The sequence below is a fragment of the Natrix helvetica genome (assembly GCF_964273705.1).
Source record: "Natrix helvetica genome assembly, chromosome: 1".
NCBI classification, from domain to species: Eukaryota; Metazoa; Chordata; class Lepidosauria; order Squamata; family Natricidae; genus Natrix; species Natrix helvetica.
Window position 1 is genome coordinate 283,721,613 of NC_138548.1, and position 288,358 is coordinate 284,009,970.

Genomic DNA, 288,358 nt, shown 5'->3' on the forward strand with positions numbered 1-288,358 from the left:
TCAATTGTCTCTACTCTCATTCACTGCTTAGGACAGCCAACACTGTTCTAATTATACATGGATAGCTCATGAAATGCAAAAACATTGGCTGATTCCTGTGTCTTTGCTGCCCTCCTTTTGCACAGGGAAAAAAAAAGCTGGAGTGCAAGAAGAATACGCCAGGTATTCTATTTTGTTGTAAACAAAGTAAAAAGAAATAAGTAAGGAGCCATTCAGAATCACAAGGGCAGCTGAGTCACATACAGCTTTCTCACATAAGATTTTTCTCCCCTTTTCTCCTTTCTTTATTCTATATGAGCAGCAAATGGCAACTTCCTGATTCTTCCATGCTCTTGAGGAAGACGAAGTAGTAGGGCTGTTCTCATCTCTCTCTTAACTGGCACAGGCCAAAGAATTGAAGCACATGGATGCTGCCAGTGAGCAATCCAGTGCAAATTATCATGTTCAGATCACTGGCACAATGTGACTGCATCTGGCTATTGCAAGAGACATGAGTGGCAGACCATAACAAACTGAAAGCCAAATAAACATTGCCCTGATCCCATCCACTACTGGTCACCTGACTTCACAATCTGACAAAGTGAGTGCAAAGTATGTGACGTTTATTTCCAAGGCTACCCTTGGATAATGTTAGGATAAAGGGAAATGCACAATGTGATACTGATATAGCTAAGGACAACTTAAGCTTTATTCATTTACAGGCTGGATAAGGCATGAGATGACAGCAATAGCAAGAAAAAAAAATGATGCCTAGCTATGTTTGGGTTACATTGGAAAAGGCTCATAATGATGTGGGAAGCCCCACCCCAGAAGAATGAAATATTTTGGGATATATTAAAAAGGCAGAATATTATATTTCCCCAAAGGGAGAAATGGAGAAACATACTCTTAAAGACAGAAAGCAGGCTCGGCCTTTCTTAATAGCCCCCCTCCCCAGCAGATATTTTGTGCTGCAGATATTAAGAAAGACTGGGCCATCCTATCTACAAAGCAAAAGACCTTCAGCTCCAGGATGATGGGATTAATAACAGGACATGACCCTTCCAGACATAATAGGATTGACCCACTACCATTTAGCACAGTGGTTTCCAACCTGGGGCTCAGGCCCCACAGAGGGGCAATTTGATTTTTAATGGGGGCAATTTGAACCTTGTGTAAACCAAGTTACTGGCCTTTTAGGCTTCCTCCACTCCTCCACTTCCTACTCCAAAGTGAGTAGAGTTCACTTTTTGAGTAAAATAAGAATTATATGGGGAGGGAGGCATTAGGATTTTAAAGATGCTTAGATGTGGCATGGCCCAAAAAAGGTTGGGAACCACTGATTTAGCAGAAGACACAGAGTTCACTACATCACACAATCACCTAAGGGCATTTCAGACATTGCACAACCCCCTAGCGGCATCTCTGAAACTTATAAAATCCATGTACTCATCAAACCAGCCTCACAATCAGTTGTGAGTGCGATCCTAGGTAGAGGCAGATGTAGGGACTCCTGCTTGGGCTGGGGGTTGAACTAGATGACCTGCAAGGTCCCTTCCAACTCTTGTTAATCTGTTAAACCAATTGTTCAGCTGACCCAAAACTGCTGTTGGTTCTGTTCATCATTAAACTTTCTTTCCAATCAGCCTCCCTTTTATTTTATTCCCGTCTTGGATCTGAACCAGATAGATTTTCTTTCCAACAGTGATAAATGATGTATGTATCATCATGCTGAGTGCTGTGGTGGCCTAGAGGTAAAGTCTGTTGCCTCCCATTCGGGATGTTGCAAGTTCAATCCTAGCTAGTGACAGATGTTTCTTAGAGCACAAAGGGAAAATATCTGCTGTGAAATCCACATTGGCATCAGGAACAGCATCTGGCCAGCAAACACTCAGCTTCATTCAATCACTCCGACTCTACCCCAATAAAGGGATTACACGGTCATAAAAAGAAAAAAAAATCATGCTGCAATATTTGCATTATGTTCATAGCCAATTCAAAATTTGTGAATTAGAACTGCTGGGATTCGCTGTACGTTATAACTGTTCATCATATGTCTCTAAATGCATTCAGTTCTGAAAGAATTGGTGGCATAACTGCTGATATAGAATATAGTCTTCAGCACTCAATCCCCCAGATGTAAAATGTGATGTTGAGTGGAAAAAGTTTGCAGACAAATTATTTGAAAAATAACATAGATATATAGAGCCAGTTGGAACAAATGGTGGTCTTCAGTTGAAGGAAATGATAAAATGTTTCAATGTAGATTTTAAGAAGCCAGACAAAATTGTGATTCCTAATGTGAATTAATGGCAGACAGAAAACATGTGCAAACACATATGTGCTACATTGATTTGACTACATTTAAGTCAATTGAAATTAGTGACAAGATAGTCTATTCTTCAGGATTTGGCAATATTGACTTCAACAGGAAAAAAAACTTGACTAACATAGCCTGGATTCAAACCAAATGCAACAATCATACAGTATGTGTTCACAACAATGCCCTACAATATAACTGAGAAAGTATACATCCATCATTAAATTAAAACAGGTATGAATCTAGGTCATGTCAAGATTAATGAGAAATAAGATGGAATAGCCAAGCCCTACACTAATCCTCTAATCAAATAAAAAGGTCTTTAAGCCCCTTTTAAAGGCCATCAAACTTTCAGAGAAAAGGGGAAGAAAAAACTGGTTCCAAAGCCATGGAGATAGGATTCACAGCTCAACACACACACACACACACACACAATGTTTGAGGAAAGAGCAACCCTCTGGAAGTCTAAAAGGGTAGGGATCCCTCTAATTTTTGATGAGAGGCTAATCTTGGGGTGGCCACCAAAAAGTGATGAAACTGAGGTCCCGCAACATTTAAGGGAGGGAGACCTGGAGCATATCCACTCTCTCTAATCTAGAAGGATGGGCTGATGTCCTCAGGGAGAAGCAGTCCTGCAAATAACTTGCTTGTCATAAACTCGGGAAGATTAAATACTGAAAGGAGAGAGATTTTGTATGATAGCATGTTCTACATAACACAGCAAAGCACCATTTTTTTAACATGCTCATTTTGCAGCAAATATGTGGGAGTTGGAAGGATACCTAAGCATAAAGTTGTGCTTCTATTAATATCTTTAAGAGTTATTTTTCTGTAAATTATTATTTTTTTCATTCTGATAGTATGATTTCGAAGTGGAATAACAAAATGTTGTAATTTGTATTCAGCAAAGAGGGGGGAAATTGATAGAGTCTCTTTTTTTACAGTGTTGTTGTCTGCTGTGAAAAAATAAATGTATATTACATTTCTTAAAAGTATAGTATTACTATTTTTAACACTATAATAAAATTTATCTTTAAATACATTTTCATTTGAGTGAAGGCATTAATTTTTCAAAATTATGTTATTCAGATATATTGTTTGAGGACTTAAGAAGAAATCAGTATTATGTAAAATACTATGAGAAGAGATTCTGAATAGGAAACTACTACAGTGACATCTAATGGAAAGTCTTATGTTCTGCCCAATCCCTCATACAATTACAGAACATGGGAAAGAACTAAAACTGCCTAGCCTAATCTCCTGTTTTCAAATATATCCAAATCCTCCTCCCAGAATTCCCAGTCAAAATGCATAGTTAAGCATATAGGGGGGGAAATTCTGGAGATTATAGCTTAATCAATCTAAAAAGGACTGGCTGGAGAATGATGAAGAATAAAAACCAGGAAAAGAATGACAATAGGAAACATTTCTCCATATAGTGTATCTTATGTTATGGAATGACTTTTTTGCATAGGTGATATGGTAGGCAACTTGATATACCTCAAAAGAAAATTAATCAAATTGAAAGGAGATGCTGTTATTAAAGGTAAAGGTTCCCCTCACACACATGTGCTAGTCGTTCCTGACTCTAGGGGGCAGTGCTCATCTCCATTTCAAAGCCGAAGAGCCAGCACTGTCTGAAGATGTCTCTGTGGTCATGTGGCCGGCATGACTAAACGCCGAAGGCGCACAGAACGATGTTACCTTCCCACCAAAGGTGGTTCCTATTTTTTCTACTTGCATTTTTTAGGTGCTACGAACTACCAGTTGCAGAAGTTGAGAGAAATAATGGGACCTCAGTCCGTTATGCGGCGCTAGGGATTTGAACCGCTGAACTACCAGTTCGAACTGGTTCTGATAGACAACCTCAGCATCTTAGCCACTGAACCACCATGTCCCTGTTGTGCAGTTATTACTGTACATCAAAAAAGAGCATGCATATAAATACAAGTCAGTATCAAACTTCTAACTATAGTTGGGTCCTGTGGGGCATGATTAGATAACTCTTTGGTCAAATACAGAAGATATTACTCTTCTGCTATAAGAAAGCAACTGATTGTTAGCTATGTCCACTAGTATCTTCTCTGTTTATTTGATATAATTGAAAGATAATTTCCTATTTCATTGCACCTATTTCTGAGCTAATTTTAACTATTAGAATAATATTGAATTCCTGATACTGAGACAAAATTTCCTTGCAAAATGAAGTTAAAGTTAAGGATCTGACAATAAATGTTGCCAAGGAAGAAATCTGGCTGCCAGAAACCACCAGTCACAGATTCATATGAGCCCAGCATCTCTCTGCTATTTCTTAAACCAAACCAAAGGACATTCTGTAAATGGCAAAATAAATTCTGAAAATGGAAAACTGAACAAAAAAGGAAATAATCCAGTTTTGAAAAGATCTATGGAAAACTCAAAAATATCATTATACAAATGCTGAAAGGATAAAAGAATCTGAAGATGAATTTAGTAAAATCATGCAAGAACTAATCATAAGAGTAATGGTTAAAAATTGAGTGAAAAAAAATAAAATTGGGCATCTGGAAATGTTCAAAATCTTGAATGACACCTAGAAAATTTGCACATTGGCCAAATTTCCATTTGTCAATTTAAAAATACCATGCTACATGGATTTGTGCATATACTGTATTGACATCCTAGAGAAAAAAATCTGCATATGAAAGCCAATACCAGCTAAAGAACTGGCAACTATGATTTCACATTTTTGTGTATATAATACCCATGGGACACTACTCTGACATAGTTGTGGAGTATGTATGCTCTGGGATCAGATCAGAGCTATGCCACAGGTTCCATCATACTGGGCAGGCCTCATCAAAGGATTCAAAAGAAAAGTGTCTCTCCTATTTAAAAAATGGTTGAGACATAATTTACAGAAACCAGTATTAAATCAACCGTTACCCAGGTCAACAAGGACCACACCAGGTGTGGCTGGAAATCTATTGATGAGCTACAGGATTCAGGACTGTTGACTAAGCAATCAGGGCCAACAGATGAGGATTACTAGAAGAAAAGTTATTTACCAATCACAAATACACACCACTCAAACACCACCAGCATTGACAAAATCACCATCAATCAACTGTAAAAGGGAACTTTACTTGGAATAGCTTACATCCTGCAACAGTACCTTTAACATTTAACAACATCATCTGCCTTGTCCAGGTCCTTGGGAAACACTTGATAGGTGGACAAAAATGCCAAATCCAATCTTAACAACTGACTGAATGTTTAATAATTATAGTGAGATGGGCTACTTTAAGAAATAGCAGAATGGTTCTGGGTTTATGCTTAAATGAGACCTGAATCCTATGTTCTAATTGTCCAAAGTAAGTATAGCCTCATTACTACTCACAAAAATAAAAAGGTATGAAACGTCCTTCTTCCCTATGAAAGATCTTCGAAAGAAGTCTTCATATGCACTTCACCTTCTCTCCCCCCCCCCCCCTTCTAAAGTTCTCCAGCCCTGGGATGGTAACAAATTAGATTGCTCTCTAAAACGTTTGAATCAACAGATGCAACATTTACCAGATTGTTCCATTAGATGGCAGCGAAACTTTATTCTGCAACTGATGGTATTACCTGTTACACAAACCAGCCAGAAGATTTAAAGGAAGTTCCCCACGCCCAGGGTTCTTGTTTGCAAAAACATCTTAAGAGGAGAAAGAGAACCTTACTGCAGTTAGAACAAGACAGGCGCTTAATCTTTCATTCAGATGACTCATAATGTAGGCGCTTTTAGAAGAAAGAGTACACGGATCACCATACAAAATATAAAACAGTAAAATATTTGCACGTGAAATCAAAATGTATTGTTTCGGACGGTTCTTCCCCACTTCCCTCCATAACACGTCATTCCTAAGTAAAGGTATTCGGGCCCATCTCTTTCATTTGGGGTTTCAAAGGGAGTTATGGTTTGTTTTGACACTGATGTTATGTTGATGCAACCGATCGTTCTGCATTAATCTGCTGGGTTTTAGTCAAAGGCGGCGGGGGCGGTAATAAGAAAAGCGGTGCGTGTAGGGAGGACCCCAAACTCCCACCAGTTTCGATGGAAACCGAGACGGTCCCCCAGTAAACATATTGGAAATAAATATCATGAAACACAAGTGAGATTTCGTCCGAGTTAAAAAAAAATCTGAGAAAAAGAGTCCGGCAACAGGGGAGAGGCCACAGAAGTAGAGCAACAGCGGGGAGATAGCAATGCAGGTGAATTACGTAGACTTTCATTCAAGGCGCTTCTTGGGGTTTTGCTTCTGTTTACCGAGTTTCGGACGCCAACTCGCAGCGCCATTGCCGGAAGAAGTCCTGGGGCTCCTGGCGGTGACGGGTGTCATATGACCCAAGGAAAAATGGCCGAAGACGGGCAGAGCGGCGAGGAACTTGCGGCTGGAACGAGAGAAGATTTTGAAGTCGTTGATCGCGCCCAGATCCCCAGCGCCTCTGACCTGAAAAGCGATGGCAAAGAGAGGGGGAGCCCAGATGCCAGCTGGTCCGCTCCCATCTTCTCCCTGGCCAAGAAAGCCTCGGAAAACTTAGCAGTGAGCTACGGAAACGCTCTGAAGTCTGCAGCCTCGGTAGGACTCATTCCCAAACCACTCAGCAATGACAGCTCAGCAAAACAAAGTATGGCTATGTTTATTGCTTGTCTTTGGTAATGGTGGTGTGGGGTATAAAGCGAGTAAGTGGCTTTTATTACGGTAGAGGAGGGACTGGTTATAGAAAACTTTCAGGGTGAGTTGACTTCCGACTAAGAATGTATTATAGAGAAATGCAGTTTTAGAAGAAATGCCCAGGTTCAACAGTCTGGGAGTCGCTTTTCCTTTGATCTGGACCTTTTCCTTGTATCCCATCTTCATTTTGTTAAAGTTTTCTGCACATGCCTGGAAATGATCTCCACATGTTGAAGGTCGATGCCCCACAGTTAAAAATAGATTCAAGGACAAATTCTAGAAAACATTTCTGGTTATTTCTAGATATTTATAATACATCTTATATTGAATCGATCCTTGAATACTTGAACAGGTAGGGATTCTCTGTTTGAGACTCATCTTTTTTCCCTTGGATCGGGATAACATGACTTGGTTTGTTTTCTTTATATGACAGTACAGTTTTCCAGTACAGTTCTACTTGAATTAAAATACCAAAAAACATTGCTATGTATAAATTGGCAATTTATATTTATTTGCTGAATGTTGAAGTCTATCAGATTATAAATATGTTGTACATTACATTGTCTAGGCTTACATATCACAGTGCATTTCCACAGAGAAATCGAATTGCAGAAATTTTTAATATACAAATTTAAGTAAACTAAAAAGGAATAAAGTGTGAGTTACAAATAGAAGAGACAAAACATGGTGCTGACAAAGATATGGTTTAGCTTAGGTCCTGCACTTAAGGATATAGCCATTAGATATAATGCAGTGATTCAGATTCCAAGCGATTATTTAGAGTATGTCAGCCTCCTTAAGTCAAACACAACTTTCATGGGATAAATCCCAGGGACCCCAGGAAAAGGTACAGCTTCTTTAAAAGGAGTTGGGTGCAACATGAACCCCCCCCCCACATTTTCAAATCAAATTCTTCTTCAAATGTACATTGCTGCACAGCCCTAATCTCTCCACATGGAAAAATACCAGTCCATCAAAAATGTTCAGTCTTAGATTTCTACATTCATGGAGGAAGATTCATTGTGTTTATTAAGACTCCCATGTAAGCATTATTTAGAGACAGTTGAGGGTAGTGGTTAAGGCGTCCGGATAGAAACCAAGGGACCATGAGTTTTAGTCATGTCCAAGGCATGAAACCATCTGGCTGAAGCCAGTCACTTTCTTTTAGCCCTAGGAAGGAGATTATGGCAAAACCTTTGCCAAAAATATTGCAGGGACCTATTGTGGCAGTCCTAAGAATCTGATGTGTTTGACTGGAAGAAAAAAAAAGATTTATTTGCTTCACAATAAATAATGTGTTAATAATAATCAATTTCAAAAATAAGTTTGATAAAACTGATTACCTGCAAGAATTTTAATATTGTCCTATCAAATGCAAATTTTCTAGTGAGATGATTATATAAATATATTTCTAGTCCTAAAGGCATGAGCAGAATGAATTAATTCCATGTATAAATTATGTGGCAGAAATAAAATGTGTTAATGATGCAGAGAAATCAGTTGAATGGAATGTAAATTCATATACATATATTCATCAGAATCTGAGAATTAAGGTAGCGTACAATAGAGTATTTCAGAAGTACTAGTACTTATCAAGATTTAATGGGTATTAATTATTTTAAGTGCATATGTATGAAGCATGTCCTAATTCCTGGAACATTAAACTATAAAGTTGTCATTCCAATGAAAAGCAATGTACTTTTTTTATAACGAGAAAAAAAGCACACCAAGAGTTTGAGAAGAAATGTAAATATATTAATAAATTCCACTTTGTCAAGGGAATCATAATTCTTTCAATTCAAGAAAATTGACTAAGATAAAATTATAATACAACTAAAATGTTTCATTTTTCATACTTCGGTCAGAAAAAATATTCTTTCAATAATCTCCTAAACACTGCTACTTTCCTATTTATAATTTAGTCCTTTATCACTTCATCCTATTGTATAATTATGTTTTCCAATAATGAGATACTGAACAATAGATTATTGTATTTATACTTTAGCAAATACGCAGTTGAATTTATAGGATTACACTAATACCTTATTTTGGTATTATTCTTGTGACTAAAATTGCAGGATATCTAGCATTAACTGGTTTATGGATTTGGGGGAAATTGATGCTAATAATAGTTTATTCAATTAAGCCAATGTTTTGTGTTTGCATGAGACATTAAGTTATAAGCTGATTCCCTTCCCCCCAAGCTGGGTTCTACAACATACAGTATTAGACTAACTAATTAGAACTTTTGCCTTGAAGAACCAGTTTGGTATAGTGGTTTAAATTTTAAGATACCAAGCTAAAAACCAGGAGACCGATACCTGACTTATGCACAAAGTCAGTTGAGTGTCCTTGGGCCCGTCACTCTTTCTCAGACAAGGAAGCGTACAATGGAAAACCACTTCCCAAAAAATCTTGCCAAGTAAACTGCAGGTATTGGCTAGAATCAAAACTGACTAAAAGGCAAAATAAAGAAAATTATCAGGAAGAATTTATTTTCACCAATAGTATTGTATTCAAGAATTTCACATTTATCAGAAATAGAAAGCTGTTTTTAAGTAAGAGAAAAAAGATATTCAAAAAATATATGCATACTACATCTCAACAAATTCTTATTTTTTAAAATTGAGTAGTCTCTCTGAAATAGGTTCTTGGTAGACCATATGGTTTAAAAGGCTGTCATTACTTTATAATCAGCCACATTTTAAGAAAATACTCAGCAAGTTTTAATACATTAAGATTGAGATGCTGTGCACAATGATTCATAAACTCCAACACCAATGAAAATTGCTTCTAAACGTGCAGCAACCATACCCATACTCTAGAATAGACAATATTAAAGTGGGGATTTAGTGTAACATCATGCTACAAATATTTGTAGGATTAAATCTGAAGTATATTCAAATTCTTCCTCGAAAAATGGATCTTCTCCCTGCACATCCATCACATTTGTTTTAGTGGTTTTATGTATTTTATTTAAAGTTTTAAAAGTAATACATGACCATATACAGGTAGACTTTTAACAATTCCAAAAAGCTTGCAAGCTTCTAAAATCAAATTTCTGATTTCTGCTCACCTTTCATTTTGTCCACAGCACAAGCCACATGGGTACCAATACACAGTGGCACATCATACAACTGACAGAAATGCTACTTCTCACTCATATGTTATCAATCTGGCTATACAAACTGCCAGGAAGAACAAATCCATAGCTGTGTCCCAGCCACAGCATACAGGCAAAAATCAAAACATAATTGTTAGGTTCGGTCTACCATGTCCTACAGCTATTATGGTGGTCCAGGGGATCATACTCACCCAGGAGTCGTGCTTGTGAAAGGAATAGTGCTTGTGAAGTGTTTTAATTTAGACTGCTGGGGTGGCTTATGTTGTATTAAATCGTTTTTTTTTTAATGGCAACTTCAAAACATATGGACTTCAACTCCCAGAATTCCCCAGCCAGCATGCTAACCTAGCTAGAGAGATGGTTCATTTTGATAAAAAGGAGTGGGGGAGTAAAAGCAATCCTGCAAGACACAGCGCAAATAGTGAAGCAGAGTCCCATGAGAATGAATCTAGTCTATGGGGAAGGAGGGGCTCTTCCAGCTTGTCTTCGGTAAAGGCCTGCGAGAGGTCCGTCAGAGATGCTTTACTTTGTATTGAATGGCACCTTCCAACTCTTGATTCTGGGATCCTTCAAATTAAGAGTGTGGGGAAGCAGAACTGAATCCATTTCGAAAATGGATTTTAAAACGTTAGTTTCCCCAGAAAAAAGGAAGCGATTCTTAATGGGAATAGAAGCTAAAGCCCGCCGCTCATTGCACCCCCTAATGGTCGCGTGGGGAGAAAGCCTAAAAAGCGACCAAACAGGAACAACTAAAATGGCGCCTCCGCTTTCTTGTTTATAATGGCTCGGGAGTATGCTGGGCCAATTTGCCTCTGGGTCCAATGAGAAGCGAGTTTGGGGGAGTGAGGATGTAAACATTTTTCTCCCCTGTCAAAACATAAGAAGGCAAATGAGAGAGCATGGCCAATCTGAGCCCTTGGAATGGTTGATGCAGAGTTGCAATTGGCTCGCAGAAAGGGTATAAGAGATTCTCTGTGTTTTGTCCAACGAGAGGCCTCTCCTTGAACGTGGAGTGGAAGTGTTGCTCGGTGCAGGTGAGAAACCAATGGGGGGGGGGGGGGGAAGGAAATGACAGTTTTGCCTGTGAAAGGCTGGAGTATACACGTGATCCATCCCGGGAGGTGGAGACGGGGAATCGCCGCCGGGGAAGCTTTTCAGGACTGAGTAGAGTAGACCGTTGTACGTCTGTAAGTGTGGGACCCTGGAGAAAACCCATGCACGAGGATGACTTTGCCTTCTTTGCAATGGAAAACTGCTTTTGCTCCCGATTTTCGGAGGAAATCTGCTATGCTTGCGTTCTCGCTGTAACGTCTGAATAAGGCCGAGAATAAATCATGGGGGTTTCTTCTATAACCTTGACGATATTCTATAGCCACGACTGTTTTTTGTACTAACATGCTTAACAAAGATTTCTTCTGTCTGTGTTTATAAGCAACCATGATGGCCATTCCTGTAGGGAACATGAAATAGGATTGAAAATGTTGCACTGTAAGCATCCTTCTGGGGAGAGTGGAACAAAAGTACCTGTGCGCTTTTAAGTATTGTTGCACTAGTGAATGTAAGTGCTAATGTATCTATCTAGTGCTAATGTATCTATCACTAATGATAGTGACCTACTTATTATTCACATTTGGGTATGCACACATGTACCTGGATGCATTTTACCATATTGATTTAGTGTCCATTATTGTTATGCATGTTTTGTGCATAAACAGGAATTAAAAATATTTGCAGACTGTGGGCTTTTTTAATGAATATTACCTTATGCATGTTATTCCAGGTGCTGGGGTTTTTCTTATACACATGTCTGCTTGTCTATATGTGTTTTGCAGCCAGATCCCACACAATGGAAGAGCGTTCCAATCTTGTGGATATGATGAAATTGAGTATTAAAATCTTAATCCAGTCAGCTTTGAGTTTGGGGAGGACTCTTGATTCTGACTTCCCTCCTCTGCAGCAGTTCTTTATTGTTTTGGAACATTGTCTCAAGCATGGACTTAAAGGTGAGTTTGCTTCAAATCTGATTTTATGTTATAAGCATAATATTTTTCTTATTGGTTAAGAATATTTGAAGGACACCAGGCTTTTTTTATTATTTAACTGTCCCCATTCAACCGAAATACCCACCAGATATTTGCAGAACTTACTTTGAAGTTAATTCCTATAATAAAACCATGAGAAAATGCATAGAAGCAATGGGGAAAAATATTTAAACCTGACTGCATAGTTTGACATATTTGCCTACTTCTATGCATTAGGGAAACAAAAGCTATATTAAGGCATATATGAAAATAGGCCTTCCAAGTATGTTACTTGTATATTAAGTTCCTTTAATATATAGGAAACTCAGAATATATCACCACCTTTTTTTAGTGTTTATCTAAAAGTACAGTCCAATTAGGTTGCATCTTAGATATCTGCATTATATGAACTGAAGTGGAATAATATGTTTTTCCTTCCATTCTACCTTTATTTAGCTAAGAAGAGTTTTATTGGCCAGAACAAATCATTTTTTGGGCCTTTAGAATTAGTGGAGAAACTTTGTCCAGAGGCATCAGATTTAGCAACAAGTGTCAGAAATCTGCCAGAATTAAAGTGAGTAGACACAGATATTATAGTTCTTTGATTGGGATTGTTTAAAGGAATGCATGCTTTTTTATCTTTTTAATACTGCTAGTAGTAGTAATGAGACGGTTTTTGCTGATCATCAGTTAAAAACAGATTTTTTTTCACTAGAATTGTAATTCAGAATATTTTTGTTTAGAGTAAAACTACTAACCTGTATTTTTATTTATTGTCTTTCAAAATCATCTATGTAAAGTATTAATGCTAATGATAGAGTGGCATAATTATTCAACCTAAAGAAAAAGCATTAAGTAAAATGGACACATTTTAAATATTTTAAGTTCTTCTGACAAATTATTCTGTGGGAAATGGTTGATATTTTTAGCAATTATTCATGTTTAACCTGGCAATATTTTGTTTCTCATTCCTTTTCTATGCTGAGCAATTCGACATTTAATCATTTTCCTGTGCGGTTGTAGGACTCCAATAGGAAGAGGCAGAGCTTGGCTTTATCTTGCTGTGATGCAAAAGAAACTGGCAGACTACTTGAAAGTACTCTTGGATCACAAGTGTCTCTTGAGGTATTTTGGATTTTTCTTCAAGAACAACACTTATTACTGCGCAGAAAGAGAAGGAGTTAAATTAGATCTAGAAGTTACTTTGGATCAGTCCTGCCAAGTGAAAACTAGGAACGGGCTATTCCCTCTCCCTGTCACTCTTCTGCAGACAGAAAGGTGTTGTTGCAACTAAAACTCCTGACAAAAGAAGAAACTCTTCCATTTGAGCTAAATCCGGTCCAATGTTTATATTCAGAATATTAATTGGATAAGAGACATTTAGTTTAGAAAAAAACTTTTTGAAATATCCTCAAGTGAATCTTCCACAGTGATGACCAGTAAAATGTTCCTTTCTAAATCATTATATTTTCTTTTCCTAGTGAATATTACGAGCCTGATGCCTTGATGATGGAAGAAGAAGGAGCTGTGATTGTGGGCCTTTTAGTGGGACTAAATGTCATTGATGCAAATCTCTGTTTAAAAGGAGAAGACTTGGATTCCCAGGTGAAAATGGTCTCCTTTAAACTAAATCCCAAGTGGCAATTGTTTCTGAAAATGTAATAATTGCATTTACAACTGCATTATTTACAGAAGTTCTGTGCCAGCATAAAACCATGAATAATAAATAGCAATAGTTTGAATCTATGCAAATTGGATGGCCACATTTTGGATCTTGTGCTCATCCTCTTCCTCCTGCAGAGTTCATTTATGCAATTTATTGACTCTCTTTCTTGCTTGGTTGTACTGAGTGTCATTGGTCATGTCATGGTTTTCTTTCTTTGGAGTATTTTTGCTCAGCTGGTGTGCTCTATGGTTGTTACCAGACTCTCTGTTTGCATGGCTCTTTGCACTGGACACTAGTGCTGCCCAAAGTACTATATCAAGAAAACAAGCATTTGAGTTCATCTTGGGACAATGACAATCAATGGACTATGTTAATGGCCTAAATCCCCTTGCATTTAATTTCCTTGTATGTGAAAAGGGTATGAAACGTACATCATAGTGAATTGTATTAGAGACACAATATAATTTAATGAAATTTATCTTTCTTGTCAGGTAGCAGTGATTGATTTTTCTCTGTACCTTAAAGATACACAGTGCATTGATAACGACAAAGGGTATGTATAGTTAACCTTCTGCTTTTCAAAATTGTGTAACAGAAAACTGTATCAGAGATGAACTAAGTCTAAAATTTCCTAATTACCTTAGAAAGTGAAAAATTGAAACCAGAATAGAAATAGGCAAATTAAAAAGGAGAAAACTATAAAACACTGTAAAGTAGGCATTAATTTAATGCCTTAGGCATGAAAGTCAGTTGGGCAACTTTGAGCCAGTCACTCGCTCTCAGCCCAACTCACTTCACAGTATTGTTGTGAAGAAAATAAGTGGAGGAATGACAGGTATGTTCAGTGCCTTGAGTTGTTTATCAAAATAATAAAGGAGGGATAAAAATAAATTGTTATACCTACTGATTATAGTGTTCAGGATTTGTACTTGTAGCATGTACAATGAATCTTACTATACAACAACTGTTCTAAATATAAAATAGCACTTGAAAGAGTTGACTGTTTTGAAAAGACAATGATCTTTCTTTTAATGTTAGAGATGAAGGAATTACTGCTGTGCTTGACCAGAAACATTATGTAGAAGAACTTAATCGACATTTAAGGTATATTTTGTTGGTTAATCCTTTATTCCCCCCACCCTCTTATGAAGACCACAAGTTTTACATAAAGGATGTTGTACCCACTTAGAAAAGCTTGCTGTTTCCCTTACTAGTCTGAGTTTTAGTATCTGTAGACATTATGTCCTCCTTCCCCTTACCTCTAGTTAGAATCCCATGTTTTGTCTTGGATTAGACCATTTCATTAGTTTGGGGACCTTAATTGTTTTGAGAAATGTATTTTTCTACTTGGGATGAAATGGTAAGAATTATTATACAGCTACTGAGTCTCTTTTATTATAGTTGCACTGTTGGAGATCTTCAGAGCAAGATAGAGTGTTTAGAGAAAACAAATTCCAAGCTCCAGGAAGAGGTTTGTGGTCACTGTGACATGTTTTCAATTACTTTTTAAATTAAATAGCTCAGACATGTACCTGAAAAAACCTAGAGAATAAAGACAGGGTAAGAATAAAGAAAATAACATGGCAACTTGTACATTGATTGTAACTTTTAGGTACAGGAACAGTGGGAAGCTACTTTTATAACAAGCTATAGGCCCATCAGGATTTTTAGAAAACAAATACTTTGTATGTAAAAAGTTCAGATCATCGAGCTACAAATCTTATTGATTATTAAGAGCAGAGTAAGTTCATACCATCATCTGAAAGGAATAGTGCTTTAATGAAAAAGCATAATAGTAATTAGTTACTATTTTGGAAAATGAACATAATTACTCAGTTAAATCTTAGAACTTCATTTGAGGCACTATTGAGTAGCAGATTTTATGAACAGCAGGATAATATATGAATGTTTCATTTGGGGAAAGGAACTCTTCTAATTTTTTAATCCCTCTCCCTCTACCATCTTTTGGGCAGCTATCAGCAGCAACAGATCGAATCAAAGCTCTTCAGGAAGAACAACAGGACCTGAAACAGGAAAATGACTTAATTCGTGAACGCAGTGAAAAGTATGCTGAGGTCAGATAATGAAAATCTCCTAAGACTACACAGGAGCCTTAATTGTTTTCTTATTTATTTTTATTGTTATCTGGGGATGGGGGAGGTTCCCTAATATAAAAAATGCACAGAACATGCATATATAAAATATCTTAGGGAACAAAAAGATACTCCTATATATGTGACCTGCAACAAGATTATCATTTTGATAAAGTAGTAGTAGGTTAGACACAAATTCGTGCTCAATTATTCCTTTGATAAGAAGAGAAAGATAATGACGATGCTTTAAATTTATATGCTCTGCACATCTGACTGAAAATGGACTTTCTCTGATTTTCCCTTCCATTAAACAGCCCCATTGGAAAGTCTCATGTTATTTGAGCAATTGGAGAACCAAGTGCCATAGAGGAGTGGAGGAAGTGAAGACAATTATTGACCTATCCAGCAGGATAGCTTCCTGTTTCCTTCTGCAAATTAAAGAAGACTTTGTTCAGTGAAGGACAAGCCAGTATCCAATAGTGGCATGCTTAAAATGTTGGACTAGGTCTGGAGAGACTAAAGATCACCTCTAGCCATGTTATCTCTTTGGGACACACTAGTCATACTCTTTCAGCCCAACCTATTTCATAGATTAGTTATTATGGGGACAAAGTAAAGAGCATTCTCCATGTAAATTGCCTTAAGTTCTTGAAAGAAAGGCAAGAGATAAGTCTAATAAATAAATGTATCTCATTAAAACTAATGCCATTAAGTATACATTGAAATACTATCCATGGTTTAGTTTCCAGCTACTTTCCTCAACCATAGTTCTACTGTACATACTGATATGCATAACAGCTCCTATAAGAATGTGCTTTCCTGTTCACTCTTACAGAAATCAACTTTCTTTGACATTTTTCCAGGAAAATGAATGGATGTAAATCAGTGTTTTGCTTTGTTTCCTCAGCTAACCCAACAGTTTCATAAATTAACGTAAATCAGTGTCTTTGACTCTTTAGCATTTTGTTGCTCCTATCTTTTCACAGATATAAGATAACTTGTTGATTGCAGTATCCATTGATAATCTTACCTCTGATTCCTCTAATAAAAACATTGAGTTTTCAATCTATTAGCAGGTTATTCACCCACTTTTTAATCTAGGTAACTAAACTGGACACCAAAGTGGAACTGGAAACCTATAAACAATCACGACAAGGTCTAGATGAAATGTACAGTGATGTCTGGAAGCAATTAAAAGAGGAGAAAAGAATTCGAAAGGTGAGAGCTCATAATTTAACAAGTGGCAGTAGAAATATTAGTCCCTAAACTTCCCTTTTAAATGTATTCATATAAAATAATTATATGTTCATATAAAATGATCATTTACAAATATTGATTGATGTAATGATGCAAAAAGCGGATTTGTGTAAACCTGGATTTTTTATTAGGACTGAATGTAAGAGTAGATTTTCCATTTGGTTGCAGGAATATACTAGTAAGGATTCAAAAATTTCAAAGCTAGGCAGAGGTTATTATTTTTGCTTTTGTCTGCAATATTTGTTGTTGTTTCGACACAATACAAAGAGTCCATAACCAATTCTGCTGGGCAGTACTAAAAAGAATTGGAAAATATGAAAAGTACAAATATGAATATAAATCTCTTTGGATCCTAGCTAAAACAATATGGGGGGGAATATCCTATGTAACTAGTAAATATAAAAGATCCTTTTATTCATTTAGTGTAACACTTCCTTCCCCAATTGCCTTGAACTATAGAAGGTAGGTAGCCCAATTCAGTAGTCCAGAAGGGCATAAAATTGAGAAGGCTGCTCTAAATAATATATTGAGCTTTCATGATGTACATGAAGTGTTTTATGTATGCAGCGTGTATTGTAATTTTAAGGAGTTGGAAAAAGAATTGGAGCTTCAGACTGCAATGAAAACAGAGATGGAAATTGCCATGAAACTTCTAGAGAAAGATACACATGAAAAACAAGATACCTTGGTTGCACTTCGCCAGCAGTTGGAGGAAGTTAAGGCTATCAATTTGCAGATGTTCAATAAATCTCAGGTATTCAAGAGTCTCTTTGCTACAGCCACAAATAGTCCTAAAATTCAGGAGTTAAAGTGTCTGGTCTGTTTGATCAAGTTTGATGCAATGATCACTCTTATTTATGAAGCTGAAAATGTGCATATTCTTTTCTGTCTCATCTCATCTTCACTTCCATTGCTGATTTTAACTTAGAGATCCTGATTGTTATATTCCAAATAGGGAACTCTGGCTTAAAATCAATTTACTAATAAATATGTTCAGTTAGGATAACTCTGGCTTTTGTGCCAGAATTCATTTTCATGGAAATACCAATGAATTCTGACTTGGATAATATATGGTCATGTGAGAGATAAGAAAAAGCATTCAAGCCAAGAATTCATTTCTAGTTTCATAAACTAATTATTATGAAACCAGGATCATTGTATCTAACCTGGTCTTCAATTTCACCTCTATGATGTCTTCTATTGGCAAACAAGGGGGTTCTTCACACATAGCTGAAAAGCAAATAGTTGTTCACTTCCCCAGTTTTAGTTGTGATATCCTTACGACAGAAGCAAAAGGGGGCAAATGTGTGTTTTCCTAACTTGGTTAGTTTTCTGACTGGAAAAGATGAAAATTTCAAGAATTAGATGCTTATTCTTGATCTGGGGAATGATTTAGAAGTTTAATGTGGGGATCCCCTATTATTCAACATCCATCACTCATCTAGCTAAGACATTACTAGAAGCTTTTATGCAGTATTTTCTTTTCAGGCACTGTTTTAAATAGAATACTTGAAAAAGCAGCAGATGGCCAAAGGCTCTGGAATAAGGTAGCTAGACAAGCATGTAATCGCAAAGCTCCTAGCAATCACAAACACGTGATGGTGTGGCTTTCTGCTATTTGCCAGCAAGAAGCACAAAATCCTACTGTAGGTCTTAAAAAGCTAAATAGAGGGTTTTTTTAAAAAAAAAAGTTTTTTAAACTTCCCCTCAAGGGAACTAAGAAAAAAATATTGACTCCACTCATATTTGTCAGGTAGCCCTGATATAAATTAAAATTCCACCCATTTCAGACCTTCTGCTAAAAAACAATTCAGCCACCAATTAAGCACTCCTTTCTGCACTACAAAGATAAAGTTATTTTTTTATTACTACAATCTTGGTGTAAACGTAGGTGTATTGGATTATTTCCGAGGTGTGTTTTTTTTATTTTGAAATACTGCAGCTAAGGCAGTTTCTTGGTTTTTGCCATCAGGTTTATTAACTCTGCTATATTAGAATTAAGAGAATCTTTGAAGAGACAGGAATATGAAAAGAGATGTGAAAAATTATTTTTCTGAACTGTTACAGCCCTCCAAGTCATAGGAAGTGATTAATTTAAAGTGACCTGATTGAATTTGTTTTTGCTCCAGACTGCAGAGAGTTCTTTACAAGAGAAAAAAGAAGCAATATCATCCTTTGAAGGCAAAACAGATCAAATTATGTCTTCTGTGAAACAATTGGAGGACAGGTGATTTTTTCCACATATTTGGTCAAAGTGTGGTCTTAGCAATTTTGCAGTGTTCTGTATATCAGAATTCAGGCAGGTTGTTTCTAGTGAAGCATGAATGCCAGTTTTTCACAGTGCCCCTTGACACTGCCCATTTTTTCCACAAAATCTTGGAGAGCCTTGTAAGGCATATTCTGACCAGAGGAAAACCTGGAAAGAGGTTATCAGGCCTATTGCCCTACTTGCTTCCCTGACAAATGGAATGAGTAATGGAGAAGTATTTTAGGGAGATTAGTCGCTATATTGTAATGATACAGAATTTTATAGATCAGAATGTACAAACGAAGCTGGAGAGGCCGAAATCTTAGTTTGATATGATGAAGGTTGATATATGGAAGAGAAGGGGAAAGGGGTCATAGGAGGCTGAATCAGTGATCAGCACTGGGACAAGAAACTGAGACGGGGAGGGGGGGGCTGAATCAGATCCAGTTTTATAAACATTTATTCAATTTTATATCCATTTTCAACCAAGGCATTTATATAGAATATAATGGAGATGGGTTACTGTAATTAATCATAAGATTTTATGATTGGAGCTGTTGTGGTAAGTTCTTTTCTTCTGCACTGCCTAGCAGTTCCTTTAAGCTACTGCTAGCCTATTTAGAAGCTGCTGGCAGAGCTCCTCAGATTTTTAGTATGGTAGAAGACAAAGGTTCACCTCAAATAAAGCTATTATCAGAGTCATATGTCAATTTGTTTTGGTTTTTTTCTGGGAAACTTCTTCCTATCAAGAATTACACTTTTCCATGATGCAGGAGGCATGAAATGGCCTTTCCATTGAACATAGATTTAGTCCCTGATGTTTAAACTTGTCATTTTGATGTGATACAAAAAGTAACATTCACAACCAGGTTGGTATATCTCTTTTTCATACTTTTAGACTGCAGCATGCAGACAAAGCCAAGAAGCTTGCAGAAGAGAAAAATGTCAAATTGAAACAAGAATTGGGGAGCAAAATTGAAACTCTGAAGCAGCAACTACTCCAACTGGATAGCAACTGGTACTATTATTTTATATAGCCTTAGTTTAACCTTCTTATGTTCCTATTCTTTTGAATAGAAGAATCACATTCTGTTTACAATTGATGGTTCACAAAATCAGTTAGCTGCCAAGACAGCGGAGGTGTTCTTCCACCCACAGAGATAAGTACTCCTGGTAAGAAGGAATCTCTGCTCTAGCAGTGCCCACCTAATAGAGGCTTCTGCATGTGCTACCATAAGGCAGCTCCAAAAGGAGGTGCTTAAGAGTTGGGGGAGACTTCACTTCCTTAAATTGTATTCCCCAAGGATTAGATACTTACGTACTTAAACTGGAACCAGTACAATTAATACTTTTGTCACTGAAACCACAAGTAGTCTTCAATTTATACAGTTGGGACCAGAAACGGAGTCACTAAGTGGAGCAGTCATTAAATGAGACACCCACATGTTTGCTTCACTCAGTGACTGTAATCCCGGCAGTCCAGATTGTGGTCGTTAAGCAGTCTCCCAGGTTAAGCAGACAGAGCAAGTGACTTTTCAAGTTTGGGTCCCTTCCAAATGCAAAAGTGAAATCCTCTGAATGATGGCAGGACCGGAGCTCAGATCTTAAAGGTCCGAGCTCAGTTCCTGTAGCACTTCAGAGAAGTTCTCCTCCCCTCCTTGTGCAGAGTGGAATTCCTCCAAAGAGCTGCAGGAATGGAGCTCAGATCTTAGGGATGTGCTCTCCGTTTGTGCAGCCCACCAGAGTTCCCTCCTCTCAGCAAGCAGCCCTTTCACTCTCAAAGGGCTCTTTATGGGGCAGAGAAAAATCTCCGCTCAACGCAAAGCTAAGATTTTCTCCACACTGATGTTCCCTCCTGGCAGACAGCTCTTTCACTCTTAAAAAGCTACTTGCTAGAAGGGAATCATGACAACTAACATTCAGCTCACAATCATGTAATCTCAGAGTGGTGGTACAATGTTTTTTGACAGAAGTACTTTTCAGGCACCCGCTCCCTGGCTGTTGTAATTTCAAACTCTCATTAAACGAATTGTCATAAGTTAAAGGCAACCTGTAATAGGGCAGCAGGTTTTGGGAAGAGCAGATCAACACCCCAACATTTTTCCTCTTTCCATCACTTAGCAATCCTTTTGTTTAATAGTGTGGTTCTTGTTACATTGCCAAGTCTCAGTTCTGAGTTATGGGCAATGATTTTTTGGGGAAATATCATTTCTAGAATCTTATCGCTATGTTTGAACCTAAGAAATTTAGTTTCTTACATCTATTTGGAGATTTAAAGTTAAGTAAAGGTTAACATTTTTTAAAATGTTAATTTTGGGGGGGGGGGGATAATCAGTCTCAAAAGTAATTTTCAGAGGATTTTTCAGACTAGGTGAAACTTCTAAATCAATTCTGGTTCCTGATTCCACACCATGTATTCAAGAAGTAAGAAGAGATTTTGGATTTTGATTCAAAGTTGCATGATAAATGAAAATTCTAGAATCAATTTTGAAAAGGATTTTGAGGATATGCGTTTGAACCAAAACGAAAGCCAGAATCTCTCTGGATAAGCTCTTTGAACATGCTTGAAGTAGCTATCTGGAGCCTACTGGCTATTTTCATAGAACCCCCCAAAAAAGTCCTTTTTCTTTACCTCAGGAAAAGTAGAAATTCTTGTGATTTTTCAAAATTATTCCATAGTGCTAATAAGGTTAATTCTTTTGGAAAATAAGCTTTGTTTCCAACTTCGTTGTGCTTCTTTATTTTAATTTGCACAGTTCAGTTATTGAAAGAGAGTTAAAATCTGAGAAAGAACAGCGACAGAGTCTGCAGCGAGAGTTACACCTTGAGAAAGACACTACAGCTTTGCTGAAAGCTGAACTGCAGCAAGTAGAAGGTTTGAAAAAAGTAAGGCACGTCATGATTTAGTTTCTTTCGAGAGAGAGAATGGGGCGGTTAGGCTTATGGTTTCATAGTAGCTGGATTACTTTCCATTGAGAAATGATGGTCTTTGTTTGCTTACTCCTAAGGGAATCACTGCCTCACCCTTCTAGCCCCAAGCAGAGTAAAGGGATGTGCAATAAAAAAGAGAACAGGAGAGATTAAGAAAGGATGGGAAAACTGGAATGGGAAATGACAGTCTTTTGGAGATGGTGTGCATGGTTAAGCCAGCAAGATATTTCATGGAGAGAAAATGTTCTCCCCTGGAGTGAAAAAAGCAGGGGGGGGGGGATTTTTCTAAGAAAGGTATGGCAGTTTTATGTTGAAGGTCAGTAGATTACACGATCCCGTTCCTTTCATTCCATCCTCTTATTTTTAATGTTTTATAGCACATTTGCTAATTACAATGTAATTTGGGGAAAGACCAATCACTCTGAGCCAGTGTTTCTGAACTTCAACTTTAAGATGTGCAGACATCTGCTCCCAGAATTCCCCACTCAACACATTTATTGGGAAATTCTGAAAGCTGAAGTATTAAAAAAGTTGCCAAGTTTAAAAAATATTGCCCTAGATGATAGCTTCATGTTTTAAAAAGGTGTATTGCATTTGTGATCTTTTGTGGCTAGTACAACAGACCTTTCTAATCACAGGTCCTCTGGCCTATTGGAGTTTTCATGATAGAAACCACTGTAGTGTTTCATTACTGCTACAAGAGCATAGAGTAGGCTTTCCAGTAAAATATATCCATTCATAGGTGAGAGAGAATATATTATCTTTCTTTTAAACTTAAGTAGGTTTTATAACATACTTTATAAAATAGGAAAGGTGGGGAAACTAGTTAATATAATTGTAGTGTAGTCCATTTCATTTGTCTGTGTATGTGTGTATGCATAGGAATTGCGAAAACTGCAGGAAGAGAAGCAGCAGCTAGAAAAGATCTGTGAAGAACAAGAACAAGCCCTTCAAGAAATGGGGCTTCATCTAAGCCAGTAAGTATATTTCAATAATTTGTGTCATTAATTGTACCACATCTTGCAACAGTTATTAGGTACAACAATTAAAGTATTCACAAAATAAAAAGTAAATAATTAAAACCACATAAACAGTTCTAGCAGCATTGCTTTAAATACTCCAAAGCCTTTCATGATAATTTCTGGAAGATTTTTTCCCAATGGAACCGTCTCCAAGGAAAGGCCAGAGAGAAAAAGAGCCATAGCACTCCCTTCTGAGTAATAGATTGTTACCAGAGACCCACTTGCTGCAAGGGTACCATTTCAAGCAGTAGCTTGAGACTAAGGTCACCAGTAATCTTACAACGCTAGAACCACCAGGAGAGAAGATGAAACTTCTCTAGTTGTTGACCTTTTGTAAGAAATCAGTAATTTTTGTGAGTGAAGCTCTGGCTGTAATTGAAGTATGAAATGGTCTAAGTGTGGATTTGAAGTTAATGTATTATTAATAAAGAAAATGCAGCTGCGATTGGAGATTGGAATTGTTCCTGGTAGATACTTTATTGTGTCAAAAGAAGTTAGTGCAATATAATAAAGGATCTGACTTGTGAACTTATTTGAATTTTACCTATGCTGTATCAGTAGCAATGATGTTTCTTTAGGCGAGTCAATATTTTAATGGGAAGAATGGTTGTGGTTAATATCAGGCAACTAAAAATATCATTAGATTTATTTATTTTTTCCAGATCAAAACTTAAGATGGAAGATATTAAAGAAGTAAATAAAGCATTAAAGGTACTGTTGATTCAGTAATATGTTTAGGTTCATTTAAGAAATGGTAACTCGTTTTATTAACATCTTTCCCTTTATCAGCGTTAGGGAATTTCATGGACAAAATAGTACAACTAGAAAAGAATTGACATAGCATCTTAATATCTTCTGTTCTTTAAATATTTATTTATGGGTCGGTCAACCAATTTCTGGCATGTAGTTGTCAGTATATTCTTTCCCAATGTGCAACACTATCCTGTGCATGTTTATTTTGAAGCAAAATTGCACAACATTAAATTAGGGTTGGTCTAACGCAGTGGTTCCCAAAGTGGGGCGGTGGGATGACTTAGGGGGGCACTAAGAGGCAAGGGGGGCGGCAGGGGGGCGCTAAGAGGCTAGGCACTAAATCACTAGATGAACTATAAGGTCCCTTCCAAGTTTGTCATGAGTTGTATGGTAGGAGGCGGGCAGCTGCCAAGGCCACGGCTCTTATCCCCAAGAAGTGGACAATGCCCCCCAAGCCCCGTCCCTCCCTTTCCCAACGGCTCGCCTGGAGCGGCGGGTGCCGGGCTGGATGGCCATCCACGGCCCTTCCCCATGCAGTTCTGTCCCGCAGATGCTGCCCCGTGTTGGCCATCCTGCTTCCTCGCCCGATTTGTCTTTCTCTTCATTCGCTCCATAACAAGTGGAGGATTGCACAGCCTGGGCTCTGTCTCCTCCCGCCGCCTCTCCTGGCCAGCGGTGGGTGAGGCAGCAGCTGCGCCAGACGCCCTTCAGGGACCCGGACAAGCCTTGGCGCAGGGACTGGGAGGGCAGGGGGGGATGCGGTCCAAGGCCGACTTAGGACACGCGTCTCTTGGCCCCAAATTCTCCACACCCCGCGGAACCCTGGTTGGAACACGCGGCCAATGCGAAGTTCCCCCGCCCCTCCCATCTCCTAGACGATGAGCGCTACCCGCCAATCCTGCCTGCTGAAGTTTCCCCATCTAAGAGGGGGGGTGACTCAGGTGAGGACGCGCGGGAGGCGAGGGAGATGCTGCTGCTGCTTCCTGCAGGCTCGGACTTAGCCCAGGGACGATGAGGGCCTGGGGACTGGAGAAAACACTAGGGATGTATTTCTGAAACCCATCTGATGCCCCCCTCTCCCCCCGGCTCACTGGAAGGCAGCCAGCAGTTACGGTCACAACCGAGGCCAAAATTTCTGTTGTTGAGTGAAAAATTTGTTAAATGAATTTTACAACCTTTTGTGCCAGTTACAGTGAATCTCCAGTTATTGAGTCACATGGTTGTTAAGCGAATCTGGCTTCCCCATTGTCTTCGCTTGTCAGAAGTCACAAAAGGGGATCACTTCCTAAGGCTCGGACTTAGCCCAGGGACGATGAGGGCCTGGGGACTGGAGAAAACACTAGGGATGTATTTCTGAAACCCATCTGATGCCCCCCTCTCCCCCCGGCTCACTGGAAGGCAGCCAGCAGTTACGGTCACAACCGAGGCCAAAATTTCTGTTGTTGAGTGAAAAATTTGTTAAATGAATTTTACAACCTTTTGTGCCAGTTACAGTGAATCTCCAGTTATTGAGTCACATGGTTGTTAAGCGAATCTGGCTTCCCCATTGTCTTCGCTTGTCAGAAGTCACAAAAGGGGATCACAGGACCCTCGAAACCTTCGTAAAATGAGACGGTTGACAAGCATCCCAATTTTGATCACGTGACCCCAGGGATGGTATAATGGTTTCAAGTATGAAAAATGGTGATAAGTCACTTTTTTCAGTGCTGTTGTAATTTTGAACATTTACTAAATCAAGATGCTGAGCTTGTCGATCGAAAGGTCGGTAGTTCAGCGGTTCAAATCCCTAGCACCGTGTAACGGAGTGAGCTCCTGTTACTTGTCCCAGCTTCTGCCAACCTAGCAGCTCGAAAGCACATAAACAATTCAAGTAGAAAAATAGGTACCACCTTTGGTGGGAAGGTAACAGTGTTCCATGCACTTTGGAAGATTTTAGAAGAAGTGCAAAGAAGAGCAACTAAGATGTTTAAAGGCCTGGAGACTAAAACATAGGAAAAACAGTTGCAAGAATTGGGAATGGCCAGTCTAGAGAAAAGGATTGGGGTGGGGGGGGGGACACCTGATAGCAGTCTTCCATTATTTGAGGGGCTGCCACAGAGAAGAGAGTCAACCTATTCTCCAAAGCAGGATAAGAAACAATGGGTGGAAACTAACCGAGAAGCAACCTAGAACTAAGGAGAAACTTCCTAATGGTGAGGACAATTAATCAGTGGAACAGAAGTTGCCTCCAGAGGTTGTGGGTGCTCCATCACTGGAGGCTTTCAAGAAGAGACTGGACAGCCTGAAATTGTCTGAAATTGTATAGGATTGCTCCTGGTTGAGCGGGGTTGGACTAGAAGACCTCCAAGGTCTCTTCCAGCTCTATTCTGATTGAGTAATTGAGGTCTCTGGCTGCTGCTATGCTGCTCCTTCCCTTCCTAGAATCTTGATCGTTTGCTGCTTCATACAGAAGTTTGTTGGCTATCAAAAGGCAACTGTGTGAGACGCTTTTACAATCTTTTTGACACGGTTGTGGAGTTTTTTGAAGACAAGAATGCCTTGCTCGGTGGTGAACTAAAGAGATCAGGCATGGCATTGCTTATTTATCAGAACTATTTGGAAAGTTCAATGAAGTGAATTTGCAGTTGCAAGGAAATGAGGTCAATCTTATTAAGGCCAAATCTGTCATCTCTACGTTTATTTCAAAGTTAACTCTATTCAAGCGCAATATAGGCTGTCGCGAACTATACCAATTTCCAAGCTTGTCTTGAGCTACAAGAGAAAGGTGGGATACAAGATGATCTTCACGTTTTTTGTGACCATTTGGACATGCTGCATCTAGATATGTCTGAGCGATATCAGGATCTTCTTTTGATGGAAATTCCAGATTGGGTGATAAATCCATTTTCAAATACTGAGGAAGATGGGTAGTGGAGGAACATCTCAGAGCTGCAAAATGACATTGAGCTGAAGCCAAAGTTTAAGAAATCGTACCAAGAGTTTTGGTTACAAAGAAAATTCTGATCGCTATCCTGCACTATGGACAGTGGTTAAGAAGCTCCTTGTTGCATTTCCAACATCATATTTGGTGGAACGTGGCTTCAGTGTGGTCATCCAACTTCTCTCCAAGCAAAGAAATTGACTCCAGATTACTGAACATGGTGATTTAAGACTCCTGCTAAGTGACTTAAAACCAGACATTGGGAAACTGGTATCACTTCATCAAGCCCATCCATCACATTAAGAATTTACTGAACAGTGAAGTAGTTACTAAATTTTATTGAATTTACTAAGTTACTAGTTACTAAGGTTCTTGATAAATGACTATCAGACTTTGAAAACCTGGTATCACTGGATCATGTTCAACAATTTTGTTGAATTAACATTAGCTAAAAAGGTTTTTAAATTGGATTTTGAATAAATGTGCAATTGTTAGTTTTGAATTTTACTATTACTATCTTCCATTGTGCAAACCACCCATCATATGACCCCCCTGCCACGCCCATCAAGCCACACCCACAGAACCAGTAGTAAAAAAAAAATTGAATTCCACCACTGGGTGGGGGGCACTGAGGATCAGTTTGTAGCACCAAGTGGTACTGAAAAAGTTTGGGAACCACTGGTCTAATGTATAGCTAAGGGTTGACATAAGTCTATTTGGGGAGGTAGATATGTAATTAATTTACAGAAACTTTCAAAAGTTTGCCTAGATCTTTTTATTTGTTATAAGCCTATACAAATTCAATTAAGCTAATATTATTTTTAAATGTTAGGGCCATGCATGGCTAAAAGATGATGAAGCAACCAGCTGTAAGCAGTGTGAGAAAGAGTTCTCCATTTCAAGAAGAAAGGTAATACCAGGCTCCATTATTATTATATTTACCCTGGCAGGAGTTATTTTTTGTCAGTGCTTTTTCCCACTGATAAAATAGAATAAAAGGCCTAAAGATGCTTTCCAGCAGTTTCTTGGATGAAAAGCGAAACGTTTTCAAGGAAAAAGCACAAGAAAGCCAAATGTTTCAATAATTTAATAAGGCGTTGATGGGCAGACTTCGATATGCCCATGTAACTGCTTTGTGAACTACACTGGTTGTCAGTTTGGTCCTGGGTGAGAATTAGTGTTGGTTGTTATCTAGGGCCTTGAGGAACCTCCTGTCTTCCATAGTATCTACCCAGACAACTCAATGCAGCAAGGTGGTTTCATTCTGGATTCCAGGACCCTCCAAACATACTTTCTCTATAGCAGTACCTGCCCTCTGGAATAACAGCCTCCTAAAATTTTGAACAGTTCCCACTTTGAAATTTTGAAGGGACTTAAAACATGACTCTTTATCAAGGTCTTTAGCAAGGATACCTCACATTCCTTCGTTCCTGAAACCTGTCCCTTTTACTTCAGTTCAATCCAAGTTTCTTCTATTTCACAGACCGCAGAAATTGGCAGCACACTTCTTGTGCGCGCGTCAGAGGCCAGTACTATATCTCCCAGAATTCCCCACTTTTAAGGCTTCAGAGAAACAGTTTCAAAAACAGCAGTGAGGATTATCAGAGGGCTAAAAACAAAGTCCCGTGAAGGCAAATACGTGTATTTGATGAAATTTTAAGGATGACCAATTCTACATCTATTGGTGCCATGAGTCTGGCAGTGGTGGTACTTGCCGTGCAGGAGGGAATCTAAGCCCTCAGCAGCAGTCCTGAGGGATCGGAACAAGCCACGTGGCAGCTGACTCCCTCTGAGTGCCTGCTGCCTAAAACTCCTAATGCTGAAAATGAAATAGGGAAATCTTTTTCTTTCTGCTGTTTGACTGGAGAAGGCATGGTGAAAACTGTAAAAAAAAAAACTGTCTCTGGACAGATGGACAGAAGTTAATCCATGCTTGGATTCTCCAAGCAGCGCACAGAATATTCTAATTTAACATGTACGTGGAGGTATTCTGGAGGTATTCCATTTCCAGTTTGTTTCCAGAATATTTTATTTAGAGGCCTACATTGAACAGGGGATGACCAAAGCAGCACTTGAAAATTTTCTACTTCCACTGTTTTTATGGGATTCCCATGCAACTTTTTCAGAGCTGGAGCTATTTTTAAAATCGTTTTGGTTTGTTTATATATTTTAAGATACTATTTCTAATATTATTTTCTGTATTTGCAGCACCATTGTCGAAACTGCGGCCATATCTTTTGTAACACCTGTTCAAGCAATGAACTTGCACTTCCATCATATCCAAAGCCTGTACGAGTTTGTGATACCTGCCATACATTACTGCTTCAGAGGTGTTCATCAAATTCTTCCTAAAATCTATATTCCAGAATGTTAAGACCAAGGAATGAACCTAACATGAAATATTTTTTAATATTCTAAACTCCATTAACATATATGGCACTGTGTATTATACTCAAAACAGGAAAAGATTTAATTTATAAAAATGGGATACCAAAATCATGGAAGCTATTTTTTATAGATTAAGTGCCAGCAAAATGTCATATTCAAAAATACACTATTTCAGATGCACACATTTGTTATTTTTAAGCTAAAAAAATCTATTGTTTGAATGTTAACTTTATACTTCAGGTTTATAGATTTGCTCTAAAACAAATTAATTTTCTGAACACTTCATGGATCTATCTTCTGTAACAGTTCACTAAAATTTCTGTTGATCTGTATATAATAAATGAAAATGTTATCTTAAAAGTTAAATCTATAGAAGCATTTTTAAAGAATGTATGCTTGGATGTGCCTTCTAAATCTTTCAAAAGTGAACAGAACAACATACTGTTATGTGATTACGCAATAAAGTTGATCCATACGTGGTATATGTTCCTTAATGCATTCTTCACTAAATTTCCTTTTTAGTTGTTAAATTAACAAAGTATTGCACTTTTAAGGTGTGTTATCTGTGATGAAGTTCAAAAAGTATGCTGCAGAAATTAATGGAACTGTCCTTCCAGTGTTTCCATAGAAATACAGTTTTTTAATTATCAAAAATGGGACGGAATTATCTGTTCGTAAATGCGTTGCACTTGATTGCCAGTGTCAGTAAGTTAATCACTGGCCAACTGAATCATTTGGTGGTTAAGCTATTTCAGCTTCCTCCATTGATGTTGCTTGTCTGGGAAGGTTGCAAATGGTGATCATGTGACACTCCCCCACGATGCTGCAATCATTGTAAATGTATGTCTGCTATCAAGCACCCGAATTTCAATCATGATTGCAGAGATGCTGCAACAATCATAAGTCACTTTTTCAGTACTATTACAACTTTGAATGCATTTTTTACAATTAGGCAGGAATTACATAGCTTTACTCTGCAAAGTATTAAAAGCTGCACAAACCACATATGGTAAACGTTGTCATGTCTTTGTAGCTTGGAGACATAGAAAAGACGGACTATGAAATGAACATCCTGAAAAAGCAAGCAGTTGAGTCTTCAATTACTAATTTGCATCTGTTAGATGGAAATCAGTCTTTAAAGGGATAAAGTTAAGAAGCATCATTAAAAACATGGTTGCCTGTATGCTGTACTAGTCCAGGGGCGTCAAACCCGTGGCATCACGTCACGTATTGCGACTTTCCCCTTCGCTAAACCAGCGTGGCAGCGAGTTCGACACCCCTGTACTAGTCTAATAGAATATGGATAGGGAGGGCTCAGTGTAAAGAAACTATTCATTTAAGTTGGAATAATTAAAGATTAATAAATAATCACAATGAAGCCATCAGCTAAGTGGCTATGTCAACCTGAATCATGTTGGAAAAATTAAAACTAACAGAAAATGCCATTTTGCTATAGCTTGAAATTGAAATAAAACAATAAGAATAAAAAAATATATGCATGTTTGAAATTCAGTAAAGCAAAAAAATAAATTTAAAATGGTTGAAGCAATAACATGGTTAAGAGGAAAGGTTGGACAAGAAACAGAATGAAAAAGTGATGGTATAGAAAGAACCAGAACGTGAACAGGAAAGGTAAAATAAATTTCATTACTAAGGCAAACTGGAATTCCTTCCTCAGATACAGGATACATGTAACATATTGTATGTATACATGTAACATATTGTATCAGATAAAGTATCAGTGACTAATGGCCTTCAAACAATTACAAGGCTTTTTCAGGCACACCCAGTTCAGGATTTGGTATTTCGTTTAGCAGTCAAACAAATCTGATTTAGACGACCTCTGTTAAATACACGTTTCAGATGCAATGAGTAAGTCTAAACTCTAGCATGTGTTAAAACCCAATGCCCAAATAATAGTATTCCTTAGCTCAATCCTGCATGTTACTTGACAAAGGTTCTCAATGCACCCACCCACAACTCTTTTGTAAACAATTGAGTATTACAACTACCATTTGTATATTGCTGAAGAGAAATTAATAAAACTAGAAAAATCCCATTCAGATTTATCATTGTTTTAACAAATAGCCAATTTGATACACTGTACTGATAGTCCTTGCTTACTGACCATAACTCTTGACATGAAATGATGCAATTGTAAGGTACGTTATCACATAACCATGTCAATTTATGTTCTAGGAGCCCGAGATGCCATTGTTAGGCTAATCCCAAAGTCCCAGCTTCCCAAGGTCATTTGATCCACATTGACTTTGCTTTGTCAGAAGTAGCAATGAATGAAGATCACAATAGTGATCACATGACTGTACCTATACAATGGCCATAAGTATAAGGACCTGTCTTAAATGCTCATCATTCAGCACCACCAGAACTGAACAGTTGAATGAGCAAATGTTAAATGAGTACCCGTACATGTCTTTCACAACCTGTGGGGATACCTTATGAAATATTTATATTTCAAAATAATGTTGAAAGTTCCATGTCCTTTGTGGACTATTTTTTTTAATAGTTTGCATCAAGTGGAATGATCTATGCACCAATGTTTTATACATCTCTTACTTTAAAATAGCACAGTATTCATGTATTTTGGTACTCTTAAATGTCAATCTAAAAAAATCCTATGTGGGCAAAAATATTTTACAAATTATAATCACTATCTGCTTTCCTTAAGCTGTTCAAAACTATTTCATACACACAGTATATTTCCTATTGATAATCAGTATGCAATTATTGTTTTAGTAATATTTACTTTTCTATGCAGTTTCATTTTAACTGCCATTTATGACTAACGTAGCTATGATAATTTCTTCATGATTTGATCTCAGCATTGTTATGCTGATTTAGCAGATTAAAACTGTTGAAGCAAAATGTGTATGTAAGAATTGTTGCCAGGAAATATAATGCTCATTTAAATCAAGAGATGTTCCCAGTTTTTAAAAGGAAGTTTTATTTGAACAAGTTTCACTTAGCGCAATACACCTAAAAATAAATCACAACACAATGAAAGATTAAACCAAGGTCTCAGATGCCATCTGAACACTAAGACCAAAATCCTAAAGGTAAGCTGTATTGCACCTCACATTTCCCTATTAACTTAAAAAGAGTAAATGTGCCTTACAAGATATTAAAAGAAAAAACTAGAACTAACATGCCAAAGGTTCACTTGAATTTCCAACACAGCTCCTATAACTTGTTTGTACAAAAAGCATGTTCCTGAACATGCACTGAAAACAGTGTTTGGTGTTATGTGGCATAAGAGCAACATTTAACATAATTGAAACAGCTTTAACCTAAATACATTTACTGCTCAAATACATTCCTACAACAAAAACTGGAAAAAGCTGAGAGTTGTTTAACAGGAACTTCTTTACTGGACTTACACCCTAGATGAATGTTTCAGCATATTCAAAAATACTGAATCTGAATGTTTTAAAATGATCCTGATTTCACTTACAAGTAAAGCATAATCACAAGCTTGTATTGCAAAACTGTTAAACTTAGTTTTTTGTTTTCTTAAAAAAATTGACAAAAAAAATCAGGTGACAAGTTACATTCCCCAGCCACCACTCATGTTGGACATGTTAGACATTCCAGCCATGCCATTCACCCCCATGGATGCACGATTACCACTGCTGTAGTAGCTGCTGTTCATTGCACTCTGGTTACCTAGAGCAGATAACATATTATACAATTTAGTACAAACGTGCAGTGCTATTTCCAAGGCAACATGTTCCTCCCAAGTTTCCCCTCTTATATCGCCTTGCATAATCCTGTACTATTAAAAAGGCAAACTTCCTTCTATGTCATTGTATGTTTTAAGATGTCTATAAAGCCAACTGCAAATCAGTTTCCCAGATTTTTGCAAAGCACAGAATAGAATCAAATCCTGGAATAGCTTCATGCCCTCCCTCTACTGCACAAAATAATACACATGACCACATTACATACCATGAGATGCCAGAACTAGTTTCATGTGGATTGGATCCAAATCTTGATCACTCGGCATTTGCCAAACTATTTTCAGATTTAAAAAAAAATCTATGCTCAATCAGTGGCTCTCCATTGACCTTGCCTCCTCTAGATTTTGATGTTCTAAAGCTAAAACCAAATACTCGGACAAACTCAAAATATCTGCACTTGTTTGCTGAAGCATGATGACCCTCATATAAATGGCTAAATAATTCAAATACAATTTTAAATAGCCTTCTAAATATTAATAAAAACATCTTACCATATCCACTCATGCTGCTTTGACCACCGTAGCCTCCTCCATAACCCCCACTTAACTGCTGGTTAGCTGGACCACCATAACTGGATTGGCTTCCTTTAAAGTTAAGAATATGTATGTTAATATGTATATTATTTTATATTATTATAAAAATGTCATTCATTTGCCCAGAGGTCTACGTGAAAGACAAATCTATCTTCTTGTACCAATTTTATGTAAATTGCCCAGAGCCACTGAGAGCGTTGGGCAGCCATATAAGCTGTGTTAATCAATTAAATAAATAAATAAACTTTGATTCTCTTCCTTAACTGTCAAGGAAGACCTCTCTAGACTAGCATTCAAATGATTTATTTTTGTGGTTTCTAAATTCAATATTGCTAGTTGGTCAATTTGTAAGGAAAGTGATTTTATTGTTCTTTGATGGCATAGGACATTGTTTTTAGAAAATTACCTTCTTCTCAAGTGAATTAACTAAATATTACCTGGTGTCTGAAAATAAGATATTAACATGTTTTAGGGCTTACATTGCTAAAACACAAATTGTACTATATTTGGCACATGAAACAAGGGAAATAAAAAGTATCTACTTATATCATCACTAATTCCTCTACTTCTACTAATACTGTAATGTACATCAAAATAGCAAATACACAAAACTTAGCTAATCATAATTCTAATTAAAAGCTCACTTGTTTCATTTCTCTGCAACAGTTTTTGCAGTTGAAAATGTGGCTTCTAAATTCAGTATTGCCAACTGGTCAATTTGTACGGAAAGTGATTTTATTGTTCTTTATGAACTTGTTTTTTAAAAATTTGTCCAAAAAAATCATTCTGCAAAGTCCTATAAAAACAGCACACATACCCTTTACATCAAATGAAATGACTAAGAATTTCCATAAGCAAACTCAGCATGTGAAATTAGTTCTATGCAGTATTGAAAAGTATATGCTGAAAATCAAATAGATCTAGGAATTTAATAGCACATTACTAAAATGAAAATCTGCTGTAAGTAATAGCTGCCACTTCCACCCTTTATCCCAAATTCTTAATTCAAAAAGGAAGTAGCAACATTACTTCTCTTGTGATGAGTGGCAATATGAATTTGATAAATACCAACATTCCCCATTACTATTACCACTCCCCCAATCTAGAACCAGTCTTTGCTCCATATGCAATATTTACTTGTTGGAATGTGTATCTAAAAGTTATATACCTGCCAATGTGTTAGTGTTCCAATCTTGAACCACCCCTTCTGTTTCCTTGACTGTAATTAAAACAAAGTTGAATTTCAGTTTCAGGTAATTTAGAAAAAACAGGAACTACATAAAATCAGCCAGTTTTGTTGAATAGCAGCAGCACTAATGTAAAACTAAATTGTTTACACCTACCCATTGCTCCCATCATTTGACTTCCATATGCACCACCACTTCCTCCAGCTGTAGAATTCAAAAAGAGTTCTACATATCGGTGTTCTGTAGAAATACAAAGACAATGCACTGAGCTCACACAAGACCATCAAATTTTCAGTGAGACCTAAGTAACTTTAGGTATTTCATTGCAAATATATTGTTCAATATTAAGTAATACAATAATTTATTCTGCTATCTAATACTCATAGAAATAGTGTAATGCTGTAGATCAGGGGTGTCAAACCCGATCGCATCGCAAGCCGTATCATGTGACATCGCAATGTATCAGGATGTTTTTTGCATTTGCAGAGTCAGGGTGGGTGTGGCCCAATCATGGCCTGCATAGGCTATATCCAGACGGCGTGCCGCCATTTTGACAGGCTGCTGTAGATCAAGCATGCAACTTACGCATATTTGCTTTGTCTTTCGACATTGCAGCAACAGCATCTTCATGAGTAGCAAACTCAACATCCGCCTCTCCAGTGACTCTGCCATCAGGTCCAATTTCAATGTGTACTCTTACCGGATTAAGAGGCGAAAAGAACTAAATAACAAACATCATACAGAAGCTGTCAGTCCATGAAAAATACTTATAATCAGTTTATTGTGGTTCAATAAATGGAACAAATCAATCAAAAAATATACTTACATTATAAATATCATTCTCAGTAGCTCTGTAAGGTAATCCTCTCATATGTACACAATGACCAGTTGTACTTTGGAAAGTAGAGGATCCATCACCATATCTATGATCTGACATTCCTGCAGAAAGGAGAGTCAACTCTAAATCTTTTGTATGTATACTACGTTTCTTCACTACCCGTATAAAGAATACTTACCTCTTCCAAACCTATCAGATCCAAAGCCATAGCCATCATTATATCCGTTGTAGTCATCATAGCCACCATAGCCTACAAACCATAATTCAACATTTATTGAAATGAACCAAGCACTGCACTCATTGTAGGCAATTTGTAGAGTAAAAAAAGTTGTGGTTCCTTACCTCCACCGTAAGCACCACGTCTCATTCTTTCAAAACCACTGCCTCTACCAAGGCTGTTATAGCCTCTTCCCACACCTGGCCGGTCATAAGGACCAGGTCGCTGCATGGCCATTAATTTGCGAGGAGGGTCATAATGAGTGCGCACTTCTGCTCTGCTACTCTTGAAGATTTCAATGTACCTAGGTTTACATACATAAAAATAGTTCAGGTTTTTTTCTAAACACACACACACTAAATCACAAGAGATAGTGCATTAAAAACCTTGCAGCCTTGGAACTGACAATTATAGGCCAGTTTTTAGTAAGAATTATCCAAGGCTAATTTTTTAAAAATTGTTTGAAGTATGTGCTAATTAAGCTATCCCAACCTTAAGGGTTAGTGACAGCAAACAGTAAAAATATGCTCTGGAGGGAAACATGTCCACTCAACAGGACCCATGTTTTGCTCATATGGCAATTAAGAGTAGGGTTAAAAAGCTAGCCTCCGCCAGAACTTTAACCCATCAATACATTACAATAAGCTTTATGTGCTCACAAGACCTATGCGTTTGCATAGCAAATTAGCATAGGCAAAAGATGCATGCTTTGATTAATTAGTCACAAAATTTAGAATAACCCTTTGTGACATTTTTGAAAGTTAATTCTTTTATGTGAAAATTACACAAGAAAATGTTACATCATTGTATAGAACAAGTTTAGTAATCACATTTTCTTATGGTAATAAAAGGCTATGTGTATTTAGAACTAGAGGCATAATTGGTGCTATTAAAGAAATGTAAAGCCATAATCTCTCAACTTCTGTAAATAACTTTAAACTAAATCAGAATTAATAAGATAATGTGAAATAGGGAAGAGCAAAACAAGCACATCAGCCAGTCTGCACATGAATTAAAAGAAAGTAATATTTATGAAAACAAAGGAGGTGTTAGAATATGAAAGTATATATTGTAAAGTGAGCACTTAAGAAGAGAGAATATGGATTTAACAACAGTTTACCATAAGAAGAGCGACATATCCAACCAACCATCCATCCCCACCTGTGCCCTATTCTTTCCTTGTGTTTCTTTAGAGCCTTTTCAGCTATTTCCTGTGAAGCAAACTGCACGAAGGCCTCCCCCGTACTCCTCCCCTGGAAGTCCACCGGCAATGTTATCCCATTTGGCACGATTTCCAACCCTTCAACCCAAGGACAAATAACCCCAGTAGGGGGTAATATTAACATCACGAGCCCAATCAAGATTTTCTTATAGCTTTAAAAATATACCAGAAGTTATACTTTATATTTAGAATCAGTATACCGTAGTATTAACTCTATAACAGAAACATGTCAATATAAATGCAGCAGAGATAACATTCTTAACCTATCCTGCTTGTATACAGCCACATTTCTGCGGCTTTAATAACAATCCTCTCTCAAATTAATGCAGGATATGCTAAGAAAAGCAATAATCCATTTTTATATAAACAAATTAATTTTTTCAATTAAAATTAAAGAACAGCAAGAATAATTCTACAAATCAGAATACATAATTCAAAGATAGCTACGTAAAATATTTCACAGTTCTAAAACAACAATGATTTGTATCATATTATTTCAAGTAACTAAAAATGTAAACATTTTTTAAGCTTTGTAGCAAGACCTTTAGAATAGACATTTTTCAATAAAATTTGAAGTTAATACAAGTTGATCTCATATTTCAGAAATACATTTAAGATTCTTTGGTCTACTGCGTGCATTCAGAACATTTAAATGTAAAGGTAATTTTTATTTGTTTTACTCTTAAATTTTTGCTATATAAATGCATGAACTTTTAAGTCAATTTTATACAACTATAAAGACATTGCAAAACATGAAACCAGTCCTTTTTATAAACATAGAAAAATAATTTTATGTATTGATGTTTAATGACAGAAAATGTTCTATTTATTTTAGAGTAGATAAATGTAAACAAAGTCGATTTCAAAAAGAAAATATTTCAAAATATTCAGCTCTGCAAATATATCTTTAGCACATAGCAGAGATTATCATATCTAATCAAAAATTTAATACAATTGTTTACACTATGTATTATCTTATTTTCACTTCCCCACCCATCACCCCTCCTCCCACATTGTAAACACTTCACCTGATTAAAACTTTTGAAGAATATTTTATATTCCTTGATATTTTTATTGATATATTAACAATATCCAAAGTTGGGCACTAAAATGTTTTCCACTTTCAGCCAATTTCAAAATCAATTGTTTAATTAACTAGAGACTCAGATCAATTTTAATGAGCATTTAGAATACTTGTCTTAGTGGAGTGGAACAATTAAAATAATTTTCCCTCCAATCTATCAACATCAAACAAGAACTAAGCTTCAGTAAATATTTCAAATTATAGTTCAAGTTTTTGTCTTTTTGAACACTTAAAAGGAAGGAATTCAATATTAAAAGTTTAATAAGCATGGTCATGGTTTACTTTATGACTAAATTAATACTTAGCATTCAGAGCCACTAAATTCTAATCTTTACCCATACTTACAGCTTATACCCCACATACCTGAGAAAAACTGAACAATTTCTTCCTTGCTACAACCAAATGGAAGTCCTCTAAGACGTACAAAACCATCATTAGCAGTATCAGGGCTGTTAGGACCAGTATGCTTCAGAACCCAATCCATTTCAACGTTGTTTGACTTGAAGACTGCAAGAGGCACTGAGAATTAATGAATTCTGGAAACTGGCATAAAAAGGCTAATGCACGACAAACATTTGGAGAACAGGATCACATTTATATACACAAAAAATACTCATGCATCTAAATTCCACCCAAAATAACTGATCAGTTACTATGTCAATTTAATCCAAACCTTCAACATATCTGTGTCCCATTGTTTCTCTGTCTTTTTTCAAAGCCAATTTCACATCTTCTTCTGTTTCTAATTCAACAAATGCTTCTCCACTTGGTCTTCCTTCTCTTGTGTAGATAAAACGGACCCCTGAAGATCCATTTAATATTTTGCATTCTAAGAAAAAGTGGAGTAAGTTAAACACACAAGGAGACTTCTAGCAAAAGTCAAATGTATATAACAGTGCTTAAAACTATTATCCAAACCATAAAACTGGAAACAAAATTAAGCAAAAAACGATTATTGTCAAACAATTCTGAAATAAGAAGTGGTAAAGATACCAATTACAATATAAATTTACAGGCTACATACAGAACAGAAATTATTTAACAATTTAAGCTGGTGAGGAAAGGATATTCTAATTAACAAGATAATGGGCACAACCCCATTAATCATAAAGTACATTGCTATCAATAAGACTATATTGTCAGAACAGGAATTTCTTTCTCACCACGGGAGGTATATTCAGAACCACCACAATTCTCTTACTTCCCTAAAATGTCACCATCCAACAGAATGCAATATTATACAACGAAAAAGGAGTATTTCACATTTTACCGAATCTGAAAAGGAAAACTCCCCACAAAACTCGCCCCCGGAAATACCAAACTGCTCCAGATAAAGGAAAGCTTTATTCTTTGCTTTAGCCAGAACGAGAGGCAGAAAACTTACCAGAGAAAAATCTTTGCACTTCATCTGCAGAGCAGGACCAGGGCAATCCCCGCACTTTTACGACATAACCCTCACCGCCTTCCGTGTTCAACATCATGCCAGATGTGAGGGTGGTCTCAGTTTCGCCTTCTGTTGCTAGGGGCAGACAAAAACGTCGCCACACTGAGTGGGGTAGAAATTTCGCAACCCGGCCCATATAACGCCCCCCAGACTTCGCGTTTGCCCATCTCCGCTTTTCCAATGCCTACCCCACGTACACATGGCGACCGATATCCTCGTCCAGGACACTGGAGACGGTTTGAATAGTCACTTCACCTCTCCAAACACAGAAAGCCGGGTGGCTGTAGCGGTACGCGCTGCGTTCTTAGGAAATGGCGGCGAACGAGTAATGCGTTTCCGCTCGGCCAGGCCCTAGTGCCGCTTTCCCCTCAAAAAACGCGCTTCGACTGCTGCTAGTAACCTGAAGAGAACAACCGGCTGAAGAGATGGATCCCAAATTCGGAAGTCCTTCGAACTAGTCTGCAACCAACAAATTACTAAACTAAAAGTAAGCTCACCTTCTTCTAAGTCGGCCGCGGCGTGGCTGAAAATGGAGCCCAAAACGCACGCGCGTACATTACCTCCCCTAGTGCGCATGCGTCCTGAAGATTGTTTCTTCCCTTCCCCCACCTCCTTCTTTAAGCGCCACCCCACCCTCTACAAGCACAAATCCGAAGTCGATTTTACTTCAGAAAGAAGGCCCTACCGAATATAATTCCAAATAAAACTTAACCAGAATTAGAGTCGTCTTCATCTTATTTGAAATATATACTCGTTCCTGCAATCATCCTTGTTCCCACTACGGGGAGCCTGCCGGGCAGGGGAAAAACTATTCGCATAGCTCTGAGGACAAAGCCCGCCACGTTTTTATCCCGTCACCGAAACTCAAATTTTGTACTCTCCGCTGCTCAATTAAACGCATCCAGAGCCTTTCATCAAAGCTGCGCTTAGCTTTTTCTTTTAACCTTAGCTTAAAAGCAAGTTTTAACACATTTGAGCCAATTGCTAATTTCTCAGAAAAGGAGTCAATCGCGAGACTTCGCAATTACGTTCACACACAACTAAAAAAAATCGATAACAAAGCACGCGTAACAAATTTTAGACTTTCAAGTACCTCTAACACTGCGCTCAAAACGTAGCCTTATACGCCTATATACGGCGTATATAGAAGACTTAAGTAGACTTTTGATCCTTCAGAGAAAAATTGCGAAAATACATAGAAACAGGGGGGAAATGGCGGCTCTATAAAACGACACTTCGAGAAATGGGCGGCGACTTGAAGTTTATTCCAATCCGCATCTAAGATCCGGTGACGGGTGAGACACTAGGAAGCGGGAAGCGGGAACCAAAGGCGAAAAAGTTCTCTGTAGCCAAAACAAGAGGGATTGGCTGCGCCGTTACAGATTGGCCCAGTATAAACGGCATTCTTGAAGGGGTGAAGAAGGCGCGAGAGAAACTCATTGCGGTTCCGCTCAGTGGACAAAGGCCTTAATCATGTATCGTCCCGCCAAACGACACTGCCTGAGTCTTAACTCACACTTCGAGCTGAACTACAGCTTTTAAAAACGCTTGGAAGAAAGCCTCAATTGCATGAAATATAGGTAAGTAGCTTCACGCCTTATATTAGCGGTAATTAGTCTAAAAAACAACATATCTATTAGCTAGTCCTGCAACATGGATCCAAGAAATATTTCTTCTTGAGAGCCGGACTAATTGTTAAGATTGAGCATCACAATCCTTTCCCACCTAACCACGACCAAAATAAACCGTTCGGTTTGGGTGGACTTTTAAAAATTAACAGGTCACAAATTTACTTAGTAAAAAAAAATCAAAGAAAAGTTTAAGTGCATTTCCAAAAGGTTTTTATACTGTAAATTGCCCATATTTTTAACACCGACATCACTAAGTGCAAGGATAGGCATTATTAAAATAATTTGGATCAGAAAAATCTTGAATTCCTGTCATGTCTTCCACCCCAACTTCCACACAAGCTGCATTGCAATTACAATATTAACCTCTTGGAAACTGCCAATTCTCATTGCCAACGTTAAGTTCAATCTTAGTAATTTTCAAGACTCAGATATTTGGAAGACGGTGATGTAGCACAAAATCCTATTACCTTCTATATTATATTTGCTGTATAGCTAAATATAAATGACACCTTTTACACAGCTGGTTGTCCATAGTTAAATGTCTATGGAGATTATCAATCGTCCAGGTCATGGTTATCCCAAATGTACTTTACAAAAGGCAACTGGACTATCTTTCCTTGAAGACATTTTGCTTCTCATCCAAGAAGAAAAAGCACATTTGGGATTACAGTTGTCCATTTATTAAAACATTATGATGAATTGGAAATAATTCCTGAACCAGTTGCTAAGTGGTGAACATTCAAACACCTGAAATTGAGTATCAAAGTTTTGACTGAAATGAGAGAATGGGACTAAAGATCAGTTCCTAAAATTCAAACCAACATGAATTATTTCAGGCTTAGGCATTGACACATATGAATTGCCCAAGTCTATAGATATAATTATTTAAGTAATTTTATGTAGCATCTTAACATTGTACATATTTTGTTTCATATAACTTAGCAGAAACTGGTTTTAATTTGCTATATCTATGTTTGCAAGTCCCTGCAGTTTTCTTGGTAAGGCTTTTCAAAAGTGATTTTTCTATTGGCACTTTCTTACATGCGAGGGGCAATAACTGGCCAAGGTCACGCAGTTGGCTCTGTGCCATGGTCTCCCTGTTTCTAGTCTGGTGCCTTAACCACTATACCAAACTGACTCTCTACTTCAGAAATAATTTTGCTTAATACTAGCATGAAGTCCAATCCATCTGGAAGGATTGGTTCAGCAAACATGATCTTCAGCATTTATTTCTCACCTTTATTATTTTTATAAATAACTCAAAGCAGCAAACATATCAAACACATATTCCTCCTCCTATTTTCCCCACAATAACCATCCTGTGGGGTGGTTGGGCTAAGAAGGAGACTGACCCAGTCACCCAGGTGGCTTTCACAGCTAAGGCTTGATTTGAGCTCACGGCTTGCTGCTTTCTAGCTTGGTGCCTTAACCACTAGACCAGCGATGGCTAACCTTTTTTGGCTCGCGTGCCATAAGTGGGGGGAGCGCAGGGGGGTCGTGCGCGAGCGTGCCGCACCCATAATGCAATGCGCGCCCCTCCAGTGCACATGCGTGCACTACAGATGCTCCCCCCCCCATTTTTACATGCTTTTTTTGCCCTCCCCAGGTTCCAGGGGCTTTATAGGAGCCTGGGAGGGCGAAAACAGCCTCCCTGCCCCCCAAATGCCCTCCGGAGGCTTCAGGGACCTTCAGGAGGCTTCCCTGAAGCCTTCGGAGCAGTCAAAACAACCCTCCGAGCAAACCGGAAGTGTCTTCTTGTTTGCTCGGAGGGTCGTTTTGAGCGCTCCAAAGGCTTCAGGGACCGTCAGAGGCTTCCCTGAAGCCTTCGGAACGCTTAAAACGACCCTCTGAGCAAACCAGAAGTGACTTCCGGTTTGCTCGGATGGTCGTTTTGAGCGCTCAGAAGGTGTTAGGGAAGCCTCCAGACGGTTCCTGAAGCCTTCAGAGTGCTCAAAACGACCCTCTGAGCAAACCAGAAGTCCGTTCTCGAACTTCCGGTTTGCCCTTAGGGCCGGTTTTTTACGCTCCGGAGGCTTTACGGAAGTTCATGAAGCCTCCGGGGGGCGGGGGGGCTCTTATAAAGCCTCTTGAGCTGGGGAGGGCGAAAAATGGCTTTTAAAAAGGGTGAACTGAGTTGGCCAGCGCGTACATGTGCGCTAGCCAGCTGACAGGGCAGCGCCTCGCGTGTCCTGACAAATGGCTACGCGTGCCACCTGTGGCACGCGTGCCATAGGTTCGCCCTCACTGCAGTAATACAACCATTTACTTGACTTGACACGGAGAAATCTAAAAAGTATACTTTAATATTACAATATATGCTTGCATCTATTTTATTTTAGGTATGTGTTTGCTCTCAACTCTTTAATTAGGAGACATCACTGAAATAGTGCAATTCATCAGGATTGGCTTGCCTGGCTATTTTAACAGTTTTGAGTCTTAAAGAACTAGATGGAATTATCTATCTCCAAACAACTATGAAATATGTTTCCTTCTGCCAAAACTGGTTATGATTTTAAATATGTTACTGATATCAAATTGAGATTACAGCCATATGTAGATAATATAGACTACAATCTGATGACAACTGAAAGATTTAAGCAAACTTGAAACTCTCAGACTTCCTCTTGTAAGCTCTTGAAGTTAGATCTTTCAAAAGTATATACAAACCAGGATATATATACACTGGCGGAGATCCCATTGAGGCACAAAGTTAGGATCATATATTCTCTCAATCTAGATGTAGTCACTTCCCAAGATGGATTAACCACAAAACAAAATCATTGAATATACCGGTATGCATAGCAAGTTTTGATTTCACCACATACTATATCTACCTGTGTTATACATATATCATAAGCATCTTCTAATTTTAAAAAGTTGTTTGGAGTGGGGGTAGGATACAAATGTAATTTTAAATATGTACTTCCTAGTCAAGTATTGTTTCCCCTTTCTAGCTCATGAAATTATAATTTGGTGATAACCTTTATAGATTTGAGATTGTACTTTGACCTTGACATAGCATTCCAAATCATTATCTTACTACAGCAACACTTTTTCTTAATTCAGGTATATAGGCACAAAAACCGATTATTGCTTACAGCAATTAGGAGTCCTGACAAGTCTAAACCCTAGACTCAAGTCTTCTGATGGTTCTGATGTCAAGATTCCATATACTGTACATACTCACTGTTGCCAGGAAACAACAATGGAGACTCAGTTAAGGGATTCTGATGTTGATTTAAACATTGAAAGTAAAATGTTGCTATTAAAATGGAAAATTCAATATTTAGCTTAGAGTTTGAGAGTTATATTATCTGTAGTAGAAACGTTAAATGTCAAGATATTTGCAATCTATTCACTGATATATCTAATTAATTAAATATTACTGTAAGACTGCTATCCTAAATCTGTTCTTAAACAAATTCATCCACAATTCAATTAGGTCCTATTTTCAAATGCACATACTTTATCCCAAAGTTCTTTTTTAAGACAACTGGACTTTCTGGTTTTTCTTTGAAGACAGTTCACTTCTCATCCAATAAGCTTTTTCAGTTCTTAGAAGGTGGGAAATAGAAGGATTTATATTCCTTGCAGACAGCTGGACATTTGCATTCTTTTAGAGTCATGGACTTGGAGTTTTGTCCATTTCCTCAGGATCACTGATTACTAGTGCAAATGGCTGTAGAACCTCTTGAAATGACTGTGTTTCTGTGGCCTGCAGAAATCATTTGTGCTTCAGTTTGAGATGCAGACAACACAGACTCATCCCCAACAGCCTGCCCCTGTGTTCAACAGTGAAGGGACACAGGGCAGAAAACCTCCTGCAGAAAGCACAACTCCACAACTGCAGTCTTTTCAACAGTTCCAAGAAGGCTCCACACCAATTTGCACTACTCAGGTAACCCTGAGGATACAGATCATACTCCAAGTGGACTCTCTAAAAGAATCCAAGTAACCAGATGCCTGCAAGGAATATAAATCTTTCCATTCTCCACCATCCAATCTGAACTGAAGAAGCTTTTTGGATGAGAAGCGAAATCTCTTCAAAGAAAAACCACAAAGTCCAATTGCCTCTTGAAAAAGCACCTTTGGGACGACCATGACTGAAAATCTCAATAGACATATATGCTTTATATTAAGCTCTACGTAAGTATAAAGATGTATAATGTAGGGAATAATTAGAATTCAATGCACTTGAAAGCATTTGCGAAACGTTTAGTATATTTTCTATTCTCTGTTTTTAAAATATAGAAATGCATGAAGTCACTATATCATAAAGGGAGAAGAAAAGGAATTCAACTGGAATATCTGGAAAACCTTCACATGAAATTTGGCTTTATGAAAGGACAATGAGGTATGCATCTTTTGCTACTTAAGACCCTTTTAATGCTAGAGAAAAAAATAAATTAAAAAATCCTTCAGGGAAGAATGTAATCATGTATTTGAATATTACATATTCAAGGTTAGCGCTCCTTAATTCCACTTTGTAAGGAATATAAATGATATATTACAGTTCCATAAATGCTTACACTCTGATGACTCTTTAAAGATTCAGGAACAGATGCATTCAGTGGTTTTAACAGCAGATCTTAGCAATGTCTGCTTGAATTTTAATCAAGCTTCAGAGTTCAATATATGCAAAACTCTTCAAGGCTATAACAGTTTTAAGAGAAAGTAAAATACGGACACAATAAATATTTTCTAATTTTTTGAATGTAAATTTCTGAAAAGTATGAATTCCATGAATATTCCAAGAATGAGGGTAATATGTAGAAATATGTTTTAGTTAAAGGATTTTTGAAAAAGTTCCAATATCATGAAAATAAGGAAAGCACTACTACACTCAAGACATGAAAAATATACTAAAATACTCATCTGAGAGTGCAATCCCAGTTATTAATTGAAAACAATTAATTAAACTCCAGGTGAAATACAATCTAATTTTCTTTTGCAGAATGGATTCTGACAATCTGAAAGGCATATCCATTTTGGTCTTAGATGTGAATAAAAATTTCAGAAATGATACAATAAAACAAGAATACCAATTAGAATAAGTAAGTATTATTTCTCCTTAATTTACATTATCATTTTTAAACTCATTATTAGGGGGTTAATTCATAACTTTGAAGTGTATACCTATTTGTTTATTATGCCATGTTAAAAAAAATCACATTTTGGAGCAGAATGATACATAACCATAATAAATCACTATATTTTGTAGCCAAAAAAACTTCATATATCTCAAGGCAGTCCATCCTTTTCATTTTTATATCATTATTAGCAAATTCTTCTGTTCATAATCTGCACTATATTTTAATTATATTGCAAATTTTCATATGAGTACCTTGCCCACCATCTCAATTTAAATAGAGACTTATTTATAAATGTGTCTCTATGATCAACAGTAAGCAGACGCTTTAGAGCGCAGTTCTTAGGAATTTGATGCAATTTGCAATGTTGGCTAATACATATAGGTTCAAAGTGTAGGAAAGCATCTTGTTTTCTATAACAGTTATCTTTTATATAGAGATATATTAACAAAATTAAGTTTTTATTACAAACACAACACAATATTAAAGTATATTGCTGAAAATGCAAGAACAATAGTTTCTACTTCTCTTGTGGGTGTAGTACAAAAACAAAACAAAAGCACACTTATTAAAATATGAGACCAGTTAACCAACTAATGAAGGCGCAGAACACTCTTTTGAATAGATTTCCTTATCTGACAAATAGTCAAACCAATTTTCAACTGGCTACCGAATACACAAACACAATTCTACCCACAATATTCCCATTAATAAGCTTCAAATATCTTGGCTTGAGTACCTTTGCTTTCACAGATCAAGGCTTTTGACTGCTTAGCAAATGAAGATATTGTTCAAGAGAAAAACTAAGAAAACTATTATTTATCTAATAAGCACAACTACACTGATAATAGATTTCACCATGCACAATATTTTCAGCGAACAAATCCAATTAGTACTATTTTATATGTACTTTAATTTCAATAAAGATTTGTTAAGTACAATATCTTTACCTTTTTCATTAGGGCCAATCTGACAAATTTGTTTTGAAACTAATGTCACAAGTATGCTGTCAGCCATATTAATTCTATATTCAGTTTGTCTATTAATGAACAAGTTGAGGAAGACAATTTCTCATAAGGAAAAACTGTACTTATCCAGTATACCATTAAAGCATATTTAATCTAAATTCACAGATTTGTTCATCAGTAACAGTTGTGGTTTATTGTTGATTTACAACATATGTACTTGTCCATTAAGGCTTAATGTTAGCCCAAACCAGGCTGCTGTGGTTTATATAAAGAACCAAAGTTAAAATCCTAACTTGTCAGAAATTCTTACAACGGATTAACACAGCTCACTGCACTAATTAAATTGTAAGAGCACAGCTCTTCTTCAGGTAGCTGAAGGATAATAGCATTTAGCCTCGACTATAGCATTCTTAATCCTTAAAACAATGAAAACTTTCCCAATATGCATTAAGAAAACTTAAATTACCCTAAAACTGCACTTCGTAATACAGACTTAAACTAGTAAGACTAAAATTAGCGGTTGTAGTATTGTAATTCTCATTTGGAATTTGATAAATGTTGATGAATGTAACAAACAGAATCAAGATCTATTTCAGAGGTGAAGAACTATGGCCCTTTTGACTTGTGGACTTCAACTCCATGGCTGGTTCAGGAATTCTGGGTTTAAGTGCACAAGTCAGAAAACGCCCATAATTCCCCATCCCTGCTCTATTAAGAGCTTTAAAATAAAGGACCCCTTCTTGACATTAATTTGTACGTTTCTTACACAAGAACCTCATTTTCTACAACAAACTATTAGCTTTAATGGCAATGTGGTTGCTCTCAAGGCCATCTGCTGAGAGACTAGTGGGCTTCCTTTTGCAGCTGGCTGGTCAAGTGAGAACTGTCCACTGGGCTAGAAGGGTCAAGAGTCCGGTCCAGCAGAGCATTGCTTACGAGGGAGGTCCCATGATTCCGTCTAAGCCATTACTACCATTACAGGGCCTAATTACGAACAGAGCAAGTTCGTGGGGAAAGCAAAGCTTTCGTTTCTTTGGGCGACACGATACGTGAGAAGGCCGCTCAAAACAGAGCTCGGCCAAAGGGCGTTTATATTGCGCAGAGGGGCGAGGGTATACCAGAGCGAGATCCGTTCGCTCGGTTTTGTTATTGCCGTCGGTCACGTGTCCCATTGCCTTCCATTTCGGAGATTTCCAGCCTAACAACCATTGCAGATCTTTCCCTCCGTCCAGGGATCCTTTACCTCCTCCCTCTTTTTACTACAATCCGGTAGGGAACAGAAGGCTGAATGAACCCTATAGCCGCCACTTCCTCGCTGCAGCCGGCCAGGCGAGGGGCGCCTCGAGGAAACACCCACGACAATGGCGGAGACAGGACGTGGTCAAAAGAAAGGGCGGGGGAAGGGAAGGAATAGGCGCTCAGGATAATTGGGAGGGAAGCCCCCCCCTCCCAGTGCTTTCTTTAAGAAACCACGCGGGACGATTCACCGACGCGAGAAGGGAATCCCTTTCGCCGGCCGCGTGTTTGGGGGGAATGAGACTTACATCGGGCCGAAGTGTTTGAAGCGAGGCCCCTCCCCCTCCCCGATCTGCGCCAACGCACGAAAACCCGCAGCAACGGCCTCAACCGTCGCTAGGCCGCAGATCTCTCCCTCCGCAGCTCAGCGGCGCCCTCTCACCAAGGCCGGGGATTTCTGGGCCAGTCTCCTCGGTGTGACACGGATCCATCGCTTTCTCTCGTTGTCTCTTTTCTGCTTTGCGGCTGGAGACGATCAAGGAGGATGCGAAGGGCGACGAATAAATCAGTCAAGTGGGATGCTAAAACAATACCCGGAAGGTATAAGCGATTAAATCAACGGCGCCGCTACAGCGGCTTGCTGGGAAAGGCTCGGTTTCGACTTGCGAAGTTACCCCCCACCTTCCTCGGAAGGCCGCCCCCGATCGCCCTTCGCCCCGCCACTCACCGAGCGTCCGCGCAGCTGCTCTCCGCCTCTATAAATAACTCGTTCCCCCACTTGTAGACTTGTGACATCAGATTAAATAACCCCTCCCCATGCCCGTCCTCTGCAGCCAACCAATCGCCTGGTTACAAAGGCACCATTTTCACCTCCTCTTTCTTCCCTTTAAAGTCCCAGGGTCTTTGTATTTGGGCGCTGGAAAACAACAAGGGGAGCCTGAAAGGCGGGCGAATGGCTTGGTTTCACAAGGCCGCGACAGACAACCACTCTAGGTAGCTCTCTGGAGAGGGAAGGAATTCTGACGAAATTCCAAAAGGGTGCCATGCAAGGAAACCTCTCGAGAATGAAACTACGAGCTTTGTCTCCTTTCATATTTTTCTGGGAAATCTAAATTCAGAAAAATATTGTCAGTGCTGTCCTATCTTCTCTGGTGCACACCTTTAGTCTACTTCTTCAGGTTCGCTTGTAAAGACTTTCTTCACTCAGGCTTATGGGGTCCATTATAGTAAAGGTCTGGATCCCCATTGCTATAATTTTCTTGCATTTTTCCAATAGTACAATACAATAGCAGAGTAGGAAGGGACCTTGGAGGTCTTCTAGTCCAACCCCCTGCCTAGGCAGGAAACCCTATACCATTTCAGACAAATGGCTATTCAACATCTTCTTAAAGACTTCCAGTGTTGGGGCATTCACAACTTCTTGAGGCAAGCTGTTCCACTGATTAATTGTTCTAACTGTCAGGAAGTTTCTCCTCAGTTCTAAGTTGCTTCTCTCCTTGATTAGTTTCCACCCATTGCTTCTTGTTCTGTCCTCAGGTGCCTTGGAGAATAATTTGACTCCCTCTTCTTTGTGCAACCCCTGAGATATTGGAACACTGCTATCATGTCTCCCCTAGTCCTTCTTTCTCTTAAGCTAAACATATCCAGTTCCTGCAACCGTTCTTCATATGTTTTAGTCTCCAGTCCCCTAATCATCTTTGTTGCTGTTCTCTGCACTCTTTCTAGAGTCTCCACATCTTTTCTACATCGTGGTGACCAAAACTGAATGTAGTATTCCAAGTGTGGCCTTACCAAGGCATTGTAAAATGGTATTAACACTTCACATGATCTTGATTCTATCCCTCTGTTTATGCAGCCTAGAACTGTGTTGGCTTTTTTGGCAGCTGCTGTACACTGCTGGCTCATATTTAAATGGTTGTCCACTATGACTCAAGATCCCTTTCACAGTTACTACTACGGAGCAAGGTATCATATATACTGTACCTGTGCATTTTGTTTTTCTTGCCTAAATGTAGAACCTTACTTTTTTCACCATTGAATTTCATTTTGTTAGATAGTGCCCAATGTTCAAGTTTGTCAAGATCCTTCTGTATCTTAAGCCTATCTTCTGGAGTGTTGGCTATTCCTGCCAGCTTGGTGTCATCTGCAAATTTGATAAGTTCCCCATTTATCCCCTCATCTTTGATGAAGATGTTGAAGAGTACTGGGACTAAAACAGAGCCTTGGGGTACTCCACTGCATACTTCCCTCCATGTAGATGCAGTTCCATTGAGGACTACACATTGAGTACGGTTGGTCAGCCAGTTACAAATCCATCTGCTGGTGATGCTGTCTATCCCACATTTTTCTACTTTATCTAGTAGTAGGTTATGATCTACTTTATCAAATGCCTTACTGAAATCCAAGTGAATTATATCAATGGCATTCCTCTGGTCCACTAATTTTGTCATTTTGTCAAAGAACGCAATAAAATTAGTCTGGTCTGATCTTTTTTTGACAAACCCATGTTGGCTTTTGGCTATTACTTTGTTTGCTTCTAGGTGTTCACTAATTTGTTGCTTAATTATGATGTTTTCCAGAATCTCCCCTGGTATTGAGGTCAGGCTGATAGGTCTATAGTTTTCTGGATCTATTTTTTTTCCTTTTTTGAAGATGGGAACCACATTAGCTCTTTTCCAGTCCTCTGGTAGTTCCCTGGTGCTCCAGGATCTCTGAAAGATGTAGTTCAGTGGTTCTGAGATCTCATCTGCCAGTTCCTTCAGTACCCTGGGGTGTAAATCCATCTGGTCCTGGTGATTTGAACTCGTCTAGGGTAGACAGGTGCTCACTTACCATTTTCTTCCCTATTTCAACTTGTGTTCCTAATCTGATTTTTGTGGTGCTGTTTTTGATAGGTTGGACTGTTTTATCCCTTTGTGTAAAGACAGATGCAAAACATGAGTTAAATAGTTCTGCTTTCTCCCTGTTGCTTGTCACCTTCTTGCCAATAAACTATTTCAAACATGCTCATAAGCCACATAAGACACTTGCAGTTGACTTGCTGCTGGGGCAATATATACAACACTGTGTCATCCTTGTTTTCTGGCTGTCTATAAAAGTAATTACCATGATGGATGAAGGCTATTTTGCTAGTGCCTAAATATGAGCCTACCATATAGGCCTAATTCAGTTGACCAAATAGCTGGAGCCCCCCCCCCCCTCCCCAGATAGCTGCTTCTTATTTTCAAATATCCATTGTTAAATCAGCATGAAGTGTGTTGTGCATGAATTGAGAGATGATTGTTCATCAGAATAGGGGACATTAGGATAAAATAGTTCCTACTGTGGAAATGGAGGTCTACAAATTAGTATGAATAAATAGTTTGCCACCTGGGAAGATTTTCATGTTGCACCATGAAAATGGTATTAGATTTTCTTCCATTGCTGAAGTTTCAGACTGTCAGTTGCAAATTCTTAGAAACACTTAAGCAATTGAAAAAGGGATGTTGTACATTTTTCAAAAGATTTGTTTCAGGTATGATAAGTGAGCCTTTTTCAGCATTAGCAGACTTATTAATGGACTTTTAACTTGCTTTCATTACCGGAGGCATATAAATTGTATGAGCTAGCAAAAAAATAGTGTTCTTTACATTAATTTGGTTTTACAATCTTGTTTTGTTGAGTTTCTAACAGAAATATCCATGTGCTTTTAGCATTCCTTCCTATGTGATATGTAGTACTGTATATTTGTAGTTTTGAAGTGTCAATAGAAGTGTGCATGTTAGAAAAGTGGATTCTATGAAAATAAGTTGATGGTATAGTTGATATACCAAAATATTGTGTGACTACATGTTCAATACTGAAATTCCTAAGGCAGTATCAATGGCTACTCTACATAGTGTCATTTTTTTTCATTTGTGCAAAGGAATAAAGCAATGGCTCTATATAACATAAGGGGAGGGAGCTGCCTTCCTTCTTTCACAGGTTTCCTGCTAATGCCTTGTCAATGTAAGTATGTACAGTATGTATATAATTTTCTCCGTCTTTATTCTCCCTATATCTGAATTTATCTCCTCCCATTTATTTCCTTCCTCTTTTGGTTGCCTTCTTTTTGCGTCCTCCCTCCTTGATTTTCATCTTTCTCTACAGCAGCGGTTCTCAAATAGTGGGGCGCGCCCCCCTGGGGGGGCGCGAGGCTCTGTAAAGGGGGGCGCGAAGGCTCCCTTTCCATCTGGGTGCAACGGCGGCGAAGGCGTGGGCGAGGCATAATATATCCCGCCTGGAAGTGGCAGCACTTCGGACTGGATTTTCATTGGAGCCGCGGGCTGGAGCTGTGCAAGAAGCCTGCTCGGGCGGGGGTGGGAGGGAGGGAAGCATGGGACCGCCCGTCTTCGCCACCGCGTAGCTCGCCTCCCCGCCAGCAGCTCCACTGCAAGCATTCCATCTGGAAGCGGAAGCGCAACAGCCGCTGTTGGGGAAGGGACAAAGGGGCGGCGGTCGCCCGATCTTGCCACCGCCACCCCTTCGCCCCTGGTAACGGCGACTGTTGTGCTGCTGCTTCCAGCTGGGATGCTGGAGGAGCTGCTGGCAGGGAGGGAGGGAAGAAGGGCAGAAGGGAGGTGGAAGGAAGGAAAGAAAAACAGACACGCCGGAGGGAAAGAGGAAAGAAGGCAAGCAGGCAGGAAGGAGGCAGAAGGAAGGAGGGAAGAATGGAACTGGAAGGGAGGCAGGGAAGGAGGGAGGGAGAAAGGAAGGATAGGAGGATAGGGAAAGAGGAAAGAAGGCAGGCAGGCAGAAGGGAGGGAGGTGCAAGGAAGGAAGGAAGCATAGATAAGCAGGAGGGAAAGAAGGCAGGCAGGCAGGAGGAAAGAGGAAGGAGGGAACTGGAAGGGAGGCAGGGAAGGAGGGAGGGAGAAAGGAAGGATAGGAGGATAGGGAAAGAGGAAAGAAGGCAGGCAGGCAGAAGGGAGGGAGGTGCAAGGAAGGAAGGAAGCATAGATAAGCAGGAGGGAAAGAAGGCAGGCAGGCAGGGGGAAAGAGGAAGGAGGGAACTGGAAGGGAGGCAGGAAGGAAGGGAAGGAGGAAGGGAGGGTGGAAGGAAGGATAGACAAGTAAGAGGGAAAGAGGAAAGAAAGCATGTGACTACGGTGGGAGACGAGGAAAGACCGGTGTGCTATGTTATGCAGAGGTGTACTTATAACAATTTTATAGACAAATGATACTATTTACAGTCACGCGGGGGGGGGCGCGAAATGTTTTCTTCTTCCTAGGGGGGGCATGACAGAAAATAATTGAGAAGCACTGCTCTACAGTATCTGTCTAATACAGTGTCTCCTGACCTTGACAACTTTAAGATGTGTGGATTTCAACTCCCATTATTTTCCAGTGATTCTTAATTCACTTGTGTTGGTCAGCAATTAAAAAACCAAAACCGTAATGTATAAAAACAAGGCATAAAACTATACTAGCAGAAGAGCCACATTAAGCTATGGTAGCCAAAATCAGAAGCTTTTGTGTGCAGCAGCTCACTTCTACCATGCTATCCACTTAATGAAGTAAGCAGCAGCTCACAAATACGTATTTTAATAAATGTGTCAATTTGAAAAGATTCTACCAGATTCCTGATATTTTTACTGAATTATGTGTGCTTCTTCAATATTTAAATATTACAAACTTTAGCAGCAGGTTTTGCAGATCCAAAAATATCTCCCAGTGTCATTATGGCACCTCTTTTCAAATTAGGTGAAAGTGTAGAAGAATTCAGACAGTGCTTTTTGAGCTTCATATTCAGATGTTCCAACACTCTGTAATATCTCTGTTATAGTCATGGTCTACAGGCAGGTTGGAGAAAACATGCAGATGGTTCAGTGAGCACTGCTGCTTATCTAATTGGGAAAGGAATAGAACCCATAAAATGGTCAGCAAAAGATAAGCTTAGCATATCAACATAACTTTTTTTATCAGCAAGAACATTTTCAACAAAATATTACATAAACTCTTAAGGTGAAATAACCAGAGAAAAGCATAACGATCACAAAGAAGGAAGCAAGAGGAAGCTCACTGGGTGCATTGGAGTAAAGAACTAAATGTGTTTTACTGGCTTGGACTTCAATTCACTTTATATACAGTATATTTTATTATAAAAGCTATTGCTTTATTATTTAGTACATAAGCGGAAAGTTAAGATCCTCCTTTTTCTTCTCCAGAGCCAACTCATCAGTCAAGTTTGTCAACTTAGCCATACTTAAATCCTAGAACGACAAATAAAGCAGCCATGAATTTTCATGCAAATTGATTCAAGCCAAGCAACAGCCACAAAAGTGACTTAATAGCTTTCCACTAAAGTCAGGAAGATCTGGTTGGGAATTTAGTTAATTTTTGCATATTCTGTATAAACATTACTCTCCCTTACTCCCCCTCCCCCATGCAGGTAGTCCTCAATTATGACCACAATTAAGCCCAAAATTTGTTACTAAGCAAAACATTTGTTAAGAGTTTAACCCCATTTTATGACTTTTCTTGCCACAGTTGTTATGTGAACAACTGCAGTTTTTAAATGAGTAACACAGTTATTAAGTGCATCTGTCTTTCCCATTGACTTTGCTTGTCAGAATGTCACAAGAGTTGACCCCATAAGCCTATGACAATGTTCATACATATAAACTAGTTGCCAAGCATTCGAATTTTGATCACATGACCATGGGAATGTTGCAACAGTCAAAAGTCACTTTTTTCAGTGCTGTTGTAACTTCAGTCACTAAGCAAGTGGTTGTAAGTCAAGGACTAATTGCAGAAGTTTCCTACAGGTTTCTTTCTTTGAATCTTCCTGTGCAGATAATACCAAATAACTGCTAGAATCAGGTTTATGCAACTGGCTGTAGTATTAAATGCTTGCATATGTTACAGCCAGCTTGTCAAGGCAGAAAAGAAAACTAGATGTACAGTATATTTTGTGTGTGTGTGTGTGTATACACACACACACACTGGGAGTTCAACTGAAGAAACATCTTCATTTGTATACATACCAGTATGCTTGATTACAATACACTATCAGTACATGATATTGATGTTGAGCCTCAGATTTAATCTCCAGCACCCTGAATTAAAAGAAATCTGCTGCTCTAATTACATTGCTGTCTGATAGCAGATACTGGATTCTTAGGAAGAGAAAGATGACAGTCACACAACAGAACATCTGACTTCTAGCAGTGGCCCATGCTAGGTGACACTGCCAGCTGCTGCTGTTAGCCTATTGTAGACCATGGGAAATTCCCGTTTATGTATATCTGCTAGGAAATAAGAGCAGAAACAGTGGAATCGGTATGCTGGAAGTCATGCTGGAGAGTTGCTTCTGGGACAGGTGCTCTCGTCAGAAGCAAAGAGTATCCAAGAAGCAATTGCTGCTGATTTTGAGTCCAGACATTGTCAGAACTGAATATATAAAGGCAGGTTTTCCTCTCTCCCCAACACCTCAGTGAGTCAAAACACACTAAGCACAATCAAAGCCATTACAAAATTATTTTTTGCAATATTGTATTAAGGGTCTGGACATCAGTACTTCAGAAATACAATTAGGTCTTCTATCTAAGCTGTTTATCAAAGCATCGGCACCTTATTATTTGACTCTTTCACATTTGAATGCAAAGCAGTAGTGTCAATTTTTTTTTCTACTGAGTGTAGTTGTGTTCTGGTCTCCATCAGCATGTCCATAAGCAGCTCAAGCTGCAGCTTCAAATAATTGTTCTCTTCCAGTAAGGCTTTGTTTGCTTTCTTCAATGCCTTGTTGCGGGATTGCTTCTCTGGAGAGGGGAATAAATGTAATAAAGCCATCTGTTGGGGGATACTCTCATTTTGCCACTCACCATTATGGAAGACAAATGTTGCTTTTTTCAGCCTAGCACCGTGTTTGCGAACCTATGGCATGCGCACCACAGGTGGCACGCGGAGCCATTTGTTAGGGCACGTAAGGCACCAGCTGACTTTGGCCTTGTTTTTCGGCCATTTTTCGCCCTTTGAGGAAGGTTCCAGAGGGCGGAAAAAACCTCAATGCGCAAACCAGAAGTTCGGGAACGGACTTCCGGGTTGCCCATACAGCCGTTTTTCGCCATCCGTAGCCTTCAGGGAAGCCTCCTGAAGCCTTTGGAGGGCCTCCGGGGGGAGAGATGTTTTCACCCTCCCAAGGCTCCTAGAAAGCCTGGGGAGGGTGAAAAATGGGTCCACCGTGGTCCAAAAGTAGGGGGAGGGTGGGGGTCACGCGCACATGCACGTGGGGGGGGCTCACATGTGCATGCGTGTGGGGGTTGCGTACACAGCATTATGGGTGTAGGCACATCCGCGCATGATGCCCCTGTGCCCCCCCTGCTTTTGGCACGCAATGCGAAAAAGGTTAGCCATTACTGGCCTACCACATTGGTGACCATAGTGACAGTTTTGAAAGTTAATTCTTTTATGAGAAAAATTACAAATGATCTTTGTATAGAACAACTTTAATAATCACATTTTATGGTAATAAAGGACTATGTGCATTTAGAACCAGAGCAGTGGTAGGATTCAAACATTTTTACCACTGGATCTGTGGGCATGGCTTCGTGGGCGTGACTTGGTGGGCATGGCAGGGGAAGGATACTGTAAAATCTCCATTTCCTCCCGATCAGCTGGGACTTGGAAAGCAGAGAATAGATGGGGGCGGAGCCAGCCAGAAATGGTATTTACCGGTTCGCTGAACTACTCAAAATTTCTGCTAGGAGATGTTAGAATATGAAAGTATATATTGTAAAGTGAGCAATTAAGAAGAGAGAATATGGATTTAATAACAGTTTACCATAAGAAGAGCGACATATCCAACCAACCATCCATCCCCACCTGTGCCCTATTCTTTCCTTGTGTTTCTTTAGAGCCTTTTCAGCTATTTCCTGTGAAGCAAACTGCACGAAGGCCTCCCCCGTACTCCTCCCCTGGAAGTCCACCGGCAATGTTATCCCATTTGGCACGATTTCCAACCAGGGGTGGGATTCTACCAGTTTAGACCAGTTCGGGCGAACCAGTAGCTCTGACTATCAGCTGGGAGCGAACCGGTTTGTTCCGCTTTTCAGCTAGACCCGCCCACCCCTGCACTATACTCACCTATATTCCCTTTTTGAAGCCCAGCTGATAGGCGCGGCAGAGTGGATTGCCCCACCTCAGCTGTTTTCCTCCCCAGCAGTAATGTGGAAGGTGATTTCTCTGTAAACTGTGTACAAACATGCAGTGTGCATCAGGTGCGTTTGCGAGCGCTAAGTGTGCACTCAGTAAACCGGTTGTTAACCTGGTAGAATCCTACCCCTGTTTCCAATCCTTCAATCCAAGGACAAATAACCTCATCACAAACCCAATCAAGATTTTCTTATAGCTTTAAAAATATACCAGAAGTTATACTTTATATTTAGAATCAGTACACCGTAGTATTAACTCAGTAATAGAAACATATTAATATAAATACAGCAAATATGAAATTCTTAAATTATCCTGCTTGCAAATAGCCACATTTCTGCAGCTTTAAGAACAATACTCCCTCAACATAGGATATGCTAAGAAAAGCAACATATAATCCATTTCTATATAAACAAATGCAATTTTTCAATTAAAATTAAAATACAGCAACTAATTCTACAAATCAGAATACATATTTCAAAGATATCTACGTGAAATATTTCATATTTCTAAAGTGACAGTGATTTGTATCATGTTATTTCAAGAAACTAAAAATGTAAACATTTTTTAAGGTTTGTAGCAGGACCTTTGGGATAGATATTTTTCAATAAAATCTGAAGTTAATACAAGTTGATCTATATTTCAGAAATACATTTATGATTCTTTGGACTATTGCATGCACTCAAAACTGTAAGGCTCAATTTTATATTTATTTTACTCCAATTTTGGCCACAGATTGAATATATGAACTACATTCTATTTTAAATCTATTTTATAGAACACTTATGTGGACATAACAATTATATGGACAAAACATGAAACCAGTCCTAGTACAAGATTTGTCTTTTTGTAACATTTAATAGGAGGAGCAGTTCAATATTAAAATTTTAAGCATGGCCATGTCTGATTTTATTGGTAAATATTACTTAGCATTATTTCAGAGCCAGTAGAATTCTAATCTCTACCCATACTAGAACTTATACCCCACATACCTGAGAAAAGCCGAATAATTTCTTCCTTGCTACAACCAAATGGAAGTCCTCTACAATTATCAAACTCATCATTGGCAGTATCAGGACTGTTAGGACCAGTTTGCTTTAGATTCCAGTCCATTTCAAACTTGCTTGACCTGCAAACTGCAAGAGGCACTTAGAATTAATGAATTCTGTAATCTGACACCTCATGACAATCATATGGACAACAGGTACATATATATATATATATATATATATATATATATATATATATATATATATATATATATATATATATATATATATATATATATATATATATATATATATATATATATATATATATATATATATATATATATTTGTGTTACAACCCCTGGTATGCCCATATATATAATCCTTCAATACACACACACACACACACACACACACACATACACACACACACACACATATATATATATATATATATATATATATATATATATATATATATACACACACACATAAAAATATGCATCTAAAATCCACCCAAAATAACTGATCAGTTACTATGTCAATTTAATCCAAACCTTCAACATATCTGTGTCCCATTGTTTTTCTGTCTTTTTTCAATGCAAATTTCAGATCATCTTCTGTTTCCAATTCAACAAATGCTTCCCCATTTGGTCTTCCCCGTCTTGTGTAAATAAAATGGATCCCTGAATGTCCATTTAATATTTTGCATTCTAAGGAAAAGTGAGATGATGAACACCCAAGAAGACTTCTAGCAAAAGTCAAATGTATACAACAGTGCTTAAGGCTATTATCCAAACCATAAAGATAGAGAAACAAGCAACAAATTAATAATTTCAAGCAATTCTGGAAAAGGAAGAAGAAAAGATACCACTTACAGTATATACTACAGACTACATACAGAACAGAAATTAACAATCTAAGCCAGGGGAGGAGAAGAGATTCTAATTAACAAGTTATTAGGCACAACCCATTAATCACAAAGTACATTGCTATCAATAAGACTATGTTATCAAAACAGGAATTCCCTTCTCAACACAGGGGGTAAACTCAGAACCACCACACTTTATTACTTCCCTAAAATAATCTCACCCAACATATCCCAAAGCTTCTTTTTCAGGAGGCAACTGGACTTCTTGTTTTTTCTTTTGAAGACATTTTGCTTCTCATCCCAAAAACTTCTTCAGCTCTTAACAGGATAGTGGGGAATGGAACGATTTATATTCCTTTCAGACAGCTGGTGATTTGCAATCTTTTAGAGGGTTGTTGAAGCACTTGGAGGTTTATCTGTGTCCTCAGGGTCAACTGAGTAGTGCTCATGCGACCCTTTCAGTAGTGCCTGAAAAAGCACCTTTGGGACAACCATGACCTAGATGACTGAGAATCTCTACAGACTGCCAACCAACATAATGCAATTTAAAAAGGGGAAAGGGAATACTTCACATTTTACAGCATCTGAAAGGGAAAACTCCATACAAAAGGAAAGCTTTATTGTACGATTTAGTCAGAAGGAGAAGACAGAAAACTTACCACAGAAAAATCTTTGCACTTCATCTGCAGAGCAGAACCAGGGCAATCCCTGCACTTTTATGACATAATTCTCAACATAATCCTCAGCGCCTTCAGTATTTGACATCTTTCTAGAAATGACTGTGGTTTCAGTTTCACTTTCTGTTGCTAGGGGTAAACAACAACATCGCCACATTAAATGGAGCAGAAATTTCCGAACTTCCCCCATCTTCCTGTTTGCCCTTGCTTTTCCAACGTCTATCCCAGTGATAGTGAATGTTTTTCTGCTCGGGTGCCAAAAGGGTGCGCACGTGCTCAATAGCGCACATGTCATGCCCACATCCATAATGCAATGCCCTCCACCCGTGCATGCGCGCACAACCCATCCCCGTGCTCCCCTTCCTGCACATGCGCACAGGCCTCACTGAAGCTTCCGGACTTCTGTTGGGCCATTTTTCACCCTCCCCAGGCTTCCTGAGGCTTTCCTGAAGACTGGGGGAGGGCGAAACTGCCTCTCCCCGTCCTCCAGAAGGCCTAAAAACAATTGGCCAGCATGCACATGCGCGCTGGAGCTGACGTAGGACGGCTTGCGTGCCCTAAGATATGACTCCCTGTGACACCTGCCATCACGGGTCTATCCCAAATCCAGATGGTAACCCAAATCCTGATCCAGGACATTAGAGACGGTTTGAAGTATTACTTCACCTCTCCAAACATAGAAAGCATCTCACCTATGTTGGCCATGTCGTGGAGGAATTCTCTGGAGGAATCAGTTATGTTTGGAAAAGTTAGCACTATAGGAAATCAGGCCACCAAAGAACACAGTGGCTGGATACCATCAAAGCTGACACCAACCACAACAACTCAAAGAAGTACTGCAACCCTAAAAGATATGGGGAGATCTAGCTCATAGAATCACGATGTTTGAATGGATAATCAATGAGGCAGAATAGAGCTGAAAGGGACCTTGGAGGTCTTCTAGTAGTCCAACCCCCTGCTCAAGCAGGAGACCCTCTCATTTCAGACAACTGAAAGACCAGCCTCATTTTAATTATGTGATTATGAAAAATGTGGTATGATTATGATGATATCATAATCACCTCAAAAACATGCTTCTACTGCTCCTAGGAACCTGAAGAGATGGACCCAAAATTCAGAAGTCCTTCGTAGGACCAACAAATACTAAACTGCATTGTGGCTGAAGTGGAACAGAAAATAGACACAGGTAACATAAACTCCCCTTAAGCGCCACTCCACCTTACAGCATAAATCTTAAGTGGGTTTTACTTCGGAAAGAAGGTCCTACTGAATGTAATTCGAAATAAAACTTCCCGGAATTAAACTAGAGTCGCCTTCACCTTATTGTAGCATATACCCATTCCTGCAATCATCACCGTTCCCATTGCAACTGCAACCTCCCAGACCGGGAAAAACCATTCCCGCAGCTCTCAGGACAAAGCCCGCCACGTTTTTATCCTGCTCCCGAAGTTCAGATTTTGTCCTCTACGCTGCTCAATCAAAAAACACATTCGTACATGATCTTTCATCAAAGCTGCATTTTGACTTCTTTTTTAGCCCATTTAGGCCAACTACAATCCTAAAACTAAGCAACTAGGTTCACGTACAACTGAAGACACGAACGGATCCACGAAATCATACACAAGTTTTAGACTTTCAGATACCGTGCACACTGCGCTCAAAAGGCAGAAGAGCACTTTTATCCCATATGTAGAAAACTAATTTAAGTAAACTTTTTAGCCTCCGGATAAAATGTACTCAGAAATTACACAGGACGAGGGGAAATAGCCGCTCTACAAAGCTACACTTCGAGAAATGGCCAGCGACTTAAAAGTTACTCAAATCCGAACCTAAGATCCGATGACCGGTAGACGTCATGAAGCGGGCACAAAAAACACAATGTAATCAGTAGACAAAACAAAAGAGGAGGGTTTGGCTGCGCTATCTTGGATTGGTCGAGTAGAAGCGGGATTTTTGAACGGAGAATCATTGCGGTTCCGATGAGTCTAGTGGGATGCTAAAACAATACCCGGAAGCTATGAAGCTGTTAAATCAAAGGACGCTACCGGGAAAGGCTCAGTTTTGACTGCGGGAATTGGCCACCCCAACCTCAGAAACCTGCCCCGGCGCTCACCAAGCGTCCGCGCAGCTGCTCTCCGCCGCTATAAGTAACTCGTTCCCCCACTTGTAGGCTTGTGACATCAGATTAAATAACCCCTCCTCATGCTCGTCCTCTGCAGCCAACCAATCGCCTGGTTACAAAGGCACCATTTCTCTCCCCCCCCCCCCTTTCCTTTTAAATCCCAGGTTCTTCGTATTTGGATGCTGGAATATAAGAGGAGCCAAACAAAAAGATGGTGAATAGTTATGTGGTTACCACTTTTAAAAAAAAGGGGGGGGGGAGAACAGCTGTAGGAAACCACAGATCAATCAGCATGATATCAATGCTTGGGAAGATCCTGGAAAAGATGATCAACAGATCTGTGAACACCTAAAAGCAAGCAAAGTTTGCAGATGAAGTATTGCTCTCTGTTCCTTCTTACTTAGAAAAGTAGCAGTTAGAAAACACCAGTTTTTCAGAGAAAGCTGTTCTCTTAACAGTCCACTCCAATTTATGATGCCACTCAACCCAAAGGTAGATGGAGGCCAGAGTGAATTTGGTTTTTTTATTTTATTTTGATTTTTTTTTTATTTTCATTAGGATTTAGGTTCCATAATTTAAGGGGGGGAAGTAAGAACTGAAAATATGATCACCTTATTCTTTAACTGCAGCTAAATGGAGATTGGCCAGATTCGTGGGTTAAGCTATTAATGACAAATTTGGATGTGTTTGTTGTTTGAAATCACAGGCAGCAGAGAGCTGTTATCCATTTGTCCATATTTGCGAACCTTCCTAAATGTGCCTACTTTTCCTTTGTATAAACAAAATGCTGAACTGAAAAAAATGTTCACTTGATCTAGCAGGGCTCTTGAAGTGTATGTTTTTAATCCCCTCCAATCCCCGTCACCTATGCTAAAGATACTTGGGTACTTCAACCCTTGGATCAGAAGCACAGTATCATGCTCTAGACTGGAGCCAAACCTGAGATTAGTTCAGGTATCTACATTTGCAGGATACAAATAGAGTCAAGATGCTATGTTTTTCCATTTTGCCAATCATTCCTGCAACCCAAAAAAAGAAGAGAAAAGAAACCCCAAAAGGTATCTGGAATTAGGTGCGTGTGATTTGTTTATCCAAAATTAATTTAACTATGGTGTACTCAATTAGCCACATTTAATGCACCACAAAATCAACAGAATCATAAGCAGACTGAGTATTTACAAAATGCTCATCTTAAATGCTTATGCTGACATGACAATATAAATCACACATCAGAGGCAGCTTTTTTAAATTAAAAACATAATGATCAAAAAAAATTGGAAAATTTAAAAACTGCACAAGAGCATTGAAAACACAAATATTACAGAACAGAAAACAGGACACACACAGACATATACGTGTATATATACATAAAGTACATACACACAACGGGAGTCCAGGTGAAGAGACATCTGCATTTGTATATAGTATGTTACTATGCTTGATTACAGTACACTAAAGCACATCTCTGCAGTACATAATATTGATGATGAACCTCAGGTTTAATCTCCAGCACCCTGAATTAAAAGAATCAGGTCAAAGCTAATAAGATTGTTTTTGTGCCAAAGAACCTGGGAAGCCACTGGGCGTAAGGGGGGACAAAGCCAGTTTCCATGGACAAATAGAGACTGTAATTTGGTCTAATCAAGTTATCTATGCACAAGCACATAACTACAAGCTGCAGTGCAGAGGGAAATAAGTGGGACATTGCTGCATTTTCCTCAAGACTGCTGCTCTAATTGCATTGCTGTCTGATAGCAGATACTGAATTGTTAGAAAGAGAAAGATGACAGTCACACAACAGAACATCTGACTTCTAGCAGTGGCCCATGCGAGATGACACTGCCAGCTGCTGCTGTTAGCCTATTGTAGACCATGGGAAATTCCAGTTTATGTATATCTGCTAGGAAATAAGAGCAGAAACAGTGGAATCGGTATCCTGGAAGTCATGCTGGAGAGTTGCTTCTGGGACAGGTGCTCTCGTCAGAAGCAAAGAGTATCCAAGAAGCAATTGCTGCTGATTTTGAGTCCAGACATTGTCAGAACTGAATATATAAAGGAAGGTTTTCCTCTCTCCCCAACACCTCAGTGAGTCAAAACACACTAAGCACAATCAAAGCCATTACAAAATTATTTTTTGCAATATTGTATTAAGGGTCTGGACATCAGTACTTCAGAAATACAATTGTTTTAGGTCTTATATGTAAGCTGTTTATTAAGCTCGAAGCATAAGCACCTTGTTATTTGACTTTTTCATATTTGAATGCCAAGTAGTAGTGTCCAGCTTTTTTTCTACTAAGTGTAGTCGTGCTGTGGTCTCCGTCAGCATGTCCATAAGCAGCTCAAGCTGCAGCTTCAAGTAATTGTTCTCTTCCAGTAAGGATTTGTTTGCTTTCTTCAGGGCCTTGTTGGGTGATTCCTTTTCTGGAGAGGGGAATAACTGTAATAAGGGCATCTGTTGGGGGATATTCTCATTTTTCCACTCACCATTGTGGAAGACAAATTTTGCTTTGTTCAGCTGAGCACATGGATGGTCATAGTCCATTCCAAGTTCAGCTTGTCGGGTTTTGTAGTCCAATAAATAAAAGGTGGATAATGAAGTTGCTTGGCGAAGTGTTGGCCTTCTTGGATAGAATTTACGAGAAAAATGATCAGCCCAGTAATCACGCATATCCTGTAGAATGTTAGAAATGGTTTCCATGACAAGGAGAATTAGAGATACCAGTAAGAAACCTAGAGACGAAAGTTCTGGAATAGAAAACCAACATGCCCAATGTTAAAGAGAGGACTGGGGTATTATATATAGCTTTATTTAGATCTGAAATGAAGTTGGCTAGATATATAAATTCATAATTTCTTTATTTAAAATGCTGCTTACCATTTCCCATAGTGGCTTATAAGTTTGGAGCATGCAATATATTACACGGTATTATATTTTTAAAAGTCAGTCAGGTTCATCAATCAACCATCTATCTTTAAAAGCCCAGGTAAAAAAAAAAAGCATGCTGAAACAGGGATGCTATAAAAAGGAAAAATATAATCTAAAAAGAAGTCAAGAAGGAATATGTATCTTCTTAAAGCTATACTGATGCTAAGCAAGAATTCCTAAATTGTGACCTTCCCAATGATATTAAATTACATCTTCCAACACTTTTCAATATTGACCAAATCTGTTGGAAGATGTGGTTTAACCATGCATTCTTTTGCTATTGGTGGAGAAGATTCTCATTAGATAACCAGTTATGTATGTTCAGTTTGCTGCCAGATGATATGATATGAACAGCCAATTTCAAAGCCTTCTTATTGCTATCCTTTTTGGGTTGGGAAGCCCTCTACGTAGTCAATAAAATGAAAATTGTCTTCTGACAGCCTTTCAATCACAGAACTGGTTTCTGTTCTTAGCAACAGTTCTGTTTGAAAGAATGGTGGAAATAACTTCTGCAAGCTTCCCTGGAAACACTTTCATAGTGGGGATGCCAAACCAAGGATAACTGTACCCCAGATAAAATGTCACCTTGTCTCACACTGTACAGAAACCGTCAAAAAGGCCACTCCTGACCTTATAGGATTGTGAAGAAAAAATAGTCTTCACATTACTGAAATAACAAAAAGATCCCTTATAGTAATATATATAGAGAGTAATGTATTCATTGTGATCACCCTCATTTAACTTTGGATGGAGTGACAACATGATAGGATTTGAGGCAAGAGCCTTTTCTCAATAAGGGTGGAGATAGAATCCATGTATGGGCTGACACGGCCCATACTCTGATTGGACTGAGTCTGATTACTAATTAATTAGTGAGCCTTATAAACCCCTCCTGAAGTGGCCCACCCAGTTTCCGACTCAGTCCACTCTGGGACAATCGGGTTATCCAACCTTTCTTCCGATAATTATTGAGAGATTGAAATTCTTACAACAAACAAACAGATCATTATCTGTACATTGGAGCCGTGAGTACTTCTGAATTCAGGAGCCCCTATATCATAGACAAAGGGCTTAGGCCCATAGGCTTGCATGCGTCCCAGTTATCTCCTACCCTTGTGACTCTGGTCGCATCGAGACTGTTTCCTGAAGGGGATAAGGAGCGGGCGTTTAATTGACAGCCAGAATCACAGCTTAGCTGCGGGGCTTCTCCTTCCAGCTGCGGCTTGCCGAAGGGAGCTGTCATTTTGCTGCTGCGCTCACACTCAACTGTTGCCTGGATACACACACAAGAGCGCTCTGCTAATTCCCCAGCGCTGGGAAGGTAGGCGTGAGACATGGGCCACACCATCTGCCGGGCAATCCTGTGGAGCGTGAGAATGACCGCGAGGCCTCCACAGACCTCCAATTACCTCAGCTAGGCCCGGCCCACCGTAAAAAGGGCACGAATGCCATTTTGGCTATGGGCGGAACCCCGATCAAGTTGCGTCTGCCATTTTGAGTGATCTGATCATTCTGCAGGGCTAATGGCAGACAGCAGGGTACAGGAGGTCATGGCGGGAGCTGCCAAAGCGCTTCTGAGGCGGATCTTGGCCTTCTCACACTGGAGAATCAGTGCCTTCCACCCCCAGGCACTTGTCGTCTCTGGCCCCTTCAGGAGGGAAGGCATCCAGCAAAGTTTCCACTTCTTAATCCACTAAAGGGTCCAAAACCAAGAAGACATCCAAATCGGGCTCCAAGTCCTCTCATGGGGAGGCATTGGAGCCTACACCACAGCACCAGGACAATTTACCCAGCCCAGCGGGCCACCCTAGTCCTTTGCAACCTCTGCAACTGGAGATGAGCCAAGGGCCTTTTAGCCCGATGCTTCCAATTGACACAACCGGGCTTTGGGGTAGCGCAGTCTCCAGACCACAGAGCAGACCAGCAGAGGCCACCTTTACCCCGACTGCGGCCAGTCTTAGACCAGAGGGGCAGTGGACCACCATGCTGGCGGTCTGTCAGATGCCCATTATTCCATCAATGACTTCAGGCATCCAAGACTTCATTGCCGAGGCCATCAGGCAGGGCATTGCAACGAGCCTCCAGGAAGGATCCCAGGGGATGCAGCTGGGGGCTCCTGGGCCACACCACGAGCAGGGGCACCTACACTTGTCTCCGGCCGAGTCTGTCTGCAGTCCTTCTTCCGTCTCTGAAGAGGGGGAAATCAGAGATGCTGACTTTTCTGGCGAGGAAGACATGGCTCCTGAGAAGCCCATATGCACGGGCCTATTTCCCCCTGCTCTGTTCAAGCTACTGTTAACTAAGGCTAAGGCCTCCTCAGATTTCAGGATTCCGGCAGCAACTACTGCTGCTCCGGTGCAACCTCCATCAGCCAATGTGCTCTTTACGGAGCATATGATGGAGGCTGATACCATCCTGGCACCTCAATTATTCATCGACACGGTGCAGAGGCAGTGGGCAAATCCAACATCTAGGTCGGCACCTTTGGCCAATGACTGATGGTTCTACAACATTGCGGATCTTCTCGACAAAACCCTCTTGTGGCCTAACATTGATGTCCCCATCGCAGTGCTACATTCGAGTACCACGCTTCCCGGAGCGCAGGGAGACATCCTTCAGCTGAAGGACAGATGGGCTGACCAAGTCCTTCAGCGGGGTCACCAGACGGTGGCCTGGGCAGTGCGGGCTTCAACGGCCGCGTCTTTCTTTTCATGCTGTAGCCTCTTTTGGCTTCAACAGCTGCAGGAGCACATCCTGGTGGGTGATTCACGAGCTCACTAGGACTTGAACAAAATTGTTGCTGCTGTACAATTCACCGCGGATGCCACACTGAGCGCTACCAGATTTGCATCCAGAGCCATGGCCTCCTCGGTGGCCTCGCGGAGGCTTCTGTGGCTACGCCAATATCAATCAGTTGTCAAAAACAAGTGGTACCTCGCGTCGGAGCCATATAAGGGGGGGATCTCTTTGGGGATTCGCTTACAGCCTTATTGATCATGGGCAAGGATAAGTTTAAGATTCTACCCTCTAACCCTAAGAAGAGTTTTGCCTGATCCACACCCTATTCTAGATGCCAACAGTTCAGGGCTCAGGCAATCAGATTATTCCCAATCAAGATTCCACCAGCAAGGTGGATTCTGCCAACACTACCGGCAGCAACAGCAGTATCGGCAGCCACGAGGGAGGTCATTTTAAAAGACCCTTTCGTGGGCGTGGTAACCAATACTACCGCAAACCTTAATCTGCCCCAGGCTCGAACTCCCATTGTAACCCCCAGAGACAGTTGTTAATGAGTTCAGCGATTCAGCACTTCCTAAACATAGAGGCCATACAGGAAGTCCCTGCCGACCAGATCCGCCAGGGGTTTTATTCCTTGTTATTTGTCATCCCCAAGCCCTCTGGGGGGTGGAGGTCCATTCTTGATTTGAAGCATTTGAACAGGTTTATTAGGTGTAGATGTTTTAAAATGCATTCTTTACATCCAATTTTGGAGGGGACTCGCGATGGTGATTTTCTTACACTGGTTGATCTTACAGAGGTGTACTTGCATGTACCCATTCTGCAAGAATACCGACAATATATGCATTTTTTGTTATACTTCTTGCCACTACGAATACATGGCGTTGCCATTTGGCCTTTCTTCTGCGCCCAGAGTCTTTACTAAGGTCATGGCTGCTCGGTGCGCACTGTACCTGTAAGAGTCCAACTGTACCTTGATAATATCTTGGTCCAGTCGGCCTCAGAGGCCAGGGCCAGGAAGATCTCCTCACCACACTACACACACTACGCACCCATGGGTACTCTATCAATGAGATCAGAGCCATTTCTCCCCTACCACCAGGATTGTACACCTGGGAGCCTGGATCGATTCGGCCGAGAGTCAGGTCTTCCTGTCTGAAGAGTGTGTTAGTAAACTGAAACAGATGGTGATGGACATAGAGAGATAACATAGACCTAGCTGGCCAGTCTCTCTAAACTATTGGGGAAGATGGTGTCAGCCATCGCCAGAGTCCCCTGGGCTAGACTTCACACTAGGGACCTCCAATGGCTTTTGCTTCCCTTCCAGAAGAGGAGAATCAGCAATTCTCTAGTGTGGGTGACTGTGCCCAGGGAGGTCCAGCAGGCGCTTTGGTGGTGGAGGTCGCCAGCCATACTGAAGGGATGCCACTTTAGAGTGGGTGATAGGGTCACTATCACCATGGACACTAGTCTGTATGGTTGGGGGCCCCACATGGGGCACATCACCCAGGACAGTGGTCGGAGGAAGAGTCTACCAGAAGCATTAACTGGTTAGAACTCAGGGCAATAAGATTGGCTCTACTGGAATTTCGACACCTCATTTGTGACCAACACGTGCTGATCCTCATGGATAATATCACGGCCAAAGCCCACATAAATAGGCAGGAAGATACAAAATCTCTTATGCTAGAGGCCAGTATTCTGGGAGCCTGGGCTGAAAACAATCTCTTGTCCATCACGGCTGAACATATATTGGGGGTGAATAATGTTAGAGCTGACTGGCTGAGTAGAACCAAGGTAGACCAACCCAAATGTGTTTGCACTCTTCTCTTTTTCAGGAGATCACACGACGCTTCGGAACACCGATCGTGGATCTGTTTGCCACCCTTTACAACACACAGCTCCCCAGGTTCTACACAAGGTTGCACATGCTGGAAGCGGAGGGGGTGGACGCCCTTTGCAGTCCCTGGCCAAGGGGTCTGTTTTATGCCTTTCCACCTACACCCCTCCTCTCCAGGGTGATCCGCAGGGTCATCAGCCTCTGGGCAGAGATCATACTGATAGCCCCATACTGGCCACAGTGTCCATGGTTCGCCAACCTTCAAGCGTTTTCATCGGAGAATCCCTGGAGAATCCCATCAGACAGGATAGCCCTCACCAAGGGGTCGCTGGAGCCCCCAGAGCCCCAATGGCTTCAGTTGACTGCTTGGTGGTTGAGCGGCTCGCTCTGAGAGGGGGTGAGTACTTGGACAGGGTCATTGCAACAATACATGCCTCTAGGAGGCCGTCGACGATCCGCATCTACAATGCCACGTGGAAGATATTCTGTAATTGGTGTTCTGGCAAACGTATCATTCCAGAGGGCTCCTCCATTCCAGAGGTGCTAGAGTTCTTGCAGGATGGGCTGGAAAGGGGTCTCTCACCCAACACCATTAGGCGACAGGTGGCGGCCTTGGGGACCATACTTACCTGCTGGGGGGAACAGACCCTTTCACAGCAACCCACGGTCAAGAGCCTCCTGAGGGGGGCCCTAAGGCTGCGACCTCCTGTAGTACACCGGTACCCGACTTGGGAGCTTACCATGGTCCTAGAGGCTCATATCAAGCCGCCATTCGAGCCATTGAGCAAGATTCCACTGCTGGTACTTACCTGGTTTATCTGTTCGGGAGGACCTGTGTAAGTTCTATCAGGATCGGGTAGTCCCCCGTCTTGACCCTACATTTGTTCCAAAAGTGGGCTCCTGGTTTCACTGTGCCCAGGAAATCATGTTACCTGACTTTTGTCCCACTCCAACTCATCATTTAGAGAAAGTTTGGCACAATCTAGATGTGCGCCGAGCACTCAAACTTTACATAGAACGCACATCTACAGTACGATGAATGGAGACACTTTTTGTCTCTTTTCATGCACCATCCCTTGGTCAGAAGGTGTCTGTCGCTTGCATTGGCAGGTGGGTCAAGCGTTGCATTGGGATGGCGTATGAATCGTGAGGAGAGATGGTTCCGATTGGCATCACAGCTCATTCCACAAGAAGCACCACTTCCACCATGGCATGGGCTACTCAAGCCTCCTTAGATGAGATCTGCAGGATTGCGGTGTGGGCATCCCCTTCACCCTTTATTAGGCACTACAAATTAGATAAATTCGCTTCCGCAGATGCGGCCTTCGGTCATAGGGTCTTGCAAGCGGTCAGGGCAGAGGATCACCAGCTAGAACAGTCTGAATCCCATCCTTGAGAGCATTTAGGCTTGGGTATGTCCCATACATGAATGCTATCTCCACCCTTATTGAGAAAGGGTGTTGGTACCTACCTGATACGCCTCTTCTAATAAGGTGGAGATAGCATCCGGGCCCTCCCATCTGGTACTGTTCTAGCTGTCTCTCTATGTTGGGTACAGTTTCATCTTGTTTTGTGGAGTCTATGACCTTTTTGTGCAGTTTTAGAGTTGTTTACTAAAGTTGTTGTTGGATAACACCTCTGAGTCTGTAATTTATTTATTTATTTCCTTCGTCGAAAACTGGGTGGAGCCACTTCAGGAGGAGGTTATAAGGTTATTAATTATATAATTAATTAGTAATCATACTCAGTCCAATCAGAGTACGGACGGTGTCAGTCCATACATGGATGCTATCTCCACCTTATTAGAAGAGGCGTATCAGATAGGTACCAACGCCCTAAATATTATCATACCCCCACCCTTTGGAACATAATTCCCCATTTAATACCATTTGCTTAACTTATATTCTCCCATAAGTACTTATTAAAAATAAGAATTTTCTATCCATATTTATTTATTTGTTTGTTTATGAAGTTTATTTATCCTACCTATCTCTAGCTTGTTTTTTTATTAAAAGCATAAACGATTATCTAAAGACTCTAAATGGAATACAAGACTTAGTCTCAGGTCAATGGTTCCCAGAATGAGAATGACTATTGAAACCTTATGGACCATACCTCTTCTCCCATTTCTGTTATTTCTTCTACCAGTGTTATCGTGATTGCTCATACTAAAAACAATGTTTTTCTCTTTTCAGTAATTGAAAACTGTTTCAGTAACTGAAAATTTCCTTGTCACACTATTCATATCCTTTTCTTTTCCTTGTCTGAGCTCTATTTGAGTATAATAGCAGCATGACAATAATCTAATTATACCATAATTATTTCAGCAAATCATAGGATATTGAAACATGAATAAGAGTAGACTTGTAACAGGTGTACCTTTGGTGTCCTTTGGATCTGTTGAACTATAGCTTAAGAAGGGTCATGATGATGGAAATTCTGGGAGTTATAGTCCACATCTGCATCAGGGTAGAGAAAATTGTCCTGGTCAATAGTTTCTAATTGAGAGAAAGAAAAATAAGTTTGGCCTGGATATGTAGCCATTAGTCTGAATATTCCAGAAACCTGATTGTTTCCTTGATTCTTCTCTTCTTTCCCTTTCTCCAGTATTTTAAGGTTTAAATCATAACATTAACTCTTGGTCTTGGTGATCCTTGGCACAAGTAGAAGAATAGATTCATCTTTCTCGAAGAGTTGCCTCACAAGGAACTTTGATATGATCTATCACAATGAGTTGTAATTTAGTTAGATGGGCCCTCCCTTTCCCCTGTATGATCTTCTGGAAATAAGATTGCACTTTTCTTGATATAATCAGTTACATTGGTTATTAATACTACAGTAGCACATGGAGACAGATTGTAGACAGTACTAGCCATTAAAATGGGCAAACGTTCTTCCTGTTCTGAGAAAGCTATGCTCACCCGATAGCTCACCAGATAGCTTTGTTGTAGCTATCCAGGTTCTTGTTTCAGCTAAAACCTCAGGCATAAACAGGTTTGACAGTAGAGATAAACTATTCCTTTTGAGTGTATTCACATACATATATACACTCTCACTGAAATTATGCCTCACATCATATTGTTAACTTATCTAATGTCACCATGTGACTTGCAATGTCTCACAATTGCTGTTTCTGTTTTATCCAATCATGTTTTTGCATGCAATAAATACTTAAATGAAGATGGTTTTGTTTTATGACTGTCAAATGACATTTCAGTGTTTAGCTGGCAACACTAATTGATATTAATTAACCCACTACATACAATTAGTATTGTGCAAGTTGATACAAGTTTCATGTATTAAGTGCACATACCAAATGGCCTATTAACAAATAACATGCTTAGAAGTTAAACAATTTTACCTCCTATTTCATCTTCTTCCCCCCCCCCAAATGACTTTTATTTAGACTTTTGAAGTCATTGATATAAACTGCTCATGTATACTTTATTGAACCTCAATGTACTACATTAATACAATTACCTGGTTTCACACAGCACACTGCAAAATTAAACAATACACTTTAGTCAAGTATATTGGATCAGCCAAGTCTTACAGTACAGTAGTAACTTTTATACAGGCACCACTATTCAAAATATGTTCAGAATTTACTGTTCAGAATTGCAGTACAGGAATGACAATTATACTAAAACTTAAATATGTATAAAATAAGTGCAGTCACTAATTGCAAATTCTGCTGATGATTGCACAATTCACAGTAGTTTATCTAGGCTTTCAAAGAGAGATCTAATTCAACTGTCATTTGTAAATTACTAATTCTGAAATATATAATTAGGAATATAATTGTGAAATAAAGATACACATTTTGCCTGTTAATGCTATTAAAATTGTTTTTGGCAGTAAGACAAGTCTAGCAAGTTGAAAAATAATCAAATATCATTTTGCAATACATAATAAGATAAATTTGTTTTGAAGTCCAGTGACATATCCAGATATATCTATATAGGTTTTTAGTAACAATTCAGAGGGGTTTTCCATTGCTTTATTTCATACTTTTCTTTTTAACAGTTAGTACTGAACTTCCCATATTCTCTCTCTTTCAAATAACCAGATAATGCCTAGCTTTGTAGTTTAAGTGCTGCCATCTAGCAGATCATGACATAATGCAGTACCAAATATGAAAAGCCAGAATGCCCAGTGAAATAAAGACAGTGCATTGGGACTGTCAAGTGAAAAAATAGATTAATTATTATTAATCCAGTTTAGAATATTATGAACAAAAATATACAATAAAAAAGTAACATCCCATCTACCTGGGTAACAAGTCAATTCATTTTTCTATTCTGCATTTTATTTAACATTTTGCATAACATATATAATTATGTAACATAACCAAATAGTTGTGTAGTAACATAACATCTGTAGTTATGAAAACCTTTGAAAGGTTAATGCTGGCCCACCTGAAAATCATTACAGATCATCATTCCAGAAATTCTTCTCTCCAAACTGACTCACCTATCTGTGCCTGAATACACTTCTAGGTGGATTATGAGCTTTCTATCTTAGAAATCTGAGCCAGTCTAAATAAGACACATACAGGGTCTATAAAATTATGAAAAATTAGAAAATATTAAAACAGGAAGCCTATATAAAAGTCTAAGAATCTAAAAGGGTAGTAGCATTAGTTAGGTATAGGGGAGCATAAAGGGGAAGACTATATCAAATTAAATACTTTAATTTAATAATATGTTGTAGAGATAGATGTCATATAAAGGTTACGTAGAGGCCGTGTGCAGCAAACTGCCATGCCTCAGTAACTGTTTATCTCAAATGTCTATGAGTTCACCTAATTAGCACCACCAGGAGCCATCAAGATATGTGCGACTCTACCCTGGCTGGGATGTTCTTAAAGATTGACAAGGAGAATAAGCCAATAACAATGCTGTTGCTATATACTCTTTGCTGCTTGTTAAAAACTGTATAAAAAGCAATAAACTCTGTGAAGGCGGGGAGACATTTTGGATACCCTGCTATGACTGTTTTCTGAATCCATCATATGTGAACTAGTTGCTTAAGTCTTATTCATGCACAGGTCATCATTCAATAAACGTCGAACACTGCAGCACAGAATTTGACATTCTTAAACACAACAAAAATAAAAATACAGGAAAAACAAAAATATTGTTATGTTATCAAAAAGTCTGGAATAAATAATAATCACTTAAAAAAAAAGAAAATTGGCAAGATGCCCTTCCCTCACTCTAACCCAACGCCTGGGAATAAGGGGACCTGGAATGTGCCCAATTCTCTCAATTCATATTGGTTGAGTGATAGGTGGGTGATAGGTAGTCCCTTAGATAATCAGGATTTATGCCACAAAGAGCTTCATATGTAATAATCAGCAGCTTGAATTGCATTCTGGAAGCCTGCTGGCAACAACACATCTCACAGAGCAGAAGTACAACAAGGACATGCTTTGTGTAAGCACCCAATCATGGACTCTGGGCTTATATCTCATAAAGAAATAAAATGTAAAACTACATAACAAGACTATTCTGCCGTCTTCTGTGAAGAGTTCCATGTTTTCTATAAGAACATTGAAAGCTGTTCATTTTAAAATCGTTTTCTAAGTATATGTCTAACTATGATGGTGATGATTTTGGTACTCTTATTGGAGTGACCGCATATTTTCTCCAGGATGATGTTTTCAACCAGTTCCTTCGGATTTTCCAATAACGTACTCTTCATCGCTGTAACTGAATCAACCCATTTGGCTATTAATCATCCTGTTTTTCCTTCTTTTTTTCCTCATAATGTGTGAAAAATATTTAATTTGAGCCTGTCTAAGTAATATCTAACTGTCGGGGTAAAGTTATACAGTAGATGATGAAATAATTAAGAAGGACTCGGCTTGCGGGTTGAAACTAAAAGTAACCGTCTAAGGAGTTTCATGTCACTTTAATAATGAATCGGAACTCCTCATTCAAACATCCCCTTCTCTGACCGACTGCCAATCCGGGGCCACTTCCTCTATCATAACTCTCCAATCGAAGCGCTCCACGAAGGTAGCGTCGTGGGGACGTAGCTTCAGGACAGACCAAAGATAAGTGACAGCTCGGGCTGGCCAATGGAATCCAGGAGCGATCCTATGGGCGGGGCTTCCGTGCCCCTCTGAATCAATGGGGTAAGGAGTCTCTCAGCCTTAGAGGCGGGGTTTGTGTTAGGGAGAGAAGAGGCGAGTGGGTAGCGGCGGCAGCGCTCTGGAAAGCGACCACGTGATACAAGGCACTCGGGCCGCCTGGAGTTCTTTGCCCGGTGGGAGCGCGGTTAAGGTGAGTTGGGGCTCGCCCGTCTCTGTCAGGAGCCAGAGGGGAGTCCCCCTCGTAGAACCTCGGGCTCCTGCTGCTCTCTGTCGTGTGTGGAGTGGGTGAGTGAGGGGTGGGGGGCTGGGATTTGGAGCGGCCAAGGCGGGCATCTTGGTTGACGGAGGGCGACGGGTAGAAAAAGAGCCCTGAGGCGGCGAGTCGAGAACTCCTGGAGGGATTCCGAGACTTTGGGGGTGGGGAGTCTGAGAACGGGGGCGAAGGCCTAAGGCGGCAGGCGATTGCCGCCTTTGCTCCCGGTGAGGCCTAAGCGGAGGAATTGAATGAGGAGAGTCATCCCCGTCGCTTCTCTTCTTTTTTCTTCTTCTTTTGGCTCGGCCCAGAAGGAACGGAGGGTTTGTGGGTGCGACGCTCAGGCCTCGTGGAGGAGTTGGGTGGAAGGTGCCCGAGGCTGGCCCATTAGTCCTCGGTCCTGTGGGGCAGGTGTGACTGCTGGGTGGAGGGCCACATGCGTGTTAAATGACTTAGCATTTTTAGTCGTGGGTGTTACGAATAGCCGGCCGTTAAGGGCGAGGAGGTTTCGCCGCAGGACGAAGGACCCCGTAAAGCGGTATGGGCAGAGAGTGGACCCTAAAGTAGGGAGAAGATCCGGACACGGATAGCCGTGAAGTGTAGGTAACATTTTCCCTCATGTTAAAAAAAAAGCCCTCCAGAGCCGTTGGAGTCTGAAAATACGCGTGACTTTTATATGGAAGTTTGCTCTGTCATGAGGTGAAAAGGAGGAGAATGGGTGAATTTGGCCCAGGGCCCCTTCGCTAAGGCGTGCGCAGTGGACGGGAGCATTTGAGTGAATGAAGCGGAACACGGATGTTGTATTTTCATGGGATCTTTTATTGTGAAAATCGTATACTGTGACATTAGTATTGATACCAGTATCTGCATCAAAAGTGGGTTCCCTGCCTGTGGAGCTCTGAGAAAAGTGGAAAGAAATACGTATTTTATTCCTATTTGAGATGAATTGGCCTTTTGCCAGTTAGGACTTAATACATAAACACATAATGTTCAGATGATATGGGTAAATTAAATTTTGGATTTGTGTTCCAGAGAATCTAGAGGGAGAGAAAAACTGATTTAAATCAAATCCATCCTACTGTCACCTGAAAAACCAATATGATAAGATAGAAGGATAAGGGCATCTGCTCAATTTGAATTGATTTTATAATTTTAAAAATCTAAACGAGTTGGATGTGGAGCTGTGGTCTAATTTAAAAAATAAGCTAACGTAATCACAGTTTGAGCATGAAGAAATCTAACTTTTGTGTGTGAGTAGAATGATTCGGCAGGTTGAAGGTTAACTTGTGAATGCAGGATATAGGTGGTGTAATGAGCTAACAAACCTTGAACTTCAAAAGGATAATGGTCAAAAGAATGAGGAAATATCTCTGAATTTGAAAGTAGCAGTTTATTTAAAATCTGCAAGTCAGGCATATAGCCTTCCATAATTTAATTTGTCATTTTCCTTGTGTTTGTCTCAAGTTATAAACACCTTTTAACATCAAAAGTGATGTTTGAGTGTTGTAAAAACTCTTACAGAAATAAAAATACAAGTGTATTAAGTGGAACAATATTAAGGCATAATTCCCAAATGTCTGTAAAACAGACTGCAGAAGAAATCTAGTGTTCATAGTGGACTAAGTAATTCTATACCATTCTCAACTAAAGGAATAATGTAATGTTTTCAAAACAGTATTCTAGTTCTTAGTGGAAAAACACTGAATTGGAAACGACAATTCAGTATATATGAAATATCTATGTTGTCTTAAATGTGATTAATGGTTTTTTAATTTGGCAAAAGATTTTGTAACTACCGTACTGGATATTGTGTTCTAAAATTACAGAATAGTTTACAGGCATTCCTGTTCATGTTGAAATTTTTTTTGTTCATATTTCATTGTGATTTAATGCAATTTTTAATTTTATTACATGAGTAAATGATTTTAACAAAACAGACTATCGTGATATGTACGCATGTCAGTCAAATAATTTAAAAACGTACGTACTTGCCTTGCTTGATAAGTATTTTGAATATAGACAAATGTGTGTTCTAGCAGGTGTTTGGCCCCTAGATTAGGTAAAAATGCCATACTTATATACTGTACTTTTCGGACTATAAGATGCACTCCCCCCTCCCAAAAAGTGGGTGGAAATGTCTGTGCGTTTCATAGAGCAAATATTGGGGGGGGGAGAGAAGGGAGGTTGGTGTGGTGCCAATCAGCTGTTCTAGGTGGTAGCAATTGCTTCTGTGGTGAATGGACCATAGAGGCAGATTTTTTCCCTTTATTTCCTCCCCTAAAGCTAATATGCATCTTATACTCAAAAAATATGGGTATATATTTTAATAGGTGGAGTTTGTACTTTCTTGTACCCTGTTCAGAGTCCATGATATATAAATATTTAAAAGAAAATATGTAGCAAAATGAACATTTTGTTTATTGGTTAAATGCACAACTTGGGGGGGGGGGCACTTACATCTTTGAACTTTTTCAAAATATAATTTTCAGGTACCTGTACTTAGTAAACATTTAATCACTAAATATGATTTTTCATACAAAGGAAGGGTTAAAAAGTAACAAAAACCAGTAAGTGAAGGGACTTTTGCATTACCTCAATCTGTTATTTAGAACAACTCTTGATCATATCAAAGGTTCTTATGAGTAAGCTACTACTTGCTTCCTTGGCAGCCCCAGGAAAGTGCTATCTGAGTTTGTGCAGATAAAGACAGTCTTCAGAGGAGTTGCGTAGGTTTTCCAAAGGATTTAGATACCTTACGTCAATGCTTTAAGAAGAAATATCGTATTTTACGGAGTATAAGTTTTGAATACCCAGGTTTTGAAGAGGCAATTTTTTTTAAAAAATAGATAAGTAGGTAGGTAGAGGGATAGAGAGAGAAATAGAGAGAGAGAAATACAGTAGATAGGTACGGAGAGGGAGAGAGTAGGTAGGTTGGTAGGTAGAGGGATAGAGAGAAAAATAGAGAGAGAAATACAGTAGATAGGTGGGGGGAGAGAGAGAAATACAGTAGGTAGGGAGAGAGAGTGTGTAGAGAGGTAGGTAGGTAGAGGGAGAGAGAGAAATGCAGTAGGTAGGGGGAGAGGGGGTGGTAGGTAGATTGGTAGGTAGAGGGTTAGAGAAAGAAAAATAGAGAGAAATACAGTAGATAGGTAGCGGGGAGAGAGAGAGTAGGTAGGTAGGTATATAGTTAGATAGAGGGGGAGAGTAGGTAGGGAGGGAGAGAGAGAGTAGGTAGGTAGATATATGTTTCCAGCTGTATATTTATTCATGTGCTGGAGAAGGAAATCACTGACAACCTGTAGCACCTAAAACTTTGTTTCTGCTGGCCCAGCACTTGACCAATGTAATTATCATCAACCACACTAACTAATGGCCCGTTTTTTGCTAAAACAGGCCCGATTTTTTTTCCAAAAAAAGAGGCATGACTAGCGGGGGGGGGGGGGGCTTGCAGAGTGCTCCTGAGGGGGTCAGAAAAGAGCAAAAAACCGTCCATTTTTAATGAAAAGGCCCATTTTTTTTTTTGCCAAAAAAATTCAATGCATAGGGCTGGGAGGGCAAAAAGGGCCCATTTTTCACTCATTTCTGCCCTCTCCAGCCCCCAGGAGATCTCTGAAAGCCTCCATAAGGCTATGCATGGCCATTTTAGTATAGGGGGCATGACTTCAGGAGGCAAAAAATGCTGTATTCGGTGTATAAGACGCACCCAGATTTTCAGCCTCTTTTTAGAGGAAAAATGGTGCGTCTTATACTCTGAAAAATACAGTGCTTTTTATGCTAAAAGACTCTACAAAGCACTTTTCAAATGATTTCCAAGGGCCCTATTAGGTGATATTTGGTGGGTTTCTCACTTGTTTGGGTAGTAGAGTTTGAATGTACTGGTAGCTAAATAACAGGACTGTGCAACACTTCAGTTTGGAAGGCACAAAACTGCTTTTGAAGATATGGTGGACATGAACATATTTCTTTGCAGCTGCTTAAATTAAGACTTGGAGCCACCAGAGAAAGATGGTCTGTTATTAAAGAGTTTCACATAGGCATTATGTTGAAACCTCTGCACAAATTAATGCATTTAGTTTTCTAGTCCAAAGTGCAGCATAGCTGTGCTAAATTTAAACGCCAAGGGACCCTCATCTAATCTCATTTCACTTTAATTGTTTACCTTCTGAATTTCAATAACAAATGTGATCTTAAAAGTGGAAAATGTTTAATTATTTAAATATGCTGATACAACAATATAATCCTTTACTTTTTTTAAAAAAAAAATCATTTTACCCCTTAGTGAAAATTTCTAGTATTGCAATTTACAGCTAGTTCTCTGGTTACAAGGACAGTTGGAACAGCAATCTGTCGCTAAGTGATGCAGTTGTAAAACATAACATCACATGATTGCATTGCTACCGATAACAGTCCCAGTTAACATTGTAACCATAGGACTGCTTGGATCATTAAGCGGAAAGCGGAAAGTCCCAGTCAAGGAGTGCAGGGTGTGTGTGGTGCTGCAGGCTTTTACCATGGGTTAGTGCTGTAGAGTGCTGGTGAGTGCTATGGAATGCAGGAGGGCCAAGGGCAGAGGTTGCTACAAATGGAGGCAGACTGCAGGCAGTGTTTGCTATGTAATACAAGGTCCCTGGGATGTCTTATGGGGCTACTTCAGGAGTCACTTGTAACCTTCCCGTCTGATGTCCCCATTGAATTTGTTTGTGGTAAGTTGTCAGGGAAGGTCACAAATGGCAATCATGTGACCAGGGTATGGTGCTACTGTTGTGATTTATTTGCCAAGTACCCCGATAACATGACCACAGGGATCTGCAATGGCTGGAACTTTGAGGAGCGGTCATAAGCTATGCTCATTCAGTGCCATCATTACTTGAACACTCGTTGAACAAATGTTCATAAACTAAGGGACTATCTGTATATGAAAGATAGTCATGAACTCAATTTCAACAAGAGTTCTTACTGTTCTTCAGTCATGCCAAAGTAGTTTCTATTCTCCTTTTTACTTACAGTATCCATAACACAACATTACTCCAAGCATTAAAAATGTGCATAATATTTCTGTAAAGTGTCTCAAAATAGGCAGGTTTTGTCATCCTTTCAGTAGCTTTGATCTTTTAACATTTAACACTGATAATTAGGTGATAAATTGAAAAGATACTTCGCTGCTTGGTAAAATTCTATTTACAAGTTGCTAAAAAGAGCATTACGTATTTTTTAAAAATGGTTTGTACAGTTGGATCTCTAAAGGAAGATAGTTTAAAAGACAAAAATGGCAATAATGTAAAACTAAGCACCTTTTAAATTTGTATTCATTTTAAAAAAATTAAAGAATAAAAATGGCAGATAAAAGAAAAAGTGAGAAAGGGTATAGTGTATGGAAAAATGAGTAAATAATCAAAGTTTAGAGTTACCGTAAAATTTAAAATTTTGACAGAAAAGATGACATTGCTGGACATAAGGCAGGAACTTCTCTTTGTATGATATAATTGGTAACTTTCCTGAACCCAGTAATGTTTGTACCTAAATTATATTATGATTTAAAGTATAGTAGCCAATTGAGTGATCTATAACATCTGTGGCTGTATATTTTCAATCTTTCATATCTAATTGTTTCCTTAAATTGTTTCCTTAAGCAAATGTAAGATAAGAAGGTAGAAATTTCTGAAAAAATTGAATACTATTAATATTTCTTTCCATTGTTAACCTAGTGCCATGATGGCGAACCTATGGTACGCATGACACAGGTGGCACGCAGAGCCATTTGTCAGGGCTGTTTTTCGCTCTCCGGAGGCTTCCCTGAAGCTTGCAAAGTGCGAAAAACCAGCCCTACAGGCAAACCGGAAGTTCGGGAACACATTTCTGGTTTGCTCGTAGGACTGTTTTTTGCCCTTCGGAGCCTTCAGGGAAGCTTCCTGAAGGCTCCGGAAGTCGAAAATTGGCCCTGTGGACAAACTGGAAGTCACTTCCGGTTTGCTCATAGGGCCGGTTTTTGCCCTCCAGAAAGTTTCTGGAGCCTGGGGAAGATGGAAAAACCGCAGCAAAAATGGGGGAGGGGTGTTTAATAATAATAATAATAAATATTTATTTCTTAGCCGCACCCTCTCCCGAAGGACTCGGGGCGGCGTACAATAAAACATAGGAAATAAATATATAAACAAACATACATATAACAAAAACGTATACCAAGACATATACATATACAAGGAGGAGGTGAGCTGATGAATAAAAAACAATTAAAAACACAATGTTTAAAAACCCCTAAATAATTTAATACAATTAAAATACCCCAAATAAAAAACCCGTCAGGAGCGATATAGTTGGATCAAAGTTGAGCCAGGCCAGCTACTTGAAACAGGTGGGTCTTAAGCTTTACACGAAAGGAGCGGAGGTCAGAGGTATTCCTAATATCCGGGGGGAGGTCATTCCACAGGGCTGGGCCCGCCACAGAGAAGGCTCTACTCCTAGGCGCCGCCCCCCGGCACTGCCTGGTGGACGGCACCTGGAGGAGACCCTCTCTGTGCAAGCGGATTGGTCGCAGGGATGTATGGGGCAGAATACGATCCCGCAAGTAACTAGGTCCTGAGCCATGGAGCGCTTTGAAGATCGTTATCAAAACCTTGAAACGCACCCAATAGACCACAGGAAGCCAGTGCAGCTCGCGCAGGAACGGTGTCACGTGGGAGTACCTAGTACTCCCCATAATTACCTGCGCGGCTGCGTTCTGGACCAACTGTAGCCTCCGGGTGCATTTCAAGGGAAGCCCCATGTAGAGAGCGTTACAGTAGTCCAAGCGAGGCGTCACCAGCGCATGAGTGACCGTGCGTAAGGCGTCCCGGTCCAGTAGGGGGTGCAATTGGCGCACCAGGCGAACCTGGTGGAACGCCCCCCTTGCCACGCCAAGCGAGGCGTCACCAGCGCATGAGTGACCGTGCGTAAGGCGTCCCGGTCCAGTAGGGGGTGCAATTGGCGCACCAGGCGAACCTGGTGGAACGCCCCCCTTGCCACGGCTGTCACATGGTCATCCATGGACAGCCGGGCATCCAGGAGGACGCCCAAATTGCGCACCCGCTCCACGGGGGCGAGTTGGATGCCCCCGATGGCCAATGATGGAATTAATTGGCTGAACCGGGGAGCTGGTACCCACAGCCACTCCGTCTTGGAGGGGTTGAGTTTGAGTCGGTTGCCATCCATCCAGACCCGTACGGCTTCCACACACCGGGACATCACTTCGACGGCCTCATTGGGGTGGTTCGGGGTGGAAAAGTACAGCTGAGTATCATCAGCGTACAGATGATATCCCACCCCGAAACCACGGATGATCTCACCCAGCGGCTTCATATATGTGTTAAACAGGAGTGGCGAGAGGACCGACCCTTGTGGCACCCCACAAGTAAGGGGGCGTAGGGTCGACCTCTCCTCCCCTGCCAACACACGCTGCGTCCGGCCAGAAAGGTAGGAGCCGAACCACCGCAAAACGGTGCCCCGGACCCCCAACCCCTCCAGCCGGCGCAGCAGGATACCATGGTCGATGGTATCAAAAGCCGCCAAGAGGTCTAATAGGACCAGGATAGAGGAGCAACCTCTATCTCTGGCCCTCCAGAGATCATCCACCAACGCGACCAAGGCCGTCTCCGTGCTGTGACCGGGGCGGAAGCCGGACTGGCGCGGGTCTAGATAATCATTTTCCTCCAGATGTCGTGGAAACTGGTAAGCCACCACACTCTCTACAACCTTCGCCAAAAAGGGAAGGTTGGAGACAGGACGATAATTGGCCAGCTCCAGAGGGTCCAGGGAAGGCTTCTTGAGCAAGGGTCTCACCACCGCCTCTTTCAAGGCGGCCGGGAGAGACCCCTCGCTCAACGAAGCGTTCACTAGGCCCAGGAGCCAGTCTCGTGTAACCTCCCAGGATGCCAGTACAAGCCAGGAGGGGCACAGGTCCAATAAACATGTGGTGGGTCGCAGTCGTCCACGCATTCTGTCCAAATCCTCGATGGCAACCAAGTCAAACTCCTCCCAGGTCGATTCCTCAAGACTCACCACGGACGTCTCCATTGAACCACTGACAGGGACCCAATCCTTCCGGATTTGAGCGATTTTATCCTGCAGATATTTCCCAAATTCCTCTGCTCTGCCCTGTAAAGGGGCCTCCCGCGGCCTCTGAAACAAGAGGGAGCGGGACACCCGAAACAGGGCGGTTCTCTGCGGATGCAATGAGAGTGGCACAATATTGGCGTTTGGCCACTCTCAATGCCACAAGGTACGTCCTTAAATGGGCTCGTGCCTGTGTTCAATCAAATTCGGAACGGGAGGATCTCCAACGACTCTCTAGGCGTCTCTTGCGGCATTTCATCACCCTTAGCTCCTCGGTAAACCAAGGTGCCAGGGTGGATCGTTGCCGCCGGAGAGGCCGCAAAGGCGCCACCCGGTTCAAGGCCCCGGTAGTCGCATTATTCCACGCGACCACCAGGTCCTCTACCCGGGGGCGGGTCAGGGTTACAGGTGGTGGCCCAAGCTCCGTCTGGAACCTATCCGGTTCCATCAGGCGCCTGGGGCGGAACCATCTAATGCTTTCCAGTTCCGCCTCCCCGCAGCGGGAGGTAGCACCAGGGAAGTCAAGACGAAGGAGTGAGTGATCTGACCATGACAGGGGAGTGATGGTTAAATCCCCTCCTCCCAGATCACTCAACCACTGGCCAGAGACAAAAACAAGGTCCAGGGTGTGACCTCCCTCGTGTGTCGGGCCCTGAATCAATTGGGTCAGGTCCATGGCTGTCATGGAAGCCATGAACCCCCGAACCCCCTCTGATGCTTCTCCCATCGATGGTAGGTTAAAATCCCCCATCACTAAAAGTTTGGGGGTCTCAACCGCCACCGATGCGATCAGCTCGAGGAGTTCAGGCGGGGCCGCTGATGTATAGCGAGGAGCCAGGTATACTATCAGCAGGCCCAACTGTCTCCCAGGGCCCCATTTCACAACAAGGGATTCACATCCGGACGTCTGTGGCACAGTAGACTCCCTCGGCTCTAAATCCTCCCGAATAATTGCTGCCACCCCACCACCCCTTCCCTGGGCCCTAGGCTGGTGAAATGCTCGGTAGCCTGGTGGGCACATTTCCACGAGGGGTAAACCTCCCTCGTGGCCCAACCAGGTCTCCGTTATTCCCGTGAGGTCCGGCTCCCCCTCCGCAATTAGGTCATGAATGAGGGGGGCCTTATTAACAACGGACCTCGCATTGCATAACAACAGCCTCAGGCCCTGGGTCTGCAACTCCTGACCACCTAGAACGCGGGGGTTGGTACAAGCGACCGGGTGTAACCAGCATCCACGGTCTCCCAACCGACTACGAGTTCTTCTGTCCTCGCATCTGCCCCTCCCTACGACCGTTGGAATCAAAGAGCCCTGTATAGGAATGATATCCTCCCCCTCCTCCTCCCTTCCACTCCTTCCGCTCGCGACCACACCTAGTGACCTGGCTCTGTCATCGCTCCTGACCTCCTCCCACCCCCCAACCCGATTAGTTTGTTGCTAATCGCGTGCGTGCACATGCACGCATAGCATTATGGGTATGGCACGCCGGTGCACAACCCCCCAGTGCTCCCCCCGCTTTTGGCAAGCAGCCAAAAAAGGTTTACCATCACTGACCTAGTGTCTTGGGAGAAATAAATGTATTAACATTTATTTTAAAGTTTCCTATTTTTCTTACACTCAAATGTTATCAATCCTTGTCTACAAAGAATGATTACCATGGACAACATAATATGAAATATCTGTGTCACATCTAATTTGGTGTGTGAATTCTTTGTTATAATAATTAAGATTAAAGTAATTTATTGTATCCAGCCACGATGCATGCTTGTATTTGTAAAGGTTGGGTTTAGGATTAAATAAGACAAGCAAAAGGTCATACTCTTGGCAGTTAAATTACATTTTATTGATAAATTTAACACTCTCTCCTCTCTTTTTCATAGACCATGAAGCGAAAGTGCTTGCTATTTGCATTGTTGCTAATAGCTGGAATATCCAGTGTCCTGGCACATGATGGTCATGATCACGATCACGATCATGATGATGAAGATGTAATAGATATAGAAGATGATTTGGATAATGGTGCTGAAGAAGTAGAAGAATTAAAGCATGAAGCCAGTGCTCCTCCATTACCTAAGGTTTGATTAAATTTTTTTCCAGTTACAAAAATGAGCAAAAGCTACAAAAAGAAAACCCAGCTTTGTCTTGTAAAATTGGAATTATGCTTGCATTTTTTAGTATTTTATATAAGATTTCATGAAAGATTAGGAAACAACATGCATAATTTGAGAATTTTCCAAGCAATCAAATCACACAACTTTGGGTGCTTTCACAGGATGTTGTACAAGTTCTTTTGTGTGATTGCATTATAGCATCTATTCTTAAAAAGAAGATCTCTAATGCCTATTTTCAAACCAAAGGAACATCAGTATTCCATTATTATTCAAAAGATAGGAGAAATTTCCTTTTGAATCATACATTTAAAGATTGAAGTGTGTGTGCGTGTGTGTGTTATACACACACACTAATTCATACAGTAGCTTGGGTTTTGCTTTTAATATTTCAGAAAACCTCTAATCAAACATAACCTCACCTGATGTATAAATCCCAAGACTATTTTACTACACAGATATTCTGGTAATTCTGATCGTAACTTAGAAGTTGAATTATTAGTAATTTTGATATATAACTATAAGTTTTTATAGTGCACTTGATTATAAACAGTAAAAAATTAAATTATTCAGAATATCATCTAATATTGAACTTCTATCTTCAGGTTACCTATACAGCTCCAGTACCAACAGGAGAAGTTTATTTTGCTGAAAACTTTGATAAAGGAACTTTAGAAGGGTAAGCATTCATCTAAAAAAGTACTAGTAGATATACATGAGGAAAGGTTGAATTAAAATATTTTTTAAACATTTTTATGAATCAATTCATGAATCAAGCAAATGAAATCAGTGCAACTAAAATACCTAATATAGAGTACATCTGATAACAGTTGAAAAAAATGGATCATATAGAACAGGTGTCAAACACAAGGCCTGCGGGATCCGGCCTGCGATGTGCTTGGATCCGGCCTGCAGGGCTGTCCTGGAAAATGTAAGGAGCCAGCCCGTATGGCTTTGGCCCAGTCTACCCAATGCAAAGAGGAAACATCGGATCTGTGTCACTTTGGCCCTGTCTACCCAATGCAAAGAGGAAACATGCCAGCAGTTTGGGGAGTGGTGTCAAACTGGACATGCCCACCCTGCTAGCCATGCCCAGTATGTCGTGTCAAGCTGGCCATACCCACCAGTCAGCCATGCCCGCCTGGCCCTCCCAAGGTCAACCACAGCCCTGATGCGGTCCTCCATGAAATTGAGTTTGACACCCCTGATATAGTAAGTACAAAAATACATGTAAACATTTATGAAGAAATGACTTGTTCACTAATGCCTTAGTTAAGAGTGACTTTCTAGAGAGAACATTCCTGTCCGAAAATGAAAATGGCTCTTATGCATCCCTACCAAACTTTGCCATATTATATGCATAAATAATCTGGTAAATTACTTTTTTAATTATAGGAGATTATAGTCTCTTAAGTAACTTGAGTTGGCAGTACACATTTACTATGTTTTGAAATGTATCAATTGCAATGGCGTGGGAGCAGAGTGTACCTTTTCTGCCATAATATCTGCCTTCTGGAACATCATTCCCCACCTCCCACAGCAAGATTAGCCCAGTCCTATTGACCTTCTGGAAATCTCCCAAAACCTTTTTTTTCCTAGCAGGCTTGAAAAGGTGCATGGTGATTGCATTATATTTTAATGCATTGATCCATTCTCCCCCAGTCTTTCTTATTATTTAAGTTGATTTTAATTTTTTTAGATTTGTTCTTAATTGTTTGCGTACCACCCAAAATCAAAGTTGTGAGATGGGTAGCTATATACAATTGAAAAATGAATTCTCCCTGCTCTACATTGCCTTCATGTAAACTTTTAAAAAACATTTCAGGTGGTTTCTGTCTAAAGCCAAGAAGGATGATACGGATGATGAGATTGCCAAATATGATGGTTTGTATGACATCTTATTCTTCATATAAGAAGTTTTATTGCAATGTTTTTCTATACAGAAAGAGTATTTTATTAGACAGGATTATTCAGTTATATAAGGCTCAATTTGCAATCTTGCAGCCAAGATACTAATTTATTTCCTTACTGTAAGCTAAATCAGAGTTCTGTTAGAGCATTTAAACTTAGTCTAGATGTTTATTAGAATTAGGCTAATTCCCAAAGTATTTGTTTATGTACTTTTTTTGAGGTAGGTTTTTTCCCCTAGTAAGGGGAAAAATTCTTGTCCTACGTTTTATATAAAATTATACTAAGTGATGGTTATTGCAGTCTCAGAAAAAATGATTCCATGAAAGTAGAATACAAGCATATTTTTTCACAAGAATCCCGATTAATAATTCCAACAAAATCATCATGTGACTTTGCAAAAAGCAGTTATGAACAGATAATTATGCCTAGTTATCAAATAAGTGTATTGATATTCAGTAGCTTCTAACTATATAAAAACCATAATTTTATCAAAAAAAACCTACTGTCTGCAAAATATATTCTTCTGAAGGAAAAGAGGGAGGAGCATTTAGTGCAAGGACATTATAACTGAGAAGAGTTTGAAAAATGTGTTTGACATGCCTCCATCATATTTGTTACGGAAACAAATGTCTTTTTTCTATAGGCAAATGGGAAGTACAGGAAATGAAGGATACTAAACTTCCTGGGGATAAAGGACTCGTATTGATTTCACGGGCCAAACATCATGCAATTGCTGCTAAACTTAATAAGCCTTTTATCTTTGACACCAAGCCTCTCATTGTACAGTAAGTATGTTTTGCTGTCTTTTTTCATTAAACCAGCAATACTGTACCAATGCATAAACAATAGATAAGAACACACAGTGTAATTTAGAGCCACTTTGGTCTAGTCTGGGGTCTGCAACCTTAAACACTCAAAGAGCCATTTGACCTGTTTCCCACAGAAAAAACCTATGGAGCCAATAATTTAACAACCAGTGTGACTGGGTAAACATGGCCAACTCAACATCACTCATTCCCAGTCACATGACACACACACAGCCATGCCTACCCAGCCAGTCATTAGAGCAGAGAATCAATTGTTAATTATTTGCCATGTCCAGCCCCGCCTCACCCCTCCCCAGCCACCTCTTGCCACATCCGGTCTTGGGTCTGCTGTTCACCTCCCCCTCCTCTCTACTTTCTCTCCTATCTCTCTTTTTCTCTCTGGGTCTTGCTGCTGGACAGACTACAGCAGAAAACAGCAGGCGGCTACTTTGTTGGTGCTGGAGAAACGCGACCTGCTCTCCACCCCGATACATATGCCTGACCCACACGACTGTCAAACCTCGCATGGCTTTGCCATTGGGGGGGACCCCTGAACTGGTGCTGTGTGGTGGGAATTTGACGTCCGCAGGTCGACCAGCCTACAAACAGCATGCTGACTATCACCTGGTCAGTGGCGAGCCGAAGACTGACGGGGAGGTGGGGCATCACAACACCAGTGGCCTGCTGGCTCTGCAGGAAGAGCAACTGACATCCAAGAGGCGAGAACGAGACACCGCCGCTGATGTTGCAGGGGCGAGTGGGACAAGGTTGCATTGTTGCTCCACATCGTAATGGGCTCCAGGAGGAATGGACCCCGTCTCCCCCATTGTGAAGCACTCTAAATTTCACTGCTGTGCAAGGCGCTGCAAGACCAGTGGGCAGGCCATGGAGGTGTTTTGACCTAGGCGTCACCAAATCACGAAGCAGACTCCTTGTCATGACAAAACTCCTTTTTATTAAGCTAATGTGAATTCTTCTCATTCACATCTAGCAAAGTCCCAGAAAACAGTCTTTCAAGGGTGAATTTACAACCACAGACCTTATCAGGCTTGGAGAGCTGCCAGGCCAATATCTTCCAAATGCAATGCTGTACAAGAAAATACTTGGCAAGGAGTCTCTGAGAGTCACAAACAAATCTTCACATTAATTAAGTGAATTAATTCTCTCCTGCAAACTCCACTCCCCTTTCGCTCCTTATTCCCTATGGGAGGAGTCATTCACCGTCCACTTGTACCTTTACTCCTGAGTTGGCCCTTGTTCCCTTCTCCTGGCAGCTCTGTGCATGCGCACATCGGGAACAGTGGCAGCTGATAACTGTCAGATGGCCCTCGCCCCATCTCTGCCTCCGACGCAGAGCGTTCATCAGAGCCTTCCCCAGACTCCAGGATTGGCCCATGTTCTCCCCAATCTCCTCACTGTCTGAGTCTGCCACCAGCTCCACTGGCCACTGGCGGGCCACAACAGGAGGTAGCAACAGCAGCAGTGTCAGGAGCCGCAGCAGAGGGCTGAAAGAGCCACATATGGCTCTGGACCCACAGATTGCTGACAACTTCTCTAGTGATTAAGGCACCAGACTAGAAACCAGGAGACTGTTGAGTTCTAGTCCCACCTTAGACATGAAAACCAAGAGTGTGACTTTGAGACAGTCTCAATCCAACTCGCCTCACAGAGCTATTGTGGGGAAAATAGCAGGAGGAAGTGTGTTTGTTCGCCACCTTGAGTTATTTATAAAAATAATAAAGGACAGATTTAAAAAAACTTTGAAAATAAATAAAAAATGAATTTAGTTTCTCGTTGGTATGTGCGTATTATACTATTATTTTATATGATAGAATTGGAAATTGGAGGGATGTGTGTGTAAGTAAATGTAATTTTTGGGAGAGAAACCTAGGAAGGAATTGAGAGGAGGGAAGAACGCAAACAAAAATGTAAGCTTTGGTAGACAAATGTTAATGTAGTGGCATGTGAAATCATTTTCAATAGGATTTTAAAAAAAATGACTAACCTCTTACGTTGCAAACTTAGGTATGAAGTCAACTTCCAAAATGGAATTGAATGTGGCGGTGCATATGTGAAACTGCTTACCAAATCTAATGATTTAAACTTGGTGAGTATTGTTAATCTTTTAATTTTGAGATCTTAATGTTTATTTGTTTGGATTACACTCTTGCAAATCATCTTATTACTTTAACAAGATGATGACATGTCAGTTTACTGAACACTTACTGTTTATCATAAATCCCCTTATTTTAATGACATTCAGGTTACATATGCATTTTTTGTGAAAACTGCTAAGAAATGAAAACTATTGCTCATTAGTTAGAATATCATTCTTTTTTTATTTGGGCACTTGTTGTTTATTTTGCACTAAAAAAGAGATCCTAACAAAGGATTTGCTCCCCCTTCCTCGTTTTGAATTAAATCTGCTAGCTGAGAGGTGGTTAGTAGGCTCATTTAAATTTAAATATAATTAGGTGTGCAGTAAAGTGTAAAATGAAAGTTTTGTTAAAAGTTAATTTATATTTTGAAGGTTTTCCTATCTATATCTTTCATAGGACCAATTCCATGATAAGACTCCATACACAATCATGTTTGGTCCAGACAAGTGTGGTGAAGATTACAAGTTACACTTCATTTTTCGTCACAAGAATCCAAAGACTGGCCAATATGAGGAGAAACATGCCAAACGTCCTGAGGCAGATTTAAAGAATTTTTTTACTGATAAGAAGACACATCTTTATACACTGGGTAAAGCAGACACATACTTGGATACTTTTATGGGTGAAATTGTAATATAGTAATTATTGAAGGCAAGACAGGGAGCATTTTCAACTGGTATAGTGAATAAGGAAGGTGACCTTGATGAAAATATGCAAAAATGTTATTTATGAAAAAGGGAATGAAACTATTTTAATGACTGAGAAACTCAGTCAGAGACCTCTCTGGTTCATGGGCATATAAGAAGTATAGCAGAATCAGCTTTACACAATTCTGTTATGACTCATCTCGATAAAGCTAGTTTTTGCCTTCATGGAGAGTTGATTTCCTGCTCTAATTTATCACACGGACTACATTGTAAAGAATAACTTTTTTTATATCCCCATGATTTTTATAATGAACTCTATTTGGCAGAACTGGTTTTTGATAAGGACAACTGGGTGGTTCTCGACTTACAACCACAGTTAAGCCCAATATTTCCATTGCTAAGCAAGGAAGTTGTTAAGTGCGTTTTGCCACAGTTCTTAAGCAAACCGTTTTATGACCTTTTTGCCACAGTTGTTAAGCAAACCACTGCAGTTATTAAGTGAATCATGTGGTCATTAAGCAAATCTGGCTTCCCACATTGACTTTGCTTGTCGGAAACTGGCTGGGAAAATTAAAATGGTGATCACATGATCTGGGGACAGTGCATTTGTCAGAAATACATGCCAGTTGCAAGTGCCCAAATTTTAATCATGCCACCATGGGGATGTTGGAATGGTCATAAATGTGGAAACTTGTCATAACTCAATTTTAACTACTAACAGCCACTAAACAAATGGTTGTGTCAAGGACTGTCTATATATGATTTCCATGAAATTTTTGAGTAGTCTAGCGGACCAAAATATTATTGCTTGTTTGAATTTGGTGAAATATTTTTAATGCTGCATTTCATTCACAAGATCCCTTCACAATGCCTTATAAATAGGAAGGCAGTAGATCAAAATATAATGGCAGGTTTTTTGAACTCATTTTATCTTTATATTTCTGGATTTTTATCATAGTCTTGAATCCAGACAACAGCTTTGAAGTTTTGATTGATCAAACTGTTGTAAACACTGGGAATCTACTATCTGATATGACCCCTCCTGTGAATCCTCCACGTGAGATAGAAGACCCAAATGATCAGAAGCCAGAAGATTGGGATGAGAGAGCTAAGATTCCAGATCCAGATGCTGTTAAACCAGATGATTGGTGAGTACTTGTTGAAGACCCTTTATTTTTATAATAGGATGAAAGAAGGTGAGACTAGCTCATTTTTTGTACCATAATCCCGTCTCTTCTATAATAGCCTTCTTTGGTGTAAATTATATTATGGAATTGGAGACAATCTCACTTTGTACTAATTGATAGGCATGCTTAATAGCTTCATTAGTGAGATGCACTGAGCCCAGCTTTATCCTGCAATCTGAGAAAAGAGGTTGAGCTTTTGTAGGCTGAGAATGTTACGGTTGTGATTTTACTTTTTTTCATGAATTTTCTCATCAGCACTGTTGTGTTTCCCTTTATTCAGGGCATTAGCAAGCAAGCTGACAATTTTTCAGAAATGTTCTTATATATTGCCTTGCATTCCTTGCTGTAGTGAAGGCAAAGGGAGTAAAAATACTAAGTGCTGAAGCTAGGGAATCTCATCTATCATCTATTCAGTAACTCTGCATTTTTTTATTTAACTGTATATGGCTACTAATTGGAAGCAAATAACTGTACAGGTCACAAGACAAAATGCTAAAAACAAATATGGAATACAAAAACTAAGGTAACCTGATAGTTATTTTCAGTCATAGACTTACTTATATGAGCTCTAGGCTTTTACAGCTTTCAAGAAGGTTAACAATATCAGGGCCATCCAATCTCCAGGAAGAGCCTGTTCCACAGAGGAGCTGCAACAAAGAATGCATGTTGTCATCTTGTTGCTGCAAGATGAGACAGTTTCACTAAGGAAATCTAGAACATAACCCCTCTTTCTAGTATGGTGGGATCACAGAAATAATTGGAAATGAGGTCCCATGTCATGTAGGGACTTAGAAGTGAAAATCAGCCCTTTGAAGTGCACCCGGAAATCTGTTGGAAGCTAGTGCAACTTGCATAGTAGAGGTGCTACTTTGCCAAACCTCAGTGCATCCTGAATTGTCTGCTGCTGCATTTTGGACCAGTTGAAGCTTCTGAGTCTTTTAAAAGGCAGTCCTATATTGCAATAATCCAGACAGGAAGCATCTAAGGCATGAATGACTATAAACAGAGCCTGTTGATCCTGAGCACAAGTTGCATGTGAGATAAATCTGTGCAAAGGCTGTCCTAGCCATAGCTTTAATCTACTCCTTGAACAGTAGTTATGGGTTCAGCAAGACAACCAGATTGCACACCAGCTCTATTTGAGGGAGTGCTATTCACTGGAATGGCTCCAGAAACAGCCCCACAACACAGAGACCTTCAGTCTTGCTAGAGCTGAGACACATTTATTCCTGTTCATCCAATCCGCAAGCACCTTTAAGTCCTTGTACATCATCACTTGTACAGGTACCCCTTGAGACCACAAATAGAACTATCCGTTCTAAGTCACTATGTGAAGCTGCAACTATTCTTATGATCATACCTCAGCTTTCCTTTGCTTTAGAGTCCTGTGAAGGTTTGTAAATGTGAAAGATTGGTTGCAGTTATTTTTTCATCACTGTCAAATTGCAAACATTCGCTAAAGTAACTGTACAGCTCTTGGCAGAGTTAGGGTGTACAACTGGGATGTTGTCAGCACACTATTCTGGCTTTTCTCTGTAGCAAACATAGTTGACATTTGAAAGGCACACTAAGGACATGCACATAGAATTCCAGCTGCTTCTCAGTTAACCATTCAATGGCCATTCAAAATTATGATACTTAACATCATTTCTCAAACTTCTGGTTGTCCCAGCACCCCTGAAGTGATATGATCATGATTTGGGCATTTGGCAACCAGCTTGCACTTAATAACCATTGCAACATCCTACATCATGCAATCTTCCCTGCTGGCTTGCCAGAAGCAAACTCAGTAGGAAGCTGACAAGTCATTCCTGTAAGTTGTTTGAATTCTGATAGCTTTTTTCCTCCAAGAAGCCTGGCTATGGCACCCCCAATATACATCAACTTGAGGTGGTCACTTGCACACACACTCCTCCATGGACAGCAGCTATCCATGTTCCATCTATGTCTCGGCAGCCACTTGCACACCTTCCCCCACCATGCAGCAGCCACCTCCAACCTTTTTGCATCACTCACCAGCACACTCTTCCCCATCTGGCAACAGTCAACCCCACTATATTCTTCTGTTCCTCAACAGCCACTCCTATATCTGGAAACACCCACTCCAGTTCTTGTGCAAGGGTTGTATCAGTCACTCGCACACCCTTTCCCACCTAACAGCATCCACCCCTGCTGTGCTCTCATTGGACCTTGAGAATCAACTGCGCATTTGTCAGCAGCCATTGCACTTTACCACACGTTCTTAATCACATGTTCATACTCCCCCGGCTGGCTGTTCCATGTAATGCCATACTTTGGCAGTCACCTGCACATTCTCATGCATATTCCCCCACCTAACAGCAGTCATTTACTATCTTACTTGTAAGCAATTTGTAAGCCACCTGAGACTTGCAAGCTCCTGCCGCTTCCCCCTTGGCTTGGCCTGTTGGAACCTGGCTTGCTGGAAATTAGGAGGTCCTTGCTTAACAATGGCAACAGAGTGTGCCATGATTGCTGTCACTAAATAATGCAGTCATAATGTGACATTGTGGTTTATGACTACATTATTTAGCCACAGAGGTTAAAGTTAACGATTCCAATTGCTATTGCTAAGTGAGGACTACCTTCTGTTAATTGATGAGAAAGAGATTGCAAGTGAGTGAAGAAACATACAATGGGGAATACCCTGAGAGGAAGGTGTTAGCACTGGCTGTTTGCCTAGTGTGTTCTCTGCTGCCTCCTAGGAGGCAAAGATATCCTTCCCTGTGGAACTGATTAAGGCCTGGTCACTTTCAGGTAGTTGCATAAGCTACCAGGTTCTACAGCTGTTTCTCATTTATAAACTAACTGGGATTGGCAACTCCCTTATTAAGAGAAAGTTCATTAAATAGGAAATCACATGACCGCAACATTTTCTGACTGGAAAAAGATAAGACTAGTCAGTTTGATATCTTCAGATTTTATTTGCCTCCTAATCATTTTCCCACTCTTTGGAATGCAGGAGTGCCTGCTTACCAACATAGAAAGCAATGTGATCACACTTGCAGTCTGACCGTAGCAAGCATGCTATGCAAACAGCTTAAAATACATTCGTGATCCCTGTCCAATCATTGCTCTGCAAGGTGCATGGTTGAAGCAAGTGATTTCTCTAATCGGTCTTTTCATGCTGGTGGTGCAGTTGCATTGCTTTCAGTGTAGAAAAGCAAATAGCGTACTCTTTCAATTGGTTTCTTTCCAGTCTCTTCTCTGCAAAGGCTAAAAAAAACCAGACAGGCACAGGACAGCATGTACTGACTAATGATCACATGATTAAGGGACACTCAAAAGGTGGTAAATGATTGTACTAATTGGCCGTCAGATTAATTTTCAGCATATTATAACTTCAAACTGTTACTGAACAAATGATCAGTAAATGAAAACTGATTTGGCTAGGACAACTAATAAATATTTGAAAAAGCTGGCATTTTGGTTTTAAACCATGTTAAATTGTAAATAAAATAACATAATTTTGATTGTTAATTTTTTATAGGGATGAGGATGCTCCTGCTAAAATTCCAGATGAAGATGCTGGGAAGCCAGAAGGTTGGTTGGATGATGAGCCAGAATATGTAGCTGATCCTGATGCAGAAAAACCAGAGGATTGGTAAGTTAATACTGATCTCACAATATATTTAGCTTTAGGCCATGGTCCTAAGAATACTCATTCAGTGATCATAATTGTGAGGACCAGTCATAAGTCACTTTTTTTTAATGCTGTTGTAACTTTGAACAGTCATTAAACGAATGGCTGTAAGTTAAGGACTAAACGTCCACACACGTTTATAGAAAATTGAAGAGTAACAGATATAGTGTTTTGAAATGGCCAAATCAAAGTCAGCAAATGTCAGAAATTTTGTTGCATAATTTGAAATGAATAGTTTGCGCCAGAAAGTTCTCAAATGTTCCCCTGTTGGAGCAATTTACTAGGACAAATGGATTAAAATTAGTACATAGAAAAGCGAGTGACTAATCAATTACTGGAAGAGTTCTGTTGCAGTCATTTTAGTTAAAGCTGATTGCAAACAGTTACTAAATACAGACTAAGTGACCTTGGAGGCTTTTTAGTTCAACCCCCTGCTCAAGCAGGAGACAACTATTTTTTCATACTCAAAGATCATATGATGGATGATTTAATTCGTGAAATAAATCAAGCAAACACCTAAGTTTAGTGTTACTTGTTAACACAGATTTTCTTTATTTCAGTAGGATCCATGAGGTTCTGGTAATAGTAGCAAAGATACAAGACTGAAAAGGGCAAATACTTTCTCATAGCATAGGTCAATATGAATTGAATTTCAACTGTATATTGTAGCACAAAGTTTCTCCCTGACCATGGGTCAATAAATGGAAGCAATCCGTATAGTACTAGTACATTATTTTACATAATTTTTCAGTGATGGATGTATATTATGCTAACCTAAATAAAATTCTAACATTTCAATACTGTAATTTATACTGTATTTTTATATTGGATTAAGTATACCTTTAATTGCTATTGATTATGTCTCTCCCATGCACATACTCTGCATTTATGAGAAAGAGAAAGTCCTAAAGCAGAAATTCATGTTTCAGGGATGAAGATATGGATGGAGAGTGGGAGGCACCCCAGATTGCAAATCCCAAATGTGAATCTGCTCCTGGCTGTGGTACCTGGCAACGGCCCACAATTGATAATCCAAATTATAAAGGCAAATGGAAGCCTACTATGATTGATAACCCCAATTATCAGGTATATTATTTTTTAAAATCTCTGTCAAGGAATGTTTGTTTATGTATTATTTCAATGTTAAACTAGATATATTGTCAGGTCATTATACATTATACTAAATTATAACACTTTTTGAAATACAGATGGGAGGTTATTTATAGAAAATAAGCTTGTGAATTTACCTCTACATCATCCCTGGGCATTGTATGGACCACAGGCCACATCCAGCCCTTTGGCTATCCGTATCTGACCTGCAGTGGTGCCACAGGCTACAATAGCATTCCTCTTGACTCAGAACTCCGTGACAGTCCCAGTTCGCCCCTTCAGAAAATTTTACATGAAAAAGCAGAAATAGTCTTGTGGCTCCTTAAAAGTTGCTACAGCATAAATTTACAAGACTACTTCATCCAGTGTGTGAAATTCTGCTCTCAGATGTTAGTATCTTTATTCACATAGTTTGGAAGGTGCGAGGTCATAGACAAGTGAATGGAAGAAATAAAATCAGGACCATTCTGTTGTTGAATGTACACATAAAAAGTAATATGTTTACGAGCAACTAGGTGACAATACAATCAGTGTACCAATGGTAAGATTATTCACAAGGCTAGAAACCAGGAACCTGAGTTCTAGTCCACCCTTAGGCATGAAAGCTGGCTGGATGACTTGGAGCAAGTTCCTCTCTCTCAACCCAACTAACTTCACAGGTTTGTTGTGAGGAAAGTAGCAGAAAAGTGTATTGGGCTTGTTCACTGCATTGACATAAAAAATAAAGGTGGAATGAAACAAAAATCTAATCTGAAATGAAGCCATTGTCTCATTATGGAAGAATGAGAAGTTGACAGAAATGGCAAAACAAACTACTTTAATTAAAGAAAAGAATCTATCCAGTTTTGTTTCTACTTGAAAACTGCTTCTGGACTTTATGTCCAAAACAGAAAAAAATGAAACTTTGTTTCTGAGTTTTGTTGATTGGATTAATTTGTTTTTATAGAAATTCCTAATACTTACTAATATGTAAAGCAAAATTTTCAGACTGTTTTAAATTCTACTGCATTGAAAAATGTCACTGCTTTCCCCCTTTTTACCTTGCTTTCTTTTCCTTCTCCTGTTCTAGCTTTGCTTCTGTTTGTGTTTGTATAAGACATTCCCATACAAAAAAATAAAGTTGTTGTCTCCATTAAAATCCAGATGTAACTAATGAATTGTAATTAATCGTCTATAAAGTGCCACAAGATTGTGATGCTACAGAGAATAATTTAAGTAACTATAGAAGCTGCCTTATATGGCAATAGACTACGACTTATATTTTGTCAATGTCTGCTCGGGCAATGTCTCCCTGAAGATCACCACAGTGTTTCTACAGCCTTCTTCATAATATTTTAATTGGATATTAAGATTTCTATTAATATGTTCAGTTATGGAATGTTTTAAGTGTTAATTAAAATGTCTGAGTAATTAAGACTTACAGAATTGATTCAGTGATGTCTGTGCATTATTTAGGGCATCTGGAAGCCAAGGAAGATTCCAAACCCCGACTTCTTTGAAGACTTGCAGCCATTCAAAATGACCCCCTTTAATGCTGTGGGACTTGAATTGTGGTCTATGACTTCAGATATATTCTTTGACAATTTCATCATCTGTACTGAGCGAGCAGTAGCAGATGATTGGGGTAATGATGGATGGGGCCTGAAGAAGGCAGCTGATGGTGCTGCTGAGGTGAGAAAGAAAAGTTTTTTTTCCTAATAGTGCAGCATAAAATAGAATTCAGAAATTCTTTTTTTTCTTTTCTATTAAACAGATTGATTTGTATGTTTCTCTTTGAGAAAAAAGAAACAAAACTTCTCTGTGGCAAATAGAGTCACAGTATTCTTTATTCAGTTTATTCATGATGTTGTTTAGGTGTTATTAGATGGAGTATGCTAACTCATTTTCATTTTTCTTTGTTTTTTAATGGCTAGATAAGTCCTTTTTTAAAAGATTTGTAGCCTTAGATAAAGTACTAGTTTAATACCAGACATTAGGATCAAAAGTATTTTCTCTAAAGAAAATAAGGCAGAAGAAGGCTGTATCCTATCAGGTGAAAACTGCTAGTCTATTGACCAATTGATTCAACTGGCTGTGAAAACCCATTGCTAGCAATAGCTTTACAGATCTTCAGTCCTGAGTTTTTCAGTCAGGGTGCTCTAGCATTCTTTCCAGTAGGTAATTTCAAGAAACTCTAAATGGTGAGATAACTCTCAAATATGCATGCTTAATCATCTTGAACAACCCTTAGATTGCTCTCATAGAATATTAGTTACAACAGTGATGAAACTGTTGCAGTAATTAATATTTGGAAATGTTAGTAGTTAAAGAGATTTAGAAATTACCTTAATCATCTCAAACATTTAATATACTTTACAATTGCATAAATAGGGTGAGGGTTCTATAAATATATTAATTTATATGACTTAGAGTAACTTAATGTAACTTAAAGATTTGAGTACCATGCTATAAAGTTGTTGTAGGTATGTGTTAATAATTCGATAGAATTATATATCTCTGGCAACTATATGGTTTGCTATACCAAATGCATATACATATATTTAGATTTAAATTTATCTTCTAGCCTGGTGTCGTGACCCAAATGATGGCTGCTGCTGAAGAACGTCCCTGGCTTTGGATAGTATATATCTTGACAGTGGCTCTTCCTGTTTTTCTCATTGTTCTTTTCTGCTGCTCTGGAAAGGTGTGTATGGATGTAGTTGATTTTAAACATTTTGTTTGATAAACTGAGAAAGAAAACAGTCCATTTTAGAAGAACTGAACTTGAAAACCCTTTCAACATTTTATTTCAGACAAAACAACCAAGTGCTGCAGAATACAAAAAGACAGATGCTCCTCAACCAGATGTAAATGAAGAAGAGAAGGTGGAGGAGAAAGAAAAAGAAGAGGATGAGGAAGAGGAAGAAGAAGAAGAATCAAATGAAAAAAAGCCTGGTAAGTAAAAGTGTCCCAAACTCATAAATGACTAAGTGTTTTGGAAAATTGCCCATTTTCAAAAAAGGTCTTGATTTCTGAGAAAGGAACGATGACTTTTGCAGTACACGAAAGTTCGATTTTAATATATCAGTTGAGAGAGTAGGTGTTGATTATTCCCAGTTGTCTGTTATATAATCCTTGGTATTGTTATTACCCAAATTCATATACGTCATAAAATTATATAAACATATCAGGAATTTTGTCTGTTGCATTGAGGTCTGCAAAACTGACACTATTGTTGTAATAATAATAATAATAATTAATAATAATTTAAATTTATTAGCCGCTCCCTTTCCGAAAAGGACTCGGGGCGGCGTACAATGGAGTAAAAAACATATAACATTTACATAAATCCATGACATACATAAGTACAAAGACACACATGTTCGGAGGAGGTTAACAGATACAATACATAGACAATTAAAAACCATTAAAATACCCTAATTACAAAACCCCATGTACAGTCCAAATTCAAAATGTTAAAAAACAGACAGTCAGGAGGAGTACGAGAAAATTACGGTTGAGCCAGGCCAGATAGTTGGAAGAGGTGGGTTTTCAGTTGTACACGGAAGGAGCGGAGATCGGAAGTAATCCTGATGTCCCGGGGGAGGTCATTCCACAGGGCTGGGCCCATCACAGAGAAGGCTCTGCTCCTGGGTGTCGCCCCCCGACACTGTTTGGCGGTCGGCACCCGGAGAAGTCCCTCTCTGTGAGAGCGGATTGGTCGTAGGGATGTGTGGGGCAGGATGCGATCCTGCATGTAACTAGGCCCTGTGCCATGGAGCGCTTTAAAGATCATAATCAAGACCTTGAAACGCACTCGGAAGACCACAGGAAGCCAGTGCAGCTCGCGCAGGAGAGGTGTTACAGGGGAGAATCTAGTCCTCCCCATGATCACCCGCGCGGCCGCGTTATGGACCAACTGTAGTCTCCGAGTGCATCTCAAAGGAAGCCCCATGTAGAGAGCATTGCAGTAGTCCAGGCGAGACGTCACCAGCGCATGGGTGACTGTGCGTAGGGCATCCCGGTCCAATAAGGGGCGCAATTGGCGCATCAGGCGAACCTGATGGAACGCCCCCCTTGCCACGGCTGTTACATGGTCATCCATGGACAGCCGGGCATCCAGGAGGACGCCCAAATTGCGCACCTGTTCCATAGGGGCTAGTTGCACGCCCCCAATGGCCAGAGATGGAAACACCTGGTTGAACCGGGGCGCCGGAAGCCACAGCCACTCCGTCTTGGAAGGGTTGAGTTTCAGTCGGTTGCCATCCATCCAGATCCGTACGGCCTCCAAACACCGGGACATCACTTCGATGGCCTCATTGGGGTGGTTTGGGGTGGAAATGTATAGCTGAGTGTCATCAGCATACAGATGATATCCCACCCCAAAACCACGGATGATCTCGCCCAGCGGTTTCATGTATGTGTTGAACAGGAGAGGCGAGAGTACCGAACCCTGTGGCACTCCACATGTGAGAGGCCTCCGGGTCGATCTCTGCTCCCCTGCCAACACACGTTGCGTCCGGTCAGTGAGGTAGGAGCCAAACCACCGTAACACGGTGCCCCTGACTCCCAACCCCTCCAGCCGGTGCAACAGGATACCATGGTCGATGGTATCGAAAGCCGCCGAGAGGTCTAATAGGACCAGGATAGAGGAACAACCCCTATCTCTGGCCCGCCAGAGATCATCCACCAATGCGACCAAGGCCGTCTCCGTGCTGTGCCCGGGTCGGAAGCCGGACTGGCGCGGGTCTAGATAATCATTTTCCTCCAGGTGGCGTGGGAACTGCTGTGCCACCACACTCTCTACAACCTTCGCTAAAAAAGGAAGGTTGGAGACTGGACGGTAATTGACTAGGTCCGTCGGGTCCAGGGAAGACTTCTTGAGCAGGGGTCTCACCATCGCCTCTTTCAAGGCGGCTGGTAGAGACCCCTCACCCAACGAAGTGTTCACTAGGACCAGGAGCCAGTCACGTGTAACCTCCCAGGATGCCAGTACAAGCCAGGAGGGACACGGGTCCAATAAACATGTGGTGGGTCGCAGACGTCCACGCAACCTGTCCAAATCCTCGATGGCAACCGAATCAAACTCCTCCCAAAGCGGACCCTCAAGACTCGCCACGGGCGTCTCTACTGAACCACTGAAGGGGGTCCATCCCATCCGGATTTGAGCGACTTTGTCATGTAGATATTTCCCAAACTCCTCTGCTCTACCCTGTAAAGGGGCTTCCCGCGGCCTCTCAAACAAGAGGGAACGAGTCACCCGAAACAAGGCGGCAGGGCGGTTATCTGCAGACGCAATAAGGGCGGCGCAATGTTGACGTTTGGCCGCTCTTAATGCCACAAGGTACGTCCTCAAGTAGGCTCGTGCCTGTGCTCGGTCAAATTCGGAACGAGAGGATCTCCAACGACTCTCTAGGCGTCTCCTTTGGCGTTTCATCACCCTTAGCTCCTCGGTAAACCAGGGAGCCAGGGTGGTTCGTCGCCGCAGGAGAGGCCGCAAAGGCGCCACCCGGTCCAGGGCCCCGGTAGTCGCACTATTCCATGCGTCTACCAGGTCCTCCACTCGGGGGCGGGTCAAATCCACAGGAGGTGGCCCAAGCTCCGTCTGGAACCTATCTCCGTCTGGAACCTATCCGTCTGGAACCTATCTGTAAAAAAAATAATACCTTGTAAAACTTTCTTTAGAAGTGAAGGACAGGAATGATGGAAATACAGAAAATGTGAGCCAAGAGGAGGAAGCAGAAGAGGAAGAGGAAGAGGTAGAGATGGAAGAGGAAGAAGAAAGCAGAGACATTACAGAGGCAAGTATTTAATTATATAAACTTTGTATGAGACAAATATTAATACAGGATATTAGACCATTAGTATATTTAATAAGCCTATCTTACAACATATTGCCTCCTAAATCTGTAACCACAACTTTTTCATGGGAATCAAGAGAGACAACAAAAAGTACGCTATAATGAAACAGTAAATATTTATGTACTAACATCACATGTTGGGATACAACTTTGTTAAGGCAGATTAGCATTTGTTATTTTTTTCCCAATCCTGTGTAGCTGTAGGGTTTGAATCTATATATGCATTATCCGTGTACTAAACTGCTTGGTATCCACTTCTACAAAATTCTGAAAGCCAATGATGCCCTTTTTTTTAATTGAGTTTAGGCTGCTTGTTTGTCAAAAGATTCTGAATGGCTTACAAAGAATTAAAAACAAACCACTGCAAAGAGAAAAATATGAAAGAATACAACACATATACCAACCGTTGCCACGTATCCCCACCCCAATGCTGTGTATAAAAGGCAAATTCATATTAATGGATGGTTTTATCCAATAAAACTTTTGCCAATGCTTGCGGGAAGACACAAGTTGGGAACTCGGGGTGGAAGGATATTCTCCAAAGAGCAAGTGCAGTGGAGAAGGCAGGTCTCCTTGGGTCTTATAAGATGACATATGCCAGCTGGATTGCTGACTTGCTTACTATTATACTAGTTTCTGTAATTCTCAATAGTGAGGGGAGGAATATCCAGGATGGGTTGTCCTTGTCCTCTCTTGATTGGACTGAGTCACATAAGCTCTTTTAACCAGACCTTGGTCACCAGGCTCCACCCAGTTACCGACTCAGTCCATCAACATACGGCTGTGTTCATCCTGAGATCCTGAAGAAACTTAAAGGAAAATTTTTAAATTGCTGCAAAAGCGATTGAAATTGTCTCCACGCTGCCTGATCAATCACTAGAGGCTGAGGAAACCCCCAGCAAGGGTAGAAAGTCCACGCAGCAACCGCTAAGGCAATGCGCAGCCCAGGTCACAGAGCGAGACCCAGGGCAGTAAGTGAGGATTCTCACCAGAGACAGGCAAGCAAGCTCCGCAGAGGCCTCTGCAGCAAGAGCAACGCCCAAGGAGGCTCTAAGAGCGCCGGAGCGCTCCCTCACTCCCCTCGGGTTGAGTGATGAACCATGGCATTTTAAAACGCCCTTGAGTGCCCGAGCTGGCAGCAATCACCAGAGAACAAGGTGAGAGCCGGAGAGGCTCTGCGGGAGGCAGGGGGAGGCGAGAGAGAGCCGGCAGCGGAAGCCGCGCGGAAGCCTGCAAAAGCACAATCCGCTTCCACATGCTCCAGCAAAGAGGAGCTTTTTGAATTTGGAGCCGGGAGCCATTTTGAAACCACGTGGTCCAAGATGGTGGCCCCGAGCAGCTCAGCGGAGGCCGGCAGGAACCAAGCACTCAGCATTGCAGCCAGCAACCCCACCAGAGGCACTGAGGAGCCCTTAAAAAGGTTAGAAACCATCTCAGAGGCATCAGCCAAGGGCAGAGGAGGCAAGGCAAAGGCCAGAAAGGAAGCATATCTCCACCAAGGGGGCTATAAAGAGGCAGGCTGTGGATCCAACCCCCCCAAGCCTAGCTCCAAGTATGAAAGGCAGAGGCACCAAGCCTTGGAGCGCATTGCCACAAGGCCAGCAGCAGGAAGACACCCCCCCCCCCCCGAGCCTGGAACCTGAGGAAAGATTACCAGGTTTCTCTTAACCTGGCAGATCTGCAGAAGGGGACCCCTCCCTCCAGGTGAGGATTCCCTTCGACACCTCGGGCTTTGTCATCCTGTGTTCCGGCAACCTTGCTATCACGATTTATGCAAGCCCTATTCAATCCTTTTCTGAGTGCCTATCTAGCCAGAGAAGCCCAAACAGGGCAATGAGGCTCAGGTTGCGGCTGAGGTTTTCCCTTTAAAGAAGGTCTTCCCTTTAAGGAAAAACTTTCCCTTTAAGGAAGAGAAAGGAAAGTAGCTGGAGGAGGGGGCGGCAAGACTCTCAGCGAGCTAACAGCAGGAGGCCACAGGAGAGAGCACGGCAGCTCTTAGTAGCACAAGCTGCTTTTTCAAAGCCCTGACTGGCAGGGCTGTTGTATTTGCCGCGCAGCGCCATTTGAAAAGAAGGGGGAGGAGAGTCCTCACGTGGCCCAAGATGGTGGCCTCCTGCAGCTTGGAGGACACAGGCAGGAATCAAGACCTTGCTTCTAAAGCCAGCAGCCTCACTGGAAGGGCAGAAGAGCCTCCAATCAAGTTAGAGATTACCCCTGAAGGTTCATCCAAGGGTGAGGGCGACAAGGCAAAGAGCAAAATGAAGCACACCTCCTCCAGGGCGGCTAAAGAGACAAGCTCCAGCTCCAAGCTTCCGAAACCTACTTCTAAATATGAAAGGCAGAGGCATTAAGCCCGCGCATCTGCCATAAGGCCATCAGCAAGAAGGCTCCCCCTGGTCTGGAGCCTGATGCGATCACAGAGGAGGATCCCCATTGATACCTCAGGCATCTGGGGCTCTATCCAGGGAAGGCAGTCACCTTCACTACCGGGCATTTTCCTCAAGTCTCCCTCCTACCTCTGCAGGCATGGGGGTGGGGCAACCACCCGAGGCAGAACAGTATAAAGATGAGGATATTTTGAGCTCCCCTCGAGTAAAAGGGACATTGAAGTTGAATCCCAAACTCTGTTTGCAGTCTAACTGAAATCAGCTGCCAGGATTTCCCCCACCCACTCTTGGAGCAAAGAGGAACATCCCGTTTCAGTGAGAAAGGCTGATTATCTCTCCTGAGATGAAGGACTCTGTTGTGATTAAGAAAATGTGTTAAAAAGGGGCCAAGAGTTGCATGAGAAATGCAGTGTCTACCACCTAGCTGATTCAATCTGCTCTGAAAAGCCTGTTTTTGTTCTTCTCTGATACACTGAGAAAGCAGATCCTGCAAAGTTAGAAAAACATATTTCCTCTCTCTCCTTGTTTGAAAGCAAGATTGACCTCGTTTCCATCTAATTGAACTCCAAGGGAAGGGATTCAGGAATTGCATGATAAAGCATGATAAATAACACCCCAACCATCCCAACATCAACTTACCTTGTGTGTGCAAAGCCTTCGGGCAATCAAAGGATCAAAAGGCAGATGTAGTTCAGTTGAAAAGATTGTTATGCTCTTGTGGATTGGTTACTATTGTTCATGAATTATTTGGGAAGGGCTCAACCCCTAAAGAAGGTACCAAACTAGCCAGGTCCAAAACGGGTTCCAAGTTCGGGTAAAGACCCTTAGGAATTCCAAAATTGAAGAGTCAGCTTGACAAATTTAACCAGCAGAATAGCCTTGGCAACTAGAGCCGAGGTGACACAGGGGTTAGAGTGCAGTACTGCAGGCTACTTCAGCTGACTGCTAGCTGCAGTTTGGCAGTTCAAATATCACTGGCTCAAGATTGACTCAGCCTTCCGTCCTTTAACAGCAAGGAAGGCGCCATTACCAATCACTCCAGACAGTAGGCACAGGCAGCGTCCACTAGTGGCTCCTCTACAAACTGCTCCTCTACAAAGTATTTCAGTGGCTCCTCTACAAAGTATTTCAGTGGCTGACATGTGAACTGCGCCTGCATTTACGAAGTCTGGCAACACACTAGCGGCTGACACGTGAACTGCGCCTGCATCTACAAAGTCTTGCAATGCACCCTATTGGCCGACAAGTGAATTAAACTCAAAGAATTCATAATACATTCAAGAAATTTTCTGAGCTAATCCTAGCCATAGAATCATAGCACCCTTCTGGCCATGGCAAAAGGGTCAGACAGGCCAGGCCCCATGCCTGAACCCACCACAAACTCAGAATTGTGTGTCCAACTATGAAAAAACACAGGAGCACCTCAGATAGCCTATGACCTTAGACAGCATTCGCTGAGGGCAGAACATATACCAGGGGTGGAGTCAACTGGCTCAGCCGGACCAAGGTGGACAATTTGGAGTGGAAGCTGTAGCCACCAATCTTCGAGGAGCTGGCAGAGCGCTTCGGATGCCCAGAGGTCAACCTATTCGCCACCCCTCTCAATGCCCAGCTCCTGAGGTTTTACTCCAGGTACCGGACACGGGGCGGAGGGAGTAGGCGCTCTCCGCGGCCCTTGGCCCCAGGAGCTCCTCTATGCCTATCCACCCTTAACCCTGATCCCCAGGTTCATACAAAAAATCTTGCGGGAGGGGCCGGAGGTGGTACTGATTGCCCCACACTGGCCCCGAAGGCCTTGGTTTGCCGATCTCCAATCCCTCTCGCTGGACAGGCCTTGGAGGATTCTCCAGGAGAGGATCTCCCTCAGTCAGGGGTCGCTGGAACACCCAGACCCTCAGTGGCTTCAGTTGACCGCTTGGCGCTTGAGTGGAGCATCCTGAGGGAAGATCACTTCTCCCCTAGGGTTATACAGACTATCCAGGCAGCTTGCAGACCCTCCACGGAGCACATTTACAGTGCTACAGTGTGGGCTTTTTCAACATGGTGCATCTCTGGGGGCCACAATCCGGTCCGGGCCACTGTTGCACACGTTCTGGACTTCCTTCAGGCAGGGCTGGACAGAGGGTTGGATCCCAACACGATTAGGAGACAGGTCTCGGCCATTTCATCGGTACTCCTGTCGGGTAGATCTCAGACACTGACGCACCATCCGATGGTCAGGTGGTTCCTCAAGGAAACCGCCCAAGGTGCACAAGTACCCTTCCTGGGACTTACACAAGGTGTTGGACGCTCTGACAGACCCTCTGTTCGAACCATTACATATTGTCTCTCTGAAGTTCCTGACACTTAAGGTGGCCTTTTTGGTGGCCATCACCTCCACCAGGAGGATATCCGAACTGCAGGCTCTGTCTACCAGGGAAGATCTCTGTGTGTTCCAGGACAGGGTAGTGCTAAGGTTGGACTCCTCCTTCATACCCAAGGTCTGTTCTTGCTTCCATCGCTCGCAGGAGCTGATATTGCCCAATTTCTGCCTGGACCCTTCTCACCCATTAGAGAGGAAGTGGCACACCTTGGATGTGAGGAGGGCTCTGAGGATTTACCTCAGAAGAACCAGGCCGAACAGGAAGTCGGAAGGCATATTTGTTTCCTTCTAGCTGGGGTCCCTGGGGAACAAGGTGACTTCCACCACAATAGGCAGGTGGTTAAGAACCTGTATTGCTTCTGCCTATCGGGCACAGGGTCTGCAAACACCAAGCTCTATTACAGCACATTCTACACGAAGCGTGGCCACTTCAGCGGCCTGGGCCATGCAGGCCTCACTATCTGAGATCTGTAGGGCAGCCATGGGGTCTCCCCCCCCTCACCATTCATTACATGTTGGACTCCTTTGCTTCTGCGGAAGCCTCATTCGGACATAGGGTGTTGCAGGCTGTTCACAGGGCGGGGGACACGCCTCACCAGGCATAGGTTTGGGCGTATGCTCAAATGTGTAACCCTCCCTAGGGACATGTAGGCTTTGGTACTTCCCATCCTGGATATTCCTCCCCTCACTATGGAGAAAGGGCGTTGGTACTTACCTGATACGCCTCTTCTCATAGTGGGAGAGGAGTGTCGAGCCCCTCCCTGATATGGATATGTTGCGAAATTGTTACGTTGTTTGTTAAACTTCTGTTTTTTTTATAAAAGTTTTTTTATTTTATTTTCAAAACAAACACAACACATCCTTCTTTACATACTGTAGAACAGCGATGGCGAACCTTTTTTGGCTCGCATGCCATAAGTGGGAGCGCAGGGCGGTTTGTGTGCGGGTGTGCCACACCCATAATGCAATACGCCAACCCCACCACCCCAGTGCACGTGCGCACTACAGGCGCAATCCCCTATTTTTACCTGCTTTTTTCACCCTCCCCAGGCTCCAGAGGCTTTATAAGAGGATTTTAGAAATAGTAAATGAAATGCCTCCTGACGGTCCCTAAAGCCTTCGGAGCGCTTAAAACAACCCTCTGAGCAAACCGGAAGTCACTTCCGGTTTGCTCGAAAGGTTGTTTTGAGCGCTCCGAAGGTGCCAGGGAAGCCTCCTGACGGTCCCTGACACCTTCGGAGCGCTCAAAACGACCCTCCGAGCAAACCAGAAGTCACTTCCGGTTTGTTCAGAGGATTGCTTTGAGCGCTCCAAAGGCTTCAGGGACCGTCAGGAGGCTTCCCTGCCACCTTCGGAGCGCTCAAAACAACCTCCGAGCAAACCGGAAGTGACTTCCGGTTTGCTCGGAGGGTCGTTTTAAGCGCTCCGAAGGCTTTAGGGACCGTCAGGAGGCATTTCATTTACTATTTCTAAAATCCTCCAATAACACTGAATCCTTATGTCCTATTCTAGCTAAACATCCATAATATTTAATAACAAAGTTTTCTAATCCTTTCCAAATCACTGTTTACAATTTACATCCCATTTCCTTACGTTGTACCCATACATATATATACGTTATCATTATCCCTCCTTTTGACTATATCCTGTATCATATCATTTTCCCCCTAATAATCAAGACTTAACTGAATCTAACTTAATTATTTTTTTATTAACCTTTATATATAATCCAAAAGGGTTTCTAATCTTCCTTTCATGGGTACCATTCAATATTCATATCAAATTACTACTTATCATAATACTACACATTGTATACATCATTATCATTATCAATTATTTATTAACTATATCTATTATCACTAAATTTCGCTAAGTTTAGCTAGTTTTAAATTATACTCTTCCATCTATCAACCTGTATCTTTCCAGTAGCAAAAAAATCTCATATCTTCTGCCATTTGTGGTGTCAATTCTCTAATCGTCTCCTTAATCAACTTTGTATGGACTCCTCTTAGCAACTCTTTTCTTATAGAATGTCTCATGTAATTTTGTGCCCTTCTTCTATTTCCTTAATCAGCTTATCTTTGATTGTCGGTAATGTTATCAATGATATTGCTAATAAAATTTCTCTCTTTAAATCCATAAATTCTTTTGTTTTCCCTTGTTCTGTATCTTGCCATCTGGGGTAGATTTCTCCTCCATTTAATTCCTCTTTCAATATTCCACTCTTTCCCTTTTCAGAGACAAACCAATCACCATAAATATCAGCAAATTTAATTTCTTTATATTCATTTTCCTCTTCGATTTTTAGGATTTTAACCACCACTTTTTCCACTTGATAAAGTGATTTTATATTTGGAAACACTGAACTAGATTTTCCACATTTTTGACTAATTTTGCAGCAATGCCAAATCATTTTTCATGTTATGAATACCTCCAAGAAGATCAACTCTATTACACAACTTCATGTCATCAGCGAAAAAAACCAAGCAGTCCTTCTGTTATATCACTTACAAACATGTTGAACAGAATAGACCTAGGACTGAGCCTTGTGGCACACTGTGTGATTGGTACCCCATTAACAATCACACACCGGGATCTATCCTGAGTGAACTTCCTATCCACTGAACCACCCAGTGGTTAAGCCCTAGCCTGTACAACTTTTTAATGAGCTAATTACATGAAGTTGTAGCAAATCAAGATAATTTGACTTTGTTACCTTTCCTACACTTTTAACTTCCTAGTAATCGTCATGAAATTTTTATTTATAGCAACTTTTTCCAGTTAGTAATATTTCAAAATGAAGTTACATATACCGCTACAAATTATTAGAAGATTATTCTAATATTGAACATTATCAAGTGCAATCTGATATATTCATGGGGTTCATTCCCAAATGAGTGTATTTGATATTTTTTGAAGTATACATTGTTGATGCTAATGTCAAATGTTGAAAATACTAAATCTTAAGGTTTTGTAATGCCTTTTCCAAAAATAACCCTGAATTTGATTTTTCTGTTACTCTGATATGTATATTAGAGTTGAAACATTTTTTGTTTTAATATTGAAAGAAATAAGCATGTGGGATAATACTTAAATTTGATTGACAGCTAAAAAATCAGGCTTAAGGTTTTAAAAAGTAGCTTGTCTCTGTTCAGCAGTGCTAACAATTGTTAAAGCAAACAACATTTACTGATGTAGACTATTCTTGAGATCTCAATAAATTACCCTTGAAAATATCTGCTTATTACTTTTAAAGCTAAATATATGAATGTAGCTGGATTATTTATATGTTCTTTTATGTTTGCAGGAGGAAGAAACTGTGAATAGATCTCCCAGAAATAGAAAACCAAGAAGAGAATGAACTTAATTTGATGAATTTTTCTGATATGGTTTTGGGAGAGGACCATGGATACCTTTTTGCTGAAAATCAAAAATCTTCAAAATATACCATCCATGGGTTCCAATACTCTGCAGTGAAAAGTGTTTAGCAGTCAAATATTTGCAATTGTGTTTCTAAATAATATTCCTGAAGAAAAAATGCGTTTAACACAACCCGGCTATGAATTTCTGGAAAGTTACAAAAACTAACATTTTTATTTTGTTTTTAAATAGATGATAGAATTACCAGTCTCAAAACTTTTGGCTTAAATTAATGTATTAATCTATCAATGGAAGTGAAGAGCAAACCTTAAGAAAAATGGCAGATGTAAAGTTTTTATAAGTCTTTTCTTTCTTACAAAGATGAAAGTTCTTATACAACTCTTATTTCTCATAGTATGATCATGTTAAATGTAGGATAAAGTTAAAATCCATTTGAAGCGATCTTCAAGTGCTCAAACTTCCATATTGATGAAAAGCATATGGCCATGAAATACTCAAATTGGTCACAGATACAGCTCAGTTAAAACAGTGTTTGCACTAGTCTGAATTTAGGAACAGATTTTAGTGAGACTGGATTGTCTTGTTCGTTTAGATTTTGAATTTTTTCTCAATTTGGAATTTGCTTTCAGTTTTTGTGTCCCCCCCCTGAGTTTTTTTAAAAAAACATTTCCTTCTCTTCCAGCTGTTGTTTTCTCCTGTACAGTTTTTTCAGACGCAGCTTTGCTGCTAGAGAATACACTTGTTTAGCTCACTGTTAAAATTGTGTTTCTTTTTCTCAGAAGGTAGCACTACTTATTTCTGGGTCCAAACATTGTGAAACCGGAGAGTGTTGCTAACCTTCTTATTGTTGCCATCTTATGTACATTTATGCACAGGATAAAAGGCACAGGCAAGCTGATCTTTCAAGTTTTATTTGTGCTGAAAGCGAATGTCAGTATTTGTGGCTGAGGAATAAGCATGTGAAAACTTGGCATATGTAACATTTTGAATCTCAGTGCTCTTCATGTATCAAAATGTTGTGAATCTAGGGGGTTCCAGATGAATAAATTTTTTAAAAATATGTTGCATTGAGTATTTAGCTATTCAGAAATCTTACGTAGAATACGAAGTGTTTACTTAAGAAAAGCATAATCCTCTATATTATATTGAAGTGCATGATGGAGGAAAGCAAAGAAGAAATATTTTGCCACCTGTTCTCCTTTATTTAAATATATGGCACTGAATTAAAACACTCCCAGTTTCTACTTGGTGGGTAAGAATTTTTCAGAGTAATTAAGATTTTATACTTTTGTTCAGATATAATTATATACATAGCTTTTTCAAAACAAGACTAACAGTTGTCTTGCAGATTATTTTGCAGAACCCTCAATTCTGTTATCTTTCCAAAACAGCAGAATTATCCTCATTTGAAGCTACAGTGCTTGCAGCCTTTGGCTTGCATTCCAGCATCATTCCTTGCACATCTACAGTAGTTGTGCAAGAGTTTTTATTTTTCTCCTTGTGTCCTCCAGAGAGCTTTATAAACTTGGCATCCATTCCACTGGTAGATTCAATTTAATACAGTCAGTGGCTTACTTCCATAGTTTCTTTCTGTTGTCTAGTCAGGATGTTTAAATGAAATTATTCCCCCTAGTTTCTTCTATTTTTTTTCTACATCATTGACTTGCAGTGGCTATTTAATACTAGTACTAATTTTAATGTGCTTGGGTTAATGTTTTTTGATCAATGTCTTCACTTTTTGTGAAACATATATTCCTTTCTCCAGGATACTGGGAAGAATGAATCTGAACTCATAAGACCTCTTCAGAATACTCCTCTGTTTGCATGTTTTAGCCTTTTTTCATGTTAGTGAAAATGTACTTTTTTAAATGCCCAGTGTAACCTGTGAAGCCTTATTAAGACTACTTAGTACTGGGAGAAGATTGTCATCTGCTATTTAAGAATAATAAAGCAAAAAATATATAAAAAGTCATTTGTAATTTCCAAGTAATTTGAGGTGCTGAATTGGTAACTTAATAGATAATTTTAAAAAGACCATGGAAAACCATTCCGATGCAGGAAATATTTTTACACTAGTTGAACTCTTGGTTCGAAAGAAATAGACTTATAACAGACTTTTAGGAAATGTTCTAAAGAATTTTAGAATGAATAAGATATTAGACTATTTATGTTTGGAAAAGAAAGTGCATTGTAGCTATTTCAAATCAGTCACAGTTCACATGCAACATATGAAGATATAGATGCTTAAAAAAGATAAAGATCTTAACTAAATGTGTGTTCTGTCTTAGGATACTTACCCCATTTCAGATGTGGATGTTATGGTTGACAGGAGAGCTGAACATGATTAACCATAAATGGCAAAGGGTATCCTAGATCTCCATAATGTGGCCCCAGCTCTCCTGTGACACTAAATATGGTGCTAAGAATACATTTCTTTGCACCTCTTTGCCTTTTCTATTATAAATTTCTAAATGCCAGTATTGTTTGATGCAGGGTGCAAGTGTTGGTAAACAAGATTGTGACTTAAGTCCTGACTGTTGTAAAAATCTGAAGATGCAGTATGCATATAAATATATTGGTTAAGTTATAAACAAATGTAAGCTTACTTGATCAATAAAGAAACATAGATCACTATTTTTCTACGTCTGCAATATTTTTTGGTTGGCTTTCAAAATCTAAAGACAAAAGAGTTGATAAATCTTCCTTCAGAACTAATACTATTCTATTGTGGAAAAACTGAACAATATCCAAAATGCAAAGTAATTAAATTGTATTGCATTTTAAACATCCTGCTGAGAATATTTTGAGTCAGGAATGTTAAAAGTGGAAATTTAAAAGGTATGAATAATACCATATTGAGGTAATGGTTCCAAATTGGTTTCATAATGAGTATCTTGCTTTTAGAAAACTCAGCCTTCATGAAATGTGTTAATCTTTCTGAAGTGTTTAAAGTACACGACTTCATATCACTGTTTATAACCTTGTTCTATTATAACCTGCACAATTTCAATATGAAAATTGATTACCATAGAAAATATTTTAATTATTGATACATAGTTAATACAGATTTGATTTACACAGCACATATTTCTAAGATATGAACCATTAATTATTGAAGAAATTGAATTATTATTTATGAGTAGCCTTTATTATGTTTCAAACTTTTTGCTACTGGTAGTTATCATTTGCTTCCTAGAGTAATTGTGACTTCAAAATTATGCTGTGATAGCTTGGTGCAATAAAATAGTCTTCATTCCAGAAATGTTATGAAATGTCCCAAGAATGCAGCCTTAAAACTTTCAAAAGTTCTTTGTGTGTTAAACCTATAAGATACTTTTCCTTAAGGTATTTAATACCAATCTGCTGGCAATAAATTGGTTCATTTAATCCAATAAATTGTTGCATTCATTCTTTTTCCAACCTTAGGTTTAAACACAAATGTTCACCAAATATATTGTAACATAAATCACAAGTAATATGCTTAAACTATAAACAACACTAAAACTTACCAGCAATTTAAAAAGCCTAAATTAGATACGCTGGAAGTTACATAAATGTGTGTATACCTTACCTGTTCAAGAATTGACACTTTCACTAGTATGTATTTTAAAATATGGTCAACATCTGCAGATGCTTACATATTTCCAAATACTCTTGGGCGCTTTTCCCTGATCAAATGTCTTGCTGGTAGCTGGTTTTTGAGGGTGTTGGGTGGTCTTTTGAGCTAGCAGCCCTCTGAGCAGAACTGCACCATCAAACAAGAGGAAAAGAAGCCGGTTTTAGTATTTTCGTGCTTTCCAATTATAGGTGAAAACCTTTCTCCTTTTCTCCAGTTAGCATTTGTTTATGTTATCCCGTGGGTTAATCTAAGACTAATTCTCCACGCTCAGGATTGTTGAGAGTTGGGCGTCACTTGATGTATTAATTGTCGGTTAAAGGCGTTACTATATTACATAAACAGAAGACTAGTACCCGTAAGGATTTCTGGGTTTTAAGAGGACCCACACTTAGGTTATTCGTTTACACTATGTTAATGGTTAGTCCGGCAAAGAAAACTTCTAAATCAATGTATACTGAATACATGGAAGAAGCCACTTAAAATGGCAGTTGTCCTTAAAGGAAAGGCTGGTGAGAATTCAAAAGCTTGGTTCGGCCTTTGTTGCTCATTTGCATATTTTCAGTGTAAAACCCAACTACCGTTCAGTATTTACTTTTATGTATTGCTACACTTATTGCCCAATACGTATGCGAGGGGCAGGCCTATAAGTTTCAGCCATCCCAGCACAAGCTGCATACGGAGACATTTCCTGTCAATCATAAAGTTCCGCCCCTGCTACTTTTCCGGAAAGGTCGTAGAGAAGTGGGGGGAGTAGAGAAACGGAAAGGGAAATCCCCTCCCCCCCAGCTTTTCCCCGCCCTTTTCTTTTCCGTTCCCATCTCCGATTGGCTCTTTGAGCAGTCTGTTAACGCCTACTGCCAGTGAGTGTGTGCGCCGTGACGTCTGCCACTACCTAGGAAAGGCCACCCGCTCCGGACTGGGCAGGCTTCCCAAGTGGGGGAGAAAAGGGGTAAAAAATTTCAAGATGGCGACGGCTGAGGCGCGGATAACAATGGAAAACGGGAGATTTGGGTGGCTCTGAGCCTGAGCTACATTGGGGTAGGGGATTGAAATCACCGGGCCTGCATCGGGAAGGCGGGATCGGTCGGGTCGGTCGGCATTGGGGCGCCACCGCCTGAGAAAGGCAGTGGTGACGGCCGAAGAAGAGGGAGAATTGGGCTCCGAAGTGCCCGGTGTCCCTCGCCGCCAGCTATGGCGGAGTGAAGAGCCGGCTGCTCCCGGTGCTCCCGTTTTTCCGCTCGCGGCTCATGGTTCTGCCCCCCTGCCCCATGGCGGAGTTCGTGGTGTCGCAGCACAGCGCGGTGATGGAGCGGCTCCGCCGGCGCATCGAGCTTTGCCGGCGACATCACAGTGCCTGCGAGTCCCGCTACCAGGCCGTGTCCCCGGAGCGCCTGGAGCTTGAGCGCCAGCAGACCTTCGCTCTTCACCAGCGCTGCTTGCAGGCTAAGGCCAAGCGAGCGGGGAAGCACCGCCAGCCGCCCCTTCCACCCCCCACTGCGCCACCTCCGACGGCTCCTTCGCATCCGCCTTCCTCTGCTCCGGCCCCGGGGGCCGGGGGCTCTGCGTCTACCTCCACTTCTTCCGACAGGCCTGGAGTCAATGGCTTGGACGGTGGCACCGCGGGCGGTGAACAGCAACAGCACGGCCGTAGCAGCGCCCTCATCGCGGTAAGATCCAGATGTCGGGGCCAGGGGTTTTAGCTCTCAGACACTCCACCTTCCCTTAAAATAAATTGTGTATTTGTAGTTTGGACTTAGGCGGGTTCTTGTTTGTCAAGACATTAGCATACTTTAGAAAAGTTGCGAAACTTTTAAAATGGAAAAGATTTACACTCCCGTGCGTATAGTCTTTTTCTTCATTTTAAATTTCAGAACTGTAGCAGTAACATTTTTCCCCGTCTTCCACTGTCTTACCCCTTTGCAGCAAAAGATAATTTAATCACTGTGCTTGTTTTACCTATGCATATTATCTCTTCACTTTGCTGTTTCAAGCAGTTTTAAAATGGCCCTTAATATTTTTTAAGAACTTGAAAAATAAACAAAGTAGACATCAGTATTACTCTACTTGTATACAATTAAAAGTAAACTGAAGCAGATTTATTTTATCTAAAACTGCAAATGGATGTATTTGCTTTATACCTGAATTCTGCATTAGTATATGACCTCTGTAAGAAGGCAGAAATAATACATAATGTCTTTATTTCCTTCACTTAAATTCAAATCTTTCCCCAAGGATCCGAAAGTAATTCACCTGAGAGTTATTTTGGTTTATTTTTAGGACAGTATGAGCAGTAGGTTTGCCTGAAAGGGTATCTGCTCTACTTACGAGAATCTCCAATGACAAATGATTTGAACCTCTTCTGATTTTTTGCACTAGATAGGCTATAAAGTAGGATATATATTACTAGCATCTTGAGAATATAAATGGAAAACAGAAATGGAATGTCTATGCAACATTTTTCAGGGAAATCTAGTTTTCTTCTTACAATGTTCTAAACAAATATTTCTATAATATTTTGTAGGAGTAATTGATAAGGCTGTTTAGGCCTATTTCTCCCCTAAACTAGGATTTAAAGATGTATTTGAATTCTTCTGCATCAGCATATATTTATTTTTTCTGGATTGCTAGAGGAGCAGCACTATATAATCCGGAACAATTAGGGAGGATTGGTTATCTACAGCAACTTTATTGTAGTTTGTTATCTCAGACAATATACTTGTTTATATTCCATTTTCATTTTGAACTATTTATCTTTGAGTTAGGCATACTAGAAATAGAGCAAATTATGTGGTTTCTTAAAAAAATTGTACAAGAACAAATTATAAGGTAATTGTCTTTTAGATACTTAGGTATTCTAACTAAAATTGTTCATTAATGTGAGAGTGCTTCAGTATCCAAGCCTTCAACATATTTTCTAGATGAACATTTAAAGTTTAATATCTACAAATAGTGGAGATAGAATATAGGCATTTTATTGATCCATGTTTTTTCTAAATTTAATCAAATTTATTTTGGAATTGGAGGAGTCACGTAACTTTTGTACTGTATTAATAGCACAACTCAGTATAATTCAGAATACACTGGAAAAGTGGAATGCTGTTAATTTGTTAAAAAATGATTACAAGTAAAATCCTATATATTTTTGCTGTCAGAAGTGAAGGAAATATATAGGTAAAGTAGAAATGAGCTGGAATAGCTGCCTATGGTTTTAAAGCATGTAAAATTATCTTTATGTTCCTAATAAAGTAGGGTACAAGAAGGAAAAAAGTTTCCTCTGTCATTTTAAATTGTGATCTTTTCACATGGTAGAATCAGAAGTTGTCTGATCTATTAGTCATTTCTTTGTTTAGAAGGTGGCTGGACAGAGATAGGTCACAGTCCAAATGATTGGTCGCATTAATTTTTATTTGACAGTAAAAGCTATATGGAATTTCTGTGCTTAGAAGAGGAAAACAAAGCAAAATGTAGCAATACATTTTATAATGTAAGGTAATCAGTGTTAAATAGACTAGTCACATCTTCAGAGGAAAACAGCTCTCTCTCTCTCTCTCTCTGAGTTCCTTTAACTGAGATTCCTGCATTGTTACATTCAGTGGTTTAATGGCCTCTTCCAACCCTATAATTCTATAATCCACACTGGAAAAAGCAGGCCTATCTAGTTCAGCTATTCTGTGTCACACAATGACCTATCAAATCTATTCAGGAACATTTTTTTTCTTTCTACCTACCTACTTATCTGTCTGTCTATCTACCATTCCTGTCATTGGTTAGGATTTCCAAGTTTCTCCGATAACTTACTTGAGATGTTGAATTTTTCAATTAGTTATATATTGGGAAAATTGAATAAAACTTGACTAGATAATATATTCTCTCTCCATGATACTTTATAGATGACTTGTTTTTAATGTAGCATTGAACAGTTTGAGTGCTGTATCTTTTAATACTAAAGTTTAGGCTATGAGTAATATATGTCAGTGCTATTTCATTCATTTGCTATTGTGGTTAAGGTGCTGGCCTAGATACCAGGAAGCTGAACTTTAAGCCTTCCTTAAGCATGAAAGCCAGCTGGGTGACTTTAGGACAACGTTCTCTCTCAGCTCCATCTACCTCAAAAGATTGTTGTTCTGGAGAAAATAAGGGCAGGAGTATTAAATATGTTTGCTACCTTGACTTGACCAAGATAGATAGATAAATAGATGATAGATATAGATAGATGATAGATATAGATAGATGATAGATAGATAGATAGATAGATAGATAGATGGATAGATAGATAGATAGATAGATAGATAGATGATAGATAGATAGATAGATAGATGATTGATAGATAGATGATAAAAAGCTAATAATAATGTTTTTATTAGTGAAAAATGATATCGATAATTGGTAAATCTTACTTAAATTTAAAAGAAATTGGCCTCAAATAATAATATAAAGAAAATATCAGAATTCTCTTCCTGTTAACTATTAATGACTTTTCAGAATGTTTAATTCAGAAGATAAATCCAATATTTTTATTATGTACAATACATATAGCCCCTTACATACGAATGGGTTGTATACTGAGAGGCTCTTCATAAGTCCATTTTGTTCTAAAGTCAATAAGCATTAAAAAAATGTGTACTTCAGTTCAGTACTGGGTGGTGTCCCAGTAGGCTTAGGAGGCAGGTCGTGGGAGGGCAGGGAAGGTTGGTTTCTGGTACACAGCATATATATGCAATGTGCCAGAAGCTGGCCCTTTCCCTCTTCTCCCACTTCCATCCAGGGTTTACCAGATCCATCAGGTTTGGCTTCAGTGCCGCCATGGGTGGAATGAGAACTGTGCTGCACATGCCTGGAGCTCCCAATCTAGAGGATCCTGAGAATTGGGAGAGGACAGGAAGGGATTGGTTTCTTGCACTCTGCACGTATATGCTGCGTGATGGAAGCTGTCCCTTTCCTGCCTTCTCCAACATCCGAATGTGGACAGGTTAGTTTGAATTGGCAAAAATGTACAATTCAAAAATTCATTAGTAATGTCTGTAGTCAGATTTCTGATAATTTGATATTGAAAGAATAAAGCAAACTATGGTGATGGATAGTCATGAGAGAGAGAGATCACTGGTTGCTGCTATCTCATTTACATAAAGTTTACCTGTGCTGCAGTGCCAGTGTTACTCTCATTCCAATGTACATTGTCAGGTGCACAAAATTTGGTCATTAGTGTATGAATTGACTAGAAAATATTTTATTATTATTGTTACTATCATATTTGAATAGTCCTGAATGAGACATCTGCTAAACAAAGAGTATTCCAGATGATACTTGAATTTTCCAGAGAAGATATGAGACAAGTACCTTTCCTCACGATAAGTGGTTTCCGTTTGTGGGAATTTAAAATCCAAAGTGTTCACACTTTTTTAGAAAGGCTAATAAATTTTTGTCATTTTAACAATTATTGAAAATTTTGCATAAAGAACAATGAAAATGTTACTTTGTATTTAGCATTTCAAAAATGAACTCTGGATATTCAACTTTTACCGTTTCTTGGGAATAGGAACCATTGTTAAATTACATTGTTAGGAAGAAAAATCTATTCTTAACTTGCTTTATATTAGAAATATCAGGAAAAGACCACTGAGGTACTATGTGACTAATTTAAAATAAAACCTTTTTACTTCTCTCTTCCCATAGTGTAGGCAGATGTGTTCAGATGATATCAAGCATTCCTTTGAGGCTGGGTACAGGTAGTCCTCAACTTACAACTGTAATTGAGCTCAGAGTCTAAGTCAGGCCAATCATTGAGTCACCATGTGACTGCACACAATTTTATGAGATTTTTTTGCAGCAATCATTAAGGAAAGACTACAGTTGCTAAATGAACATGATGGCCATTAAGTGAATCCATATTTGCCATTGGGCATTTTTTCTGGAAACCAGAAGTAAACACAGGTTTCCAACAAAAAACATAAATTGTGGTCAGGTGGCCCTGCAACACTGCAATCAGCTGTAAATGCAGATCAGTTGCCAAGCATCCAAATTCAGACATATGAAAGCAGATGGGAGGACCACCAATGGAACTTCAAAGCCAGGTCATAAGTAGCTCTGTGGAGCTCTGTCTTGATTGGTTGCTAAGCCACTAATTGTAAATCAAGGACTATCTATATTGCAAAAATAATGGTAACATCCCAGTAGCCAGATGTCTTTATTGGAAGATATTGTAACTACTGTATTTTTCCGAGTCTAAGACACACCTTCCCCCTCCTCCCCAAAAAGGTGGGTGAAAATCTGGTTGCGTCTTATACACTGAATACAGCATTTTTGGCCTCACGAAACCCCACCCCTTCACAAAAATGGATGTGCAGAGGGTTTGAGAGGCCTGCAAATTGCTCTTGGGGGCTGGGGAGGGTAAAAACAAACAATTGTGCTCATTTGTGCCCCACCCCCACCCCCCAGGAACATTCTACAAGCCTCCTAAAGGCTATGCATGCCCTTTTTTTGACAAAAAACAGACTCATTTTCGCAAAACAAAATAATGGGCCGTTGCTTGTTTTTGCTCTCTCCAGACCCCAGGAGCACTTTTCAGGCCTCTCAAACTCTCTGCATGCCCTGTTTTTCACAAAAAATGAGGCGTGCAGAGGATTTGGGAAGTCTGCAGAGTGCAAAAACTTTTTAAATTTACCTCTTCAAAATATTGGTGCGTCAGGTGCACTCAGGTGCATCTTATACTCTGAAAAATATGGTAATTAGATTTGAGACATGGCAATGTTAATAGCAATTATATCACTTATAAGTCATGTAATATTTGGGGCTTCCTATTCCATGTAGTATGCCTAGGATGTGGGCATATTATGGAGATAAAATATTTTTTCTTTTTTTTATTGCCTGAGATATTGTGTTCTTAATACAGCATATCTATCTGTGTGTATATGTGAGAAAGGTTATTTTTATTGATTTATTTATAACCTATCTTTATTATTTTTATAAATAACTCAAGGTGATAAACATAACTTTCTCTGCTTTCTCCTGCTGTTTTCCCCACAACAACCCCATGACATAGGCTGCAGTGAGAGAGAATCACTGGCCCAAACTGGCTTTCATTCCTTAGACAAGACTGGGTCTTTTGGTCTTCTAGCTGGTGCCTTAACCACTAGACCAAACATTATCCCGGCAATAATGAAACTGTATGGAAGTAATAACTTTTTTTCATTTCATTGTGACTGAGTATTTTTAGTCGTCTAATATTAATGCTTGAATCTGTCATGTACCGTATTTTTTGGACTATAAGACACACTCCCCCCCAAAAAAGTGGGTGGAAATGTCTGTGCATCTTACACAGCGAATATTGTGGAGGAGGGCTGCGGCACCGATCAGCTGTTCTAGAACGGGCTGTGGCGGCAAACGCCCTGGCAATGGGCTGAAGCAAACAGGCCAAAGTGGCAAATGGACCAGATGAATACCGGATGATTGCTGGGAGGCAGAGGCAGATTTTTTTCACCTTTGTTTTCCTCCCCAAAAGCTAAGTGCGTCTTATAGTCCAGAGTGTCTTATAGTCCGAAAAATATGATAGTTCATGTAATATATTCCATAATACATTATAATACTTTATTTCCAGACACTGGTTGAATGCTGGTGGGAACTAAGATAATTTCATATGAATGATGGAAATAGAACAAGTGATACAATTTGATTGCTTTTCTAAATATGTTCTATATTTCTCTTATTCTATTCAGTGTCCTTGAGAGAAAGTTTTCTGATTTGTATATAAGCCCACTCTATGTAATTTCATTACTTTTCCATTCAGTTTCTAGTTATTTATGAGCTAAACCCAAAATAGAATAAAGGTTTTTTTATAGGTTGACGAATAGTATTGATTTCTTTTTGAGAGTTTCCTTTCCTTTGAGATTTTGTTCTACAACAGGTTTTTCTTGTCTTGATGCACTTTGGTGGGGCGGTAACTGACTCTTTTACTAAGCTTTTGTATTAAGCTCTTGTTTCAAGAGAGGCATCTTATAACTAGGTTGTGTCAAGTTGTGTAGTTTACCAATTATGAATCTGATGTAAGCACAAAAATTAAAAATGAAATATAACATACTCAAAAAGATAATCAAAGTTCACAGTATTCTTGTTAGGGAGGAAAAATAGTATTAAAATCCTGCTTCATTTCTTTTTAAATTTGTAGTGTAGTTATTTTGCAATGTTGAACATAGAATTTGCAACAAAATGTTTGCAAATTATAGGCTCTTCATTGAAGGAGCTGGCTAGCAATACCCCCATTCAGTCTCTTCTTAGTTTATCCCTTTCTCTGGATTTCTCTGGGTTCTGTGGCTACTGTTTTTGGTTGTTATGTTCCTTTCTTTCCCCCTTTCCTTTTGTGTGTATGCTTTTGAAACATTTGATTTCTTCCCTACCAGCTGTTAGCTTCCTCTTTTCATAGATTGTGCTGCTTGCTAATAGTATATATTCTTGTGCTGTTGTTATTCAGTAATGAGCTTTTATTTGATTGTGAAATTATTGCATGTGAGTTCCTAAATCCAGCTTGAACAACTGCATTTCCTCTTCTCATAGAGAGTGTATCTAGCTCAGGATTGAATTGTGGAGTCCTTGATGCTTTCTCATTGTGATTATCTAGTCTAGTAATGAAGCATCTGGAAGTAAATAACTACCGTATATACTTGAGTATAAGCCGACTCGAGTATAAGCCGAGACCCCTAATTTTACCCCAAAAAACTGGAAAAAGTTATTGACTCGAGTATAAGCCGAGGCTGGGAAATGCAACAGCTCACGGTAAATTTCAAAAATAAAAATACAGGTAGATAACAATAAAATTGCTAAAAGTGTGTGTGTGTGTGTGTGTGTGAGTGAGACAGACAGACAGAGGAACAGAGAGAGGGAGAGAGAGAGGGAATCGGAGAGAGACTGACAGACGAATCAGAGATGTACTTTTAACTACCTGGCAGCGGCGTTTTGCCTTGGGGGGCTCCTCAGAACATCCCAAGACTTCGGAGGGAAGTTTACAGCCCTCCCTCCGAACGCTTCGGAGGGAAGCTTCTGCAAAGGCGAGTGACAACAAGTCTCCCAGGCTTTAATTTGCCGAGCTGTGCGCACGCGCCTGTTTTCCACGGCATGGAGCAGCGGCGAGATTCTGCGCGGCGAGCGATGATTCCAGGGGCCATCCGGGAAGATGAGGAACGTGAGGGGGGACCCTGCCCCCCCCACTGATGGCCCCCGGAATCATTGCTCGCCGCCCAGAATCTCGCCGCTGCTCCACGCCGTGGAAAACAGGCGCGCGCGTACAGCTCGGCAAATTACAGCCTGGGAGACTTGTCACTCGCCGGGGTTATGCAGAAGCTTCCCTCCGAAGCCCGAGAGGAGGGAGGGAAGCGGGCGCCCGGCACACAGAAGAGCCGCATTAAAATGTTTAAAGAGCCACATTTTTTTTTTGTTCACTGGAGTATAAGCCGAAGTGGATTTTTCAGCCCAAAAAGTGGGCTGAAAAATTCGGCTTATACTCAAGTATATATGGTAAGCTCAGAGAGCACCATGGTTTCCTTTCTGTGTAGAACTCTAATAATCCACATTGGATTATTTTAAGTGCTATTGTGTGAAAATAAGGATAGAATACAATAGTTTGCACACGCTATTAAATATCTTAGATATCAGTATGTAAATTGACCTCTTCCTCAATTTGCCACTGTAATTTTGCAGCTTTCTTGGCATAGTCTTGAGTAGACTCTTTACTGATTTTTCTTCTGTTTGTTGCTGAAGATATTCCAATTCCTGTAATCTTCCAATTAGTAATGATCAGAGCGCTGATCTAACTTCATCTTTTAGTATTGGAGGTTCTTGTAAGTAGAAAATACCTCCTAATATATCTTAGATTTTGATATGTTTCTTATACAAACCTTCTCTATACTCTATCCATTTTTGTTTGATCTTGTTTGAATTGGTTCACTGGGTAACACATTTTTTTTCAAAAGGTTTGCTTCTGGAAAAACTTTTGGTGATTGTGATAGATCCCTTCAAATTGAACATAAATATAATTTCAGAATGACTATATCACTAGCAATCTTCAGAAATATGAAATTAACTTTTAATTATTATAATGTATGTAATCATATGCTTCTAATGTACTGTATAAGTTCAATAGGGCTAAAAGTGTTCTCCTGGTGATTTTTAATTGTATTCAATATCTGGTGTATCTTGGTGCAGTGTCCAACAATACCCTGTTTCCCTGAAAATAAGAGTTCCATGGATAATAAGCCCAATTGGGCTTTTGAGCGCATGGGCTAAAATAAACCCTCCCCTGAAAATAAGCCCTTTCCGAAAATATTGCAACACAGCAGCAGCCATGAGGTCACCACGCTCGCTGCCTCCTGCACCTCAAAAATAACAAGACCTCCCTGAAAATAAGCCAAGCTCTTATTTCAGGGATCAAAAGAAAATAAGACCATGTCTTATTTTCGGGAAACACAGTAGTCAGCCAACACTGATGGATTCCAATTGCCCTGATACTGTTTTTCCATGTCCTGGAAAATACCTGATACCTTTTACCGTATTCATCACTGACTGTTGAAATTTTCAGAAAAGAAGTCCAAGTGTGAATGCAGAAAATGAATCTTCAATGACATGTACTTCCTGCTCTTGAATGCAATAAGAAATTTGTATGCTATGCTATCCTATGTAGTTGCCAAGAAAATTCTCAACAATATCCGTGAATGCTTTCCATTACCATCTTTTATATAGTTTGCAGTACCGTAACATGGTAAATTAATTAATGTAATTTCCTCATTTTAAAAAAGGGTTAGGCAAGAAATAAATGTACCATATTTAGTCATTACAGTGTGCGTATATGTGTGTGTGCGTATATGTGTGTGTGTGTGAATAATAGGGCCGTATACTCATTAAAAAAATCTCTACAAATAAACAAAAACTCCTAAATTCAAAACACTTTTTAATGAATGGGAGGACATGTGTTTTGGAAGAGGAATTGGCAAATTCTGTTATTTTTAGTAAAAGCTTTTACAGAGAAGACAAATCTGTCAGTCAAGCAGTGCTGTCAGCCTTCAAAGTAGGCCAGGTCAGGAGTCAGAATTTGGGACAACCACAGGAATACTATTTTATAAAGTATAACAGAATCTTGAAAAATGGTCAAGGTTTCTTCTGCCTTCTCTTAAGCTTGTGTTTCTTTTTCATCCCCTGTTCTTTCCAAAGATTAAGTTGACATTTACTTGTATTTTTCAAGATTATCTCCATATTCTTTTATACCAATTACCCCATCAGAATCTGTCTCATCTCCCATACATGAAGAAGATACCTACAAGTTACTATGTAAACCAACCATTGACTCATTCCCCAGGCTCTCCCTTGGTAACTCCTCAAGGTCATCAGACAAGTCTTGCCAGCACAGTCAGATGAATCTGCAAAGTCCTCCCTTCTCTTCCTATTGCACAGTAACCAGTACCAGAAAGTCTATTTTATTGGAGAGCACAGAGTTCTCTTCATCTTGGGATTCACTGTCTATTGATAGTGGGGGCAGATCACAGGAACAAAGTTTGTGCAGGAATTACATACAGAACTTAATGTGTCAGTGTGAGGCATGAACATCTATTGTATACTCTCACAACCTCTCAGATTCAGGTAGCCTTGAATTAGATATTCTAAATGACTCCTCTTAAATGTGGAATCCAGAATACATTCTGCATCTTGATCTTCTCCCCAACTACCAGTATAGGATGGGAGAGGAACAGTTTCAGAAGTCAAGTATCAGGGAAGTTCAAATTCAGTTTTTTAGGCAAGTATGCATAAAGTAAAATTTAGTGGAAACCAACACCAAATCCTCAACCACTATCTCGGCACTTTTGTAAGACCTACACCTGACCCCCTCACAAGAGCCAGCGTAAGACCTTCTCCTGATGTGACTCACAAAGACCCATCACGATATCCTCACCCTCCCATCATAAGATTTATTGATCACATGAAGCCCTTATAAACAGAAGAACATCAACACTGGCATTCATTAAATTCTGCTGAAGATGTAACCTAGCCTGGTAATGGAACATTCATAAACCAACCCACAAGCTTGGAGATTGAACCTCGTCTCTCATTATTTCATGTCCTCTGGCATACAGTTAAAACCGCAGTTTATATTCTGCTGTAATCTTGTTTCAGTTTACAAATTATTAATTTGTTGTCTGATTGTTGTATTCAATTCAACATTTGCAAGACATTTTGGTAATATTATCATTAATGGATCATTGCCCTTGATACAGGGCATAGCCCACTTGACTCCTTTCAGTGACCTTGAAAGTTATATGGAATGATTTGTAGAAACTCTTGCTGGCTGACTCACCATAAATAATTCATGTGGAGGAGAGAAACTTAGAAATTGATCCTGGGCTCCCTCAAACTTCTCTGGCAAACTTCCATGAAATTGAAGGCATATTGGTTGACCTGCAGTCTGTTGAAATGTTCTTAAATGAGACAAACATTGTCCAATTGCTCTGTTAGTCTTTCCTAGCATTGTGCAGATTTGTCAATTGTGTATCTATTCGCAGTGGGCTTCCCCAAGGATCTGCTACTGTCTGCATGATCACCGAGTTCAGTGCCTCTCTGATTAGAGAGCAGTGAAACTCTGAGCCTTTCAAGGGATGCCATGTCAAGAATCAAACCCCCTCCCTTCACCTCAATTGTAATTCACTTTGCAGAGTGGTTAGGACAGATAGTCGGGAGGTTTCATAAGAATTTTATTCCCTCTAGGCATGACAACACCGGTGAAAGAAAAGCAATTTATTTATTTTATTTTTAAGCTTCATGCATGCTTTGTGTTAATATATTTTTGCATTGAACTCTCTCCCTCAAAAATAAATTGGAAAGAACTTGATATAAAGGCACTATTTTGCAATCTCCCACCAATCATTGCCTTCTGATTTTCACTATTTACACTATTCCATTGTTTTCTGCCATATACAAATTTGGTGAGCATTCTCTCTACCTGGTTCACAATGTTAATAAAAATATTAATCAAGATATTTCATGTATTTAGGGCCGGACTGAATCCTGTGACTATTTATTCAATACCAATAGAAGAGAATATTTGTAGCTCAAGCTTGAATTGTGGGATCTTTGGTTTTCTCTAAGTTTGGTCATTTTCTTGCAGACATGTCATTACCTAACTAGGTGATATCATCACTGCTAGTGGGGAGTGGGGCTTGCTTTCATTTTACAATATATATTAGTGTCTTTAAAAAAAATATTTTTTATTGATTTTACACTTATAATAGTGCAGCACAGCGAAGCCCTTATGGCCATACAATCACAATATATGCACATAATCTCAACCATTAACTGTCAGCCTACTTAATACATTATCTATTTTTCTGTCCAATCACATTATTTACAATTTGTTCCAGTCTTGTCACCTTGTCTTATACCAAACTTCATAATATTCCGACTCCACTTTATTTTTTAGTTCTAGAGTGAGCCTATCTGCTTCTGCACAATCCAATTTTTTTCTAATTATGTCTAACTCTGATGGAATATTTTCTTTTTTCCAATATTGCGCATAGGTTATTCGCGTTGCAGTTAATACATGTATAATTAGACAGAGCCCACCTTTCTTATACCCCTCTGGTATTATGCCAAGGAGGAAAATTTCTGGTTTGAACAGAATTTGTTCTCCCACCATTTGTTCCAGCATGATTGTATCATTTTCCAATATATTTTTGCCTCATTGCACGTCCACCACATATGGAAAAAGGTCCCTGGTGTTTTTTTTTTGCATTTCCAACAATTTGGGGCCAAATTTTTAAACATTTTGGACAGCAGTGCTGGGGGAAGAGGCCATCTATAGAACATCTTGTATAGATTTTCCTTATAAGCTGTGGCCATTGTTAATTTCTGATTAAGTGTCCAAAGTCTTTCCCATTTAGCTAGTTCCACATTGTAACCAAAAATTTTCCAGTAGAGTAGAGGGAGGGGTCATGCGAGGGTTTAACACAGCCTGATTGGTCCATTAGACTGAGAGAAAACTTCTTTAACCTTCTGTCTTTCCTATTGGTTCCCAGTTTCCTATCAGTCTTTTGGTCCAAGCACTGTGTGTATTGGTTCCCTAGGTAAGAAAATTTGGTTTTAAAGAAAGTTTTTCTAAATTGCTAGTCAGGGTAGTAGAACAAATTTGTAGTATTGGCTACTCTAAATTCCAAATTGCTGGCTGCGCCCTGACGGACAGTTTGCCTCTGTCTCGAGCAGCGTGGGAGAGCCCCGTGGGGCATTTTCTTCTCCCTCCCGCGGGCCAGGCGCTCTGGGCTGATTCCCAGTTCGTGGGCGTGCCGGACGACCGCTGCAGCCTCAGAAGCCGATCCGACCGACCACATCGTCTGGTAAGAGGCGGGAGAGCGGAAAGAAGGAGCGACGCGCCCAGAGGCGCGAAAAAGCTTGCCACCTGGTGCCGCGCCACTTTGCGGGCTGCCTGCCGCCCTGATTGCCACCCCAGGGGTGCACAAATCAGCAGGAGAGCCTCGACGAGCCGTAGGGGCTCAGGAGCGAGCCGCGACGGCTAGGAGGACGCGGAAAAGTTCACGGAAGAACGGCGAGAGGCTCCGGTGGCCATTTGGAACTGCCACGTGCGCAGAGAACTTAGGGCCGATACGGTCCTTTGCAGCATCGCGGGCCGCCATTCTTTTGGCTGACTCCAGCAACACCCCTCCCTGCACTGTACGGAGGCCAGCTGTCCCTCCTGGTGGGGTTTCTGAGGATGCAGAAGACTCCAGGCCCAGGAGAAGGAGACCTTCTGAAGGGGCCCACCCGGCGGACACGTGAGTGGGGCGATGGCAGAGCACGCAGAGGCAGCCCAGACCTCTTCGTCCTTGGATCAGGGAGACAGGGAGGGCCCATCTGACCGGCCCAAGGCCAGATCATCCTCCTCTAAACCCCCAGCGGCACAGAGGCCAATGTTCCCTCTAAGCTGCGTGACTGTGCAGCTGCATACGTGGCAAAAAAACACCGCGCAGCAGTTTTCAACTGCCGCGCGGTGATTTCTATTGCCACAGGCTCCGGAAGCTGGGGAGGTTCTTTGCAGGCAGCTAGAACTGCCTGCCCGCAAAGGACCTCCCCAGACTTGTCTTGATGAGCACGGGAGACTCGTAGTTGTGAAGCCCCAAAGCCCCCGCCGCCACCGGAATAACTGCTTCCACCACCTCCTTCTCCTCCTCCTCCTCCTCCTCCTCCTCCTCCTCCTCTAACAGCACTGCCAGATTTGCCGCCTGGCGCTGCGGCTGAGATGAAGCCGCCAAAGCTCCAGCCGATATCCCCACACGTGGCAGCGGCGCCTCCCCCTCCGCTCGGAGCACCTGAGCTGAGCCCCACGTCACCCCTGCCCCCTCCTCCTCCGCCGTGCTTTTGAGGAGCCATGAGGCTGCAGGAGCCAGTAGGAAGGTGCAGGGGGGGTGGGAGCAGGGGAAAAAAGGCCTCATGGCTCCTCAAAAGTACGGCGGAGGATGAGGGGGCAGGAGTAACGCGGGGCTGAGCTCAGGTGCTCCGAGCGGAGGGGGAGGTGCCGCTGCGATGGATGGGGGCGCCAGCGGGAGCTTTGCCGGCTTCACCTCAGCCGCAGCGCCGGGCAGCAAATGTGGTGGTGCTGTTGGAGGAGGAGGTGGTGGCAGCAGTTATTCTGGTGACCGCGGGGGCTCGTCGGCATCTTCAACGGCAGCCCTGCCCACGATGAAGAAACCAAAGATGGAGCAGATCCATGCAGATGACATCGCTGCAACATGACTGGAGGAGGAATTCTGGGAATTGAAGTCCACAAGTCTTAAAGCTGTCAAGTTTGAACACCCCTGTGGTTTTTTTTTCTAAAGGGTTAGGGGTGCAAGGATCTTGTAACTTGACAGCTTTAAGACTTGCACACTTCAATGCCAGAGTTCCTGAGCCAACATGACTGGAGGAGGAATTCTGGGAATTGAAGTCCACAAGTCTTAAAGCTGTCAGGTTTGAACACCCCTGGGTTTTTTTTTTCTAAAGGGTTAGGAGTGCAAGGGTCTTGTAACTTGACAGCTTTAAGACTTGCACACTTCAATGCCAGAGTTCCTGAGCCAACATGACTGGAGGAGGAATTCTGGGAGTTGAAGTCCACAAGTCTTAAAGCTGTCAGGTTTGAACACCCCTGGGTTTTTTTTCTAAAGGGTTAGGAGTGCAAGGGTCTTGTAACTTGACAGCTTTAAGACTTGCACACTTCAATGCCAGAGTTCCTGAGCCAACATGACTGGAGGAGGAATTCTGGGAGTTGAAGTCCACAAGTCTTAAAGCTGTCAGGTTTGAACACCCCTGGGTTTTTTTTTCTAAAGGGTTGGGGGTGCAAGGTTCTTGTAACTTGACAGCTTTAAGACTTGCACACTTCAATGCCAGAGTTCCCGAGCCAACATGACTGGAGGTGGAATTCTGGGAGTTGAAGTCCACAAGTCTTAAAAGCTGTCAGGTTTGAAGACCCCTGGGGTTTTTTTCTAAAGGGTTAGGGGTGCAAGGGTCTTGTAACTTGACAGCTTTAAGACTTGCGTGCTTCAAATGCCAGAGTTTCTGAGTCAACATTTTGCTTGCTAAGCAGGAGCGTTGTTAAGTGGTACTGATATTATATAACACTTTTAATTAAGCGGGTACCTTGAAGAAACATAACTTTTGAGTTTCAAATAATGCTGATTTCGTTGTTGTCTTAGGTGACATCTGTGAAAAAAATTCAGGTGCTCAGGCATGAAAATGTGCCGCTCAAACACTATACTTTTCTGCTCACATTGAAAAAAAATTAGAGGGAACATTGACAGAGGCCTCCAGGGCTGCTGAAAGAGACGAACTCAGGCGCAAGAAGGCCCTGGAAAAGACTTTCGCCAGAGTGGAGAAGAAGGCCCAGTCCACCAGGCCTTCTAGATCCAGGTCTCCCATTGGGATCAATCAGGGTCTTTCCTCCCCACATCGTAGAGGGTTCAGCCCCTCTTCTCCTTCGGTATCCCCTACGGGGTCATACCGGAGTTCCAGGCAGGAAGGGTCCCCCTCCCCACCAGTCTCCCCGGGTACAGTTGAGGCAGAAGCAGCAGACCCGCAGGAAGGCCCCTCCAGATATTTTCACACTGATAGGGGCAGGAAATCCCTGGACCCAGGCCCTTACCAGGAGGAGATGACTGACCTAGATCACCTCCCAGAAAGTATTAAGAGGCTGATTGCAGCAGCCATTACTCGGGGTATTGCCCAAAGGGATAGGGGCTCCTACTACAGCAGATCACAGTCCTAAACGCAGGTCTGGGACCAGGGCCTCTTTCCCCTCTGAGGTTAGCGAGCCCTTCACCAAGGGTGAGGATAATCGGAACGACATGGGATTCTCAGAGGATGAGGACTCTGTCCCCCCAGATCCTCCATCTTCCTCCACCCTTCTACCCCAGGCGATGTTTAAGCCGTTGCTTCATAAGGCCAGGAAGACCACCAAAATTGGGACGGGAGACCCCACGGTTCGCCCTCCCAGGGATCCTGACATGGCCATGTTCTCCAACACAGCCACGAACAAGGAGGAGATTCCTGCTCCTCCCCTGTTTATGGAACTGGTGAAGAACCAATGGGCCCGCCCTTCCAACTTCTCCACCCCAGGCAGCAACGATCGTCGCGCCTATAACTTGGAGCAGCCCTTTTTCCAGGCCCTGCAGCTTCCCGTTGTCGACGCACCGATAGCGGCTCTTGTTTCCTCCTTCCCAATGGTATCAGGGGATGCGGCGGACAAGATGAAGCTGGAGGATAAGGGGGCGGAGTTGACCCTCTGTAAGAACTGTAACGCTTCCACTTGGGCGGTCAGACAGCAGCCGCGGCATCGTACTTTAACCGTACCACGGTGATGTGGCTCCGCCAGCTCCAGGATCGCATTCTAATCTAGGAAGACCGCCTCCATCAGGACATTACAAAGATCCTGGCAGCTTCCCAATACTCGGCCGACGTGACATTGGATGCAGTAAAATTCGCCTCCAGTGCCCTTGCCACTTCGGTCACCTCCCGTCGCCTTCTGTGGCTTCGCAGTTGGCAGATGGACAATAAGGTGAAGTGAGACTTAGCTGCAGCTCCCTACGCAGGGCCCAATCTCTTCGGGGCGGCCCTGGACCGATTGTGGTGGAAAATAAAGACAAAAATAAGTTTATGCCTTCCCCCTCCAAGAAGGCCAACACCCGTTCCCACCCGTATCGCAGACCCTCTTTTAGGGCTTCTGATCACGGCCAGCAACAGCGTTATCAGTCCCCCAGATAAGACAGGCAGTTCCCACGGTCATCCTATCAAGACCGCAACCGTTTTCAGGCCCAATCCAAATGGCCCTTTTGTGGGGAGGGCGGCTGCCCCTACCACAGAGGGAAGTGACTCGAACCCGTCTGATGGATCTCGCCGTAGCACACCTTCTCGAGATTCGGACGGTGGTCATGTTCCGATATCGGAGCGCGGGGGGGACACTACTCACATCTGTTCGTGGTTCCGAAGAGCTTGGGGGGGGTGGAGGGCCATTCTGGACCTCAAACGTCTGAACCGCTTCCTGGTCTACAGACGCTTCAAAATGTCCTCCCTCAAGTCCATCCTTCAGAGCATCCGGCGGGGGGGCTACCTGGCCTCGGTAGACCTGACGGAGGCCTACCTCCACATTTCCATCCTCCAGGCCCATCGCAGATACCTCAGGTTTTCCCATACTCTGTCAATTCCTCAGTAAGTTTCATACCAGCCTTTAAGGGAACCTCCAAAACAAAAACTAAATCGTCCGTGAAGGCCTGTAACTTAAATTGTTCCTTTTTAGTTTTTAATCTGTTCCTCTTTACGCACATTCCTAGCTAAAATTTCTAGAGTTAATATGAACAACAGCGGGGATAGGGGACAATCTTGTCTTGTGCCTTTCTGTATTGATATACTTTGTGTTAATTCACCATTAATTACTACTTTAGTTTTTTGATTTGTATATATTGCTCTAATTGAGTTTATGAATTTATCCCCAAATTCCATATATTCCAATTGTTGGTGTAAAAATTCCCAATTCACATTTTCGAATGCCTTTTGGGCATCAAGAAAAGCAGCGCAACCTATTTTTCATTATGTAGTTCATAATATTATAGAATATCCAGCATAGTTCTCATATTATTTTTAATCTGCCTTCTGGGAAGGAATCCATTTTGATCTGGAGAACATAGTGAGGAATTTTTTCAACCGTTCTGCAATTATCAGGGCAAAAATTTTATAACCTGAGTTTAACAATGAAATTGGTCTGTAGTTTTGTAGAGACATCTGATCTGAATCTTCCTTGGGTAATAAAGCTAAGTTAGCCTCCGTCCATGATAGCGGGGTCTTCGCCTTTTTCAACACAGTTTATAAACCTCCATCAGCGTTGGTATAAGCAGCTCCTGGAATTCTTTATATATTTCCGCTGGAAGTCCATCCGGCCCCGCTGCTTTATTATTATTTTGTTTTTGAATAGCCTCGGTTATCTCTGGTGGTTTTATTTCCTCATTGAGCATATCTTTTTCTTCTTCAGATATCTTTGGCAAATCTGACTTTTCCAAATAGTATAGTATTCCTTCCTTTGAATAATTTTGGTTTTCTCTGTATAGCTGTTAATAGAACTTCTGAGTGATTCTTTTCTTTTCCTTTAATTGATAGCAAATCTTGCCTTTTTCATCTTTTAATTTGTTAATCCAATTCTCTTGCTTCTGCTTCTTCAACCTATAGATTAGCCACCGCCCCAGTTTATTCGCATTCTCAAAAAAAATGTGTTTTGCTTTTTTCGACTCTGCCAGTTTTGTTTTTTCAAACATGGCCAATTCATGTTTGATCAGTTCCATACTTTATTTTATACTTCTATTTTGTGGTTTCTTTTGAAGTTCTCTCTCTAGATTTCTGTATCTTTTTTTCAACTCTCTTGTTTTTTGGTTCTCAATTTTTTTTCTACCTAGCGGTAGCCGATATAGTAATCCCTCTTATAAATGCCTTCATTGTATCACATAAGTTTTGTTTGCATGTGTCCCCTGGCCAGTTTTCTTTAAAGAAAAATCTCAGCTCTTGGTTAACTCTTTTAATATGTTCCTGGTCTTTTAGAATTGTTCTATTGAATGTCCAAAGGTTACTGTCCTTTTGTATTTTCCAGATAATTCTCATGGGATTGTGATCAGACCATAGATTGGGTTCCACAGGTGAAACTTGAAAAATAAGAATATCGTGCAAAAGATCATTTATTTCAGTAATGCAACTTAAAAGGTGAAACTAATATATGAGATAGACTCATTACATGCAAAGCAAGATAGTTCAAGCCATGATTTGTCATAATTGTGATGATGAAAACCCCAAATCACAATCTCAGAAAATTAGAATATTGTGAATAGGTGCAATATTGTAGGCTCAAAGTTCCCACTCTAATTAGAATATTGTGAATAGGTGCAATATTGTAGGCTCAAAGTTCCCACTCTAATCAGTTAATTAAGCCATAACACTTGCAAAGGGTTCCTGAGCCTTTAAATTGACTCAGTTTGGTTCAGTAGGAATCACAATCGTGAAAGACTGCTGACCTGACAGTTGTGCAGAAAACCATCATTGACACCCTCCATAAGGAGGGAAAGCCTCAAAAGGTAATTGCAAAAGAAGTTGGATGTTCCCAAAGTGCTGTATCAAAGCACATTAATAGAAAGTTAAGTGGAAGGGAAAAGTGTGGAAGAGAAAGGTGCACAAGCAGCAGGGATGACCGCAGCCTGGAGAGGATTGTCAGGAAAAGGCCATTCAAAAGTGTTGGGGACTTTCACAAGGAGTGTACTGAGGCGGGAGTCAATGCATCAAGAACCACCACACACAGACGGAGCCTGGAGATGGGCTTCAAATGTCGTATTCCTCTTGTCAAGCCGCTCCTGAACAACAAACAACGTCAGAAGCATCTTACCTGGGCTAAAGAAAAACAGACCTGTTTTCCTGTAGATATAGCGGGAGGGGCTACAGCTGGGTTTAGTCACAGCCTGATTGGTCCAAAGACTTAGGGAAATTTCTTAAAGTATCCTTCCTTCCCTATTGGCTTCCAGTTTCCTCTCAGTCTTTGGTCCAAGCACTAGCTTTGGCTCCATCGAGGTATTTGATATTTGTGCTTTCTATTATTAATTTGGTTAATTGGATATTCTAAATTCATAAATTTCGAGTTGCTGGCCATAGAGATTGCTCTGTATGACTCAGAAGGAGGTAGGATTACCTGGTCTCCTACCTCGGCCTGGGGGAGATCTGCCTAGTCCCTGGGTGCACAGGGGTGACAGGCTCTTGATTTGCAGCCGAAGGCAATCAAGGGCTTCTGCATGGCACATCTCTGCTACAGCCTTGCAGATTCACCCTCCTGAATTTAGCCTTTGAGCATACCATTCCTTCAAGGCTTGCCTTGTCTTCAAAAGACCTGCCGCGGCTTTGGGAAGCGTGCCGCAACTTGGAAACGCCACCGCAACTCGGGGAAAGCCCACTGCGGCTTGAATAGCAGCCGCGGCTTCAAAGGCAGCGCCGCAGCTTGTAATCGGCGCCATAGCCCCAGGCGCTCCCTGACTGTGGCGGAGCAAGAGAGAGGCGTTTCTGCTGATGGAAGAGCGAGAGGGAGAGTTGGCTCGCCGTGAGGCCATTGCCTCAGAGCAACCAGGGAGACTTCTTCTTCTTCCACGAGGCACAGTAGCCATTTTGGGCGACCTCATGGAAGCGGCCATTTACTGCAGTAGTGGCCTGCATCACAGCCAATAATCGAGGCTGGCAGGCATGAGGGAAAGTCCCTGATCCAGCACCAGCACCAATTCTTCCCAGGACACGTGAGTGAGGCATGGCCTCCACAGCCCCTGATTCAGCACACTGCAGTAGTGGCCTGCATCACAGCCAATAATCGAGGCTGTCAGGCACGAGGGAAAGTCCCTGATCCAGCACCAGCTCCAATTCTTCCCAGGACACGTGAGTGAGGCATGGCCTCCACAGCCCCTGATTCAGCACAAGCTCCCATGGGGGCCCAGAGCGAGACTGCAGAGGAAGAGCAGGACAGACTCAGAACCAGGCCAACAGCTTCTAGATCTTCTGCTGACCAGCGCCCTTCCAGAGCAGCTGTTAGAGACGAGTTGAGGAGGCAGAAGGCTTTGGAAAAGAGGGTGGCCATGGCAGAAAAGCAGGCATAGGCTTCCAGGCCCATCTGTCCTAGCAGATCCAGGTCCCCAGTGAGGCCTAGCTCTCATCACTCTCCATCACCTCCCAGAGGCTTCAGTCCTTCCTCCCCGGCTATATCTCCTGCTAGACCTCACAGGCAGGTGGCGTCTCCTCCCCCCCCATCTCTCCGAGACCGCATAGGAATGAAAGGAGGGATCCACCGGCTTCACACCTAACACCCCCAAGGCCCCTCAAACCTTGGGCCTTCAGAGAAGGACCTTGAGCTCCTACCTGATAGCATCAGGCGGCTTATCTCTTCTGCCATTATGAAGGGTATTGCTTCAGGCCTTTCGCAAAGGGAATGCTCCTCCCAAGGGGTAGGCAGACATCACTCTGACCCCAGACATCATATGTCTCCATCCTCTTCCTATAGACAAGGTCTTTCTAGATCCTCTTCTCCCTCAATGGTCAGCGAGGGATCGGTGCTAGGGAAGGGTACACACCCAGACATGGGGTTTTCGGAGCATGAAGATACTGTTCCTCCTGATTCCCCAGCCTTTCCAGGACTCATTCCGCCCCCTGCATTCAAGCCACTCCTGCACAAGGCCAAAAAGACTACCCATATTGGTACTGGGGCTCCACCTGTGTCCCAACCTAGGGATCCCAATCTGGCCATGTTTACTAATACCATCACGGATAAGGAGGAAGTCCCAGCTCCACCATTGTTTCTGAAAGTGGTCAAAAATCAGTGGGCTCGGCCTTTCTCTTTGCCCTGGGAGCAATGATCGCCGCTTCTACAATATGGAGCAGGCTTTCTCCCAGGCTCTTCAATTGCCAATGGTAGACACTCCCATTGCTTCTCTCGCCAATGCTTCCACCGTAGTCTCAGATGATGTGGTGGACAAACTTAAGCCCGAGGACAAGCATGCGGAGCTTACTTTATGTAAAAATTACACCGCTTCCACCTGGGCCATCAAATCAACCACTGCTGCTTCCTATTTTAATCGCACCACTGTTATGTGGTTTCACCAGTTACAGGACCGTATTCCGATTCAGGATGAGCGTCTTCATCAAGACCCCACCAAAATCATCATGGCCACGCAGTTTTTGGTGGATGCTACTTTAGACTCTATTAAAGTTTGCATCCCGGGCGTTGTCCACTTCGGTAACGTCCAGACGTCTTTTGTGGCTCCGCAACTGGCAGATGGACAACAAATCCAAATGGAATTTAGCAGCGGCCCCTTACATTGGCCCCAATCTCTTCGGGGAATTGCTTGACCCGATTCTCGTTGAGAACAAAGATAAGAAGAATGTCCTACCCTCTAACACCAAGAAGCCGGGATCCCATCTGGCTCCTTTCTTCTTACAGGCCACCTGACCGGGACTATCGCCAACAGAGGTACTTCCCTTATAGGTCCGACAGGCAGAGTCACTGTCCCTTTTATCAGGACAGGGGAAAGTACCAGAGTCAGTCCAAGCAGCCCTTTCGCGGGAGGGTGGCCGCCCCTTTCGCAGAGGGAAATGACTCCAACCAAAGTCAACCCATCGGCGGCCGCCTAGCATCCTTTGCGGATCAGTGGGACCACATAACGTCAGATGTCTGGGTTAGGTCCACCATCAGGGACGGCCTCCGTCTAGAATTTCTCTCCCTTCCCCCGACGCTCTTCCGGACCTTCCCTCCGTCCAGGGACCTGGAACGGCGGTGCCTGATGAGTCTGGCCATTCAACACCTGCTGGACATTCGGGCGATAGAACCGGTCCCGGCGGAGGAGTATGGGTTGGGTCTATACTCCAACCTATTTGTGGTCCCGAAGAGCTCGGGGGGATTGAGGGCAATTTTGGATCTGAAGCGCCTCAACTCTTATCTGGCTTACCTGCGCTTCAAAATGTCATCTCTCAGGTCCATACTCCTGGGGATCCAGCGGGGCGACTTCATGGCATCTGTAGATTTGACAGAAGCGTATCTGCACATTCCGATCCTATCTGCCCATCGCAGATTCCTCCGGTTCTCACACCAGGGACGCCACTTCCAGTATAGGGCTCTCCCATTCGGTCTGGTCTCTGCCCCGCACATGTTCATGAAAGTCCTGGCGGCATTGGCGGCTCACCTGCGATCCCACCCGGTGAGACTCCAATGCTACCTAGAGTACGTGCTCGTTCAGGCCTAATCACGCACACAGGCAATTCACAACCTGAACCTGACCATTCAGACGTTATAGTCCCTGGGGTTCTCTGTCAACTTTCCCAAGAGCCATCTCTCGCCCACGACGAGAATCCTTCATCTGGATACAGTAATAGACTCTGTAGCAGGACTTGTTCAACTTTCCTCAGAATGTCTCACAAATCTTCAAGCCTTAGCATGTCACGTCCACGCAAGTCGGTCAGTTTCCATCCTGACCTTGGCTTGCTTGCTGGGCAAGATAGTGTCATGTATAGGGATAGTTCCCTGGGCCCGTCTTCATTCTCGGACACTCCAATGGACACTCATCCCCTACCAATGCCATGGCATGAGCAACCTGCTGCCGACAGTCACCCTATCACTGGGCCTTCGCTGGTCCCTAAGGTGGTGATTATCTCCGGCCCTGCAACGCGAATGCGACATTTGGGAGCCGAATCATATCACAATCATGACGGACATGAACCTCTACGGCTGGGGGGCCCTGATGGAATCCAAACTGACGCAGGGTCATTGGACAATCTCAGACCTACGCCACAATATAAATTGGCTGGAACTGAAGGCAGCTCACCTGGCCCTCTTTCATTTTCGGGACTCTATTGTCAATCATCACGTGCTCCTTCTGACAGACAATATAGCCGCAAAGATGCATATAAACCGTCAGGGGAGGACTCATTCCAAGTGCCTCTGGCTGGAAGCTCAGAAACTCTGACTCTGGGTGGAGAAGAACCTGGCATCAATGACATCAGAGCACATCTCGGGCATAGCCAACCATCAGGCCGACTGGCTGAGTCGGGGGACAGTTGGCCACAGCGAGTGGCAGCTGATTCCAGAACTATTCCACAGGATTTGCCGCCGCTTCGGCACCCTATTGGTGGACTTGTTCGCGAGCCCGGCCAACGTTCAACTGTCCCAGTTCTTCTCCCGCTTCCCAGCGCACAACGTGGAGAGGACAGATGCCCTCAGAAGTCCATGGCCTCCGGGCCTTCTTTATGCCTTTCCCCCTCTCCCTCTAATCCAGGGGACCCTGAGGAAGTTAGTGATAGAGAGGGCACACATCATTCTGGTAGCCCCATATTGACCAAGACGACCTTGGTTTACGGACCTTGTCCAACTGTATCTCCCCCGTGGTGGATTCCTCAGGAGGAGATCGCCCTCTGCCATGGGGTCCTGTTCCACCCAGAGCCCCAGTGGCTCCATCTGGCCACCTGGCACGAGCAGCGCCTCCTGAGGGACGCTAATCTGTCAGCCAAGGTCATTTCCACCATTGAAGCCTCCAGGCGCCCGTCGACCACACGGATCTATAATTCAATGTGGTTGACATTTGTTCTCTGGTTTGGAGATTCAACCTTTCTCCGGCCAATGCTTTGGCCGCCCAAGTCCTTGAATTCTTACAACACAGCTTAGACCAAGGTCTTTCTCATAACACTTTACAGAGACAGGTAGCTGCACTATCCTCCATCCTGGTGGGAGACGGCCGTTTCTCCCTGTTCCAACTTCCTTTAGTCAAACGGTTCCTTAAAGGGGCAGCAAACCTGCCCTCCTCCAGTGCATCGGTTTCCAATGTGAGACCTTTCCCTAGTCCTTAGGGCTCTCACGGGACTGCCATTTGAACCGTTAAGAACAGTACACCTCAGGTTTTTGACCCTAAAGATGACCTTTCTCGTCACCGTTACTTCAACTCAACGAATCTCTGAGTTAGGGACACTGTCATCTAAGGATGACCTCTGTCAATTCCACCAAGATAGGCTCGTCCTTAGGCTGGATCCAATCTTCCTCCCAAAGATTATTTCCCTCTTTCACAGATCGCAGGAGGTCATACTCCCTAACTTCTGTCCCTCTCCTTCTCACGAGAGGGAACACCTTTGGCACCGACTAGATGTCCGCCACGTTTCGCGCATTTATCTCAGGCGCACATCCCCTTTCTGGCGGTCGGAGGCCCTTTTCCTTTCCTTTCAGCCTAGCACTCTGGGAGCTAGGGTCTCTTCTGCCACGATAGGCAGATGGTTGCGACAGGCCATCATGGCAACTTATGAAGCCTTAGGCCAAACTCCTCCACTAGGGATTACGGCCCACTCTATGCGGAGTGCTGCTACCACAGCCGTGTGGGCCACTAGGGCCCCTCTGGAAGATAGGGCAGCCACCTGGGCGTCACCAACGCCCATTATCAGACACTATCAGCTGGACCGTTTTGCTTCGGTGGACGCATCCTTCGGACGTCGGATCCTTCAACAAGTGGCGACCTCCCCCCCCCCCCGGAGTCAACATCCCGCTCTGGGACCTAGCTTGGGTACGTCCCAGCTATAGCCCCTCCCGCCATATCTACAAGAAAAAGAACGTTAGTCCTTACCTGATCGTTTCTTTTATGTAGATTGGCGGGAGGGGCCACATCCCTCCCTAGGTAGTTGTTAGAGTGGGTTAGGGGCGGTCGGATGGTCTGTTGTTGTTTTCCTGTATTGTGTTTTTGCAGCTTTTTCCATTCGACCTCGAGGAAACTGGGAGCCAATAGGGAAGGAGGGATACTTTAAGAAATTTCCCTCAGTCTTTGGACCAATCAGACTGTGACTAAACCCAGCTGTAGCCCCTCCTGCCAATCTACATAAAAGAAACGTTCAGGTAAGGACCAACATTCTGTCTGTTGCTCAGTAGTCCAAAGTCCTCTTTTTTGATGAGAGCAATTTTTGCATCTCATTTGGAAATCAAGGACCCAGAGTATGGAGGAAGAATGGAGAGGCACACACTGCAAGATGCTTGAAGTCCAGTGTGAAGTTTCTACAGTCTGTGTTGATTTGGGGAGCCATGTCATCTGCTAGTGTTGTTCCACTGTGCTTCATTAAGTCCAAGGTCAACGCAACCGTCTACCAGGAGATTTTGGAGCACTTCATGCTTCCTTCCGCAGACGAGTTTTATGGGAATGCTGACTTCATTTTCCAGCAGAACTTGGCACCTGCCCACACTGCCAAAGGCACCAAAACCTGGTTCAATGACCATGGGATTACTGTGCTTGATTGGCCAGCAAACTCGCCTGACCTGAACCCCATAGCGAATCTATGGGGCATTGCCAAGAGAAAGATGAGAGACATGAGACCGAACAATGCAGAAGAGCTGAAGGCCGCTATTGAAGCATCCTGGTCTTCCATAACACCTCAGCAGTGCCACAGGCTGATAGCTTCCATGCCACGCCACATTGAAGCAGTAATTGCTGCAAAAGGGGCCCAAACCAAGTACTGAGTACGTATGGATGCTTATACTTTTCAGAGGTCTGATATTGTTCTATGTACAATCCTTGTTTTATTGGTTGCATGTAATATTCTAATTTTCCAAGATGGTGGATTTGGGGTTTTCATGAGCTGTAAGCCATAATCATCACAATTATGACAAATCACAGCTTGAACTATCTTGCTTTGCATGTAATGAGTCTATCTCATATATTAGTTTCACCTTTTAAGTTGCATTACTGAAATAAATGAACTTTTGCACGATATTCTAATTTTTCGAGTTTCACCTGTATCTCTATCTCCTTCACTTCCTAAATTAACTCCATCAACATCCAGACCATGTCTATTCTTGACCAGGAGTCATGATTAGTGGCTTACTAATGTTCCTTGATTGGGCTGTTGTTTACTGTTAGCTTGTTTGGTAGTTCCTTGTTTGGGGTATTGCTTGCTTCTTAATTGTTGGTCTAATGTTAACTTAGTATTAATCTCTGCTCATCTGGATGTTGATCGCTGGTTGAGGAGGTATTTTGATCTCTTTGTTTTCTTTTCAGGTTTTTGTTTCCTTTTAGACTTCACCTCTTTTCAGTGATGTGTAGTTGTTACATACTTCTATGTGCTTGTTGATGGCCAATTTGTCTGAGTGTCAGGCTTCCAGTAATTCTCTAGCATCTTTGGACTTTAGAGGAATACAGCATGAGGGGAGAGCAAAAACAACACTGATACTGTTCTGTCTTCATTACACAAAAGAAAATGCCTCCTTTGATCACTGGTGACAAAATAGTTAGAATGAATTGCAGAAGTGATATGCTCCGTGCTTTCCCTTAGTCTGTAGCTTCTTTTGCTGAAGAATCCTCCTTATCACCATTCTATTTAAATCCAATTCTTGAAATTCAGGAAATACATTCAGTGACACATAATGTTAGTTGTCTTGAAAATCTTGACATTTAACATTGCACAATTACTTCTTCCCATTTTTGTTCCTGTGCTTTAATTTTCTCAACTACATCCTCCATATTGGTTAATAAAAAGAGCAGCTGATTTGTGTTTGTGTGCACATGTGTGGTTCATTCTCTGAAGAAAAAAGTTAGGCATTTCCTAGAAGCTCTGTGCTTGGCAAAGTTGTCTCTCAACAGATGTCAGAATAAACTTTGGCTTTTATCATTTACCTAAGAGCTGCATTTTCATACTGGAAATATATCCTATTGTTTTTTTCTTTGGCTGGGCAAATAATAGTACAGGTTATTTAACATTCAAAATTACGGCTGACCTCTCCACAAGCTAATTATGACCCCACTTCAAAATTGCAATGGCTGCAGCAGGCCTGCAGTTGTTTGCCCTTATGACCCACCACAGGGTTGCTGCAGCACACTCCTGTCTTCTCCCATCCCACCTCACTAGAAGATTGCAGCATTTGGGCCTTCTCCCCACATGTCCATTACACCCCACACTTACCTTCTGAAACATTCCAGGTCTCATGTTATGAGAGGAGAGCAAGTCACGTGTCCCTAGGCTGTGCGGTGGTGACCAGAACACAGACACCATTTTGTGGGCTGGACAAAAAGGTGACTGTGCAAAGAATAAGTTATCCTAGCACTCTAGAAAGCCTTAGAGCTCTTCAAAAGGTAACTTGTGAGAGAGTGTTCTGCCTTATGGGCTGAGAATCAAGCCTAAGCCATGGAAGGACCCAATGGGAGTGGGAAAAGGTCTTTTGGCACCCAAAGTCCCCAAAAGTGGGAAGTAGAGCACAGGGTGTCTTGAGGTTGGGGGAGGCGTTGAGGGGAGCCAGGGCAGGTGGGCCTGGGCCTGTACTAGCCCTTCAATAGCCTCCCCCATCCAGGAGGCATCGCACACTCCCCTTAAGGACCCATAAATTCATTTTACATTTCACTGGGGAGAGCAGGAATGGGGTGGTGTTAGGCAGTGTGTTTCACCTAATGTCTGCTGCGACATGTGACCGTAATGGGCAGGCTCCATTGCAACCTGATTTCAAAGACTACCTGTATAGTAAACTAAAACAGTTTTGGCTTTACTCTTTTTTTCCACATATTTTAATCCAAATATATAGTCTACAATAGTGGCCCTCAGGCACCAAGGACTGGTTCTATGGAGAAAGGTTTTTTCCGGACTGGGGAGTGCGTGGTTTTATGTGCTGCTTGCATCACAGGCTTGGGGCTTTGCTTGTTTGCGTGGCCAAGGTGCTCACATGTTGTGGATCTGTGCCAGTCCACGGACTGGGGGTTGGGGACTCCTGTTCTCTAATACTATTGATTCCATTCATTTGAATTTATTATGCAGATACGCTTTTGTTTAATATACATTACAAATTCTACCTTTAAACTTTCCTTTTGAGAAAATCATATCCTTGAATTGCAGTATTCCAGTTATGGAAATTACCTTACCAGGCCACTGTTACATTTTTAAAATTATATTTGTGGAAATATAATTTTATAATAAGGTTAATGTAAAATAAACTTAATATTTATTTATTAAGAGTTCAGACTCATCCTGTTTATTTTCTTTCCTCAATATAAACAATAGGTGTCATGAACCTTGCCCAATAATGCTCTTCCTGATCTTTTATTGAATAGTTCAATAGGCCTGTTACAGCAGCTGTTTAACTTCCTGAAATAGTGTACAAGTATTTACCTGAGGTTATTATTTCATGGTTTTTATCTTCAATGAGGCTCAAGATTTAGCATCCCATTCTGATTGAGTCTCAGATTATTACCAGTTCTTTTAAAGTACAATTCATTTTGTAATAACGCCAGTCACACAGATAACTTGGAAATAGTCCCAGAAACTTTAGAAGAATGTTTGGTGAAAGAAGTGTATATTTCTGCCCACTTTGATACATGGAAATGAGAGTTGGGTACATCGAGTAAAACATGAAAGTGAGTTGACTCTATGGGGGTAGATTATCTCAGAAGTATGTATGATGAAACAGATAAGATCAAGAATGAATGGGTGATGAAAAATGTGGATTGAAATGTGTGACGTATATAAAAAACATAATAGGTATTCTAGTCTAATCCCCTGCTTAGGCAGGAGACTGGACCATTCTGAACAAAATGGCTGCCCAACCTCCTCTTGAAAACCTCAAGTGATGGAGCACAAAAATGTACATTCAGTTGGATTAGTCATATACAAATAATGAGTCTGAAAAACCTCCATCATGTTTGGAGTCAATGAGCTCTCCAAAAAGATAAAAATGAGAAATTTGGACTTTGGGAAGAAATGTCAGAAGAAGACTGCTGTTCTAAAAGAGGAGCCAATGACCACAGAGGAATGAAGAGCTGGCAAGTAGACTGGCTCTTCATAATTCTCCCTGGATAAGGAGATTGCCCACAAGTGTTCCAGACAATTGTTCCTCATGAGGAGACTGCAGGACAAAAATCTGCAATAGGTTTAATGCTCTGGGTAATGAGGACGCAATCATCTTGCTCAAATGGGCAAGTACCTTTAAAAAGACAATAGGTTCGCATACCTCTTTTCTAATCACTTTTAGAAGTTGCTTTGAATCAATACGTTTTATAGCACTAGATGAGTTTTATGAGTTTTATAGCACAGCTTGAGTTTCCTTCAGTTGTTACAAAAAATGTTTTAAATGCAAGTTTAAAGACCATCATAAATTTGGAATAAACAGCCAAAGATTTGGGTCCAGATAAATGTGAAATTGGAAATAATTACATAGTGAGAATATTTCCTGTAGGAAAATGCTTTTCTTTTGAATTCTTAAAAAATGATATGAGATTTTAAAAATTGGACACTAGAGGGAACTAAAGATTACAATTTTAAAAAAAAACACTTAAATTCAACTTATAATTCAGAATGAATCAATATATTTTAACATTTGACATATTTTTGAATAATGAACCTAGAAGTGTCTTTTAAAGAGTGTCTACCTCTATAGATAAGACTGTGTTTAAAAGACATCATGGAAGAAGAACAAGTTTTAACTAACAAGATTGAGAGCTACTTAAAAGTGGTTTTAAAAATGACAGGCAGCAACAATGATATGAAAAATATGTTACATACAGAACATTCAAAAGAAACTGGCTGATGTCTTAATAATTAAAAGAGGTATACAAACCAAGAGAGTGGCTTGGATAATTTTCCTGTATTGGATTTACAAAAGAGGCTTGTTTAAGGCTTTGAAAAATTTTATAATAAGGGATTAGAAAAAGGAAACCAAGTTCTAGAACATTATCTGAGGGGACTAAAGATCAAGACTGTTAAATGTAAATGGAAGGAAATATAAAGATGGTTTCTTTGATTAAAAAATATATGGTGTTATCTCTGGTAACCCTTAAGGACTTTTGCTGACATCACTTATAGTAGTTTCATGTTTCATTTCTAGTACAATTATCTATTTAATTGCCCATGCCAGATTTAGGAACATCTCAAATGAACAACTATAAAATTTATATCTGGTATCAAATGAGAGGGTAGAATTTTACTAAAAAGTAGAGGTTTTGAATTAAGTCTTGACTTATGAGAGAGATGCTGTTTGTGCCTAGATGTTGGTTATTTCTAGAAAAGCAACTCCACTGCTAACTGTAAAATAAAAAAAATTAAAATGTTTTTAAAGAATTCTGAAGAGAGAAAGTTTGCTTTTTTATTATAATCTTTACAAATCAATTTGTTGAAGTTTGCCTCTTAGTTTGGATTACCTTACCCCTAGAAAGTAGATGATAGTGGAAGTAGTCTCTTCTGTCCTTAAAGCCTGAGTAAGAATCTTAGAGTAATTGAATCTTAAGAGCATATTGTGAGTGCAATTGTTTAATCATTTATCACAAAAATATTTTGTGGAAGAATCACGTGCAATCATGTTACCACATTTAGCATAAAGTCTTTAAGAGTACAAAAATTTGCTTATATGTTTTTAAACTATTTATCAATACTTATTTATCACTTTTATATGATGTTTTCAGTCATCTCCCATTCCACATCTGATCAGTTCAAAGCCATTTCAGCATTACTATAATTTGGATGACCTCGGATTTTTCCTTGTATCTAGGCTACAAGGAAAGTTAGTAGTCGCCGTGGAAGTGAAGTCTAGTTGAAAGAGTTAGTCAATATTGCCAAAAATATTTTACATGTGCAAAGGTCCTTTATTTCTGTTACTGCAGAATGTGCGTAGTTTTCTAAATTAAAAAAATAGTTGCTTGAAAGAAATGTTAACCCATTATATTTCTGTGAAGATTGCTAGCCTAAAAAATTAGATTATTTAGATTGCTGAAGCAATAAATTAATTGAACTTTATTTTTCTTTCAGCCGCTTCATGAAACTGTAAAAAGGAAACTTGATAATTCTGTTTCACCTCAAAATGGCGACCAGCCAAATGGCTTTGGGGACATATTTCCCATGCCCAAGAAATTGTGTCATGATGATGGTCTTGGTGGGTTGACTGGCTCCTCCAATGGAATACCTCCTGTATCCCCTCTACATCAGCCTGACAGCAAACCTTCCAGTGGAGAAAATTTACAGCTTAATGGAAAACATTCCATTAGCCTAGATGGAATGAGCAAAAAGGATCTGCCAGATTCTAGCCTTCAGTTGAATGGAAGCAGTGGTGCTGATGACTCATTTGCTATGGTTATTAACAAAGAACTCAAACAAGAACCAGATGATCTTCCTTGTATGATTACGGGACCAGGAAGTTCGATATCGCAAAACAATTTGATGTCTGATCTTAACCTTAATGACCAAGAGTGGGAGGAGCTAATGAATGAACTAAACAGGTCAATGCCTGATGAGGATATGAAAGACCTCTTTACTGAAGACTTTGAGGAAAAGAAAGATGCTGATCCTTCAAATTCAACTGCACAAACTCCTTTACCACAAGATATCATTATAAAGACTGAATTTTCCCCGGCAGACTTTGAACAGGAACAAATAGGGTCTCCACAAGTCAGAACTACCTCTACTGGCACGTTTATTGGTACATCTTCTATCCCTGTTACTGCTGCTTCTCCAGCAGTTAGTAATTCTCAAACAATGTTTCAGCCTTCAAATCAGTCCATGCCTGAAAATCCCAACCAATCAATAATGCAACCAGCAAGCCAGGCCCAAAACGTTCAGAGGCCTCTATCTAATACGTTATTATCTGGACAAAATACAGGGAGTGCCAAAGAGATGTCATCTGCTAAACAGCTACAGCAAATAGCTGCTAAGCAAAAGAGAGATCAATTGTTGCAGAACCAACAGCAGGTCCACCCATCCAATCAAATTTCTAGCTGGCAACAATCTGGACCTTCTCACAGTCCATTGGCTGTCTCATACACTATGGAAAATCCAACTAGCCCTTCTGTTTACCAGCAAGACTTCAGTAACCAAAAGCTCCTGATACCCAATATGCCAAACAAGAGTTCTCCTAGAACAGGAGCTAATTATCATGGTGGAAATATGCTAAGCCATCAGCCAAGCAACATAAATCAGAATTCTGCATCTAATCAAAACTCTGTGCTAGATTATGGGAATACAAAACCTCTTTCACATTACAAAGAATGTGGGCAAGGAATCACAGTATCCGGACAAAACAAGTCTTCTATGTTAGCATATCTTCAGCAACATCAGCAGTCTACGCTGCCTCATATGAGCGATGAGCAGAGTGGGATATTTGTAATGAAGAAGTCTGGAAATATTGCTTATAGGCCTTTAATACCACACAATCAGGTAAGTGTTTCTAGCAGCTGGTTGGGTATAGTAAATATACTAATTAATTTCATAGTATATGCTGTAAATAGCCTTATAGGTTTCATTTTAAGAGGATAATGGAATTACTAAAATCAACTTTTCACTTCAAAAACAGCATGGGAAAAGTTACTTAAAATGATTTCTCGGTATATACCAGTAGTTTTTCCTCTCTGCTTTCTGAATTGTGCTTTCAGGATTAGTGTACAGTTCAAAATCTGTTAACCATTAAGGAAATTGCTTTTTTTTCTGATAGCTTTTTTAATGAAAATTATTAGTCTTGTAGAAAAGAAACTGAATTTTGGAAGTTGATTATAGTTTTTATTCATTGTAAAAAGCTCAATATATATGCTTTTTATTATTTGTGAAAAAACTCCATGGATATTACCACAAACCTACACAGGTCATTAAATGTTACCGTGTTTCCTCGAAAATAAGACAAGATCTTATTTTCTTTTGCCCCACAAAATATGGCCTTGGGCTTATTACAGGGGGAGGGCTTATTGTTTTGGGGTTGCCGGGCAGCTGCTCCCTTGCGAAATTGCTCCCGAAGTGCTGGGCACAGCCACAGGGCGAAGCAGCCATGAGGTGACCACGTTCACAAGCAGCCGCCCAGCAAACCCCCTCTCCAGTCGGGCAGAGTGCCATTCACTGACCTAGGGAGTATCCCTAAGGCACCAAGCCACGTGGCGCTCTGCCTGCTCCCCAGCTCCCGTGGCTTGGCACATTTGTGATACCCCCTAGGTCAGTGCATGGAACTCTGCCCGGCTGGAGGGGGGGTTGCGTGAGTGCCTGTTCCCCCATGTCGTGCTCCGAGCATAACCTCTCCAGCTTCCAAGCTGCAAAACTTGGCTGCCGAGTCTTCCAGCAGCCGGCTGCCGGACAGAGAGTCTTCTGGACAGAGAGTCTTCCAGCAGCCAGCCCACAACCATAGAGTGCACTCCTAGAGCGGCCGCTGCTGGAAGACTCGGCAGCCGAGTTTTGGAGTTTGGAAACCGGAGAAGAAGTTATGCTCGGAGCGCAGCGGGGGCAAAACAGGCGCTCGCGCAACCCCCCCTCTCCAGTCGGTCAGAGCTCCATGCACTGACCTAGGGGGTATCCCGAATGTGCCAAGCCGCGGGAACTGGGGAGCGGGTAGAACGCCACGTGCCTTGGCACCTTAGGGATACCCCCAAGGTCAGTGAATAGCGCTCTGCCCGGCTGGAGAGGGGGTTTGCCAGGCGGCTGCTCGTGAGCGTGGTCACCTCATGGCTGCTTCTCTCCTGAGGCTGTGCCCGGCTCTTCGGGAGCCCGCTCGCAAGGGAGCAGCCGCTTGGCAACTCCCCCCTCCGGCCAGACAGAACGCCACTCCCCAATCTAGCAGTATCACGAAGGCGCCAAGAAACGTGAATGCCTTTCCCTGGCTCTGGCGCCTTGGCGCCTTCAGGATACCGCTAGGTCAGTAAGCGGTGCTCTGCCTGGCCGGAGGGAAGGGTTGTCCAGGGGGCTTATTTCGGGGGTGGTCTTATATTTTTGCTCATGCGAAAAATGTGGCAAAGCGTTAATTTCAGGACAGGTCGTATTTTCAGGGAAACACAGTATTTATGAAGTGAATGTTCAAGACCAAATGAAATTTAGGGCAGGGAAATTATTTTTTTAAATTGCTGTAAAACTTCATTAGATACCTACCTCTTGTCTACCTCCAAGAATGAAGTGCTTGTGGTAATCAAGGAAATGTTGGAACAACATAGCCGTGTTTGCCATCTCCTATTGAATGACACACTAACATATATGTTGTTATGCATTCATTGCATGTATACTTCTTGCATAGCTCACTTTCCTGTTCTCCTATTGCCCCATAATAGAATAGGGAATATATAATATTTGTTGCATAACATTGTACTAAATCTGATTAACAAAAGAAGAAATACACAAACAGAGACATACTTGATTGCATTCGAAGTGAAATAGGGAAAGAAAAAGAAGCCTGAAACATTCCATTATGAAACAGCTCCGAAGAGTTTTCTTCAAATTGCTAAAAAAAATCCTGTTTCTCATCTCTCTGACAACAAAAGACCAAATCAGATATTGACTGACAATGTATGTTAATAGGCCATTTCAGCAAATAAGATATATCTTTCCAGATGCTGTACTTATGCTGTTATCAGGGAATGTTGAATGTGACCAAAATGCATTTAAGGCTAGTAATGTAGACTATACTTTTTCTGACTTACTAAAATAATGTCACATGAAAGCTTGAGTGTCCAAATCTATGATGGGCAAACAAGATAATATCTGTAGCCTGACTTGTAATTCCTCTGGCTTACTCTTTTTCTGTACTTTGCATAAAATTACACAATAGCATAATAGGTATGTAGGTACTTAATTCCTTATTGTGACTAACCAACGATAGATATTCCCTTAAAAATCAATACAAGTAGATTTTTCTTGATAAGTATCTGTATCCCATCTCAAATTCTTCCACAGCACACAGAGAACAACCGTTCAGGTAAGCCAACGGTCTTTTACAATAGATAGGATTGTCTTGACTTATTCTCCTGTGCATTGCTTGGAGTGTCCAAGCAAGGGTTAAATTCTGTCCCACTGCCCAAGGACTGGATTGAAAATTCTTTGGCCACGCCTTCTGACTCCTTTTAGCTGCAGTTTTTTCAATTCAGTCCAAGCCCATCAGGATGTATTTCACAGCTTTAGCTGAAATTTTTCTTTTTTTTACTTCTTAGTCTGCCATCCTTCATAGGCCACCTTTCCCCCAGCTGCCGTGAATCTGTTGGATTCCAGCGTGTGAACCTACCTTCCTGGACTGGCAGCACTGTGTCCATTTGGCACGCGCTTGCTCCTTCCTCATCGTGGTGGTGAGTGGGGCTACAATCTGACACCCCCCCCCCCCCGACAGATCGCAGTTTCTCCATTCTCGGCTGTCGCAATTTGGGCAGCATGAAGGAGGATGCCATTGTCGAAGCTCCCGAGGAAGGGCCCTCCAGCTGGCAGGACAGGCCTTACAACAGGAAGGCGGGCAGGGCTGCCAGGGAGACCATAAGGGAGATCGGAAGGCATCCTTATTCCAGGAAGAAGACAACAGACCAGGATAGGGTGGATGCCAGGCGCCAGAAGGCCTTAGAAAGGCAATTTGATACGGTGCAAAGGCAGAATATCACTGCATAAGTTCATTGTGAGGACACCCCGGGGAGCCCGGGATCTTCTCAGCCGGGTCCTCCCCTATCCTGCAGGGAGACCCCCAAGGATTTTCCTCAGACCAGTCCTATGTGGGATCCAGATCTTCTTCTCCTTCTATCAGTAGGGATGCTGATCTATTCAATTGTGAGGTAGCTGAGAACAGAGATTCTCCTCCCCCTCCCTCCTCTGCCTCCCGCAGGCCTTCTTCAACAGCTACCACTAGGGCGGGAACTCGCCCGGTGGAGGATCAGGGCCCCTCCCTTTCGACCGAGATGTGGGAGGCGATCGCTACTGTAAACTCCCAGGGCATCACCCAGGGCCTCAAGGAAAGGGATGCTAAGTCAGGGGGTGGGCACATGGGCAAGTCCAAGGCCTACAGGCCTTCCTCGTCTCCCCCCTCTGTCATTAGTGCTGGGTCAGTGTCAGAGGAGGAGGATCTTGCAGAACCACAGCTGTCAGAGGACAAGGAATTGGTTCCTGATAAGCCCGCCTTTGCTGGCTTGTTCAAATCCTCGATATTTAAATCAATTTTGCACAAGGCAAAGGTCATTACTCATGTGGAGGTGGCTGCTTCCATCACTCAGGAATCTACTGATCCTGCTGACCCCAGTGGGGGGGGGGGTTATTCGATGAGAATATTCAGGCTCAGGAATTAGTTCCAGCGCCCAAGTTATTTAAGGATGTAATGCAGCGCCAGTGGGTATAGCCAGGAACCTTAGCGACCCCGAGGGTAAGGACAAGCAGCTTTACGCCGTTGAACCTAGCATGGAAGATCTCCTCAAGCTTCCAGAGGTCGATGTTCCTGTGGCTGCCCCCATTTGTAATTCTGTCCTTCCGCCTGATCTGTTGGAAGGTCTTAAGGTGGAGGACAGAGAGGGCGTGTCACAAGACCCACCAGGCCGCAGCGTGGGCCATATGGGCTTCCATTTCAGCCTCCTTTTTCGTCAGAGCCTCCATTGCCTGGCTTCGCCAGCTGCTCACCCATATTCCCCAGGGGAATTCTAGGCTCCGCCAGGATGTTAACAAAATATTGGCGGCAGCCGAATATACTGCGGACGCATCCCTCAATGCAGCGAAGTTCACCTCTAGGCCATGGCTTCCAACGTCACCTCCCGCTGGCTCCTGTGGCTTCGCCATTGGAACGTGGACATGAGGTCCAAGTGGAAGCTTGGTTCCGCTCCGTTCAAGGGATGTAAACTGTTCAGGGATGCTCTGGACTCGGTCCTAATTGAAAACAAAGACAAGCGGAAGGTCATGCCTTCTGTCTCCCACAAACCGGATCGCAGATGATCCTCCTTTCGAAAGCAGTCATTTCGAACGGCTGAGCCGCAGTCCAATTCATCTTCATCCTCTTCTACCTTTCAATGCTCCTATTCCCAGGGATCGAACCGAGCTCAGGGCCGGCAACCATTTCGAGACAGGGGTCGTCACCAGCCCTTCCAAGGGATGTCCGAGCAGATTAGCTAAGCAGAGCCACTCTGGATCAGTCGGAGGGGCATCTTCACCTGAACCTGTTTCATCAGCTGTCTCTCAGATACGGCACACCCCTGGTCGACCTCTTCGCCACTCTGGAAAACACCCAACTTCCCAATTTCTTCACCAGATATCGCTCACCGCAGGCGGAGGGGGTGGGCGCTCTCAACTGCGTCTGGCCCACATGCCTCCTTTACGCTTTTCCACCATTGCTGTTAATTCCTTCCTGAAGGAATTCCAGGAAGATTCTGGTGGAGCGAGCGGAGGTGCTACTGGTGGCACCTTACTGGTCACGAAGATCCTGGTTCGCCGACCTGACCAGCCTCTCCATTGCCCAGCCCTGGAGAATCCCACAGGACTTGGTCACTCTCAGCCGGGGTCATACGTCACCCGGAGCCCCAGTGGCTCCAACTGACCATCTGGCACTTGAGAGGGACCTCCTGACTAGGGCCAGTTTCTCCAGCCAGGTCATCCAAACCATTCAGGCAGCTAGGCGGCCCTCCACCGCCAGAATCTACTGAGCACCATGGTCTGCCTTTACCGGGTGGTGCGCTCTTCATCATCTTGATCCACTCAGGTCGTCCCTTCCACAAATCTTGGACTTCCTCCAAGAGGGGTTCGATAAAGGACTGGCTCCGAATACCTTGCGGCATCAGATTACAGCATTATCCACCGTTTTGTCCATGGATTCCCATTAGCCGCTCAGCCATCATCCCAGAGTGCGTGCCTTCCTTAAAGGGGCATCAAACATGTGTCCGCAGGTGGTGCATCGCTACCCTACCTGGGAGCTTGCAATGGTGCTCAGGGCTCTTTCTGAATCACCGTTTGAACCGCTCTGGGTTTTGTCCATCCAACATCTTTCATTTAAAACAGACTTCCTCATCGCCATCACATCGGCGAGGCGAGTGTCTGAGTTGGCCCTGTCAATTAGGGAGGACTTGTATCTCATTCATAATGACAGGGTTGTCCTTCGTTTGGACCCCTCATTTGTTCCGAAAGTCAATTCATACTTCCACAGGGCTCAGGAACTTGTACTTCTGAATTTTTGCCTGAGGCCTAGTCAACCTAGAGAGCACCATTGGCACACTCTCGACGTGCGACAGATGCTGAAGAGATACATTAAGCGGACGTCATCCTTCTTGCGCTCTGAGACCTTGTTTGTGTCGTTTCAGCCAACAACCCTGGGCCGTAAGGTTTCCTCATCCACTATTGGGTGCTGGCTCAAGGCTTGTATTTCGCTTGCCTATGAACATGAGGGAAGACCGATACCTTCCAGACTGACCGCACAATAGCTGCCTGGGCTACTCAGGCCTCAATTGAGGAGATCTGCAAGGCTGCGACTTGGACAGCACCTTCTTTATTTGTAAGACACTACAAATTGGACAAAAATGCCTCTGCAGATGCAGCCTTTGGGAGACGTGTCTTGCAGAGTCTTTTTTCCAACAACTCTTAAAATTTAGCATTGTGGGCTGCATTTGTTGCACCCGCCCTAGTGACATTTTGCTTGGGCGTGTCCCTTACTTGGATACTCCAAACAGTGCACAGGAGAATGACCATTGGCTTACCTGAAGGGTCGTTCTCTGTGCACTGTAGGAGTGTCCAACTCCACCCTGGGGTGAAGTCTTCTGGATGATTTGGCTCACAGCCGTGTGAACATCCGTCTCACATAAACCATGCCTTCATTGAAAAAACTGCAGCTAGAAGGAGCCAGAAGGCGTGGCCAAAGAATTTTCAATCCATTCCTTGGGCAGTGGGACAGAATTTAACCCTTGCTTGGATACTCCCGCAGTGCACAGAGAACAACCCTTCAAGTAAGCCAATGGTCAATTTCTCAATTTTCAAATTCAGTATCAATATTCACTGGTAACTTTAATGCTATGTTATGATGGGTATTAATGCCACAGTGCTTTCTCCCTGTTATAATGCCTAATTCTCTCCCCCTTAGGGATGACCTCATGGAAATCTAAAGATAATGGATTTTACTTCTTAGTCTCCATGAAATTTTATTTGTGGTCATTTAATGGATTATGCCAGGTGATTTAAGAGCAACCTTTGATTCAATACTATATAGCAAATTCTGAAGGAAAGTAATCAGAATGGCAACTTAAACTATTCTAACCCAAAAGGATGCCAAAATTTGATGTATTCTTGCATGATTATTTAATTTGCATATTAATATCAGAGTTGGGATTTTCGCTGATCCAGAAATCCGTCCATGTATGCTTCTGTATGCTTCTGTATATTAAAACTGATCCCTGAACAAACAAGGATCCTAATACTTGCAAAATTTCAGTTGGGTCGAATTATAGCTTTCACTTGAGCCAGTGGAGGAATTTGAAAGTGAAATCCATCTTTCTCTACATGTAATAGTAATTAATGCTTACAGAATTAAAGGATCTTATTCAAATTTCTCTTACTCTAAATATCCAAGAAATGCTAAACCATTTGTTTACCTCCTCTTTCATTTATCTTCCATAACCAAGAAATAACTTTTATACCAAGATCTGCAAAACAATCACTGCATAACCTAAAACCAAATATTTAAGCATATCAAAATTATTACTAAGCTAATGCAATTAGTCCGATTTACTCTCATTTATACAATAACAAAGTCACCTAATAGCAACCACTGCATTCTTGATATGACGTGCAGGCATAAATTTAAGAAAGGAAACCACACAATTTGTTACCACTAAATTTAGGAGTAGAATAAAACATTCACTCAAAATATTACAATTTGAGGAGATCCAAGGTGAATCAAGGTCTGCTTCAGAAACCAATTAAAAATCTTATTTCTCTGTTCCCAAAACAATTGATTTTGTCCAAAGTAGTTGCATCAATTAAGAATCTAACATTGCTTATGAACAATTTCTTCCTGAGCTGAATTTTTGGAGCCTGTACTCTATGGGTATTCAAGTCTTACCCATATTGATCGTTAATGGATGAAATAGCCACTTTTAGGAAGGATGTGATATTATTCTCATTAAAACTAGAGGTAGGAGTCTATTTGAAAAGTTTTAGTTATTTACATTTAATTTTTTTTCCTATTGAAAGAGTCTACACGGAAGTTGATCTTTAACTGCCTCTTGCAATGAAATCTCTTCAGGTTGCCTCTAGATGGCAGCTCTTCTGTATAAACTATTTCATATACTTTGGCTCATTTCATTTAGAAACAAAATTATGCTAGATTATACTTTTTCATGAATCACAGTGTAGTAGTGAACACTCAATAAGTTTTCCATTATTGTGGTCATTAAAAATTGGAGATACTGCTCTTCTCAAATGATGTCCTTGTTGCATAACCAATATCTGTCTCTGCTTTTATAGGATCAAAATCATTCTGCTGGTGTTCCTCGCATTCCTGTTTCTGTTCCTGGCACTGGTGTAAACGTACAGCCTCCCAATGTTTCCATGGCAGGTAACCATGGTAATGCAGTTTATCTCAACAGTCAGCAGCAAGCAGCTGTAATGAAGCAGCACCAGATGCTACTAGATCATAAGCAGCAGCAACAAAAGCAGTTGTTAATAGAACAACAGAAACAACAGTTTCTAATGGGACAGAGGCAACTTCTTGCTGAACAGGTAAACATTGCTGTGACAAAGATTGTGCCAATGTAGTGGAATATTCAGTACTTGATTATGTTAAATAATCAGGTTGCATATTATGTTTACCGCATGAGAGTTGGCTAGCACTGCTTTTTGCAAATTTTGTAGGATTCCCTCCCACCCACCCCTCGAACACATGCCCTTAATTCAGAAAGGATTAGGAAGACTTGCACTCAGACATCTTGGGGATAGTTGCTCATTATTGTGAGCTGCCTTGAAAATTGGTCTAAGCAGAAGTCAGGGTAATGGCTACATGATCCCTCTTTCCGAATTTAGGGATGAGTATGGATTCTTATCTGGCCACAACTGCACATTTCTGCTGATAAAGGAGGTGTTAAGAAACGAAGAAGAAACATTAGGAGTGAACAGTTTGAAAACAGGTTAGGACAACTTTAATAAGGGGCAGGAAGGGAAATGATGGAGAAGGGAATGGAATGGGACAGTTTGCCACTGACAACTCACCTCTGTCAATTAACTGCTGCCAAGTCGTCACAGGACAAATCAATGTAGCCAATTTGCCATGGGGACTACTTGCGATGGGCAGCTGGAGGGAGAGCCAGTTGGGTGAGTGAGCAATCAGGTAGGCAGAACGCAGAACAATCGCCAGGGGCCTCTGGCTGGAGGAAAAGCTGGGCAGGCGGGTGAGAGCGGAGTGGCGGCCAGGGGCTTCCCCATTTTCATACACACATACCCTGCTGCCACCACACCAAGCTCCTGGCCATTCATTTGGCAGCAGCATTCGGACCATTTGGTGACAGTAGAGGCCAGCTATGTCCCACTTTCATACATTCCGCTGCCGCTGCAAAATGGCCCAAATAGTGCCGCCACCAAACTCCAAGCAGTTCAGTGCAGTGGCAGCGGCAGCATGGATGCATGTGAAAATAGGAAGTCCCCAGTCACCACTGCTCTGGCCACCCACTCATCCACCCAGCCAGCTCTCCTTCTGGTGGAAAGCCCCTGGCACCACTGCCACCCTGCCTTTGCCAACCTGATCACTCACCCACCTGCCCAGCTCCTTCCAGGGAGAAGCCCCCAGCTGCTGCTCTGCTCTGCTCTCTGCCCACCTGCTCTCTTGCCTGCCCACCCAGCGCTCCTTCCAGCTGCCCACAGTGAGTTGTCCCTGTGATGAATTGGCTATATTGGCTTGTCCTGTGACAATTTGGTGGCTGGCCACACCAAGTTGTCCTAGACCCAAAGTGAACAGTTCACTGGCTAGAATGCTGAAGATTATTCCAGATGCTTTTATTGCAAAATCTGCTTGTTCTTCCTGATTTTTTAGATGGCCAAGGAGAAACATAATCAAAAAAAGCAGATTGATTAACGTAATACTGGTAGTTATTGAGAAAGATAGCCAGTACCTAATTGTAATCCCCCATCATCTATGATTGCATTTAGAAAGAGCAAATACAAAGTAATAGGCTAAGTAGACAGTTCACAGTACCAAATGTAGCAAACTACAGTATTAATGCTTCTGTTAAGCAGTTATGTTTGAAACCAGAGACTAATAAGTCTCATTTGAACATTGAGTTGAAAAAGAATGCTGGAGGAAGGCAGTGACAAACTACTAAGAACTGCACGGAGGAAGTTGTTCCAAATGAAGCTTGACCCAAGGAATGTTTACATTAATTTCTTCACATTAAGTATATTGTCTCATAAATATATGAGAAATATTTTTTTTCTCAGAACATTTTCTGATCCCTTTTGTTTTGCGTGTTTTAAAGAGCACACATTACCTTTTACATATAAAGTATATTTTATTTTCTAAAATTGGTGTTATATTACAATCAAAGCAGTGGGTGGTTAGTTGGTTCAACAATAAAGCTTTACATCTGATGCTTTGTGTGGAGAAACATCCTTCTGATAACCTGGATTTCCATTTTAGGAGAAACAAAGGCATCATCAGGAGCAACAGCTCCAGAGGCATTTGACACGACCACCTCCTCAGTACCAAGATCAGACACAAAACGCATATCAACAACAAGTTGGCCAATTCCCAGGTAAAGGGGATGTGGGGTTGAAATATGAAGTACTGGGATGGACATGAGTTATATTTAAAATGCTCTTTTGTAGTCAAAATATAGTCTGATAGTATGTGTGATTCCTAATGATTGACAACAGCTACAAAATAGACAGTTAAAATATCTACAATAAAATGCAGATTAATTGTTCAAGTTAATAAAATCATATAACAGCTCTGACAACATGACATTCACTCCAAAGCTTTCCATGATAATTAGATTTTAACTAGCTTCCAAAAAGCTGTTCCAAAATGAGTCAGTCTTTTATCAAAGGGCACAAGATAGCTCTATTGTGTGTACACACACACACACACACACACACACACACACACACACACTGCACAATATCAACATGTTCTCCTGAGAAAGATCTCGTGGATTCTATCTGAAACAGATTTAAACAGAATGCCCATTTAACTGGTTGGACAGAAATCAACATTGTTAAATACCATACTTTTCAAAGTATAAGACTCACTCCCCCCCCCCAACTTTAAAAAAGGGTCAAAATGTTGGTGCGTCTTATACACCAAATACAGTCATTTTTGGCCTCCCAAAACCCTGCCCCGTGGGTCCATTTTTGCCAAAAATAGGACTGTTTTTTACAAAAATGGGGTGCGCAGTGGGTTTGGAAGGCCTACAGAGTGCTCCTGGGGACGAGAGAACAAAAACAGCACTTCTGGGGAGTTTGGGGGGGCAAAAATGGGGCACACAGAGGGTTTGGGAGGCCTGTAGTTTGCTCCTGGGGGCTGGAGAGAGCAAAAACGATGCAAAGAGGCCAAAAAGCCCTTGTTTTTCTCTTCAAAATCTTGGTGTGTCTTATACTTTGAAAAATACTGTAGTTGTATTTTTGTACAATATATTCCAGATTAATCAGCTGCATTTAAAACAGTAAATTTTATGAAAAGTCATGTTTTTTTAGATGTGTATGACACATAAAGTATGCTATTATAATAGAAGGAAAGAGATGCTCAGTAAAGCTGCCTTTGTTTAATTTTTGACGTCTTCCCTTAGCCTCCAGAGTCACACAAAACATTTAAAAGAGGCTATTCAGAAGGCTGGCAGGAAGAAGAAAACAACCTTCCTAAAGCCCATCCCACTAGAAGTTCTCAGGATCTGAGCCAACAATCCTAAATATATCTAGAAAGTACCGTATTGCATGTTACATATACAGAATGTTGTATCAAATATTCTGAGAATGTTTAGATTGATTTTCAAAATCACTAATGTTGGTAATCTTATATTACAGGCTCATCTCCATCAATGACAGGAGTAAATAATTTAGGCCAGTCCAACTCCAGCAGTCCACGAATGTTTTCTCAGAATCAGAACATGATTCAGATTGGAACAGGGCACAATTCCGTCTCATCAAGCAGTAATCAGCAAGATCGAGCAGTTAATCAATATACTGGTCTGCAGAATATTCAGCGAGGTAATTTATACAGCATGGCATCTGGTATGACCCAGATGGTTCAGCAACATGCAAATCCAACTGCCAATGGTCAGCCACAGATGCAAAGACAACCCAGTTTGGCTCAGGGCACTGCTCTTTCTGCTGGATACGGACAGAACACGCTAGGAAATTCAGGCATTTCTCACCAACATAAAGGAGCACTAAATGCTACATTATCCAAGCCTCAGATGGCAAGAATGCCAGCAATTGGGGCCCAAAATACATCCTGGCAGCATCAAGGTATATCAAATATGAACAATCAGGCTCAAAGAAATAATGGTTTAGCGACGTTTACTGCCAGCTCCACGTTCCATATGCAGCAGACTCATTTAAAGTTGCCCAGTCAACAGTTTGCCCAAGGAATGCCTCAGGTAAGCCTCAACACCAGCAGGACAATAGCACCCATGAATTCAGCTGTCTCTGGACAGATTCTGCCACCGTTAGGGGCCCAGCAGCGGACAAACCCTCCTACTCAACAGCCAGTCCAGTCACAACAGGTCTTGTCAGGCATGAGTCAAACTGTCCCAGATCTGACTTTCAGCCAGAATCAGAATCAGCAGCTGTCCAGCAGAACCAATCTACACTGTACTCAAGGTTATCCTGTGAGGACAGCTAATCAGGAATTGCCTTTTGCCTACAGTAACCCATCTGGAGGTAATGGACTACAGAACTTAACTGGGGATACAGACCTCATAGACACTTTATTGAAAAACAGGACTTCAGAAGAGTGGATGAATGATTTGGACGAGTTATTAGGGAATCACTGAAATGAAATTTGTTTGTTTGTTTTCTTCCCTGAATCATTTTTTTAAAATTACAAATTATCTTTGGACCAAATACCTGTGTCATTGAAAACTCACAGGCTCTAGTGGGAATGTATTGGAGTTGCTTCTTTCTGGGTCTAAGAACATAAAAAAGATGCACCGGCTTGCTAGGAAAAAATGTCATTTCTGTAGTGTGTCTGGAACACAACATGTGCAAACAATTTGGTGCATACCCCCAAACAGCCCAGCAAAAATGTAACTTTTTTCCAGTGTTTTACATTTGAAGACTTAAATGTGAACCCATGCAGTTGCAGTGCAGAAAGTAAGCCAGCAAGGAATAGGCTTTAAGTATTCAGTGTTAAGGTATTCTTTCCTACAGATAGTACTTGATAGATTTCTTTATCCTAATTTAAATCTCTAAATAGTAAAAAGTGCCACCTTGCCACCATTTTCAAGGAAAGAATGTGTAAGCCCTTGTTCTTTTGTGGAATCCTCCTTACTTTAGGGAGAATGATCTTCTAATCAATGTGTGCCAACATTCTTAGCAAACCAGATATAAGAATTCACAATAACTGATAATGGGCTTACTTACTGGAGATCCTTAACTAATACAACATTTCCAGAAGCAGGTTGCTGTAGATCGAAACTGGGGAACCTAGTCTTAATTGGCTTATGGCTTACTGAACTAAGCAATTTGCACTCTGCTATGGGGGGGGGAGGGGGAGTCCTTTCTTTTTTAGTTATTTTTTAATTGGAGAAACAGACTTAAAATCAAGTGTGTGCACTTTTTCTATCTCCTTTCCTGCATTCATTAAAGTTGGATTGATCACACCTCATTTCTCTGATTCAGAGGGCATTTATTCTTAGCAGTGTTTTTGTTGCCATGTGTATACTGTACTATGTGGATAGGGTGATTTAGTCTTTGTCAAGCAGGTGAAGCAAGTTTTATGCCTTGGGAGTCATTGACTGAAAAATTTGCAATAATGGCACAGGAAGATGGGGGCACACTATACTTTTTTTAAAAAAATTAACAATTGTGAGACGCTTGGGGAAAATGGTGATTGAAGCTCTTTAGAAATATAAAGACGAATCTCCAATGAAATAAATGCTGCTAATTCATCATGTTCCATGGAGACACATTTCCTGGATGTGTAAAATTAGTTCTTTATAGGGCAAGGAAAAGAGAATTATTTTTTAATGTGTTACCAAAAAGAATTTCTGCTTGCCAACAAACCACCTTTTGCCTTAACCTTTAGTTATAAAGGTAATCGATTTGAAAGTTGTTTTAGATGCATAGATACCTCTCTGTTCCTACTCGGGGTTTTGTTTTGTTCTTTAATGAACAGGGCTATTTACCTCCTGTTATAAGGATTCTTCATTTACTTCATAGCATTTGCAACTGAGAGTCGTAGAATTTCCTTTGCCTCAGATACGTTCAAGAGAATTTATAGAGATATTTGAATCTGGGATTTTTTGGACGGGGTATCAGTGAAGAGATGAAAGAAGATGAACAATAGGAAATATTTTACTGTATCTGCAGTGTTCCTCTCAAATGTGCACTTTGGAAAACAATCTGCTTTAACACTACTTTTAATTTAATTTTCCCATTCCTTTCATTGTATATGGTAGCCATCCATGATCAAGATAAGTATGCCATGCTAAAGAGATGTTTGTGTTTTGGTGGATAATTGATGGGGAATAATGGTGAAAACTGCATGTTAATGAATGGCTCCACTACTGATATGTCCAGACTGAAGCAAATTGCATTGAGTGTATATTTTTTAAAAATCATTTTATAATAAGAGTTGCTTAATTTAATAATTAAAATATAGGTGTCACTATATTGTAAGTAAATTAGATTAGAGTTACATTTACTAATCTTTTCCATAAATCAGCAATTGAGTTTAAAAAATTGCAGTGAATTCAATTCAATCCACGATTTGATCCAAAATGAATGTCAGCTGGAAAATATTGTAATCTTTGTAGCTGCTTTTTTTGACCATGGAAAAATTATTGGGGTCTGGGAGGAAGAGATTTGAAATTGAGATAAAGTATATTTGTTATGTGTTTTGGTAATCTTGCACCAGTGTGCCTTCCTTTCGTTTGTGGAGGTACTTGAGACCTCATACTTCTTAATTATTTGAGTTCTTCGTATTTCTTCTTTAGGTGCAGAAAAATTATGAGCTTTATACCATTCTAGCTTAATTTAATCAGATAAAATTTTGGTCAGAAGAAAATGTAACAGACACTTTGTGTTTCAAGTGCTATAGGCAGATACCTCCTGTCTTTGTTTAGTTACATAAGGTTTTATCAGCTGCAGCACATACAACTAGGAATAAGCCTCTTGTTGCTTTTTAGGTATCCTGGATTACAACTCCCATGGTTCTGCACCCAGTTGCCCTACTGCTGGACTGATGAGAATTGTAATCTTTCAAGAGTAACAAATGCCTTCTGGTGAAATAAATTAGCTGGAAATAATTTTGGATTGACTGTCCTTTCAAAATTGAAAAAAATTAAAATTTTCTTAAAATGTAAGTCACGTTTATATCTTCAACTTGATTTCAATTGTTGCTTCCAGTCGATACAAAACTGTTTCAGATTTGAACATGTAGCATAATGTTAGAAGAGGTAAAACGTGCCGTGCAGTGATCCTTGAACATGGAAGCTAGCTGGGGCTAAGTGCAGGGCACTCCCATCAATCACTAGTAGCAGTTCATCATTGAATATCTGCACTTGTGCTTTCTATTTGCTGCAGCTTCAGAGCAATAAGACCCCCCCCCCACTTCCCCTCAATTTGCCTGGCCTGTTGCCTCAGTTTTATTTATAGGCTGCAGTCCTGGGCTGGTGAAAGGTGTGGAAAAAATCATACCTGTCCAAGATCTCCCGCCCCCTGCACCTTCCTAAACCCCCGTAAAATGGAAAGGGTGCTCAGTTTTTCTATTCTACACATTTTCTTTGTGTAAATAAATGTTTACAGTTTTATATTAAAGACTGAATAAAAGTTAGATCTTCTGAGTGTATATTTTTTACTTTTTATAGATTTTAAAACTATAATTCTTTATATATATATGTTGGGGGCGGTTATACGTTTTACATTTGTTTAAATGGTGAACAGTTCAGATTTGATGCTAACTTTTTTTTGACATTGAGATGTATAAAGAGTCCATTAATCCCATTTTTTTTCTTTAACTACGATTATTGTGGCACACCAAAAACCTTTCACTTCTGTTATGTCATTATTAAAAAAATAAATATTTTGCTAGTGTACTGAACACATTGTTGTGGTGTTCTTTTTTTAATATCCTGACATGAATATAGTTTTCTTTTATCTTTGGAACTGGTATGGATACTTTCTTTTTCTTTCTTTCTTTCTTTCTTTTTTTTGTTAAAAGCCCATTTCATTTCATTCTCCTCTTTGGCTGATCTGAAACTGAAAGATGCAGCAAGGCCAAATGCAGAGCACTGGCTTAAGGCTTCCATTTGTTATGGATGCATTTCCATGTCAACATTACATATATATTTTAAATATGCATTTTTATTTTTTAACAGAGTGTTAGACAATGATTAATGCCAATTTTATATATCTGGCCATGAAGATTAATGCAACTGTTTTGGAAAAGCCTGGTCTTGCATTTTTTTTAAAAAAAAAAACTGTACTTATAATATAATACAATAGCAGAGTTGGAAGGGACCTTAGAGGTCTTCTAGTCCAACCCCCTGCCTAGGCAGGAAACCCTATACCGTTTCAGACAAATAGCTATCCAACATCTTCTTAAAGACTTCCAGTGTTGGGGCATTCACAACTTCTGGAGGCAAGCTGTTCCACTGATTAATTGTTCTAACTGTCAGGAAATTTCTCCTCAGTTCTAAGTTGCTTCTCTCCTTGATTAGTTTCCATCCATTGCTTCTTGTCCTGCCCTCAGGTGCCTTGGAAAATAGTTTGACTCCCTCTTCTTTGTGGCAACCCCTGAGATATTGGAACACTGCTATCATGTCTCCCCTAGTCCTTCTTTCTATTAAACTAGACATACAGAGTTCCTGCAACCGTTCTTCATATGTTTTAGCCTCCAGTCCCCTAATCATCTTTGTTGCTCTTCTCTGCACTCTCTCCAGAGTCTCCACATATTTACATTGTGGCGACCAGAACTGAATGCAGTATTCCAAGTGTGGCCTTACCAAGGCATTATAAAGCGGTATTAACACTTCACGTGATCTTGATTCTATCCCTCTGTTGATGCAGCCTAGGGATAGAATCAAGATCACGTGAAGTGTTAATACCACTTTATAATGCTTCAGAATGTAAGGGAGGGAAATAATCAGAAGATAACTATAAATGAGAACTTTTTTTTTTCCAGAAACAGAAACTGGCTCTCATTTGAAGATTCAATTAATCTGGAATGCAGCAATTTGTCTTTTAGCTGGCACGCATTGCTTTATGCATGCTATATTGTGCTCTAAGCTCTGTGCTGGCTTTCTTTTAGACTCCAGATGCAATTCAATGTGCTGGCTGTCACCTCTGAAATATAATAACATGGTTTGGCATCAGGGCATCTGCAGGACTCCCAAGTGGAATCCTAAACCCAACTCAGATGTCCCAAAAGAAACTTAGTCTCCCATTTCTGCGAGGTATGGGCGGGAAGAGCTTGGGGGCGATATCTCAGTAGCAAATGCCTGTATTATGAATATCCATCCGCCCTTACAAGTTAGGTTGCATACCTCATTCTCATTCTGACCTTCCTCCAGGACACTCCTGAAAATAAGAGTATACAGTGCAGCTTGTACTTTACTTTCATCCATTATTTCCTGTTTCAAGCTGTGGAATAATGTTTTGCATAGAACAATGAACAATACGTACTCTTTTTTCTTCTTTCTAGTTAGACCATTTGTACAGCCACCCATCTCTGGACAACACACACAAGATTAAAAGCAAAAAACCATAACATGCAAAATAACCCACATCAGCATCTAAACTATTCCATTCTCAAACCATAAACAAAACAAATTCGCCCTCAGGGCTGATTCAAATTCCCAACCCAAATTCCTGAGGGAACTGCGGCTGAGCCTGGAAGGCATTGGCGCCTCCATCTTTGTGCTCCTTGATCTCTTGGTGGCTTTGGATAATCTTGACCATAGTATCCTCCTGAGCCAGGAATAACTTCCCATCAAAGAACGCTTGTACATTTCTTTTTGTATGTATTATGCATGCTAAGGGCCACGGAGAAAGATGGCATCATAAAAGTGAATCCATCTTTTTTTTTAATCCATAGGAAATTTTAAGGCTTAAAAAGCTGCCAATAAAGGAGAGTATTTGTAGTTTGAAACGAGGAGTCCTTGGTGCTCTTTGAACATGGTTGTTTTCTTGCAGACATTTCATTATCCAAACTAGGTAATATCATCAGTGCTAGTAAGGAATGGGGTTTACTCTCAATTTATATTCTAGCAGCTTGCTCTCTCAATGTTGGTGGGGGTGGTTTCAGAGATTGTTTGATCGGACTGTGTGCTGTTTGTTTGACAATTCCTTGATTGGGTGTTGTTTATCTCTTGATTGTTGGTCTGAGGTAAATCTTGATGTTACTCATCTGGATGTTTGCTGGTCAGGAAGTGTTTCGTTCTTTTTGTTCCCTTTTTGGCTTACCTCTTTTGCTCAGTACACAGCCATACATCTACATACTGTGCAAAAGAGATCATTAACAAGCCACAGAGGGAACAAAAAAACATTAGAACAGGGGTGTCCAAACTTGGGAACTTTAAGGCTTGTGGACTTCAATTCCCAGAATTCCCCAGCCAGCCATGCTGGCTGGGGAATTCTGGGAGTTGAAGTCCACAAGCCTTAAAGTTCCCAAATTTGGACACCCCTGCATTAGAATATAAACTGAAAGCAATCATCATTCCTTACTAGCACTGATAATGTTACCTAGTGTGGGTAATGAAACCTCTGCAAGAAAACAACCAAGCTCAGAGAGCAACAAGGACCCCTCGCTTAAAAAGATGTAAGGTATTTTATTCCTTAAACCCTCCCCAAAGGACTGTGACACTGCTTATTTTGAAAAAGCATGACCACTGTATTATATTTTAATTAAAAGGAGTAAAGGAAGGAAGAACAAACAAATGTGAAAAATCCCACGTTATACTGTTAATTTCATGAATTAATAGCAAGTATTCCTTGCTTCTCCTTTCAGAAGAGAGTCAATTTAAATATTCATTAAATACTTGTTAATTATTAATTGCTACAAATGAACAATAGATTGTTTCTTCCAAAGTATTAATATCTTAGATACAGCTTTTACTTGGATACATAACTTGCTCTTCATTTCCTAGAACTCCGTTCGAATGACTTCAGATGAAACTGAAAACATTTTAATTCGGATTTCACACTTCTTGGAGAGAAATCTCTGGATAACCACAGCTACCTTTTTCTTTTCGGCTATTTTTACAGTGAGGTTCATTCTGGTTCATTTGCCTGCTCAGTGAAAACCACAAACCCAACATTCCGTTTCCGAATTGTTTATTTGTGAGGGTCTGCAGAGCTTCTCACACAAAACACATTAGCAACATTTTCAAGGTGAAAGACTCCCTCTGGTAACCAAATACAAGCTATATCTACATTACAGGAACAAAGGGGCTCACATTAGAAAGAGATAAGTGGCTACAAGTAAGGTGTCCAGCAACTCCATTCAGATGGATTTCAAGTCATGGTAAAATTAGCTTACATATTAGAAAAATATGTAGTACATTTTAAAAAATCTCTACCATAACCTATGTAACTAGGCTGTGCAGAAACTTCTGCATTTTTCTTGACAATGACAACATGGGCATCTTACATAATGTATGCAACTTTCATTAAAAATGATGTAAATTATATAAAGTTTGCAATTATGTAATTGACGAATTATACAAATAATGTCAGTTACAGACGTTTTCACCTCTGGACATTCTTGTTCACACTTTTTTCTCTCACCTTGTCTGTTAAAACAAGATTTTATGGCATTGATCAATTCCATATATTAAGGATATACCTTGAGAAAAATATAAGTGTCTTTAACAACTGTTATTTTTTGTAAAGGAGCGTAATCTGTGAGTCTCCATATTATTGAAGAAATAAGTGAGAAGCAGTAATATTTAATATACCTAATTAACATAATACACCCCTACCACTCCATGTTTTCTTCTTTCTGGGCAGATAGACACATTCTCAAACAATGTGTCAAGTTATTACCACTTTCCAATTTTTATTTTCTAAGGATACTCACTTTGGGTTGGCTAATAAGAAAGGAATTAAATTCACCGTTCACACTGAATTTACTGGAGGCTATTTAATGTGCAACACAAACTTGAGAATGTTTCTATCCAGCTTCTTGATAAATATATGACTTTTTCTGACCTTTCAAGGCAGTCAACTTTGGCCAGCAGTGATGGCTTCTCAAAGTCCAACAAAGGATGGGCAAGAAAGATACATAGGATTCAGAAGCAGCCTCATTAAATCATATTGGTATATTGCTCTGCTTATTAGTTGCATGCTAATCAGCATTACATTAAAAGAAACTGAACCAAGAACCTGAAAGGCACCAGGGAATGCTCCATAATAGTTATCTCCAGTGAGGTGTTAAATTAATAATAAATATTTTTCCAAAGTGTTAAAATAATTTTAAGAACGAAGACTCCCTATTCAAAGCAAGCTGACCCTACTGTAAAAGACCAAAACATTTAAATATGTTGTTTCATAGCTTATATACTTTTTAAGACTATTTCTTACTTGTGTCTTTCAATTACTGATTAAGTGTTCAAACTAGTATCCACAGTTTCAGTGGAAGATTCAACTTCATTAATAAAAGTTAAATTTCACATGGAGCGCACAGGTATAAGAACCAAAAGCTGTGAGAGAATAAATTGTTTAGAAATATTCCCAGATACACAAAGATGAGCCTTAAATAAAACAGCAGAAATTACAAAAGCATCAGAAGAGATTCTAGTTAACGTGAGAGGCTAATGTGAAGTTTCTTCAGACAAGTAGGCAATTTCCTCACCTCTGCCAATGTGTGTAAGAGAAGGGGAGGAGGAAGATCAAACTAACTTTGGGAAGTGACACAAGTTAAAATGACCAAAGAGGAAATGAGATCAAGCTGGGTGGTAGGATAAACAAATGCTTCTCTATGGTGGTTAACTATCTTCAGGTCATTCATAAAAGGGAGACAGTACTTCTTAGTCATTCTAATATTCAAATGTACATATTCTGTTTTTTCATTCCATCCCCACTACCCCAAAACACACACAGGCTGCTTTGAATGGAATTCGCATTGCTTTAGCCAGGAAGAATAACAAGGTTAAGGTGTGGGGAAGACTGTTCCCTATCCTCCTCTTTGCCTAATTCCACAACTTCCTTTGTGTGATTGATTGAGCAACTTGACTATGCTCCAAATGATATCATAGATATGGACCAGGTTTTTTTTTGCAATCTGCTCCATTAAAGGGCTGGTTATAAGCAATGTTATAAAATGTTCAGATGATTACTTTTCCCAGTCATAAAAGGGCAAGTTGAAAAAAACGTTTTTTGCTTTGATGGGTCCACAAGACTTCTCCAAAGAGAAACTTAGTTGATGTGCTTGATGGGATCCCTTTACAGCACCAGCAAGCAAGGAGTTAACTAACCAACGCTTTAAAAGAGGAAATGAAGGCATCTACTAATTATATTGAACAGCACTGCAGAATTATGACTTAAAGCAGAGAAGTTTCAAGGAGTGTCTAGCTTTGAGCTGTTCTACTTTCCTGGTGTCTTTTGAAGATTAAGATGTTGCACAATATAGCTCTGCTGTCCACTGTTACTGTTTTGGGTGTGCTGGAACAAGGTAAGGGATGCATTCTGCTCTTATACAAACAAATTGAACACTGCAAAAAAAAACCTTGGTTGTTAAGATAGCTATAAAATGTACATTGTATAAGAAATTTAGCAGTAGGTTAGCCAAAAAGCCAAAATTATTTGGGGCATTCTAGTAAGTCTTTTATAAAATAAACAGTAGCTCATGGTTTCTTTCAGCTATTTGGAGGGGCAAAAGCCAAAGATTGGGTTATAGAAACAGTGATTGTATATTGCCAGTAGTAGAGGTGTTTAGTTTGTCTAGTACAAGAACAAAAACTACAAAAAGAAATTATCTCTCCCAAAATCAAGGGAACATTTTGCTGTTAAATGTAAACTTATTCCATAAAGCCCCTTCTTGAGTTCAATGGGACACAATGTAAGCAGAGGACAAGTCCCAGAAGGTAAACCAAGCTATTGTACTGTATTCAGTAAGATAAACATAACTCTTTGTGTCCAGTTGAGATGCAGAAACCATCCTTTGCTTGCAGCCTCCCTCGTATTGCAGAATATTTTTCTGCTGTATGCTTTGTTTCTCCCCACTGCCCGTTTTATTACTGTCTCACTTCGATGGGACTAGTCTGCCCTACTTATGCCGACAGAAGGGGCATGCTGTGGAACCCATCAGTCAACTTCAGCTGGTGGGGATCCAGAAGAGCCTTTCCTGCTCTGGCTTTTGCTCTCTGGATATACAATACAATACAATAGTAGAGTTGGAAGGGACCTTGGAGGTCTTCTAGTCCAACCCCCTGCCTAGGCAGGAAACCCTATACCGTTTCAGACAAATAGCTATCCAACATCTTCTTAAATACTTCCAGTGTTGGGGCATTCACAACTTCTGGAGGCAATCTGTTCCACTGATTAATTGTTCTCACTGTCAGGAAATTTCTCCTCAGTTCTAAGTTGCTTCTCTCCTTGATTAGTTTCCACCCATTGCTTCTTGTTCTACCCTCAGGTGCTTTGGAGAATAGTTTGACTCCCTCTTCTTTGTGGCAACCTCTGAGATATTGGAATAATGCTATCATGTCTCCCCTAGTCCTTCTTTCTCTTAAGCTAAACATACCCAGTTCCTGCAACCGTTCTTCATATGTTTTAGTCTCCAGTCCCCTAATCATCTTTGTTGCTCTTCTCTGCACTCTTTCTAGAGTCTCCACATCTTTTTTACATCGTGGCGACCAGAACTGAATGCAGTATTCCAAGTGTGGCCTTACCAAGGCATTATAAAGTGGTATTAACACTTCACGTGATCTTGATTCTATCCCTCTGTTGATGCAGCCTAGAACTGTGTTGGCTTTTTTGGCAGCTGCTGCACACTGCTGGCTCATATTTAAATGGTTGTCCACTAGGACTCCAAGATCCCTTTCACAGTTACTACTACTGAGTAAGGTATCACCTATACTGTACCTGTGCATTCCGTTTTTGTTGCCTAAATGTAGAACCTTACTCTTTTCACCATTGAATTTCATTTTATTAGATAGTGCCCAATGTTCAAGTTTGTCAAGATCCTTCTGTATCTTAAGCCTATCTTCTGGAGTGTTGGCTATTCCTGCCAGCTTGGTATCATCTGCAAATTTGATGAGTTCCCCATTTATTCCCTCATCCAAATCATTGATGAAGATGTTGAAGAGTACTGGGCCTAAAACAGAGCCTTGGGGTACTCCACTACATACTTCCCTCCATGTAGATGCAGTTCCATTGAGAACTACACGTTGAGTGCGGTTGGTCAGCCAGTTACCAATCCATCTGGTGGTGATGCTGTCTAACCCACATTCTTCTACTTTATCTAGTAGTAGGTTATGGTCTACCTTATCAAAAGCCTTACTGAAGTCTAAGTAAATTATATCAACGGCATTCCTCTGGTCCACTAATTTTGTCACATTATCAAAGAATGTAATAAGATTAGTCTGGCATGATCTGTTTTTGACAAATCCATGTTGGCTTTTGGCTATTACTTTGTTTGCTTCTAGGTGTTCGCAAATTCGTTGCTTGATTATTTTTTCCAGAATCTTTCCTGGTATTGAGGTTAGGCTGATAGGTCTGTAGTTTCCTGGATCTAATTTTTTCCCTTTTTTGAAGATGGGAACCACATCAGCTCTTTTCCAGTCCTCTGGTAGTTCCCCGGTGTTCCAGGATCTCTGAAAGATATAATTCAGTGGTTCTGAGATCTCGTCTGCTAGTTCCTTCAGAACTCTGGGGTGTAATCCATCCGGTCCTGGTGATTTGAACTCGTCTAGGGTAGACAGGTGCTCACTTACCATTTTCTTCCCTATTTCAATTTGTGTTCCTAATTTTGTGGTGCTGCTTTTGATAGGTTGGACTGTTTTATCCCTTTGTGTAAAGACAGATGCAAAACATGAGTTAAATAGTTCTGCTTTCTCCCTGTTGCTTGTCACCTTCTTGCCACTTTCTCCTAGCAATGGACCAATTGTTTCCTTAACTTTTTTCTTGTTTTTAACATGTTGGAAGAAGCTTTTTTTGTTAATTTTTACTTTTGTGGCAAGCCTTTCTTCATTGTGAGCCTTAGCTTTCCTCACTTCATCTTTACAGGCTCGGGCTATTTGCTGATATTCTGCCTTAGTTATGTCCCCCTCCTTCCACTTTTTATACTTACTTTTTTTGTCTTTCAGTTTGTCAGATAGTTGTTTATGCAGCCATGCTGGTTTCTTTTGGGAGCTGTTGTTTTTCTTCTTCATTGGTATTGTGTTAGACTGGGCTTTTCTAATCTCATTTTTCAAAATTTCCCAAGCTTCTTGAGTTGTTTTCCCCTCGAGGATTCTCATCCATGGAATTTTTCCCAAGCTCTCTCTAAGTTTATTGAAATTAGCTTTCTTAAATCGTGGTCTCTGAGGCAACATCCACACCCACCCTTCCGAAAGGGCATGAAGATCTGGCTGTGCCAACTGACGTGGAGCTCCAATAGGAATGTGGCATTTTGGAGATGGCTAATGGGGTAGAAAACACCCCAGTCATCCCACCTCCTTCCTTCCTATCCACCTAGGCCAATTTAATTTTAATTTAATTTTAAATTTAAGATTTCTATTTATTGTTTTAATATTTTATACCTGTGATGGCGAAAGTATGGCACGTGTGCCAGCAGGCATGTGTGCCTTCGCCAGCTGCTCTTCTGGCTTCCAGCGGGCACATGTGCGCCAGCCGCCAGAGCGCCAGAAAACAGCCTGAAAAACAGCGTGTTTTGGGGGTTATTTTCCAGACCATTTTCAGGCCGTTTTTGGCCATTTTTAAAGCCATTTTTAGACGCTCTGGTGGAAAAACCCAAAACGGCCTGAAAATGGCCCATAAAACGACCTCAACACAGCTGGAAGAATGGCTTGAAAATGGCCTGAAAAGCAGTCAAAAACAGGCATGCTCACTGTTCTTGGGGTTTCCAGCACTCCAGCGCATGTGTATGCATTCACATTCTGGTTTGGGCACTCTGGACCAAAAAGGTTTGCACATCACTATTTTATACCATAGTTCTATTGAATGATGACATGCTGCCTAGAGTCACCTTTGTTGAGATGGGTAGCATGTTTAACAAATAATTTTATGGACTCATAGAATGCAAGAGTTGGAATTTACCTTGGAGATCATCTAGCCCAAGTGCCTGCTCAATACCAAAAATCCATTGCCAGGCCACCCAGTCACCCACCATTTAAATGCCCTGAGGAGCAATGTCACCACCTCCCAAGGCAGTTTGTTCTGCTACCAAACAATGTAACATTAGCATTTTGACTACTATCTAGGCAAAATTTACTTCTTTATGATTTAAACCCACTCTATTCTGTACTCTGAGCACTTCTGTCCCATCTTCTACATAAGAATCTTTCAGTTATTGAATAACTATCAAGTCTTCACACATTCTTCACTCTTCCAAGGTAAACACCCCCAACTGCTCCTCCTGAGTTTTTTCTCCCAGGTTTCTTATTGTCTTGGTTACTCCTCTTCTGGACACACTCCAGTGGGTCAAATGTTCTTCCTAAGTTGCTGGACCCACAACTGGCCCTAACATTCTTGGTGCTGTTTAACAAATGCAGAATCAAAGAACAAAGAACAACCATTTTTCTATTGCCCTTCTCATACTTGCCCTGGGCAGATTACAAGGCTGATGAAGAAGAAAAGCTGGAAGTTGTGAGGAAAATGTTGGTTTGGGACAAAGTTCTTTAAGTGTGCTTTGTTGATGCTTCCCAGGCAGGTGACAACTAAGAGGAGTTAATAAGGAAAGCTGTCCAAAAATATGCCGTATGTTTCCTACAATATCTTGGCAAACTTCAAATTCAATACAGTAATTGATTTATGGGTAATAATGTATTTGATATCCTTTTGTTTCCCTTCTTCTTCTTGCATATAACAATACCTTGTCGTAACATTTTCCACTGTAACATGACTGCGCACATCACGGTGAACAACAATTCAAACATATGAATAAAATGCACCTTTAAATGAAATGTTCTTTTTTTAATTTGGGCTTGATTCTGTGGTGGTTTTAATATTCACTTTTTGCTTCTTCTTTTTTTATTCTATGGTTTTAATTTCCATTTGAGGATAAAAAATGGAAAGAAGTATAGATCAAATCGTACCGTCAATTTGTGCAAGGCTGCACGCTGGCTTTCTGGTTTCAGCTACGTAATTTGATTTCAGCATTTTACCTTGGAATGTTTTGCTGACTGACTTGCTATTGAGAGGTTACTAAAGGTCTTCCAGCCGCTCCCAAACAGTGGAATGCAGGCCTTTTAGAATTGCTCTCAGACAAAGGGAAGATTGCAGATTTTAAAGGTGTGGAGCCAAAGCTTTTTAATTTGTTCCTTGTAGTTTGTTCCTACAATCTGAATATTAGCATATGAAGCAGTTAGTGAAAATGTTAATTAAAACCCAGACACACGCTTGGGTTTCTACGGATGCTTTTGTCAGTATTTTTGTTATGCTTTCTTTACCTTTTACTTGCACCACCTGTGTGGTGTTGGTGTATGATAATTTTTTAAAATTACATTAGCTCTTTAAAAATGGCATGTTTGTAGGCTTTAGGGGTGACAAAATACATTGTCTTATTTATTCCAAGTGTTTCTTAATGGCTCCATAACTATTTGCTATAAGGCTACATGCAAAAGAAATACGATTTTTAAAATTTTATTTTTCAAACAATGCAAAATAAAACATCGAAATAGATGCCACAAAAAAACATTTTAAAGTACTGCAAAGATAAGTTAAATAACATCATAGGACAGCAGCAGAAAAGAGAGATGGCAGGAAAGGAAAGAGTTTTTGGAGGTGGGGAAGAGTTTCCCCACTTGGGAAGGGGTGGTCTCATTGAAGGTAACCTTCCACAGTTGCTCAACATAAGAGACCCCTTACAGAACTGGGGCTCTAATCTGTCAATCATCTCCCTAGCCATTGAAGAATCTGCCATGTATGTCCCCATGGCAAGTAGGCCAAGGGTTTGGTCTAGTGGTGAAAGCACCAGGCTAGACAGTGAGAGACTCTAAGTTCTAGTCCCTTGTTAGACGTGAAAGCCAGATGGGTGACTTTGGGCCAGTCCTTCTCTCAGCCCAATCTATCTCACAGGGTTGTTGTGGAGAAAATAGGGGGGAAAAGTATTAGATATGTTCATCACCTTGAGTTTTTGTAAAAATAATAAAGGCAGGATACAAATAAAACACTCCCTTCTTATGACCCTGTAGTATCCATCCAGGGTAGAGTCGGAGCGACTGGATGGAGATGAGATTTATTGGCCAGATGCCCTTCCTGACACCTACATGAGAGTTCACAGCAGATATTTTTTATTTGCACCCTAGGAGAGAAACATCTGCTACTAGCTAGGATTGAACTCTCAACCTTCCAAGTGGGAGTCAAGAGTCTTCACCGCTAGGCCTATAGAAATGAATAGAATAAATGTATACAATGTAAAATGGGATCCTTTTGGAGAAATGTGGGTACTTCGACCACTTGAAGGTAAACCTCTCTCCATCTTATTAATGTTGAAAGAGAGGAAAAAGCCGATAAGAATCCAGTGATGCTTGTGGGTCTGTCTGAGGCTTTCTTGGGTTCTGCTTTTGTGTATTCAGTGTGAGCAGTGTTGGCTGATACAAGTGACTGAGTTGTTTTCCTTCACTAAGAGAACTAATAGTTAGATTGAGTAAAGGAAAGGCACACTCAGGCTAAGGCAACAACAGCTCTTTATTGTAACAGAACAACTATGTACAATCCAGCGAAGGTTCAGTCTGACAGCAGCCCTTTTATAGGGAGCTGTCAAACCCTTCGACCAATGAGATTGCATCTCTGTTCCCGCCGGAACAGAGGACCTTGGTGGAAACCATTATAACAGTTGCTAATATCTAACACTAATTATCTTCTCTCTACCTTTTGTTCACATCTAGCCTATTTTGCTGTTCAGGTGATCACCTTTCGGAGGAAGTTCAAAGTCTCTCCTCCCATCACTTCAGGCCCACCAGAGTTTGAAAGGATCTTCAGAGCACAGTAAGTTTTTTTTAGGAATATTTGTTGCCTTTGAAATACATTTAGGAAAAACAAGCTATTCCCTTTCAAGGCAAGTGATGTTATGCAAAGTTCATAAAAGAAGGGAAAACTCAAATAAAGAATGAAATGAGGAGACGGGGAGAAGAAAGCATAGCTGGATCTAGTTTATAGTAACATATTTGGCTAGAGCTTTTCATGCTTTTTGACTTGTTTTTTTTTTTAAGTTTTCTTTCTCTCTTAGGATCTCATCCACTCCATCCAATTGTGACTTTTTTCAACTTTATTCCTCTCAATCAGTTGACTCACTCTTCATGCATTTCCTCTGTGGTTTGATTTTCATTCATTCTTTCTGTCGAGCCACTTCAAAGATTTCTTTATTACGCATTCTTCAGAAGTACCCTCAACTTCCTTTCACTTTTCTCATGAACCTATTTTCAGATTGCAGTTTTGCAATTAAATTGTCACTCTTCTAATTCTAGACAAAGGGGAGGATCTTGACAAATATTGATTATGTGGAGTAACTGGGAGGTCTGGAGAACACCTCTGGTCTCTTTCTCTGTTTTGGTTTCCACAAACATGTTCAAACTGTTTTAGAATATTTCACATTCTAAGCAGAAAATGCCTGTAAAAATTCTCTCTAACGACATAAAATGAAACACAATGTTCAGACGTTTAGAGGAACAGAGTTTGAAGGGGCCTTGGAAGTCTTCTAAGTCCAACCCCCTGCTCAAGAAGGAGGCCCATACCATTCCAGACATGTGGTGTACCAGTCTCTTCTTAAACGCCTCCAGTGATGTAGCACCCACAACTTCTGAAAGCAAGCTCTTCCACTGGTTGTTTTCACTCTTAAGAAATTTCTATTTAGTTCTAGTTTGCTTCTCTCCTTGATTAGTTTCCATTCAATGTTTCTTGTCTTGCCTTCCGGTGCTTTGGTGACTGCTATCATGTCACCCCAGTCCTTCATTTCACTAGAAAATGTGCTCTTTCCTTACATTTTCTACAAGAGAGCAAAGCTGTAGAGCCAGTTTGGTCTAATGGTTAAAGCATCAGTCTAGAAACTAGGAGGCTATGAGTTCTAATCCTACCCCGGCATGAAGTCCCTGGCAGGAGACTTTGGGCTGGTCACTCACTCTCAGCCCAAACCACCTCAGAGGATTATTCTGGGGAAAAGAGGAGGAGGTGGAGGAGGAGGAGGAGGGGATATTAGTTAATTGCCCTAAGTTAGTCATAAAAATAATAAATGTGGGATATAAATAACTAATTATTCAAAGGCATGGTAAAGCTTTTCACGAATGGTTAATGGTAGCTGCCTCATTTCCACATGGCCTTAACTGTGTTTCGCGAGAAAAGGTAAACACACGAAGGTTTTTCATAACAAAAAAGCTGTTTTGCAATAACTAACCACATTCTACACATTTCAGGCAAACAGCCATCTCCTTTCCAAAGTACCAATGGGAGGGGCTGATTTGCACTGAGCAAAGAGAGAGAGGAAACAAGAGCTTTGTTTTCAAGGGTGTGGCTTTTTTTGCTAAAGTAGCCTGCTTTCCATAGCTTTCCATAGTTTGTTCCAAATATGGGATGTTCCAGATAACCTGCTCCAACATTCCCTAGCCACCATGACCTCTGCTGAGAATTCTGGGAGGTGATGTCCACACTTCTGGAGGGTTGCCGGGGTGAGAAACACAGTTCTAGACCCATCAAGTCAAATAAAAGTGTCCAGTTCCTTGCATCTGTTCTTAAACAGAAGCATTTGCTGTTTGCTATTGTGGGGAAGAAACATTTGGCCCGGTTCCAAGCCAGAAGAAAGACTCTGGAAATAAAATGGAGGCTGGTTGATTGCAAAGAAAGTGTTTGTTTATTTGGCTTTCACAAAACTTCAGTGACAGTAGCAGTGTTTCTGGGGTGGCTGACAAAATGGCTGAGTGATTGAATGGATCTTTATAGGATTCCGGGGTTTTGTGATTGAGATGCTCCATGCAATGTAGTGAGCCTTGTGTCTTTTACAAACCTTTTAGCTGAAAGCATTTTGTTTTTGAATAGACTGGCCCAGTCTTTCTGAATGGGTACAAAATCTGCATTCTTAAAGGTCAGCCTGTTCAAGCTTCTTAGTTTGAAGCTGTTTTCCTATGGCAGGAAGACTGTGGCTGCTTTCTGCCTTTGTTAAGGTTTTTCTCCATTTCTCCTTTGGGAAAATATAATATTCTGCCTCTTTTAATATTTCCCAAAATATTTCATACTCGGGGGCAGACTTCCCACACTATCTTTAAAATGAATGGACTGAATTTTCAACTTACTATCTTCTGACTTTGGCTCTTCCAATGAGATGTGGATTTGCCAATCGCCACAAGATGTTCCTAAGATGACTGGCAGCTCCAAAATGTGGTTTTGATTGGTTCAAAATGCTGTCCGATACGTTCTATTTATATTGAGTGAACTGCACGGATTTCTTGCTTATTTCTGGACATAATTTAACTTACAATTAACCTTTCAGTTCATCTTTACTTAGAGATCAGCTGATGAAGTTCTTTTTTCAGCTTCCTGTTTTATTTGTGGTTTGGTTGTGGTATATAACTAGGCAGAGTCTTTTCCTTGGAAATGCTCACACTTTTCAAATTTCCCGTGTAGAATAAATTAGTTAAAATTGTCCCACTTCCCCCTGAAGGGAGGAAATGATCAAAATGTCAGATCCGGTAAGAAAATGAACTATTTGTGATAATGAAACTCCTTCTATCCGATCTATTGCAGTTCATGTAGTATAAAATGAGATAGGTAGGCGGCTATACATGGAAGTGAGAAGCTCTGCTTCCTTTATGCCAAATGTTGGAACAGATCCAGAGGTGGGTTCCTACCGGTTCAGCCTGGTTGGCAGAACCAGTAGTGGTTTGCCGGCCTGGGACGCCAGAACTAGCAGCAAACTAGGCCTACCACGCCTCTGAACCGGTTCTCCAATTGGCGCAGCATGTTTTTTCCCCATTTTTTAATGTTCTGCGCATGCGCAGACCTATTTATGGGCAACTCCGCACACAGTATGCGTCTGGCAGGTGTGTGAGCGAAGCAAGCGCAAAATTGCATGCACACCGAACCGGCAGTAATGCCGGTAGCAACCCACCCCTGAACAGATCCCAGATCTACCTTATTTACATTCAAGTCCTCTATGCTAGACACCATGATCTTACAGACATCACTCCCCCATATAATGGTACCTTACCTATAATTAGAGACTTAATTTTGAGTGCCTTCACATGCTTTGGCAATAAACTCTAGAATGTGGCATTTTAAAATAAGTGATAGAACCTCCTCTTCCCCACTCCCAACCGCCAAGGAATACCATCTTCAAATGGGTCTACTAATGCTTACTTTATCTTTTCAGCAGCAGACAAAGCTCATTTTCTTTTCCTTCACCTTTTAATTGCTTTGTATGCAGTGTAATATTTTATTTTTGTGATGCTTTGTTGTAACAATTTATTTTTGTTGCCAGAAGAGACTCTGCTATAGATCCAAAAACTTATCTTTTCCATAAAATGTATGAGGCAAATGTTCAGTTTCTGTGTAATTATACCTCAATACTGTAATTATCACATCTTCAAATTTTTTTAACCTCCATTTCAGTCCCATTTCTCCCCCCACCCCCACTTGTCTCTAGTTGGTCAGATTTTAGAATGTAGGCCCACTTTTTAAAGGGAAACCTTTATTTCTATAATCAAAAGGGATTTTCAATTGTTACCACCCACCAGGCATGCAATTCAGCAATAAGGACACGAACAAACATCATGATTATTTTTATAGACTGGAACAAAAAGATCCACATTTTAGAAGTAGGGAAATAATGCATGGGTTGCAAAAATATTGTGGCTGCAAAAGAGCAGAGAGGAGAAATGTTCTGAAAATGTGTACACACGTTTGTCTATAGTGGTCTGAGATGAATTTGTGAATGGATGTAGAAATGAGCTGAAATGAACATATAGAGGTCAAGAAAATGAGAATCAGAGCAAATTTGACAGATTTGTTCAATCCCAATTATTTTTCCTCATCAGCGGCAAACTGATTGTTTTCTTCTTTTTTTATCAGAGCAAATTGCTCAGAATATTTCCCAATATTTCTCTCCCTCTTATGGGTGGCTGGAGTCTTTTCTCATCAAGGTAAGAAATAAAATCCTAATTCAGAATCTCTCAACTGTGATGTCCTTTCTGCAAGTAAAAATATGGAATAATAAGTGAGACGCTGGAGAACTTTTTAAAAGCCCTCCATGGCTTTTTACTTTTTATTGTTAATATTTATCTAAAGTAACTGCATTGTAAATAAAAAGTTAAGTATTAAAATCCAGTAGGCAGGTAGAGTTTTCATGAAGGAGGGCCTTATATTTGCAGTGGTAGAGATGATGTACCTTGGATTTCCCTGGAGAATTTTCTGTAGCTACTACTGACTTTGGTATCACCTGCATACTCCCGCTTCATTTGTTTGCTCCAAAATGCTGAGTGCCATCTATGGCCAATCTGATGCTTTTTTCATCTAAAATGCACTACCTGTAAATGATGTAACAGACCAATTCACATGAGAACAAGCTGAAGAAGGCTGATTACAGGTAGTCCTTGACTTATGAACACGACTGAGTCCAAAATTTCTGTTGCTGAGCAAGACATTTGTGAATTTTGACCCATTTTACAACCTTTCTTGCCACAGTTGTTAAGCTAGTAACATGGTTATTAAGTGAATCTGGCTTCCCATTGACTTTGTTTGTCAGAAGGTCACAAAAGATCACATGACCCCAGGACACTGCAACCGTCATAAATGTGAGTCAGTTGCCAAACATCTGAATTTTGATCATGTGACTATGGGGATGCTGCAACGGTTGTAAGTGTGAAAAACAGTCATAAGTCACTTTTTTTAGTGCCGTTATAACCCTGAACAGTCTCTAAATGAATTGTTGTAAGTCGAGGACTGCCTATATATATGTGAGATACTATTATTATTGAAGTTATTATATACTCTCAGATTTGGCGGACGTTTCATGAGACGTTTGGGTAAAACAGATCCCATCTCAATCAGGTCAGCGTAGGGAAGAACAAGTATTATATTCTATAGGCTCAAGCTACAAGGAAATCCAAGAATTCATGCTATTGCTTCTGTCTAAAAATCTTTACAGTTGTGCTAATATATACCGTATTTTTGGAGTATAAGACACACCTTTTTCCCTCAAAAAAGAGGCTGAAAAAACTGGGTGCGTCTTATGCACTGAACACAGCATTTTTTGCCTCCCGAAGCCCCGCCCCCTTCACCAAAATGGCTGTGCAGAGCCTGTAGAAGGCTTTTAGAGAGCTCCTGGGGGCTGGGGAGGGCAGAAATGAGCAAGAAACAGGTCATATTTTTCTCAATTTTGCCCCCCACAGCCTCCAGGAGCACTTCTATAAGCTTCCTAAAGACTATCCATGCTCTTTTTTTTGCAAAACACGGGGCCGTTTTTGTGAAAAACTGGCTATTTTTTGCTTGTCCCCCCCCCCAGCACTATACAAGCCTCCTAAGGGCTATTCATGCCCTTTTTTTTTGAAAAAAACTGGCCCATTTTCACAAAAAACGGGCCGTTTTGGGGAGATTTGCAGAGTGAAAAAACTTTTTTTAAAAAATTTGCTTCTTCAAAACCTTGGTGCATATTATACTCTGGTGCGTCTTATACTCCGAAAAATACAGTAATGGGAGGATCTATACAATAGTGCTCCTTTACATGACTGAAATTCCACAGACCTGACTACATTAAGTCTGACAAAGCAAGCAGCAAAGCAAGAACAGGCTTGGTGTTTTTCTTTCCAAATATGTTTATGATATTGGTTTTGTTCATGATTTTTTTACTGATTTTTCAGAAAGGTATACTACCTAAAGCAGGGGTCAGCAACCTTAAACACTCAAAGAGCTACAAAGGTCCTAAACAGAAGTCCCCCGTTCAATTCTGGAACTGACCAGAAGTCCCGTTCCCCCATCATAGAGTCTCCTCCTAGTGTGGCATCCTTTTTCCTCCACCTGTCCTAACGAAAGCCCCTATCAATTGTGGAGCCGACTGGCGACAGGGAGCCACAGCAGAGGGATGAAAGAGCCACATGTGGCTCCCGAGCCACAGGTTGCTGACCCCTGACCTAGAGTCACTTTGGCGATTGAGACTGTTTTAAGAATGAATTAATTAAAAAATAAAAGTTGATAGAGAAATTGTAATTTAAGGTTTCTTTTATTAATTAGTCCTCAGTTGTCGGAAAATATCTTTTTAAGCAGTGACTTTTGCAGTATTTTATTGTCTGTTTCATCGTTAAGGCAAGGCTGGTGGGAGTCCCTTTAAGCTGTAAAAGTTCCCACCATTCCAAGTAGCTGGTGGATGAGTATCTAAGCAAGTTTTTTGGAGGGAGGCTGGGGAAAGGCAGGACTACTCCCTTCACTGCATATATATTTAATAGTGGCAGTTAAGCCTCCTTTATCACTCCATCAATGCACAAATAATGATGTTTGCAAACCTGATTTGCTGTACTTGTGTCCTGCCCTTGAGTTGCCTCAGGAAAACTTTTTTTTAAAGAAAAAATGCCCTTCCTTTGTTGTATTTCTTATTGAAATTAGTATGTACTTCTTATTGAAATTAGTATTTGATAAACTTTCTAAGTAACTGATTACTGCCTTCTCTGTAGTTTTGGCTGCATTGTGTGGAGTAATTTACCTGTATGCTCGTTATCAATACTTTAGAGGATATGCCTATTCTGCTGAAAGAAGGTGAGTAATCCTTCTGTGAAATACATCAAATAGATGGTCTTTCAGACAAGTAATTTTGCTGATGTTCAAGCTAGATTTTATAGCCTCGAGAGCAACAGAAATCCATCTCTAAACTGGACTGCTTTAGGCTTAAAGGCAGGTAACACAGTGTAAGATGTTTTCCAATACAGAAACCATCCCTTGCATAAAACAAATTAGGTGGTTTTTTAAATCTCCCCTAACTTCCTGTCTCCTAAGTACCCACAGAAATAGATTAATTTTATATTTAACCTCATAAGCTCTCAAAGGGTATAGATTTGACACAGATTAAGCACTTCATTGATAATTAAGACTAAGAAAATGCATCATCTTGGACAATCTCTTTCATTGGCCCTTTTCTGACTTGTGGACTTCAACTTCATCAGGAATTCTGGGAGTTGAGGTCTACAAGTCAGAAAGGGGCCATAATTTCCCACCCCTGCTCTACATCATTTCCCCTTTCTAATATTTTAAGAGAAGAAACTACCAGAAACTGACTATCCTTCTGTGGTTAGTCCAAGAAGATAAGGTATAGAATTGTGCAAGTCTAGATCATCTCAAGGCCATTCCATGTTCGGTGAATTTGGAAAGATGAAGGTCTGGACTTGAGAGGTTACGTCAGGGGGAAAAAGAATCAGAACTGAGGATGTGGGTACAGTTTGACTGTTACCATCCTACAACACTAGGAGTTACAAGTTAGTCAGTTAATTCTGCTAGATCGGCATTTTTTAAATCCTTCCCCAGTAATGCAGCTTGTATCTGCAGGGTTTGTCTTAGTCTATTTACCAAGTTACTATGGAAGCTATTTGTGAGAATACTGACATTACTGTGGCAACAGCCAACCTCAATTAACTCTAGCTTTTTTCCCCTCTCCTTTCTATTTGCACAGATTGGGCCCCATGTATTTCAGCAGCGGAATTCTTTTAATTCTTATTGGCTTGTCCATGGTGGGACTACTTATCCATTTTGTGCGATACTTTTGATTCCTCAAAAGTGCTAATGAATCAGCAATTCATTCCTTTCAACTGACAAAATGCTGAATGATTTGCTCCTTAGTTTTCAACTTTCATTTCTCCTTCCCCTCCCCAAATTAAAACAATTTTGCACATCAGCCTTTTCGAACTATAATTTTCTAGAAATGTATTTTCGTTTTCTGTTAATGTTCCCATGGCTTTCTCAGTATTATTGTTGTATCTATTTCCTGTGTTAAAAGAAATTGTTGCAACAGACATATTACAAGGTAAAATTCTGAATAATACATGATGTACTATTAGGCTAATTTCTGATGCTTTGAACAAGGAACAGGAGGCGTCAAGAGAGCCAGTCAAGGTCTGAATTCAGTGCAGTTGGAATCAGTGTCTTGTATTAAGATGTTATGCTCATGGGATCCAGTCTACTGGAAGACAACCAGAATTAAGCTCAAAATGATTGTTAGGAACCATGGATGAAACCGAGGTTTCTTTTAAAGAACCCTTATTGGGCTTTTCTCAGAAAAAACCCATCCAGTTGCAGGAATGAGGTTATACATGAATAAATTGATGAAAAGGTTTACTCTTTTACCATAGTTTTCAATTATTAAGCTGATTTTGTCTTTATTATAATTGTCTTTCGCCTCACAATCAGGAGGCTGTGAGTTCAAACGTAGGTAGTAGCAGATATTTCTCTCGGTGAGCTTTTCATTTTTCATCCAAGAAGCTTCTTCAGTTCAGAACTGAAGTGGACTGAAGAACTGAAGAAGCCTCCTGAATGAAAAGCGAAATGTCTTCAAGAAAAAAAAAGCAAAGAAAGTCCAGTTGCCTTTTGAAAAGCATCTTTGGGACTCCTGAAGTTATAGCACCTTCTAGAGGAGCAGTTGGAGGCCATGATTAAGAAAGCCTTTGATTAGCTTAAGCTAATGCGTCAGGGTAATCAAGGTCCTACTGGGAGATTGGCAAGGTAGAAATGAGTAGCAACGTGTGCCAAATTCTATATTTCTATATAATAGCTGCTCAGTGAAATGCTTTTGAGTATTTTGCACACTAGATCAGTTAACTTCAGACTTCAATGGCAGAACTTTCTGTTCTTGGCTAGACTCACCTGGTGTATACAAGGCACTCTTTGGCCTGAGTGTGGTCTTTCAAGGATAAGAGAAGATAAGTTAAACTTCTCCTTGTACTTGGCAAGGACAGCTGGACATGCTGACAAAATACACCAATCCACCCTGTCCTTGGCAGAGATGAGCAGACGTACTGTACATAGGTGTAATTATTATCTATAATCTACTCAGTGACGTGCGGTGAGGTTTATGACTGGTGAGGCACTGACACAGTGCTGGGTTTCAAATATTTTTAGACTTGTGGACTTCAACTCCCAGAATTCCACAGCCAGGCATGCTCAGTTCCGATTTAAAGCGACAGCATTTGTTTTTCTCCTTTGCTCCTTCTTTCTTTTTTTCTTTCTTCTCCCTTCCCCTCCTTCCTCCCTCTCTCCCTTCCTCCCCCTCTCTCAAACACATGCACACACACACCCAGAAGTTGGATTGGACTATCTCTCCTACCCCCTTCCCTCTCTCACTCACTCTCAAACAAACCCACACACACACAAAAGTTGGATTGGATATATTTTCCAGTGGCTTAAAAGCAGTTCCTCTGTCATCCCCCCCATTCCCCTGCTGCCTTCCCCAAACACCTCCACCATTGCAAATGCAGCCTGCTGTCTGGGTGGGAAATGCCTGGAACACAATAAAGCCCACCCACTCACCTCCTGCTGGCAGGCTGGGGTGAGAGGAGAGGCAGAGAAGCCGGAGGGGAGCTGATCCGAGCCTTCCAAAAGAAAGAGGCTGGGGGAAAGTGTGTGTACTACAGCATGGCTCTTTGCCTGGCTTCCTGCCTCCTCCTGTGGTCTCCTCAGTGCTCGCTTGTGCTCTCCCTCCCCAAGTGTAGTTTGATTGCAGGCAGAGCCACGTTGCCTTTTCAAACTTGTAATCAGTGAAGCTGGGCTAGATTTTTATATAGTTTTATCCAGCTGTGTGTGTGTGAGAGAGAAATGAATGGGGGCCTGGGGAGGAAGTCACTACACTTGGGGAGGGAGAGCACCAGTGAGGAGACCACAGGAGGAGGCAGGAAGCCAGGCAAAGAGCCATGCTGTAGCACACACATCTGCCCCGCAACGTGGCTCTGCCTGCAATCAAACTACACTTGGGGAGGGAGAGCACAAGCGAGCACTGAGGAGACCACAGGAGGAGGCAGGAAGCCAGGCAAAGAGCCATGCTGTAGTACGCATGCAGTTCTCCTGCCTCATAGTAGAGGGTGCTTTTTAAGAGGCTTTTTTAACAGTTAAGCAGAGTCATCCACGGTGAGGCAGTAACTAGCTCAGCCTGACCTCAGCTCTCGCCTTTTTCCTTTTACATTTTTTTTCTTTTCATGATGAGAGTGGTGAGGCTGTGCCTCACTTGCCTCACCTGACTGCACGTCACTGAATCTACTGTATATAAACCAGTCAGAAGCACTTGTAGAGTGGAACTTTAGAACAGACCTAATCTGAGAGTTAATGTACACTTGCTGATTTGGAGAGGTTTCCTGACTAACAGAAGGGGTGCAAGATTTCTTTACCTTAGATATTAGTATTATACTCTTTGTAAGTTGTATTTGATTGTTTTCTCCTTTATTTTTCATATTGCTTTGGAATAAAACCTTGATTATCCATTCTGGTGTCATTATTGCCTCTGAAGCCAAAAGTAGATGCAACTCAAACAGGGCAACCATTTTCCTGCAATAGGATGTACAGATAATCCTTGGGTTGTAATAGCCGTTAGGACTGGAATTCCTATCACTACATAATGTGGTTCTGAAAGCAACAGCAAACGCAGAGACTACGTGGCTCATTAAGAGAGGACTCAGGTGACTGAAATTCTAGACAAGCAATGCTGCAGGCGGATGCTAATGAACATAGGTGGGCTGGCAGGCACTTTGGAACATGGGTGGGTGGACACTGTGGAATACAAGATTCCTGGGATCTCATCCTTTGCAGGAGGACTCTTAACCAAAAAAAGTGGGGGTGACTTGTGGCCTTTTCTGCTAGTTTCACCTTTGATTTTGCTTGCAGAAAGCTGTCAGGGAAGATTGCAAATGAAGATCCTATGGCCACAGCCCACTGCAATATTGTAATCATAAGCGGGGCACCTGAGTGCTCAGATTGTGATCATACAATGGGGGGGGGGGGACTTGCATGGCCAGAACCCCTGATGACTAGACATAAGTCCCCCTTGCTCAGCACCATCATAACTGTATGATCACTGAACAGAACTGTCATAATCCAAGGACCAACTTTAGTGAGGACAGCAAGTCGTACCCTGGTAATCTCTTGTTCAAATTACTGAAATTCACTCTATGTGAGGTTGTCCTTGGCTTCAGCAGGTCTAAACTACAGCAGCCCACATTTACAGTATATTGATCTGTCTTATTACAGTTAAATCACATCACTGAGTATCTGCTACAAAGGATATAAGCATGCACAAGCCTCTGATTTACCAAATCACTATCTGCCATTTGTATGCTATACCTGCTTCTATTTATATTTGCCCTTCATATCCATTTGAGGCCCAGAAGGTTTTTAGAAATAAAAGTGATGCTGGAAAATAGCTGTGTATTTCAGAGCATGCCAGTTTCCCATTTCTTTTAATTAAAGTAATGTCTTGGAAATATAAAACGTCAACTGAAACAGAAAGACTAGTGAATGGCCTAAAGATGCCTAGAAGTATACTGACATCCCTTGATGTTAAGCTGGGACTTCTAGATCTTTTTGACAAATTGGAGAAATCACCAGATTCAGACAATATTAACTTAAGAGTTTTAAAAGATATCAAATGTGAAGTTGCAGCTCTTCTCACAAAATATGTTCCAGGTCTTTAGAATCTTACCAAAAAAACTGAAAAGTGACCAATCTAAATGATTCAATGAAGACTGTTAGATTGCTTTGATTAAATTGGTTGAAAAGATTAGTAACTTTCATGTCAGATAAATGTTCTGCAATCCCCTCAGCCCAATATAGTAGATGAGATGGGCATTCAATTGGATCCAGCAAGGCTGCTAGTTAAGTAAGATTATGCAAATTCATGGCCTAGGAAAGATGAAGGTGAATTATAAATTATAAAAACATTTATTAGGGGAAAAACACCTATCTTCTAGTTTATAAAGGGTATTTTTAAGGAAGTAAAATGCCCAGTTTTGGTATGCTAATATTATTCGTATTGCACAGACACTGGCATGCAGAGGAAATGGCTAAGTTTTGCTTTTAATAGAAGTTTTCCCCCTTGCAAAAATATCTCTTGGCCATAGCTATACCTTCATGCAAAAAAGACAAATCATTCACATACTTATAATATACCTGCAAAATATTTTCAGTTTGTCAGATATATATATATATATATATAATGAGTGTATGTGCATTCACACACACGCACGCACACTCTTGAAAAAAACCAAATGTATCCAAGAATAAAAAAATACAGCACATGAAAGTAGTATAATGCATTCCAGTGTATAGTTAGAGACATTAGGTTTTTGATTTAAACTCTAACCCCTACCCTTTGAGAATCGACCTAAAGTTTTCTTCTTTTTTAAAATTCACATCAACCAGTACATTACAGATAGATGGATTTAAAAGGGTAAACTTTGCACTCATTCCCAAGGCATGAAGAAACCGGAGAGTTTAACGTGATCTGTATTTATGAAAGAGGCATGTTCAACCATGGGTGATTCTTGCACATTATTTCTTTCTTTTTAATCCCTGCCATTTGCCACCTCTGCAATTTTTAAGAATGGTCCTCCTTTGCATTTTGTTTTCAGGTGTAGACATAGCAAAGGTTACTTGAAAGTTTGGAGGTCGGGTATTATTACATCTTGATTCTTTTCCATAAGTGCTCAACTGTTGTCAAGTTTTCCTTTCATTAGCTTCGCATTCCATAAGCCTGCACTTCTAAATGTATCTTTTAATGATCCATTCTGGATTAATGTTCAGGGAGGAGGAAAGTAATATAGGAACAACATGGTTCTTATTCAAGAGAAAAAAACCAAACCTTCTATACAGAAAGTTCATCCCTAGAGTCCTTATTTGTTTCTATGTTTGTGTTCTAGCTGCAAAGGCAACTGACTGTAAGGTAAGCCAGCAATGGTGCTTCTTGTAATTGAGTCCCAGCACCTACTGTATGTGTGAAAAAATCTTCTCTTCCTCATTTAAAAATGGTAAGAAAACTCCAAGGTTTTCCCAAATTTCAACACAAGATATTTCATCCTGTTCTTGGGGCAGGAGGTGCTCTTTACTCATCTGGCTTCGCTTCCTTAGTAGCCCACTCCTTCTGATGCATCTTCACTGTCTTAGAAGAATGGAAGAGCTAGAATGCCATTGGATATATTACACCCTGTATTTCCAAGATCAGTCCGCTTTTTTCAGGAATATCTAAAAAGTACATGAATAGCAAAAGAAAACTGATCAGAATTCAGTCAATCAGCATTTTGGCTTATAAATTATCTTTCTTACAAAAGCGTAAGTTGCATAACAAAACTACTGTCCAAATTAGAAGTTATCTCTTTCTGTATGATATGGAAGGATGTCATTGTCTGATGTCGTTACCGTAAACCCTAAAATAGATCCAAACACTGTTTGCAGAACACGCTGAATCATAAACTATGATTACAAGCCACAGTGGTTGTGTTCACGTAACCCCCCAAATGAAACACACAATGGCTTAATATGAGGCCCTGATTTACTTAAGGCCTTAAAATGTAGCGTGTTGCTGACTTTCCAAAGTTTTTTTTATTTGTTTCATTTATTTAACATGTAAAAATTCAACTTCAATCAAACAGTGTGTTATCTGGGTACAATTATTTTTAGGAAATCATAATCAAAAGGTTTACAATAATATTCATCCCCATAATATTAATTCTATAATAATGATAATATTTTACTTGTCTAACAAATCTTTATAACATTAGTCCTTTTTGAATCCCCATATTTCTAACTTCTGTTTTTATTACCTAACCCAGCAATTCTCAACCTTCCTAATGCCGCGACCCTTTAATTCAGTTCCTCATGTTGTGGTGACCCCCAACCAACGCTCCGTCATGCCCCTCGGCTCCAGTTGGCTTGGAACCCAATAACCGGAACCCAATTTCTCCCCCCTCCCTCCACCACACATATAGACTCCCTATTTTTTTTTACGTTTGCGTTTCTCCTACTTCCCTGCGTGTGCCTGCGTGTGTATTTGTGTGTGTGTGTGTGTGTGTGTGTGTGCGCGCGCACAAGAGAGAGAGCGACACAGCACGCTTTAGAGCAGTGGTTCTCAACCTTCCTAATGCCGCGACCCTTTAATACAGTTCCTCATGTTGTGGTGACCCCCGACCATAAAAAAAAAATTCATTGCTACTCTATAACTGTACTTTTGCTACTGTGATGAATCGTAATGTAGATATTGATATTGGAAGACTGCTATCATATCACCCTTAAGTCCTTCTTTTCATTCAACCAGACATACCCAGTTCCTGCAACTGTTCTTTATATGTTTGAGCTTCCAGTCCCCTAATCCTCTTGGTTGCTCTTCTTTGCACTTTTTCTAGAGTCTCCACATCTTTTTTATAGAGGCAACCAACATCTTGTCTGTTCCTAAATTTTGGGTCTGAAAAGAATCACATCCTGGAGGCTGGACAACCTCGGCTGCTATACAATCATACACACACATACACAGAGACACACAGTGGCTTTATTTCCACAGCCTCCTTAACTAAGTTGCCTGCAGCTGCATTCCCAAACTTGCTTACCCTGCCTGGATGGATCTTCAACCTGGTTTGGGGTTGTTTGCAGGAGTGCTCTTAACCTTGGTGGTGGTGGTAAGCTTAACCTTAATTTATTGGGCAAACGTCGTGCATTGTTTATTTTTAATTGTTATTTATTTATTTTTTAAAAGTTTTTTATTTTCTCTTTCAAGTTCATTCACAAATATACACGCTAATAATTACCATTAATTATATCATTATCATTAATCATTAATCATTATTTTCTTATAAATATATAGAATATAGTTTGGGTCACTTTCTTGCCACCCCATTTTATTTTGCAACAACCTTACTCCTTCTATCTTCTCTATCTTCCTTCTCTGCCTTCTTCTTTCCTCCTCTCCTTCCTTCCTTCTTCTCCTTTCCTCCCCTCCTCCTCTTCTCCTCATTACCCTCTCTCTACTTACTTCCCCTCCTTTGCTTCCTCTGCTTTACCCTTTCTTCCTTTCCCTCAGGAGGAAGGGAGGAGCTCAGTGGGAGGAGCTTCCTGGAGGATGGCGGTCAGCCTCTGAGCTCCGTGTTTTCACAGGGCTCTTTTTGACTGGGCTGGGTTGCTGCTGGTCCTCTATACGAACTGGAGGACCACGAACCTACCCAATGACCACCCTGGCTTATTTCAGGACCCTAGTGGTCCCCCAGGGTGGCCGGACGGCACAGGAGAGTGGAAGAAAGGAAAACGGCGTTTTTGAAAACTTGTAGTGAGCCGGGAAATGGCGGTCGGCGTGCGGGCGCACCGGCTTACTCCGGGAGACTGCAGGCTGTTGGAGCTGCGTTTTGGCGGTTATGAACTGTTCACGATCTGTTCGACTGGCGTTTGCGGGCGCTTTTGTAAGCCACGACAGCTGCGACAGCCCGAGGTGAGACCAGCGACGCCCTGAGCGGCTAGCGACGGGGACGCGATGGCGTCCCACACGAGGGAAGGCGGAGGGAGGCAATGGCGGCGGTGGCGGCCCGGAAGATTATCGGGGGCTCTAAACATCAGTTCCCCGACCCGCTGGACCCGCTGGGAGCCCCGAGCCTACCAGAAGCCCAGTGGAGGTCGTGTGAGGTTTGAGCTGGGCTTGAAACAAACATCGGAGATCGCCGGAGTCATTGGAGGGCGCCGGAGGCCGGCAGAAGGTGTGGAGTGAAGAACAGAGGCCAGCTGAGATGGCGCGGAGGCGACGGAGGCGACGCTGGGGCTTGGAAGGTTTGCGGGGAGCCGTCGACTCCCCCCCCCGCCCATTACGGATTATCCGCTTGCCTTTGCATAGATTTTGAGATTGGCTTAGCCCCTTACCACCTGGGGCTTGGAAGGACTGCGGGGAGCTGGTGAACCCCCCCCTGCCCGCTATGGATCATCTGCTCACCCTCTCACAGATTTTTAAGAACTGCCTAACCCCCTACTATTGAGAACTGTAAATCATAGGCTCTACCTATTTTTTAGTCATCTCTACCTATTTCTTTAGTCACCTCTCTCATCTTGTAATCTTGGTTGCCGTTCTGTCATGATTTTTAACGGGTAGACTTATTTAACACTTCTAGCACTCAGAATCGATCTTTAGCCCGGTGTATTTACCATGTATTCGAGGTCCGACCTTATTTTACTGCGGGAGTCCCCCCTCTCACAGGCATGGCCCTCCGCCCTTACAAGGGCCCACCTCGAGGACGGATGCATTAATCCAGAGAGGTGGAGGAAGAGGAGGTTTAGGGGTTTTTTGTTTAAATGTTTGTTAAGTGTTTTAGGGGGATCCAGGGTGGGGGGTGGGGGCAGCCAGACCAGGAATGGGGGCAGGGCCAGGCGAACAGGTGGGACTGGGGGGGAAGAGAGCGGAGCGGGGGAGGGGAATGAGAACGTTGTAGAGGGTTCCTATATTCCAACGGTCGTAGGAAGGGGTGGATGCGAGGACAGAAGAAGATCTTGTAGTCGGTTGGGAGACCGTGGGCGCTGGATACGCCTGGTCGTTTGTACCAACCCTCGCATTCTAGGTGGTCAGGGTTTACAGAACCAGGGCATGAGGCTGATGTTGTGTAACGCAAGGTCCGTGGTTAATAAGGCCCCCCTCATCTACGATTTGGTTTCTGAGGGGGAGCTGGACCTTGCAGGGATCACGGAAACCTGGTTGGGCCATGAGGGGGGTGTACCCCTCGTGGAAATGTGCCCACCAGGATACCATGTATTCCATTAGCCTCGTGCCCGGGGTAAGGGTGGCGGGGTAGCGGTAATTATACGGGAAGGCCTGGCACCGAGAGAATTCGCCGTACCTCAGATATCCGGGTGTGAGTCTCTAGGTGTGAGATGGGGCCCAGGGAGTCAGTTGGGCCTGCTGATTGCATACTTGGCTCCTCGCTATGCATCAGCGGCCCTGCCAGAGCTCCTCGAGGTGATTGCGGAGGTGGCGGTTGAGACCCCCAGACTATTAGTTATGGGGGACTTCAACCTGCCATCGATGGGTGAATCATCCGAGGTAGCTCGGGAGTTCATGGCTTCCATGACAGCCCTGGACCTGACCCAAATAATTCAGGGCCCCACACACGAGGGAGGCCACACGCTGGACCTTGTTTTTATCTCTGGTCGGTGGAAGAGTGATCTGGGAATAGGGGATTTGGTTACTACTCCCCTGTCATGGTCAGATCACTCGCTTCTCCGTCTCAACTTCCCTTCCGCTACCCCCCATTGCGGGGAGGCGGAACCAGAAGATCTTAGATGGTTCCGCCCCAGGCGACTGATGGAACCTGATAGGTTCCAGACGGAGCTTGGGCCACTGCCTGTAACCCTGACCCGCGCCTGGATGGAGGACCTGGTGGTCGCATGGAATAGTGCGGCGGCCGGGGCCTTGGACCGGGTTGCGCCCTTGCGGCCTCTCCGGTGGCAGCGAACCACCCTGGCCCCTTGGTTTACCGAGGAGCTGAGGGTGATGAAGCGTCACAAGAGACACCTAGGGAGCAGATGGAGATCCTCTCGCGCCGAATCTGACCGAACACAGGTAAGAGCCCATTTACGGACCTACCTTGTGGCACTAAGGGTGGCTAAACGTCGATACTATGCCACTCTTATTGCGTCTGCAGAAAACCGCCCTGCCGCCCTGTTTCGGGTGACCCGCTCCCTCCTTTCACAGAGGCTGCGGGAAGCCCCTTTACAGGGTAGAGCAGAGGAATTTGGGGAATATCTGCAGGATAAAATCGCTCAGATCCGGAGCGAATGGGTTTCCTTGAGTGATCTCGGGGAGATACCGGTGGAGAGTCTTGAGGTACCATGCTGGGAGGAGTTTGACTCTGTTGCCGCCGAGGATATGGACAGGTTACGCGGGCGACTGCGGGCCACCACATGTTTATTGGACCCGTGTCCCTCCTGGCTTGTACTGGCAGCCTGGGAGGCTACACGAGACTGGCTCCTGGGACTAGTGAACGCCTTGCTGAGGAAGGGGTTCTTACCAGCCGTCTTGAAAGAGGCGGTGGTGAGGCCCCTACTTAAGAGGCCTTCTCTGGACCCAGTAGAGTTAGCCAATTATCGTCCTGTCTCCAACCTTCCCTTTTTAGCGAAGGTTGTTGAGAGTGTGGTGGCGCAACAGTTCCCTCGACACCTGGAGGAAATTGTTTATCTAGACCCGCACCAGTCCGGTTTCCGGCCCGGGCACAGCACTGAGACGGCTTTGGTCGCGTTGGTGGATGATCTCTGGAGGGCGAAAGATGGGGGTTGTTCCTCCATCCTAGTCCTATTAGACGTCTCAGTGGCTTTCGATACCATCGACCATGGTATCTTATTGCGTCAGCTGGAGGGGATGGGGGTGGGGGGCACCGTGTTGCGGTGGTTCTCCTCCTTCCTCTCCGGTCGGACGCAATGTGTGTTGACGGGGGAGCAGAGGTCGACCCTGAGGCCGCTCACGTGTGGGGTGCCGCAGGGGTCGGTCCTCTCACCTCTCCTGTTCAACACATACATGAAACCGCTGGGTGAGATCATCCGAGGATTCGGGGTTGAGTGCCATCTGTATGCAGACAACACTCAGTTATACATCTCTACTCCGAACCACCCCAACGAAGCCGTCGAGGTGATGTCCCTGTCACGATGTTAAAAAGTTTGCTAGGCCTGAACTGCCTAAACTGACACTCAAGAGTTAAACTAAGAAAGCTTTATTGCGCAGGTCATAAAACAAAATGTTATCTGAAAGTGATTTATTGCGCACGCGTCACACATTCCAAAATTCCTCTCTTCTTTGTTCGGCAGCCAACTTTGGCAAACGTAGCTTTCATTATCAAAATGTAACCAATTAGTTATTTTCTGTTTCATTTACTTTTATTATTTTATTATTAAAGTTTGTTTATTAATTAGAATACTTTAAAGACTTATTTTTCTCAATATCTCAAAAGATATGCGGAAGGGAAACAGCCACGGTCCATTGATCTCCAACAGGGTGTTTTTCCCCTGACAACTTGGTAGCAGAGTTTTGGTTTTGATGATACCAGCTGAGATGGCTACAATTTATGGCTGTATTTTCTCTTCGTGCTATCTTAAGATAACCGACTAAGCCTAATTAGCAATGTCGGAGAAAAAGAAAAAAAAGAAAAAGAAAGACGGGGCGAGCACAGATGGATCAGCTTCCTCTGACAAGGAGGCTCCCTCGGACACAGAGAAGCAAGATCAAAACGTGCTTCAGGAACAACAAATTCCTTCAGGTGCCGAGCCAAATATGGGAGAAGGAGCTACAGGACGCGACATCCACGAAACGAGGTCAGTGGTTCCTCCTTCTAAAATATCTCCAGGAGATTATGAATTTTTGGGGGCCAAGCCAAAACTTCCCACTCTGCCAGAGCCACTCCATTCCCAGACCCTCGCAGATTATCAAACGATTGATGAATGGCAACTGCCGGCACAAAAAAAATCCTCCCACGCAGAAAGCAGATTTTATGAAATCTCCCCAGATGAGCAAGAAATGCAAAGCTATCTAGATCAAATAGAACTGTTTGAAAAATATGCTAGGGAGGCGAGAGTGTGTTTTGAAGAGATAAGGCAAAGTAAAAGAAGCTCCCCCACTCCCAAAATGTCTGAGGACGCCATCTTGTCTTCTTCAAAACAACAGCCTAAGACACACCCCACAGAGTTCATTGGTCAATTAGAACAAAGAGACATGTACACGTCACCGAGGTCACGTGGTCCCTTTGAGTCAACTGAACTTCCGCATACGTATAGAAAGGAGAGGCAGCCAAAAAAGTGAAGCTGCACTGCCATCTGCTGGCGGAGAAAAATTATTACAGCAAAAGATTAAGCAATTGGACCAGATTTTTAGAGATTTGTCTATGAGTTTTACAGAAGCCCAAACTTTGCCCCCAAAGGTTAAGTCTTCAACACCCCCTGGCGGTGCGGAATTCTCCCTAGATGGAAAAAGGCAAAGCCAAAGGCGAATTCGAGGAAGCCAATTTGATGTTGCCACGCAAAGGCCAATGATGCAACCCCAGCATCCCCTGGTTCAACAACCAGCTTTGCAACCAGAGCAACAAATTGTTCCTCAGCAGGTATTCACAGTCACCCCCTTGACTGGTGAGTCCAAATTAAAGGAGTCAGGAGAGAATTATAAAGCCTGGGTCAGTGAAATTGCGCTCTTGCTTCGAAGAGAAGGCACATATTCCATGGTTTTTGATCCTCCCCGTCAACCCTGGACACCTGCAATAAGAAACCTCGGAAACAGAGCAATCACGACTTTACTCATGTCAATGGAAATTGAGATCCAAGGTATCTTTCCACCTGATGCAACTGCCCAAGAAATATGGGCTATTTTGGAAGATTGCTACAGGCCCATTTCAATTGAATCCTCATGTTTGCTCATGTCTGAGTTCCATGGTTCGAAGTTGAAACCTGGTGAACGAATTGGTGGACATTTGACCAAACTGAAAAGAATGAGAAGTGAATTGAGACAAAATGGCCATGTAATCGATGATATCCAAATGATTAGCATCATCATTAACTCATTGAATTATGAATGGAAAGATGCTGTTGCAAAGATTAACTACGTGCCTATTGCTCAACGCACAGTTAACCACGTTTGCAGACTTTTAGTGGAAGACGAAGCTATCAGGTTAGCTACCCCACATCTGCAACGACCTCCAGTACCAAAGGCTCCAGCCAGACGTCCCTTCCGAGGAAGAGGCTACGCTCCAAGGATGCCAAAGTGCTACACCTGCAACCGTGTGGGACATGACACCCGGGATTGTCCCCAACGAGTTCCAGCTCCCGCCACGTACCAGCCCAGAGGAACAGATTCCAGAGGCAGAGGTGGAAGACAAGGTCGTCGTGGTCCAAGGCGTGATCCACAAGCTCCGCTTGCAACACTGGCCATAACCAACGTTCCACAACCTGATCCAAAGTTCGACAGACGTCTTTTGTGGACTTTAGATAGTGGAGCAGCTGTATACGTTACCCACAGAAGGGAACTTTTCACAGAGATGGGCGAACCAGAGCCCGAGTATCGAGAACTGTATTCCTTCACCAACCACACTTGCAAGGTTATGGGAAAAGGAACTGTTTACATTGAAGAGCTCGATACACACATCCCTGATGTTTATTACATACCTTCAGCAACCAGTAATTTGCTTAGTCAAAGTCACTTGTCTAGAGAGTTAAAGTTCCAGGTTCACCACCTCGAAAAAGCAAGTTACTTAGTTAAAGATGGTGATATTGTTGCTGAAACCATGCTGATTGGTGGTGTTTATTACTTAAAGCCAAAGCCTAAAGGGCAAGCACAGGCAAGTATGCAAACTCCAAAAAGGCACAACGCAGACCCAGAGAGAGTTGTCCCAGAGAGAGAAAGCGTTACTGTGCCAAAGGCTCCTAAAGCCAACAAACAAAGAAAACAAAAACAGATTGCTCAGAGCAAGCCTGAGGGTCCTCATGAAACTGTTAATGTTGAGAATTCACTAACTGGTAAACCTTTGCATTCCAGGTGTATTCACAAGTGGCACAGAAGATTGGGGCATGCCAGTTTCCGTGTTCTTAGAAAGATGCCGGAGTTCGCAAAAGGTTTGGATCTAAAGGGGTGTAAGGTGTTTTTGGATTGTGCAGTTTGCAAAAAGGCTAAATCCAAGGCGGCTGCAATTCCCAAACACGCTACACGCCTGTCAACACGCATTTTTGATTTGGTACACACTGACATAGTGGGTCCTTTCCCACCAACACTTGGTGGCAGAAAGTATTTTTTAACAATTGTAGATAATCATTCTAGATATGGATTTGTATATCCTATGAGAGAGAAATCTGAGACCTTTCAGATCTTTAAAGACTTTGCAGCGTTTGTTTCTACACAATACCAAGTTCGCATCGCCAAAATCCAGAGTGACCGTGGTGCAGAATTCATGTCTCAGCGTTTCCAGGACTGGATGCGTAAGAATGGAATTCTTCATCAGACATCTGCTCCATATACACCGGCTCATAACGGAGTCGTAGAAAGAAGACAAGGGGTTCTACAAACCATGATGCGTTGTCTTCTAGAAGATGCCAATCTCAGTAATGCATACTGGGGTGAAGCAATCAAATATGCAAATTACATTGTCAACCGTACTTGGAGCAGTGTAATCAATCAAACTCCTTTCTACATGCTGTATGGCTACAAGCCTGATCTCAAGAACCTCCATATTTTTGGTTCATATGCTATGGTGAACACTCCCTTAAGTCAAAGAAGAAAGGGAGGTACAGTAGCAAAGAGACTGAGATTTATGGGTATTGATGATAATTCAAAATGGTACAAATTCATTGATACTAAACATGTGATTGTCATTTCACAATCTGCTAATTTTGAGGAAGACATTGACTGGTCCAGGATTCATTCCAATGATCCTGAAGTTTATTTTCCTAGAGATGGTGTTCCAGATGCCACGCAGCCTGATGATAATTCGCAGGCAGATATTCCTTCTACCAGTTCTTCACAACCTGATGTTCCGTCTTCGCAACCCGCGGATGCTGATGCTAGCGACGAACATGAGGACGAGGATGATGATGATGAAGAAGAAGAAGACTGGTCTGTTGTTCCTAGATGCTCCAAGAGGGCCACAAAAGGAATCCCTCCACAACGTTATTCATGGCAACTGACAAAAACACCAGTACCTTTGATTTGCAACGTTACTCTTCCTCCAGAGACATTCACACAAATCAAACAGCTTCCTGATTCAGAACAAGACAAATGGTATGATGCAATGCAGGATGAAATGGACAGTTTAAAGAAACTTAATGTATTCACACCTGCAAAACCTCCAGCAAATAAGAAAGTCATTGGCACCCGATGGGTCTACAGAATCAAGAAGAAACCAAATGGTGAGTCTTTATACAAAGCCAGACTGGTAGCTCAGGGTTTCGCTCAACGTTATCCTGAGGACTACACAAACACTTACTCACCAACAGTCAGAACTGAAAGTGTAAAAATTGCTTTAACCACTGCAACTATTCTTGGTTTAGAAGTTTTCCAATTTGATGTGGACACAGCTTATCTACATGCAGACCTAGATGAAGAGATCTACGTGAGAAGCCCTCCAGGATTCCGAAAGCAAGAAGGGGATACCTGGTTCCTGAACAAAAGTCTTTATGGTCTGAAACAGTCAGGTTTAATGTGGTATTTATGTCTTACTGACAAACTAAATTCAATGGGCTTTATTAAGTCCGAAACTGATGAATGCGTGTTCACAAAAAGATCTAACAATGCATATGAGATAATTCTTGTTTATGTTGATGATATTGTTTATATTGGTCCAAATAAGAAAATGAGTGAGATTTTTGCCAAAAGTTTGCAGAGATACTTCACACTAAAATCTTTAGGACACATTAGCACTTATTTAGGTGTTCAAATTGAAAAGACACAGAAGGGGTTTAGTCTTTCACAAGAAGAGAAAATTGACCACATTCTACATCATTGCAACATGAAAGATGCTAGCACAACAAAGACACCCATGCAAACAGATTTTCACAACTTAACACATGAACCAAGTCCTGAGTTCGAGGATCAAACACTTTATCGTTCAGTCATTGGTTCACTATTATACATTAGTAGTTGGACCAGACCTGACATCGCACTTAGTGTTAATCTTTTATCACGACACGTAGGTAAGGCAACACAATTTCATTGGTCATGCATTAAGAAGTTGTTGAAATACCTGAAACACACTAAACACATGAAGTTATTGCTAGAACCAACACACACTGATCAACCAAAGTTGATTTGTTTTGTTGATTCCGACTGGGCGAGCGACAAGAAGTCACGCAAAAGCACTTCTGGTTACATGATGTTCCTAAATGGTTGTCCTGTTTACTGGCAAGTGAGAAAACAGAGTTTTGTTTCATGTTCATCTACTGAAGCTGAATATGCTTGTGTTTCAGATGCTTGTAATTCTCTAACGTGGTTTGATGCTTTGATCACAGATATCTGGACACGTCCGATTCGACCAATCACCGTGATGGAAGATAATGTATCTGTTGTTTATATTTCTGAGTCACATTTTACAGGTTCTAGGTCCAGACACATTGACATTCGTTATCAAAACACAAAGCAATTAGTTAAGCAAGGTTTTGTTAAATTGCAATATGTTTCTACACATGATCAGATTGCAGACATGCTTAACAAACCACTCGCCGCAAATCAACACGAATATCTGCGAAAGAAGATGTGCCTTAATTGATGATTTGATGATGTCAGCCCAGACTAGCAAAAGAAGGGGTGTCACGATGTTAAAAAGTTTGCTAGGCCTGAACTGCCTAAACTGACACTCAAGAGTTAAACTAAGAAAGCTTTATTGCGCAGGTCATAAAACAAAATGTTATCTGAAAGTGATTTATTGCGCACGCGTCACACATTCCAAAATTCCTCTCTTCTTTGTTCGGCAGCCAACTTTGGCAAACGTAGCTTTCATTATCAAAATGTAACCAATTAGTTATTTTCTGTTTCATTTACTTTTATTATTTTATTATTAAAGTTTGTTTATTAATTAGAATACTTTAAAGACTTATTTTTCTCAATATCTCAAAAGATATGCGGAAGGGAAACAGCCACGGTCCATTGATCTCCAACAGGGTGTTTTTCCCCTGACAGTCCCGGTGTCTGGAAGCCGTCCAGGTCTGGATGGGGGACAACAGACTTAAGCTCAACCCTTCCAAGACGGAGTGGCTGTGGCTACTGGCACCCCACTTTAGCCAGTTTGCTCCATCTCTGGCCATCGGGGGGGAACAATTACCCCCGGTGGATAGGGCACGCAATTTGGGCGTCCTCCTAGACTCCCGGCTGTTGCTGGATGATCATGTGACGGCCGTGGCTGGGAGGGCGTTCCACCAGGTGCGCCTGATGCACCAATTGCGCCCCCTACTAGAGCGGGACGCCCTTCGCACAGTCACTCAGGCCCTGGTGACTTCCCGCCTTGATTACTGCAATGCTCTCTACATGGGGCTCCCCTTGAGATGTACCCGAAGGCTCCAGTTGGTTCAGAATGCGGCCGCGCGGACAGTTATGGGGAGTACCAGGTACTCCCATGTAACACCACTTCTGCGCGAGCTGCACTGGCTGCCTGTGGCTTTTCGAGTGCGTTTCAAGGTGTTGATTGTCATCTTCAAAGCGCTCCATGGCTCGGGACCTAGCTATTTGCAAGATCGCATTCTACCCCATACATCCCTACGACCAATCCGTTCACACAGGGAGGGTCTCCTCCGGGTACCTTCCGCTAGACAATGCGGGCGGGCGGTGCCCAGGAGTAGGGCCTTCTCTGTGATGGGCCCAACCCTCTGGAACGAACTCCCCCCTGATATTAGAACTACTGTTGATCTCCGCTCCTTCCGTAAGAAACTCAAGACCCACCTGTTCCGACTAGCCGGCCTGGCCTAATTGTAATCACAAGTACAATCTATTACTGACCTTCCTGGATGGCTTTTTAAAAATTGTAAATTTTGGGGTTTTAATTTGGTTTTAGACTGTTTTTAACTAGTAATGAGTTCGGGTATTATACAGACCGTATGTTTATGTTGGTTGTCTAATGTTTGTTGTCCTGCTCTGTTGTTTTTATATGTACTGTCTGTACACCGCCCCGAGTCCCTGCGGGGAGAGGGGGGCGGTATATAAATTTAATAAAACTCAAACTCAAACTCCCTCCTCCTCCTTCCTCCCTTCTTCTTCCCCTATCTTTCCTCCCCTCCTCCTCTCTTTTTCTCCCTCTTACCCTCTCTCCTACTCTTGAATCCCCTCCTTTATTCCCTCTGCTTTACCCTTTCTTTCCCTCCTCATCTTTCCTCCTTTCCGTTGTTGCTCTTGCTTATTTACTTTCTCTGATGGGTTCTTGGGGTGGTATTTCAGGAAACCCAACTTTATATTTTCATACATATCATTTTCTCTGTTACATTTTATTTCTAATAATAATTCCACTTGTATCATTTTTTTAGTTGTTTACTTGCATTGCATTTTTTTTCTCTTTTCCTTTGTGCATGGTTTATGGTACTTTTAGCAAGCAGGTTTTCATTGTGTGAATGGGGCCAATTCGGGCTCCTGAGCTTGGCTCTTGATGACAGGCCGGTTGTGGATTTAGATATAGTTAAAAGTACCTGGCAGAGGCATGGAAAACATAGCCGCACGCACGCACCGCACAATTACAGCTTGGAGCAGGACCTAAGCCCCTTCCTCTCTCGCAGGAACACTTTCCCTCCATTACGAAGTCTCCGAGGCTAATTGTATGGGGTGTGCGTGCACACCTATGTTTTTTATGGCGTGGAGCCACGGAAACGCTCTGCGCGGCCATTCCGGAGCCCATCCGCTGGGATTTCAAGGAACACGAGGTGGAGTCTAAACTTTAGAGTTGCGTTGGTCTCAGCAACCCCTGTGAAATGGTCGTTTGACCCCAAAACAGGTTGCGATCCACAGGTTGAGAACTGCTGCTTTAGAGTCTAAAGAGTTAAAGAGTTCCGGTGGTCTTAGGCAACCCCTGTGAAAAGGTTATTCGACCCCCAAAGAGGTCGCTACCCACAGGTTGAGAACCGCTGATCTAACCATTGGTAAAGTAAGTCCCATGTCAAGGAATATTCAGTTCTTTCTTTTTCCTTAATTGTAAGCATTAATCTGTCCATTTCTGCACATTCTAATATTTTTTAATTACACTCTCATCTGTCGGGATCTCTTCGCTTTTCCATTGTTGTGCAAATACAATTATGGCAGTTAGTGCATGTAAAATCAAATGTATATTCCTTTTGTTATACTTTTCTGACGGGATGCCCAAGAAAAATATTTCTGGTTTCAAATCTATATGCTGCTTCATCATTTTTTCCAACCAACCAATATGTATTTTTGCCCAATATTTTTTTGCTTTTGGGCTTGTCTACCACTTATGATAATGCGAACCAGGTGTCTTTTAGCTGACCTGTCTTTAAACATTTTTGCCAATCTTGTTGGTGAAAAATGCCACCTGTAAAACATTTTATATAAACTTTATTTATATGCAGTTGACATAGTTAATTTAACATTTCTATCCACAATTTCTGCCATTTATCCAGTTCTATGTTGCTGACTTTCCTATAGTTGTTGTTGTTTAAGTTATGGGGTGGATCTCAAATTTTGTCGTATTAAACTTTATGGTATTGTGACTATAACAATAAATCAATAATAAACTATCAAGAGCAACTTGATAACCCCAAGTGTTATAATCTTATTACTGATATTATTAAATTCACAATAGTTGTTGAAAGAATGAAATCTTCTCCAGCTGCGTGGGGGTTTTGCATGCATTCCAAATGCCAATTCCCATCACTCCAGTCAGCTGTCTGGATATAATGGAATTGAAACATTGCCAGGAACACGAAGGGGAAGCTGCTGCTGCTGAAGGCAAAGTAGCCTCTGACAACATGGCAGCTGATGAGGCTGCACCTAAGAAACGGTGCACTTCCCCTGAGCACAAACTACTGAGTGTAAATGCCACATGGTGTGAGCAACCAGAATTTTGTCCTTGAAGACAACATTCTTTCCTGCCATGTTCCTGATTGGCAATTCAATAAGGATTTTCAAAGTCAAGAAATAAAGACAAGGGATATTCTTGTAAACTATAGTCATAATGACCCAATGGCTTTAGTGACTTCATTGGATGAAATGGATCTTAGGATGCTCTTTCTAATCTCAAGCAACATCTGGAGAGCTTTTCTTGGAAAGCAAAACAACTTTCTAAAGCAGAAACTGGATTCCTTTTTGCTGCAGAAGGATGGCAGTTGTGTCAGCTTTGGGAGCTTCCAAGGCCTGAAACGGGTAGAGAGAGGAAGACTGGAAAAGGACTACCAAACACTTGAAGAAAATGTGGCTGAGGTGCCAAGGCAAAGAGGACAAGGGCTTCTCCCAAGACACTAAACATCTTGTTCTCCACAGATGTAAGGACTTGGTGTGTGGTGGCTCCTGAGCAGGGTCTGCCTGCTACTCTGGCCACCCTATGCCTTTATGTTGGTGAAAGAAGCTGCAGAGCAAGAAGTAGATCAGAAGTGATTTTGAGCATGTTGTTCCTACCAGCAGCTTTCCAAAGTAGTGAGCGCAATATCATGCTCTCTTTCTGGCTTCAAGGAAGTCCCCCTTTCTCCTCCTGATCAGCTCTGTAGCACAGGCACCTTCCCTGAGAAACAGAGCTCTAGGGAAGCTGCACTCCCAGTTTTTCCACCTTTCAACTTCTGGCCACCCAGAAAACTGGGACACCACCCCTCTAATTTCCTCATGACCACCCATGGAGTTATGACCTACACTTTTAAGAATCCCTGGGTTATCGCATTGTATGAGTAAATGTGAAATCTAGTAGATTTTGCTATTAAATCTTTCTTCCTAAATTATGCCTGTTATCATTCCAGGTAGGCTGCATTTTGTAAAATAAGGAAAGGAGCAAGATTACATTTAACTCCTTGGAGGTTCAAATTCATAACCATTTAAAAGGTGAAATAAAATTTGGTCTATGAATGCACCAACCAGAAACATCTACCTACAGCTGTAGAGAATGTCTCTGGACAAATATTATATACCAGTTCAGTACACAGAGATAGTTTTCAGTTATTGACAATAATTGGGGCCAGAATTTCCACTGCTAAGTGACACTATCGTAAAATGCAATATTGCGTGACTGCATGGTTTAGCTGTGACAATCCCAACATTTCCCATTGCTGTTCTTAAGGGAGGACGGTGGGTTGTTAAATAAGTCCCAGGCAGCTTGCAAGAAGGCCAGCAGTCCGACAGTGCTGGAAGAGCAGTGGGGCTGGGAGTTGCTTCTGCCAGGTGAGGGAGGCTGTGAAGAAGAGTAACTTGTTACTTTCCCTGCCACGTTCTCCATTAACTAGCCAGCAGGGAAAGTCAAGGCAAATGGCAATCACATGACGCTGCAACATCAGAAGTGCCAGCTGATTGCCAAACATCCAAATCACATTCACATGACTGTGGGGATGCTGGGAGGGTCAGAACTTTGAGGACTGGTTGTTAAGTCTCCTTTTCCAGAGCTGTCATAAGTTTGAACAGTGACTTCTTTTTCTTCTTGTGCTATATCTATCATTGGACGTTGGCGATCATGTTGGAAATCCTACTTTGGCAAAAGCCGCATGAAAATGTGCTGCTGAGTTTTGTTCAAAGCAGTCCCTTAGGTTTTGAAGCCATGATGTTCATCTCCAGCCTAGACCTCATTTGCCTTCAACAGTGACTAAATAAGTGGTAAGCAAGGACTACCTATATATCCTGGAGACAATTGTGCCAGGTACCCAGAGCAGGTGAGGCCTCCATGAGACACCTTGACTTTTGCACTTGTCCCAAGCCCGTGGAAGTGGCATTTACTAGCCTTGATTGGAAACTTTGTGTATTAAGAGATAAAGAGATGCAATTTTAGATGCTTTGGCACATGGCTGGAATGATTAAACAATTCCTCCTTATTGTGCAGTCAGATAAGGCTGCAACTGAAAGGATCCTGTGGGAGAAAACAGTCAGTGCTTGTACCCCCCTCCTCATTTAATAGTTTGACCAGAATGGCCAATTACCTCACTCAAGATTATCCACACGGGAGAGTCAGTCTGGATGGAGAGTCGTATTGCTTCCAGAGGGCCAAAGGAAGGGTCCACTTCTCCTTCAGCAATGCCCTTTGAAAATGAGCCTGTGAGAAGACAGACAGCAGGATATGAGCTCTCTATGAACCTGTTCCAGCATAAGCAGCCATTCTTCTGTATCACCAGGCAGGCTTTGGCACTCCCGTTACAGTTTCAATTAGCCTTGGGCACAGTTTTAATTGTGAAGCCCCCATCTTCCCCTTTGAAGAAGAACTGTATCAATATCTATGATGGCTGGAGTTGACTTTATTTTGTCATGATGGACTCTTAGTACTATATTCTTTTTTTAAAAAAAAGAAAATCAATTGTAATCCAATGAAGAGATTTCAAGGGGTGATTTTACCCCACAAATTACTGTGTTTGCGTAGATGCCACAGTGTCATGGGTTAGTGTTAACAGAACACACAGCACTCTGTGACATTCCTCAATAGGCACTGCATGTTGTTATGCTAACTTACAAGTCCTGAACATTACCACTGTATATCGCAGTTTAGACAAAAGGCTCTCTATTGGGCTGGATTCCAGCATTCTTTCCATCTGACCCCTTCCTTTCCAACAACTGCCAAACATTTTTTGGCAACATGTGGCAGTGGAGATAAATTTGTAGATGTGCTGTACAACTGTGTCCTTTATGAATGCCAAAAGAAGAAACGTTAAGTAACAGTTTCTAGTATAGTATATCTTAAAAAAACCTTTGCAAATGACGGATTTATAGAGATAAAAAGAACCTGCAAACAAAACAAGTTAGTCTGACAACATTGTCTATCGTAATAATAATAAAAAGGCTGCAGGCAATAAAGACACAGGCAAATGTTGTCTACTGCAACATTTTTGATCAGGAGAGTGCTAAGGGATGGGTGACTGTTTGCAAAGCCTTCCCAACTGCCCGGCAGAGGGCACTGCTTAATCAATTGTCACTATGTTTTCTTTTGTTTCTCAAGGCCCTTTTGTAAAGGTATCTATGCCCACACGCATGCACACACACAGACACACACACACACAGAAAGAGAAAAGAGGAGGAGGTAAAAAAAAAAAGTGTTAAAATGGCATCCTTTTAGACACATGCTTTACCCAGCTTCAGTATGTGTTGTTGTTGAGTATTGTTTGAGCAGAGTTTTATTTGGTAGGATACGGAACATTAAACAATTAAAGAGAGAACAAAAAGTGAAGAGAGTAAAGATGATTAAAAATGGAAGGCTTGTATATAAATGGATTGGCTGTAATGAAGAAATGGGATAGAGCAGTGTTTCCCAACCTTGGCGACTTTAAGTCCTGTGGACTTCAACTCCCAGAATTCCCCAGCCAGCATAGCTGGGATAGAGGATGGTGGAGAAAAGACAGGTTCACACAGAGGGGACAAAGAACGGACCTGGCCTTGGACCAAATCGGGAGGCTGTACAAACACACTGAAGTTCTTGGGTTGCGCTGAAATTGGCAACAGATGGATGATGGTCAGTGTGTTGAAAAGACTCCTTGCTCCTTAGGAGTAAGCCACAGATTCTGGCTGTAAGTGCCTGCAGTGCTTGCTAAGCAAAAAGGATGTTCCAACTAAAGGGCTGTGTGGGGGTTGGAGAAGGAGGTTGAGGGAGACAGCAGAAACAGGAGGACAGCAAAAAATCTGCAGAGGAAGTGCCTATTGGAATTACTCTGAATAGGCCTGTATAAACAGACTCCCACCTTTTATCTGCCTGGTCAGGATTTGGCTCATTTTCCGGGCACACAATAGAGCTCGTTCCTCCTACTGGAAAGCCTTACTTGGAGCAAAGGAAAGAGACGTCCCAAGTAAGGAATTGCCGGTATGCCAAAATGACACAGGAGCAGTTTTTTTTCCCTTGTGCCATTACCCTGCAGAACACCTAATTCTCACAGTACTCTCTTATGCCTAAGTATATTTATTTAGGTCATATGGCTGTAATATGATTATACTTCCTATCTTCTTTACCCCCACCCTTTATTGGTATAATTATTGTGGTTATTATTACTCTGTTGTTTTACATGTATACTGAGAGCTTTTGCACTGGAGAAATTCCTTGTGTGTCTAATCACCCTTGGCCAATAAAGTATTCTAAAGTATGTGCATAGGTGAGGTTGGAATGTACATTGATACTGTTAGTTGCAAGAGGAGGAGGAGAAGCCTCAAAATCCTGCTGACATACCTATTTACTTCCTGGGTTTTGATATTATATTTTGAGGATTTAATTTTGAGTTCCTGGATTGGATTGCTGATGCCCCAAAGAATCTTTTTTTTCCCCCTGCTACCACCCTCAGTCTACTTAAGGGTCTGGTTGGAAAAAACCATAGCAGGTTTTCTACATTTTTTAGAGAGTCCAAGGTTTGCTTTCTGTTACTCACAAGTCAACTCCACAGCTCTGTCTATCAGGGTCTCTGCCCCAATCAGGAATGATGGATCTCCCTGGGTTTCTTCTCTTTCAGTATGCTATCAGCAAGGACTGATCTCTTTTTATTTGGAACTGCATTACCTTCTGAAATTCATTTTGCTCCATGTGATGTCTTGAATTTCAGGTGCTGCAATAGCCACATCCCTAAGTGGACTTGGGCTGTAGAAGCAATTAGGGGTATTGCTGCTATACTGCTCATCCTGCTGCCCTTTGGTGTCCCTTTCTGAACTCCTAGATCTCATTACTTGGGTATCCAAGTAAGGTGCTTTTTCAAGAGGCAACTCAACTGGACTTTCTGGTTTTTCTTTGAAGATGTTTCACTTTTCATCCAAGAAGCTTCTTCAGCTGAAGAAAAAACTAGAAAGTCCAGTTGCCTCTTGAAAAAGCACCTTTGGGACAACCATGACCTGTATGACTGAGCATCTCCATAGTCATTACTTAGGTAGTGGTAGAGAATCACAGCTGTTGGTTCTGAGTGATTTCAATTGCCATCCAATGGAGTGAAGGTAGTTGCGGGCATTGATGGCCACCATGGCAACCATAGCCTTTCTCAGGTTATCTCAAGAAATGCACACAAAATGGCCTTGTTTAGATCTAGGGTTTACTTTGGAACAGTTGGCATGTGATCTCAAAATGAAGGATATTGTGATTACTTGTCTATCATTCTCATATTACTTGCGAATGAGCGTGAGGCTTAGTATTACCTGTGACCTCCACAAGAACAGGGAATTGATTAGGATAGCCTACCCCAAATATTTAATGGATCTTATGAGGGACATGGTGGCTAAGATGCTGAGCTTGTTGATCAGAAAGGTCAGCAATTTGGTGGTTCAAATCCCTAGCGCGGTGTAACGGAGTGAGCTCCTGTTACTTGTCCCAGCTTCTGGCAACCTAGCAGTTCAAAAGCATGTAAAAATGCAAGTAGAAAAATAGGAACCACCTTGGTGGGAAGATAACAGCGTTCACTGCACCTTTGGCATTTAGTCATGCCGGCCACATGGCCACGGAGACGTCCTTGGACAGCACTGGCTCTTCGGCTTTGAAACAGAGATGAGCACTGCCCCTAGAGTCAGGAACGACTAGCACATATGTGTGAGGGATCCTTTACCTTTACCTCATTGGTTTTAAGCAGGTGCTTGCTGACTTCTAGACCATGGCGCTTCTGAGGGTGCTGTATGAGACTTCATCTAAGCAGACTGTCTGTTGAATGCAGGGAGCACACTGATGTATAGCAGAAGTGATAGTTAATTGCCATGGCATAAGTCCAAAGGTGAATAAAACTGGGCAGGCATATAAACCCAGGTTCATACGTATACTATGTTTATAAAAGTGTCATTATTTCCCTGCATTTCCCTCCACTGTTAGAATGTTGTACAGCAGCTCTGTTGGTGTCCTTTTCCCTCTAAGGGAAGGACAAGGATAAGAATTGCCTGCAGGCTGCATGACATGTCTGCAGAACATTTTGCTGATTAATTTACCAAGCCTGGAGTTCAATGAGGTATCTAGGGGAGCATATTAAAGGTCATTTGGAATTCATTTGAGCTTCTGGAGTTTGACAAAAAGGAGGATAGGGCATGCTGTAATATAAGTTCAGCCTTTTGTGAACTGGATTATTGCCCCATTTTATGCAGTCGGGGTAAGAGACAGATTCATGAAGTGATGAATTGTTTTTTTGGGAGTGGAGATTGTTAGATACCAGAATCAGTTACAATGGTTTACACCAAGGTCCTCTGTTCCGGTGGGAACAGAGATTCAACCTGATTGGTCGAAGGGTCTGACAGCTCCCTATAAAAGGGCTGCTGTCAGACTGAACCTTCGCTGGATTATACATAGTTGTTTCAGAGTTAATAAAGAGCTGTTGCTGCCTAAGCCTGAGTGTGCCTTTCCTTTACCCGAGCCTTGAGTCGATTCCCACTGCCTGAACTGCTTGCAGACCTTACCCCCGAACTACTCTGCCGCATCGCCCCCAGATTCGACAAGCAAAATAAGGAACTTTAGCATAGGGGATTCAATTTACGCCCACAACTACGCTAGGGGAACTCTGTGGATTCCTGCCACAGTAATAGGCATCACCGGACCTCGCTCTCACCTAGTAGAGCTCGAGGATGGTCGGAATTGGAGACGGCACGTTGACCAACTCCGTGGCCACCTCTCCAACTCCAATCTTAGGCAACCAGAGGTAACTCCTGCACGAGTTAGCCAAAGCTCTACCCAAAAGAAGTAGGAAGTCACTCCTTCCACAGACAACTCAAGCCCGAAGGTACCGGGGCACTTATCTGTTAGTGTTGCAGGCCCGCAGACCCTTCGACCAATCAGGTTGAATCTCTGTTCCCGCCAGAACAGAGAACCTTTGTGTAAACTATATTAACTGATACTGGTATCTAATACCCCTCCCCTCTTAGATGGGATCAACCGACGTGTGATGTAGTCACGCAAGTAGGCGGGCTTTCTGATGGCTCGCCCAGACCTGCGCAGTTCAGTTGGTGGGTGTTCTTCAGTCAGGTCGGACTGACCTGTTGATTCTGCGGCTTCACCTGGTGGAAGCTCCTGGAACTTTTCCCAGGCCAGGGCTGGAGTTTCTAGAGCCGGTTCGCTTGGAGTGTCACAAGATTTCATTGTTTATTTTACTGTGAGGTACTTGGAATCATTAGACGGGGCGATATACTCAATACTGATAATAAATTCATTTTTTCCCCTCACTCTAAATGCCAGGGCAATTAATGACAAATGCTAATGAGTTCAGAAACAGCTTATCCTACCTCTTCCTGGCCATCACACTCGGTATTTGTGTTATACAAAGAGCAACATAACCATCCACAATCGGCAGGGTATTTGTTGGACGTGAACCAGCAATTTACCTATCTGTATGTAGCCATCAGACGTCCTGTGGTACTTGAATGCTGTTGCTCTTCCCTCCTGCAGAGCTTCCTTATCTGACTGGAGACTCTGTTCAGGGAAACAGACAATCTTTGCAAAAAGGCAACTAGAAGGATTTAGGCAGCCTGCTGCGTACAGTGTGAAATGCTATGACAATAAATCACCAGGCAATACTTATGGCTTTAGAGAAAGAGAGCATTATTCTAACAGTCAGTGTCACTAGGAGAACTTTTTATGCCTTTCAAGGACTCATAAAAGACTACTGAAGGATACTGAATAAGGATTAGACTTGAAAACCTTTTTTCTCTGTTATAGGCTAGGCATTTTACATTGAGAATAATGAAGCAGACTGGCTTTGAGGTTTGCAATGTAGTCTCGGGACATTGGAATTTAGATTCTGATTATACTTTGTGACCCCCCAGATAGATAACTGGCTACAAAATAATAATCTATAAAATAATAATCTGTTTTATACTCCTAACAATCTATGCCTTCAACAATCCAATAGAGGTTACCTGTAGTCTTTGACTTACTGGTCACTTATTGACCTTTTGAAGCAGGGATGAAATGCTACTGGTTCGGACCGGTTCACCTGAACCAGTAGTAAAAAAGTGCTACCGGTTCGGGCGAACCAGTATTTCCGATGATCAGCTGTGACACATGATTTATATCAGCTAGAAAGCAGGATTTCCTGCTTTTTAGCTAATTTAAATCACGTGGCACAGCGGATTCCCCCTCCCCCCCTCACTGTTCTACTTACCTTTCAGGCACACTCAGTAGCAGGCTCTGCCCACCTGCCGAGACGTCATCACACCCGTTTTTGACCCTCTGAGCGTGCGCAGAGGTGGCACCTGCATTCACATTTGCAAACCGGTAGTTACGACCCAATTTTGAAATTCCCATGGCTGGGCTCTCCTTACTGTCTTATGACTGAATTTTGGGTGCGTACAACCAGTCTGCATTTATGCCCATTTGCAGCATTCTGCAGTCACATGAGCTACAATTTACAATTCCGATTTTTGGCAAAAATGCTCCATAGCAAACAACAGGTTCATTTAACAATCAAAGATCTGCTTAATGACCAAGGTGATTTGCTTAAGGACTGAGGGACATTTTTTTGTCAGATCAAATTGGTCACGTGATGTCCCACTTTATGAGCATTATGACTTACAATCCTATAATGGCAGGCTCCATTACAGTCATAAGTTGAGGGCTACCTTTAATAACTATGGATTCCAAAGCCACCACCTAATCTTAGGGAATCATAAATGTAATATTGCATTTCAGAAAAACCATTCTTAGATCCTAAAAGGGCTAATGAGTAAACCAAAACTAGAACCAGCGACTGAGATTCAGAAACTTTTGAGGGAAAATCGTTTCAGAGTTCATCATGGAGCTATTTTGATGAAAGTGCTGGCCTAGAAACTAGAACCTCTGAATTCTAGGCCTCCCTTAGGCCTAAAAGCCGTTGTTGATGCTCAATCACTCTCTAGGCCAATCTACGTTGCAGGATTGCCATTGTTGTGAGGAAAATAGGAGGAGAAAAGAACATTGGGAACATTTGCTGCCTTGTATTGACCAAAATATATAAAGAGACAAGATAAAAAATCTAATAATAATAATTAACAAAAATATACTCAGCAAACTTACATCAAAAGGCAAGACTTCCACTGTTGTGTTGAATAGTTTGTCTTCAGGGTGTTCAATGTTGCCACTACGGAAGAAAAACCTGTGCAACAGGAATCAATAATGATTGCAGAGCCCCCATAGTGGTAAAACATAAAGTTCATCTCACCAATGACTTTGGCTGATAATAACCATCTCTGTAATGTATTTTTGAGAAAGAAAAATATGATATTGTATAAGCAAACATGATACCACCAGTTACAGATGAACTATTTGTCCATTCTCACAAATTAAGCACTCTACTGCATTTGAAAGGATCTATTAGCAGTAAGAAGCACAAATATCGTAATGAAAGTGACCTTTTCAACTACAGTCTTAGAGTGAACTGGGAGAAACAGACATCTCTGGAATACATTCTGAATCCAGGAGCACATGGGAAGAAAAGGGCCACAAAGGGAAGTTGTTTCCATTTTATTTATTTATTATTTATTTAATTCAGAGAAATGTAAACAAATGGATTTTTAGAAATGACATTAATATTATTCCAATGGTTCCTGAAGATATACTTTTAAGTTGCAGGCAAAGATAGCAGAGAGAGAAGCAATGCACATCAGACAAAAGAACTGAGGAGAGATGCCCTAAACATAATGGAATTAGGCCAAGGCAAGGGAAAAGAAGAAAAGATACATATTTCTGCAAATGATAGTCAATACCACCACAGTGCAAATTACTTGAAAGAAATGCTTTTGCAAATGCAGGAGCATGCACAGAGCACTTCTCTTTGAATCAATAAAGAATCTGAAATTTACTCCAGGTTCACAGAGCTGTCTTCCATCTGCTTGCAGCTGTCTCTATAAGTGCACAATTCTTTCGAAGAATTTGCATATGAATATAGCATTGCAGGCCAGGGGTGGGTTCCAGCAGGCAGTACCATCAATTCACTCGTGTGTGTGCCGCACGTGTGTTTGATGTGCGTTGCACGCACATGTGCAGTACAATAAAAATTGTTCTGTGCAGAAACGAAAAACAAGATGGTGGTGCCTATGGCACCACCCACAGAACTGATTCAGGGGTGTGGCATGCCTGGGTCACTGCTGGTTCCAGCGACCCAGACTGCCAAATCACTACCGGTTTGGCCAAACCAGTCCGAACCAGTAGGAACCCACCACTGTTGCAGGCTAACTTTGCCCATAGCCAAGTTTGATCCTGACTAGCTCAAGGTTGACTCAGCCTTGCAGCCTTCCAAGGTCGGTAAAATAAGGACCCAGATTGTTGGGGGCAATAGGCTGACTCTGTAAACCACTTAGAGAGCGCTGTAAAGCACTGTGAAGCGGTATATACGTCTAAGTGATATTGCTATTGTTATCATGATCAACATCATCATCATCCAATCCACTGAAGATTAAATGCCTTTTTATTGAAGGTTATGGACAATACTTCAATGGACCAATATTGTTTGGTAGATAAATATTTTATGATTTTCCAGTTTAGGGCTGAGAGAGAGCAACTTGCCCAAAATCTCCCAGCCAAATTCTGTGCCTGCGAGAGGACAAGAACAGAGAGTCTGCCTGCTTCTCCTCTAGTATCTTAATCAAATCACCAGACAGATTCTCACTCCTAAGCTATGCAAAAACCATAGGATGCTAAGATTGAACTTAAGTAAAAGGAAAATCTCAATCATTTCATGTCTGGCAAAATATCCCTTTCAACGGATATCTGTCCTTTTAAAACGGTGTACTCAGTAATATTTTATCTGCAGATAATGCTTGAATCTGCATCCTACCAACCTCAACTATGTTAACATTTTCAAGAGGACAACACTTTCAAGATATTTTCAGAAAAAAACCCCAGAAATTACCTTTGTATGGAATGAACCAACATTATCTGTTACCCCACTATTCTTTCAGAGAAAGCCAGTTTGAATAACAAAATTAACAAAAAGCCTACGGTAATACAAGAAAAACGTAACAAAGGGACTAATTTCATAACCTAAGAAGCCTCAAAGGGTGGAACAAAAGAATGCCTCTACACAAATGGAAGATTTAATAGTAATTCTGCTACTTTATTTCCTGGTTTCCTGAAAGGTTCCTGCTTCCCTGAATCCTGCATAGATCATAGGACTGGATCTAGTGATAAGGATGGTGGATATTTCTAATTCTCCAGCTTTATTGAGTTGCTTGTCTATGGCTCAGAAACCTTCTTTAGAATGATTCATTCTTATTTGTGCCTGACTCCCCCTCCAATAAAACAATATCTGTGCATATGCTTCAGTGACAATTTCAGGCAACATTTTGGCAGTAAGGTTGCTCAAATTCATTTAAGTTGTTATTCTGCAGGATATATGGAGATTATAGAAGTAAAGTTTGCCTCCAGAAGTTGTGAATGCCCCAACCCTGGAAGTCTTTAAGAAGATGTTGGATAGCTATTTGTCTGAAACAGTATAGGGTTTCCTGCCTAGGCAGGGGGTTGGACTAGAAGACCTCCAAGGTCCCTTCCAACTCTACTATTATATTATATTATATTATATTATATTATATTATATTATATTATATTATATTATATTATAAAGTCTTGTGGCATGACCTGGGAGGCGATGGTACCATTTTCCTTGACGGAAGAACTGATGCATCCCATCCTACAGAAACTCTTCCTTCAACTGGCTGTGTAATACAACCACCATAGTTTCCAAACTTCCCGTTAATTACTTCAATGAGAGTGTGTTGCACAACTCATCTTCTCTCTTTCTTTGAATGGGGAGAAACAAGTTGAAGCTGAATGCCAGCAAGACAGTGTTTTCCCAGATATCATCTGTATTTTATTCCAGTGATAACTCCAGTTCAGGTAGCATTCACCCTGGAGGAGCAGGTACATGATGTGGGGGTCCCCTTAGAATCACAGCTGCTGTTGGATAGGCAGGTGGAATCTTTGTACCCTTCCTGGAGAAGGTGACTCAGGGCCTTGCCCTCTCCTGGAAAGATTAATGCAGTGCACACCACATGGGGAAGTCTCTAAAGCTTACTTAATAATCACCATAGGTACAAAATACCAGCCCATGTGTTACTCATAACATCTGAGTTGCAGGCACTGCATTCCTTGTGAACAGCCTTCTGGATACCATTCAAACTGCTGGTGTTGATCTACAAAGCCTACATTGCTTGGTATTCAAGTGCCTGCTTGACTATCTACCTCAAAGAGCTCCTAACCATCTAGTGTGGTTGTCCTAGGGGACCTGAATGTAAGTTCTTGCTCATGGGAGATTCAGTTAGAAATTTGTGCTTTTCTGTGACAACATCACCCTTCAAAACAGAGATTCTCTCCAGAGTTTTGGATAGTCCCTTTGCTTCTTGGCTTCAGCAAGCTTTGAAAGCAGAACTATTTAGAAGAACATTTGAGGGTTGGCACTGAATCTTTGGATTCTATTCATATTTGCTGTAATGTTATTATTAATATTTAATGTTATTGGTTGATTTACTGTGTTCATTTTTGAGGTATTGTTATGTGTCCTGATTTTAATTGTGCAATGCTACGAGTCTTTGGGAAATGCAATAAATAAATAAACATTATTTGCTTTCTGAAGCCACAATTGTAATCTATAGTTTAGACAAGTTTCCCTAGGGATGGTACAGCTTAGCATAGATGCCACTAAGGCTGCATCTGTTATGAGTACTTGCCAAAATTCAGGCTGAAGAATTGAAAATAAATTTAATGTTGAATTAGGCACATAGGAAAGGAAAAAGCATTCATGAAGTCCTTCAACAAGGTAAAGGACAACAAAGGCTTCATTGTGTTATGGCTGTACCGAAAATATTATATCTTCTTTGAAAATAGTAATATGCTTGCATTTTGTATGCATTTTGGGGGGGAAGAATAGAATAAAAACATTTCTTGCAAGATCTTGAACCCTTCCTCCTATTGCAGGTCTGTGTCTGACCAGAGACTTCTGATCCTGTTGGGTTAAGATTGTAGAACTTCACATACATGGATTTCAAAAGCCAGACTCATCGCTAAGCTAGTCTCTCTCATTATATCTCATTGTTATATCTTCCAAAAGGACTAGGGAAGTTGAGCCTGTCAATCAGAAAGGTCGGTGGTTCGAATCCCTAGTATAAGTCTCCTGCATGAGCAAGGGGTTGGACTAGATGACCTCCAAGGTCCCTTCCAACTCTGTTATTGTTAACCTAACTGTTAACCTTCACTAACTCCAAAGATCGTGTTAGAGACTGTAGGAACAGCATTCCACTATGATTGGGGATCTAAGACTATACTAACTACTTTTCTATACATTTTTAGCAATATCAGTATGTGGAAAATGACTCAGATATAATCTAATTATGAGAAAATATATGCAAGATAAAAAGGCCCTAATCAAGGCTCACTAGTTTCAAGTAGCAATTACTGTTTTCATATAAAAGAAAAAATACACCAAGCAGCAAGCTTGGAGGATGGAAAGCCAAAGTAATATGGGCACCAACAACAAGCCAGATGTAGAGCTGTTATTATATATGTTGACCGCAGCAAGACTATTGTTTGCACAAAAATGGAAGGACATTTCAACTCCTACTATGGACAAATGGTTGCAGAAGTTGATGGAATTGGCTGAAATGGCAAAATTGACTACTTTGTTAAAGAAAATAACTTTTTTTTTCCATATGGAGATCACTTCTGAACTTCGTGCTTGATGTGGAAAAGAATCAAAATGTGACCTTGGGTGTTACTGATCAGACTGATAGACCTTTATAGAAATAAAGATTCATTCTTTATTTCATGTTCATATTATTATGAAAAAGCAAAAAGTTGTGATTTGATGTTAATGCCTTATTTTACGGTAACAGAGAGAGTTGGATGTCAATGCTTCTTTTTTTCCCTTAACTTTCCTCCCTCCCCCCCTCCACACTGCTTTTTCTATTTACTTTATATTTTGTATTTTATAATACTTTATAATTCAATAAAAATGTAGAGCTTCTGCAGTAACTTTGAGCAGTCCAACGATTCTATCATGTACCTTAAGATTGTTCTGTCTTTCAGGTAGTGCAGAAAGATCCAAAACAAAAAGGCAACAGTTGGAGCATGCTGGGAAGAAACTGAATGACATGCAATCTGCTTTTCAGATGAATTGTCTTTCACCAGAGCAAGGGACTTTCATCCACTAGCTAAACTTTCCCATTCCTTGTTCCCAAAGCTGCTGAAGCTTACCGTTCAATACGGAGAGGCTTAAAGAAGCGAAAGCGTATAAAGTCACCCGCTGTGGGAGTAAATGCCCAGAAAAAGTCTTCTCTCAGGTAGGCTTTCTCCAAGGAGAAATGTTGGTAGGTCTTCAGGCTTGTGCTGACTTCGGCAGGAGGGTTCACGTGCTCCTTCCGAAGAGACTGCTTCCCAAAATCTTTGTCCTCAATAAGCAAGAAAAAAGGAAAACTGAGATGATTTCCTTGAGGAACATATCCTTTTTATATTACACATCTGTGGAAAATATCTCCTACCTGATGCTCTGAAAGGGTTTTAAGGGAGAGATTTAACATTTTCCCCTCCCAAATCTTTATGACTTTATACTGTATGTTCATTCTTTCTTTTGACAAAATCATTATCCAGCCTGTTGGTTAGGTACAAAACCTTTACTTTGTCTTTTAGTTTACTTCCTCCTTTGCTCTGCATGGCCAATCTATCACCAACTCAAGTCTTTCTCTCTACATATCACTACTGACACACATCCCTGCACCAAGGGTGAATTTCTGCCATCTTTGGTCTCATGAGGACTGCTCCTTCTTTGAGCTATCATTGTCACAATCTTTAAAAAAGGCACCAACAAGGCAGCTTAAAAATGCTTTTGATAGAACATGGAATTGGGTCAGTAGAAACCCGAAACATTAATCAATGAAAGAATGTTGAAGTGTTCCTTTTCTCACAGGCACTGAGCTACCACTAGTAAAGGAGAAGGGAGAAATTTCAATGTATGTGAACTAAATATATATATACATACATACATATACATACATACATACATACATACATACATACATACATACATACATACATACACACACACACACACACACACACACAGAAATAATAACTATCTCTTCGTTAATTAAATCATCATACAACATAAAAGGAAGAAGCAGCACTCACAGAACTTCCAAAATTCAGGTGTGCATAAGATGTATAAGCCCAAATCAGGGAGTTTTCAACTTATGATTACAATGGAGTCTAGAATGTCAGTCGTCATTGCAGTTGTAAGTTGAGGCACCATGTGATCAATTTTACATCTGCTTTTATAATGGTCATGAAGCAACTCATTGTGACCTTTAAGCACATCCAATCTCCGAAATGGGTTTTTCTTTTGCCAGAAACCAGCAAAAAAAAACCCTAATAAATCACAGTCACATGATCATAAATCACTGCAGGTGGTCATAAATATGAGTTGGTTTACAAGCGCCCCGAACACAGTCATGTAACTGGGGGGCTGGGGAGTATGGCAGAGACATACTGTGGTGTTAACGCTTTGACAAATGGGAAAATACATAGCTAATTAATTTATCCTAGCCTCTCTCTCTTTTCATCAAAATGAATAAGCTCCAATTCCCTTGCCTCTTGACCTAATGCCTCTTTTTTCTTTCTGAACCATTTACAATTTGCTCCATATTCTATCATTGAAGCATCTACTTTCTCTTTACAGAATAGCACAGGTGGCCCTTACTCCCCAGGGAATAGATCTGTATCAGGCAGCACCTGTTTTTCCAAACCTGCTTCACACATTCAAAACCCATTGCATTTTATACACATACCTGTTAAGGTACATCTAAACTGTATATGCACATGGATTTAAGGTAAAGGTAAATGTTCCCCCTGCACATATGTGCTAGTCATTCCTGACTCTAGGAGGGTGTGCTTATCTCCGTTTCAAAGCCGAAGAGCCAGCGCTGTCCGGAGACATCTCCATGATCATGTAGCCGGCATGAGTAAACACCGAAAGCACATGGAATGCTGTTACCTTCTCACCAAAGGAGGTTCCTATTTTTCTACTTGCTTTTTTACATGCATTTGAACTGCTAGGTTGGCAGAAGCTGGGGCAAGTAACGAGAGCTTATTCCATTACACGGCGCTAAGGATTCGAACCACCGAACTGTCAACCTTTCTGATCGACAAGCTCAGTGTCTTAGCCACTGAGCCACTGCGTCCCTTGCACATGGGACATAGCTCCTAATACAGGTTTACAAGTAAATTTTATTTATTATTAAACACACTTATATGGCTACCCAACCTTACACACAGGTGACTGCAGGGGAACTGAATTACATCAGGACTTTACTGCCCCTCCTGGAAGTTATTTTTACTTTCAAAACATTTTTCTCCCCCATCCAGCTTGACATTGGCTCTGTTCCTCGACATCTAAAATGTGTAGCATTACAAGATTCCTTACTAGAATTCAGATTTGATGAAATTTAAGCTCAGAGGCAAAAAATACTGCAAGTCTGCTAGTGTGAAGCACAACTGGTTCAGCCAGACTTTGGGTTGTCTTCATGCAATCTACTATCTTCTTTTATTCCACCTGAGCCACTTTCAACAATCCAGGGAATAAAAGCAAGAACTTTTTAGGTACCGTATTTTTCGCCCTATAAGACGCTCCGGAATATAAGACGCACCCAATTTTAAAGGAGGAAAATCTAGAAAAAAAAGATTCTGAACCAAATACTGTAGTAAAATATTTTATATCAACTGTATAAAGTTAACAGCAGTTTAAGAACAATTTTATGTCAACCATGTAACATATTAAGAACTATCTTTACTCTCATTAACAGTTAGTAAAGTCAGTAAACAGTGAATCTAGTGGTCTCATACCCCCTCATATCTCATCTGGTGCTCTCTAACCCAATATTTCATCTGGTGGTCTCTAACCCCCTCATATGCATCTGGTTTGAGTGAATGCTGCTGGAAAGGAGATTGTAAAAAGGAGATCGTTCCTCTTCCCTTCTCTTCCTCCACCCACCCACCCCAATCTCTCCGGATTCTCAGGAAGCAAAGCCTTTGAATCAAGCTTGATCGTGTCCCTTTCTAGGTTTTTAACTTCCCAATCTAGCGTTCTGAGAAAAGCTTTTGTAAAAAGGAGATCGTTCCTCTTCCCTTCCCTTCCTCCACCCACCCCACCCCCCAATCTCTCCGGATTCTCAGGAAGCAAAGCCTTTGAATCAAGCTTGATCGTGTCCCTTTCTAGGTTTTTAACTTCCCAATCTAGCGTTCTGAGAAAAGCTTTTGTAAAAAGGAGATCGTTCCTCTTCCCTTCCCTTCCTCCACCCCTCCAATCTCTCCGGATTCTCAGGAAGCAAAGCCTTTGAATCAAGCTTGATTGTGTCCCTTTCTAGGTTTTTAACTTCCCAATCTAGCGTTCTGAGAAAAGCTTTTGGAAAAAGGAGATTGTTCCTCTTCCCTTCCCTTCCTCCACCCACCCACCCCAATCTCTCCGGATTCTCAGGAGCCTTAAAGCAGCGCCTCCTTAAACCAAAGCCTCTGAGTAACTGGGAAAGAAAGGCGTGCTTTTCGGGCGGCAGTTTTCGGCAGGTTCCAAGCGCGGCTTTCTTTCCCAGTTACTCAGAGGCTTTGGTATACTCGGCCCTCACCCTCCTCCTCCTGCAAGCGAAAGGTGCCTCAGAGATTCGGGGGGACAGCTCAGGGGAGACAATGGCCATAACAACTTCACTCCCCAGCAATGTGAGGAGCCGCTGCCCCCACCCCCGCCTAAGCCCTCCCGGGAGCCCAGCCAAGCGGGAGCTCTGAAAGCGAAACCTCTCTCCTTTCCAGCCATCACAATCTCTGCAACGCCCGCTTTGCCTACCCCATTTTTAGATGACCCAGGTGGCTACATTCGGCGAATAAGACGCACTCAGATTTTCACCCTCTTTTTTGGAGTAAAAAAGTGCGTCTTATAGGGTGAAAAATACGGTAGTTCTCACTTAATCTTATTTAGTTGGAATTGGAATTGGCAACTTGATTGTTAAGCAAAGTGAAACTAATTGTACTTCAACTTTCCTTTGCTTTATAGACCTGCAAATGTCGTAAGTGGGAGGATTGATTGTAAAGTTACTTTTTCATTTACTGTCATTTCAAAATGGCTGCTACATGAGGCAATCATTAAAATATATTGCTTGTATAATTAAATAGTTAACATAAAGCTACAAACATTTTTTCTGCCACTTGCTCCTCTCTATCTCCCCTTCTCCCCTCCCTCATTTCTATAACCGTGATGTTTTCTACTCACTTTCAACTTCTGTATTTTACCAGCCAGAGAGGAATGGGTTCCTACATGTTGGAAGAGCGAAGGCTTGAAGCGGATTCTTAGATTTGCCTTCTGTCTATCACAGTGTTTCTGGGGAGAAAAAAAAAACACAGCACGAAATAAATTTTTAATCTTTCAGTTTTGAAAAACAGAGCACAGAATGGAAAATAGTTTTATTACTTTCACTTAGGCTCGTCTTTCCTCTCCCCATCTTGCATTCTGAGCCCACAGATTCATGACAGTACTAAACTAGTTTGTCATCCTCCACTCCAAGTGTGGTGAAATGTTATGAACCCAAATATATTTGCCAAAAAATGAGTATCTTAGAAAATGCCTTGCTAAATTCAAACGGTTAGGTCTATCTTCATTGGGACCCAGATGCTGTAGTTGATCCAAACAAACTTGAACTCTTCTTCACCTGCCTTCTCAATTAATAGCTATGTCTAACAGCTGTATGGACTGAGATCAACTGACCAACTTGAATTGCAGTTAAAAATGAAAATTCCATAGAAATTCCCTCTTAAATGCTACCATAAAATTAGGATATTTTAATACTAGATTATTTTAGTTAAAATGCACCTAAATACATACACAGTTTTTCAGTTTAAGTAGATTTCTATAAAGCTCTTAAGTTATTGATTCACTTCTGATTTCTTATATGGATATTAAAGAAGAACTTATTGTTAATTTTCCAGGAAAAAATGGTCAGGGATGTCAGAAGATGGATAATGGAAACAGAAAAATCTTTTGACATCTGTAACCATTTAGCTGGTATAGAGTCCCAAAAATCTGTTATTAATTTTTGGGATTATTAAGTAGCAGTTTAAAAAGGTTAACTATATTTACTCCCTGTTTTCTTGCTTATTTTGAAAACAATCCTTTGACATATTTAAGATCCAAACTTTCTTATGACTGATTACCAGTAGACATAAACGTTTCTACACCTTTTCCTTTTTAGTTACTTAATTTACACACACACACACACACACACAAATACACAGTGTACTCTAATTGACTTATCCTGTTAATTTCAATTGTTAACTTTTTTTCTAGCAGAAGTATAATCCATAAATATAAAGAATTACACCATTTATACTAATTTTTCTCAAGATCAATCTATCAGATCTGTCTTTTGTAGGTCAAATTGAGAATATATTAGAATCTACTTTCCCAACCTCAGACTCTCTAAGTATGCTAGGAATAAAGCTGTAGAAATTTTCCAGTCTGAATGACTATTGAAACCTGTTAGGAAAAAAATCCAAGGGATATTCCATCTTTACCCTTAAATGGGGTCACATTCAAGAGTGATGCACAATCCGGGATTATTTCTGGATTCACAGTTCCTCCTCAAGAGCAAATGGAAGCTGTGTCCATGACGCTGTGAACCTTTGTACAGCTGCATCTGGTGCACCAGTTGTGCTCTTCTTTAGATTGGGAGCAGGGGTGGGTTGCTGCCGGTTTTACTATCGGTTTGAACCACACGCTGCACGCATGTGCACTGTTAAATGTAAATTGTTCTTTGTGCATACGCAGAACAATTTACAGTGAACTGTGCATGCGCGGTCACTAAAATCCAAAATGGTGGTGGCCCAGCAGCAGCGAGGGACCTGGTTTGGGGGCATGGCAGGCCTGGGTCATTGCCGGTTCTGTGAATTCCACTACCGGTTTGGTTGAACCGGGCTGAACCGGGGGCAACCCACCTCTAATTGGGAGGCCTTTCAATCAAGTCCTAGTCACTTCATTGCTCAACTATCACAATGTGTTCTACACAGGGCTGCCCTTAAAGACTACTGGGAAACCTCAAATGGTCCAGAATGCAATGGCATGGGTAGTGATGGGCATGACTTGGTATATCCATGTGACACCTCTGTTGCAAACTGCATTGCTTGTCAGTCTGCTTCCAGATATGCTGATTATGACTTATAAAGAACTTCATGGCACATGGCCTGGTTGTTTGTTGGACAGCTTATAGTAGCCTGTAGTGTCAATCAGACTAATTCAACCCAACACAGTTGGAGTGCTCTGGATCCTTTCAAATAAACAATGTATTAAATTAGGGCCTTGAAAGTGTGCCTTCTCTGTCTTAGCACCTGCCCTGTTTACTGACATTCCTTCAGTTATTTGGGCGGCATTCTGAAGAGCCTTAAAGACCTGGCTGTTCTCCCATGCCTTGGGTTAGGATGCCTGTGGCCCTTGCTGAATTGTAGCTGGCTGGGCTAGCCAGATATAACATTGGTAGTTGTTGTTTGTTTGTTTTATTTTTTCATAATTATTTATTGTATTTTTATTCAATTGGTTTTACTGTGAACTGTTTAGGGTCGGTTTCAGGGGTGGGTTCCTGCCAGTTCTAACCTCTTCTGTAGAAGAGGCTCCACAAATCTACTGTGCTATTTAGAACCGGTTCCAGCTCCCTCCCCCCACCCGTCCGCACCACGCTTGTCCCTCCCACCGCCCACTGATTGGCAGGCTCACCAATCACCCCGCCCGCCTCTAAGAGTCCTATCTAAACCTTAAAGTCTTAAAGCTGTCAAGTTTGAATATCCCTGGGGTTTTTTTCTAAAGGGTTAAGGGTGCAAGGGTCTTGTAGCTTGACAGCTTTAAGACTTGCACACTTCCTGAGCCAACATTTTGGTTGCTAAGCAGGAGTGTTGTTAAGTGAGTTTCACCACATTTTACAAGTTGGCCACGCCCGCCCAGTCACATGACTGCCAAGCCAGTCCCACTCAGTCACATGGCTGGCAAGCCACTCCCACCCAGTCACATAGCTGGCAAGCCACTCCCACAAAGCAGGCCACACCTACAGAAGAGATTCTAAAAAAATTGAAACCCACCACTGGTTGGTTTATAGGTGAGTGGTGCTGGAACTATTCAGTTTCATGTCAAATTAAATTATTTTTGTTTTTGAAATTTTACCTCACCTACCAAGGGCCTGAACATTTCATTAAAATATGACAGTAGATTGGACTTGGATTATTTTCAACAATGGAATACCAACTCTTATATTTGAGGGGGAAGGGAAGAATGTTGCTTCTTCATCCAGTAACATTGATATAATCTGAAATGATCAAATCATAAATCAATGTATGGTACATTACTGCTGGCTATTTCTGTGTTCAGTCTCACTGCAACTACATAAAAATGTAATCTTGACCAACCATTTCCACTCTTCACTTTCCTTCATTTCCCATCTGACCTTATAAATAACACTTGAGAACTAAACGTGTATACACTATTTTTTTAAAGTCTAAACTGGCCTACTAAAGATATTGCCTTGGGTTGGATTATGGAATCCATAAAGGGTGTTCATGGTTTTTTGTAATTCCATGACGTGAAACCTTCGTTATGGCTGGCTGCAAGAAAGAGTGACACACTTTTTTAGTAGTCAGAAGTGAATCTTTCATGCTTGGAGACATCGAATCCTATTCAATATAAATGGAAATAAGACTATTCTGTCCTGGATAGAATTTAGCTCTTAAATAAGCTTGTTAACCCACTAAAATCTATCATTCATTTGGTATTAACCGTACCTTGGTTCAAAAGAATCTTCAAAAGATTAAAACACGCAGCCCTCCTATGCCTGTACAACCTGCAATACTTGGAATTGCAAAATCATTTCTTGCTGTTCTGTTCCATATAAATCCCCTACTCTAACTCTCATTACTTTAGAAAATTAAAAATCAGACTTTGTTCATAAGAACATTCGTGACTATTGTAAGCAAATAGCTTTTGCTTACTAGGGGATAAGTGGGACACTGCATAAACAGCAGATCCATTTTCCTCCTAGTGTTTTGTTACTATCCTTGTTACTTGTGCAGTAATGAAAGGAGTAATGCAAGCAAGCAAGGGTTGGTAAACTCTACTGTTATTTTTCATACAAAAGGAACCTCAGAGATCCACAGAAGGTAAAGCACTTATCGCAAAGCTTCAGGTCAGGCGTCCATTAGGGAAATAAATCCTACAAATTACTGATTTGATGTTAACAGCAGGATTTACAAGAGAAAAATCTGAATACAGAAGGCTGGTGTGAGAACTTACTCATACAAATATAAGAAAAAACAGAAATCCATGTTGGAACTAGATTATATATTTAAATAGACAATGATTTATACATTCTTGGAAGCCCTTGTGTCATAAAGGAAAATAACTGGATAGGAAAAAAATATGTGAGGTTGGATACATCAGGACACTGAAATACTATCTATATTCAAGGCTTTGTAACTGAGAAAAAGCATGTAGCAACATCTCATTTCTGGCACTTAGCAAAACACAAGGCTTTTAGTCATTAGGGGGAGAATTGAAAATAGAACTGCTGATATAATGTTCTCGTACAAATTGATAGCAAGATCATACATGTTTATAGTTCTATTCATTACACCTAAAAAGATTAAGAAAAAGATAGTGAAAAAATATATTGTAGAAAAATATATATAAAAAGTGGAAAAGGGAAAAAAGGACAAAATGGGCAACCAAAATGATTATTGGATTGAAGTAACTCCCCCACCCCCCACCCCCAATCCCTCCACAAGGAAATATTACAGTAATTGAGCTCTTCAGCCTGGAACAAAGGCAGATAATGGAAGAGGGATCCAAGGTATAAAACTTCAAGTGACACAGATAACACAGACAGAATTGTATCCCTCTTTCCAGTATTATACTTAAAATCATTCCTTGGAACCATCCACAACAGGCCACAAAGACTTCAAAATGCTGATGCATGTGTCATTATGTTGTTGTGCAAATGATGCAATTACATAATGACATCTGCTGCTATCCTATGAACAGCCATAACTGAAATTAAATTCAGCATCAAAAGAAACAGATAATTCTTCCACACAGCACATATTTAAATCATGGAATTTAATAACAGAAGTCTTTGTAACATTGGACAATCTAGTTCATTTTCTGGTTCATTTTATAAAGAGGCTGGGCAAGTTTATATGAAGGAATATTGAATATTGATAGCTGCCTACTAACTCTTGAATCATAGGCAAGTAAGCTTTGCATAATGAATGGTAGGAAACTACAGTAAAAACAGATTACAGTTCAGGCTTATCAACCTCCCAGATGCAATAACCTATTATGTAATCCAGAATGCTGAACCATGTAGGGCTTTGGGCTGATCCAGCAAATTTGAATCTTATCTTAAAATTAATCAAATTATTGTATTAAATTCCAAGCATGACTAAATTAAAAGAATGTATACATTTTGTTCTGTAGGAAATGCCAGGTAGTAACTCTGGGCACAAGTGATCTGTAACTCTTGAAGAACTGAAAGACAACATTCAGAGAAATAATGCAAGCATATATTAGTGATCAACCCCTGCTAAGCCCCCACCCCCACCCCCCGCTCAAGATTTTGCATTTGTCTGCGGGGTCACCAAGATAGACTATGCTGAATGGAGATTAATTCAAATCTTGTTCCACAAATTATACTGTATATGCATTATCCAACATCTGTATATTAGCCTCTATAATTAGCAACATCCTTTAAAAATCTGTAATAGTCAATATAATTTTTGATCACTTCCAGTACTCATCTGCCTTTATCCTTTTCAATATTCTTTCAATCTGATGTCTACCCAACAAAATAGTAGCTAGTTTATGGACAATTCGGGCAAAGTAAAAAGCCTAGTTATGGTAAAGACTGCCTTAAATGGAATAGAATTATCCAGGGGAGAGCAAATATATTATTTTTCCCAAGAAAAAGATATATTTGCTATTGTAATAGGATAAATGTTATAAGATAAATGTGCTGACTGAGGTCCTAGGATTTGGTTTTCACTTATAAAGCAAAGCCCAAGTCGCTGCCTTTATTGTCTCATAGCCATATTTATTTTCCAAGGACTTTTAATAATTGATAAGTTTCCTGTATGGTCACATGTTGAAAAGCTCTAGAAATTATTATTAAAACCTACCAAAGTTGTAGTAAAATATCCATGATATTGTAACAAGGTTTTAACAAATATAGATTATTCTCTTTTTATCAACAGAAAAGGCTATTTTTTAAATATTCTGAGCAGTTTCCCATAAGAAAACAACATCTCTAGGACTGGATTAATGGCCCATCGTTTTTGGAATTATTCTCTCTTCAACTAAAACAAGAGGTGGAGACATTTTTTTTATTTCTTTAAAATAAGAAAGATAAAAATATGGAATAAGGAAAAGATACCATGCACATTTAAAAAATATTTACTGCATAACACCATGCAGAATTTAACAACATTTATAAACAAACATTTTTGCATAAAAAAGAAGAAACCATTCCTTTTAATAGAGGATTAACTTACTGCATCTTTCTCTGGGTTGCAAACTTTTACCCAGAGGATATGATCAAGAAGCCAATCAATGGGTTTATCCTTGTAGAACATAAGTATGAATTCCACAATCAGACTGAGATCCAAGGACTTGAACATCTTTCCTAAGAGCATATTGGGATAAAAAAAGAGAAATATAATCTTAAAAGACTAGCATAACTTAACATTTAATAAAACTATACTCTGAATCAACAAAAGATAGCATCCTCCTTACTCCATGGATTCTTGAAAGACCAGAATATATGTATATTGCATCTAACTTGATCATGTCAAGGGAATTAAGATTCAGCATTGAAACCTTTCTAAAATGCTCTAACGAGTCTAACCAGAAAAGACTTGCAACAGTATTCTCATGCAGAGTGGTTTTCAGGTCAGGAAATGGTAGGGGAACAGTCCTATGTTTTATGACATGTGTCAGTTCTTTTCCTGCCTCAGTAGGAGGCAGTAGGTCAAGTTCTGCAATTCCTGGCAATACGGATTTTACAGAAGTAGAAAATGTTCCATAAAATGGAATCACCTGTGATCTAAATAACTCTGTATGTGATTATGCTGTCTTCCAGAAATTATTTTTGCACATTTTTGAATTTACATTTTTACATGCAATTTCCACCAAAATATAGGCAGTTTTGTATGAGACATAATTCAATTTTGATCAAGATTAGGCAAGGCATTGCTGGCCAAATCAATCCAAATAATTGGCCTTTGAGCTGTATCTACAGTAATGCTTCTTTTCACAGGAAAGCAATTCTGCTTATACAATTGTTTCATAAGGATCAAAATTATTTCCCTGTTCGGTTGCACAACAATGCCAATGCCATAACTTACAAAGAGTGGGAACAGGGATTACCAGTTTGATTCAGCTATAAAAGCTGAAGATTCAGAGTAAGTTAAAATCTCTGTCTTCATATCTCCACTAATAAGTATTTACAGGTATAAAAACTTCTTGTTCATTACTGATTTTAACTAAACCCTCCTAGGAACCTTTTCCATCAATAAAAGGTTTGTCACACATAAAAAGCAAAGGTAAACTAGAGATGGTTAGTCTTACTGTATGTTCTGAGAAAAGACCAGTGTAGTAGATGCTACTCTGTATTTCATTCTTATGCTAAAGTCACACAATTGAGAGCATTCTTGTTTTAGCAAGCTGGGCTAGAGAAATATTATTTCCAGTATTACAGGAGCTTTGCATTAACCTAAAACAGTGATGGCGAACCTTTTTTGGCTCGCGTGCCACAAGAGGGGGGAGCGCAGGGGGGTCAAGTGAGGGCGTGCCGCACCCATAATGCAACGCGCGACCCCCCCAGTGCGCATGTGCGCAAAACGCACGACCCCCCCCGATTTTTACATGGTTTTTTTGCCCTCCCCATGCTCCAGGGGCTTTATAGGAGCCTGGGGAGGGCGAAAAGAGCCTCCCCCGACGCCCCGGAGGCCCTCCGGAGGCTTCAGGGACTGTCCAGAGGCTTCCCTGAAGCCTTCAGAGTGCTTAAAACCACCCTCCGAGCAAACGGGAAATGACTTCCGGGTTGCTCGGAGGGTCGTTTTAAGCGCTCCGAAGGCATCAGGGAAGCCTCGGACGGTCCCTGAAGCCTTCGGAGCGCTTAAAACCACCCTCCGAGCAAACCGGAAGTGACTTCCGGGTTGCTCGGAGGGTCATTTTAAGCGCTCCAAAGGCATCAGGGAAGCCTCGGACGGTCCCTGAAGCCTTTGGAACGCTTAAAACGACCCTCCAAGCAACCCGGAAGTCACTTCCGGGTTGCTCGGAGGGTGGTTTTAAGCGTTCCAAAGGCTTCAGGGACGGTCCCTGAAGCCTCCGGGGGGGGGCAGGGGAGGCTCTTTTCGCCCTCCCCAGGCTCCTATAAAGCCTCTGGAGCCTGGGGAAGGCGAAAATAGCTTTTAAAAAGGTGAACTCAGCTGACATGGCAGGGCCTCACGTGCCCTGACAAATGGCTCCGCGTGCCACTTGTGGCACGCGTGCCATAGGTTCGCCATCACGGACCTAAAACAACATCCAAAGCTACATGGGAAATGGGTTTACCAATAAAACCAAGCTGAGAAAACTCCAAGATCATCCATTCTTCAGAAGGTTGCTGCAAAGCAAAGTTCTTCATTGTGCTGAGATAGTTTGGCTTGGCTACAATATCATCTTCTAGCTGCACAAGAGAGAGAAATGCATAGCTGCATAAGAGACAGATCTTGAACTGAAAACTTGTATGCCACTGAAGAAAAGCTTTCTAAAAAGTGGAGACAGGAAAGTTACTTCTGGCTAAGGATGGGTTCTTATTAAGGACAAAAAGACCCTGAATTTCCAACAGTTTTTATTTTCAAGGCATAAAGGAAAATAGCTCAGTGTTGAAAAATCCCAATGTGATTTGATCAGACAGGACACTTACTTTGTAGCCATTAAATTAGTTTTTTTTTTAAAAAAAATCCTATTATCTGAAAACATATTTTGGCATCAATAGCAGGACACTCACTTCACAATCAGCAGGCTATTGGGAGGGAGTCCTAGCCTTATTCAAGATTCACTTTCTGATGAGCAAGACTGATGATTTGCTTGCCTTGACTTTGATCTTTCTTTATCAGTTGCACATCAAATTACCACAGCTTTATGATCCTGCTTTGTATTGTATTAATACCATTTAATGCCTTGCTATTTTGGCTGAGTGCCTCCTAGCTTCTGTGGTTACCAGGTACCTGTTCTCAGTTTTTGGCTGTCTTCCTAATGGTTGAGACTTTTTGTTCTTTATGTTTATTTATGCCGGCTTTATGGTTACAGCTGTCATGATTAATGCCTATATGCCTTTGTGGTGAAGACTGATATCTTGAGCAGTTGTTCTTGTTAGGTATAGTTCCAGATTCTACTGTTATAGAGACTAATTTGATTTTGAATCTAACGACGGCAGCAAGATTGTTGGTGGCACAATATCGGAAGAAGGAAGAGTTGCCTACTATACAAGAATGGACGTTAAAAGTAGTAAACCTAGCCGAGATGGCCAAAATATCAGCGTAGTTGAAGGACCACTCAGATGAGAAATACAAGTTGGACTGGAGAAGATGGATTGATTATATTCAAAACAAATATCAGACTAAACAACTTCAATTAGCTTATGAATGAAGGCATAAGGAATATTACAATTTATTCAAAGTTAGCTTGAGAAAGGGGGAGTTAAAGCACAAGAATGGTTGAATGTTAAAATTAGTTAGCTTATGTTAGCATATGATTGTTAAATGATTATACCCTGAACTTTGCTCTGGGAGGTCGGGGGGAGGGAGGGATGGGTAAGGGGTAGGGTTGGGGGGAGAGGGAGAAAACAATTGTAAAACTTATTAAAATTTTAATAATAATTAAAAAAAAGACTGATATCTTGAGCATATCCTAATTGTAATAGATATAACATTCCTTTGATATGTCATTTCCTTCAAAGTTTCATTTTTTCTGCTAAGCTTAGATTTGGATTTTATACAGATCTTATAAAAATAAATATATAAAAGGTAAGCAAAATAGTATCCAACAAAAATTATTCCTAAATATTTTACATTCAGTATTTTAACATTATTTATTCATACTCCCTAATAATTTGCCTCTTCAAAATATAACTACAGTGCGTTTCTATGTTTCCTATTTCTGACAGATGCTGGAAGCCACCTGGGTGGAAAAGCACACCCATTTAGTCTTCTCTTTAGTCAACAAGTTCTGTCCATCAGAAAGAGGAATATTTTTGGCCTGTGTAGGTTCAATGCTAATAATAGTCAACATTATTTTAAAACTGAATGAAAACGTTGCCACAGCATGACTGTATGTAACAGAATGGAGAAGACTACAATTTATACTCTTACCACTACATGCTCTATGGATGTGTGCTATTGGAGATAAGTATTTTGGATATGTTATTGTGGAAAATATAGCATTTTTCTGAAACTCAGCCAGTGTGCTAGACAGTCCAGACTCTAGCTTTTTAAAAAGTGATCAGAATTGCTCATTTGGATTTGGGATGTTGGATACATATTCTATACATACCGGTACGTACCAACATACCTAAAACTTCTTGATTGTATCTAAAAACTTAATTAATTTAAATTAATTCCCATAGTATCTGTGCTCATATGCTTGGTTTCTAAACATAATATTTCATTCTGCCATTCTACAATAGTTTTTCAAAGGTTAAAAAGCTAAATTTATATTACAGTAAGTAAATTTCATGGGGCCAATGGAAGCCAGAATGGCAAGGAAAGCTCCAGATGTTCCCAAGGAACCTGAAATAAAAATTATCAGCCTATAGTAATATATACTTGGGGCAAATAAAATAAAGGAACTAATAGCACTATTTAAACCACATCACTAATCTGCAAGCTGAAAGTGTTCTTAGAGACACAGTGAGGGTCCCACTATCTCATAGGTTCCCATGCTCTAGTTCAGAGGCAGAAGCTAGAAAATGAAATTTCCCACTATTAGCAGCAGGAAAGCAGCAGTATTGATCAGAGGTACAATCAAGGAGCTAACGTTGAAGCCTTTCTACTCCATAATTACTCTGAGAAAGATTATCAGAAAAGACTTTCATTTCCTTCACAAAAGGATCCCTGTCAAAACCAGTTTCTCTGTTGCTATTAGCAGCGGTGCAAGAGTGACCTTTTTCCAGGACTCCTAAGAAGGAAGAGGAGACTCTATGTGGGCTCACCCAACAATTATTCACATAGCTATTGAAGGGTTTGGAAAGAGCAAATCCACCAAAGTGTTGCTCATTAGTTCTTTATAGCTGCTTTTTCCTCTTTACACCACTTGTTCCAATGAATGGACTTTTATCCAAGGTTTTGAGCAAATATTGCCTTCCATAGTTTTTGAATTAATTTATACAGATGAAAAGGGAAGAATCCTGATGGTGAAAATTATGGGTAATATCAAAAAAATACTTTTAATTGCAATTTATGTTCCTAATGAAAAACAAGATGAATTTTACAAAAAACTCCACAAATTTTTTTCTGATTTGGACTATGCTGATATTTGCATGATGGGAGACTTCAATGGCATTGTAAACCAGAACATGGACTACAAAACACACAAAACAACAAAGTTAAATAGAAAATTGCTTCCGAAATCCTTTTTCAGGATGATAGATGAAACAAATCTAAAAGATATTTGGAGAGAAAGAAATCCTACAAAAGAACAATGTACTTTTTATTCAAATAGACATTCATCATTTTCCAGATTTGAAACATATTCTTTGAGCATCATAAAACTTACCTGAACATAATATATGCCTTTGGATTGTGCATACATCATTAAAAAGCAGTAATCTAAATTCTGTTTAGTTCTCCACCTACAACAGCACACAAAACAAATTACTGTTATTTTGTTGGGAGGCTAGAGGTAGGTATCAGCTGCATCTGGCAAAAGATTAATCAGACACAAGAGTTTAGTCAAATATGAAGACTTCTACTTCTGTTGTAAGCCCAGAGTTATAATATTATTTTGGATTTCAACTGGCATTCCCATTGCTCCCATTGCTTCCCCCCAGTAAGCAATGGAGATGTACTGTATAGCATTAACAGTGGGATTTTGGTAGGAGCAAAGAGTTAAATCTCTCTACTGTGCTAAGTTTAATCATCTGCTCTCCACAACAACTATAATGTACTTCCACAACCTGTCAAGTAAATCCAGTTGCATTCATAACATCAGATGCAATTTGATCATAGTCTATGTTCCACTGGAGTTATGTAAAATCACAAGAACAAATACTCACCTAGCATTAGAATAATTTATTTGGGTAAATGAGGGTTGTTGTTTTTTTAAGTGGCGGAAACATACATACTAGCAAGCACCCAATGATTATGTACTATGCTTCTTCTGAATGCCTTATGCTTTCTTCTAAACAAGTTTAAATACCCATTACAAAGCCGTGTAATAAAATACAACAAGCCTTGCTAGCCTACCATATCACTTTAAATCAAATTGCCTAGAATTACCTGACTCTTTCTTTAGGGTCACCGAAAGATTCTCGCAGCCGGGAGAAATCTGGGTAGAAGTGTGGAGAAGGGGAAATAACCTCTAAAAGACCAGAATGTATTTCATTGGGGAATCTGAGAGAGAGGAAGAGGTAAGGAAAACAATTGTCATTTTCTATAAAAAGGAAAATGGAATTTAACCATGGTAATGATTAATAGGTTAAAACCTAAACTGTATCTCCAGGAAATACTAAACATTTTGAACAAAGGGGCTACAGGAGATGTTATGCTTTGAAACCCTATTTTAAGTCGAAAAAACATAAATAAGGATATTTATGTCTTTTTTTAAAAAAAAACCCTCCCTGCTTGCTCTTCTCGACTGTAGCTTTCTTGATCCATTGACCTTACTTAGCTGCTGAAATTTAACAAGCCAGATGGAAGCAGATGTTAGATTCTTCAGTGATATTCATGCCTCTTTGCAAACTGGTTGGTTTGAAAGCTTATTGTTTTTGAAGCTGCTCCAGAATTATTTTTAATGATAACCTCTGCAGATTGCATACCTATTGCCCTGTTCATTATACAAGGAATCGGATTGAAAGATTAGGACCTTGATGGTGAATCTATGGCATGCGTGCCACCTATGGCACAAGGAGCCATATCTGCCGGCACATGAGCTGTCAGCTCCAGCTCCATGCGCACGCTGGCCAGCTGATTTTCGGCAGTTTCTGAACTTCTGGTAGGCCCGTTGGGCCCGTTTTTCACCTTCCCCAGGCTCTGGAGGCTTTCCTGGGTGAAAACTGCCTCCCTTGCCCCCCCCCCCCGAGGAAATACCTAGCTCAGCTAGCTGTGTGGTGCATGTGGGAGGGGGCTGCATGCATGTGCATATGGGGGGGCACTTTGCATTATGGGTGCTGGCACACACATGCATTATCGCCCATACACGCTCACATTTTTGGCATCCAACCACAAAAAGGTTAGCCATCACTGGATTAGGTCATCACTTAATAGCTTATTCACTGTGTTAAAACTTTACTGAGTAAATGCAAGGAGAAAACACATGATTTAGGGTATAGAGAGAGAACAAATGGTTAAAAACAGGACAAAGAAAGCATAGCCATTCAGGACTGTGGCAACTCTGATTAACCTCTTATACATATACACTGTTATTTTTTCTTCAAGAATATCCTCTCAAAAGGATTATCACAGTGTTTTTAACTCAGGAAGCATTCAATTCCTCCCTTCTCCTCAACTAAATCAGACTGAGAAACTAACTTTGTGTACTCCAACTGTGTTCTATTGCAATTCCCATCTTTCTAGGCATTTCTCACTAGGGGATAATTAAAATCGAACTCCAACCAGACTCACAGAGACCAGGCTAAATATTTAACTCTGGTGGCCCAGTGGTTAGAATGCAGTACTGCAGGCTAATTCTGCTGACTGCCAGCTGACTGTAATTTGGCAGCTTTAATCTCACCGGGCTCAAGATTAACTCAGCTTTCCATCCTTCCGAGGTCGGTAAAATGAGGACCCAGATTGTTGGGGGCAATATGCTGATGCTGTAAACTGCTTAGAGAGGGCTGTAAAGCACTGTAAAGCGATCTGTAAGTCTAAGTGCAAATCCCACTTTTTTGCATTTGTGTTCAAACTTGAGCACCATGTCTAATATGCACATTAATCTGGGAAGTGAAGAGAACTATTGATAAGTATAGTCAAGGATACAGATCTAAACTGGATAGCTTTTGAGTACTGTATAAAAAAATCTTTTGGATCCCAAAACAAGGACATACCGTTTTAATTTTAAAAAAATCCTACCATAACTCAGGCATTTGGTACCTCTGTCATATTGTTGGAAAAGGACAGTAATGGAAGAAGGAATATCTAAACAACTGATACTCTTTAAGTTTTCATAAATGTGTAGAGTCCCAAGGACATAAAATTTGAACGTTTATTAGAGAACATCATATTTCAATAAAAATGGCAGGCATAACCAAATATTTCAATAATATACAACTGTCCTTTTTCAGCTACTATATCAATTTAGAGTTATCTATATTTAATTTTGCCCAAAGTAATCTAGACGAATTGCTCTTCTATTAATGAATTGTTTCTGTTTTGGATTACAAAATACACAATTCCAATATTTTTATATAAATTATTCTTATGCATTTTATCTGTGACTGAATAATTCAATGAAATCAAGAAAAAGTACAATGATACCTCTTCCATGAAATGACATCCTAATACAAATATTTGATGTGGTTCTGAGAAATACAGTGATGTTATATTTTCAAAATGGTTTTTACTTTAAAACACATTAAAAGATTTTGAAGTTTTTTCCTTTCAGAAGAAAAAACCACTATATACCGGTATATTATTATTTTTTAAAACCAGGATTCATCAGTTAAGGATCAGTTAAAGAGCCATTAAGAAGAAATCATAGTTCGGGTAAGTTCATACGTAGAATTACATCAATATAATAATAAGCCCTTGAACTCTCAAGAGGTCCGTGACTTTTTTAATGTCTTAAATATCTAATTTGACAAATGAGTACTGCTGCTGAGAGACAAAGAATAGGCTGTCTACATTTAGCCTAATTAAAAAGTACAACCCTCCTATTTCCTGCTGATATTCTTGTGCTCCTTTAAATTAATTTTCTTCCTGCAATATTTGATCTGTGACTTCTTATTGCTAATATTGTTTTCTTGCTGCACAGCAATTTCTTTTTCCTCTCTGTGTCATCTAAGACTTGTGTTTCCCCCTTCCAGCGCACTTCAGCCTATTAAATTTAAAGAAGATAAAGCAAGCAATTTTACAGGGAGGAGAAAAAAGGAAATTGGTAAGTTAATCAAAGGAAAAGTTTGAGGTACTTGACCTCAGCAGGTAGTAGCACCACCCCAATATTATTTGGTTTGGAAAGCTAAGCAGTTTTGGTTCTTGTTAATAATGAATAGGAGACTACCAGAAATAATGTGGTTACACGTTAGACTAGGATCAAGCAAAGCATCCCTAAAGAGAACAAGATAAAAATATTTCTCTACTGTCACCAAATAAATTACATACATGAAGTTATCAGGAGTCAAGTGACTCAAGGTCATTTTGCTATTAACCAAAAGTACTTAAGAGAAAGTTACTTTCTTAGACCATCACATCCATCAGTGTCTATTACATAGAAATCCTATATGTTTTATTTATTAATTAAACCAATTTATATGGCCATTCAACAAGCAAACAGTGAATCTGGGTGGTGTACAACAGAGCTAAATCAGTTAATAAATACATTAAAAAGTAAACTAAAATAGATAATAGACAAGGATATGTTAAAAAAAAATAGGGACGTGGTGGCTCAGTGGCTAAGCCGCTGAGCTTGTCGATCAGAAAGTTTGGCAGTTCGGCAGTTCGAATCCCTAGCACTGCGTAATGGAATGAGCTCCTGTTACTTGTCCCAGCTTCTGCCAACCTAACAGTTCAAAAGCACGTAAAAATGCAAGTAGAAAAATGGGAGCCACCTTTGGTGGGAAGGTAACAGTGTTCCATGCACCTTCGGCATTTAGTCATGCCGGCCACATGACCATGGAGACGTCTTCAGACAGTGCTGGCTCTTCGGCTTTGAAACAGCGATGAACCCTGCCTCTTAGAGTCGGGAACAACTAGCACATATGTGCAAGGGGAACCTTTACCTTTATGTTAAAAATAAGTGTCAATTCATAGGTTCACCTGTCCGATGGGGTCTCCAGGCCTGTTAGCATAACTAGGTCTTGAGAGACCTCTGGAAGCTCAACAGTGACAAGGCCAACCTCAGGGGAGAGAAGATTCTACAGCATGGATGCTACTGAAGAAAAGGGCTCCTATCAAGGGCCCACCAAATGTAGGTCCCTGGGTGACAAATCCCATAATGTGACCTTCCTGGTGGATCTGGAAGAACAGGCAAATAAAATCAAGAAAGGAACTCTGCCAAAAAACCCAGTCCCATGACATGAATGGCTTTAAAAGTCAACACCAACACCTTGAATTGTACCCAGAAACAAACTGCTAACTAATGCAGCTCATAAAACAGAAATGTATAAAATGTGTTCTACATTTTATACATGCAAACTCATGCAACTACTTATATTGCTGCATTTTGCATCAGCTGAATTTCAGGATATTCTTGAAGAGCAGCCCCATGTACAGTAGATTGCAGTAATCTAACAGGGAGGTAACCAAGAGCGTGAGTGACCATGAGTGGTTTCTATCTATCTAAGAATGGGCACAACTGTTGCACAAATATGAAATTGTGCAATGGTCCTTCTAGCCACAACTGTCCCCTACTCTTCTATATTTTTGGTAATGCTGTGCCAAGAAGCAAAACAATACAGAGAGAACAATCCGGAATCACACTGCAAAACACAAGTGGTGGGCTCTTCTGTATTTGAAACCACAGTGCTCCCATCTCAGTTATTACATCTCTGACCACAATGCAGAACTGTAGCTAGGTCATCTCAACTCGCTCCACAATCCTCCTCAAGTTCTGCTCTTAGCTACTGCTATTAATAGGCAACTTGCAGAATGGAGTAGTAGTAATGAAGTCAGGGACTCTTCTATTACCATTATCTTCTAATCTTCCTGTCCTCTGGTGTCTGCAGCTTCTAATTCCTGCCCATCATCCTTTTCAACTCTGCTAATAATTAAAAAATAACCCACCAGTGTCTCCTTCCAAATCATTTTAAAAGGACCAGGTCAGATGAAGAAACTATGACACTGAAAAAGAAATACACCAAGAGAAAAATTAACTGTTAAATCAAGGTGGAACTCAGGAGAAACCAGAGATGCAGATCTGATAGGAGCACAGGAGAAAGAATATGATCTAATGGAGGATATGGCATCAGGGAGGAGATATTGATGTCAACCAGAATGGAAGTGAACCTTACAGAAAACATTACTTCAGTCTGAGTTCAGGACTCCTGACTACTATTGCCCTTTCATGCTGGGATGGATATAAAAAACATAGTTTGCCTTGGGCTCATGTAAATCTAAGTTAGCAATACTCATTATGTTAGATATTTGTTCTAACTACAGTGGTTTCCATCAAGGTCCTCTGTTCCAGTGGGAACAGAGGTTTAATCCTATTGGTCCAAGGGTCTGACAGCTCCCTGTAAAAGGGCTGCTGTCAGACTCAACCTTCGCTGGATTGTTTTCACTTGTTGTACTCAATAAAGAGAGGAGGAGCCGAAGTCGCAACGATACGACGTGCGATCTCAATGCTCTGAGATCGCAGTCAATACTTTTGCCACTGGGTGGTTCAAACGGACCTAAACCGTCCCACAGAGACGGTGAACAGGAAGAATACATCTTGCTGATTTCAGGGACATCGCAAAGACCCTGATTGATCCAAGAGAAGATCTTCAAGCCGGTGACAAAAAATCCAGCCATTTGGCTGATGAAGTTGGGGCGGCTCCGAAATGGAAGGATATGGAAAGAGAAAGTGTTTCCAGCTGGTGAGGAATTTTTACTGTTTTAAAAGTGACTGCCTATAAAAAAAAGTTAAAGTTAATTTAAATTGGAGAACAGAAGAAATAAGCGGTGGAATTAAATTTGGACTGGTTTTGGACAGTGGGTTATCTTACTTTTTAAATGCTATCTTCATGGATGGAATTTATGCAAGCCTTTTAAAACGAATGGATTAAGTTTCCTTCTTCCATTTTTCTTCTTCTACTATTCTCTGTAATCTATGGACTAAAATTCCCCTCTTTTATTACTGTGGGTCTTTTTCTAACTCATTTAAGAATCGGACTTTTTTAAAACTTGAAATACAAAAAAGATACAAAAAGAAACAAAGAAATACATTGTAACACTGCTACTCGGAGGCTAGAGGTTTGTGATTGGAAACGAAACACTTTTTTCACTGATTATCCTGGCTTGACACTTCAAGGTCTCACAGCTTGTTTATAGAGAGTGATAAAAAGAAAAGCACACAGATGTTCCTTTGAATTAAAGGTGAAATGTTATTGTGACGCTTAATTCTGTTAAAACCTTCTAAGCTAGAGCAGCAATGTTTGTTAGCTGGAGATAATGGCACAATTTCAACAGCAGAAAGAAGTTTTAAGTCTGCAAAAGATACTCTCAGAAATACAGAAATTATCAGATAAACGTGAGAGGATAGAGAAGAAGTTGGAAGTTTTAGTACACCTAACAGCAAAATATGAAGAAGTTGAAGATGCTAATCAAATGGAAAAAATGATAGTTAATATCCTAAAAATTGAAGAGGAAAATGAATATAAAGAAATTAAAATTTCTAATTTATGGCGATTGGTTTGTCTCTGAAAAGGGAAAGAGTGGAATACTGAAAGAGGAATTAAATGGAGGAGAAATCTACCCCAGATGGCAAGATACAGAACAAGGGAAAACAAAAGAATTTATGGATATAAAGAGATAAATTTTATTAGCAATATCATTGATAACACTACCGACAATCAAAGATAAGCTGATTAAGGAAATAGAAGAAGGGCATCGACATTACATGAGAGATTCTGTAAGCAAAGAGTTGCTAAGAGGAGTCCATACAAAGTTGATTAAGGAGATGATTAGAGGATTGACACCACAAATGGCAGAAGATATGAGACTGTTTTGCTACTAGAAAGATACAGGTTGATAGATAGAAGAGTTTAATTTAAAACTAGCTAAACTTAGCGAAATTTAGTGATAATAGATATAGTTAAATAAATAATTGATAATGATAATAATGTATACAATGTGTAGTGTTATGTAATAATTGGATATAAATATTGAATGGTACCCATGAAAGGAAGATTAGAAACCCTTTTGGATTACATATAAAGGTTAATAAAAAAAGAATTAAGTTAGATTCAGTTAAGTCTTGATTATTAGGGGGGGAAATGATATGATGCAGGATATAGTGAAATAAAGGAGGGATAATGATAATAATGTTTATATATGTCTGGGTACAACATAAGGAAATGGGATGTAAATTGTAAACAGTGATTTGGAAAGAAGGACAGAAAACTTTGTTATTAAATATTATGGATATTTAGCTAGAATAGGACATAAGGATTTAGTGTCATTGGAGGATTTTAGAAATAGTGAATGAAATGCCAGTATGTGATTATGTATTAAATCTTGGTATATTTTATGATGAAGGACGTTTAAACAATTATAGTCAAATGAAAATGGAGGTATAATGACTGTAACATGTATAAATATCTGAGTTAAAATACTTGAGTTAATATGAATTATGCTTGATGACTGTGGAAGAGATGCACGCAAGTCTTTTGTAACCAATTGATACACTTTCTACAATATGCAAAGAAGGAAGATTTTATGTGTTGTGTTTGTTTTGAAAATTAAAAATAAAAAAATAAAAATAAAGAGCTGTTGTTACCGTTAAGCCTGTGTGTGCCTATCCATTATCCAATCTAACACATTATATAGCCTATAACCAGTATAACCAGACATCTTACTTTTCCTAATAATGTTTCCTGACAAAAGGTAATGGGGCAGCAGGGGAAAGATAACTGGATTGTTCCATGACTAATAAAAACTAGCAACTGGTTTTAAACAGACCAGGAAAAAGTCATGCAGTTCCGTCCAAATTACTAAAATAGACCAATAACACAACTTACAATATTGAAACATTTTCAATCAAGCGAAGAAAAATCCCATACAATGAAATTGCAGAAGAATACTTACAAGCTTTTGATATTTTCTGCAACCCCTGTGGTGTATTGTGGATCTGTCTGTAAGAAAAATTTCAATAACAAAAGACAATAAACAGACACAGGTTAAGAAGTCATTGATATTGATATTGTATCTAAAATAATCAGTTCTGTTACGCCAAAATTTCTTTGGAAGTGCTGCTTTGTATATTTCATTTTAAATCCAGTTAAAGCAAGAATGAAAATATTTGCTAGACTACTACGTGAACAAACATATCGCCAATTGTAGTAATTAAAAAGGCATTAGATAACAAGATACACATATACATCAACTTTAAGAAATTTCAATTTTCTTCAATTAATATAGAAGGCAACCATCCCGATCTAGCTTTCAGACAAATCAAACTACAAGCCCTATTATTCCCAGCAAGCTGAGCACTGTATTCTAATACAGATGGATGCCTCACTTTGCGGAAAGCTGATGCAAAGTAGTTCCTCATTATAATACCAATTCACACTATATTTTAAGGTGTTTAGTAATAAGCAACAGATTAATGAACTATAAACCTCTACATGGTATGGTGAGGATTAAGTGCCATCACATCATTGTTGAGTTTTTGTGACTTATATTCTCTATGATGATCCATCCTCAAATTGGTCCTTCAGCATTTTCAACAGTGCACTCATCACCACCTTGCTGCTGGCTGCTGTCTCACCTTTTCTTCCACCTTTCCTAGTATTTGAGGCTTTTCCAGAGTGCTAGCATTTCACATGTGTCCAAACTAGGATAATTTGAGCCTGGGCATTAAAATGCCTTGAATGAGAACTCTGAATTAATTTGTTTGATGATCCATTTGTTTGCTTTCTTGGCTTCTTAATTTCATAACATTCCAGGAATTTTTCAAACCAAAAAAGGATGAGCAAAATGGCCTTAAGCATCCCTTTATGACAAAGTCCCTTGTAGACAGAGAGATAGGAGCTGACTGGTGAGTAACAGCAAACAAACACAGAACTCCAAAAATAAAGAAAATCTGCTGCTGTTTATTCTTCCCAGATGCTTAAGCATTCTGGGTCTGGGGCAGAAAACAAACAGTCTATTTGGCATGTCAGCAGCACTCAAAATTAAATTCTCAAAATAAAATATCAAACTAAGGGAGAAAAATGGGACAGGCAGCAGCAGTTGAGGCTCATTATCCTGCTTTCCACCAGCAGACTCAATGTTTTATAATATCATTGTGTTAATATTGTTCCCATACCCATGTAGTCTTGATAATGTTGACGCAGGCACCCACTCAAAGAGTTTCTAATTTTTCCCTTTTCCTAGCACTTTCCTACAAGTACAGGGTCCTCTTTTTTCCAGATCAACTGAATGTTGATCAATTGGTTGTGATAGGAATTCAACGACCAGTTTGTCACCAGAGTCTGATAATGTGGACTGGGAGAGAGTGACTGGCCCAATGTCACACAGCAGGCTTTCATGCCTAGGGCAGGACTAGAACTCACAATCTCCTGATTTTTAGCAACCAAAAACCAAACTATATCAAGGCAGTATCGGAACTGCCAGAAGAGCAGACAGAGTCAGAAATCTTGTGCAGGCTACGATTTATCTCTTTAAAATACAAACACAAATTACAAGTCATCTCATTGTATAGCTGATAATTAGAATTACTTGTTTGTGAGATGGGTAGCAATATAAATTATGAAAAAATAAATAAAATGCTGCAAATCAGGTGGAAATAGAAAAGTAATATACACTGCTGGAATATCAGTGGTTTTGTAAGCAGACCAGCTGTAATGTAATGATTAGTTTTTGTTTAAGTGTCAGATTTGGAAAAGGAATCTCAACAGTTAGCATTGTTCATCTAAAAAAGAAATACTACAATTCCTTGTTACCTGTGGTGCCATTCTCTGTGGTTAGGCACATTCACAGTTGCTGAGAGATAAGATTTTGGTTTCTGTAGTAAAGGGTTTTAGATACTAATAGTTGTTTTTTGGTACTTTATGGAGGTGCAAAAATAGCAATGGACTTCTACTCATACATAAACTATGAGTTTTCAGGATTTTAGGATTGGAATTAAAAGTGCTAGAATGGAATGAATAAGACTATTTGCATGTTTTATTGGATCTGCAAAATTACTGCTTTAAATAAGCATTCGGCCAAGCAGGATGGTCTTATTACAGAGGAAGAGAACTTCCTATTACCTAAACAGTTACTCTATAGCAGCGATGGAGAACCTTTTTTGACTCGCGTGCCACAAATGGGGGGAGCGCAGGGGGGGTCGTGTGTGGGTGTGCCGCACCCATAATGCAGTGCGCATGCGTGCACAACAGGCGCCCCCAATTTTTACATGCTTTTTTCGCCCTCCCCAGGCTCCAGAGGCTTTATAGGAGCCTGGGGAGGGCGAAAAGAGCCTCCCACGCCCCCCCAGAGGCCCTCCGGAGGCTTCAGGGACCATCCGGAGGCTTCCCTAAAGCCTTCGGAATGCTTAAAACGACCCTCCGAGCAAACCGGAAGTGACTTCCGGTTTGCTCGGAGGATCGTTTTGAGCGCTCCGAAGGCTTCAGGGACCGTCCAGAGGCTTCCCTGAAGCCTTCGGAGTACTCAAAACGACCCTCCGAGCAAACCGGAAGTCACACCCGGATTGCTCGGAGGGTCGTTTTAAGCGTTCCGAAGGCTTCGGGGACTGTTCGGAGGCTTCCCTGACGCATTCGGAGCGCTCAAAACGACCCTTCGAGCAAACCGGAAGTCACTTCCAGATTGCTCGGAGGGTCGTTTTAAGCGTTCCAAAGGCTTCAGGGAAGCCTCCGGATGGTCCCTGAAGTCTCCGGAGGGCCTCCGGGGGGGGGACGGGGGAGGCTCTTTTCGCCCTCCCCAGGCTCCTATAAAGCCTCTGGAGCCTGGGGAGGGCAAAAAATGGCTTTCAAAAAGGGTGAAATCAGCTGACAGGGCAGCGCCTCGCATGCCCTGACAAATGGCTCCGCATGCCACCTGTGGCACACATGCCATAGGTTCGCCATCACTGCTCTATAGTTAGAGCACAATCTGTGCACTCAACTCCCAGAATTCCTCAGCTATTACAGAGAATTATGGGACTTAAACCATGCATCTGGATGTGACTGGGATTAGGGAATTCCAGCTAAGAGGATTCCTTCCCTTAAGTAATATAGCTGAATTCACTTTTTATTTAGTGCAGTGCCCAACAGTTTTATCTGGCTTTACTCATAAAAAAAACTTTATACTTCTTTTTTGTTTTTCTGTTTTCTTCTACACTAAGGTCCTATGGACTATTAAATCAGGAGCAATGGTTTTGATTGTTCAAAGCTGGTACAGTCCAACATTTCCTTCATGCATTGAGTCTACAAATACCATCTTAATACTGAGTCTGAATAGCAGACCTCATGGCTGGAAATGTAACTTTTGGATTTTCCCATTCTCTATATTTTTCAAAACACTACCTGAATTTAACTAAATGTTTGTACATCGTTTTGCATTATTTTAATTGTTGTTGATGTAGTATAGTAAAAAGAAAAAACATTAAAATACAAAAAAAAATCATAAAATGGCAGGTGTCTGGGCAACTAGATCAACCCCAAATCCTTCTCTACTCTCCTGGCTGATAATAACAACAATTAAGAGCAGCAATGTGAGTGAAGTGACTATTCAATTATTTTTACAGTGTGTTTCCCCCCACTACTGACTCTATAAACATCCTTAGTGGAGGTTAAGCATGACTAAGTTGTTATATGTTTATTGGCAAAATAGATGTCAACCTTGTGAAATAAACAAGAAAGAAAGCATGGCCAAATGAGCTAATTCCACTTAATTGTACAGTTGCATCAAGAAAATCCTGCCTGGCTGAAAGTTCATTTCTCTCCGTGTCCCCTTTATGGCCTAAGACAGTGGTCCCCAACCTTCTGGGACTGGTTCGTGGAGAGATTTTTCCATGGACCAGAGGGGACATGGTTTCACATGCTGCCTGTATCCCACGGACGGGGCTTTGCTTGTTTGTGCAGCCTGATTTCTGGCATGCCGCAGCCCATTGCCAGTGTACAGACTGGGGTTTTGGGACCCCTGGCCTAAGAAACTATGGAGAGTTTCTTCTGAGCTGCTTGGCCCATGCTGTGGGATAATATAGCTTTTATCTGACTGTTCCCTAGGCTGCTTCTCTTCTCCCTGTTTCCCAAGGTCGTTCCCACATACCATTACAATAAGGCTTTTTGCTAATGGTAAAATTTACATTGTTATTTGTATAATCTAACATATCAATTAACAAAAAGTATAGTTGTTTCTTTTCTCAGTTCCCTTTATCTTCTCCTATGATAAAAGATAGTCAAAGTTATAAGAAAATACAATATCTTCTGTACTGAAATTCTACTTACTAGTCAACAAGAGAAAAGTATGTATTTAAGGTTTGGATGTTTTTGTGACAGACCTGTGGAGAGGCACTGACTCCTGCAAGCTACTGCAGTTATTCAGTGATTATCACAGTTCAGTAGTAGTACAAATTTATTTATTAGATTTTTATCCCACCTTTATTACTTCAAAAGTGACTGAAGGTGGCAAACATACATAATATTCCTTCCTCCTCCTATTTTCCCCACAATCCTGTAAGGTGGATTGAGCTAAGAGAGAATGACTGGCCCTGAGTCAGCCAGCTGGCTTTCATTGAATGTTCTGGTCCAACAATCCTAAACCTATTGCCCCTGTTGTGTCCCTGATATACACATGTTGGGAGTAAAGCTGGCAAAATCAAAATGGCTATGCCAGTGAGTTCACTCGGGTTACACATCCAGAATTTTATTCGAAGTCCAGCTGTCCCTATTGCTACTGCTATCTAACTGAGCCACCACAGTTGTGATGGACCTCCTTTATATGCTTGAATTTATTGTCCAAATTAGAGGTCACATAACTTTACATCCTCTTTTCCACTAAGAATATTTTTTGCTTTCTGAACAGAGAACATTTTAATTCCTTAATGTGTGGGGCAAAATTTTAAAACACGACAATCACATCCTAACCAAAAATGTTGGAAGTGAAAACTGAAAGTGAACATTAAAATTGGTTTTTCTCTCTACAATAGCAGGATCCAAGAGGTTCTGTTGCTTTTAAGGGTTTTTGAAAAGAAAACAATTGCATTTCAAACTGGGGATAAATAACCACAGTGGGAACACAGTAAGAAAACATGCATATACACATGCATATAAATCATAAGATAAACTGCAGCCATTGTTTATTAACGTGTTATGGTCATGCTAATTCTAGAGTTCAAAATCTGTTTTGATTAAAGGCATTCATTTAGAAAAAGCACATGCCTCGGTTTCAGCTCAGTTCTCAGTTCTATTATTATCTTATTATTTCTGCAACAAATCCTGAGAGAATATCACCAAGGCTCCTTTGGAGATAGAATTTCAGTAAACAATTCCCTCTAAGAACAAACATCAACCAACCCAGTACAACTGAGATTAAAAGGACATATACAAATGTTGGCAAGGCAGTAAATAGCCTTCTGCTAACATATTGACCCTCCACAGCTGAATACGCCCAAGCATTTTTTCACATTTGAAATAGTCTACTGGGACCCATTGACAGGATATGGCTGATGATCCTTGTCGGACAGCAGCCTTAAGTTAGATTTCTCTCTGTGTGCCAAAGGAAAAGTTGGCTCATAACCATGTGAAAAATCATCCTGCTATCTTATGACTAGCTGTGGCTTCCCAGTTTTCTGTCAAGCACACAAAATGAAGATATATAGAGCTATGAAAGACAGATTCAAAAACGAAAGGATCACTCATGTTACCTCAGCAATCATGACGACAATGACAGAATCTTCCTTCTCCTGCTGGTTGAGCTCGGAGATCAAGGAGTTCAGAGTATCTGTCAAATATGAGTGGACCTCCCTTTTGACACTGGGGATCCCCATGACTACTGATACTGTAAAGGAGCAAAACAAAGGAGATGTGAAATTATCTTGCTAGCAACCAAACACTTTTTCACTATCTCACATCACTTTGAAAAGGAGTTCAATTCTCAGTTCTGTCAGTTGACCTATATTCTTGGATATGTACTAATAAATAAGGACATTCTGTGTCTATCATCACAGCAGTTGCAAGGAAAATGTGTTTTTTTTTTAAAAAAGACAAGATTGTTTAAAAACAATAACAACCTGAAAAGAGACTCAAGAAGAAAATCTTATATTTTATACCGGTATTTCAAAATGTTAAATTCTGCAGTATCACTCTGTTGTGGTGCACTTTTCATTTATGCTCTGTTAGGCTGGTTGACAATGCAATAACCAAGCAATTATGAGTTACTTAACAAAGCACTGTCCTGCCTTAAAACTCCTGACTTAGCATTGGGTATGAATTCAGCAGCTCACTAGGGAGGGAAGAGAAGGATGAGAACAAGATTGTTTGGGGATAAAGCAAGGTGCAGAGAGAACTAGATAGGAAAGGAAAGGAAAGGGAAAGGGGAAGGAAACTACCATTTAGGTATTACGAAAAGGATTAAATTCATCAGACAAGCAGTTCTTTTCAGGCAAAGAATAATCTTCATCTTTTTGAAACTCTGCATCTATCTGCACTACCATTCACAACTACAGTATTAATCTATAAATCCTCCAATTAATAGGTAATTAAGGAAAATTTTATTTTCCTATGATGTAATTATGGTACATATAGGAAATTTGAGGAGACTAAGCCCTTACCTGAATACATTGTCCCAGGGAAAACAAAACGCTGGCTCAGTAAATGGTGTCAAATTAAACCAAATTAGGAAACTAAAATTGTCTGCTTGGCTTTAAAACATTTGGAAGGCAAATAAGGCTGAACAAAGAACTGGAAGATGAACAGAGCTATAGGAAAGCAGAAGAAAATAATTATCTCGAAAGAACCTATATTCAGAAATGCTGCCCCTTCTTTCACAACCTCATCGTCTTTGCAGTTCTGACCCATAGTGATACTTTAATTGCTTCATGACTTCACTAAGCCATATGATTTAGATGATGAAATCCCTTGCTGCTATATCCAATCATATGTATAAAGAGGGACTGTAATGTCATCCCTATGTACCCTGTCTGTGCTTCAGTGTAATGTATCTGATCTCCAATTCTAGCATAGCCACACATATGGTAGACCATAGTTTTTTAAAAAACATCTCTGCAGAATAAAGCATAATTGCCTGAGATTAAATATATATATATATATATTTTCGTAGATTTTCACGGGTGTAGGTATGCTGGTCTTGTTGTATTCAGGTCTTTTCCTGTGTAAGATTGAGATTGTCTTGGCAACATTTCAGCGAGGTCTCACTCGCCATCTTCAGGCTGGGTTTTGGGCTTAAAGTGTGATCGGAGCTGCCATCTTTCTATAAATCTTGATGGAGGTGTGTGGAATGCTGGCGTTATTTCAGCCTTACTGGGTATAGCTAGATTTGATTCCCAGTTAAGGGTATGGCTAGCTGATGAGAGCTAAATAGCTTGAAATAATCTATACTAGTCTCCCTTTATTTATTTATTAGCACAAATGCAACACACACATACATATATTAGACACACACACACAAATACACACAATACCTTAAACCACAAGATACATATCATAGCATTTATTTGAATTGATTAGCTGCCTTATTTTAAGGATTCTAAATTCATACAGAAACTTAAACCAAAGATTTTAAAACTTTACAATACCCAATCCTTACAATTATAAATAGATTTGCGTAATTCTCTCGCTAAGAACAGTATTAATAACTTTATTGAGGTTGGTAATATATCAATATACAACCTGTTTAATTAAAATGTATTCTGTATATCAAATACAACAGTGTTAAAACTTTTAAAAATTAAAATTTCATTGGTTTTTTTAAATCAAAATTTATAACCGTATATTTCTATATGATATAACTATATTGTTCAATGGGAAGGATGAGCTTGCTTATTTTTGCATAATTCCTGAAATCTGAATAGTACTTTGAAAATAGCAATACTTATTTTTCCCACTCCACATTTGTTTTCTATCTATATTTTTCCCTAGTAAAACCAATTATAGAGAACCCTAACTTGCTTAACTAGGATTGTTACACATTTTTTTTCTTTAAGCATTACATATACAGTACACTGGTCACTGTTAGCTGTCTTCTCCCCCCCCCCTAAAAAAAGCTTTCCATTTTGAAAGGGAAGACATTTAAAATAACAGATGCCAACGTTCATGAAGTCATATCTTTCTACTGAAAATCTGAAGTTTGTGGAATTAATAGCATCAGTGATACTGTTAGAGATTGCTAAGAGGAGCTGAACAAAATGACATTCTGTTACTTAAATAATCATTTACAGGGTATAATATTACAAGTATTCCTTGACTTATAACAGTTCATTTAGTAACCATTCAAAGTTATAACAGCACTGAAAAAAGTGATTCATGATCATTTTTCACAATTACGACCATTGCGGCATCCCATGGTTACAGGATCAAAATTCAGACTCTTGGCCACTGACTCATATTTATGACATTTGCAGTGTCCTAGAGTCATGCGATTGCTTTTTGCAATATTCTGACAAGCAAAATCAACGGAGAAGCCAGATTCACTTAACAACTGTATTACTTACCTGTGTTTCTCCGAAAATAAGACCGGGTCTTAATTTATTTTGGGCTCAAAATAAGCACTAGGGCTTATTTTGGGGTCTGTCTTGTTTTTTCCCCCAAATATGGGAGGCCCACTCCTTCTGCTTACTTGTTACCACAACAGACCAGGAGGCTGAGCGACGTGCCAGTGCTTTGGCCATGAGGCGAGGTGGGGGGAGCTGCCCCACACTGGCTTACTTCAGGGCCCCCTTAGTCAGGCCATCCACACTCTGACACCTGTCTCGCCTTGCGGCCATGGCACCAGTTCAGCCTCCTGCTCTGTTGCGGTTATGAGTAGCAGAAGTGGACTCCTGCTGCACATGGCTGCTGGTGTTGCCAACACGAGGCAGGTGTTGGGGCATGGATGGCCTGGCTATGGGGGCCTTGATGTAAGCTGGTGTGGGGAGTGTTGGGCAGCTTCACCACCACCCCGCTGCAGCACCACAAGCAACAAGAGAGAACGGGCAACCAGTTGGCTTTGCAGGCTGTTAGGTGGGGCTTATTTGAGAGGTAGGGCTTATATTAGGTGCACATGTAAAGCCATGGTAGGTCTTACTTTTGGGATATGTCTTATTTTTTGGAAAACAGGGTAATTTAACAACTGCAGTGATTCATTTAACAACTGTAGCAAGAACAACCTTAAGATGAGACAAAACTCACTTAACAAATGTCTCATTTAGCAATAGAAATTTTGGGCTCAATTGTGGTCGTAAATCAAAGACTACCTGCATTGTAATTTTAAGGAGCATTTTGCCTCTGCTATGAAAAGGAGGTACATAGACAAATGTAGCAATACGGAAAAATGCTCACTCCAGTGCTCTCTTTGAGGCAAAACTCTTTAAGCACTGGGACTAAACTGCTCTTGATCCCCATGAGGGCATGACCCAGTTTGAGAGCTCCCACCTTAAACCACAAAGAAGCAAGTCATACTTCAGCAGAGCATTGTTGTGGGACTCCAGCTAGGATTAGGAAAGAATAACCACTAACTGAACTGTTGGCACCCACTTACCTCCAGTGCGCCCTTGTCCCAGATGAATGGCTGGCTGCAGGCTGTTCTCCTTTGACAACAAATGTGGCAAATGATGGAAGATGGTTGGAAGATGCAGCACATTCTTGTTAGTGATATTCCAGAGTTTTAGTTTTGTTTCATCTGGGGGAAAATAGGGGAACCCCATGGATAATATATTCAACCCCTTTTGCTGGACAGAACCATTTCATACACCGTCTAACCAATTGTGATAACCATTTTGTGAAATAGTACAATATTTTACTTTTATATCCTCTAATTTCATTTACGTTTAGCATGAAGTACCTGAAGCCCTAAACAGCCATGCTTCACTCTTCCTCAGGTTGTTTGAAAAAAGGGAAACAGAAATTTAATCAATAAAGGAGAATATTTGTAACTCAGGGTGGTGCTCTATGAGCTAGGTTGTCTTCTTGCAGATGTTTCATTACCCAAACTAGATAACAGCATCAGGGTACCAAATCTCAGAAACTAATTTTCTTTAATATTTATTAGAACCATGCAGCTGTTTCAGATCAGTTCACCAATCTAAAATGTTATCAGCCTCACTGATAACACATTTTGGATACTGAATCTATAACACTACAAATTCCCAAAGTTGTGTTCTAAATTTGGGCCACCTGTATTCAATTGTACCCATGAAAATAAGTTTTTAATTGGAAAAGAATCCATTGTGTGTAAGGATCTGAAATCCAATTGTAAATGATGCCACTATTTTATGTTTTAGAAACATACATCTTACATTTCAATTCAAACGAGAAGAATTTTCTATTATACGCCTTTTGAGTGCAATTATACCCTTATACACCTTCATTTTAAACATTTTGACACAGCCTTTTCAAGCAGCAGAGGCTATACTCTCCAGAAGCCTCTCTTCTTTGCCAACGTAACAGCTTTGCTTTAGGAGCTGCCCTGGTTGGCAGCTTGTTTCTGAGTGCAATTCAAGAAGTTGATTGCTTCCTATAAAGTCCTACATGGCACAGAGCCTAGTTACTTGAGCGACTGCCTGTCTCTCACAGTATCTGCCTAGCTGGTTCACACAATCCAGATTCCACTGACTAAAAGTGCCATGATCAGGACCATGGAGGCCTGTCTTCTTTGTAGCAGCACCTGTACTCTGGAATGAGATTCCCCGATATTTGAATAGCCTTCACCCTACTGGTATTTCAAAGGCCAGAAGATGTGGCTCTTTCCCCAGGCCTTTAGCAAGGATGACTGGTGCCCCTTTCTTTCTTTCTTTCTTTCTTTCTTTCTTTCTTTCTTTCTTTCTTTCTTTCTTTCTTTCTTTCTTCTTTCTTTCTTTCTTTCTTTCTTTCTTCTTTCCTTTGTTCCATCTAGGTTTGTTTCTTCACTATCTTGTTTCTTTGTTTTGCATTATTGTGTATTATTGTTTTTGAATGTTTTTTTAACCCTCTGTAATTTACCCAAGAGTTGCTGGGAGTCAGGATTATTATACACACAACAATGCATTATTAAAGCACGTAAGGGCAAGAATACTGTTCTGTGCAAAAGGGGGATTGCTTACAAGTTCTCTTTAGAGACCACCTGTCTAAAGCTATTGAGAAAAATTGTATACAAAACTAGGAAAGCTTGAGCGGAAATAGAAATCAGGCAGCAGGGGCCACACAAAAACTAATGCTATGATAGCACAGTTTTTTTGTTGCAAAGAACTACGGACCTTGAGATGGGATCTTAAATTGAATAGCCTCCCTGTACAACATCGGTCTGCGTGTTCATAATGACTCTATATGTTTTGACTGGACCAAGAACATTTTAAATAATTTTCACATCATTTCATGCATGGCAAGTATCATGATTCAATGCATTTTCATAAACTTTAAGCCCTCGTCATTACATTCAGTGACCTACAAAGCAGCCGCATAGCAAATGCTCTTTGCTGGCCAGCCACTACTGGTGCTTCCAGGCTTGATGGATTCCAATTGCCAGACCTTCCAGCCTTTGGCATCAGGTTGAGGCAGACTTCTCTACAGCTCATCTTTTTAAAAGCCGGATTTACCAGATAAACTGCTCCACGTCCGATTTATGTCCCGCAGGGCTTGCTTTTCAGAGATGGCTCTCTTTATTTCATCTAGGACTACATTCAGCTCCTTTGACCGCTTGAGGCTTTCCTGTTCGGCAGCATGCAAACGGTCTCTCAGTGCTAGGAACTCTCGCTGATAGATATCCACAACGTCACCTGAAACGAGATGAGAAAAAAGTAGCACTGTTGCAAATGGAAGGAAGATTATTTTGGGGAGTAAGGTTTTAAACAATTTACAGTTTGGCTAGTTTTTCATATTCTTTCCAAGGAGGAAGGGTGGAGCAGGAAGGAGCAAAACATCTTTTTTCTTCTGCTAATTTTGAAGGAATAAATATATTCTGGCCCAGACAGAGACCTACTAATTAAAGCAATGTGTTTTCAAATCAGATAAATTCTAATAAATGTATTAGACTCTTTAAAAAAAAATCTAATATGTTATTCTGGTCACGTTTTGTGCTTCCAGCAGAAGTCAGATACTGCCGATCATTTTAGAAACAGCCCTCAACAAAGTTAAACTGTAGTTAAATGGTTATATATAAACCAGATTCCTTTGCAAGTCACCTTGACCAGCAAGGTTGCCGCACAATATATATATAATTGCTCTGTTAGAGTACTTATGGCGGGAAAAGAAAGCAGCACAATTAGATATTGCATAATGATGCACAGGAGCGGTTATTGGTTCATGCACAATTATTTGCAACAGGCTGAGTATAGGGAGGAAAATAATAGCTTGCACAACTGAGGAAAAGAAAATAGTTAGAACTGATTTTGGATTATCTATGAGCATTCCAAATAAGCAGATAAATATCTTCACATAAATACAGCAGTATGCAAGCACAGATTGCCTGTTCATATGAGCATATATTCAGTTAATATACAATATATTCAGGTATGGACAGGTCTATTAAACTTTATACTGTATAAGAGGTAAGATGCTACTCTTTCTAGCAAATCCTAGCATTTTAAATTTGTCAAAAGAAATATTTCAGAAAATACTAAATGGCCACTAATTCAATAGTCCCAATTTTTCTTGGATTCAGTTCAAGAAGAGTGATGATGTTATTAAGTTCTTTTTTAATCAAAAGGAAATGGTGTTCAAAATAAGACAGATAAAAGAGAAACTCCCATACGGTACTGCAAATATTCTTTTGGCTTTCCTATGAGAGGAAATTCATTCTGTACAAATCAAGCTGTTTTGAGGAGTCAATAAGACCCACCTATTCCAAGTAGCTGGCCTGGCTCAACTTTGATCTAACCATATCGCTCCTGACGGGTTTTTAATTGGGTATTTTAATTATATTTAATTATTTAGGGGTTTTTTAATCACTGTATTCTAATTGTTTTTTATTCATCAGCCGACCTCCTCCTTGTGTATGTCTCGGTATATGTCTCTGTTATATGTTTGTTTTGTCCACATATTTATTTCATATGTTTCATTGTACGCCGCCCCGAGTCCTTCGGGAGAGGGTGCGGCTAAGAAATAAATATTTATTTATTTATTTATTTATTAATAGACCTATACTTGAAATAAGGATTAACTTTTCAAAAGTGTTCTAAAGTTAAACTAATTCTTATATATTCAAAATAGGACTACTTTATGGTAAATTATATTGTAATTATTATTTCTGTAGCACAAGCGTGCTTGAGAGTTGCTGTTGGAGAATCACAAAAATAGTCTCTGCAAAAAAATATCTAAAGAGTCTCTTGTTTATTTCCCAAAATTATGATATCCTGTGTACAACTTGGAAGTCCAGGATTTTAGCAATGAGCAGTTTAAGAAGAAAGGGGAAAAACCAAAGGACTAAAATATAATTCTAGTCAAAAGAGTTTAATATAAAAAATGTACAAGAATTAAAAAAAACCAAGAATCCATCATTCCACCATCAGTATTCTGTGGTGGGTTAGTGTGGCTTAAAAAACTGGAGGTGGAAGGTGTGTTTTCCAGCTGTGTATGAAGCGACAGCTGCTTCACAAGCAGGCCAACATAAATAATTAAAGAAACATTCAGGACCTCAGACTGCCTCCTTAGCCAGATGGTTCACAAGGTAGCTCTTGGAGAAAGAAAATCAATGAATGGAGTGAGTATTTAATTATTACTGTAGGCTGTTAAGGATTCTCCTAACTGTGCTAAATAAAACCATACTATTGATTTAGCCAGAGGCACATGATGAGCAAAAACAAATTCACATGGTTTTTCAGCAGATGATAGCAGATCAGCTGCAACTCCTCTAAGCCTTGATTTCATGTTTTACAGTCTTCCTTTTTATCTCCATTCCTTCTTCCCTGACTTAAATTTAGCCATGAGTGAAAACCAGAAGATGGCTCTGCCCAGGCACCACTGGCATAGAAAAAGGAAGTATACCTCATTCAAAGTATTTATAAACAAGGTAATGCTATGTAATGGAGCACAAACAGATACTTGATAGCTTCAGCAAAGCTAAAGCTAAAGCTATAGTTGACAAAAATGTTATTAACATATTAATTCTCCTTATCCAAAGGACTACCCATATTTCCCCAAAAATAAGAATGGGTCTTATATTAATTTTTGCCCCAAAAGTCTCATTAGGGCTTATTTTCCAGTTAGGTCTTATTTTTGGGGAAATATGGTACTAAATGTGTCTCGCTGACAGATCTTAACTGGGGCTTATTGGGGGGTTCCCCTTCCCCCCATGTCCTCCTCAAGCAAGGGAGGTTCTCATCCTCATTCCTTCCAGAGACTTGTAAACATCTCATTGTTCCAGAAATGCTTTGCAACTTGAAAGCAGTAAGCTCCCCGCATAAGAAGTGCTATATAATTTCTAAGTTTTAAACTATTTTTGTATACTGCTTAGTCTTAGAGTCTTAATCTGAACTATTTTGGAAATAGTTCAGATTAAGTCCCTTTCGGGAGAGGGGGCGGTATATAAACGCTAATAATAAATAATAAATAAAATAAATAAATAAATAATAAATAAATTCATAAATAAAATATTGAGAAAATCGGTTCTTTATGGTACAAAAGAAAGTGGCTCTTCATTATATTAATTAGCTCAAATTAGTGAAGTTGCTAACTTGACTCACAAGATAAAATTTCCAATCTTAAAAATTGATACTGCTTTTATTAAAGCAACACAGTAATATTTACTTGATGAAATTTGCATTTTTGTAAAAAAGGGACTTTGAAATAAAGTCAAGAATGCTATTTGTACAGTAGCACAAATCAAGATCATTTAGCAACATTAAAAGGTCTCAAATCCTTTAGAAAATCTGTAGCACATAGAGAATGGAAAAGTCACTGATTGCCAGTCATGCATTGTCCGCCTCTTTCAACAGTGTTGTACTTTTCATTGTTTTTTCACCGAAAGATTTCCTTTCATTAACTATAGTAGACACACATCAAATGTGAAACTGCTGGTTTTAAAGGTTTTAATCTGAAAGAGCCAACTCCTGATCTCCTAGCTCTAGTTTATTTTTGCTTGAATAGCTTTCATTGGAGAATTCATTGGAGAATTCTTACAAAGTTAAAAGGATAAATGTAAAACAATATAAAGAAAGAGTTAGAAAAGAAAAAAGTGTTAAAGCTTTAAAGAGCAAAAACAAAATAGAAAACAAAAAGGAAAAATAGGTAAAGAAGTATCCTAATCTTAACAGCAATTATAAACATATTTAAAGCGATTTATCCTCTTTAAAATTGTAAAATAATGTTTGCTTTGAATGCAGAGCAGATATTAATTATAGGTAGTATTGTAATTATAGAAGATAGCATAAACCCTGTTTTTTCTCTCTGTTATTGTTCAATGCCACTTAGCAAACAACTGAGATGAAAAAATTCTCTTGCTTACAGTAATGCTGGATTTATATTTCTGAAATTGTTTTGAACATTCATGTATATAAGCCAGCATTTTCAAAATCTTAGATAAATCTTTGGCTACATTTTTGCAAAGTACACCATTTACCCTTGACCCAATTGCTTTCTTTTTCAAATTGGCATATTCAACAATTCCCACTTATTATTTTTTTTACTAAGGTCTACTATATAACGTGATTGGACAAAATCTGAATTATCCTTCTTTTTTTTTTTTTCAAAAAGTTTTATTGGTTTTTTTTAAAAACATTTATGTGGAAAAGGGTAAGTGGAATTACAAATTTTGGCAGTTGCAAGTGTGGCAGACGCCCCCTCCCTCCAAACTCCTAGGTTACATCAAAATATCAAATCTTAATACATGATCATAAAAAATCAGCATATTAATTCTAGAAAGAATAATTTTCAATCAATTTATATAGTTATAATATATAGTCTAGTTATAAATTCATTTTTACTTTCGGTCTGTTTATAACATTGTGATTTTCTTATTTATTTTTGTGACCTGAGCTTTCTTGGTGTTGACCCTTCACCCCCCGCTGGCAGAGCTCCGGCCCCTCCCGTGTCCTGTATGACCGTTGTAGTGTCTTCTGTTTTTTCTAGGTTGGCTTTATTTTTTTCCATAAAGGCCTGTGCCTCTATGGGTGTATTAATTCTGATTCTTGTCTCCTCCCAGAATATCAGCATACCTTCAGGCATCAACCATCTAAACCACACCCCCTTCTGGTATAATTTATTCGCCAATTGCGAATAGCTTTTCCTTTTTTCCCTAATTTTTTTGGGAATCTGCTTTAGAATGGTTATCTCCCTGTCACAGTATGTCAATGTTTGCCCCCTTTGTACACCCAGAATTTCATCTCTTGTGGTTTTCCTAAGGAATTTAATGTGAACCTCCCTGGGTACATTATGTGTTCTGGCATATGCTGAATTCACTCTATAAGCTAGGTCTATCTCCCATTCCATCTGCTGTTTATCTTTGTGTATGTATTCAGCTAAAATATTAGTCATAATGTCCCTTATGTTTTCCCCATCTGCTTCTATTACATTTTGAAATCTAAGATAAAAGGACATTCTCTCAAACTCTATTTTCATTTGTTGGATGTCAAGTTCTTTGTTCCCCTTCTGTAAAGCCTCTACCCCCCCCCCCCTCGCCTCCGCCACCCCACCCTCCACAAGGTCCAGTCTCTGTGAGTTCTTAAAGATTTGGGCTTGGTTCTGTTTAATTTCATCTTTCATTTCCCTTAACTGTTTCTTAATTTCCTCCTGGCCCTGTAGAATTTGTTGAAGCATTTGTTGAAAGTCTATCTCTGTAGTCTTGGGTTGCATCAGTTCTGTTATCTTTGACTGTGTAGCTGGGCTAGACGTTGCAGACGTTGGGGCAGAAGTAGCAAATCCAGGCTTTCCAGGAGGTGGTCTTTTTGGAGACATGGTTTTTAAAGCAAGGAAATCAGTCAAAGTAGAGACTGGGCAGCTGGAGAAGTAGAGCAGGCAGGCGAATCCAGAAGGCAGAGGATCCAAACAGATGGAGATTTCTTTAGTCAGTCTAGCAATAGATGAAAGTTTTTTCCCCAAAGAGTTCAGAAAAGAACAATCCACAAGAGATTCCTCTGGGTGACTCGGAGACAAAGACCGGAAGCCTGAATTTTAAAGGTGGAGTCAGGTTTCACAGTTCATGAAGACAACGGAAGTGTGCCATCTTGCCCTGCCAGCTTTGGGCTCAGAGGCATAATAAAATTTTAAAAGTTCAGAAAGTTCTCAGTTCACTCATAAGTTCTGGAGCTAAGTCCAATGAAAGTCACTTTTATGAGGGTGAGGCATCATTAGTTGGCTCTCCCCCCTCCTCCTTCCCCTGAGGGCGAAAGCAAAATCTTCTCAAGCCGCTTGTCCAAGGGAGGGGGGGAAATCCCCCTCCCTCTAGCCGCACCTCTAGCAGAAATCCGAAAGTTTAACTTTTTTTTTAAAAAAATGCTGAAAGGTCCATAAATTCAAGATAGAGGGAATGGAGAAGGGAAGCCTCTCACCACATTGCCGCTGCTTCGTTCAAGAGCGCGTTCTCCGATCGGCATGGGGCGAGGCGCGCGCACACGGGCGCCCTCCGAGACTGCTCCCCGGTGCCTAGAACGAAGCGGAGAAGCCCCCGCCAGCCGCTGCCGACGCCAGGACCCTCCGCGAGCCGTTCCCTCGGCAGGACACCTCTCCGGGGCGTCCTGTGCCCCCCCAGAGACGGGGGAAGCCCACCGGGAGAGCGGGAGCAGGCAAAGGCTTGCCTGTCGCCGTAGCCGCCGGAACCGGAAGTCCTCTGAATTATCCTTCTGTTCACTGGAAAATGTTTACCTTCTTCTGGTAGGAAAGCAGGGCTAAAGAGAAACTGCTACTATCTTGGGAGCGATAGGAATCGACTTAAACTATGTTGATGTTTGGTTATAAGCAACAAATCACCACAATGCTCAAAACACAGAAAAGTATTTTACAATACAATACAATACAATACAATACAATACAATAGTAGAGTTGGAAGGGACCTTGGAGGTCTTCTAGTCCAACCCCCTGCCTAGGCAGGAAACCCTATACCGTTCCAGACAAATGGCTATCCAACATCTTCTTAAAGACTTCCAGTGTTGGGGCATTCACAACTTCTGGAGGCAAGATGTTCCACTGATTAATTGTTCTAACTGTCAGGAAGTTTCTCCTCAGTTCTAAGTTGCTTCTCTCCTTGGTTAGTTTCCACCCATTGCTTCTTGTTCTGTCCTCAGGTGCCTTGGAGAATAGCTTGACTCCCTCTTCTTTGTGGCAACCCCTGAGATATTGGAACACTGCTATCATGTCTCCCCTAGTCCTTCTTTCTCTTAAGCTAGACATACCTAGTTCCTGCAATCGTTCTTCATATGTTTTAGTCTCCAGTCCCCTAATCATCTTTGTTGCTCTTCTCTGCACTCTTTCTAGAGTCTCCACATCTTTTTTACATCGTGGCGACCAGAACTGAATGCAGTATTCCAAGTGTGGCCTTACCAAGGCATTATAAAGTATTAACACTTCACGTGATCTTGATTCTATCCCTCTGTTGATGCAGCCTAGAACTGTGTTGGCTTTTTTGGCAGCTGCTGCACACTGCTGGCTCATATTTAAATGGTTGTCCAGTAGAACTCCAAGATCCCTCTCACAGTTACTACTATTGAGCAAGGTACCACCTAAACTGTACCTGTGCATTCCGTTTTTGTTGCCTAAATGTAGAACCTTACTCTTTTCACCATTGAATTTCATTTTATTAGATAGTGCCCAATGTTCAAGTTTGTCAAGATCCTTCTGTATCTTAAGCCTATCTTCTGGAGTGTTGGCTATTCCTGCCAGCTTGGTGTCATCTGCAAATTTGATGAGTTCCCCATTTATTCCCTCATCCAAATCATTGATGAAGATGTTGAAGAGTACTGGGCCTAAAACAGAGCCTTGGGGTACTCCACTGCATACTTCCCTCCATGTACATGCAGTTCCATTGAGGACTACACATTGAGTGTGGTTGGTCAGCCAGTTACGAATCCATCTGGTGGTGATGCTGTCTAACCCACATTCTTCTACTTTATTTAGTAGTAGGTTATGGTCTACCTTATCATTTTCCCTGCCCCTCCTTTTTTTGGAAAGGGGTCTACTGGTAAATGGAAGGAATCTTATGATAAATTGAATTATCATTGTAGGTTTCTGAACTAAGTTAATACTTTTCTACAGGGATACGCCACAATCATATTTCTCTAGCATTGAGGGCTGAGGAATTTATTTCAGCACATTTTACAACTATTGTTGCATCTGTAATAGTGTATGTGAGAATGACCTTGGAAGACAGGAGGAAGTTCTGCAGCCTGGGCAATAGTCTGGTAAGAGGCGGTTTAGTCCTACTTTTGGGGGGAGGAAGCATGGGAGGCATTTCAAAAGGGATTCTCCCAAACTTTCTGGAGACTAAAAGAAGAGGAGAGGAGAAATAATTTCAGTCTTGCAAGACTCTTTGATGTAACCTTACAATAAATAGAATTATACATCATCCTTGAGTTACAATTGCAATTGGGTGACACTAGGCAATATGGATGCAGAGTATGTGACTGCATACTTAGTGACTTAGCAACATGTAACCCAAGATGCATGGGTCATTAATCAGAGGAAGCCCCAGATAAGGAGTGCGGGAGAGTGGGGGCTGCCACAGGGGCTTGAGGGAGGCCCTGGGTATCCTGGTGGAGGCTGCATACAAGTTGGGGCAGAGGGTTGCTGCAATGTGGTGCAAGTGGAATGAATCAGGAAGACTGGGGAAGGAGGGTGCGGGGTGTGTGTGTGTGTGTGTGTAGGGTTGTTGCTACTAACCAAACATTCTTTTTTCTAAGAGTTAATGATTGAGTATTGGCCAGCCCTCCTGGGCCCTTAGACACAAAAAAGCTGATAGAAGGGTTTTCTGGATGTGCTCGATATATATTTTACATATCCTATACATGTCTGACTTTTGTAAGTCATGTTCATAAGCATAAGATAGAATTGGATGGAAGTAAGGCAGTATAATTTTTTTGCGACAAGGAAATATGAGCTCGCTTTAGATGATTACCAAGTGTTAATGCCTCTTGCTCCTGTATTCTCCTGGTTAATGTTATAGTCACCAGGTACACTATTTTCCTCATTAGTACTGCAACTGGGATCTGCTTGATGACTTGCATAGTGAAGCGAGAGTCCATTAGGAAGGTAATATTGTATATAACAGAGGAAAATAAGGGTGAGTGTGTAGGGATGTTAGAAGTAGAATTCCTGGGGAACACAATTTAACAGAAAGCTACTCACAGTCATTTTAGAAACTGCACTTGTGCAAAATGCTAAGCTCAAACAGGATGGGAATTTTTTTGGTTCCGCCTGGGAAGCTCTGCAGTCAATGTTTAGCATACTGTATCAACCAGGCCAACAATTTAAGCTGTAATATGTTCTATTTCTTTTCTTCATACAATATTGACGAACATAGGTATGACATTTTGTTAAACCACTTTAGCCATTGTGAATCCAGAATGAAACTGGAGCTAAATTTGGTGATATGCATTATTGAGCAGTATACAGTACTGTTCTCTAGCCCCATAATATACAACTGGGTGAAATGAAAAAATACTAAATACCTAAAAAAAGAGCATTTTTAAAAGTTAAGTACAATACTAAAGAAGGGTTGTTGTTTTTTTTCAATCATAGAATAAATTACTTCAAGAAAGAGTCCATACATAAAAAGAGATCTGGAGCACATCAGGCAAAGTATTTTGCAAGTTAGTGAATAAACTGTACTGACTTGAAAACCTACGCATCTGACATTGTTCCAGGTTTGCAGCTTGGCACATTTGCTACTTAGCTTTTAGTGCCTTGAATTTCAAAGCAAACATTGATGAAAATATCTCCAGCACCTGGCTAATATATTACTGAACTGTTTACACAAAAAGATCTGGCAGAGACCTTGGACCCTAAAGGAATAGTCCTTCAGTAGGATCAAGATCTCTGCCCAAGGCAACAAAGCAGTGCCCTTGATCTAAATTCTTCATATCTAACTATTGATATTTCTTCATTTCATATAAACATTATTTAAACATATTAAACAGTCCAGGTGAAAACACTGCAGTTGCAATCTCCTGGACTGTTTCGGAAATATTAACCTCAATTTAATAAAACTTTCTAAAATAGATCCTCTGGACTCTTACAGAAAATTTAAAACACATGACAGGGAAAATTCAATAACCACAACCAGCAAAAACAATACTGAACAGCTCATTATACTTTTCAATCCTGTTGCATGCTATTTAATATACACATTTAACAAATTGAAATCTGGTACAGCGACATAACAGGGTTAAAAACCAGGAGCTGGACACAGAAGTTTACCCTTGTCTACCATTTCCTCTTCCAGCCTTTCCTCCACAAAGGCAAAATATCAGTATTAAATCTTCCAATTACCATATTTTTTTCACTATAAGACGCACTCCCCCCCCAAAAAAGGTGGGTGGAAATGTCTGTGTGTCTTATGGAGAGAATATTGTGTCACAGATTGGGCCGTGGCAGTGGGGTAGGAGGGGGTTGGTGCAGTGGTAGTGATAGGCAGCAGCAGCGAATGGCCTGTCGCCACTGCCACCTATCATCCCTGCTCGCCACAGCTCACTGCCAATCAGCTGTTCCAGGTAATGGAGATTGGTGCCGCCTCTTGCCGACGCTGCCTGTTGCTGCTGTCCCCACAATGGATTTTTTCTCCTGGGACCTGGTTCTATTCTGTTGCTGCTGCCGCCTATTGCTGCTGCCTACTGTCGCCACCATTTGCCGCCACTGCCTATCACCAGTTTTAGGCAGCAGGGATCCCCGCCGCTATTCTCAGCAAATGATGGCAGTGATTCTTGTCACCTGGAACAGCTGATCGGTGGTATTCCGGGATGATGATCCAACCATCAATAGGTGGTGGTGGAAAATGGTGGCGGCAATAGGTGGCAGCAATAGGCGGTGGCAGCAACAGAATAGAACCAGGTCCCAGGGGAAAAAATCCATTGCGGGGACAGCCTTACCTATGGGAAATTCTTCCGTAGCTTCAAGAGCTTTGGGCTGAAACAATATAGGTTTCCTGCCTGATCAGGGGGTTGGACTAGAAGATCTCTAAGGTCCCGCCCAGCTCTGTTATTCTGTATAACAGCATGTTACAAGAGGCAACCGAAGATAAGTCATAAAAGGTTAGACAAAGCCGTGCAAGATTTTCGTGGCCAAAACAAAACAATTTTTTTTTGCTTGTTTTCCTGTTCAAAAGCTAGATGCGTCTTAGGGTCTGGACGATCTTATAATACGATAAAAAATATGGTAAGTATAGCTTCCTCTCTGACAGATTAAAAGAAGAGTTTGAATAATACGGAAAGGGCAGTAAGTTTATATTTAAATAGTGTTATAAAAGCTGTTATAAGGAAAAGGGCTGAGAATGGCAGAAAGTAGCTTGTCTCAAACCAACCAGAAGGTTCATGACTAAGGTAATGACGAAGTGGAAAACCTCATGCTTTTCCTGGAATCAGCTGGTATAGCCCTAGGCAGGCTTGTTTTAGAGCAGGGGTGTCCAAACTTTTTGCGAGGAGGGCCAGATTTGGTGAGGTGAAAATGTGTGGGGCCGATCATTCAGCCTGACATCTTTGAACCCTTAACATTAAATGCAAATTAACTACCGTATTTTTCGGAGTATAAGACGCACCAAGATTTTGAAGAGGCAAATTTAAAAAAAAGTTTTTGCACTCTCCCACGAAAATGGGCCTTTTTAAAAAAAGGGCATGAATAGCCTTTAAGAGGCTTCTAGAGTGCTCCTGGGGGCTGGGGGGGGGGGCAAAGTTGAGCAAAAAATGGTCCATTTTTTGCTCATTTATGCCCTCCACAGCCCCCAGGAGCACTCTGAAAAACCTCCTAAAGGCTATGCACAGCCATTTTGGTGAAGGGGGCAGAGTTTTGGGAGGCAAAAAATGCTGTATTCAGTGTATAAGATGCACCCAGATTTTTAGCCTCTTTTTTGAGGGGAAAAAGAGGCATCTTTATACTTCGAAAAATACGGTATTTTATGAAAGACTAAACAAATAACTCCAGTGGGGAGAAGAGGCTGTGGGCTGCTTGAAATTTGAAAAAGGGCCACATTTGGCCCCCTGGCCGCACTTTGGACATGCCTGTTTTAGAGAATGTCTCAGGAACATCTCAGGGTTTGTCTCTTGAAAATATCGAAATATAACTTTAAAAGACAATCAAGTAAAACTTCATGACATTTTAAACAATGTATATAAATCTTTATTATGGTCAAAGACAAGCAATACACCTTACTTTTTACTTTATACTCTGGTTTATCTTCAGATCGTATAAATCTTTTGCCTTTTACTAAGGATTTTAAACAATGAAGTTGCAATTTCAAGGCATTCACAAGTCAAGTAGGACTTAAGAAGAGTCAAAAGTTCATCAATTAATTCAACTATACTCAGTAGGAATCCAGGCTGCTTGTTCAAGACCAGAAATAGATCTTATGTAAAGAACATCTTAAAAACTTTGTTCAGTTAGATAATCATACCATATTTTATGCTTCAGCATTAAATTTAGACCAGGTAATTTAGACAAACCAAAAAACACAATGTATTATTTGTGTCTCAAAGGTAATCACCTCAAATAAATCCATTTTTGGTAATAAAAAACATTATTGCATGGTTATTTTGAGCTAGAAAGCAAACCCTAGCTAATTGCCCAAAGACAGTTCTGCTTGAATTTTCATAAAGCTGAAAGAAATCCTACAAAGCTAAAGTTTGAATTCTGAGGTTAGATTTCAGTTGAATTGTCAATTTTCTTGAAACTCAGGGAATTACTTTACAGTAATAAATTAGATGCATAAGTCATCACAATTCTTCTTCCAGCTTATGAAAATATTGTCAAGCTGCTCTTGGTAGTTTTAGCTGTTTTTTTCAATGCTATTGTATAAGAGCAGGAAGACAATTATGTAAAACAAACCATGTAAAATATAATTTGAGTACATTGGTGCACATTGTACTAAGCAATATACCATCCAAATCACTGACAAGAATTTCTCTATATTTTCAATCAACAAAATGTTTTTCAAACTTCTCTCATTAATCTTCAAGCCTGCCAAAGTACAGTAGGATTAAGAGAGTGCCAAGGACAGCCATACATTATCTTACCCAAATGCCATTTCATACTTTATACTTATACAAAAATTTCATGAATGAGCAACGTAATAGTAATCAAATAGTAATCATGTATGTATGTATGTATGTATGTATGTATGTATGTATGTATGTATGGTATGCCAAAAAAATAAAAATATGGTTTTCTGCCTGGATGGTTTTCTGTAATGAGCCGAAGGACAGAAAGGGGGAGTAGTGAGCTTCCTCCCATATTTGGGCATACCAGGGGTTGTAACACAAATACATACCTATTTCCCTGGCTCAGCTGATAAAGGAGGAGAGCCTGCGGCTTAGTGGCTAAGACTCCTGCCTAATATGTAATACAGCCCAGGTTCAAATCCCAGTAAGGGTATGGCTAGCTGATGAGAGCTAAATAGCTTGAAATAGATCTATACTAGTCTCCCTTTATTTATTTATCAGCACAAATACAACACACACACACACACACATATATATATACATGCATGCAGTTTTGGCTTATAGAAGTTACTGAAAATGCAGTGCTCCATTCGTGGAACCTATCAGTACAACTTCCTACAAAAATGCTTACACTTTTTGTGCAAATACACTTCTTGCGTCAAAGCGTAGCATACAAAAAGCCTAAAACTGATGAGAACATATGTACAAGCTTGGGTTACTATATCTCAGGGGTGGGGAACTGTGGCTCTTTTGCGACTTGTGGACTTCAACTCCCAGAATTCCTGAGGCAGCTATGTTGGTTCTGGAATTCTGGGAGTTGAAGTCCACAAGTCGCAAAAGAGCCACAGTTCCCCACCCCTGCTATATCTGAATTAGTTTATTCTCCAGATCAGAGGTGGGTTCCTACCGGTTCAGACCGGTTCGCCTGAACCAGTAGTAACTTGGCAGCCTGGGTCACTGGAACTGGCAGCAACCCAGGCCTGCCATGCCCCCGAACCGGTTCTCTTTTAGCAGTGCTATGTTGATTTTCGGTTCTGCGCATGCGCAGAACAATTTTCATTGCACAAATTTGATTTTTTTTTCATTTTTTAACATTTTGCGAATGCGCAGACCCTATTTATCTGCAAATATGCACGTGCACAAAGTACGCGTTTGGTGTGCACGCGAGTGCACCGAACCGGCAGTAATGCCGGCAGCAACCCACCCCCTGCTCCTGATCATGACAGATAGTGCTGCTGTCTATGATATATTACTGCAATCCAATCAGAATAGAGCTGGAAGGGAATTGGAAGTCTTCTAGTCTAACCCCCTGATCAAGCAGGAGATCCTATACCATTTCAGACAAGTGACTGTCCAATCTCTTCTTAAAAACCTCCAGTGATGAAGCACCCACAACTTCTGACAGCAAGCTGTTCCACTGGTTAATTGTCCTCACTCTCAGGAAGTTACTCCCTAATTCCAAGTTGCCTCTCTCCTTGATTAATTACCATCCATTGTTTCTTCTCCAGCTTACAGATGCTTTGGTAAACAAGTTGACCCCTTCCACTTTGTGGCAATTTCTCAGAAACTGGAATACTTCTACCATGCCCCTCCACCCCCCCAGTCCTTCTTTTCTTTAGACTAGCCAACCCAAACCCTGCATGTGTTTTAGTCTCCAGGCCTTTAATCATCTTAATTGCTCTTCTTTGCACTTTTTCCAAAGTCTCAACATATTTTTTTACTGTGGTGACCAAAACTAGATATAGTATTCCAGGTGTGGTCTTACTAAAGCTTAATAAAGTGGTACTAATATATCATGTGATTTGGATTCTATGCCTCTATTTAAACAACCATGTATTAGCTTTTTTTGGCTGCTGGCTCATATTTAAGTGATTGTCCACTAGGACTCCAAGGTTTCTCTCACAGTTACTGTTTTTGAGTCAGGTTTCGCCTAATCTGTATTTATACCATTGGTTTTTCTTGCCTAAAAGTAAAACCTTGCTTTTCTCCACATTAAATTTCATGTTGTTGGATAGAGCCGATTGTTCAAATCTGTCAAGATCTTTTTGGATCGTTTCTGAACTTCCAGTTGGCCCATTGGGCCTGTTTTTTGCCCTCCCCAGGCTCCGTAGGCTTTCCTGGAGCCCGGGGAGGGTGAACCCCCCCGCGTGGTGGGGAGGTCGTGACATTCCAGAAAGGTGAAATAGGGTAGCATAGGTAGAATCCCTAAGGCTCTGTAAGAACATGTTACATCTGTTGAAAATAGAATGACAAAGTGAAAATGACCCAACTTTTAAAGAAAAGTTAATATATAGATTCAAATTAAATTAAATTTTAAACAAGAAAATCTGACCTTTGAAAATATTACAAGTTTAATAGTCTCTCTCCCCAACCTCTCCTAAATACTTGTTAAATTTAAAAATTAATGAGTATTTTTTTTTTACTTTTGCAAACTCCTGACATTCTACAGACTACTGTAATATGTTTAGCAGACATCATTTGAAAGAGGATATTTTTCCAGAAAGAAAAACTCCTCTGTCTAAGTTCTGAAAGGGCCATTTTCCATGAGCAAGAATGCATTTTTAAAATACAACCATTCAAAAAGAAAAGAAATCTTCTTAATTTATAGACACAAAGTATATTAAAGCAAACTAGGAACATCCTGTACAGGCAAAGAATAATATCAGTGCTTGCCTATTATCCCAAATTATTAATTTCACATGGGGATGTGTCTTGGTATATTAAATGTTTAGTAATACTAGTTGTGCAAGGTATTTGGCATTTTCTACTTGAGCATTTATAAGTGGATATTAGCAAACATGGAGTTTTCAAGTAAGTATTTCTTTAGCTTAAGTACAATCATAACAAAGAGAAATGAAATACTGGTTTGATTTTAGTGTATTTATCTGAAAAGTAAACTATTTTTTTTCCAAATAATGTTCCCAAATTGAAGGATTATTTTAGATTAATGAGAATCTAGTATGAGGGACAGAAATATTTTTGTAATATTTACTTTGGTGGGAGAGTAATCTTAAATTCAGTGCTATACATATTCTGGTAAATATATAATCAAACCTGAGAAAATATACAACAGCAATATTTTTATTTTATTTTGCTTCTTTGTAAACTAAGCATCCAGCCTATTGGTGCTGTACCATGTGTACAACAATTTAAAAAAGCAATACAAAGCTATAGCATGAAATGTTTACAGTAGCACTGGAGAATGGCAAAATAGCCTACAAAACAGTCTTTACTACCAATCTAAAGCTGTGCAAGCAACTTCCAATATTATTGTTCTTTTGATGTTCAAGCAATGCAAAAACAAAAAAGGGACAAAAGTAACAAACAAACAAAAATCCACCCTGAAGTGTTACAATTTATTTTTCTATCATGGAGACCATTATTGTGAAAAAGAATTTACCCAATGAATTCTGATTGTTGTAGAGCTGTTAATTAAGTAGAGCAGCTAAAAGCACACCGGTTAAAAGACAATTGTCAATTCTTGTAATACAGATTAAATTGACTCTTGTCTTCTCCAATACATCTCTTAGATGTATAATTGCTAGCTTTGTTTGCTTCCTGCCAAAGTATGCAACTTCAATTTTCTATTACTTTATCTAGAAACATTTCCTGAATTTAAGACAATGCTATTTGTTTTGCTGGCACCAGATCCGTTACAGGATGAACTGTGAGAGGCGGAATGGCTAAGAATATGGACTGAAGCATTCTTGCCTGACATGCTAGTTATACACTAGAAACTTACATTTCAGGAATGGATAAGCCATAAAGGTAGAGAGTAGCCAAGCATTCCAAACATAACTTTGAGAAGATCCCTCCCTTAAAGGAACAAAGTGGCTATATCCTCTTACCTTTGCTACCGCTTCGGAAACAGGAATGTGGCCGCCCCCGTGCTAGCTTCACTCACATGAGGCGCTTCTGAGCATGCGCAGAAGCTTCTGTGCAATGCGCAGAGCATCTGTGATGACATCTGGGCCGGTGGGTGGAGCCTCCCGCTGCTGCCACTACCGGTTCGCCCGAACCAGTGCAAATTGGCAGAATACCGCTTCTGCTATATCCCCATAAAAGTCTTATAAAGCAATAGCAATAGCACTTAGACTTATATGCCGCTCCATAATGTTTTACAAGACACTTTGAGCAGTTTACAAATGTCAGCATATTGCCTCCAACAATTTGGGTCCTCATTTTACCAACCTTGAAAGGATGGAAGTCTGAGTCTACCCTGAGCCCACCAGGATCAATCTCCAGGCTGTGGGCAGAGAGTCAGCCTGTAATACTGCATTCTATGGGCTTCTATACCAGGGCTCCTATACTTCCTTCAAAGGTTGTTTACTTATTTGTGTACAAGCACAGATAGCAGTTCTGCTTGGACAAGAAGTGATATGAAATTATTTTTTCCTTCACAGAGAATTGGCACAGCTTTTGAAACAGCATGTGAGCCTTTCAAAGGACACTGGTGTTTTTACAATTCCGAGGAGAAACGCTTTGTTTGCATTAACAAACTCTGCAAACCATCTCTATCAAAGTTTTTCCCAAATAGTATTTCATCAACTTTTTGATCCCATGATTCCCCAGTCAGCCACATTCCCAACTCAGAGCCACTTTAATGAAAGATTTTTAAAATCCCATACATAAACGCAACATGAAAGCACACACAGTTGACTGATTCAAATGTATTTAAAGAGCCACACTTTGAAGGAGCTTTTTAAAAAATGCATTCCATTAATGTGTACTAAATCAATAAAGCATCAATGCTCCCACCTATATCCTGAATAACAATATTAAATGCAGGGGGAAAATAAATTAAGGTATAAGGTATACCAGAAATAATCACGTTAAATTAAAAACTGCACTTTGCAACAATTAACCTAGCGCAGCTAGCAACAGTTTTAAAAAATCACAGTGAGATAAATTAGCATTAGAAGTTTGTAAAACAAAATACTTTTCTGAAATTCTGGATAAAGACAAGTGACCTACAGGTGGTCTTGTATATTCATAGTCAACTTATGACAATAATTGAGGCCAAAATTTTTGTTGTTAAGTGAGAAATTTGTTAAGTGAGTTTGCTCCATTTTACGACTTTTCTCATCACATTTGCTAAGTGAATCACTGCAGTTCTTAAATTAGTAACATAGGTGTTAAGTGAATCTGGTTTCCTCATTCACTTTGTCAGAAGGTCACAAAAGGGGATTGCATGACCCCAGGACACTGCAACCGTCATAAATGTGAGTCAGTTGTCAAGCAACCAAATGTAAATCACATGACCATGGGGATGCTACAACAGTCATTAGTGTGAAAAATGGTCGTTACTTTTTTCAGTAGCTTTGAACCATCATTAAATGAACTGTTGTAAATTGAGGACTACCTGTATAGAGAATATGACAGAAAGGAAGGCTGAATGGAAAAGGGGATAGTTCAGGAAAAGCCAGATCTGTTGGCATAAAAAGAGGGAAATGAAAGGAAGGGAATATTTTGACATATTTTATATACTGAATTAAATAAATGTCAGGAACAAGTCACCTATACTTTCCTGCATTAAGAAACACAACAAATATTAGTGACATTATTTGCAAACATTAAGAAATAGGTAATAAATATGGTATTGCAGTAATGACTCTATATAAATCTGTAGTGGTAAGGAATAATAGAAATACTCCTTGCCTACATCCCATCTGACTGACAAACACACACACACACACACACCATGTGAATTGCAAGTCTGGATTAGATGTCAGGAGTCTTCTTTCATAGAGGTTACCTTTGGCTAGCTGTATCTCATTCTCATTTAACAGAGTAATGTCAGTAAGGAGGGGGAAAGTACCGTACATAATCTGGTATCCCCAATATGTGTTGATGAAAGCTAGTTAGGGTTTGGGTTTTGTTTAGGAGGAGGAAATTAAAGAGACTTACCGGTAATTACTTAGACGGAATACTTTGGCATGAGGCATTTATCATGCGATTGCTCTGAGTTGTTCATAAACTTTAATGAAAAGTAGCTAGATTATAATATCTTCTTGTTCTAGCTGGGATAACATGGGTGGACAAACGGAGGCGAGCCAGGACTTAACAAATGCTAACAGTTTATTGCTAACAGGTTGCCAAACGCGGCACTTCGCATTTCACGCATTTCAGCTAACAGGCAACAGCTGAGCCCTGCTTTGACAGCCCTTTATTTATGCCGGCTGTCAAGCAGTCAGCCAATCAGCATCGAGCACAGCGCCCCCGAGTGAAACGGACCAGAGGGAAAACTTATGATACATAACACTTCTACTTGCAGTTTACTCGTGCTATCCCACCATCTTTTTTTGTTATTGAAAATTGTAAGGGAGAATAGTTATATTGATTTGATACCCTTGAGAGCAGCTTAGCATACATGCTCTGGATTCATAACAGCCTATGTACCTACAAGGGTAAATATACTCCGTGTGTGTGTGTGTGTGTGTGTGTGTGTGTGTGTATACCCTTTACATATATACCCTGTTTCCCCAAAAATAAGCCCTCCCTGAAAATATTGCAACACAGCAGCAGCCGCCATGAGGTGACCATGCTCACCGCCTCCTGCACCTCAAAAATAATAAGACCTCCCCGAAAATAAGCCAAGCACTTATTTCGGGGGTCAAAAGAAAATAAGACCCTGTCTTATTTTGGGGGAAACACAGTACATGTGAATGATTAGAATAATCAAAATATTTATTTTTAAAGAATACAGATGTTTTTAAAGCAACAACAACAACTTCTAGCAGACTTCAGCTAAATAGAATTTGAGCATTTAACCCAGATCTAGTTCAGGCTGTTGGAAGGAAAGGTATTTCTTACTCTTACAACTCAAAGGAAGAAAAGTCTGCCATATGTTGCCAAGGCATATCACTATTACCTAATACACTATAAGTATTAAGTGAATAACAGCAGACCAGAGAGCTCCATTACTAGGCCTCTTAACATTAGCAAACTTCAGCATTTTAGACAACTTTAACTGTTTCTTTACAAAAGTTGTCCCCAAGTGTAAGCTTCAGAACTTGTTTGTTTTGTGGACAGCATGAAAGAACCTCTTTGGGAAATAAAATGTGTGCATGAATAAGTCTCTAGTTGTACTGATTCCACAAAGGGCAATGCTAGATTGTCCATTTAGAAAAATGAGCCTCCATCAAACCATGGGAAGCTCACACCAGCATTGTCTGGAATTAGGCCTTTTTTTTCCATGCAAGAAATAATAGACTAAACGGATCTGAGCCTCCGTAAAATGACTTGGAGTTTTAAAAAAAGCACCTTTGTAAACCTACAACCATATAAAAGAAAGCAAAATAGGTCTATATAAGATACTGAGCAGAATATCTGTCAAGGATGTGAGCTTCACTTGCTTCACACATTTAATATTTTGTAAAAATAAATAGAAAGATAGGTAGAAAACTTCTTGATTATAAGCAACTTTGGAAAAATATTTTTTTAAAAAAATAATTCCTTCTTCAGTAATATTTGACTCCATTAAAATATTATATCAAAAATGCTAATTTATTAGTCATATATTTGCCTTGACCATTTTTAATAATAAAACTATTACTTTGCTGTGATTTCAGTGAAAATTACTTGATTACATTATTTTTTCCATGACCTCAATAACTGTTCTTTATATATGGCAATGAATATTCTTTACTGTATATAAAGGAATAACATTCTGATTTAGTGTATTATTTAATTTACAAAATTCTGGTGTCTTGCATGTACAGTCAGAAATCCTTAATTTTTATTTTTCAAATGTTCTTTTATACATTTTTATTTTTATTTTTCAATGAAGCATGTGATAATACAGATAAATATACAACTTAAAAGGAATTTATGGAATTAAAAAAACATAATATTTTAACATCTATTTTATCCAATGTAAATATTTGTTTTTAAGTACCATCTTGAAAAAGCAGCACTTTTATGGTAATTGATAAATGTTGCAAGAGCATAACTGGATATAGCAGTACAATCTAAATGATAATGATCTCTGAAATCAATTAAATGTTGAGATACTAAAATAAATAATCAAATCACAAACATATTTGATGTTGGTTTAAATCCATGTTGTGACTGATTTAAAATCAACATATATCCACCAGCCTATACTCCAACATATACGGTTACAGCATTTTATATATGTAGAAATTAAATTTAGCTAGAGCAATATTATAATCTAGCAATGTATCTAAAACTTGATTAAAATCTCCAGTGAAAACTGTCTGAACTTCTAATAGAATACAAAAATGCTCAAAGCACTTAAGTAAAACATCCATATGACCCTTAAAGAGGTCATAATAATTAATGAATGCAGTGTGTTTGACAGAATATTTAATCACCAATATTAAATAATACTATGCACCACTTATTTCAATACTCCATTACACACTCTAAAGATTTGTTAATCAAGTAGAAAGTGAAATTACCACTAATACATACTTAACCTATCCAACTTGTAGATATATTTTTCAAAACATGAGTTTCTCTTGAAAAAGAAAAGTTAAAAAAAAACCTTGAGTTTTCAGTTTACCCAATATAATACAATTTGACTCCAGTTGGAAGGCCATTTAAAAGCCTTCCATAGCTAAAAACAAAATAATTACAAAAGTGTGCATTAGAACAAAAAAAAGTAATACTGCAGTCAACGGAAAGAAAATAACTTCCTATGATCAAACCAAAACTATGTGGCCTTTTTGTCCATGGACCTTAAACATGCTCTATGGAACAAAACTCAGAAGCAGCATCTAATTATATTTAATCCAAGATCTTTGCTGGAAAACACAGTTCTAATGCCACATTTTCTTTTATGTTTCATCATTAATCGTAAAGCACTTACATGAAAGCAAACTTCACAATAAAAGAAGTTTAGCTGTATCTCTTAATATCTTCCATATCTTATGTAAGAGACTTCAACACAAATATGGTATTAAGCTTTATGAAAAGTAATAAAAACAATTAATTTTTGGTTTAGTTCAGCATGATTTTAAATTTCATTCTTTGAATGAAAATAGAAAGCTCTCTCTCATCATCACGTCATACATTCCTTAAAGCATTGCAGGCAGTTTAACATAATCCCGTGGCTTTTAAAGCTGCACAAAGCATTTTAAATTACTCCTTTGCATTGAGTCTTCAAATCATGTTAGCAAAACTGATTTAATCCACTGAATCAAACCAATTATCTTTGAAACAATTTGTTGATTTTGATGTGCACACAAATATTTCTCTTACTGCATGAACTAAATTGATTTAACAATTTAAATCATACATTCTACTTGAATCAGCTCCACTCTTGGAATCATATGGCAAATTTGAATTAAATCAACACTTCAATTGTTCAGAAAATATTAAATGAATGAACTCTTCAAATGTAAACTGTTGATTTTAACTTTAACCCTTTATGGCATGGCACTCAGTTACCTACAGGACCAAATTATTTTGACTATGTTGGGAGAGGCTGCTGGTTGTCCCCCATTTTTGCATGACAGGGGGGAGGGGGGAGGGCTGAAAGTATGACTTTTCAGTGACAAGGCCAGGCCTGTGGGATAACTTCCAGTTGGAACACAGAGCTTTTCCTGAGGGCTGATTCTATATATTGTTTTGATATTTTTTAAAATACATTTAAGATTTTATTATTGTTACTACATTTTATTCTCTATTAAGGTCAATCAAGAGTCATTTTCTGATTGTGGTGAGATATTAATCTGATAAGTAAATAAACATGATGGAAAACTAGAATGATAAGCGACTGAGTAACTCTGTACTGTAAGAAGATGACCGGAATTTCATAGTCAAGGTCTTAAGGCTAATTGAATACTGCTTGTCACAAAACAATGCTTTACGTAAGCAGTATTGTGGATTCACACAAAAGATTAGTAGACATATTTATGCATGTGGTGAATGCAACATAGGCATCAATCACAGGAAGAAATACTTCTTCATCAGATTAACTGATTTCTCACACAAATAAGTTTCCAAGTATAGTTCAAGATACTGGTGATCACCTTTAAAGCCCTTCAAAGCTTGGAATCTTGAGGCTACTTGCAGGTCTTTTCTCAGTTGATTCTACCTGTCTGTTCCAGTTAAGCAGATGGACGTGCTCTGGGTCCCATCATGTATGGGTCCTATAAGACGTGTCTTTTTTACGATAGTGCCCGCCTTATGGATCCGATGGCCCCAATCCAGCTAACGTTTTGGAAGTCCTCAAAGACCTGGCTCTGAGGCCCAGAATGTGTGCAGAGACTCTTTTCATTATAATAAAAACCATTAAAACAACCAATTTAAATTAAAATAAAAGCAGTAGAAAAATTTAAAAATGGCAGGAAAACATACAAAATGTACTTTTCATTAACTATCAGAAAACAATCTAGAAAGCTCCACTCTGCAATGAGATCCTCAAGCTTTCTTTTAAGGGTATTTTATTCTAAGTTAAGTATTTTAATGTTGATATTGGTTTGTCAAACAGTCAGCCAGATATTCAGACTGGATTTGGCATTTTTCTCTGCCTATTGAATTCTACTCAAGGACTGGGGAAAGGCCGATGCAGATGGTGTTGCAGGGTGTAAGCTGCTCTGAGTAAAGCTGCCTTTTACAATTGACTGATGGTGAATTTGTCAATCGCAATGGTGTTCAAGTGGTGCTCCAGTTGTTTTGGGATTGCATCCAAGGTGCCTATTACTATTGGTACCACCCAGAGTCATTTGCTGAGGTGGGTGATTATACAAATTAATTAAATAAAGTTATCTGGGGCCCTCCAAAATTTGCCTCTAGTTTAATATGACAGGAGAAAATGATTCATATATGTAAACTTGCATATATTCATTGTATGCAATTAATTGAATTTTATGAAATAAAACATTCTTTCTGATTTTGTCTACATCTGATCCAATTCATTTCTTGAAGAGTAGCTCCTGGCCCACCACAGAAAAGGCCAGGCATCATCATCATCAGTCTGAAAAAATGTTATGCACTCCTAGTTAGGACCAAGACAGTTGAAATTTCCAAGAAGTGGGCCTTAGGTGGAGGCTTTTTACATTATACTTATTACCACCACACACCAAGGGGCAGATTCAACCAAACAAGCCAGTAGTAACTGGGGCTGAAATCACATTTAAGACTTATGGGAATAGCTTTCCCTAAATCCAAATCAAGAAACAATCATTATATTCTTCTTTTATTAAAACTTTTTTATGAAAGGAGGAAAAGAAAAAAGGTAAGGAAGTTCACCTGAAATCTTTCCAGTTGATCTGTTCTTTTCTACTTTGGCTATCTATACTCATTTGAGAAGTACATAGAACAGACATAAATATGACAGCCACATAATTTTTCTCCTCAGGGCAACAGGCAAATAATTGGGAAAGTTACAACGTCTCCTGGATGAGGTTGACATCACCTCTATTTGTCCCTGCTTGCCCCCAATTCCAGCGTATTTGAACTGCAATCCTCATTACCTCTAGCCAACAAAGCCAGCCTGACTGGCTATGTTTGGGGAGGTTTAACACATCTGAAGGCTGCACAAAGCAAGAGAAAACAATATACTTCACAAGGGCCCAGATGCAGAACAAAACACCCCACATGATATTCCCTCATATGCTGTGTACTTTTTAAAATTTATATAACAGAGTTGGAAGGGACCCTGAAGGTCTTCTAGTCCAACCCCCTGCTTAGGCAGGAAACCCTAGACCACTTCAGACCAATGGATATCCAACATCTTCTTAAAGATGTCCAGTGTTGGAGCATTCACAACTTCCGGAGGCAAGTTGTTCCATTGATTAATTGTTCTAACTGTCAGGAAATTTCTCCTTAGTTCTAGATTGCTTCTCCCTTTGATTAGTTTCCATCCATTGCTTCTTGACCTGCCCTCAGGTGCTTTGGAGAATACTTTGACTCCCTCTTCTTTGTGGCACTCTGTAATCTGTACTTAGAAAAGGAGCCACTTGGATCTCTGAACAGATCTTTATGCTGATAGGACAATGTAACAGAACTGATAATCTGTCAAAGCAATTTGCACACTCAACCTAAATGTAGGTTGAGACACTAAATTTTACAGGAAAATTTCCCTTTTAAAATTAAAATTAAAATGTGCAAGGATTAATATGCCTATTTTCCCCTTACGCTCCCCAATCTACTAACTACACCAGATAGAACAAAATTTTCAACTGTTTTATCCACCTTCCATCTAAAATATTTTAAAAGGGAAAGTGTGAACCTCCAATCTCAAAAACCTACTTTACTTAAGGGCATGTAGTGTGTCAAAACTTGAACAATATTTCAAGTTTTGGGGAAACTATTTTAAAGAGTTTTCTCTAGTAACTAAAACCAAGTGACAATATTCTAGATCAAAATAGGTGTGTTCAGTGATTAATTTCTGTGGTTCTACTGTCTCTTAAGGAGATGGTAGTGATCCCCTCCTAAAGGAGCTGTTCTGGACAACTTTTGTTCATTTTTCAACTTTCCTTTTCTGGGAAAGAGTGTCAAGAAGGTGGTTGTGCTTTACCCAGGAAAAAACAGATAATTTGGACCCTTTTCAATCAAGGTTCAGATCTAAAGGTTGAACTGAAACATTGATTTCACTGTTGGATGACCACTGACAGTGTGGGTGTCCATCCTTGTCCTTCTTGACCTCTCACTGGTTTCAATATTGTTGATCATGGTAAGTTTTATGCATCAGTATTAAAATAAGAATAGATATAAATAATAAATATGGTGATAAGCTTCAACTGTTATGACACAAAAAAATTGTAACCAGACGTTTAATGAATGATGAAATGTTTGTATTAAAAGAAAATTAAAAAAAACTTTTTTACAAAAAAAATATTGGTGATCATGGTATCCTTCTGGACAGAGAGTTAGGGGTAGACAGCACTGTGTTGTGCTGGGTTGCCTTCTTCTTGGGTCAGTTCCAGTCTGGGTTGATGGGGGGGGGAAGGAAGATGTTCAGCCCCTAGCCCTTATTTTGTTGGGTATTACAGGGTTTGTTACTTTCTCTCCCAACCCCAACCCCATTTAACATCTGTATGGAGCCATTGAGTAAAATAATATGATGGTTTGGAGTGAGGTATCATTATGATACTCAGCTAGAGTGCTCCATCCAAGGCCACCTCACTGATGCCAATAAAGTCTTAATGCAGGAAACTGTGAGGACACAGATGAGATGCAACAGGCTTCAGCTCAACCCAATCAAGATTAGATGGCTTTGGGTCTTTGGACTTGATTCTGGATGTGGTGGCACTGCTTCAGACAAAGCTAGTCACAATATGGAGGTCCTTCTGGTCTCGTGGCTCCTGCCTCAAGAGCAGGTTGCAGCCTTTACACAGCTTCATAGTGTTTGTCAATTGTCCCTTTATGTGAATGACCTTGGGAGGCAGATGAAAGACTTGTAGACTAGATGTCAACAGAAGGAATGTGGACATGGCAAATGTCTTAGAAGGGAGCCTCCTGGTTTATTGGACTGTAAAGGCAAGGTGGAGGGAGAGGTGTATTTCTGACTTGCAAAATTCTGTTAATGTAAGCTTACAATAAAGTTAGAGCTAGTACTTCTGGGTGTGTTTCTTGTCTGGAATACCTCGCAAAGCTGATATACCTATTCCTGGACCAGGGGGCCTGCTCATGGTCATTCATGGCCTTCTGACCTCCTGTTTGGACTACTGTAGTGTGCTGCCCTTAAAAGCAATGGTTCCCAACCTTTCCGGCTCTGTGGCGAGAAGGAAAAGGGATGGTTCTGCCTGCTCATGCCCGGGCTCTCTTTTGTGAGATATAGCTCTTTTCTTGGTTATGTTGGGTTTTTTTTTAATGATTCTTTGGCTTCTATGTGTTTATTTTTTGTTTTATTTTAATCTTTCTATATTTTAATCTTTTTAGTTATCGGCTGACCTGAGTCATGTACTTTAGATAGAATAGAATAGAGAATAGAATTTGAATTTATTAGCCGCTCCCTTTCCAGGCAGGACTCGGGGCGGCGTACACTAAGACATATATAAACATACATATATACAAAGACAAACATGTACGGAGGAGGTAATAAATTAAAACATTTAGACAAATTAAAACCATTAACATACCCCGTTTAATAAAAACCTAATATACAATAAAAATTTAAAATTTAAAAAAGACAGTCAGGAGGAATATGAAAAAATTACGGTTAAGCCAGGCCAGATAATTGAAAGAGGTGGGTCTTCAACTGTACACGGAAGGAGCGGGGATCAGAAATAATCCTGATGTCACGGGGGAGGTCATTCCACAGGGCTGGGCCCATCACAGAGAAGGCTCTGCTCCTGGGTGTCGCCCCCCGACACTGTTTGGCGGACGGCACCCGGAGAAGTCCCTCTCTGTGTGCGCGAATTGGTCGTAGGGATGTGTGGGGCAGGATGCGATCCTGCATGTAACTAGGTCCTATGCCATGAAGCGCTTTAAAGATCATAATCAAAACCTTGAAACGCACTCGGTAGACCACAGGAAGCCAGTGCAGCTCGCGCAGGAGAGGTGTTACAGGGGAGTATCTAGTCCTCCCCATAATCACCCGCGCGGCCGCGTTCTGGACCAACTGTAGTCTCCGAGTGCATCTCAAGGGAAGCCCCATGTAGAGAGCATTGCAGTAGTCCAGGCGAGACGTCACTAGCGCATGGGTGACTGTGTGTAGGGCATCCCGGTCCAATAAGGGGTGCAATTGGCGCATCAGGCGGACCTGATGGAACGCCCCCCTCGCCATGGCTGTTACATGGTCATCCATGGACAGCCGGGCATCTAGGAGGACGCCCAAATTGCGCACCTGTTCCATGGGGGCAAGTTGCACGCCCCCAATGGCCAGAGATGGAAGCACCTGGTTGAACCGGGGGGCCGGAAGCCACAGCCACTCCGTCTTGGAAGGGTTGAGTTTTAGTCGGTTGCCATCCATCCAGACCCGTACGGCCTCCAAACACCGGGACATCATTTCGACGGCCTCATTGGGGTGGTTCGGGGTGGAAATGTATAGCTGAGTATCATCAGCATACAGATGATATCCCACCCCAAAACCACGGATGATCTCGCCCAGCGGTTTCATGTATGTGTTGAACAGGAGAGGCGAGAGCACCGATCCCTGTGGCACTCCACATGTGAGTGACCTCCGGGTCGAACTCTGCTCCCCTGCCAACACACGTTGCGTCCGGTCAGAGAGGTAGGAGCCAAACCACCGTAGGACGGTGCCCCTGACTCCCAGCCCCTCTAGCCGGTGCAACAAGATACCATGGTCGATGGTATTGAACGCCGCCAAGAGATCTAATAGGACCAGGATAGAGGAACAACCCCTATCTCTGGCCCTCCAGAGATCATCAACCAATGCGACCAAGGCCGTCTCTGTGCTGTGCCCGGGTCGGAAGCCGGACTGGCGCGGGTCTAGATAATCATTTTCCTCCAGGTGACGTGGGAACTGCTGTACCACCACACTCTCTACAACCTTCGCTAAAAAAGGAAGGTTGGAGACAGGACGATAATTGGCTAGGTCCGTTGGGTCCAGGGAAGGCTTCTTGAGCAGGGGCCTCACCACCGCCTCTTTCAAGGCGGCCGGTAGAGACCCCTCACCCAACGAGGCGTTCACTAGGCCCAGGAGCCAGTCGCGCGTAACCTCCCAGGATGCCAGTACAAGCCAGGAGGGACACGGGTCCAATAAACATGTGGTGGGTCGCAGACGTCCACGCAACCTGTCCAAATCCTCGATGGCAACCGAGTCAAACTCCTCCCAAAGCGGTCCCTCAAGACTCGCCACGGGCGTCTCTATTGGACCACTGAAAGGGGCCCATCCCATCCAGATTTGAGCGACTTTGTCCTGTAGATATTTCTCAAACTCCTCTGCTCTGCCCTGTAAAGGGGCTTCCCGCGGTCTCTCAAACAAGAGGGAGCGAGTCACCCGAAACAGGGCGGCAGGGCGGTTATCTGCGGACGCAATAAGAGCGGCACAATATTGACGTTTGGCCGCTCTTAATGCCACAAGGTACGTCCTCAAATAGGCTCGTGCCTGTGCTCGGTCAAATTCGGAACGGGAGGATCTCCAACGACTCTCTAGGCGTCTCTTGTGGCGTTTCATCACCCTTAGCTCCTCAGTAAACCAAGGGGCCAGGGTGGTTCGTCGCCGCAGGAGAGGCCGCAAAGGCGCCACCCGGTCTAGGGCCCCGGTAGTCGCACTATTCCATGCGTCCACCAGGTCCTCTACTCGAGGGCGGGTCAGATCCACAGGAGGTGGCCCAAGCTCCGTCTGGAACCTATCTGGTTCCATCAGGCGCTTGGGGCGGAACCATCTAATGCCTTCCGGTTCCGCCTCCTCGCGGTGGGGGGTAGCACCAGGGAAGTCAAGCCGGAGAAGTGAGTGATCCGACCATGACAGGGGAATAATGGCTAGATCCCCTATTCCCAGATCACTCGTCCACTGGCCAGAGACAAAGACAAGGTCCAGCGTGTGGCCTCCCTCGTGAGTAGGGCCCTGAATTAACTGGGTCAGGTCCATGGCTGTCATGGAAGCCATGAACTCCCGAACCCCCTCAGACGCTTCTCCCATCGACGGCAGATTAAAATCCCCCATCACTAACAGTTTGGGGGTCTCAACCGCCACTGATGAGATCAGCTCGAGGAGTTCAGGCAGGGCCGCTGACGTATAGCGAGGAGCCAGGTATACTATCAGCAGGCCCAACTGCCTCCCTGGGCCCCATCTCACGACAAGGGACTCACACCCGGATGTCTGTGGCACAGTGAACTCTCTCGGCTCTAAGTCTTCCCGGATAATCACTGCTACCCCACCGCCCCTTCCCTGGGCCCGAGGCTGGTGAAATGCTCGATAACCTGGCGGGCACATTTCCACGAGGGGTAAAGATAGGAACTATATAAATAGAATGAATGAATAAATAAATAAATACTTGCACAACTGAATTTGCATTCTTTTTCCCTTGGCGGGGAGAGAATAGAGACATTATATCATATTTAATTCCACTCTTTATTATTTTTGCAATTTGCATGCAAACTAATAAAAATCTAATTAGTAGTTGGAATCAAGTTTTTAATCATAACTTAGTCAAAGAAGCTCATTACATTTTTTTAAACTGAAAGATACTAAAAAGTTGTGCTTGTGATCTCAACAATTAGCTACATATAAGTTGTATTTTTTGGGAAACAGTGGTTCAGTGACTAAGACTTTGAGCTTGTCCATCAGAAGGTCGGCAGTTCAGCGGTTCGAATCCCTAGCACCGCATAACGGGGTGAGCGCCCGTTACTTATCCCAGCTTCTGCCAACCTAGAGATTCGAAAGCACATAAAAATGCAAGTAGAAAAATAGGGACCACTTTTGGTGGGAAGATAACAGCACTCTATGCGCCTTTGGCGTTTAGTCATGCTGGCCACATTACCACGGAGACATCTTCGGTCAGCACTGGCTCCTCGGCTTAAAAATGGATATGAGCACCACCCCTAGAGCTGGAAACAACTAGCACACATGTGCAGGGGAACCTTTACCTTTTAAGTTGCATTTTTAAAACAAATAACCGAAATGTAATATCAATTCCTTAAAAAGAGCTTTGCTTGCACAGCAAATCACACTGAAACACAAGAAAGCTCACAGATACTACTGTAATTAATAACCTTTGGCCAAATAAAACAGGATCAAAATTCCCATTTTGTACAGAATGCACCTAATCACTTCTCTAAAAGATGTCCCAGGCAATTAAAATGCTAGCAATTTGAATTAACGTTTTTTTGCACCAAAAATCATTAGAGTACATAGATTTTGTAAATCAATTAATAAACTATTATTCTTTTGATTTTATTAATGTTTCATATATCCAGAGATATTTAAAAATATTTTTGGTCTAAAGATACATCAAGAGGAAAGGTAGATTCTTATTTACAGCAGCATATTTAAAAGCTTTTGCAAATGTTATATAAAACTCAGCAGTGCTGTATTCTGTAAATTAACAGGGGAAACAAGGCAGAGGGACAGTTGCAAGGGATTGTAAAACAAGATAAAGACAGGCCCTTTAATGAAAAAATTACTCTTAAAGTAGCAGAAAAAGAGATAGTGCCATGGATTCAATAAATTTCTTCTGTGTTAATGTCAGCTCTTACCAGCTTCTTTGAGAATCCAATTGTTTTCTCCATTTTAGCTAATGAGCTGTCTGAAGTATATTTTTTCTTGCACATTACTTCCTAAATATTTCCTTCCAGTGCAACAAACATATTTGCACACTACTTCCTAAATATTTCCTTCCAGTGCTTACAGACATATGGGAATAAAAATGCAATGAAATCATGGGTCAAAAGGCTTCTCCCACTATGAAGAAAATTTTCTTGGCAGCACCAGGATGGGAATAACCGCCATATCCAACAACCTATAATGAGGTTTTCCAAAATAGCAGGCTACGAGAAATTTTGTGGATATGTTAACAGGTGGCGCTGGGAAAGCAATGCAGTCGGAAATATTCTGTGAGGGAAAACTGAGTAAAATCTGCAAGTCTGGCCTGAGGGCAGCATGGTGTCAGTGAAGCAGGTCTAAAAATATTTTTTATTTTTATTTTCAAGAAAGAGTTTTCTTTATTTCTTTTCCTTTCAGGGAGGCAGTTGAGCTAGGGAATTAAATTTATTACATTTTAAAAATACAGACTTCAGCATGAGAGAAGGCTAGTATAGAAGCAAGCAGTGTTTGTCTTCAAAACAGCTCCAGCCCTTGACATAGTTCCTATTTGTCCTATGGCTCCAGCTCTGAATATTTTCTTCTCAGATTCAAAAATTATCATTCCTGGCACAGATGATGCCTTCTAAAACCAAAACCACAACTGGTTTTTTAGCTCCACCCTAACAGAAAGAACATATCTTCCAAATATTAGACTTGAGTCAGACTTCAAACACTGATAATTAGATTTACTCCACTGTCCTTCTCTGGCCTATTCTAACCAAGAACTAAGGTTGGATCTTCTTGGACATTTACTTCACAACAGGACACAATTGCAAAAGGAGAGAAAACTAAACAGGAAAAAAAGTTTTGGAATTGTGTTTGAAATAGATACTGTAAAATATGGTATTTTAACCATGGGTGGGCTTCAAAAATTTCAGCAACAAGTTCTCTGCCCGGTTACTGGGTGAGCGTGGCCACGGTGGGCGTGGCCTACTTGGCCTTTTGCACTATGGGGGGGAGGGAAGGTGTTTTTTGCTTTCTCCAGGGTCTGGAGGCTTTCCTCATGCCTCTGGGAGAGCAAAAACTTCCTCCGCCTGGCTCCAGAGGCCGGAAACAGGCCTGTTTCCAGCCTTCCAGAACTTCTGGGAGACCCATTTTTCACCCTCCCTGAGCCTCTACGAGGGCCCTGCACTTACCTCGCATCCAAAATAGGCTGCATGGAGATTCCTGGGAGAGGTGGGGTGGGCCAGCCAGGGGTGGGATTTGAAAGTTCTCCGAACCAGCCATAACGCTAGCTACTGGTTCTTCCGAACCCGGGAGAACCCCTAGCAACCCATCCCTAATTTTAACACTAAAATTGTGTTTTATCTTTGGGATGTGGTACTAAGCTGTGTTTGGGAGGTAGTTTCTGCAGCTTTTTTAATTCTCACATCTCATGCATTTAGCAACTTCCTTTCCTTGTTTCCTGCCTAATTCTTTCACAAATTACAGTAACTTTGGGACCTGGAAACCTGCCACCAAGGGCCAATGTTGAATGAAAACCTGAGAGGGAGAGAAGATGAGGAAGCAAGTCTCTGTACTTGCAGTTATGAACTTCAGTGACCCAATCAGATGGCAGGCTTTTAGGAACCAGATACTAACAAATCATTAGGGACTATTTCTCCATGATAGAAATTTCTGGCACACAGAACACCTGTTTCTTCTCATGCCCACCATCCTCCAGCAACTCACCAAGCTGTGCCCTCTGGTTCTGGGGCTGCTCCGATTACCAGCTTGAAGGAGCCTCTGTGTGATCCTTCTCACATATGTGCTGGTCACATACTCTTAGTGTGTGTGTATGTGTGTGTACTTCAATATACTATTTTCTGGAAAACAATATACAAAATCCATATTTTAATGTAAAGATCACTGTTGCTCCTATCCTTTCTGTGTATAGAACAGTTGCTATAGAGTTAAATAACTTGCTTTAAAGATTTAAAGGCATTGTTCCTTCTTCACTCTAAAAATCTTTCTGAAGTTGAATTTTATGTGTTGTTTTCAACATATTTAAGACACTCTTTGCTCAAGTTGTTTAAAAGTGTCTCCGTTCAGATAACAATCTATACAGAAAAGGACAAATGAGGACGAAAGAAGAAAAGCTTTAGTTAAAAATCTGAAGAAAAAAACCACTGCAAGCTCTTATTTGTTTCAGTAAGAATTCTGAGGTAAATGATTGAAAGAACTGGTGGAAGTCTTGCATTTGTTTTTCCCATGCAAACTTCCTTCCTGACTATTTCTTCTAAATCATTATGAGACTCTGTTCCAATGTTTTGTTAATTGCTCTTTAACTGTGATGTATTTTGCTTATCTAGTAGATAACCAATCTGTTCAAAATCAAAGGAACCAGTGAGTCACAATTTCTGCACTGTAATTAGATCAAATCATAAAACCTACTCCAAGTTTCGGTAAAACTGATCTATGTAGACTTCGGAGCCACAAAACAGTTGATGTTGGACTTAATCTTATTTTCCTTATAAAGTTTCATTTGCAAGTCAGGTCTTTACCTCTTTTTTATTCGATGCCTTTTGTATGTAGACATGTTTTAAGGCATGGCATTTTTCTCCAGACTCCAAAACCAGCACTAAGCCCATATGTGAATGGTGACAAATGACTCTGGTGAGGTGGATTTACGGGGATAAGTGAAGGGAAAGGAAGGGCTAAACATTCTTAATCCAGCTGAGGCTCTTGGTGATTCATCAAATGCACATTTGGGAAGGAAACGGCTTTTTCACATAATGTGGAAGTCAGCAAAGAACCAAACTAAACATGAAGTTGGAAATTTTCTCAGAGTAAATATG

The 288,358-nt window shown here is 40.7% G+C and overlaps 8 protein-coding genes and 1 long non-coding RNA gene across 24 annotated transcripts in view; 5 read left to right on the top strand and 4 right to left on the bottom strand.

Moving 5' to 3' along the window:
- Positions 1–6,037: 6,037 nt before the first annotated feature.
- Positions 6,038–29,908, top strand: RUFY1 (RUN and FYVE domain containing 1). 5 transcript variants are annotated; one of them, XM_081951789.1, is made up of 18 exons: positions 6,038–6,949; positions 11,953–12,123; positions 12,598–12,715; positions 13,165–13,266; positions 13,623–13,746; positions 14,299–14,360; positions 14,846–14,911; positions 15,209–15,278; positions 15,781–15,882; positions 17,002–17,118; positions 17,744–17,911; positions 19,287–19,384; positions 20,304–20,423; positions 22,162–22,291; positions 23,219–23,313; positions 24,021–24,069; positions 27,864–27,941; positions 29,240–29,908. In XM_081951789.1, the coding sequence occupies exons 1-18, from the start codon at positions 6,661–6,663 to the stop codon at positions 29,381–29,383; spliced, it is 2,103 nt and encodes a 700-aa protein (XP_081807915.1). In that variant the 5' UTR covers positions 6,038–6,660; the 3' UTR covers positions 29,384–29,908. The 5 variants fall into 5 exon arrangements, with proteins under 5 accessions (XP_081807915.1, XP_081807917.1, XP_081807918.1 ...); XM_081951791.1 differs by having other exon boundaries at positions 6,760–6,900; XM_081951792.1 differs by lacking the exon at positions 6,038–6,949 and adding an exon at positions 10,959–11,154.
- A 2,456-nt stretch (positions 29,909–32,364) lies between these two features.
- Positions 32,365–49,418, bottom strand: HNRNPH1 (heterogeneous nuclear ribonucleoprotein H1). 10 transcript variants are annotated; one of them, XM_081951841.1, is made up of 15 exons: positions 49,355–49,418; positions 49,070–49,208; positions 39,643–39,771; positions 38,932–39,087; positions 38,622–38,765; positions 37,114–37,252; positions 36,078–36,256; positions 35,914–35,985; positions 35,724–35,857; positions 35,483–35,618; positions 35,054–35,137; positions 34,879–34,929; positions 33,669–33,761; positions 33,386–33,451; positions 32,365–33,103 (listed from the first exon to the last, which is right to left on the bottom strand). In XM_081951841.1, the coding sequence occupies exons 2-15, from the start codon at positions 49,116–49,118 to the stop codon at positions 32,985–32,987; spliced, it is 1,551 nt and encodes a 516-aa protein (XP_081807967.1). In that variant the 5' UTR covers positions 49,119–49,208; positions 49,355–49,418; the 3' UTR covers positions 32,365–32,984. The 10 variants fall into 10 exon arrangements, with proteins under 10 accessions (XP_081807967.1, XP_081807968.1, XP_081807965.1 ...); XM_081951842.1 differs by having other exon boundaries at positions 35,724–35,836; positions 39,643–39,777; XM_081951839.1 differs by having other exon boundaries at positions 39,643–39,777.
- Positions 40,963–47,991, top strand: LOC309391448. The gene is made up of 3 exons (XR_014175284.1): positions 40,963–41,282; positions 45,585–45,687; positions 46,288–47,991. It is a non-coding gene; the product is annotated as an uncharacterized lncRNA (long non-coding RNA).
- A 5,254-nt stretch (positions 49,419–54,672) lies between the features above and the next one.
- Positions 54,673–62,127, bottom strand: LOC309384092 (heterogeneous nuclear ribonucleoprotein H-like). The gene is made up of 6 exons (XM_081937283.1): positions 61,976–62,127; positions 60,315–60,461; positions 59,342–59,497; positions 58,788–58,931; positions 56,218–56,405; positions 54,673–54,857 (listed from the first exon to the last, which is right to left on the bottom strand). The coding sequence occupies exons 2-6, from the start codon at positions 60,418–60,420 to the stop codon at positions 54,768–54,770; spliced, it is 684 nt and encodes a 227-aa protein (XP_081793409.1). The 5' UTR covers positions 60,421–60,461; positions 61,976–62,127; the 3' UTR covers positions 54,673–54,767.
- A 2,539-nt stretch (positions 62,128–64,666) lies between these two features.
- CBY3 (chibby family member 3) lies at positions 64,667–65,152 on the bottom strand (the record flags this gene model as incomplete). The annotated part of the gene is made up of 1 exon (XM_081965635.1): positions 64,667–65,152. The coding sequence occupies one exon, from the start codon at positions 65,150–65,152 to the stop codon at positions 64,667–64,669; it is 486 nt and encodes a 161-aa protein (XP_081821761.1).
- Positions 65,153–76,089: 10,937 nt separating this feature from the next.
- CANX (calnexin) lies at positions 76,090–114,591 on the top strand. Of its 2 annotated transcripts, none has more exons than XM_081949875.1 (15): positions 76,090–76,249; positions 86,279–86,473; positions 87,112–87,185; positions 88,332–88,390; positions 89,061–89,202; positions 91,249–91,330; positions 91,779–91,971; positions 92,988–93,177; positions 96,725–96,838; positions 97,807–97,963; positions 99,443–99,658; positions 100,551–100,670; positions 100,780–100,921; positions 103,652–103,767; positions 111,884–114,591. In XM_081949875.1, exons 2-15 carry the CDS (start codon positions 86,282–86,284, stop codon positions 111,935–111,937), a joined length of 1,851 nt encoding a protein of 616 aa, XP_081806001.1. In that variant the 5' UTR covers positions 76,090–76,249; positions 86,279–86,281; the 3' UTR covers positions 111,938–114,591. The 2 variants fall into 2 exon arrangements, with proteins under 2 accessions (XP_081806001.1, XP_081806002.1); XM_081949876.1 differs by lacking the exon at positions 76,090–76,249 and adding an exon at positions 76,327–76,344.
- Positions 114,592–116,288: 1,697 nt separating this feature from the next.
- On the top strand, positions 116,289–165,533 carry MAML1 (mastermind like transcriptional coactivator 1). 2 transcript variants are annotated; one of them, XM_081938034.1, is made up of 5 exons: positions 116,289–117,243; positions 148,364–149,764; positions 157,757–158,011; positions 159,918–160,032; positions 161,300–165,533. In XM_081938034.1, the coding sequence occupies exons 1-5, from the start codon at positions 116,824–116,826 to the stop codon at positions 162,268–162,270; spliced, it is 3,162 nt and encodes a 1,053-aa protein (XP_081794160.1). In that variant the 5' UTR covers positions 116,289–116,823; the 3' UTR covers positions 162,271–165,533. The 2 variants fall into 2 exon arrangements, with proteins under 2 accessions (XP_081794160.1, XP_081794161.1); XM_081938035.1 differs by having other exon boundaries at positions 116,292–116,525.
- A 4,871-nt stretch (positions 165,534–170,404) lies between these two features.
- Positions 170,405–186,606, top strand: LTC4S (leukotriene C4 synthase). The gene is made up of 5 exons (XM_081943847.1): positions 170,405–171,110; positions 177,490–177,589; positions 181,658–181,728; positions 184,252–184,333; positions 185,241–186,606. The coding sequence occupies exons 1-5, from the start codon at positions 171,053–171,055 to the stop codon at positions 185,332–185,334; spliced, it is 405 nt and encodes a 134-aa protein (XP_081799973.1). The 5' UTR covers positions 170,405–171,052; the 3' UTR covers positions 185,335–186,606.
- A 2,756-nt stretch (positions 186,607–189,362) lies between these two features.
- The window catches only part of MGAT4B (alpha-1,3-mannosyl-glycoprotein 4-beta-N-acetylglucosaminyltransferase B), a 146,327-nt gene continuing 47,331 nt past the window's right edge, over positions 189,363–288,358 (bottom strand). The window contains exons 2-15 of the mRNA XM_081943836.1: positions 254,924–255,103; positions 252,892–253,032; positions 249,062–249,195; positions 243,298–243,344; positions 235,636–235,749; positions 234,914–234,989; positions 231,710–231,824; positions 229,648–229,778; positions 223,343–223,450; positions 219,289–219,482; positions 214,120–214,198; positions 212,451–212,538; positions 207,128–207,240; positions 189,363–190,786 (exon numbers count right to left, since the gene is read on the bottom strand). Of these exons, the coding sequence (XP_081799962.1) occupies positions 190,763–190,786; positions 207,128–207,240; positions 212,451–212,538; positions 214,120–214,198; positions 219,289–219,482; positions 223,343–223,450; positions 229,648–229,778; positions 231,710–231,824; positions 234,914–234,989; positions 235,636–235,749; positions 243,298–243,344; positions 249,062–249,195; positions 252,892–253,032; positions 254,924–255,103 (1,544 nt within the window). The 3' untranslated portion in view covers positions 189,363–190,762. The remainder of the gene's footprint in view (positions 190,787–207,127; positions 207,241–212,450; positions 212,539–214,119; positions 214,199–219,288; positions 219,483–223,342; positions 223,451–229,647; positions 229,779–231,709; positions 231,825–234,913; positions 234,990–235,635; positions 235,750–243,297; positions 243,345–249,061; positions 249,196–252,891; positions 253,033–254,923; positions 255,104–288,358) is intronic.

Bases quoted from the DNA above. Each gene is read 5' to 3' on its own strand.
- RUFY1 (XM_081951789.1), top strand. From the start codon at position 6,661: ATGACCCAAGGAAAAATGGCCGAAGACGGGCAGAGCGGCGAGGAACTT. The intron at 15,883-17,001 runs GTCAGATAATGA...TTTTTAATCTAG, and splicing joins GCAGTGAAAAGTATGCTGAG to GTAACTAAACTGGACACCAA. The intron at 22,292-23,218 runs GTAAGGCACGTC...GTGTATGCATAG, and splicing joins AAGTAGAAGGTTTGAAAAAA to GAATTGCGAAAACTGCAGGA.
- HNRNPH1 (XM_081951839.1), bottom strand. From the start codon at position 49,118: ATGGATCCGTGTCACACCGAGGAGACTGGCCCAGAAATCCCCGGCCTT. The intron at 39,778-49,069 runs GTGAGAGGGCGC...GTCTGCCCCTAG, and splicing joins CCCAGAAATCCCCGGCCTTG to CAACAGAAGGCGAAACTGAG. The intron at 33,452-33,668 runs GTAAGATGTTTT...ATCTGAAAATAG, and splicing joins AAGCAGCATGAGTGGATATG to TTTGGCAAATGCCGAGTGAT.
- LOC309384092 (XM_081937283.1), bottom strand. From the start codon at position 60,420: ATGTCAAATACTGAAGGCGCTGAGGATTATGTTGAGAATTATGTCATA. The intron at 59,498-60,314 runs GTAAGTTTTCTG...ACTTTTCCTTAG, and splicing joins AGTGCAAAGATTTTTCTGTG to AATGCAAAATATTAAATGGA. The intron at 56,406-58,787 runs GTATGTGGGGTA...TCCCCTCTCCAG, and splicing joins AATTATTCGGCTTTTCTCAG to AGAAGCAATCCCGCAACAAG.
- CANX (XM_081949875.1), top strand. From the start codon at position 86,282: ATGAAGCGAAAGTGCTTGCTATTTGCATTGTTGCTAATAGCTGGAATA. The intron at 87,186-88,331 runs GTAAGCATTCAT...AAAACATTTCAG, and splicing joins GATAAAGGAACTTTAGAAGG to GTGGTTTCTGTCTAAAGCCA. The intron at 103,768-111,883 runs GCAAGTATTTAA...TTATGTTTGCAG, and splicing joins AAAGCAGAGACATTACAGAG to GAGGAAGAAACTGTGAATAG.
- MAML1 (XM_081938034.1), top strand. From the start codon at position 116,824: ATGGTTCTGCCCCCCTGCCCCATGGCGGAGTTCGTGGTGTCGCAGCAC. The intron at 149,765-157,756 runs GTAAGTGTTTCT...CTGCTTTTATAG, and splicing joins CTTTAATACCACACAATCAG to GATCAAAATCATTCTGCTGG. The intron at 160,033-161,299 runs GTAAAGGGGATG...CTTATATTACAG, and splicing joins ACAAGTTGGCCAATTCCCAG to GCTCATCTCCATCAATGACA.
- LTC4S (XM_081943847.1), top strand. From the start codon at position 171,053: ATGTTGCACAATATAGCTCTGCTGTCCACTGTTACTGTTTTGGGTGTG. The intron at 181,729-184,251 runs GTAAGAAATAAA...CCTTCTCTGTAG, and splicing joins TGGAGTCTTTTCTCATCAAG to TTTTGGCTGCATTGTGTGGA. The intron at 184,334-185,240 runs GTGAGTAATCCT...CTATTTGCACAG, and splicing joins GCCTATTCTGCTGAAAGAAG to ATTGGGCCCCATGTATTTCA.